Source organism: Sminthopsis crassicaudata, chromosome 5, assembly GCF_048593235.1.
Source record: "Sminthopsis crassicaudata isolate SCR6 chromosome 5, ASM4859323v1, whole genome shotgun sequence".
Taxonomy (NCBI): domain Eukaryota; kingdom Metazoa; phylum Chordata; class Mammalia; order Dasyuromorphia; family Dasyuridae; genus Sminthopsis; species Sminthopsis crassicaudata.
This window is the reverse complement of record NC_133621.1, coordinates 294,397,849-294,686,206: the sequence shown is the minus strand read 5'-3', so window position 1 is coordinate 294,686,206 and position 288,358 is coordinate 294,397,849. Positions and strand designations below refer to the sequence as shown.

At 40.6% G+C, this 288,358-nt stretch overlaps 1 protein-coding gene and 2 long non-coding RNA genes across 3 annotated transcripts; 1 reads left to right on the top strand and 2 right to left on the bottom strand.

Annotated features, from left to right (window-relative positions):
* Positions 1 to 27,272: 27,272 nt before the first annotated feature.
* LOC141544873 (uncharacterized) lies at positions 27,273 to 58,310 on the bottom strand. The gene is made up of 3 exons (XR_012482829.1): positions 58,153 to 58,310; positions 27,878 to 27,941; positions 27,273 to 27,339 (listed from the first exon to the last, which is right to left on the bottom strand). It is a non-coding gene; the product is annotated as an uncharacterized LOC141544873 (long non-coding RNA).
* Positions 58,311 to 112,946: 54,636 nt separating this feature from the next.
* Positions 112,947 to 182,274, top strand: LOC141544872 (uncharacterized). The gene is made up of 4 exons (XR_012482828.1): positions 112,947 to 113,013; positions 152,148 to 152,303; positions 175,231 to 175,434; positions 181,894 to 182,274. It is a non-coding gene; the product is annotated as an uncharacterized LOC141544872 (long non-coding RNA).
* TIMP3 (TIMP metallopeptidase inhibitor 3) lies at positions 168,931 to 230,043 on the bottom strand. Its single transcript, XM_074271514.1, has 5 exons — positions 229,644 to 230,043; positions 183,758 to 183,840; positions 174,699 to 174,810; positions 174,009 to 174,130; positions 168,931 to 172,799 (listed from the first exon to the last, which is right to left on the bottom strand). Exons 1-5 carry the CDS (start codon positions 229,762 to 229,764, stop codon positions 172,602 to 172,604), a joined length of 636 nt encoding a protein of 211 aa, XP_074127615.1. The 5' UTR covers positions 229,765 to 230,043; the 3' UTR covers positions 168,931 to 172,601.
* Between the last annotated feature and the right edge of the window lie 58,315 nt (positions 230,044 to 288,358).

The following is a 288,358-nucleotide window of genomic DNA, read 5'->3' as shown; positions in this document are numbered from 1 at the left end:
CAGACCCCTCTAGCTCTGCCATTCTTCCCCACCTCCGCCACTGCCTTTTCTGGGTCCCTCCCAGCTGCGACATTGTTCCTCCCCGGCATCCACCGAATCTCAGACCCCCAGCCAGCCTGTGGCCCCGGGCCGCCCCCCGGGATCTTCCGCCAGAGTGGGGGCCCCTGGGGGGAGCCCGGGCAGCCCGCCGCCAGGGTGCCAGCAGGCAGTTGTTCCCATCGCCGCCGCTGGTACTGTCATTGTGGGCGGGGCTCCGCGGACTTTTCTGCGGAGCCGCAGCCAATGACGTGCGGGGAGAGCAGAGAATGGGATGACGAGCGGAGGCCGGCGGCCGGGGCTGGGAGCTCGCAGTCTGCGCAGAGCCTCGGAGACGGAGCCGGAGGAGGGAGGGCACCGGGAGCCAGGTGCTCGGGAGGCTGCAGCCCCAGCCCGCCGCAGGCGCCGTTGGGCGGATGGTCCCCGGGTAAGAGCGCGCGGCCGGACGCCGCAGGCGGGAGTGGCGGTGGGGAGGGGGAGAGAGCCGCAGGCGGCCAGGCGGGGCCGGTGCGGGGCTGGGCGGCTGCGGCCGAGGTTGCGGCTGTCGCAGCCGCAGAAGAGGGGCCGCCTGCGTTCTGGGCACCGTCAGGCGCTTGCCCGCGGGGAGCCTCCATCTCTCCCCGCCAGGTGCTCCTGGAAGCAGATTTGTCCGCACCTGCCCTAGAGGATGCTGGAGGGGGAGGAGGGGAAGGGAGCGGGGAGCGGGGGGGGGGGGGGGGAGGCCCTGGGCGCAGGATTAGAAAGCAGCCACAGATTGCTAACCCGCCCCCGCCCCCCATTCTCCCCTGCAGGCCCTTAATAACCTGTTGCCCAAGGCTAAGGGCTGACGTTTCCTCTGCCTTCTCTAATCTAAGTCACCGGGGAGGGGCGGCGAGAGGGGGGGGGGGTGTCTCCACGGGGCTCCCAAAGGGAGGGGGGAGGAGGCGAATAGGCTCCGACATCACCAATCGCTGCAGCCTTTGGGGAGAAAACGAGCCTGGCGGCTGATGCTCGCGAAGCCGTGCTCGGCCTACATCTGCGGGCAGCAGGCGAGAGCTGGAACGAGCGGCTAAAGGTTACTGGCGCCATCCCCTACCTCGCCCTGCCCCTCCCCGCCCCCACCCCCGCCCCATCCAGGCCTTGCCCAGCTGAGCTACGGCAGCCGGGCGAGCCCCCGCCGCGACCGCATCCAGCAAATGCTCCCCAGTGTTTGCTGCTGTGTCACATCGCGTGTTCTCAGCCTCGCCAACCGGGAGGGTCCCTGCCAGGAATCTGGAAGGTGGCCGAGGAGCGGGCGGGAATCTTCCTCTGCCCCGAGACGTTAAGCCCCCTCAGCCTAAGATTCTTCATCCGATGGTGGCCCCGAGTGCCTCAGGCTTTCTGTCTCTGCACCTGTGTGACCTTGAGCAGGTGACTCCACCGCCCGGGGCCTCCTGTGCAAAACTCGGAGCGGGCCAGGCCTCGGAGCTCCCTCCCAGGGCTAGCATCCCCTGAGGCACTCCCTCCGATCTCCCTCAGATTCCATCAGATTGAGGAGATCGGACTGAATAACCTCTGAGCTTCCTTCCAGTTTTGATCTTTAATCCGGGCCTTTCTGTGAACTCCGTACTATTGTCCCCAAGCGCTTCATCCCCACCCCGAAGCTCTGGCTTTAGAGTTTCAGGCGTCTCACTGCATCAAATCCCAGTGTCCCTGAAGTCCCACTTGGTAAGCATATCCTCGCACAGCCCACACCGGCCTTGCCTGCCTGCCAAGCAGATGTAAGGAGAGGCAGCTGGGTGACCTTGGGCTCTCTGTTATCTCAAGCTTCCCCAAATTAAAAAAAAAAAAAAAAAAACAAAACAAAACTGATAAGGCTTGACCCGTTGGCCCTCTTGCCAGTAGTAGAAAGAGCTCTGAGCTGTGGGGGAGACTTGGATTTCAGCTGCAGTCTTCTCACCTCTCTGTGGCTTCCATTTGGAAAATGGAGATCTCAGTATCTGCACTATCTCTTCACAGGTTTGTTATGGGGCTCTCTTTCTTCTCCCAAATCCCAATCTAATAACACACAATTACACACACACAATTTTTTTTTAAAGTCTTATGGTCTAATCATATTCCTCCAGACAACTAAGATTAGCCAGCTGTAAGCTTATTAGAAAAATTTTGTATGCCTGGAGAAAGACCAAACAGTGGAAATCACTTGAGAGCCATTCCCAGTGGGCATCCTTGCTTCTCCCAAAGATCAAAGGTGGCTACAGGTGGGACAGGGACTTCAGGGTTTCATGGGTGAACGTCAACGATACCTTGAAATGGGAATCCAGTGAGGAAAAAGCCGGAAGCTCTGTTTTCTAAAGTGGGAGGAGGAATTTGTTGCTCTGGTGGGGTATTTGTTCCAATACAAAGACATAAAGGAAGTTCTAGAAGGCTCAGAGTATGAAGGATAGAGCAGAATGGTAAAGAAGGATTCTGTTAGTCTCATAACAGAATGGAAAAGCTTAAGAATACTGCAGATTAATACTCAGCAGGGACAGTAGGAAATTTGCTGACTTTTAAATAAAAATTTAAAATTTTTAAAAAATTTGCTGGCCTGTGTGACACAAGTCACATAACCACTCTGTCCCTTGGTTTCCCCATCTGTTAAAAAAAAACAAGTGGGGGAGATCAAATTCAATTGTATCTAAGGTCCCTTCCAGTTCTAACTATGATTTTATGGTTACCTACATGACCTCGGGGAAGTCACTTGTCTCCGAACATCTGTTTTCTCATCTTAGATGCCATAATCATGAAGGTTTTTACTAGTTCTAAATCCTATGATTTTTCTAAACCTCAGTCCAAGGATCATTTATTTCATGCTTCAAACAAAAACCAGCCTAGAAGGAAGTGGCCTTCAAAATGAACTGATGGTGTTCCAAGGGAAGCTTTTTGAAGCTGAATTGGCTGGGGGAGGAGAAAGAGAAGGTGCAGAGAAAGGGGAGGGCTACAAGAGCTTCCTCATCATCCCTTTGCAAAAGGAACGCACACTGCAGCTAGCTACATCAGAGCTATGGAAATCTTGCAAAGGCCCAGCTGGGCACCCACTACAGGGAGAGCCCACAAAGATCCTACAAATAGAGGGAGATTTAGAATCTGTACTTTGACAAGCCTTTTGATCAGGGGCCCTAAAGCATTCACAATGTCCTGGTCTCTGTCTTTTTGTATATCAGGCTAGCCCTAGAATTTTCCCCTCAGAACTTTGGCCTGCAAGGAGCCAGCATCTATTTCTCCAAGCAATAATTCCATAATGCTCTGCCAAGAAAGAGTAGCATCCTCTGTCAAATGATTCATTGGGTTTTATGTTGGCCTGGGATACCTATATCTATAGGATTGAAATGTATAGTTCCTTCAATCATGAAGATTTGAAAGATGATCTAGTTTAAGTATTTTATTTTAAATATAAGAAATTTGACCCTCAGAGAGGTTAAGTGCCTTGCTCTACACCACACTCAAACCCAGTATTTCAGCTTCAAATTCAGTGTTCTCTGCCCTTTTGCCTCCTTTATGTGAGTAATCACGTGGAAAGAAGATGGGGGGAATGGAGAAAAGCCATTGTGTTTGGCATAGAGGTCAAGATAGGATTGTAATATCTCACAAAATGGTCCTAGTTGCCCTCCATCTCTAAGCCATAAACTAGAATAGGGGAGAAAGCCATGGAATGAAAATCAGAGGACCTGTGTTCAAATCTCCACTCTGAATACTTACTACTCTGGGAATCTTGGCAAGTGATTCCCCTTCCCCTTGCCTCAGTTTCCTCATCTTTAGTCTCTGTAGTCCCTTCCAGCTATAACTTTCTGGTCTTAGAAAAAGCATTCAACCCTCCTGTACCTCAGTTTCCTCATCTTCAAAATAAGGGATTTGGACCAATTAACCTTAAAGGTCTCTTCTAGCTCAAAATCTATGATCCAATTTGCTGTCAAATAAATAGAAGGTGTGTAGAAATTCAGGTACAGTTTCATTTACTGGTAGACACTAATGATTTTAGTAAACAGATAAAATCTGTGCTTTTTAAAAATCATGGCAGCTATTTATGCACAACATATCTTCTATCTGACGGGTTTCCATTTTAGGTTTCTCTTACAGTGATTTCCATTCTTCCTGTGACAGGGCAAATTGTAAGTATACTAAGGTACAGCTATGTCTATGGTACATAAAACATTTTGGATTTAGGTTTACAAGCAAATCTGAGCCCAATGCCTTTTTAAATTCTGAATCTGCATTTTATCAAGGATTTTTAAAAGAAGAATGGGAAGTGATGATGCATTGTTTGAGCATCCATTTATTCCAATCCCCTCATTTTTCACATAAGTCCTAGCCAGGTTAACAATTCAATCGACAGGCATGTATTAAGCTCTTTATTATGTGTCAGAGACTATTCTGACGATTCAAAAAACAAAAATCAAAGACAATCTTTTCTGTCAGGGAGCTTACAATCTAATAGAAATGGCAATATATGCACAAAAATATACACAAATAAGTACATGCCAGCTAGATTAAATGGAAAGTGATCTCAAAGGAGAAGTGTTGTAAACCTAGGAACTGGGAAAGGCTTCTGGCAGGAGCTGATTCTTAAAGGGATTCTAGAAGATGGAGGTGAGGAGAGAGGACAAGCCAGTACAAAGGCTTGATCAAAGAAATATAGGGAGTATATAGCACTATGGGATTATGCTTAATGAAGTACAATTACACTAGCTTGCTTTAGTCAGATTTCCCCTGATATATTCGGTTCTTTTTTGTACCTTCACAATGAAATGGACCATGATGAATGGTATCTCAGTGGGATGAATGGATCAGATGGATAGATTGATTGATAAATGGATGAATGGATTAGATGAATAAATCGATTGGATAGATGAATAGATACTTAGGAAGAATGGATGGATGGATAGATAGATAGATGGAGGAAGTTTCCTCTCTTCCAATCCCCATAGCTCATCCAGGTATGGATTAGTCTAGATATTTTTCAGATCTCTTCACAATGAGATTTTCTGATTCTCTCTGAACCTACAGGAATGAAAACCTGAGACTATAGCTCACTGGTATTAGAGAAGGCAAAATAAAATGTCTTTAGGCAATGCTCGAATGTCACTTGTCTACAATATGTCAGGAAAGAATTTTGTTCAAGGCTGACCGCAAATGAGGGCAGAAATGTCATCCCCTCTCATTTTAAAATCTGCAACCCATAGCCAAGATATCTATGGGACTGGGAATGTGAATGTAACATAGTGAATCGCTTCTGAGAGTCAGGTAAACTGGGTACAAATCCTGCCTTGGACAAAAATTCTGTAACCCTGGGGAAGTCATCTAATCTCTCAGCCTCCGTTTCTTTATCTGTAAAATAAAGGGATTGGACTTGGTCTCCAAGTTCCCTTCCACTTCTAAATCTATAATCCTATGACCAGAATATTGGGTCCTGGTGCAGAGGAAATAGATCTAGTACCTAGAATATTCCAGGCATATCATATCATAGATTTAGAGGGTCTGGATGCCTTCCAGCTCGGAGATTTATGATTCCAGCTATATCCCTAGCACAATATCTGGCACATAGTGAGCACTTAATAAATGTTTTTGAGTGATTGATTCTCTCCAGTCTGAAAATGCAGGCTATATAGTTTCTGTCTCTTCACTCTGCTGACTTGCACTAGGAGAGGGTCCTAGACATTTTGTTCCAGACAAAGGCAGGGTCAGATGCAGTCGATTTACGTAAAGGGAGAGGCAGGATGAGGTAGGAATGGGTCATTTATACCCCAGTCCAGGTCTGACTCTGAATGATACTTCCTGAGGGAGCTGATCTCTGGGAACCTGCTCAAAGAGTTTAAGACATCATCTGCCATTACTGGAGACATTACAGGAAATGGATATTGGCTCTTTGGTTTAATTAGAAACAATTCTGCAGCTGCCTAGTTTCCTGTAATATATAAGATATATATGTGTGTTGTGTGCATATTATATGCACATACATAAATACATATACAAATATGTATAAAATCATGTTGGCTATGGCTCAATGGAGAACTAGAACATGAGAGGATCAAACTGATGAATGTTCAAAAAGGGGTAATTCCAAGTGAAAATCAATAATCCCTTGTCTTTATTCCTTCCAGGTAAGGTCTAAGAAAGGGTTAAAGCCACTAGCAACAGCATTCTGCCTTCCCAGAATGATTAGCCAATGAGCATTCTTCCTGATGATGTAATGTCCTGGGCTGACAATTCATTGGTTACATCTATTGTTTCTCTTTGGGGGGGTGGAGGGGGAGAAGCCCAAAGGGTTAATTATTCTGTGCACTGGATAGATGCCCTTTTTTTTTCTTTTCCCCTCCTTTCTGCCAGCTGTGTGTCTGGGTACCAGGCTCAGCGGAATCATCGATTTCTCCTTTCCCAATAAACAGCTGCAGCTCCTTCTCTGTACTCTCATCATCCCTCCACACCCAGCAATGAGGCACATGTCCCCTGTAGTACTATTGAAAATAGGGGGTGGGATGAGGGGGGGAGATAAATTGGATGAGAATGATTTAGGGAAAAGAAAAATTACCAGAGTTGAGTAAAAAAAAATCTTTCTCTCTCCCAAAGGGGAAGACAGTTGGGTACCATTCTGCCCCTCTGAGAACCTGCTGGCAGGCATTATAGAATACATGCTGGTCAAACGGAGCCCAGGCCACCAGCCTAGATGGCGAGAAGTCTCCTAATCTGGTGAGAAAAATCTTATTCACCAACGGCAATAAATAAGAACCTTTGCCTGGTAGGACTCCATCTGTACTACTCTGCTCTCTTCTGGGTACCACATTTTATCAAGGCGTATTTTTTTAATCAGGAATGAATCTGTAGGATAGAAACCAGAGGTCCTCATGATGAAAGGGAGGGGGGAGAGATGGGGAAGACACAGATTGGAAGGGAGGCAGAGAAGGAACAGGAGGGGGGAAAGGGAAAGAATAAAGTGAGGTAAGGGAGAGAAATGCAGAGATGAACAGGAAAAACTGATAGGAAAGGTCTTCAAATATAAGCTGAAAGACCTCTTGCCCATCATTAAATAAGCATTTGTTAAACATTTCTTATGTACATCAACTAGCCTGCCCTAGATTTAGAGAAACAAAGTAATAAAAGAAAAAGAAAGAAAGAAAAGAAAGAAAAAAACAAGCACTACTCATAAGAAGCTTATGTTCTAACAAGCATTTATTAAACACTTATTGTATGTTTTGGAATATAAATATAATAATTGAAAACACAATCTCAAGGAGCAAAATATATACAGACACACACATATGAAAATATATGTCTATCTATATATGTATATATGTCTATAATACAATATAACATGTATATGTACATATCTAGATACATATATGTAGATAGCTATGTATCTATATCAAGTCAGTTAACAAGCCATTTATCAAACAACTACTGCTTGTCAGAGAATGTTAGGAAAGAAGGATACAAAGTTAAATCCTAAAGCATCCCAGCCCTCAAGGAGTTTCCATTCTATTAGGTAAGAAACATTGATCCCAATATGAAAGGCACTCCCAATTAATAGATAAGAACGCTAAGGCCCCAAAGAGTTAAATGATCTATGTCAGAAATAAGATGTGAAGCCGGGGTGCAAATTAGACCCAAGTAGCATCTCAATAAACTATCAGACTTGCACATTCAAAGCATTCATATGGCAATTGTAGGGACTATGCTTTAGTCCCAGCTTAAATTGTGGGTCACAACCCCATGGAATCTTGTAACTCAATGTAGGGGTCATAAAAATACGATTTATTATCAGTAAATGTTCAATTTGTATACCTATGTGCTCAGGGTCACATAAAAATTTCTCAGACATAAGGATTAGAAGTAGAAAAGTTTAAGAGACAGAGACAGAGATCAGTCTAGGCACGAGGTATAAACCCCTGAGCTGGGACAGTGGTTGTATCATTTGTAGGTTAAAGGGTGAGGATGTGAGAGAGATTCTGGAGACTGAATGGATGAGACTTGGCAGCTGATTCATTGAGTAAGGCTTCCTGTTTGGGTATAGATTGGATTGCATGGCTACCGAGTTTCCTTCCATCTATGATAATTAATGCAATCAATGAACAAACTTCGGGAAGTAGCTTCTCTCAGAATGGACTCAAACCCTTCCTGAAAGTTTGTGCAGTTAAGGCCCTAATCTTTTTTTCCAGTGTTTATAGGAATCAGTTTTCCCTTTAATCAATTGAATGCAAAAGGCAAATGTTTGATTCCTCTGCTGTTTTCTATTTTTTTTCTATACATTGCAGAGCTTGAAGAGTAAGAGAAGGTTAAGAACATTGACTCCAACAATACTCAAAGCTGGGACTGCCCTTAGAACATGAAATGCTAGACCTGAAAAAGTCTTTAGACAGACAAGGTGATTGGAGGAATTTTAGAGCAGAGTGTCAAAACTGGGGGGACCTTTAAAACATAGGATGTCAAAGCTGGAAGGGATCTTAGAATGGAAAAAGTCAGAACTTGGAGGGACCTTAGACCATTAAATCTCAGAAGTGGGAGGGCCTTTATACATCTCATATCAAAGATAGAAGGGACCTTAAAACACAGGATATCGAAACTGAAAAGGGCCGTAGGACAGAGCATGTCAAAGCTGGAAGGAATCTAGAGAAAGTTAGAACTTGGAGGGATCTTAGAACAGTAAATCTCAGAAGTAGGAGGGACCTTAGAACAAGGAATTTCAGAGCCTTAGACCAGAGAATGTCAGAACTAGGAGGGACCTGGGACATCTTCCTCAGTCACCTGATTTTGTAAATATGAAAATTGATGCTCAGTGACAAAGAAATAATTTCTCAAGGCTATATAACTAGAAAGAGGCAATACCAGAACTCACACATTGGTTTTAAGATTTGACCTCTTCAGAAGGTCATAAGTCAGCCAACTTTCCAGAGTGGAAGTCAAAGTTGTCTATATTCTTTTCTAGAAGGCATACATAGTTGGGGGCTACATGGGAAGAGTGAGACACTGGGCCTTTCTCTTGGCCATCCTGTGGCTAAAATTGCATTTTCCTTCTCACATTGGGTATATGGAGGAAGAAGGTGGATTCTGACACCTGCCCAGGTGGGATGACAATGGTTTAATGCACATGGTGACATGACCATAGGGAGATCCATGTTGGAGCCCACATACCACTGAAAATTAGCCAGAGTGCAATTTTAACTTGTCAGTTTTAGACTTTTGAATTCTAGTCTGGATTATTATTATTATTATTATTATTATTATTATTATTATTGTTATTCATTTCTAATGTGTCACTGACTGTCATAGGGAAAGGAAGACAGTATGTATTTATTAATTAAATACCTATCCTGTGCTAGGTACTTTGCAAATATTATCATTTGATTCTTACAATTCTGAGAGGTAGGTATTATTATTATCCCCATTTTTTTTGGATGAAGAAACTGAGGCAAATAGAGGTAAGCAACTTAGCCAGTAGTTATCTGAAACTGGATTTGTACTGAGTTTTCTGATTCCAAGATTTAATACTCTAACCATTGAATCATCCAGCTTCCCTACACAGAATCTCATGGGTATGTGCTGATAAGGCACACTTGTAGCTCATTATTTATTAAATGCACTAAATGTAGTGCATTTAAATAATGTAGCACATTATTTACATATTACAGAGTTGGAGGAACTGATGTTGAATTTCCACAAAGTCATGGAGAAAAACGCTTTAGGAAGAGGCCAAATTATGAATTCTGTGCCCATCTGTGGGGTGACTCCAGCTCTGGAAAGTGCTTTTATCCCAACAGCCCTGCAAGGAAGTGATGAACGCAGTATTGTTCCCATTTTAGAGATGAGAAAATGGAAAGTGAGAGGAATTAAATGACTTCCCAAGCATCATATAACTACTGAATGTCAGGTGTCAGATCTATGATCTAAACCAGGTGTTCTCGGCTCCTCGTCCAATATCCTATATTCCTTCCTGAGATATGTAGAGGAAATAAAAAAAAATTCTATTTCTCCCAAGGATCAGTCAGATGAGTACAAATATCCACTTATATATCAATATTAATTGATTGAATTTATTTATTAAGCACTTAATATGTGCCAGGTACTATGCTAAATACTGAGGATATAAATATAAGAAAAAAGAAAATTGGTGTCTCCCCTCGTGTAGTTTACATTATAATAAGAGAAGATAACATATATAAATGGGCAACTGAAAAGGAAGATGCCCCAGGGCATGATGGTTAAGTTCAGAAAATGAGAAGTGACTGGTCTGGCCCCTTCCCAAATAATAGATAGTGAGCCTGGGCTCTTCCCCAAAATGGAGGTCCCAGAAAGAACTCACCAATGAGAAAAAAGACTTATAAAATTGAAGAAAGACAGCATCTGAGTCATGTTATGAAGTCCATATTAAACATCTACTTAGTCTAACCTCCTCCCAATGACTTCGAGACACAGTGTACATTGTAGTTCAAAACATAGCAATAAGTGCTGGAAATATAATTCCCAGGAGCCTATAAATCCATTCTTGACATTGGGCGATATGAAAAAATCCCAGAAGCCACCTAAATCTAATCCATCCCATTTTGCAGGTGAAGAAACTGACACAGAATGATTTCATGATTTGCCCAGTATCATCAGACAAAATTCTAAGCTAGTCAGTTCTCTCTCCTGAGCCTCAGTTTGCTTATCTGTAGAATGAGAGCATAGGTGACCTCTAAGGTCACTTCTAAATCTTAATCTACGACACTATTAATGCTAACTCAATTGTCTACTTTCTACCAGCATGACCTTGGACAAGTAAGTCATTCCGTTCTCCGGGCTCTGTTCACTCATCTGTAAAATGAAGGGGCTGGACCAGTGGATTTCTTTGTTGCCTTTGAACTCCAAATCTCGATTTCTCAAAAAGAGATTAGGCCATTTCTATAGCCTAACCAACAAGAGGAAGGGACCAATCAATGGAGATGGAATTCCAGGACAATCCCAATGGGCCCTCTAAGAAAGTGACATTCTGCTTTTTCTGAATGAAGCAAAGCATGTGGGTGATTAAGCTCTTTGGAGGAAAGCTGTTTAAACTGTTGAGGGGGAGATGTGTCAGATGGGAGCTGGTGACCTCCAGAAATAGAAAAAAAAAAACGATTGTAGCAAGGAGAGCATCTTTGACTCCTGGGGCTGAATCGCAGTCCCAGAGGATGGATGCTACTGGCAAGGAATGGGAAATAGCAGTGGAGAGCTGGAAAGAGAACTTAGGTCCAGTCCAGCTTCCTTATTTGATAGATTGGGAAATAGATAGACAGACAGACAGACAGACAGACAGACAGACAGACAGACAGATAGATAGATAGATAGATAGATAGATAGATAGATAGATAAGGCTCTATGGGGTAAGTACCCAGCCAGATGTCACATTTAACAAAAAAAAAAACAAAAAAAAACAGAATTGAAATCCATGAGCTATAGGATCATAGGTTCATAAAGTCAAAAAAATCCTCTAAGCTACCTAGTCCAACCCACCCAATTTTACAGGTGAAGAAACTGAGGCACAGAGTAGTTATGTGATTTGTCCAAGATCATACAGCCAATTAATGTCTCAGGCAAAAGTCTAAGCTAGGTCTTCTTCCTCTGTCATAGTCTTTTCAAAGCTACTGAAATTTTTCAAGCTTTATTTCTAGATTAGAAAAATCCACACACCCCCTCAATCCCCTCTCCTTGACCTTGACACGGTGGTAAAGAGATGCAATGGAATTATGCAAGGCACAGATAATCATCATAGCTCATCTCAATTAGATAATATGGTTGAAAAGGGATTTTCCACTCATCAGCATTATGAGGAGAGTGGTATTAGAATGCCGGAACTACGGTGGAGGGACGGATACTTTGCCTCAAGATGCTGACAATTCCAGGGTTTTCTTAGCAACGTAGAAAGAATAGAGCCTAGCAACTAGATATTAAAAATAATTTAAAATAGGAAATTTAAAATAAAATTAAAAAAAATTTAAAACAGATGACAGACTAGGTTGAGTTACACATATGTGCACGTGCACATACACACAGACCAGAGCTGTGACTTGTCCAAGGTCACACAGCTAGTAGGTCTCAGGGGTTAGCTCAAATCTTCTGGATCTAAGAAAAAAATCTTTGTCTATTGTCCTCAACTGCCAACTCCAAGGCTTTGGTTATCCTCATCCATTTCCACTAATTACCTTTGGCCCTTCTGGATAATGGCAACGCTAGCACCGCCTCTAGGATTCCTTTCTCTGACTGCATGTCTTTTGCACTGCTGGGAAGGCTCAAACAAAAAGCCCGAAAGAAAGATGCTGAGTTGTCCTGCCTGAGCAGGAGGAGGGAGGAGAGGAGCTTGGGAGGGGGAGGGCGGCATAAGTGAGGGGTTTGGCTAGGGACTGACTCATCCAATAGGGCCAGGCTGTTCTCCAGAGAACCAGCGGTGGAGAGAGGGAGGGGAAGGAGGAGGGGGGGAGGGAAAGGGGAGGGAAAGGGGATGGAATGAGGCAGCATTTTACTCCAATACCAGACTCACAACGTGAAGTCTCCCAAGCCTCTCAGTGCTTTTCTTGCCTCTCCTACCTGACTGCCTAAGACAAGATCTCCCTCTCAGTTCTTCAGATTTTACTTTTCTATAAAATGGACTCAATATTTATTCAAGGTGAATCATTTGGGGCTGCCTGGATCAAAGAACCAAGTAAGTACATGATTTTAATTCTAGCCCTAGGCTGTAGAGCTGGGAGGGATTTTAGGGACTCTGCTCTCACTTCCCTGGGTTTAAGAGAAGAGAAAATATAAAACTCACCCTGGGGAGGTGATTGCCTACACAATCTGGAAATAACGGAATCAGGGTTTGGGGCAATCTGTTGCCCTTCTATTTAACTATAGAAGGGACTTCTCCCCTCGCCATCTACCTACCCTCAACTTAAGTTAGCATATTTCTCTCTCTCTCTCTCTCTCTCTCTCTCTCTCTCTCTCTCTCTCTCTCTCTCTCTCTCTCTCTCTCTCTCTCTCTGTATGTGTGTGTGTGTATATATATATATTTTGAAGTTATTTAATTTAATTCTTGTAACAGTACTGTGAGGTAGATTCTACTATTATTATCCCCATTTTAGAGATGAGGAAACTGAGGTGGAGTTTATGTGATTTGTCTGGTTCCTTATAGTAAATACATTGCTCCTTTTGCTGTCAGGAATATCTTATTTCAAAATCTATCTCTGATAGCAACTTTGGGCTCCTGAAAAAGTCCCAATCTCATTGAGCCTCAGTTTCTTTATATGGAAATAAATGAGATGGATTGATGGCTTCTGGGGTCCCTAGCAGCTCTGCATCTGGGATTCTATGAGCTAAAGAGGTGGCTATGAGAATTAAATGTCTGAAACTCGGATCTGCCTGATAAATGAGGATTAGATCTTGGGGTAGTGAAAGGATTTGTGGTTCTACTAGCTCTTGGGAAGGGGGGAATCTTTAGGGATTCTGCCTGTTCTGAGGGTGAGGGGCCTGAAGCAGGCAGGTGTCCTGAAGCCGAGGGCCTCCTGGGAAGAAGCTTGGAGGTTGATGATGCACACAAGGGAAGGAGGGCCCCAGTGGTCCCTTTGAAAGTGGGCTGGCTTTACCTTCAGCTGCATTCTCAATGCGGCGGAGACCTCCATCCACCGGCTGGTGCACTGCTGTTCCCTGCAGGAACTGGGGGAGGGAGGAGGGAAGGAGGGAGGGATGGCGGCAGCAGCAGCAGCAGCGGAGGGGGGGAGGAGGAGGAGGAGGCAGCTTGCTGCAGCAGCAGCCTCGGTTCTAGGGCTGAAAAATCCCTTTGTTGTCTGAGTGGGACAGTTTGGGCAGGATGCCAGGCTCTTTGGGATGAAGGGAGTTGGAGGATGGCTTGGGGGGCTTCCTCTCACAGAATGGGGGGGGCTCTCTGCTCCTGCTCAGCCCTCTGGATCGCTGTCGCTGTCTCGGGGAGAGAATGATTGCTGCCTGGCTGGGGCCCAGATCTCTGAGATGTGCCACTGAAAGCTTTTTTAGGGGGAGAATGGGGTGGCGATCTGGCCCCGAGTGCAGGGAACCTTCCTCAGCCCTGCCAGCTCCCTTTATTCAGCAGCACCCTGCCTCTGGGGCCCATGCTCTGGACTCCCCAGATCTGAGTCTTCATCCCACCTCTGAAGCTTATTGGCTGTAGGATCGAAGCTATCTGGAACTCAGTTTCCTTCTTTGTAAAATATATTTTGGTTATTATATACATCTGAAAGGCAGCATGGAGTAGTGGGTGGAGAATGAATCGGAGAGTCCTGGACTTCCATTTCTTTTTTGCCTAATGGGAAGAGGTAAGGAGTGGAGGGGGGTGGGTCATAGTGGAGAAAGAACCTGAATTCAAATCCCCCACAGATACTTAATAATTATAACTGAGCACCTCTCTAGCCTCTTCACTCTCCGTTTTCTCATCTATAAAATGGGAGTGATAATAGTTATATACCTCCCAGAATTTTTCAGACCTTAAAGTGATGTAGCTTGTGAGCCTTTGCTTATTTTTATTTTGAAACCTTGAATTGTTATAAGAATGCCAATGATTCGATGTTTGTTAATTTAATTTAATAAATGAATATTTAATAGGTACACTTTGAAGCACATAGTATATTCTGGCTGTTCTAACAGGAATCCTTTTATTTTTCCCCAAGGAAACTGGGATCCAGAGAGGGAGAGCCGCTTCCAAGGTCACCCAGCTTAAACTGAGTGGCCACTTGCCCCACACTTTTCGTGGCAGTTCTAGAGTGGATCTGTCTACATCTGGGAATGCTCTCCTCCCTGAGGGGCGTCTGTCTTTCCTTTGGCCTTTGAAGCGGCTCTTGAAAGATTTTTTGACTCAGCCTGGCCAGAGTAGAAGGGCATTGCTGAGCCTTCTGGGAATTCCCAGCCCAGAGGCTCCACATTGATAAGAAAGACTCTGGGTTCAGTGAAGGCCCCTGGAGGAGAAGGAAGAGAAAGAAGAAAGAATTGGAAGGAAAGGTAAGCTGAAAATGAGACACAGTGATGAATAGGACATCTTGACTCTGTGGGTGGAGTGCAAATGCCAAGCTCCTAGAACTTGGAACCTCAAAAATTATCTTCTATCTGTTTGTGTCTGTTTCTGCCTCTATGTCTCTTTTCCGCCTTTTCTCTTTCTCCCTCTCTTTTCTTTCCTCTTCCTCTCCTCTTTCTTCCTCTCCCTTTTCTTTCTCCCTCTCTTCCTTCTCCATCTTTCTTTCTCCCACTCCTTTCCTCTCCATCTTCTCTCTGTTTCTGTTTCTCTTTCTCTTTTTCTCCTTTTCTCTTTCTCCCTCTCTTTTCTTTCCTCTTCCTCTCCTTCTCTTTCTTCCTCTTCCTTTTCTTTTTCCCTCTCTTCCTTCTCCATCTTTCTTTCTCCCTCTCCTTTCCTCTCCATCTTCTCTCTGTTTCTGTCTCTCTTTCTCTTTTCTTCCTTTTCTCTTTCTCCCTCTCTGTTTTCTTTCCTCTTCCTCTCCTTCTCTTTCTTCCTTTCCCTTTTCTTTCTCCCTCTCCTTCTTCTTCTCCATCTTTCTTTCTCCCTCTCTTTTCCTCTCCATCTTCTATCTCTGCCTCTCTGTCTCTCTCCCCCTCTCTTTCCCACTCCCCTCTTTCCTTCTTCCATCTCTCTCCCCATCCTTCCTCTTTCATTCCTCCATCTCTTTCCCCTTCTTTTTTCCTCTTTCCTTTCTCTTTTCCTCTTCTCTCTTCCCTCTCACATGCCTTTTATTTCCCTTGTCTCCTCCTCCCTTCTCTCCCTCTCTACTTTTTTCTCTTCTCCCTCTTTTTTCCCCTTTTCTTACACTAAGATAGAGATAGCTGAACCCCAGGAGGTGAATTGATACTCATCTGGTCACCAGCTAGTCAGTTGTACCACAACTGGCTTTGAGCCAAGATCTTTTGACTCCAGTCTCAGAGTTCTTTCCACTCCACTAACCTGCCACAGAAAACCTGGGAAATGCGGTTGATAACTTTGTACAAAGAGAAATGGGATTTGTTGCCCTTAGCATTAACTTTGGAATTTTTAATTCTACACAGTGCCTACTCTATACCAGGCAATGTGCTAAATGCTCTTCACATAAGCAAATAAATGTTTTGTATATAGTTATATAGTGGGGGAGCAATATCTATATCTATATACATAATCTCTATATGTATTTCTATCTCTATACTTATATATGCATATGTGTGTATATATGTATTATATACACGTATTAGATATGCACATGTATACATAACATACATATACATGTATTCTATATGTGTATTGCATGGCATGTTATATATACACATGGGTTATATACCTATATACGGGCATCATATGTGCATTTATATATATACATGTATACATATATATATATATGAAACCTCAGTTTTTTCTCAAAACAGTCCTGGGAGACAGGTGATAATATTATCCTCATATTACAATTGAGGAAACTCAGGTTGTAAGAGGTTAGATGACTTGCCCAGTATCACACATCTGTTTTAAGGCTAGATTTTAACTTGGGTCTTCTTGACTTCATGTTCCGTGTTCTATGCATGGGACTACCCAGATGCCTCGGGATTGTTTTCCTTTTAATAGTTATGACACAGAAACTCATCTCTCCATGTCTTACATCCATTTCTCACTGAGGTTAGGAAACTTAGGACCTGTATGAAGCTGAACAAATCAGTTCTCATCTATAGCTCTCATTCCCTCATCTATAAAATGAAAGGATTGTATTGGATGATCTCTGAGTTTCCTTCTAACTCCGGTTTACAGACCTATGGAGGGAAGTAATTTGCCCAACCTTCCCAGTCAGGTAGTCCCTCACTCAACCAGAAAGCATCTATTAAGTGTTGACTGTGTGCCAGACACTATTCAACACTAGGACTACCAAAAAGGATTAAAAATGACTACAACAAAAATTCCCTGCCTTTGAGAATCGTACCATTTAGTGGAAAAGATAGCATTTAAAGAAATGGGAATATGTAAAATATATTCTGATTAGATGAAAGCAATCTTTAAAAAGGATCAACCCTAAACTTGACTCAGTTCCCCATTATGCTGTCTCATGAATAAATGCAGTCACACTTCCTGAGCCAGACTCTGCCTGGTGACCAATCCAGAACTAAGGGCATTTCACCCTCTCTAAGGTGTCTAGCTTCCCAGACTCTAATTGTAACTTTCTCAGTTACTCCATAGGGTGCCCCTTGACAACTGTAGGAAGGCTCCAGCCAGTCGTCTGCCCTTTCTAAGGTGACTGTGGGTAACAACAGTTGATAAAATGGGCACAAAATATTCATCTGTACTTGGCAACAAGTACTACCCATCCATCTATTAACTTTACTTCCTGTACTTATAGACGCTGAATGATCCCCTTTATTTCACTCCTGTTCCTCCCTAGAATATCCACTCACTCAATGGCTTCCTTTAATATAATCATTATACTCCATATCCCCCTTCAGATGTAAGCCCCTGATTGAAATCATCCCAATTCAAGGTCGATTTTGAATCAGCTTTCAACATTCAAAAATTCAAAATCACAGCTGTCAAGACCCTAATGAATCTTTTATGAGTTCAAACCCTGCCCCTCACTGTGTGATCATGGGCAAGTCATGTAACTTCCCTCCTTACGTGTAAAATGGGGTAATAATAATAGTACCTATCTCATAGGGTTGCTATAAGGACCAAATGAGGTAAAATATCTGTGAACTGCTTTTAAAAAGATAAACTGCTATCGTTACTACAAGAAAGTAGAAGATTAATTTGGAACAGAAGGCATGTAATTTTTAAAACATTAGGTAAATAACAAGGAAAATCCTCACACACACCCCCGTATACACATGAGCACACTCTTCTACAGATTTCCACTGCTTTGGTGGGAGAAGATATCTACATAAAGAATACACATAACTTAGGAATACTTATGGGAGAATGTGATCCACTCAATTCACATTTCTAGGGTTGTACCCCAACTGAAATTATCCTCTGGAAGGAGGGACACAATCTGATTTAGATTTAGGGAGAGACAATTTCAAAGGATTCTCAAAGGGAAGAGGTAGGATCCCATGGAATCAACTTCTAATAGGAAGTCAGCCCAAGAGAAAGATCGTCCTCTCAAGAATTAAATTCTCAAGACACAAAGAGAAACATTTCTGTTAAGGAAGAAAAGGCGAAGTTTTTAGCAGAGGTTGGTTTAAAATTCACAGAGTCCATGGCTATTATGAGTTGATTGAATGATGAGTAGCCAAAAAATGTAATGAATTCCTACTATGCTTGGATAGGTATTCAGGAAATATAGGTTATGATAATGTAATTCCATGTTCTGATCCGACCACACGTGGAATATTGTGTATAAATCTCAAAAATACATTTTAAGATGACTTTGACAAGTTCAACCTTACCTAGAGAAGGAATATGGCCAATGAAGTACCACTCTCTGACAAAAAGATCAACACTACAGATGACATAAGATCAACCAGTTACAAGAATCCTAATTATAAGCAATCTATTCTCCAATAGGATTTGGCCATGCATAACTGATGAGATTAAGCTACATCCCTGTAAGTCACTGGGAAGCTGCCAACCTCAATCGTAAAACAATGGGTACTCTTTAGAACTATACAAAAGTACACAGAAGTGAAGGATTCTGGGATGATCAGTGCTAGCTATGTACAAAGGGAGTGGGGAGGTGGAGAAAAAAAGCATTAGAGATTAGAATTCTTCAATATTTCATCCATTTTAGTCCATGGAGATTCAGACTCAGGACTGTGATAGAGAACAGGAGACTTGGAATCAGAGAACTTGACTTCAAATCCAGGTTCTGAAATTTACCTGTGTGAATAACAAGTCAATTCCTCTTGGTCCCATTTTTCTTTTCTATAGGATGTGATTGATCAACATAATGAACATCTTTGATTCTAGAGGAGCAATGATAGAGCATGCTTTATGCGTCCTAACCAAGAAGTGATGGATTTAGGATACATAATGAGACCAAAAACAAACAAACAAACAAACAAACAAACAAACAGCTAATTAGGGAATTTGTTATGCTTAACTATACATATTTGTTTTTATTTTTTTTTTTATTAGACAGAGGGTGAAGCTGAGAGAAAATAGATTTCTGTTCATTAAAAAAATTAATTTAAAAATGTGAGGGTTAAGCTAGAGGCATGTCTAAGGTACAGCCTGGCTATAAATCTATTATGTTATAATTTCATATCTCCAGGTAATCAGTCCCAGGTCTTTAGTCAGCAACTGTTTGATAGATTTGACACACAACAACAATCTAGACAGAAAGTCTTTAAACAGGCAGCTCTTTAGAGTAGAGTAGAGGTAATTCATCAAGTTTTTAATAGCTTGATGGAAAAATTCCTGAAGGACATGCAACTCTGTCTGTTCTAGTCATGCTATTCAGTGAGCCATCTTCTTCTCTGGAATTTGGTTTCCTGAGCAGTAATTGTATTTTTTTTCCATTTTTTTTATTATATATATATATATATTTTATAATATTATCCCTTATATTCATTTTTCCAAATTACCCCCCCTCCCTCTATTCCCTCCCCCCGACGACAGGCAATACCATACATTTTACATGTGTTACAATATAGTCTAGGTACAATACATGTGTGCGAATATCATTTTCTTGTTGCACAATAAACATTAGAATCCGAAGGTACATGCAACCTGGGCAGACAGATATTAGTGCTAACAATTTTCATTCCCCTCCCAGTGTTTCTTCTCTGGGTGCAGCTACCCCTGTCCATCATTGATCAACTGGAAGTGAGTTGGATCTTCTTTATGTTGAAGATTTCCACTTCCATCAGAATACATCCTCATACAGTATTGTTGTTGAAGTGTACAGTGATCTTCTGGTTCTGCTCATTTCACTCAGCATCAGTTGATTTAAGTCTCTCCAACCCTCTCTGTATTCCTCCTGCTGGTCATTTCTTACCGAGCAATAATATTCCATAACCTTCATATACCACAATTTACCCAACCATTCTCCAACTGATGGACATCCATTCATCTTCCAGTTTCTAGCTACAACAAAAAGAGCTGCCACAAACATTTTGGCACATATATGTCTCTTTCCGCTCTTTAGTATTTCTTTGGGATATAATCCCAGTAGTAGCGCTGCTGGGTCAAAGGGTATGCACAGTTTGATAACTTTTTGGGCATAATTCCAGATGAGCAGTAATTGTATTAAAGATAGATGGAATTAACTAGTTGAACTTTGGAGGGTAGAGGAAGTATGATGCGGTAGAATGGAGAATGAATTTGTTATTGGAGGACTTGGATTCAAATCCTGCCTTTGACACATACTGGTAATATGGTTATTGACAATTCACTCTAAACCTTGATTTCCTTATCTATAAAATGGGGGAGATGGGGTATTATCCTATATATCACTTCTTGTATTAAAAGGAATAATATATGCAGAGCATTTCATAAACATTAGTGCATTATAAAAATTTTAATGACAAATACAATTGTTGATGATGATGATAATGATGATGATGATTATTCTAAAGACCTTGCTCCCCTAGCTGTTGAGGTAGGTCATTGTAACTTGACTTTCTGGTATACAGTGGTCTCATGTGAGCGAGGGCAAACTGAGGTAATTTCTTTGATTAAACCATTGGGTCTAATCTGATCATCTGCTTGTAATATCAAACAGTTGTTTTTTTATTTTTTAAATTATAATTTATTGATTTCTTTTGTTTTGACATCATTTTCTACTTTCATGTACCACCCCTATCCAACAAGCCATCCATTGTAACAAAAAAATCAAAAAGAAATGGTGAAAAAACACAGTGAAACCAGCAATCAACAGAAAGTACATGATTCCTCATCCATATCCCCCATCAAAAAGCAGACAGAGAGATCTTCAGATAATTCAGGGGAGCTCTCATGTGTCCTCTGAACCTTCCCTTCTCCAAGGGAAAAAGAGGGGAAAAAGAGGGGAAAGATGGATTTATTCATCTCTTCTTCAGGGTCAAGTTATGGCACCATAATTACATAACATGTAATTGCAGGTTTTTGCTCTTTCCATTTGTGTTGAAGTCCTTGTGTATATTGTTTCCCAGGCCCTACTTGTTGCATGTTGCATCAGTTCACTTAAGTCTTCTGGTACTTCTCAGAATACTTCATATTCATCATTTCTTATAGCATCAAAATGGCATTCACGTCCCACATTTTGTTTAGCCAGTTTCCAATCAATGGACGTTGATTTTGTTTGCAGGTCTTTATTATCACCAAAATGACTGTTTCTTTGACTTCAGCCAGTTGTATTTAATGACACCCCCCAAAACTGTGAAGCAATCCAAGCAATAGGTTGTCTTAGTATCTGGTGATCTCTTTAATATTAATGTTCTCTATATCAAACTGCCTACTACCATGAAAAGAATGATGGGAGAAAAAGTTGGAATTCAAAAACTGGTAAAAATGAATATTAAAATTTTCTTGACATGTAACTGGAATGGGGATGACATACTATTTTTAAAAAATGTTAATGTTCTTGTACCTGGCTCCATACCTACCTTGTCCCTGCTTCTCTGGTTCTTAAGGGTTTCTCACTGATAGTTTGTTCTGAACATTTTCTTTCTTTGTGCTTCAAACTCTGCTTTGTTATCTCTCTCTGCCTTGACTATGTACTTCCCATTTTTCCTGGGTGATTGTAAGAATAATAGAATCATAGATTTAAAGATGGAAGGGATCTTAGAGGTTTCATACTCTCTTGGTGGCCCAATAAAACTAATTTTCAGAATTATGTTTATTAATGCATGAAATAAAATACATAAGGTGTCAGATGAAACTAATTATGTTATATTTGCTAAAACCACATTTTACAGCCCTCACCCCAGTTTAAGAACCTTTAACATAGTCCTTCCCCTCATTTTACAGATAAAGAAACCAAGGCTTGGACAGTTAAGACTTTTCCAATGTTATATAGCCTGTAAGTGTCCAACACTGAATCTGAACCTCATTTTTGCCAGCAGCAAAGAACCATTTAAATGTCAGATTTGATTACCTACTTTTTGTTGCCTCTGTTCTTTTGTTTTCTGTTGACCTACCTGGCCTACCTTTTCCAAGGGTCAAGAACAGAGTACTTTTTGGTACATTGCAAAAGTCGAAGAGCTGCTTCCATTGAAGGAACTGAGGATCTTCCCTTGGAGAAGGGAAAGTTCAGAGGAGACATGAGAGCACCCTTGAAATATCTTTCATATTAGGGATTTCCTTTGTTCTACTATCTCAAAGGTCGGGACTAAGAGCATGGGAAAGAGGGAGAAATTGTTTAATTATAAGAGAAAGCTTTTTAATAGTAAAAATGTCCAAAAAATAAATGGACAAAGAGTAAAAGGGAGCTCAGTCTTGACTAAGTCAGGCTACTGGGGAAGAATTCTCCCTCCCTCCCCAGACAATTACTCTATGGTCTTACCTGTACTTTGGAGACATAGTACAAAGCTCCCCAGGGTACATTAAAGGGAGCTTTGTAAACAACAGTTTAAACATACACTTTTTAATAACATGAAATTCCACAATGTATAGCAACTAAAACAAGTGCCCAATACTGACTCAGGGATTTATGACTTCTAGCTATGTGATTGATCTTGATCAAGATACTTCCTCTCTCTCATTCTCCGCTCCCTCATTTTAAAAAATAAATAGGTTAGAAGAACTCAAAATTCCCTTCCAAATCTAAAATCTATGATTCTAAGATGGGTAAAACTATACAAAACTGGACTGGCAAAAGAGTCTATTTGAAAAAAATATATATAGGGGTCTCGGTGAACTGCATGCTCAATATGTTGACATTATGATGTGGCCACTATAAAAAATATGTAATTTTAGTCTCCATTAAGAGAGATGCTGTATCCAAAACTTGGTTGTTGATATTGCCACTGCCTTTGGTCACAGTCAAGTGACACAGTAAATTGTCAGTTCTGTGGCCTGTGTTTCAGAAAGAACATTGACAACCTGGAAATTCTCCAAAAGGAGGCAAATGAGACTCTAGCAAGGCTCCTTAAACTGTGGTTCACAATCCAATATGGGATCATATAATTAAATGTGGGAATCATGAAGTCATTATTTATTACCAGTAAATGTTTGATTTATATACCTGTTTTATATACTTATATACCTGAGGTTGTGTAAAAATTTCTTGGGTAAAAAACAGTAGCGAGTAGAAAAAAAGTTTAAAAAGCCCTGCTGTATAGACCATGCTGTATGGTGATCAGCCATCATAATTTCTGGGGATATTTAACTTGTGACTGGGGAAAATAAACAAGAGCTCTTTTTAAATATTTAAAAGGCTTTCATGTAAAAGAGGAGTTAAAACTCATCTTTCTTGAGCCAAGATGGTAAAAACGAGACCTTATGGGTACAAGACAAGGGAGACAGAATTTGGCTTTTTAAATAAAAGAAAAAAACACTTCTAAACAAATTGCTACTTAAAAGTAGACTTGACTGCCTTTACAGGTGGTAAGCTCCTCATTATTATAGAGGTTCAATAGGAAAAAAGAATGATAACCAGCCCAACCTTACCATCAAGGGTATTACATCAGAGATTCTTATTCAGATTTGAGATGAACTAAGTAAATCTAACTCATCTTGCTTACTTCCTTTGAGACCCAGAGAAAGTCATTTTATCTCCCTAAGCCTCAGTTTCCTTCTATGTCAATAAGAGGCTTGAACTCAATACCCTCTTGAAGCCTTTTCTAGCTGGCTCTGGGTTTAGGATTCTGTTAATCCTATGAACTCTGACCTACCTCCCATCTCTGAGATTCAGTGCTTCAAGGACCCAGCATCCAGCTGATCAATTTTTCCATTTTGGAAAGTCTTTTGAAGTCATTAAACAAGATTCCCTAAGGTCATCATAATCTCCTGTCAGCATAGACTCCATGGCAGGTATGATTTCCTGCTCTCCCTCAACATCAAGGGAGCGGTTGTACTAGTTCTATTGAGAGTCATCAATCATCCCAACTTCAGCCCTAAGGCCTTGAAAATTAAAACCCATAAATCTGGGCCCCAGCTGCCAGGGAAAACAGACCTTGGCTATTGCTTTGTATCAATGATGTTAATGCTTTAACTAAACCCCTGGAATCTGTGTTTGGGGGATTCTTCTAACTCCACTCAAAGAGGAGAAGTGCAGCCTGGGAAATTTATGTAAATTAGCCTTCCCAAAATGGGCAAAGTCTCGCAAGGAACCAGCTGTGCTGTGGAGTTCTAAAGCTAGTCAGCCTTCCTTTCCTCTTGGATGGGATTTCCATTTCTCATACTGGCTGTATAAAAAAATAGAGATAGCCTAGGTATTGAGGAAAGGGTGATGAACCAGGAGTGAAGAGACTGAAATTCTAATCCTAGCTCTGCTCATTTATAGCTGTGTGACCTTAAGGAATTCACTTCCCCTCTGTTCATCAGTTTATTGATCTTATTTATTTGATTATATTGTTCATTTTTTTTACATTATTTTATTTGTTGATTGATTATAGCACAGTATCTGGTACCCCTTAGGCATTTAATATCTTTGTTGGTTAATTGATTAAAATATTAAGTCCAGGACCTTGGATAATCTATCAAGTCTCTTCTTCCTACAAAATGGCTAAATTCTCTTCGATTAGTTAATTCTCTGTCAAGAATACAGAAGGATGCATCCTACCATTGGGAGGGAGACGAGACCTAATGATATCCAAGGCTCTGTCCGACTCTAATGTCTGTATGGTGAATTTTAGCATGCAAAGGTCTTTCTCATCCATTATTTCCACAGAATGTAAGCTCCTTCAGGGCAAGGACCATCTCAATTTTGTATTTATCTCTTCATCACCTCGCACAGTGCCTGCCGGAGAGTTGCTGCCTGCATTGATGGATCTCCAAAGCCTAGTACAGTGCCTGGCACATAGGAGCTTCATAAATGTGTGTTGATTTATTTATTGATCTCCAATGCCTAGCACTGTGCCTGGCAATAAGACCTTCATAAAAGTGTGTGGAGTGACTTGATCTTCAACGCCCAGCATAGCATAACTGCTTAACGAACGTGTTCATTGATGTATTACTTTCAATGCCTAGCCCGGTGCCTGGCACATAGGAGTTTCATAAATGTATGTTCATTAATTTATTGATCTCCAATGCCTAGCACAGTGCCTGGCACATAGTGGATACTTAATGAACACTTGTTGAATTCTTTCATTTACTCATCGTATTTACCTGTGAGATTACATTAACCTGGAAAAGAAAAAAATTTGTGGGAGTGAGTAGAGGAGAGGTCACTTTGAGTCTCTCTAATGATGGAGAATCCTCTTGTTCACAGACAGCTCATTACTTATGTAAAGATGTCCTCCCCGGCCCCATTCCTAGAATGTACTTCCTTCTTCCCATCCACCCCAAAGATCCTTTCCTTTAAGGTATAACTCAGCCACTATGTTCTATAAGAAACTTTCTTCTGCTCCCTCCCACTCCATATGGTCCTTTCTCCCAAAGTACTATGTATATAACTACTTTACAAATATATTTGTATTTATTCATTTTATCTGTATCCTGTATTTCTATTCATATATTTTATATATTTACATATAAATTATAATTCATATAATTTTATATGTTGTTTATATATTTGTCTCTCTGATAGACTGTAAGCTCTTTGTGAATAGAGACTGGACTTTCTACTTTTATCACTAGTGTCAAACACAGTAAATGTTTTATAATCGCTATTTGTTTGTTGATCAGTTAGATTTAGCTTAGAATACTTTTACAATATTTTGGGGGATGTCATCATCTGCCGTGTGCTGCAGCTGGCTGATGGCTACCATTGCCTTCCATTGTTCTCTTTTGTTTGTTTTCAAAAAGTTTTTATTGCTGTCTATTGTGTTTTTTTAAACATTACCATAATTTTTCTGAGCATCACTCCCTTCCCCTGCCCTGAATCACTCTAAATAACTACTAGTGTTTTTATTTTATTAATTGTTTTTCTGCTGAGGCAATTGGGGTTAAGTGACTTGCCCAGGGTCACACACCTGGGAAGTGTTAAGTGTCTGAGAGCAGATTTGAACTCAGGTCCTCTGCTCTATCTACGGCACCACCTAGCTGCCCCTACTAGTAGTGCTTTTAGACAGAAAAAAGGGTAAAATAAGTAAAACCATTTAATACATTAATGAAATCTGAGTACATTCAATATTCAATAATTGTGCACCTCCCACCTCTGCAAAGGTTTGGGAGACAGAGTATCCTCTTATATCTCTTCTGAGCCATGTTTATCCTTTGTAATTTTGTAACATTAACTTTCAATATTTCAATAGTGACTTCCATTTATTTATATTATTTTCAATATATCTTTTTGTACATCACTCTGTGTACATCATTCTGCATCAGTTCTGGTAGATGTCTCCATGTTTCTCTGTATTCATCATATTTGTTATTTCCTACAGTTTAGTCATATTCCATCACATTTACATACCAACATTTGTTTAGCTATTCTCCAATCAATGAATGTCTACTTTGTGTCTGATTCTTTGCTATTGCAAAAAACAAACAAACAAAAAAAAACCTGCTATAAGTTATAAGTGTTTTGATGTATATGGGAACTTTCTTATCATAATTGACTTCCTTGGGATACAAGCCAAGTAGTGATATTTCTTGTTCAAAGGATATCAACTTTTAGTGTCCTGATTCCAAATTGTTTTCTCCAATGATTGTTCATTTCACAGTTGCAACCAACAATGTCTTAGTGTGCCTATCATTCCATAATCCAACATTGATGCCATTTTTGGTCATCTGCATCAATTTTCAAAGAGTGTTTTGAGTTATTCTTATTATTAATGATTTCTAGCATTCTCTCAGGTGGTGTGAAAACATTGTGATTCTCTTGATAACTGTTTTCATATCCTTTGACCATTTATCTATTAGGGAATAACTATTAGTCCTATGTAAATCTGTTATCCGTTTTCATCTGTTTTGGGTGTGTTTAATATAATGGTGTTATGTTTTATTTTGTTTTTCTTATTTGACAGCTCCCTTTTTTGTGCTGGAAGTATTCATTTTGTTTATGTGGAAGCTTTTTTTGTTTCCTAGTCTCTAAATGTCTTTAAAAAATCAAGTATTTCTTTTTCCAGTTGTTGAGAAGAGGGCTCAGAGCAGCTGGCTTGGAGGTCTTAAAGCTATTTGAAAAGAACAACTGCACAGATATAAAGGGAACACACACACTGACTTATCAAGGTCTAGCCTTGAATGTAACAAGAATCTGGGATTTAACCAATCTACTCAACTGATTAGAACATTTACAGTTAGATTCCCAGTTAGAGAAACTTCTAAACTTGAGGGCCAGAGTATCACGTGCAAAGTAAACATTCAGGAAGCAGTTCCTATGGAAAAAGAACATTCATCTGCTTGCAAACTTTCTCATATATATTCTGCTTCTCTCTTTCTCTTTTTCCCTTTCCTCCTCAGCTTTATCTCTCCCCATCTTTTTCTCTTTTACTCTTTTTTTCTTCTCCCCATTTTTGTCTCCCTTCCCTCCTTTTTCCCTCTTTCCTTTCAATCTCCACTTTCTATTTTTCCCTTTTTTCTTTCTCTCCTTTTGTCTCTTCCATTTATCTTACTTTTCCATATTCTCTCTCTTCCTCCCCACTCTCTCTCCTTCCTCTCTCTTCTCCTACCTTTTTCTTCCCCCACACCTCTCTTTCTCTTCCCTCTCTTTCTCACATGTCTTCTCCTCCTCCTTCCCTTCTCCTTTTCCTGCTTCCTTTCTCCTTTTTTCCTTCTCTTTCTGTCTTTTTGTCTCTATTTGTGTGTCTCTCTCTTCCTTCTCTTTTTCCCTTCCCTCCTTCTCTCTCCTTCCTCTCCCCTATCTCCCATCTCCTCCTGTCTTTTCCCATCTTTTCCTCCTTTATTTGACTTTACCTTTCAGTGCTCTGGGAAACTTTCCATGGTGGGACAGATACAGAAGCTTTCTCTGCTGATGAAACTGAAAATTCAATAAAAACAAAAATAACAACAACAACTCATTAAGGGAGAATTTTAAGATTTACAAAATGGCTTCTTCCCAATGAATTTTTGAATTAATTAATGTAGTTATCATTATCCTTATGCTATAGATAAGGAAACTGAGACAGATGAATAATCATTATGTCAATCATTTATAACAGTGAGTGTTTTCATATCTTATGTTTATATATTGACTATTTTACATGTGTTATCTCATTTGATCCTCACAAATCCAAGAGGTAAGTACTTTTATTATTATCCCTCTTTTCCTTATTTCTTCCTATGTTTTCCCCTATATTTCCCTATTTTTCAAATGAGGAAACTGAGGCAAACAGGGGTCATGTGACTTGCCAAGGATTCCCAGCTAGTAAATCTCTGAGGCTAGAGTTGAACTCAGGCTTTTCTGGTTCAGGGCTCTTATGTATTGTGCCCCAAGCAGGCTCTAACCCAGTGTCAGGACAAGTATGACTAAGAAATTTCACTTGTAAGAAAAAAAATGTGGGAAAAGCTGTATATGGTAAAAACCCCAAACAAAAGCTTCAGAAAGAATAGTGGAATAATAGAATGCATTGACAAACAATCATAGATGTCCTGCTGGACTTGGACTCTAGAAAGCTTCTAATCTCATCTCTGCTGTTTACTGACTAAGGATCATGGGACAGGCCATCTCACCTTTCTTAGCCTCAGTTTATTCATCTGCAAAACAGAGCTGATGATTCTGATGCTTCCTCCTTTGTCTTGAGTATAAGGAAAGAGTTCTGTAGGTCTTACTGTGCTTTAGGGTATTAATAATAATAATACAATAATTATGAATTAACTAGCATTTGTAAAGCACTTTAAGGTTCACAAAATGTTTTCCAAATATTTAATCACAACCTTGTGAGAGTATCCCTCTTTTACAAATGGGGAAACCAAGGTTTATAAAGGTCAGATGATTTACCTAAAGTGACACAACTATTAAGAGTCTGGAGTAGTATTGAAGTGAAACCTTCCAAATTACTGGTCAACATTTTATCCATTGAACCCCATTACATAAATGTGGGGCTGGCAGAGACTTAAGAAATCATTAAATGAAATCCAATTTATCTTTTACAATTAGAGAAACTGAGATCCATAAAGATGAAGGAACTCACCTAAATTCAGGCAGGGATTAAGAAGCATTCTTTGAACCCCGGCTCTTTGATTCTAAATGTTGTGTTCTTTCCTCTCAGTAATCATGTCCTGCTCTAGTTTTTTTTTTCCTTTCAAGGCTAAATGCATCATACATACAAAGACACACACACATCCCAGCTTCTTCAAATCCTGGGCTACATTTCTATGACTTCAATGCTGGCTTCTTTCCAGAAATCTCTTAAATGTCTTTATTCCCATGGTAACTCTGCTGACATGTCTTATGAACCTGCTTAGGCCTCTGACATGTAATCTCCTTGGAGTTTTAGATGACTTGTTGATTTTAGATAAATAGATACCTAGAATATGCATAGATAGAAGAATATAGGGAGGGAGGGAGGGAGAGAAAGAAGGAAGGAGGGAAAGAGGGAGAGAAAGGAGAGATGGAGGGAGAAAGGAAGGGAGGAGAGGGAAAAGGGAAAGAGAGAAAATGATGATGAATAGATATATGGACAGGTATATATGGATGGATAGCTAGGTAGGTAGGATCAGTAGATTATGGAAAGATGATACATATATATATATATGTTACATATATATATATATATATATACACACACACACACACACATAGAGATGGATGGATGGCAGGGATAAATAGATGATAGATGGATAGGTAGGTAGATAGATGATAGACGGATAGCTAGGTAGGTAGATCCATAGATTATGGAAAGATTGAGAAAGATATGGATGCGTTGACTGTAGAGATAAATAGTTGATAAGTAGATAGATGGATAGATAGCTATGTAGATAGATCGACAGATTATGAAAAGATAGCAAAATGGGTAGGCGGATGGATGGATAGACAGGAGAGATAAATAGATGATTGATTGTGGATAGATAGGGAAAGAGAAAAAGATATGAATGGGTGGATGCTAGAGATAGATGATAGATGGGTGAGTATATAGATGATGGATAGCTAGGTTAATAGATTATGGAAAGATTAAGAAAGATATGGTAGAGATTATGGAGAGAGGAGAGAGGGAGGAAGAAGAGGGGAAGGGAAAAGAAAGGAAGAAGGAGGAATGGATGGATGGATGTGTATAAGTGAATGGCAAAGATGAATCGATGAAAGGTACGTAGACAGATCATCTATTAAGCATGTGACCATTTTCAGGCACGATACTATAAATATAAGCAAATAAAATGGTCCCTGCCCTCAAAAAATAATGGGGAGGACAGCACATAAAAGGGAATGGGAAAACAAAGAGGAATATTAAGACTGGTAGAATTTGGGGAGGGCCAAGAAGTTTTAGGTCAATTCCTCGATCTGACAAAATAGGATGAAAAGTCTCCAATCAGTCCAATGTGATTCTAAGAACAGAATCTTTGAATTTTACCACATAATTTTGAAATTCCCCAGGAATTTTTTGTCTACCATCTTTTCCATGTGGGGTTTTCCCAATAGAATGGAAGCCCTTTGAGATCAATAGGTATTCTACTTGCTTGTATTTGTATCTCCAGCACTTAGTATTATTTCTTGTTTGGAATAAATACTTAATAAATTTTACATAATATAATATAGAACATATATATATTTATATTACATAGCGTGTATTCATTGCATACACACATACATATACACACATGCATATCCATTTATCTTATTTATATGGTTTCCTGCTTTACTTATAGACTTATCTCCTTCCCCTTCCATGTTCTTCCTTTTTGCATAGCTTGGAAAGGGAAACCAATTTCTTCCCTTCTTGCACTTTGAAACTGATGGCCCTTGAAGACAAACATCCCTTTGCACTCAGCACAGGGCCTGGTACATAGTAGAAAATTAATAAATGTTTGTTGTTTGGAAGCTACTGAAGACCCTATAAAGGTTCATAGAATGGACACTGGCAAACCTTTTCAATTGCTACATGTGGCAGTTCCAATAATGACTGCTGAAATTACTCATATCATCCTCTGGGGCTAAGGGAAGAGGCAACATTTTAGATTCTTAGACTTAGCAGACAAACACTTAAATCCATACATATTTCTATCAGGAATTCTGGACTTGAAATCAAGAGATTTCAGTTTGAAGATCATGTGACATCATGGGAATCACATATCAAAGCCCGACTTCAAATCCCAGCAGAACCATCACCTTTGCTGTTACATCCCCAGTGCCTTTTACAGTCCCACACACAGTTGGTGCTTAATACATGCTTGTTGATTGATGTCTTTCTTCTAGGGGCTTTATATCCACCTCTCTGGATACCTAAGCAGAGACTGAGGAGGAGCATCCAGGTACCTGAGCCTGGGGGAAGGAAGGGGAAGATGGGGGAAGCATGGGATTACTCTGTTCCCTATGAACAGACTACAGCCTGCCTTTTCTAACTGGCACTCCCACAGGTGCCTAGGAGATTCACATATACTTGAAGGGTGGTTTTCTGCCTCTTCATCCACATTCAAAACTTTTTAATTACAGTTGGAGCTTTGATTCAAATAGAGAAATAGCTTATAGTCAGAAAGCAGGGAAAGGATCTTGGATCTGGATTTGATTTTTTTTCCCCAAATTCTGATACTTATTACCAATATCAACTTAAACAGGTCACTGAATTTATCCTTTCTTCAGTTTCCTTATGGAATTAAGGAAATCCAGATGTTTCCAAGATTCCCATGACTTGTCACTTTGAGTAAATCATATTACCTCTTTTTGTGATTTAGTTTCCCCATATGTAAAATTAAGAGGTTGGATTAGGTGGCCTTTCCTAACTGTAGAACTTTAATTACTTTTACTTTGAGCAAACCATTAAACTATTCTATGACTCAGTTTCCAGATCTGTACAATAGAAGGCTTAGCCTAGATAGTTCTGATGAGCTCCAAGTCTGGAGTTATGATCCCCCGTTTGCCTGGGACAAAGCATTACCCCTTTCTGTGCCTCAGTTTTAGAAGGATGGACTTTGAAGTTGGACTTCTGAGGACACTTTGTTAAGGTAATGAACTCCTAAGTCTAGATTTATCAGGAACAAGCCTTTACTACAATATTGTAGGGAAGAGAGATCCCAGATCAGAATTTAGAAGGGATGTTTTCTCCCCAGAGACTGATATTTGTTCTCTTCCAAAAGAACATCTTTAGCAGCTTACAGAGAAAAACCAGAGATACAACCAAGAGAGGGAGAGCCACAGTTAATTCCCTTGAATAGTTGACTTCCATGCTGGAGGGATAATAAAGAAGTGTTCCAAATTTCAAACAATATTTCCAATTCTTATAGTCATTCTACTGCCTCTACAAGGTGAGAGTTACTACTCAAGATTGAGAACTAGTTTTTTTTTTTTATTTCTATATAAGTTGTCCCCTCTGGGATTTATTTATATATTTTATATATACATAAATAATTATATATTATGTTATAATTATGTTTTTATATATTATGTACATATATTACAATACATTATAACATATAAGGGAATATATGTAAACATATGTATGTATAAATATGTGTGCGTGTGTGTGTGTGTGTGTATGTATATCCTTAAAATTTCTAGCCAGGGACTATCTGTGTAAGAATCTTTTCATTGATAGAGTTTGATTGACTCAATGAGGGACAAGAGTTCAAGAGATCTTGAAAGAAGAGAGATTTTGATCTTTTGGCTTTCAGCTTCAAGGGATAGAAGATACCTGGTTCCTAATTTGTCTTTGAAGGGAGGTCCCTGAAGAGAAAGAGGGACACTGGAAAGAAGCCAACAAGGAGAAGGGCCTACACTTTGATCGTGTCTCCAACCCCAATTTGCTATACTAGAGACTTTAGGGGACTTTACGTTGGATGAAATCTAGGACTATTTCATGGTTAAACTGAGATATCTCATTCCCATTCAGAGAGCTCATTCCCCCTGTATTTGTTTTATATATTCTCACTCTTATAAATTCTTGATTTCTGTTTGCTATCTGCTTGGATAAATAGGTTCCTCTATTAAGGGATACTGATCAAGAATATAACTTGAACATAACATTTATTTCCATTCTGCAAGAGTTGGCAAACTATAGACCACTCCTCTTTTTGTACTTTAAGGTAAGAATTCTTTATAAATACAAAGAAAAACCCTGTTTAGAAATATAAAAACCATTATTAGAGCTCTACAAAATAGGGATATGAAGTTTACCAACTCTTGCCCTAAAGTAATGATATTGGAGGAGGCAAGTAAATATAATTACAGCTGGGTACCCCACATCCCCACAAATAGACTGATCAGCTTTGTGGCCCCAAAGTCATCCTTTCTTTCTGTTAATACTTAAAGTCTCCCTTGAAGAAAGGTGGGCAGAGAAGACTCTGGAGCTGATTATACCTCCCCACCAGCCTCATCTAGACATGTAGATACATGTAGATACATATAATATATGTGAACAACACACAAATACATACCCCCCATACAGTGAATAAATGGGAGTGTTCAAGTACATTTTTCTCCTTATTGTGGATTTTTAAAAGCTTACTTTCCACCATAATTCTGGCCTCAGGTTTTAAGAAGATGGAAGTGTTGCAGAGTAATAAGATAGTAAAATCACAATAACTTCTTTTTAGAGAATTATAATGCTTTCAAAGTGCTCTATTAGCATCTCCATTTTGCAGATGAGTTAACTTAGCCTAAGAGGTAATGTGACTTGTCCAGAGCCACACAAATAGGAAGTATGTCAGGTTTCAAACTTAGATCTTCCTGACCTGAAGTCAAGTAGCTCTAAACCAAAGAGCACAAAAATGGTGATTTGAAGAATTTTGTTAACAAATTATTGTTAACAATATTTGTTAATAACAAATTTTTGTTAACAACAGATTATTGTTAACATTAATTTTTTAACAACAAATTATTTTTAACCACAAATTATTGAGGCAAGGTTTAAGTGAATTGCCCAGAGTTACACAATTACTAGTGTCAAGTGTCTAAAGTCAGGTTCCCCTGATTACAGAGCTAGTGCTCTATCCACTGTAGCGCCATCTAGCAGCACCTCAAAATTTTTTAGCAAGCAAGTGGAGAAAATTTGAACAATAAGAGTCTTTCATCCCATTACCCTTAGCAAGGCAGGCTCAAGGCTGTCTGGTGATTGAAAAAAAAAAAAATTTGTAAAATATTGTCAATATATCTGCTTGGTCAGGGGAAAAGTCGTGCTGATAGAAAAAGAAGAGGAACATGGTTAGAACAGTATTAAAAGTGGTCCATCAGATTTTTATTTGAAAATCTTAAACTGGCCTATTATAGCAATAATGGGACAAAATTGCCCCAGTTCTGATTTCAGGTAAGAATCACATAAACCTTTTGGGTCACTTACTGTAGCAGAAGTTTACATCATTCAAATAATATTGTAGCCTAGCCCATAATCTAACAGGTGAGAAATTTTCCTATTAAGAAGCAATTTGTCACAGTGGAGAAACTGAGTCAGGAAACTCTGGCCATTATTTTTGTAAGGTTCCTGAAATGATTATCTATCTGGTTGGCTATGCTATTTGAAGGTAATCTTTGTGATGGAAAATACAACTAACTTAATGATATTTCAAACAATTTTACCTAATTTCCATGCTAGGTGGTTCAAGTGGGTAGACTGAAAAAAAAATATACTCCCATTTATTTTTAAATTAACCTGGATCAGATAATTTAAGGTATATATTAAGTCAAGGGGTTCAAGGATACTAAAATGAATAACCACTCTCTCCAAGGGATTCCTCGAAAGATTGTCATTAATTAAAAACTGCTAACACTTACATAGACTTCAAAACATTTTACCCATCTCATTTGATCTTCCCAACACCCCAGTTGACAGAGATGCAGATTATTATGGGGAAACTAAGCGAGAGAGATTAAGTGACTTGCCGATGCTCACACATTTAGTATCCAAAGTAGGATTTGAACTCAGGACTTCCTCACTTTAAGTTCACTAACTATCAATGAATTCCCTCTGAATTGGGGAATCTGTTATTGCCTCTCAGAAATAACATGAGCCATAAAAACTAATTGTATGGCTTTAATTAGGAGTTAGATGTATCATGTCCTAACAAGTCAAGATTATATTAGAAAAACAAAGAACACAGCAGGAATATCAGAATGAGGAGATTGCAGATAAACTTTTTCAGAACTGAAAATAGTGACTGCATTTAATTTTCAGAGCAGGTCCCTTCCCATTAAATTGAAAGCAAGATTCTCAGAGAGGAAATCTGTTCAATCTTAGGGGACCATTCGCATAGTAACTGAAGGAGAAAAAAATAGCAATGAGCATCTTTCCCTCAATATCCACTGTTTGGATCATATGAGAGGTCATAGGAATATTGTGGCAATCAATGGCGTCACTTAAAAAGACTTCCAGACAGGGCAGCAAGAATTCAGGAATTGGGATGTGTATTGAGAGGGGAGAGATTAGGTCATATGAGTGTCCCACATTCCTTTGATGACATTAAAGGGTTGAGTTTCCCAGCACACAACAGCATTTTCTACCTCCTTGAGAAATCTTTTTTAGTACATTGACATAAAGTACATAACAGAGGCATTCTCCATGTCTGGAAGGAAAAGATAATTCCAGAAATTCTCTAATAGTCTGTTATAATCATCAGAAAGTTTTTGTCAGATTTCTATTTACAGGCTACAATTTGGTTCTCATCAATGTGTGGAGGGCAAATCCTGAGGATTGGTTCAAAAAGGTACCGGTGAGCATCTTGGAGGATTTGGTCATTCTGAATATTTGGCCATTTGATAGATCGCACAAAGATGTCCATTACTTATTGGATGGCAGACATGATAGTAGTTGGTTCACATTAGTCCAAGTTGGTAAATTGAAAAAAAAATCTGCTCCCATTTATTTTTATATTTACCTGAATTTTTAGGTAATTTAAGGAATATATTAAATCAAGGGATAAAGACAGAAGATAACCACAGCACACGGACCAAAGTAACAGCATCCTTTTAAGTATCTGAATGCTGGTAGAGAGACATTTAAATCTTGGAGATGGTTCCACATTGGATTAGCACAGGGATCATCTTACAGTTTTCATCTCCGAAAGGTTCACTTGATTTCTTTTTTTTTTTTTTTCTCTGAGGCTGGGGTTAAGTGACTTGCCCAGGGTCACACAGCTAGGAAGTGTTAAGTGTCTGAGACCAGATTTGAACTCCGGTCCTCCTGAATTCAAGGCTGGTGCTCTATCCACTACACCAACTAATAACTGCCCCTGGTTCACTTGATTTCTTAAAACTGATGTTGAAGAGCTACTTGACTCATATATAGACTACTTCCCAATTCTGGATTTTTCAGCAGTCTGTTTCCCTTTAAAATGGGTGCTTTGGAGTAGGAACTATAATAAGGAATTCATTCTCAGAGTCTTGGTGCTTGGTGTTGTTAGGGACCCAAAATTCAAAGTGGACCCAAAGTTCAAAGGTCTGCCTTAACCAGAGCCAACATGGGGGAATAAGCTGACAAAGATGACTATATAAGGGGAGATAAGAGATAGAAATTTGTTCCATTCCATTGGAATTCCAATTTCAGTCTTAAATTTGCTGCTTTGTTTTGGAGGCATTGGTATTATTGCTTTTCTGACTTTGTCTACTCTCATCTGTTAAAAATGGGATCTATAAAAGATTTCATGATCAAAGGATCCTTCTAAAGTATCTTTGTGACAAGGAACCCTCCAACAACCCTTTCTTGGAAAAATACTTCTAAATAACTGAGAGAAATGCCAGATTTCCAACAGAGGTTAATGAAAATAAAGATATAATTTTCCCATGCAAATTTGTGAAATTTATCCAGGAGCCCTTTGGAGCTTAGTTACCAACTCCATTCTGAAGAAAACTATAGTTGGTTATTTTAAGTAAAAATAAAAAATGTGGGACTGGACCCATATATAATTAGCATATCAAGAAGGAGGTTTTGGAACCAATTCCTTGCATTATTCAATCTTAGAAATTTTGCATGTGCCCCTCAACCCTGAGAATCATCCTTCTTCTTGAAAACTTCTGCTGGTTCTTAATGAATTCTAGTTGGTCTTGACAAATTTTGGTTGTACTTGATGGATTCCAGTTCTTCACAACTGATTCTGCTTTATCTTGACAAATTCTTGTTCAATCTGAACAGATGATTCCAGTTGATCTTGACAGATTATGGTTGTTCTGGACAGATTCCCATTAATCTGGACAAGTTCACTAAACCACCACACTATGACCCTCCCAAGGTTACTGGCTCACAGTAGTCACAGGGTAGAGCCTGACCTCTCAGATCTCTTCTGATAACTGGGCTAGATGGATCTGAGGATCAACAGCCACAAGAAAGATCAAAGCAGGAACAAATTGGAAAAAGAAAATGTGTTTAGATCTCATCCCTTGAGAGACATTGGCCTTTTGTCAACCTTTTTGCCATTTGCCATTTTGCCTTTTGCCACCAAAACTGTTTAAGAAATAAATCCCTAAGGCCAAATTTATCAAGAATAAGCATTTACTTCAATATTGAGAGAGAGAAAGAGAGAGAGACACAGAGAGACAGAGACAGAGAGAGAGAAGAGAGAGACAGAGACAGAGAGAGAGAAGAGAGAGACAGAGACAGAGACAGAGACAGAAGAGAGAGAGAGAGAGAGAGAGAGAGAGAGAGAGAGAGAGAGAGAGAGAGAGAGAGCACCCCACCCAGAAGGACCTTTTCTCCCCAAAACTGAGTCCCAGTATACATATCCAAGAGAACAAAGACCATCAATTAGCACCATTAACAGCAGGTGGGGAAAACAGATACAACACAATTCAGAAGAGAGGAATTTCAAAGAAGTCAGCAGATTCTTGAAAAATTCAACCTTGCTGATGTGAAGGATGTAGAAGACCCTTACCCAAAATGACTATTCAAAGATCACTCAGTAGAAGGCAGATGAGTTGTTTATTGAAAACCTCCAGAGGATGAGCTGTCCCGTCTCGAGATAAGAAAGAGAAAGCTCCCCCAACCAAAATTAAACTCGAAATACAAAAATTAAAAGGAGAAATCAATAAAATTGAAAGTAAAAAAACTATTGAATTAATAAATAAAACCAAGAGTTGGTTTTATGAAAAAGCCAATAAAATAGATAAACCTTTGGTAAATTTGATCAAAAAAAAGAAAGAGGAAAATCAAATTGATAGTCTTACAAATGAAAAGGGGGATCTTTCCACCAATGAAGAGGAAATTAGAGAAATAATAAGGAGTTACTTTGCCCAACTTTATGCCAATAAATTTGATAACTTAAGTGAAATGGATGACTTCCTCCAAAAATATAGGCTCCCTAGATTAACAGAGGAGGAGATAAATTGCTTAAATAGTCCCATTTCAGAAAAAGAAATAGAACAAGCTATTAATCAACTCCCCAGGAAAAAATCCCCAGGGCCAGATGGATTCACATGTGAATTCTACCAAACATTTAAAGAACAATTAGCCCCAATGTTATATAAATTATTTGAAAAAATAGGGGATGAAGGAGTCCTACCAAATTCCTTTTATGACACAGACATGGTACTGATACCTAAACCTGGTAGATCGAAAACTGAGAAAGAAAATTATAGACCAATCTCCTTAATGAATATTGATGCTAAAATCTTAAATAAGATATTAGCAAAAAGACTTCAGAAAATCATCTCCAAGATAATACACTATGATCAAGTAGGATTTATTCCAGGAATGCAGGGCTGGTTTAATATTAGGAAAACTATTAATATAATTGACCATATTAATAATCAAATTAATAAGAACCATATGATCATCTCAATAGATGCAGAAAAAGCATTTGACAAAATCCAACATCCATTCCTACTAAAAACTCTTGAGAGTATAGGAATAAATGGATTATTCCTTAGAATAATCAGGAGTATATATTTAAGACCGTCAGTAAGCATAATATGCAATAGAAATAAACTGCAACCTTTCCCAGTAAGATCAGGAGTGAAACAAGGTTGCCCACTATCACCATTACTATTCAATATAGTACTAGAAATGCTAGCCTCGGCAATAAGAGCCGAGAAAGAGATTCAAGGAATTAGAGTAGGAAATGAGGAAATTAAACTATCACTTTTTGCAGATGACATGATGGTATACTTAGAGAACCCCAAAGACTCTGCTAAAAAGCTACTAGAAATAATTCAAAATTTCAGCAAAGTGGCAGGATACAAAATAAATCCACATAAATCCTCGGCATTTTTATATATCACTAACAAAATGCAACAGCAAGAGATACAAAGAGAAATTCCATTCCAAACAAATGTTGAGAGTATAAAATATTTGGGAATCCATCTACCAAAGAAAAGTCAGGAATTATATGAAAAAAATTACAAAACACTTGCCACAAAAATAAAATCAGATTTAAATAATTGGAAAGACATTCAGTGCTCTTGGATAGGCCGAGCGAATATAATAAAGATGACAATACTCCCCAAACTAATCTATTTATTTAGTGCTATACCAATCAGACTCCCAAGAAACTATTTTAATGACCTAGAAAAAATAACAAAATTCATATGGAAGAATAAAAGGTCAAGAATTGCAAGGGAACTAATGAAAAAAAACTCAGAGGAAGGTGGTCTAAGTGTACCTGATCTAAAGCTATATTATATAGCAGCAGTCACCAAAACCATTTGGTATTGGCTAAGAAATAGACCGGTAGATCAGTGGAACAGATTAGATACAAAGGACAAAAAAGGGTACATCTATAGCAATCTAATCTTTGACAAACCCAAAGATTCCAACATTAGGAATAAAAATTCATTATTCGGAAAAAACTGTTGGGAAAACTGGAAATTAGTATGGCAGAAATTAGATATGGATCCACACTTAACACCATATACCAAGATAAGATCAAAATGGGTCCATGATTTAGGCATAAAGAGGGAGATAATAAATAGATTAGAGGAACAGAGGATAATCTACCTCTCAGACTTGTGGAGGAGGAAGGAATTTATGACCAGAGGAGAACTAGAGATCATTATTGATCACAAAATAGAAGATTTTGATTACACCAAACTAAAAAGTTTCTGTACAAATAATACTAATGCAAACAAGATTAGAAGGGAAGTAACAAATTGGGAAAATATTTTTAAAAACAAAGGTTCTGACAAAGGTCTCATTTCCAAAATATATAGAGAACTGACCATAATTTATAAGAAACCGAACCATTCTCCAATTGATAAATGGTCAAAGGATATGAACAGACAATTCTCAGAGGAAGAAATTGAAACTATATCCACTCACATGAAAGAGTGTTCCAAATCACTACTGATCAGAGAAATGCAAATTAAGACCACTCTGAGATACCACTACACACCTGTCAGATTGGCTAAGATGACAGGAACAAATAATGACAAATGTTGGAGGGGATGTGGGGAAATTGGGACACTAATACATTGCTGGTGGAGTTGTGAAAGAATCCAGCCATTCTGGAGAGCAATCTGGAATTATGCCCAAAAAGTTATCAAACTGTGCATACCCTTTGACCCAGCAGCGCTACTACTGGGATTATATCCCAAAGAAATACTAAAGAGCGGAAAGAGACATATATGTGCCAAAATGTTTGTGGCAGCTCTTTTTGTTGTAGCTAGAAACTGGAAGATGAATGGATGTCCATCAGTTGGAGAATGGTTGGGTAAATTGTGGTATATGAAGGTTATGGAATATTATTGCTCGGTAAGAAATGACCAGCAGGAGGAATACAGAGAGGCCTGGAGAGACTTAAATCAACTGATGCTGAGTGAAATGAGCAGAACCAGAAGATCACTGTATACTTCAACAACAATACTGTATGAGGATGTATTCTGATGGAAGTGGAAATCTTCAACATAAAGAAGATCCAACTCACTTCCAGTTGATCAATGATGGACAGAGGTAGATACACCCAGAGAAGAAACACTGGGAGGGGAATGTAAATTGTTAGCACTACAATCTGTCTGCCCAGGTTGCATGTAACTTCGGATTCTAATGTTTATTGTGCAACAAGAAAATGATATTCGCACACATGTATTGTACCTAGACTATATTGTAACACATGTAAAATGTATGGTATTGCCTGTCGTCGGGGGGAGGGAATAGAGGGAGGGGGGGTAATTTGGAAAAATGAATACAAGGGATAATATTATAAAATATATATATATATATATATAATAAAAAAAAATTAAAAAAAAAAAAAAAGAAAGAAAGAGAAAGCTCATGGTAGGAGGGCTAAAGAAGTAGTAAAGATACATAGCTTTTATATAAGAAATTACATCACAAGTAAGAGAGAATTGAGAAGGGGAGGGGGAGGCATCTAATTGGTTGTTGCTAAGTTGGGGAGCATTGAGAAATAGGTGCTCTCTCCCCTTAATTGAATGTTAGACATGGGTGCCAATAAACCTTCAATATTTAGATTCAATATTTCAATATTTAGATTGATATCATTGAATAGTGATAAATGTCATCATTTCAGGTCAAGTAAATATGATTATAGCTGGCTCGGGCTCAAGTAAATATAGGCCTGCACATATTATACATATCATAAGGGAAACACAGAAATAATGAAAATAAAATACAGAAAAAGAATTCACATATTCTTGTAAGTTCTTCACCTTATCTCGCTCTATTCCCCACATTGAGAAAATCCCCTTATATATGTAGTTAATTCAAAGAAGCATTCTAAAAATTACAAATTTCTGAAGTTACTTTATTCCTTTCCCAAATGAAACTTATTCTTAGATAAGTTAGATTTTTAGATGAAGACATTTTTTAAATGTCTTGGTCACGAGCTCCAAACCATTAAGTTTTCAGCTCTGCTATTGACTATTGTGAAAAGTGAGGGAAATGCTTTTACCAACTTGAGTCTCATTTTCTTCAAGTATGAACATGAGAGAGTTGTTTGGGTGGCTTCTGACTTCCATATAACTCAAAAGCTGTGATCTTTCTCTGTGGTCCAAGCAATTCAGTCACTACATAAGTTTTTATTATCTGCTTACTCTGTGCCTGCCACTGTGCTAATTAATATTGGATGGTATCAAGAAAAAGAAAAGGCAATTCCTACTTTCATGAAGCTTATATTCTCATTCTGTATAATTTATCTCCTAAGTTATAGATAGATGTATTTCATAGATGAAGGGAGTTCCCTAAATTGATCAAAGAATGGCTGACTCAGAGCAAGAAAAGACTATGAGACTATCAACCAAATTTAGAAACAATTAATTCTTAAACTTTTTCCACTCAAGACCCCTTTTTCCCAAGAACTGTTTTCCCTTGTCAATTAAATTAAATTAAAACAAACATTTATTCAGCACTACCAGGTCTTTTCTTGTGTTTTAGGGATTCAAAAACAAGAGATAAAAACAATTCCTCTCTTAAATGGCCAAGACATTTTATGAGACTCTTGGCATATGGGTATATAAAATAGGTATATGAATCAAAACATTTACTGATAATAAATTTTGCAGCCTCCACATTTAGTTACAAGGACTAATCCAAAGTTTAAGAAGCTTTAATCTAATCTATCTTTTATCAGTGAAGAAGCAGAACCCCAAAATGAAGGGACTGGCCCAATATTTCACAGGTACCTGGTGGCAGGGTCAGAATTTGAATATAAGGCCTCTATTTATTTTTCTTCACACATTAACTTGCTTATTCTTATAAAAATAAAGAGGGTGGTGGTGATTGTTTTAAAACTGAATGAGGTGTAAAATGTATGAGATTGCCTGTCATCTAGGGGAGAGAGTAGAGGGAGGGAGGGGAAAATCTGGAAAAATGAATACAAGGAATAATGTTATAAAAAAATTACTCATGCATATGTACTGTCAAAAAATGTATAATTATAAAATTAATAAAAAAAATAAAACTGGATGAGGGGCAGGGATATGTAATTAATGACCCTTCAGAGAGAGTCTGAGTATTCCCAGTTCAAAAGACTCAGTCAAAACTACTTGAAGAATCTGTCTGGAGACTCCAACCCTCCCATCGGTTCTATGCCCCTTTGTTCCTGAGGAGGAAGACCAGAGAAGAGTCTCCACTGAGAAGAGGCCATGTGAGCTCTTAGGAATTCTTGGGAGCCTTTGATGGTGGAGTACTCCTGCTGAAAGAGACCTGGGGAAGAGAGAGGAGCCGGATCCTCTGATGTGGGAACCAAACAGTCTTTCAATAGATGGCTTTGTTTGACCTTTCCCAGGAAGGGAAGCCTCTCTTCCCTTGGCCATTTCATCCATCAGTTTCTGCTGTTGACCTTCAGTCTTCAGCAGAGTCCTTTGTTGCCTGTGGTCATCAATCCATCACCAGGATGGAAGGTATGCTCTGATTATGAATTTTTAAATTTTCTCCTGATATGGAATGGTACTTCTGAATAACAGGAGTGGAGAAAGAGGACATCCTTTAATATCCATCTCTTTTGATACCAAAAAAGAATGTGTAGAAAGAGGATATTTGGGGGGAGGGGGAAACAAGTAGAGAGAATTCTACATTCAAAAGAATGAAGGCTTAGAACTGGAAATGTTCTCAAGTTATCTACTCATATCTCCTATCCCCATTTTTCAATTTCTAGCCCACCCAACAGATCACATTGTACCTGATCTTCTATCTCCACACTTCTGTGTAGACTGTTCTCCCACATGTTGAAGAGATATTGGGTCCCTAATATCCTTCAAAGTCCAAATCACTTGTCACTTCCTGTAGGAAGCTCCCCTTCCATGCCCGTTCCCACTAGCGCCACCCCTCATGAATCAATTTTGACTATAAATTACTTTGAGTCTACTTGATACATATTTTATTTTTAATTTTCTTTGCACACATTGGTTCTCCACAATAGAATGTTGTTATTTGCCCTTTAAAAAAAAAAAAAAAGGATCATGGCATCAGGGAAGTAAGCCATAATTTACAAATGAATTGGACTTAAGTGAGGGAGACCTATGCAAGTTTACCTGCCTCACTTTCCCCTCCAGTGCCATCTGAATCCAATGGCCAGAAAAGAAATCAGGATGACTGGAGGTGACCCTGGATGCCCTGAGAGTCCTTGCCTTTTTAAGCTGATATAACCATATTTCTACTGCCTTGCATGGTGTTTAGTAGGGGCTAATTAAGAAATATTAAATGAATAAACTCATAAAAGTAGTAGGGAAACAAAGCTTCTTAAAGTGTGAGTTGCAGCTCCATAGGGGATCATGTAACTGAAAGTAGGGGTTGTGAAATTATGATTTATTATCAGTAAATGTTTAATTTGTATCTGTATAGACACACACACACGTGCACACTCATGTGTATGTATAAGTCACACAAAAATTGCTCTAGAAAAAAAGGAGTTGCAAGTAGAAAAACTTTAAGAAGCCCTAATCTAATCCAACCCTAAAATTAAAAAAGATTTTTAATAAATCTTTTTTTTGTTTTTACATCACCTTCAGTTTCTAACTTTCCCTACCGGGGGGAATTTATAACAGGGAGGAAATGGCTCAACAAAATCTAACTCTTCAACAGAGTCCAAGGATATATGAAGTGTTCCAAATCCTTAGTCCCCTACCTCTACAAAGAATAGAGAAAATTAAGTCTGTCATAATTCCAGTGGGCTCTGTTTTGTAAATTTGTTCATTTCATTTATATTATGCCGCTCATTGTTTTCTTAGTTCTGTTTATTCTCTATCTGTTCGTATAAATGAATCAATCATTTTAGTATTTATTAGCATCTGCTGTGTTCCAGGAATTGGGGATATAAAAACAAACTGAACCATTGCTGTTCTCAAGATATTAATATTCTAGTGAGTGATGAAACATGTACCTACACGAATAAAAACAAAATATAGACAAACTAAACATGAGTATTTTTTGAAAGGGAGAAGGCATCAGTGGCTGGAGAGGGTCATAATGATTAGGAGAGGTTGTTCTCTAAATTCTTAAGATCATGATTTTGAGCTGAAAGGGACCTGAGAAACCATATATTCCAACATCTTCATGCTTCACATGGAGAAACTGATAGCCAGAGTTTTCCAAACTCATTCAGATGGCAAGCATCAGGGACAGCTCATCTGGTGGGAAAGCAAATATTCTATGAATTTCATATACCACACTTGGGCCATTCTGCAATCAATGGTCATCTCAATTATTTCCAATTCTTTTTTTTTTTTTGAGGCTGGGGTTAAGTGACTTGCCCAGGGTCACACAGCTAGGAAGTGTTAAGTGTCTGAGACCAGATTTGAACTCCGGTCCTCCTGAATTCAAGGCTGGTGCTCTATCCACTGCGCCCCCCCCCCAATTCTTTTCAATAACCAAAATGCTATTTTTCATATTTTGGTACAGTTCCTGGTACATAGTAAATGCTTAATAAGTACCTGTCAATTAATTGACTTATTGGGATCTCTGGATCAAAAGTATGGACATCCTCTTTTTCTTACCATGATTCCAAATTGTTTTCCAGAATGGTTGGACCAATTTGTAACTTCCCCACCAGTGTATTCATGATCCTGTCTTTTTACAGCCCCTCCAGCATGGATTATCTCCATCTTTTGCCATTAGCAGCAAATTTCTAGATGTAAGGTAAAATCTCAGAAATTTAGAGTTGCATTTCTCTTGTGATGAATGGTTTTGAGCTGTCTTCCACATGGATGTTATAGTTGACAAGCCTTTTGAAGACTGTTTAATTGACCATTTATTTATAAGGGAAATAACTTTTGGTCTTATATACTGAACTAACCTAGATATATGCATGTATACATATGTATATATAGACACATTTTATTCATATATATATGTATATGTGTATATATATATATGCACACACACATATGTGTAAATTCATATCTTGGATATTTGATGTATTTGATGGTGTTTGATGCAATTTCAGTCTGTCAACAGAACACATGAGCCTTTTTTTCTTTACTAAAGCTTTTTATTTTTCAAACCCTATGCATGGATAATTCTTCAACATTAACCTTTGCAAAACCTTGTATTCCAATTCCCTCCCCCTTCTCATACCCTCTCCCCTAGATGGCAGATAGTCCAATATATGTTAAATATGATAGCAATATATGTTAAATCTAATATAAGCATTCATATTTATACATTTATCTTGCTGCACAAAAAATCAAATCAAACCAGAAAAAATGAGAAAGAAAATAAAATGAAAGCAAACAACAACAAAAAGAGTGAGGATGCTATGTTGTGATCCACACTCAGTTCCCACCGTCCTCTCTTTGGGTGTAGATGGCTCTCTTCATCACAAGATCATTGGAAGTGGCCAGAATCATTTCATTGTTGAAGAGAGCCTAGTCCATCAGAATTGAGTATCGTATAATCTTGCCGTTTCTGTGTACAGTGATCTCCTGGTTCTGCTCATTTCACTCAGCATCATGTGTCTCCAGACCTCTTTGTATTCATCTTATTGATCATTTCTTACAGAACAATAATATTCCATCACCTTCATATACCACAATTTATTCAGCCATTCTCCAACTGATAGATATCCACTTAGTTTCCAGTTTCTTGTCACTACAAAAAGGGCTGCCACAAATATTTTTGCACATATGGGTCCCTTTCCCTTCTTCAAAATGTCTTTGGGAGGGCAGCTAGTTGGAGCACTAGATAGAGCACCAGCCCTTAAGTCAGGAGGACCTAAGTTCAAATTTGGTCTCAGACACTTAACACTTTCTGTGTGACCCTGGGCAAGTCACTTAACCCCAATTCCCTCAGCAAAAATAAAATAAAATAAAATCTCTTTGGTATATAAGCCCAATAGAAACACTGCTGATCAAAGGGTGTGCACAGTTTGATAACTTTTTGAGCATAGTTCCAAATTGCTCTCCAGAATGGTTGGATTCATTCACAATTCCACCAACAATGTATGAGTGTCTCAGTTTTCCCACATCCGCTCCAACATTCGTCATTATATTTTCTTGTCATCTTAGCCAATCTGAGTTGTCTTAATGTGCATTTTCTCTGATTAATAATGATTTAGAGCACCTTTTAATGTGACTAGAAATGGTTTTAATTTCTTCATCTAAAATTTGTCTGTTCATAACCTTTGATCATTTATCAATTGGAGAATGGCTTGAATTCTTATTTATATATATATAATATTATTATTATTATAAATTTGAGTCAATTCTATATATATTTTAGAAATGAAGCCTTTATCAGAACCCTTGAATAACATGAGTCTTTAAACATTATGATTACCCATTCAAATAAGTTAACTTTAGCTTTTGTAATAACAAAATTTCCAACATATTATAGGAAATTCTTGATCCTTTTACCTAGCACAGTTTTGGCACATAATGAGGTTGGACAATTAGATGGAGAAAGTGCTGGACCACAAGTCAAGAAGATCTGTGTTCAAATCCAACCTCAACTATTTACTGGTTCTATGGAGAAGTGGTTTAACCTCTGCCTGCCTCAGTTTCTTCATCTATAAAATGAAGGTGATTAATAATATCTACTTTCCAGAGTTGCCATAGGATCAGAGGAAATAGCTTGTAATGCTTATATAAATGCAAACACTATTAATATTATTTTCTAATAATTAAGTGCCTATTAGTTGACTGACACTCAATAGGACTGGCCACCCATAATAGAGAAGAAGATGTCTGCTTATTTCCTAATGAGCTAGTTACAGGGAATAGGAGAGGGAGGAAAAGTGTTTCTCCTAAGATAAATGAGACCCAAAGAGAGGGATTAATTAATCCAAGCTCATTGACAGAACTAAGCCATGCTCTTTCAACTACAGCAGACCTCTTGGCATATAGAATTCAGAGTCTCTTCTCTTCCTTTAGCTAGTCCCTGGAACAAATCCCATAGGTTCCTAGCGAATTCTGAACCCAAACTGGGAGTGTCCTGTTTCTTACATGGCCACGGTCTCCCTCTGGTGTCCAATGCTGAGAATTCTCATTGAAACTTTCCATTGACAAGGCCATCTCAGCAACTGAGGATGGAAGCAAGAAATATAGAGGAAGCATATTCACAGTGCAAAGTTATCTCCCAGGGGGTCTCACAGAGCCCCAGGATGGTAGAGTTGGAAAAAACCTTTGAGATCATATAGTCCAATCTTCTCACTTTATAGATGTAAAAGCAAAAGTCCAGAAATATTTTAAGATTTTACCAGCTGGAAGGTTCAGAGAACAATCATTTATTAGTTGCCTACTGTATGCCAGGTCCTATGATAAGCTTACAAATATTATCTCCTTTGAATGTTACAATCACCATGAGGGGTAGATGTTATCAACTGAGACAGAAAGGGAAAGGGACTTGCTCAGAGTCATACTGACTAGAAATGTCCAAGTATGGATTTGAATTCAGGTCTTCCTGACTTCAGAGACTTTATTCACTGTTCCACCTAGCTTGAAGTAATCTCTCCAAATTTCTTATTTTATTCAAGTGGAAACATACATAAGATTGCTCAATAAAAGTCATCTCACATCTCTAGAAATGAGTTTCACTCTCTGCAAATTGAGAATAACAATAAAATATATAGCTTGCTTAAACCTAGAGAGTTTCTAAGGATAATTTGATCTTGAGATTCCTGGATTGATTTCAGGGAATTAGGGAATTTGGATGAAGAAAAAAAATACATTATTTTCACTAATCTCTAATCAAAATTTATAATTTCTTTCAATTGATTAAAAATATGATTCTTAGAATGGATTCGTAGGTTTCACCAGAGGGCCAACAGGATCCATGCTATCAAAAGGATTGAGAACTCCTGGCCTAGTCTCCAATTCACTTGACAAGAGAAGGATGCTGATAACCAGAGAAGGGGAATGATTTGTTCAAAGTCACAAAAATTGCTCTATCTGTTGGCATAGTGGACACCTGCTGATTTTTCTTTTTTTTTTTTCATTTTTCTTTTTCTTTTTTTTTTTTGGTTGATCATTGGTTTTTCATTTTTAAATATTTCCTTCTGTTTTTCAGATGGGCTGGAGGGCAAGTCTTTGACTCATGACTTAGTGCCTTCAGTATTTCACCACATGTGGTTAGCTACATTGAATTGGATCTCATGTTTGAAATGTAGAAACCTTTCTGTATTTTTTGCAAAAAAAAAAATCCCAAATGTAAACTCTTCTTTGGGTCTTGGGGCCATTTAGTTTAGAGCTGGTAGAGACTTCAGAAGCCATCTAGTCCAGGCCTCTCATTTATGGATGAGAAAATCAATGTCTGAAAAGTTTAACTGTCTTGTGCAAGGTGGTAAGAATCAAATGAAGAATATGAACCCAAGTTCTCTGATCTTAGAAATTAATGCTCTTTCCACTGGACCATGCATTTATAGCAGCTAGCTCTGAGTCCCCAAGAAGTGTTACATGGCACATTTTGCTCATATGGAACCTACATCTGTTTTTCTCCCACCTTTCAATCCTATCCTCTGAGACCTTGGCAAACAAATCCAATGCCTTCTTTATATGGCCCGAAATACTTAGAAATCACTTTTTTTTAATTTTTGTCTTTGTAGATCCAGAATAGTGCCTGGCAAAATCTCTCTCCCTCAAGGAGCTTCTGATCCAGTGGGAGGATAAAACATGACCTAAAATAACATGACACGCAATATTATGAGAAATGAAAGACCCTGAAGACAGAAAGATCTGAGATCAAGTCCTATCTTTGATACATACGGGTTGTGTGATCTTGGATAAGTCACCAAACTTCTGAGTGCCTCAGAAACTTTGTCTTCCACAGACCTCTTCACATGCTCAGCTTTGGACATCACAGTTTGAGGAGGATAGTGAGAAAGCTGAAGATTGTTTAGCAAAGGACTAAAAGGGTAGTAAATGGCCCTAGGGACATGTCCTAGAAGGATCATTTGAAAGAACTTAGGAGGTTAAACCTAAGGGATAAAGACATAGACACGTTCAAGATTCAAAAGACTCTGCCATTTATCATAGACATTATCCTCTCAGCATAAAGGATGAATTAGAGAAAGGAATTAAAGAGGGCCAGAGAAGTCAAAGGTTATCAAAATAGTCCTGATGGGTGGTGACATTTTGAAGAAAATAGAGAGGATAAATGCAGGTTCATGGTTAGATGATAAGGAAGGGATCTCTATGGCCACACAATTCAACTCTCTCACTTGACACATGAGGAAAGAATTCCGGGTTAGTTAAATAATTTGCCCAAGATCCCCAAAGTATCAGAAACAGAATCTATACCTTATTCATTAGAGGGTAGCTGGGTGGTGCCATAGTGGACAGAGAACTGGTCCTGGAGTCAGGAAGACTCATCTTTATGAGTTCAGATCCAGCCTCAGGCACTTATTGGCTATCTGACTCTGGTCAAGTCACGTCACCCTTTCTGCCTCAGTTTCCTCATCTGTAAAATGAGCTGGAAAAGGAAATGGCAAACTACTCTGATTGAAAAGGGGATAAGTTGAGTCTGCAACATGGTGAGGTTGAGGTACCAGTGAAGTAAAGGGGAGATGAGGGCCTGAAACCCAAAATCAGGATAAAGACTTAGAATAGAGATAGGAAAATCAGTTTCAAAGATGGTAATTGGAGCCATGGGAGCCAATGTTTCTACAAAGGAGGAGTATATAGAATTGAGAGAAGACCAAGGAGTTAGGTGGTTAGAGCATTGGCCCTGGAGTCAGGAGGATATGAATTCGAATCCTGCCTCTGATAATTATTACCTGTGTACTTTGGGGCAAGCAATTTAGTCTTCCTGAGTCTCAGTCTTCTCATCTGTAAAACAAGAACCATGGATTGGATTGACCTTGGAAATGTTTTCTGCCTCTTGTGACCTTGGCAAATGACTTCACAGCTCTCTGCCTCAGTTTCCCCATCTGTAAAATTAAGGGACTAGATAAGATGGTTTCTAAGGTCTCCTCCAACTCTAGATTCCAGTTCTTTGTTGTAACAAAAATTACTGCTGTAAATACATTTGTACATATGGATCCTTTCCCTCTGTCTCTCATATTTTAGGAAATGTGCCTAGTAGTGATGTCACTGGCCCAATGCTCTTGTGGAGAGAGATTATACAATTGAATAAATGGGTCACAAATAGGTTGTTTTGTTGTTTTTAAGGATTGAGAATTCATAACCTTATTTACAGGCAAATGAAAAGAGATCTCAGGTAAAGGAGAAGCTAAAGATATTTGAGAGACAGGAAATTTTCAGAGCAGAATTCTGCAGAGGGGGAAAGAAAATGCGATCATGGCTGTCAAATGGGTAGAGGAATTACTCTTATTCTGAGATTAAGGATATCTTGCAAATATCACCATGCCATGCTTCATCTTTTATTAGCTATTAAAAATTACATATTCAGCTGATGTTCTTTTCCCTCAGAAGAATGTTCTAATGTAGAACTGTCTAGTTTTAAGATAGACAAGGACATTTTAAAATTATTCATATCTATTGTTTTTTTTTACTCTCCTTTATTTCCAAATGTGTTCTCTAACTTAAAAGCCCATTCCATGTATCAAAGAATAAAAAAGAGAGTAGAGATGGGGACGCTGAAAAAAAAAGTTATAAAGATGAATTTTAAAAGGAAGGGGGGAAATAATAATTGTTCAAGAAAATTAGTCAACACATCAATTGAATTGGACATTATATGCAATGCTCCACACCCCAAGGAAGGGGAACATATTTTCTTCTCTCCTCTGCAGGGCCAATATTGATAATTATAATTGTACAGTTTTTTTAATTGTTGTAATATACAGAAATGCGTGTGGGTGTGTGGGGTAGACGTATGAGAAGGAGAAAGAGGTAGGGAGATAAAGGGAGAAAGAGAAAGGAGGAGTTGGAAGGGGCATAGAGGGAGAAAGAGAGAGAGATGGCAAGAGAGAGGGATAGAAAAAGAGGAAAGGGAAGGAGGGAAAAAGGAAAGAGAAAGAAAGGGAGATGAGAGAGATGGGAGGAGAAGAGAGGGGGAGAAAGGAGAGAGAGAGAGAGAGAGAGAGAGAGAGAGAGAGAGAGAGAGAGAGAGAGAGAGAGAGAGAGAGAGAGAGAGAGAGAGAGGAGTGTGAGTGAGTATGTGTTAAGGAACAGACTTATGAGGGAAAAGAAAGAGGCAGGGAGGGAGAGAAAGGGAGAGAGAAAAGAGAAGAGAGAGATAGGTGGCAATAGAGGGGAGAGAAAAAAAGAGAAGGAGGAGAAAGGAGAGAAGGACAGATAGAGAAACATAAGGAGGGGGAGAATATGTTTTCTTGGTTCTGTTACCTGTTTACTCTATCATTTCATAGAAATCTTTCCCTACTTTTCTGTAGTCTTCATATTCATTGTTTATTATCATATACAATTTGTTTAGATATTCCCTAGTCACTGAATATCTACCTTGTTTTCAGTTCTTTGTCATATAAAAAGTGTTTTATAAATGTTTTGCTTTGTTTTTTTTTCCTTTGTCTCCAGCTTCCTTGAGATATATGCTAGCAGTAGAATCCCTGGATCAAGGAGAATGGACACCTTTCTCACTTTATTGACAGAACTCCAGATTGTTTTCCAAAATCTTTGGAGAAAAGGTGATTTTCCCCTACTTTTTGTGATTGTTTCTACAGAAAAGTAAAGACACTGAAATTGAGGAAGAAGCCATTTTTATAGGAACTCTCCTAAAACATTTAACTCTCTCCTTTCACCAGTTCTTACCCAAGTTGTCTTTGACCTTTGACCTTTCTTGGCCATGAAGGACCCCAAATACTACATAAACTTCCTCCAATGCTGCCTGACAGCAGCTTCCTGGCCAACTTGCCAGCATCTCTATGATGGACCCATGTTGTCCTAGTGACCAGTGATGGCGAGAAGGCACTCGCTGCCTCTGTCTTCCTCCTCCTCTGGCTCTAGCCTCTTCACTTCTCTCTCTGGTGCCATGAAGCAGATCATACAAGCAAACTTGAAGATGATGGAGCTTCCATTGCCCCATCATCACCCAGAAATTCAAGATCCTGTTGATGGTGGATGATGGACATATAAACTACTGGTAAGCAATGAGCTTGAGTTATCTTTTAGGATCTTGTAGAGACAGGTGATGTACCTTTGAGGTACCCTGAGGTAATAACAGAAAAGATCTGCCAAAATCTCAGAGCCTCAAGCTGCCATTATCTCATAATTTGGTGGCTCAGAACAAGAAGTGGGAATGGATTCATTCTTTGTATTTGTGACTATAGTTCCTAACACAACTGCTGCCTGATTGATTGTTTGAAGCAGAGAAATGAGAAATTGAAATGTTTCCCCCATGTAACCCAGGATCCTTTGATTCAACACTATACTATACACGCACACACACACACACACACACACACACACACACACACACATATACACACACACACACACCTGAAAAAGATTGATCTTAGGATAAGAACATTGCCTAAATGTTGCTGATTCTGGGGTTTAAAAAGGAAAGCAATTAAAGTCCCTAGAAATAGAATCCTAGAGCTAAAATGAGAAGGGAAGAAATTCTCTAAAACTTTTAAGTTGTCAAGTAGTCACTGATCTATATCAGGGAGGGAGTTACCACACTGGGAGTTCCTCAAACTGATGCAACCACAGATCCAGACCAAAAATCAACAGCGTCATTGTTCTCTATGACCTAGAAGATTGGGTTCAGTTCCAAGTGCTACATTTTGGCAAGGACAAGAGTACAGGAGGTTCAAATCTATACCACAGGATTCTCAGTTTAAGGAATTGAGAATGTTTAAGCTGGAGAAGACAAGACTTAGGTTAGATATGACTATTGCTTTCAAGTTGTTTTAGGAGCCCTTATGCTCCTACTGGATTCAACTCATTAAAATGTCCCTAGCAGGCAAAACTAAGAATAAAGTTTCATATGTCTGTGTCAGTTTAAGTAGCATTTATTAAGAGCCTACTGTGTGGCAAGCACTTCATGCATGAATTTCTCACTTTATCCTCATAACTCTGGCAGGTTAAGTTCTATTATTGCTTCCATTTTACAGCTAGGGAAACCAAAGCAGAGAGAAATGAGGTGACACATAGGGTCACATAATTAGTAAATAAGTTTATGAGGCCAAAAGTGAACTCGGATCTTTCTGACTCCTACTTCAGTGGGCTGCCATTTTCCTTTTGAAAGAGGCAACCTTCAGTCTAAGACAAAGGAAAACATAATAGCAGTTATAGTCATCCCCAAGTAGGATCATACATTTAATATTGGAAGAGATTTTAGAAGTCATCTCATCCAGCTTCTCCATTTCACAGATGAGGAAACTGAGACTCAGGGAGGAAAAACTTGCCTGAGGTCAGACATTAAAAAGGCAGAATTTGAGAATCTTAATTTTTAAAATTAATCTTTTACATGCTTTATAAGCATTAGGTCATTTTATCTTCATAATAGTCCTTTAGAAGTAGATGTTATTAAGCTCATTTTACAGATGAGGAAAATGACACTTGCCAATGTCAAATAGTAAGTGTCTGAAACTGGGCCTTCCTCTTCCTCATCTCTAAAGGTTTGTGGAGATGTGATGAAGCTTGGAGATGGTTTAATGCTGATCAATAGCTAAATGGGGTTCCAATGTTTCGTATGTTAGATCAAATGACCTCAGAAAACCTCTCTAAGGGCTTCTTGGGTTCTATTATTTCAAAATGTCAGTGTATCTGTGATCAAGCTGATCTGGATGTTCTCTCCGGTGAGCAGATCAAAATCCATGCCTTTCTATCACTCTTGTTTGGTTTACTTGGCTCTTGTCCATGTCCCCTCAAAAGATGGCCCCAGAGAGACCAGTCAACATGTTGGGGGCTTCCTGATATCTTCAGAGTACCAATGAAGTACTTCAGCTATGAATCTATTATCCCTCATTATGTGATCTTTTTCAGCCATAACTTCTATAATGATGTCCTTAGATGCTCGTTATTTCTTAGATATTACAGCCATCTCTTCTATCTAGCACCTACCTCTCCGAGGATCTTTGAATTTTTGTAAAGATTATATGAGGTATTTAATTAATTAATATTAAGTGCTTCACAAGCCAAAGCCCTATATGAAATACTCATTATTTCATGAGAACTAGCAGTTCCCATAGGTTATCAGCCCATTACTATTTAACATTTTTGCTATAGACCCTCTTTTTATTGTTATGTGTCACTCTGGTAAAGGGATCCTAGATCTAGAACTGGAAAGAACCACTTACTTCATCTGGTCATGTATCAATCTGATCAAAGGATCCTAGATCTTGTACTGGAAGGAATCATAGAAATTATCTAGTCATGTATCATTCTGATCAAAGAATCCTACATCTAGAACTGGAAGGAACGTAAGAGTTTATCTAGTCATGTATTATTCTGATCATAGAATCCTAGATCTAGATTCCATAAGGAACCAAAGAGGTCATCTGATCATGTGTTACTCAGATTATAAGATTCTTGATCCAGAACTGGAAAGAACCATAGAGGTCATAAAGTCATATATCATTCTAATCATAGGATCCTAGATCTAGAGAGAACCATAGAATTTATCTAGTTATATAATTCTGGTCATAGGATCCTAGATCTAGAACTGGAAGGAATCATAGAGTTTATCTGGTCATATCTTACTTTTATTATAAGATTCTTGATCTAAAATTGGAAAGAACCATAGAGTTCATTTGGTCATATTCTAATCATAGGATCTTAATCTAGAACTAAAAAGAACCATGGAGTTCATTGAGTAGAACCCTCTCACTTTACAGATAAGGAACCTAGGTCCCAGAAAGATAAAAAGGCCTACTCAAAGACTCAGGTATTAAGTGGCAGAGCCAGAATTTGAATTCAAGACCTGTAACTCAGTTTAGCCACACTGCTTCTTTCCCTTGTCACTCCCCTGTATTTCTTATAGAAGCATCTAGATCTCCCTTCAGAGTTTTAATGGATCATCTAATGCAATCCCTTCCATTTATAGAAGAAAAAACAGCCAAAAAGAGATAAAATTACTTGCCAAGGTCTCAGCAATAAGTCATAGTGAGGTACAAATGGAACTCCAAGCCTCTGACTTTCAGAGCCATTGCCTTTTCCATGACACTATTTTCCTTCCTTCAAGGACTAGTAGATCTGCATATGGCACTGTCATGAATAATTATTGTATTTTCAGCAGCCTTCTGGCCATATTTGAGACTCGATTGGGGTGAAGACATGGGGTATAGGACACTAACAGACCCCACACATCCAAGTTTGCTTCTGTGCCAATTCATTTAGTAAGAGCCAACTGTGGGCAAAGCACTGTCCCAGGTGCTGAGGACACAAAGTAAAAAACTGAGACCTGCCCTCAAGAAGCTCAGGTCCTAGCAGAGGGATGAATATTCTCATTCACAAATAAGTAAATGGAAAGTATTGTCAATTACATAAAGCAATTTCTTTAATTACTTTACTTTAATTATTAATTTATTTTTATCTTATTTTATCTTTATCTTATTTTCCAATTTTAAATAAATAATATTAATTATTATTTAATTATATTATAACAAATTGTAAATCTTAATTAATTAAGTTAAATTTTAAATATTTCATTTTTCTTTTCTATTCCCCCAAAGCTACAACAACAAAAAGAAAACCCTCATAAATATTTGTAATTACTTGAAACAAAGTCTCTCATTGGTCGTGTCTAAAAATGTCTGTCTCTGTCTGCGTTTTGATCCCATCAGCCATCCAGGCAAGAGGGAGGCAGCAGACTTCATCACCAGGATCCTGCTTTGTTATTACATTTCCTGGAGTTCTAAAGTTTCACCATGATCAAGCAACTTTAAGGGGAGAACATTGACTCTGGGAACAGAACGAGAGGGAATCACTCCACACAATGGCACAAGGTAATCACCCAATCCCTAGATGGCTCTAAAATGTCCCTATTTCTTTTGCTGACAAAATGATGGGAAACAAACTTGCTTGTGTCTATACCCAGAGTCTACATACCCTAATTGATCCTCAAATGTGGCCAGAGGAAGCCTGCTGAAAATAAGTCTTCATTGCAATGCTCCATATGACCACCAGATGGCAGTCATGTCTCACTTTCTCCCTTTGGATCAGCCCTACATGGGCAGGATTTCTGACAGTCAAGTTCTTCCCAGTGCCTTCCTTCCCTTAGCAAGCAACCCTACCTTGTCATTTAGAACATTTAGTCAATGACAAGGGAGAAGTCCATGGGAGCCCACATGGCTCCCATTCTTTCTCTATTGGAAGATTAAAATGGAGAAGGCTGGGGAAATGATAAAATGATATAAACATGAACCCAGAATGCAAAGCTGGGGATAGCCTGAGGGCCCCTATAATCTTACAGGAGGAATTTGGCCTCTTTCTCCCAGTCTCGCTGGGCCCAAGCTTGGGATCAGCTCCTCAGATCTCAGTTATTCATGCAAAAATATTTGGATCTCTGTGGGGACTTATGGGAATATCCCTGTATTGACCTGAGACACTGGATGCTCACCAGGTGGGCCACGAGTCCTAGTTAGCCAGGAGTAGTAGATTTGGAGTAATCAGGGATACTTGGCCCTGGTTTAATAGGGACTTTAGAACTTCAGAATTGAGCAGAAGCTCAGACTGCCAGAGCTGGAAGTGGTCCACCTTTAGGTGGAAGGGATTTTAGAATAGAACAAAGTGACATAGCTGGGAGGTTCATATATCATCTCCGTTTCACGCTTTCCTTACCTGTAAAATGAGATTAGACTAAGATCTCCTCCAGTTCTAAATTTTTTGAACTGGGTCCAAAATCTAAAATTATACTAATTGCTAATCTGATGTCCCCTCTACTTCATCACATACAATCAACAGTTCCATTCAGTCCTTTGGACAGGAAGGCGTGGAAGGGACCTGAGGGGGGATGGGGAGAACATTCATCCTTGTCTCTCACTGCTCTCCCTTGAAATTAATACTTTTCACTGCTCTGAAAGGTCCCTCAGAAAGCATACCCATCAGCTGACTTGGGACGGACAGAAAGTTGAGGGGTTTCTATTTTTATGAACTTATTTCTATTTTTAAATGGCTGTTCTCCTGATGGTGGTAAAACAGGCATTTGGGGTAACTATGCTCAGCTGTTCGCCTTTCCCCTCCCCGGCTGCTTTACGAGGCTGTGTGTGTACAGGTTGTATGGCTGAGCTGTAGAGTGTGTTATGTGTTCAATCCAACACCCTGAAAAGGAATAAACAGCAAACCAGCTTTAGAGAAGCTGCCCCACCTTGGATTGAGGTTTGGGGATGGGCAGTGGGTGGGGCAGGGACATGGATAGGAGGCTGTCTCCTACCTGAGAAGAACATCCCTGATCTTAGCCTGCTTCAACATAGACCAGCCTTCCTCCTTCTAAAGCCCCAGTGAGGCCGGATGTTCTGGAATGCTGGCTGCCCTCTCCCTTTACCTCACCCATGGCATTGTGCCCGGAATGTCCACTATTCCATTGGAACAATGACCAATTCTTACCTTTGCTTTTCCCCAGCCCCTACTTATTGGTTTTCCAAGAGGTAAAAGAAGGGGGAAATTTCATATTGGAAAATTCCACAGCTTCCTGCTCACTAACCAGTTCTGTCTCCTTTTTCTGTCTCCCCCACCCCTTCTTTTCTCTCTCTCTCTTTCTCCTCTCCTTTCCCCTCTCCCTCTCTCTTTCCCCCTCCTTTACTCTCTCTCTCTCTCTCTCTCTCTCTCTCTCTCTCTCTCTCTCTCTCTCTCTCTCTCTCTCTCTCTCTCTCTCTCTCTCTCTCTCTCTGTCTCTCTCTGTCTCTCTGTCTCTCTCTGTCTCTCTTTCTGTCTCTCTCTCTCTCTCTCTCTCTCTGTCTCTCTCTCTCTCTCTCTCTCTCTCTCTCTCTCTCTCTCTCTCTCTCTCTCTCTCTCTCTCTCTCTCTCTCCTTCTCCATCTCCATCGCTGTCTGTGTGTTTCTTTCTGTGTGTCTGTCTCTCTGTCTCCCCTCCCCAGACTGGAGGAGGGGAAGACGTTTTCTTAACATAGTCCCAACTTAAATTATAATTTGCCTGAAATTGGAGCCTCTTTTCTATGCATCTCTGCATTCTTAGAACTACTGAGTTGCCCCCATAGAACCCTCTAACACCTTCTCCCCAGGCAGCCCTTCTCCCTTACTTCACTTCTTCTGAGGTCTCCTAAGACCTCAGGGGTCCAGGATGGTGACTAAGACTCTGTCACCATCCTGGACTCCTTTTTCTTTCCATTTAACCTCTGGAATGATGATCTCACTGGCTTCCATGGATCAAAGTAACATTGCTATGTGGCTAATTTCCAGATCTGTATATTAAGCCCTAATATCTTTGTGCATCCCCAGTGACACAGTGCCAGATGCCTCTTGGATATCTTGAACTCGATGTTCTCTAGATATCCACATTCAGAACTCGTTGTCTTTCCCCACAACTCATCTTTTGGTTTTCCTCAAAATCCTCTTCCCTATACCTTCCAAACTTCAGTCTCTTAGAACCCAGACTCACAACCTTGGGCTTATTATTTATTCCTACACTCACTCCATATATCTTCTTTCCAATAAGCCAACATGGTTCTTATATATTTCTTCCTCTCCACTGTTACAGCCAACCCTCTCATTAAGGCCGTCATCACTTCTTGTTATAGCCTCCTCACTCAGCCTCCTGCCTCTACTCAGCTGCCAAGGTGATTTTTCCAAAGCATAGGTTTGATTATATTACTTACTTTTACTTAATGAGCTACTTAATCAATCATGTCCAACTCTTCAGAACCCCATTTGGATCTTCTTGGCAGAGTGCTTTGCCATTTCCTTCTCTGATTCATGTTACAGATGAGGAAAACTGAGGCAAACAAAGTTAAGTGACTTGTCCAGGGTCACTCAGCTATTAAGAGTCAGAGATCACATTTGAACTCAGGTCCTCCTGACTCTAAACCTGATGCTCTATGTACCATCTAACTGCCCTAACACCTTCAAGATGAAATATAAATTATTCTCTTTGACATGTAAAATCATTTATAGTCTGGGCCTGTTCTTAGCTTTCCAATCATATTACACCATATATGCACTCATATTATGATCTAGTTACAGATGCTTAGTTACAGTATTTCTTTGAACATTTTGGCTCCCAACTCCATACCTTACACTGGCTATCCCTCATGTCTAGAATGTTTTCCCTCTTTACTACTACTGCCTCATTTCTGGTCTTCTTTTAAAACTGAATTCACATCCCACCTTATTTATTTTCATTCATTCATTTGCAATTAATTTTATTTATTATTATGTCTTTTATTTTGTTAAATTTATTTTTTATTTATTTTATTTTATTAAAATATTTAAAAAATTTTTGAATTCCAAATTCTTTCCCTCTTTTCTGGCCCTTTCCCCATCTCCCACCTTCAGGAAGTCTTTCCCAGCTATCTCTCTTTCCCACTCCCACTCCTCACAGCTGCTAGTCCAATCACTTTCAACTCTGTCCATCTTATACATACATAGCTGTCTGCGTGTCTTCTCCTCGGATGAATTATGAGCTCCTTGAAAGCAGAGTCTGGTTTTTGCCCTTCTTTGTATCCCTAGCACTTAGCACAGTGCCTGACTTATAATAAGTGCTTGATTGATTCATCATTAGACAATCTTTGAAAGTACATATAGTCTCTTGACTCAGTAAATTCAAAAAGCTTGCTGTTGATTTGGGGATGGAGTAAAAACTCCTTTCTTTACCATGTACATTCCTTCACAACTTTCCCTACCACCTTTCGAACTTCCTATTAAGATACTTCCCTCTAGGTGCCTTCATTCCAAGATGACCTCCTCATTGATCCTTTAACACAACTCTCCATTTCTTATCATTCAGGCTGTATCTTCTGCTTCCCTCTTCCTCTTGAATCCTTAAAACACTGAACTCCCCTCAAGATTCACCTTAGATACCTTCTGATGCCTCCATAAGTACCTTCCTTTCCCAAAGCATTTTGATATCTAATTAATATGAATTTTGTGTATGTCTACTACTGTATACCCATTGTTAGGTCTGCTGTATACACATTGTATGTCTGCTGAGGATACATTATATATATATATATATATATATATATATATATATATATATATATATATATATATATATATATATATGTCTGCTGTGGATACACTGTATGTGTCTGCTGTGGATACACTGTATGTGTCTGCTGTGGATCCATTGTATGTGTCTGCTGTGGATACATTGTATGTGTCTGCTGTGGATACACTGTATGTGTCTGCTGTGGATCCACTGTATGTGTCTGCTGTGGATCCACTGTATGTGTCTGCTGTGGATCCATTGTATGTGTCTGCTGTGGATACATCGTATATGTCTGCTGTGGATACATTGTATGTGTCTGCTGTGGATACATTGTATGTGTCTGCTGTGGATCCATCGTATATGTCTGCTGTGGATACATTGTATGTGTCTGCTGTGGATACACTGTATGTGTCTCCTGTGGATATATCGTATAAATCTGCTGTGGATACATCGTATATGTCTGCTGTGGATACACTGTATGTGTCTGCTGTGGATCCATTGTATGTGTCTGCTGTGGATCCATCGTATGTGTCTGCTGTGGATCCATCGTATATGTCTGCTGTGGATACATTGTATGTGTCTGCTGTGGATACACTGTATGTGTCTCCTGTGGATATATTGTATAAATCTGCTGTGGATACATTGTATATGTCTGCTGTGGATACATTGTATGTGTCTGCTGTGGATACATCGTATATGTCTGCTGTGGATACATTGTATGTGTCTGCTGTGGATCCATTGTATGTGTCTGCTGTGGATACATTGTATGTGTCTGCTGTGGATACATCGTATATGTCTGCTGTGGATCCATTGTATGTGTCTGCTGTGGATACACTGTATGTGTCTGCTGTGGATACATTGTATGTGTCTGCTGTGGATCCATTGTATGTGTCTGCTGTGGATACACTGTATGTGTATGCTGTGGATACATTGTATGTGTCTGCTGTGGATCCATTGTATGTGTCTGCTGTGGATCCATTGTATGTGTCTGCTGTGGATACATCGTATATGTCTGCTGTGGATCCATTGTATGTGTCTGCTGTGGATACACTGTATATGTCTGCTGTGGATCCATTGTATGTGTCTGCTGTGGATACATCGTATATGTCTGCTGTGGATCCATTGTATGTGTCTGCTGTGGATACACTGTATATGTCTGCTGTGGATACACTGTATGTGTCTCCTGTGGATCCATTGTATGTGTCTGCTGTGGATCCATCGTATATGTCTGCTGTGGATACATTGTATATGTCTGCTGTGGATACACTGTATGTGTCTCCTGTGGATATATTGTATAAATCTGCTGTGGATACATTGTATATGTCTGCTGTGGATACATTGTATGTGTCTGCTGTGGATACATCGTATATGTCTGCTGTGGATCCATTGTATGTGTCTGCTGTGGATACACTGTATGTGTCTGCTGTGGATACATTGTATGTGTCTGCTGTGGATCCATTGTATGTGTCTGCTGTGGATACACTGTATGTGTCTGCTGTGGATACATTGTATGTGTCTGCTGTGGATCCATTGTATGTGTCTGCTGTGGATCCATTGTATGTGTCTGCTGTGGATACATCGTATATGTCTGCTGTGGATCCATTGTATGTGTCTGCTGTGGATACACTGTATGTGTCTCCTGTGGATCCATTGTATGTGTCTGCTGTGGATCCATTGTATGTGTCTGCTGTGGATACATCGTATATGTCTGCTGTGGATCCATTGTATGTGTCTGCTGTGGATCCATTGTATGTGTCTGCTGTGGATCCATCGTATATGTCTGCTGTGGATCCATTGTATGTGTCTGCTGTGGATACACTGTATGTGTCTCCTGTGGATCCATTGTATGTGTCTGCTGTGGATCCATTGTATGTGTCTGCTGTGGATCCATTGTATGTGTCTGCTGTGGATCCATTGTATGTGTCTGCTGTGGATATATTGTATGTGTCTGCTGTGGATCCATTGTATGTGTCTGCTGTGGATCCATTGTATGTGTCTGCTGTGGATCCATTGTATGTGTCTGCTGTGGATCCATTGTATGTGTCTGCTGTGGATCCATTGTATGTGTCTGCTGTGGATCCATTGTATGTGTCTGCTGTGGATCCATTGTATGTGTCTGCTGTGGATACATTGTATGTGTCTGCTGTGGATACATTGTATGTGTCTGCTGTGGATCCATTGTATGTGTCTGCTGTGGATCCATTGTATGTGTCTGCTGTGGATACATCGTATATGTCTGCTGTGGATCCATTGTATGTGTCTGCTGTGGATACACTGTATGTGTCTGCTGTGGATACATTGTATGTGTCTGCTGTGGATACACTGTATGTGTCTGCTGTGGATACATTGTATGTGTCTGCTGTGGATACACTGTATGTGTCTCCTGTGGATATATTGTATAAATCTGCTGTGGATACATCGTATATGTCTGCTGTGGATACACTGTATGTGTCTGCTGTGGATCCATTGTATGTGTCTGCTGTGGATCCATCGTATATGTCTGCTGTGGATACATTGTATGTGTCTGCTGTGGATCCATTGTATATGTCTGCTGTGGATACATTGTATGTGTCTGCTGTGGATCCATTGTATATGTCTGCTGTGGATACACTGTATATGTCTGCTGTGGATACATTGTATGTGTCTGCTGTGGATCCATTGTATATGTCTGCTGTGGATACACTGTATGTGTCTGCTGTGGATCCATTGTATGTGTCTGCTGTGGATCCATTGTATATGTCTGCTGTGGATACATTGTATGTGTCTGCTGTGGATCCATTGTATATGTCTGCTGTGGATACACTGTATGTGTCTCCTGTGGATCCATTGTATATGTCTGCTGTGGATACACTGTATGTGTCTCCTGTGGATCCATTGTATAAATATGCTGTGGATACATTGTATAAGTCTATTATACACACATTGTTTCCACCAGTAGAATGTAATCAACTCAAGTGCAGGGTTTCACTTATGTCTTAGTTTCACTAGTATCTAACACAATCCTAGTCCTGTGATTTCACGAGTGTAAGAAAGATTCTACTCATACAGGCCATATAGTCTTAGAAAATGGTGTTGGGGGGTTGGGGAGGAAATGATCTAAGGACACTGGAGAGTGAAAGAACTTAAAAACTCACTCAAAATCACACAGTCTGTCTGTGACCAATTTAGGATTTGAACTCAGTCTTCTTGACTCTCCGGCCAGCAATCTGTCCCCTCTATCAACTCTACTCCCACCCCATAAAAAGCAGGTAATTGCTAAATGTCTCATTGAATGCACTTTTGGTGGATTACACATTCACAAATCTTTCTTTCCAACATGGCAGTCCCTGTCAGAATTTACCTTTCCACCAGCATCACTGCAATACCCCAAGGTTACCTCCACATTTTCATATCAGAAGAAATATAGGTAAAACCTAATTCCCAGTACAGTTTCAATGATTGATAATCACAGAATCTCAGGGTTGGAAGGAACCCTAAAGGGCGACATTTTGAATCTGTACCGGAACAGGAATCTTTTCCATGTCCTCAGTATTTAGGTATTTTACTTTAAAACCTCTAGTAGGAAAACACCTACTACCTCCCTTCCAGGAAAGTCCATTTTGGTGTCACACACAATTTCTCTTAAAGACATTTGTTATGTTACTGCAGGGGTTGTTAATGGAAACTCCCACAGCCAGCAATGCCTTAACCTAAAGGAAAGCATCATTACCAGCTCTAATAGTATAATTTCAGACACCACAGTAGGCTAGAAGGAGAGCCAAGTTTTCCAGGCTCCACACATCAGGCCAAAAGCCTGTTCTAATTAAGCATAAGTTTGGTGTAAAGCCTCAGTCTCCTAGAGAGAGGACAAACCCCACAGACTGTTGTTTCTAGGAACATGGTAGTTTAGAGGAATGTAGAGATGATCTGGCCTGGTCCCTTCCTTTTACAGATAAGGATGCAGAGGCTGATAAGGCACTTTAGCCAAGTACTTTATTTGTCCAAGGTCATAATAAACGGTGGGGTAGGTCATCTAGGTTCAAATCCTTCTCACTGACTCATGAGATGTGGACCGAAGTTCACTGGTTAGAAGCAAGACACCATTTCTCTGTGCTTCCATTTTTTTTTCATCTATATAATGAAAGAGTTAATCTTATATGGCCTTGATGGTCCTTTCCACTCCCTCTCTAAGTCTCAGTTTCCTCATCTGTAAAATGAGGGGGATGCACTACATGATTCCATGGGTCCTTTCTAGTTCCCTGATCCTACTTTACTTACTAATTATAATTATGGTCACTCATTAATTATGAAACTATGTGGTACAATGGAAAGTGGGAGACCTGAGTTCAAATCTCAGTTCAAACATGATCCCAGAATCTCAGACCCAGCAGGAGCCTCAATGTACTTTTTCTCCAATCTAAATATCCACAGGTATACCTCTCTATAACATCCCTGACAAATGGCCAGCCAACTACTTCAAGAATAACTCTATTCAAAAAACACTCACTATTCCTTGGGGTAGATCCTTAGGGGAAATTTTATCCTCCATTGAACCCAAATCTGACTCTCTGCAGCTTCAAGCTACTGCTTCTAATTGTACCCCTTGAGGATAAATGGAACACAACCAGTTCTCCCAGATGGCCTTCCAATGACTTAATAGCCATTGTCATGTCTCCAGGGTCTTTTCTTCAGGCTAAACACTTATTTATTCAGCAAATGTTTATTAAGTATGGAATCTGTTCCAGGTAGTCTGTCAGACCCTGAAGATACAGCAGGTAAAAAGAAAGGTGATCTCTACCCTCAAGGAGCTCCTGTTCTATTGTGGGGCCAGTGCAGCATGTACATAGATAATTAAATACAAAATGTGTTTATGTGTGTGTGAGAACATGAGAGAAAGAGAGAAAGACATGAAGAGAGACAGAGGTGGAGATAGAGATAGAGATAGAGACAGAGATGAAGAGACAAAGAGAGAGTTGGAGAGTGAAAAATAGAGACAGAGAGGCAGACAGAGACAGAAAGAGAAAGAAAGAGACAGGTAGAGAAAGGGGGAGAGAAAGAGAAAGAAAGGAGAGAAGTGAAGAGGTGGAATGGGGAGAAAGAAGGCAAATAGAAAAGCAATCTTTTTTGTCCAAAAAGTCATTATTTATTTTAATATTCTTTTCTTTTAAATTTTGAGTTTTTAAACTATCACTTTTTGCAGATGACATGATGGTATACTTAGAGAACCCCAAAGACTCTGCTAAAAAGCTACTAGAAATAATTCAAAATTTCAGCAAAGTGGCAGGATACAAAATAAATCCACATAAATCCTCGGCATTTTTATATATCACTAACAAAATGCAACAGCAAGAGATACAAAGAGAAATTCCATTCCAAACAAATGTTGATAGTATAAAATATTTGGGAATCCATCTACCAAAGAAAAGTCAGGAATTATATGAGAAAAATTACAAAACACTTGCCACAAAAATAAAATCAGATTTAAATAATTGGAAAGACATTCAGTGCTCTTGGATAGGCCGAGCGAATATAATAAAGTTGACAATACTCCCCAAACTAATCTATTTATTTAGTGCTATACCAATCAGACTCCCAAGAAACTATTTTAATGACCTAGAAAAAATAACAACAAAATTCATATGGAAGAATAAAAGGTCAAGAATTGCAAGGGAACTAATGAAAAAAAACTCAGAGGAAGGTGGTCTAAGTGTACCTGATCTAAAGCTATATTATATAGCAGCAGTCACCAAAACCATTTGGTATTGGCTAAGAAATAGACCGGTAGATCAGTGGAACAGATTAGATACAAAGGACAAAAAAGGGTACATCTATAGCAATCTAATCTTTGACAAACCCAAAGATTCCAACATTAGGGATAAAAATTCATTATTCGGAAAAAACTGTTGGGAAAACTGGAAATTAGTATGGCAGAAATTAGATATGGATCCACACTTAACACCATATACCAAGATAAGATCAAAATGGGTCCATGATTTAGGCATAAAGAGGGAGATAATAAATAGATTAGAGGAACAGAGGATAATCTACCTCTCAGACTTGTGGAGGAGGAAGGAATTTATGACCAGAGGAGAACTAGAGATCATTATTGATCACAAAATAGAAGATTTTGATTACATCAAACTAAAAAGTTTCTGTACAAATAATACTAATGCAAACAAGATTAGAAGGGAAGTAACAAATTGGGAAAATATTTTTAAAAACAAAGGTTCTGACAAAGGTCTCATTTCCAAAATATATAGAGAACTGACCATAATTTATAAGAAACCAAACCATTCTCCAATTGATAAATGGTCAAAGGATATGAACAGACAATTCTCAGAGGAAGAAATTGAAACTATATCCACTCACATGAAAGAGTGTTCCAAATCACTACTGATCAGAGAAATGCAAATTAAGACCACTCTGAGATACCACTACACACCTGTCAGATTGGCTAAGATGACAGGAACAAATAATGACAAATGTTGGAGGGGATGTGGGGAAATTGGGACACTAATACATTGCTGGTGGAGTTGTGAAAGAATCCAGCCATTCTGGAGAGCAATCTGGAATTATGCCCAAAAAGTTATCAAACTGTGCATACCCTTTGACCCAGCAGCGCTACTACTGGGATTATATCCCAAAGAAATACTAAAGAGCGGAAAGAGACATATATGTGCCAAAATGTTTGTGGCAGCTCTTTTTGTTGTAGCTAGAAACTGGAAGATGAATGGATGTCCATCAGTTGGAGAATGGTTGGGTAAATTGTGGTATATGAAAGTTATGGAATATTATTGCTCGGTAAGAAATGACCAGCAGGAGGAATACAGAGAGGGTTGGAGAGACTTAAATCAACTGATGCTGAGTGAAATGAGCAGAACCAGAAGATCACTGTATACTTCAACAACGATACTGTATGAGGATGTATTCTGATGGAAGTGGAAATCTTCAACATAAAGAAGATCCAACTCACTTCCAGTTGATCAATGATGGACAGAGGTAGATACACCCAGAGAAGAAACACTGGGAGGGGAATGTAAATTGTTAGCACTAATATCTGTCTGCCCAGGTTGCATGTACCTTCGGATTCTAATGTTTATTGTGCAACAAGAAAATGATATTCACACACATGTATTGTACTTAGACTATATTGTAACACATGTAAAATGTATGGTATTGCCTGTCGTCGGGGGGAGGGAATAAGGGAGGGGGGGTAATTTGGAAAAATGAATACAAGGGATAATATTATAAAATATATATATATATAATAAAAAAAATTAAAAAAAAAAAATTTGAGTTTTATATTCTCTCCCTATTTTTACCCCACCCACTGAGAAGATAAACAAAATGATATTAATTATACATGTGAAATATATTTCCATATTAGCCATCTTAATTTTTAAGCACCCAGTTCATCACATTTTTTTTTATTTTCCAAATACATGCAGATAGTTTTCAACATTTACCTTTGTAAAATCAGTCATTTCAATAGGTACATGGGGATGGGAGGAGAATCATCCAAGTGGGAGATTATATTTGTACTGAAGCCTGAAGGCAGCTGCGGATCCCAGAAGGTGAGGAAGATGCTCCTTGTAGGTGTGGGGAACAGCCTTCTCAGAGGCAGGAGCTCTCACTTTGTAGATGAGGAGCAGCAATTAGGACAGTTTGTATAGAACACAGGGAGCATACAAAGGGGTGATGTGCAACAAACCTATGGAGGGAAACTAGGGCCAGATTGTGAACATTTAAAATGGCAAGTGGGGGAGTTTATGTTTTAATCCTGGGGGTAATAGGCAGCCATGCAATTATCTGAAACAGGAAAGGTATATAGTTGAACCTGAAGCTTTAGGTAAAAATCCCCTTGACAGCAGTGGGGAGGAAGGGTTAGAGCAGATAGGGCAGGTGTGAGGTGATGAGAATCTGGACCAGGGCGAGGGCTGTGTGAACACAGAGGAGGGTCATGACGCAGGAGATGTCCTAGGGAGGGAAAGTCAGGAACTGGCAGCTGATTGGATGTGGGAGAAGAAGTAGGTGTGAGGATGAGGCCAGAGCCGGAGCCTTCTTTTTTACCCTTTCCCTCCTTTTCCTTTTTTCTTTCTTTCTTTTCCTTCTCTTTTCTTTCTCTCTCATTCATTTTCTTTCCTTCCTTTCTTCTTTCCTTCCCTACTTTTTTCACCTTCCTTTCTTCTTTCCTTCCCTACTTTTTTCACCTTCCTTCCTTCTTTCACCCCTTTTCTTCATTTTGTTTTCCTTTCTTCTATTCTCTCATCCTCCTTCCCTTCCTCTCTTTCTCTGTCTCTTTTTCTCTCTCTATTCCTTCTTTTTCTCTTCCTTCTCTCTCTCCACCTGTCTCTTTATATGTGTACATCTCTCTCTTCCTTCTCTCTTTCTGCCTGTGTGCCCATGTCTCTTGTCTCTGTTTTTTCTGTCTCTTTCTCTGTTTCTGTCTCTCTTTCTGTGTGTGTGTGTATGTGATTGTGTCTGTCTCTCTCTGTATCTCTGTCTTTTTCATCTGTCTTTCTCCTTTTTCTCTGTGTGTGCCTCTGTCTCTCCCTCTTCTGTCTGTCTGTCTCTGTGTCTGTCTCTGTCTGCCCCCCCTTCCCTACTCTCTCTCCCTCTCCCCCTCTCTGTCCCTACTTCTCTATGTGTCTGTCTTTTGGTCTCCCTCCCTATCTTTTTTCTCTTTTATTCTCTCTCTCTCTCTCTCTCTCTCTCTCTCTCTCTCTCTCTCTCTCTCTCTCTCTCTCTCTCTCTCTCTCTCCACTGTAGAACAGCATCCCCAATTCTCCATCTTAGAGAGTTTCCTGTGGCCACTGGAAGATTAAATGGCTTGCCCAGAATCACACAGCTATATTGTGTCAGACAGAACTCAGGTTCTATCCTGCCAGAGGCCAGCCTCCCTCCTCTGCACCCTCATGTTCCCCCCAGCACAGAGCAGGCCCCTAATCCTTGGTTGAGAGATCTTGCCCCTCCTCCATGCCTTGGCGGAGTAGATCTGTCCTAGGCTGCCCCACCCTCCTTCCACCCTGGGACAAGCCAATATTCCTTGTATGCTTTGTGTTGGGACGGAGCCCGCTGCCAAGGAACAGGATTCTGACAAGCGCGTGCACACACACACACACACACACACACACGTATACACACACATACGTGGGAACATGAGGAAATGGGGTGGCAGGACTCCATGTTACTCCAAAGCAGCCAAGCTCTGGCTCTCTCCTGATGACCTCAGCCCAGGAGGAAAGTTCCCCCTCAGGCCTGCCTGACCCACCCTGATGGGGCATGTCAAGCAGCTTGCCACTGCAGGCGGGAGAGCCATATCTTCAAAGATCAAAAGTGTTAGGAGCTCGCTTTATAAAGTTATATCCTTTGAAATAAATATCTGCCTCCAAGAGAAGTAGAAAACTTTTTTTTTTTTTTTTTTTTTCCCCTTCTCTCTCCTAAGAAGCAGCTGAAAAGCCACACAGCTATGTGGACAGAAAGCTGGTCCCACAGTCAAGAGGACCTGGGTTCGAATTCAGCTCAGAGGCATTTAGGCTAGAAGGCCCTAAACCTGTAGGGGAAAGAGAAGGTCACCCAACTTCCCTGGTTGAGGGAGTGCCCACGCCAATGAAACTCTGGTCTAGTGACATCTAACAGTAGACCTTCTAGGCCCTCAATTTCCTCATTTAGAGCAAAGGATTCAAAGAAAAAGGGCCAGCTTTTCCACCCACTAGCCAAATAATATTGAATAAGTCAAGTGCCTTCTTTCCCTGCAGAACGGGAAAGGACTTCTCGCTCAACTCACTCAACTCCTCTGGGCCTCAGTTTGTTCATGTGTGTTAAGGATTGGGTTAAATACTCCCTTAAAGTACCTCCTATCTTGTCATCATTGAAAGGAACCAGGTTTGTTATTGGCTACCTATGTAATCTGGAACAAATCACTTAACAAGAAGAAAGAAGGATGGGTAAAAGAAATTAGGAAGGAAACATGCATTTATTATGCACCTACTATGTGCTGAGCACTTTACAAATACTATCTCATTAGATTCTCACAATATCCCTGGGACATAGGTGCTATGCTATTATTGTCCCTATTTTTTGAGCTAATCTTTATATAGTTTCTCAAGGTTTGCAAAAGGATATGCATGTATATGTATACATATGTATGTATATATATGTTTATTTATACATACATATATAACTATATGCATATATTTGTATATACAAATGTATGTATTTGTAATATAAATATTATATATGTATATATATATAACTCATTAAAATATGTACTCCTTGAGAATACATTTTTACATTTTCTTTGTATTACATACATATATAAATATATACATATATTTATATATACAAATGTATGTATTTGTAATATGAATATTATATATGTATATATATAACTCATTAAAATATGTACTCCTTGAGAATATATTTTTACATTTTCTTTGTATTACATACATATACATATATAAATATATACATATATGCGTATATACAAATGTATGTATTTATAATACAAATATTATATATGTATATATATAATCTCATTAAACTATGTACTCCTTGAGAATACATTTTTACATTTTCTTTGTATTACATACATATACATACATATATAAATATATACATATATTTGTATATACAAATGTATGTATTTATAATACAAATATTATATATGTATATATATATATATAAAATCTCATTAAACTATGTACTCCTTGAGAATACACTTTTACATTTTCTTTGTATTACATACATATATAAATGTATACATATATTTATATATACAAATGTATGTATTTGTAATACAAATATTATATATGTATATATAACTCATTAAAATATGTACTCCTTGAGAATATATTTTTACATTTTCTTTGTATTACATACATATACATACATATATAAATATATACATATATGTGTATATACAAATGTATGTATTTATAATACAAATATTATATATGTATATATATAAAATCTCATTAAACTATGTACTCCTTGAGAATACATTTTTACATTTTCTTTGTATTACATACATATACATACATATATAAATATATACATATATTTGTATATACAAATGTATGTATTTGTAATACAAATATTATATATGTATATATATAATCTCATTAAAATATGTACTTCTTGAGAATACATTTTTACATTTTCTTTGTATTGCATTATTCTTTGTATTACAAATATTATATAAGTATATATACATATATGATCTCATCAACATATATACCTCTTGAGAGCAGAGACTGTAATGTTTTCTTTGTATTCCAAACTTTTCTCCTAGTTAGTGTCTAATAAATGCTTGTTGATTGCTTGAGACTGGGATGAGATGCTGCCTCATTTTACAGATGGAAAACTGAAGTGGAGAGCAGCTGAATCATTTGCTCAGGATCATCCAGCTGGTAAATGTCTCAGTTGGCATGGGATTTGAACTCAGCTCTCCTTGAATCAAATCCAGCACTCTATCCACTAGACCATTAATCCCCATTTGTAAAATGAACGACTTGAGCAAGGTAGTCTCTAAGCTGCTCCTCCGATTAGCCATTCGACTGCTTCTATTGCTGCAGTTTCTCATGGATGTCTTTCCAGCTACAAATCTATGTTCCTAGTGTCACATAGGGCAGCTCGTGGTGCCATAGTGCCTAGTCAGGAAGAGCTGAATTCAAATCCAGCCTCAGACACTTGTTAGCTGTAAGATCCTGCCAAATGACTTCACCCTGTTTCCTCATTTCTAAATTAAGTTGGAAAGGGAAATGATAAACCGCTCTAGTATCTTTGCCAAGAAAACCCCAAATGGTATCCCAAAGAATTGGACGTTACTGCAGTGACTGAACAGCGACAGTTCCACAGAACTAGATAGCTCCCAAACCTTTTTTCTACCCTCCTCACCATTCTCTCCCCAGAGAGTGAGCCTTCTTGAGCAGGTTGGGGAAGGAATTGGTCATGGGCAGATTCTCGCTCCCCGAAATATGAGGCTTCTGCTGACACAAATCTGCTGCTGGAGATGCTCCTGAGCTCTCCCCTTCCCCCCCTGGGCATTTGACTCATAGCAATACTCTCCTCCTCCTCCATCCCTGCCATGCCCCCTCTACTCCAAGGACTGGGAACATTTGAAAACGGATCCAGCCCAGAACACCAAAGAAATTCTTACACACATTTTCCCAAATTTCCAAACCCTGAGACTTGGATAACCCTTTCTTCCTCCTTAGCTTGGCCCATGATGGTGTCTAGGGGCCAGGGCAACCTGCCACCCAGTAAGCCCAGGCAGCTTCTCAGACTTAACGGTGGCCCAGATTCTTCAGTTTGAGGGGGGCAGTGGGGAAATGAGTGATTTTTTTTGAAATGTGTGACTTTGGCAGGCCTGGCACAGAACCAATGTGTGAGTCCAGGCTTGGGCTCTTTGGTTGGGGTATCTGTCTGGTAGCAGGTGCCCTTGGCACTGTGCTGGTGGAGAGGACTGCCCATCACTGCCAGCAACCATTGGCGAATGAGCTCCTGGGGGTGTCTCCCTGCTTAACTTCCTCCCCCACCCCCACCAAGGACAGTTTCCAAAGGCAAAACCTGGCAGGGAGTGAGTGAAAGGGGTGTTTAAGGATTCCCAGCAGCCTCCTCCTTCTCACTCCTTTTTCCATCCCAAGCTAAAACAAGAGGAGGTAACAGAAAAGTTTGTCCCTTTTCCCATCTCCTGGAGTTTAGTTGAGATAATCATCCTCCTAATCTTAGGATCTTTACGGACAATCAGCACTAGGGAAATTAATCCCTCCAGAGTCTTTTTTACCGAGCTCACTAACTGGGCACCAGACTCTGACAAAGCCTGCCCCGTCCAGAATGGGAATTAGGGGCGTCACAGGAAAACTGGCCCTGTCCGTTCTTGCCACAGCACCCCTACATTCCTCGATGCAAAAAGGGGGGAAATGCCACCAGCAGCCACGAGTCCATGATCCATATTGCCTCCTCCTTCTCTGTCTCTCGGTGCCCACCACCACCCAGCCTTAGCAGCCACATCAGCTCCAGGCCATCCCGGGTGCCAAGAGAAGGACCAAGGTAGGGGGGAAGGGGACTGGGCATTCCGCAGCGGACTTGCCAGTAACCTGGAGACGGGCTTCTGTTTCCCAGCCTGGCCTCTTTTATCTGGGGAACAATAGGGGCATACAGGGAAGGCCTTGTGCGGCACCCAAGCCCCTGGGCCCTTTGACTCCAGGAATTTTTTAAGTGCTGACCTCCCTCCGTGAGGTCCCTTGGCCATCCAATCCAAAGGGCCGGCTGCTCCAGCTGATTCCTACCCTGCTCTGAGCGGGGGCATCCCAAGCTTTTATTCTGTACCCCTCCCCCCCAATGCCCCGGGTTCTTGGGGGAGAGCTTTGCTCTGAGAATCCCCTGCTAAGGAAATCAGATGATTCTATCATTCAAAGGGGAAGAGAGTTTTCTAAATGATTTTCTCCTTCTCCTTCTTTCCCTCCATGTCTCATCTACTTTTTCATAGAAAAATCATCCATCTTCCCAGGGCAAGTGAAAGATCACTGAATTTTGAATCAGAGGATCTGCCTCTTCCTACTGATACATTAATATTGGACAAATCACTTTTCCTCTCCGGACTCAGTTTCCTTATATGGATCATCAAGAATGTAGCCTAAATGGTCTCTTGGATTTCCTACATCTCTAGATTCTATGCCTTGGGATCATAAGAATCCAAAGAACTGAATCAATCAACAAACATTTTATTAAGCACCTGCTGTGTTCCAGGCACAAAAGGCCCCATCCCTCATAATCTTCCCCCACTAAGTTGTCTCTACAGCATCCAAGCACTTCTTTGGTGCTTTGGAAGGAACCACAGGGATGAACGGGTAATCAATAAAAAGAAAAACATCTGGTCCATAGAATCCTTGTTCAATCCTGTCCAACTCTCCATGCCCCCATTTGGGATTTTCTTGTCAAAGACACTGGTTTGTCATTTCCTTCTCCAGCTCATTTTACAGATGAGGAAACTGAGGCAATGAAAGATAAGTGACTTGCCCAGAGTCACACAGCTACTAAGTGTCTGAGAGAGCACTTAATCAATGTTTATGGGCCGACCCAATGACTGACTTCTAGGCTTTTCCATCTGCCCTGCAGATGAACTTTTTTTTTTTTTTTTCTACGTGTTGTTTCCCACAATTAGAATATGGGTAACCCTCTAAATGAAAAACAGGGACTGTCTGGATTTTTCCTTTTGTATCACTAGCATTTAGGACAGTACCCGGCACATAATAAGCCCTTAATAAATGCTTTTTCATTCATTTAGCTACTCATTCAGATGGTGAGGGAAGAATGTGAGTAATAAATACACGCCAGCATTCAAATCTGACTATTCTGCCTCCAATCGAATGCTCACAGAGCATTTCAGCTCAATTCTCTTCTCGATAACATTATAGAATCAGAAATCAAAAGCTATAAATGAGCTCTAAGTCCCTCATTTAACAGGTAGAGAATCCAGGAATCAGAAATATTATGAGGCTTACTCAAAGTCACATGGCAAGTCATTACTGATGTTGACATTGGATTCCAGGCCTGTGAACCAGCTCTTCTCTCCGCCTCCCGGGGAACTATGTGCTGTCTAGAACCACAGCCAAATCTGACATTCTGTGATTCTTTCCCGGGGCTTCTTTCTTAATCCTTAATCTTCTTTCTTAATCCCTCTTTCAATCCCTTTCCAAGAAACTCTCTGATATGAGAGTCTCTGCTCAGGATCCACTCCCCAGAACTCCCATGTAGAAGTGACCAATGGCGGGACAGTACAGGAGAGAGAAAACAAGTCTTAGGGGCAGAGAATTGGACTCGAGTTTGGCCTCAGAGCCTACTGATATGACCTCACACTCACTTAACTTGTCTGGGATCTCTTATTGGAAAATTTAGGGGTTCAAGCCAGATCTTAGTCTAAGACCTCTTCCCGCTCCAAATCAGCAATCCTTAAACCCAGGCTGATGGCAAGAGTTTTGCTTCTTTGCCCCAAAGCTGAATTTTGCAAAGAGTTCTGCAAAAAAAAAAAAAAAAAAAGAACCCATCACTTTCTTATCTGCCATCAAACTGTATCCTGGATTGGGAATTAAGAGATCTGAATTTGAATCCTGGCTCTGTTCCTCCCTAGGTGATCTAAATGCCTGTCATTTCCCTGACTTGAGTTTTGATGCAGAAATAATTGGATTTGATGATCTGGCTCTGAAATCCCTTCCTTCTGTGGCTTATGATCCTGGGCACTGCTGAATCATATAGGAGGGAGGTGCACATCCGTTTGAGGCTTTGAGAGGCAATGTGTCAGAATGGAAAGAGAACTTGATTTGCAGTCAGAAAGTCCCGGATTTATATCTTATACTGTGTGACCCTAAACAAGTCACTTTATTTTTCTAAATCTCAGTTTCCTCATTTGTAAAATGAATTGCTTGGATGACATGACTTCTCCTTCCAGATCTTAACATAGGATCCCTCTTGACACCTCAGATTTCTCTTCCATAAAACGAGGGAGATTGGACAAAATGGCTTTTGAGAGATCTCTTCCAGCTCTGGTCTGTGATCCCCATTCTCTGAGCCTCCGTTTCCTTATCTGTAAACTGAAGGCAGTGGCTCCTCTAAATCAATAATCCTATGATCTAATTCAAATCCTTATTCCTTTGGCATCAAAATTTTCAATTTATGCCAAATTTACTGACAATTACCAATGAATCTGTCAGCAAGCAATTATTTTTGTATTGTTTTCTTTTTTCTGGTTACATATGTTTATTCACTTTTTAAATATGCATTTTTTCTTTATTAATAAAACTTTAAATGTTATAAAAATATTTAATGAAATATTGAATTTTGCCTCTAAGTTTTCTTATTTTTCAAAGCTATACTTTGATATCATTATCTGGGCTCTAATTAGGAGTACGATTGTTTTTAAATCTTCTGAAATGTATTTCTTTCCTCACTTTTTTTTTTTTTTTGGTTGAGGCAGTTATAATTATAAAATTAATTTTTTAAATGGAAAGAGAGAGAGAGAGAAAGAGAGAGAGAGAGAGAGAGAGAGAGAGAGAGAGAGAGAGAGAGAGAGAGAGAGAGAGAGAGAGAGAGGGAGAGGGAGAGAGGAAAGAAAGGGAGAGAGGGAGAGAGGGAGAGAGGGAGAGAGGGAGAGAGAAAGAGAGAGAGAGAGAGAGAGAGAGAGAGAGAGAGAGAGAGAGAGAGAGAGAGAGAGAAAGAGAGAGAGAGAGAGAGAGAGAGAGAGAGAGAGAGAGAGAGAGAGAGAGAGAGAGGGAGAGAGGGAGAGAGAAAGAGAGAGAGAGAGAGAGAGAGAGAGAGAGAGAGAGAGAGAGAGAGAGAGCAGAGACAGAGACAGAGACAGAGAGAGAGAGAGAGAGAGAGAGAGAGAGAGAGAGAAGAGAGAGAGAGAGAGAGAGAGAGAGAGAGGAGGGAGGAGGGAGGGAGGGAGGGAGGGAGGGGAGGGGAGGAAGGGAGAATGAGGAATTGAGAGTGCTACCTTAGGTTCTGAGCCTGGGGGACTGGGAGAATGGAGTGCCCTCCTTAGCAATAGGAAGTTAGGAGTGGAGAGGATTTGGAGGAAGGTGAAATTAGTTCAGTTTGGGATATGTTGGATTCAAGATGTCTACCAGACCGCAGTTTAAGATATCTGAAAGACAGTTGGAAGTACGAGATTGGAGGTCAGCAGAATGGCTTGGGGCAAGAAAAGTAGATCTGAGAATCATCACCACAGAGATAGTAATTAAATCCATGAAAGGTGATGAGATCACGTAGTGAAGGAAATATAGAGGGAGAAGATAGAAGCCCCCAGGACTGGACCTTAAGGGAGACCTAGGGTTAGACTGGTTATGGTGTGGAGGAGAATCCAATGGAAGTGACAGAGAAGCAATGGTCAGATAGGCAAGCAAAGAAGTGGGAATGGGAGAGGGGAGTGGGGAAAGAGAGAGGGGGAGAGAGAGGGAGAAGGAGGAAGGGAGAGAGACAGAGAAAGAGACAGAGATTATAAAACAGTGGCAAAGACTACAAAGAGGTCAAGGAGAAGAAAAATGGAGAAAAGTCTAATGGATCTGGCAATTAAGAGAAAACTGGTAACTTTGGAGAGGCAGTTTTGGTGAATGATAAAGACAGAAACCAGATTGTAAGAGGTTAAGGAGAGAGTGAAAGGGAAGAAATTGTGCACTGATTGTAGACAGCTGAAATGAATAGATCTGAAGTAACCTAAACTGTCCTCGGGGCAAAAGCTTCAGTAGCAATCAGTATGGGGATATTGGACTCATCCAGTAAGTGGACTTAAGTCCACTTAACCAAGGGATTCTATTACTTATTCCAACAATTTTTCATAGAATGGTAGCTCTAGAGCTGGAAGGGACCTTTAATCTAGTTCAGTCCTCTAACTGTACATATAAGGAAACTGAGCTGCAGAAAGGTCACAGGTTCATAATTCTAAAGTTGGAAGAATTCTCAAAAGCCCCATTATTTTTGTTGTTCAGTCATGTCCTATTCTTCATAATCCCAATTGGGATTTTTTGAACAACAATACAGGAGTGGCTTGCTATTTCCTTCTCCTGCTCATTTGACAGATGAGGAAACAGATTTAGGTCCCACTACTAGATGTCTGAAGCTAGATTTGAAGTCATGAAGATGATTCCAAACTCAGTTCTCTATTCACTATGGCACCACCTAGCAGCCCCTCCAATCTCCATATTTTACAGTTAAAGAAACCCACACTCAATTTAGAAATGAGATTACAGAAGGGCAATGCAATTGAAGTTCTAGAGTTAAGAGACCTAAATTAAAATCTTACCTAGGGAGAACACTGAGACTTTGGGAAAGTCACTAAAATCAAATTATTTCCTTTATATTTATTATTTTTATAGATAATAAAGAAGATATGGGAACAAGAACACTGAAAGATTTTACCTTCTATTGGAATGGAAACAAGCCCACGGGTAAGATAAATAAGAAATATATAAACACATGTTTACAAATATATAATCATATATAACACATAACATATGTATATATAGTAAATGTAGCTGTAATGCAAAATACACAATGAGGTCATGTATATAAAGTGCTTTTGAAAGTTTTATTCTACTAGGTAAGTGCCAGTTATTATTATTCTTATTATAATTTTTGTTCTTATCTTTTTGATGGGGTCCATTGAATAAATCCATCAAATTGCCCACCCAAATTAAAGTCAATAAAAAGATGCCCTGATACTTTAAAGAAGTGAGAGCAAATCTCAACCAACCAATCAGATGATTCAAAACTAATAAAGGTTCTAGGGAACAGCCTAATTAAGGTTTGTGAGCTGTACAGCACCAGAAAACTCATTCTTCTCCCTCAAGGCTAACCCTAGAACCCTGAAAGGGTCATACAAAAAGGTCTGGGAATGTGATTCATCCAGGTAAGTGGGAGCCAAAGAATGACCTGAGAGCATGTGCTTCATCCTATAAAGTCATTTGGGAGTAAGGAAAAATGCTAAAAAAAAAAAAATAAATAAAAGGAGGGGGGGTAGTCACAGAAGGTTTCGTACAAGAGGTTGTCCTTGAGATTAATCATGAAGGGAGCTTGAAGTCCAAGAGGTGACATGGGAAAAAAGGGCATTCCAGATATGGGTTGGGCAAAGGCAATGTTTGAAATGGCATGGAGGGTCAGACTGGCTCATTTTTCATATCCTTTATAGCTCTCCAAAGATGGTCTGCTTCTCTAGAGAGCCAATAGCCACATCGTGAGCAGAACTGGTCCCCTCCCTTTCAGCTGGAGACTGGATGACCATTTGTCAGGAATGCTTTAGAAGGGACTCTTTTTCAAGCATGGGTTAGACATATACTAATTCATAGAAAAGTTGTGATTTCTCTTTTTTTTTTTTTTTTTTTTTTTGGTAGAGGGAGTCACCACACCAGAAACACCCCCAATTCTGACAAAACTATGATTCCTCATAGAGTATATCAATTGATAAGGAAGGAAACAAACATTTATAATAATGCTATTCAGTCTTTTCAGTCATGTCCAATTCTTCATGACCTCATTTCTTGGCAAAGACACTGGAGTGGTTAGCCACTTCCTTCTCCAGCTCATTTTGCAGATGAGGAAACTGAGGCAAACAGAGTTAAGTGACTTGCCCAGGATCACACAATTAAGGCATGAAACTGGATTTGAATTCAGTTCTTCAGGACTCTTCATTGAGTCACCTCACTGCCGGTATAATAGTATAAATCATTTATATAGTAATTTATGATAATAGCAAAAATTAACATATGTCATACTGAATACAACTAACTTTCACAATATAGAATGGAAAGTTCCCATAATATAGAGCTTGTAGTTCAAGAATTCCAAAGGATGTGGGAATAGATTGAGATCCGCACAATCTCTGTTAGTCTTTCCATTACTAGAGCTGGCCTGAGGATGCTCACAGTGGATCTACAATGAGAGAATGAGGAGACATCTCAGGACTTGTATTATATAACATCATTCTAGCCATTTGTGCATTATTCTGCTAAACAATGGTAGGGTGGTGACTTGGCCCATTTCTAGCTCAACACGATCAAGATGGAACAAGAATTATAAAAAGAATAATGACTGGCATTTACATAATGAGACAAGATTTTCAAAACCACCTTAAACACATGACTTTGGACATTTCACATTACAGCTAGAAATCTAGAGAATCCTGTTTTCAGCCCTTAGAAGGGAAAACCAGAGAGCTCCAAAAAGGGTTGCAAGCAATTGACTAGATGAGAGAACAAAATGAAGTTTGGGAGGAGAAACCAGAAATAGGGGGGCAGAAAATCAGAGAGAGCTTCTTCAGGGCAGGAAATCTTTCCTTTTTTACCTTTGCCTTTGTGTTTCCAATCTTGATGCAAATAGGAGGCACTTGATAGTTATTTTTTTTTTTATCACTGATATTTATTGAATGAATGAATAAACAAATGAATGACCATTACTGGGAGGCCACAGATGACATCTCAATGGATGATGCTTATAGCGAATGTTATAGAGGACATTTCCTAGCTTGGATTAATGAGCCTGAACCCCCTTCTATCTTTGAAATTCTAGGATTGGGCAAGGGCAGCCCCAAACCTTCCACACTCCCATTCTTTAATACTACTTTCTTTGGAGCTAGAGATACAGAATAGCTCTTTTTATGTTCTGCCTTGTAAGCCTGTCTAATTTCCCTGTGCCCAATGAAGATAGTAATAATTATAATTTATATGTTGCTCACTTCCAGTTGATCCATGATGGACAGAAACAACTACACCCAGAGAAGGAACACTGGGAAGCAAATGTAAATTGTTAGCACTACTGTCTATCTACCCAGGTTTCTTATACCTTCGGAATCTAATTCTTAACGTGCAACAAGAAAATTGGATTTACACACATATATTATATCTAGGTTATATTGTAACATATGTAAAATGTATGGGATTGCCTGTCATCTAGGGGAGGGAGGGGAGAATTTGGAAAAATGAATACAAGGGATAATGTTATAAAAAAATTACTCATGCATATATACTGTCAAAAAAATTATAATCATAAAATAAATAAATAAATAAATAAAGTTTTATTGAAAAATCACCAAAAAAAAAAAAAAAAAAAAAAAAAACCAAAACAATTTATATGTTGCTTTAAGGTTTGTAAAAACATTTGGCATAAATTAATTCATTTGGTTCTTAACAACAACCTGGGAGGGTGATGCTATTATTACCCCCATTTCGCATGGGGTAACTGAAGTCTAGCCCAGGGTCACACAGCTAGTAAATGTCTGATGCTGAATGTGAATCCAGGTTTCTTGACTCCAGGTCAGATGCTCTATCCATCATTCTATCTAGCTTCTCCAGACCACTGAACATCTGAGGATGGTGCATAAAATTACTTGAAATAACAGTAAGATGGGGCAGCTAGGTGGCGCAGTGAATATAGCATCAGCCTTGAATTCAGGAGGACCCGAGTTCAAATCTGATCTCAGACACTTAACACTTCCTAGCTGTGTGACCCTGGGCAAGTCACTTAACCCCAGCCTCAAAAAAAAAAAAAAAAAAAAAAAAAGGTTAAAAAAAAAAAGAAATAACAGTAAGATGAACTCATTTTTTTTTTTGGGGGGGGGGATATAGAGATAACAATACCATCTACCACTACCATCCCACTTCCAGAATTGTAAGAAAGACTCAAATGAGATAATATTTGGAGCATGTTTAGCTCAGTAACTGGTACATAGTAAGATGCTATATATGAATGCCACTCACCCTCTTTCATTTCTATAGCAAAAATAAAATGGTTTTGGATGAAGAAACCACGAAGCTTTAAATCAGAGAGTCCCCACAATTCACTGCAAGATAAACAAAGTTTCATAGATTATAACTAGATGTTGATTGCATAAAATTAAACTAGAAGTCACATGTATTTGCTGTCCTTGAGCATCTTCTCTGATGGCAACCCAAACTCCAATGGGTTCAGTATTCAAAAAGTAGAATTAATCCTGAAGAGACTAGTTAACAAGTAATGGGCCTGCCCTGTGTTCTAAATCACTTGGTAGTCGAGGCTGTCTCCTACTGGAGATGAAAAACCTGTTCTTACAATGGCTAGGAAAGAAATATTTTTAAGGGGAAAAAACCAAAAGGAACATGCAGAAATGGTTTTTTCCTTCTTCATTTTAAATTTATTAGCCAGTTTCTCTGTTCTTTCATTCATCAAATATAGACCTTTTTTTTCCTTTTTTTGTTAATATATTTTATTTTGACACTTCTTACCAAAAACAGTTTCTCACTCTCAATCCCAATTCCATTCTCCAAAAATCCTTTTAAAAATACCTAATAAAATGATTGCAGCTGATAGTAAAGGCCACTTTCTAGTTTTGGCTTGGTTTGTTAGAAGAAATAAATACACATTCATATGGATATCTATATACATATATAAAATATTTCTATGCTTACATGGTTTTAAACATATGGAACTGTGTTAGATGTTTGGTCTAAGTTTTTGATTCTTTTAGCTTTGATTTCATTGACATTTTTTTATCTTATAATCATCTTGTTATTTTAATGTATATAAAACAGTGCATCAGTTTATGTGGGTCTCTCTGTTTCTCTCTGTCTGTCCCTCTGTCCTTGTCATAGAAATGTTTTCCCCTAGTCCCCTGAAGTCAGAACTGGCTTCAGACACTTAACACTTCCTAGCTGTGTGACCCTGGGCAAGTCACTTCACCCCAATTACCTCTAGAGAAAAAAATAAAACTTGAAGCTTTTCCTGTCTTTTTCTTTACAAGCGTTGTAGGAGAGCTGAATGAGCATGGCAGAGTCCAATCTTCCCTTGAGAAAGAGGGAATAGCACCAACAGATCTGTAACTGTCAGTTGCCAATTGCAATCAAAGACACACCACCCGCCAGAGACTAGATACCCATTCTTTGGGACCCAGAGTTCCCAGCAGATTCTCTGAAGGCTCCATGTGTAATCTCCATTGGATGCTGAGTTTCCGCTGCGGCTGACTATCAGAGACTAGAACTACCTCAGTTCTTATGGATCCCAATTCTCAGCATTTCATCTCCTTCATGACATAAAGGGGGGGAAGTGCCTCACTTTCTTCTCTATTTTCCTGTAATCTCTTTGGAGACCTTTGGAAGGCAGAAAGCTTGAATGGCATCTTCTTGACCCCTTCCTCCCTGAGAAATCTATCCTTACTGCCTCCCTGGAGGCAGGGATAGACCTCAAAGCCTCAATTTCCTCATCTATAAAATGGGGATAATAATAACAACTATCTCAGAAGGGAATTATGAGATAAAATACACGCAAACCATAAAGGGCTATATAAATGGCAAGCTTTTATTATTATTTCTGGAAAAATCCCAGACTGATTTATTTGAAAGACCCTCTCTGACAGAAAGCAAATATTATTTATTCTAGTTCTCCTCTTTCTACAGCCGGAAAAGATCTGAGCTGTCTAGTCATAAATCCTTTCATACTTTTGCCTTTCCCAAACAAGTAACTTCCCAGAATAAGTGAAGCTAGTTTTATAATTCTCCCTCTCCAAAGGTCTATAATAATAGCATCAGCACTGGAGGCCACACGTGGAGTTAATGCCTTCTGAATGCCCAGGGGTAGGATGGTCGGTCTGCCCAGTAGTAACCTAAGGGAGGAGGAAGGATTTCAGAGGGAAGGAGCCAGGAGGTAAGGCTGGAATCCTGGGAGCCAGAAAAAGAATGCCTGATTTGCCAGGGGTCACCTAGCTTAGGCAGTTGCAGAATGGGATGAATTCACCAGAAGCTATCTCCTATCTCAGCTCCAACCGGTCTTTCCCATCTGCCCATCTGGCGGCAAAACTTCTCAGAGAGCCTTCCAGCCTGATCTGTATGGTAACTAAGCTAAAAGACCTCCAGTGGAGGTCAGCTCTGTGTGTGGCCCAGGGGGAGGCTGGGTATGGCTTTGCAGCCAGGCCAGGGATGGACTACATGACCTCTCTGCTGTGGTCCAAGCTGAAATTCCAGGAGACATTTCAGAAAGGTGCAAAACAAACAGCTTGCTCCCAGAACTTGGGGGTAGGAGTTGGGGGGGGGGGGGCTCTCTCTAGTACAACTGCTTCTTGGGTGGTATAAGTGCCTCTGCCTTCTTAAAGTCCTTTCCAGTTTGTATTCACGTTCATTCATTGGTTCATTCATTCCTTTGTTCATTCATTCATTCCACAAACATGTATTAAACAGCCACTGGTTGCAAATGGTTGTGCCCTAAAACTCCTAGCTGCTGGTACCTTTTCCTTGGGCAGCTGTTCTGTTCATATTGTGTTATATATATATATATATATATATATATATATATATATATATATATATATATATATATATATATATATATATATATATATATATATATATGTGTGTGTGTGTGTGTGTGTGTGTGTGTGTGTGTGTGTGTATTATGTGTGTGTGTGTATTATGTGTGTGTGTATATATAATATATATATACACACACACACACATAATACACACGTATATATGTGTGTATGTGTATGTATGTGTGTATATACACACATACACACACACATACATACACATATAAACCCTCCCCCCTATATTTCTGCATTTTGTCTCCATCATTAGAATAGACTCTTAGGTGGTTCAGTGGATAGAACCTTGGGGAGTCTAGAATCAGGAAAACCTGAGTTCATATCTAACTTCAGACACTCATGATCCTGACCAAGTCACTCTACCTCTGGCTACCTCAGTGTCCTCATCTGTAAAATGGGAATAATAATACCCCTCATCTTTTCCATTATTTTGAGGCTACATGAAGATACTGTAAACCACTTTGCACAGTGCCTGGCATGCAGGAATCACTACATAAATGTCAGCTATTATTCTTGTCACTGTTTTTATCCGTGACTTTCATCACCGTTTGTTGACAACTATGTCTTTTTTAGTCAGTTTTTCAAAATCCAAGTGAAAAAACTTGGTCAGATCAGGTCTAGAGCATAGTGCCCCAGTTTATAGGAAGGAGACAGTCCACAAGCATTTATTAAGCTCCTACTAGGTGCTAATGATCAGGAGAGGAAAATGAAAGTGAGAAAGGCCTGGAGTCCATTCCCTAAGAGAATCACTTGATGGAAATGGACCCTGAGAAAGGGAAAGCCCAGGCAATCATCTCTGTATTCAGGCATTTGAAAGGCTCTTTAGAAAAAGGGATTAGGTTTCTTCAGCTTGACCCCTGAGGCAAGAACCAATGGGGAGATGGTATTTAGAGTCAGAAAGAAGCTTGACTCCAGGAAAGCCCTCTTAATACTTACTTTGGTCCTAGAGAGTAATGGGTTGCCGGAGGAGGTGGGTGGAGGCCCCCCTGGGGAGGTCTTAAATCAGAGACTGAATGGCCTCGGGGATTCTTATTCAAATACAAGTCAGACTTGCGGCTAGCCCTCTCTGACTCAGAAATTCTGAGATTCCCTCTAGGAAACATTCCCATTCCTTTAGTCACGATCAAAACCATCAAGAGCAGGCAATATTAATAAACATTCCAAAATACAGAGGCTGAATTTTCCTTGAAAGGTAGCCTGGCTTGGGGAAGAAAGCACAGGATTTGTTGTCCCCTGGACCTGGATTCAAATCCGGTCTCTGATATCCATCAGGTCCCTGATCAAGTGACTTTAGCTTCTGAATACCTCAGTTTTGTCCTCTGTAAAATGGGACTAAAACAGCTCTTAACTTCCAATCCTGTTGCAAGAATCTGATGAGTTAACATATATAATGTGCTTTGTAAATATTAATTATATTAATGTCAGTTTTTCTTTTTATTCTCATAATAATTCATCTTTATGGAAAGCTTATTTTACAGAGTGTTTCCAACAACCCTGGGAGAGTAACTTCCCCTGGACTGCCACAGCTAATCAGTGTCAGGAATTTCTCATTTCTAGTATTCTCTCTATCAAATTACCACCCCCAACCCCCTTTAGTTTAACTTTGTAAGATGCATACAAAATGGGTGGCACAGATGTCATTATCCCATTTTAAACTGAGCCTCAGAATAGTTAAAACAGTTGCCTGCAGTTAGAAATCTGGGTGAAGGACAGCTAGGTGGCGCAGTGGATAGAGCACCAGCCTTGAATTCAGGAGGACCTGAGTTCAAATCTGATCTCAGACACTTAACACTTCTAGCTGTGTGACCCTGGGCAAGTCACTTAACCCCAGCCTCAGGGAAAAAAAAAAAAAAAAAAAAAAAAAAAAAGAATGAAATCTGGGTAACAGAATCTAGATTTGAATCTACAACTTCTGATCTCAAATCCAGTTTTTTAGGGGCCACAGCCCCACATCTCTTTAGCCCTTCTAGGAGGGGTCCCAGAATGAGTAGGTTTTTACCTACTGACAGGGTTCAAGGTCACAGCTCTCTCCTCTCTTTTCTGCATTTCAGAAGATAAGAGAATAAATTAGGAATTGGAGGGGAGGGTCAGGAATGTGGGGCAGAGGATCCCATTTACTTCCATCCCAATCCCCACCTCCAAGGAGCTGTATCCTGGCTGTGATGGATAAGGCCTTGACCCAACACTCCCATTAATGTCAACAGAGGGGAGACAGCTGCGGGCCCCTTCCTTGGAACAGGGCCAACCCCAAAGCAGCAGGTTGCTCCATTCACCAGAGGGGAAATGGGGCTGATGATGAAGGGTCTTGGACCCTGGCTTCTTGAAGCAAGGTGAAACAGTCTAGAACTTCCTCTGAGATTTGGGCAGGAACTAAGCCTTTTAGAATCAGGAAATCTTAACAAAGTACCTCAGAGATCCAAAAAGTAGCATACCCACTTCTTCAGATACTTAATCTATAGCACACTGCTTCATTTTGAAATTTCTGGGCTATTTTCACGCTAACAAGATAGTGTTCTTATTACCACGTAAATACCCACAGACTAAGACTTAGAGTTCAGATCCTGCTACAGATACTTTCTGTGATTCAGCCTCAGTTTCCTCATCAGTAAAATGGGAGTAATAATAGAGCCTACTTTAACAGGCCAATGAGCCCATAAACTTATCCATGTAGATATCTCTTCCATGGGTACAAATCACATCCCATTCAGTCAGTCCTTCTCATGCTCTGATATTCTCACCTCCACAGAGCATCTATCTAGCTAGCCTGGAGACCTTCTTGTGTCTCTCTGAAAATTCCACAGATGAACAAATAGGACCCTCAGAGTCCCCATTCTATTTCTCATTCCTGTGATATGACCGGGCCGCTTTCTTTCCTGGAAATGGGCATTGCTTTCCTGTCAATTTTTATACAAGTCATAAATTTAAACCGTTATTTAGCTGCCACTAGCTACTATTCCCATCCATGCTTCCTATGTACTTGTGGTCAGTTTTGCTAGATTGATTCTTGTGAATTTGTGAGATTCTATGATTCACAATCATAGAGCTTTAGGGGAAGAAAGGGAGGAATGGATAGTATGAACTTGCCCTTTGGACAGGATAGAAATATTCTCTACCAAAGAGATTGTTATCTCCTTTTAACTTCTCATTTACTTCCCTTTATCTCAAACTTGAAAGAGATTGGGTGACTTTTCTGGAACAGGATTTGAATTCAGGTTTTCCTGGATCTAAATTGAGTCCTTTCACAATTCTCTCTATCTTCCACTGGAAGAATTTTTTAAAAAGCAAAATTATGTTGCAGAATTTAGTTTGGGATGGTTAAAAACCCTGTACAATTTCCAAAAGTGCCACGGAACCCAATTCTTTGCCTTCTGGGTGGATAAGCTGAGTAGCCTAATATGTAGAGCACTGACAACATGTGATGGTTTCCCTATGTGAAGCTGCATCTACCTGACAGGATTGTTCTCAACACCAGTTAAGAATATATGTATATGTGTGTGTATATGTACACACAAGTATGTATGATAGTACATGTGTACACAAATATGGAATATGTCTAAAATCTTATGGTGTACACAGATCGTATATATAATCTCATGTGCATACACATAGACACACATATTTTAGACTCTATTATACATGTGTTTATAGACATGTGTGTTTATGTATACGTGTGTGTTTATTTCACATGTACATATCATGTAGAAAAAGGAGTAGATTCTGTCTCAGAAGGTACGACAGGAAAAAATCATGGCTACCGGCTATATCTTCAGGCTAGATAGAAGCCAACAATTAAAGCAAACCCAACATGAACTGAGCTGCATCCAGAGGTATCTTCTCTTTCTCTCCTCTCTTCCTTTTTTCTCTCTGTCTCTCTCTTTCCCTGTGTGTGTATCTCTGTGTTTGCCTCTCTTCATCTGTCTCTCTATCTCTCTCTCTCCCTTCCTCCCCTTTCACTCCCCCCCTTAACAATGTGTTATTTTCTACATTTCTATTTTTAATCTCCATTTTACAGATGAGAATCTGAGGGTCAGGGTGACATAGCCATAGGCATATAGATAGTAAGTAGACCTCAAAGCAAGAATCACACTTGACAGGTGGTTATCTATCCTTTGCCTGTATAGCCTAATACAAAGCAGGAAAGTATGAGCTCTAAAGAACCTGGGTTCAGATCTTTTTTCCTAAACCACCTGATGATATTGTACAAGTGATTCTCTCTGAACCTCAGTTTCCTCTTCTGTAAAATGATGAAGTTTAATTACATTCCCTGGGCCTCTAGATCTAAAGTCCTAAATTTCTTCTATGTAAAATGATGGGATCCGAGTAGATGGCTTCTGAGGTCTTTTCCAGGTCTAGACATGGAGTCCAATGTCCTATCACATCCTGAAAAAAGCACTGTCAGGAAATCTCCATGGAAATCTAGCCAAACCTTACCTCTTTGCAGTTTTTATTTATGAATGATTATTTTTCCTTCTAGGACCAAACAGATTAAAACTCTCACTTCAAAATGGCAGCCATCAAGTGCTTGATAAGGTTTTTGCAGAATAAAAATCCCTGATCCTGTCAATTGACCTTCTTGAAGCATGAGGGAAGGGAGGAGGCAAAAGAAAAGAAGGGGGAGAGGAAAGGGAATAAACATTTACATGGCTCCTATTGCATGCCAGGCACTGTTAAATATTTTATCTGTACTTTCTGATTTGAAAAGAAGGGTTAAATAGGGAAAACATACCAGGTATGGAGAGATAAGCTGTAAAGTAACAACACAGATCTATCGACTTGTCTTTGGGAAGGTCGCTTTAACTCTCTGGACCTCAGTTTCCTCATATAAACAATGAAGAAATGGGACCAGAGGACCCTTTAACATCCTACTTGCCCTCAGCAGTTAGGTTCAGAAAAGGCACAATTTATTCCTGGAGATACAGGGAAATAAAACAAATGTTCTGTTATACTCTTCTCCTCATTAGGATCATCATGCTATAAAACCTTGTCTGACTTTGGTTTGGGGCACTTATTCCTTCTGATTGATAGAGGAGGCGGTGATCCCTAACCTTTCCTTCAAGGAGAGGCTGCAGGAGTCCTGGGGGACAACCTAGGAGCAATTTCTGCTCATGCAAGGGCTAGCCAAGATTAACACTTAATTTCCTCCCACCATTTCCTTCCACCTTGAAAGTTCTGTGGAACAGGAGGGGAGGAAAGGATATGAAACTAAGAAAAGGGGAGAGGAGAGAGAATGTAAGAAAAATATTTTCATTCCTGCAGCATGGCTAAACCCCTTCTCCCTTCTTTCTTTTCTCTCCTTTTTCCCTCTCACTTTCTTTCTTATACTCCTTCCTTCTTCCCCCTCCCCACTTTTCTTCTTCCCTTCCATCTACTTTTCTCCTGGCTCTTCCCTTCTTCCTTCCTCCTCCTTTCCTGCTCATCCTATTTCTTCTCCCATTCTATCCTCTCCTCTCTCCAATAATGGATCCCAAAGGAGCAACTTGTTCCCATTTTACTATGATACTTATTTGCTTAGGGCATGGTGGAAAGGGTCCTAACTTGTAATATCATCAGTCTAGGACATTCCCAGTGAGGTGATTTCCCCCTCTTCCCAGTAACTGTTCAGCAGCAGCTGTTTGGAAAGTGGTAGGAGACTGAGACACTCATCAATGCTCAGCCATTTACTCGGCACTTCCTATATGTCCAGACACTGGGATAAGGAGATAAAATTGTAGGCAAAAGATAGTCCCTGTCCTTGAGAAAATTTTGTTTTAATGGAAGATGACAACATCTAAAAGAGGAGAAGTAAAAAGGGCTGGGAAGAAGGCAGAGGCATGGTAACATAGAAATGGCTTCTCTGGAACCCTTCTCCAAAGTGGAGGTTACAGGAAGAACTTCCCAATGGGAGGAGCCCTCAAAAATCTTATGACTTTAATGTCCAAGGTCTGATTTCCCATGTGTTAGCCGGAGGATTTGAACTCATGGCTCCTTGACTCTAGGGGCAACTTTCAGCCTGCTACATGTGTAATAGCTTTCTGGATGGTCTCCTTGCTTCATGTTTTTTCACACTCTAATCCATCCTCCACCATAGTCACCAAAGTGATTTTCCTAAAGTGTGGTTCTGATCCCATCATGCACCATCCTTCTAATAAACTCCATTTACTCCTTATTAGGGATGATGAAATCATCATTTGGCCTTTAAAGCCCTTTATAATCTAGTCCTGTCCTCCCTTTCCAGTCTTCTTACACCTCACCCCCTTCCAATACTCTGTAATGGTGGTCTTTGGTGGTCTTACCATCATTCCCATGAGACATTCCATCTCCGGTTTCACTGGCCATTCCCATGCATGGGATATTTTCTTTCCTTAACCTCTGGGCTTCCTGAACCTCCCTCATATCCTCCTTTCTGGAAAAGACCTACCCAGGACTCCCCTCTTTTACTGCCTTTACTCAGAGATGATCTCTAATTGACTCTTGACAAACGACAATTGACTGTCTATATCATTATTTGCAAATGGTCTCCCTCTTTAGACTCTGAGATCCTTAATATTGTGAGCATTTTTTTTTACCTTCTTTGTACTCCCAGTGCCTGGAACAGAGTAGTGAATTGCCTGATTGACCAACTCTACCTGTTTTTTTGTTGGCAGGATCAGTTAATGACTTAGAACACACTTGCATATCAAGACTCAGATTGAGGATGTGATTGTAGGGAGCTGGTTTAAGGCTAGACTAGAAAAGAGTAAATTTTCTGCTGACATCTAATTAACTTCCTTTTTTTCTCTTTTTTCTCAAAGGACTAGTTGTTTCTACAGAAAGAAAGTGAATGGAGAGATTGAGATTGGAGCAGAACAGGTCAATAAAAGCCAAACCTTTGTACAAAGGGCACCATGGTCAAGAGTGCCATTATCCATTACCATAATGCCCTTTGTCCCTAAAAGATACAGGACAAGAAAAAAGGGAAAGGGAATAAATTACAGGAACCCTCACTGGATTACCAGTTTTGTATTGTACTTATGAACTAAAAATTTTCTAGGTAGACTGTGAGTTCACAGTCATAGCAGCCTGGGGACTGTTTCACCTTTCCTCAGCTAACCCCCTGACCAGTCCCCCCCTTCTCTGCCCAGTCTGTTAATCTCTTCTAATGCATACCAGATGGCTGTTAGTTACATTAAATAGCAATTTCCCCTTCCAAGGGCTCTCCTGCCTCCAGCTCTATAAGCATTTCATCTATAAACTCATATCTTTGCAATGACCCTGAGAGATACAGCAGGAACAAGGAAACCTATGTTATAGGTGGGGAAATGGAGGCACAGAAATATCAAGAAATGAGTGAAAAGACTGTCTCACTTCTGTATTAGTATCCCCAATGTTTAGCAACTTCTCTACCACATTAGTAGGGATAGTCCTGGGACACAACAGCGATAAGAATTGAGGCTGAAACTGTCATTTCATTCATGTAAGAAACTCTCCAATAAAGAAATGCCTTCTATCAGTGTAGATTGGTGCCTTCTCTGAAACTTATAGTCTTAGCTTATAGCCTAGTCTGGTAAAGCAAATGTGGTTAACCTGCCTAAAGTTGCACATGCTTGCTGATTGACTGATCAATAATGAAGTTACAACAAGGAGGCAAGTCTCCTAATGCTGGTGGATGTTAAAACTACCATCTTTATTCATAGAGATTCAGAGATGTTAAAAAATTATTTTTAAGTTCAAAAGAAACTTAATAGTCATTGAGTTCAATCCCATTATATTACAGATTTGGAAACTGAGGCCCAAATGAAGTGACTTGACCAACATCATGCAATGAATCAGTAACATCCTTATCCTTATAACACTGTTATTGTAATAATTGTTTCAATTTGGAAAAAAAAAAAGGTCAAGAATTTCAAGGGAATTAATGAAAAAAAAATCAAATGAAGGTAGCCTAGCTGTACCAGATCTAAAATTATATTATAAAGCAGTGGTTACCAAAACCATTTGGTATTGGCTAAGAAATAGACTAGTTGATCAGTGGAATAGGTTAGGTCCAAAAGACCAAATAATAAAAAACTCTAATAACCTAGTGTTTCACAAACCCAAGGACCCCAATCTTTGGGATAAGAACTCAATGTTTGACAAAAATTGCTGGGAAAATTGGAAATTAATATGGCAGAAACTAGGCATTGACCCACACTTAACACCATACACCAAGATAAGGTCAAAATGGGTTCATGACCTAGAAATAAAGAATGAGATTATAAATAAATTAGAAGAACATAGGATAGTTTACCTCTCAGACCTCTGGAAGAGGAATGAATTTATGTCCAAAGAAGAACTAGAGATCATTATTGATCACAAAGTAGAAAACTTTGATTATATCAAATTGAAAAGGTTTTGTACAAACAAAACTAATGAAGATAAGACTAGAAGGGAAACAATAAACATTATTACAGTCAAAGGTTCCGATAAAGGCCTCATTTCCAAAATATATAGAAAATTGACTCTAATTTATAAGAAATCAAGCCAATCTCCAATTGATAAATGGTCAAAGGATATGAACAGACAATTCTCAGATGAAGAAATTGAAACTATTTCTAGTCATATGAAAAGATACTCCAAGTCATTATTTATCAGAGAAATGCAAATTAAGACACCTCTGAGATATCACTACACACCTGTCAGATTGGCTAGAATGACAGGGAAAGATAATTCTCAATGTTGGAGGGGATGTGGGAAAACTGGGACACTGATACATTGTTGGTGGAATTGTGAATACATCCAGCCATTCTGGAGAGCAATTTGGAACTATGCTCAAAAAGTTATCAAGCTGTGCATACCCTTTGATCCAGCAGTGTTACTATTTATCCCAAAGAGATGTTAAAGAAGGGAAAGTGACCTATGTGTGCAAGAATGTTTGTGGCAGCCCTCTTTGTGGTGGCCAGAAACTGGAAACTACGTGGATGCCCATCAATTGGAGATTGGCTAAATAAATTGTGGTATATGAATATCATGGAATATTATTGTTCTGTAAGAAATGACCAACAGGAGGATTTCAGAGAGGCCCAGAGAGACTTACAGGAACTGATGCTGAGTGAAATGAGCAGGACCAGGAGATCGTTGTATACTTCAACAACAATACTGTATGATGATCAATTCTGATGGATGTGGTCATTTTCAACAATGAGATGAACCAAATCAGTTCCAAGAGAGAAGTAATGAACTGAGTAATGAACCAGCTACACCCAGCGAAAGAACTCTAGGTGATGAATATGAACCATTACATAGAATTCTCAATCCCTCTAATTTTGCATTTTGGATCTCCTTCACAGGTTAATTGTACACTATTTCCGATTCTTTGGACGTCTTTGGACATAAATTCATTCCTCTTCCACAGGTCTGAGAGGTAAACTATCCTATGTTCCTCTAATTTAACTGTTTGGACATGTATACATATATTGTATTTAATGTATACTTTAACATATTTAATATGTATTGGTCAACCTGCCATCTGGGGAAGGAGGGGAAAAATTAGAACAAAAGGTTTGGCAATTGTCAATGTTGTAAAATTACCCATGCATATATCTGGTAAATAAAAACTATTAAAATAAAAAAAAATTCTTTAAAGCTGGACTCCTTTCTTAAATTTTTTTTAACATGGACCCCTTGGGCAGTGTGGTGAAGCCTATGGAGTTCTTATAAGATTCATATTTTTAAACACACAAAACAAAATACAAAGTAACCAAATTATATTGAAATAAATATGTAGTTTTTTTTTTCTTTTTTTAATTCAAATTCATGAATCCCATGAAATGCATCCATAAATCTCTTGAGGAATCTGTGGTCCCTAGGTAAAGTGGTCAATTGCATTAGAATAGGTGTTGCTTTTTACTGATGTCTCACAACTCCTCTCCTCCTTAGTATATGGTATTTCCCCCCATAGGACATAAGATTCTTAAGAAAAGGATATTTTTTCTTTTTATTCTCAGTGCCTGGCATCTAATAGAGACTTAATAAATGCTTGTTAGTTGACTCATGAATGTCTGTGGCTGAAAATATGTACCACTTGGGAGTTTGTGTTCAACATGAGGACTTGTGAACTTAACTAGGCTGGTGCTCCAGTGATAGTCACATAAGCAATCTTCGGAATTATATTCTAAATTAGTTGAGCAAGAGTCTGGTCTCTGCTGTAATAACTTTGAATGAATAAAAAAGTAAAAAGCAATTATTGAGTGTTTGTGGTATACCAGACACTATTAAGCACTGAGTACACAAATACAAGCAGACACGCCAGTTCTTGCCTTCAAAAAACTGACATTCTAGTGGAGGAAAACACTACCTGTAATGAGCAATGGAAGGGAAGGAGTGTTTTAGTCTGAAGGGATGGTGATTGGAGTCATAGGACAATTGATTGATGTGTGTTTTTTGTTTTTTTTTCAGGAATAATAATAGTATTGGTTTAATTACTGGCCTCAGGGTTAGAGTTGGAAAGGAGGAGAGAGGATAAGGAGGATGTGCATTGAACAAGTTACATCCTAGCATGGAGGTGGTGGGGAAGTGTGGTTGGCTGGAGACCATGGCAAGACCCAATGGAGGCTCACCATCAGGAGCTTGAGTTTTGGTGGGAGGGGGCAGGTGGAATTGCATGGAGATATTGGGAAGTGGCACAAAGGGGCAGAAATCCAGAGCAAGATAGAGCAAAGACTTCCAAATCAGAAATGAGGACCGCTTCCAGGCCAGAAAGACCTTCCTTCAAATCCAGCCTCAGATAATTCATAGCTGTGTGATGCTGGGTCTTCTCTCTGAGATGAATAACCATTTATACTGCATTTATCTTTTATGTACATAGTCATTTTCATCTTGTTCTTCCATGGGGATCTCCTTGAGGATAAAGAACAGGTTTTTTCCTTTTTTTGTGTTGCAGTGCTAAACACAATGCTTGGAACATGGTCACTTAACCTCTTCCTGCCTCAGTTTCCTTGTCTGTAATGTGAAGATAATAATAGCACCCACCTCCCAGAGTTCTGATGAAGACTAGATGAGATCATATTTGTAAAACATGGAACAATGCTCTGCACATAGCACACACTTAATAAATACTTTTTTTCTCCCTCCCTTCTTTTTCTGTGTTCAAATCCCACCTCAGACAAATGCAAACCTTGTGACTGTGAGCAAATTTCTTAACTTTTCTGGGTCTCAGTTTCCTAATCTGTTAAATAAAAAAAGTTGGAGTCTATGATCTCCAAGATCCCTTCCAGCTACAAGCCTCTGATTGTATGATTCATTTCACTTGGAACCATCATCATTTAAGAGGGAAAAAAAAGGAAAGATCTGGGGAACGCTAGACGTGACAAGCCTTGTTCATTGTTTCCATCTCTTTCCAAAGAAACGAACCTTTGGCTCATTCATTTGGCCTCCCCACTGGCTGCTGGTTGTCCTGTGGGGTCGAGTCTGTTCTTAGAATTATAAAAACACAATGTTCAAGTTGGAGAGGACCTTAGAATTCATCTGCTCCAACTCTGTTCACATTTGTTTATCGGTTGGTTGGTTGGTTTCATTGGCTGACTGGTAATTTCATTGGGATAGGGAATTAAGTCCACCATTTATTTGTTCAACTATTCCTCATTCAGTGGAACTCCACACATACTCAAATGATGATGAATATTGAGGTCTAGAGGATGGGGCCTTTGTATCTTTGGTCCATCTTTCCCATTCCTTTCTCTTTCTTTTTTCTAGATAAAAGGTAGAAAACAGAAGGACTTGAAGCCAGAAAGGGTTTTAGAGATCACCTTGTCCCTGTACTCATTCATTTTACAGATAGGGAAATTGAGACCCAAGCTCAAGTGACTTCCCCAGAGTCAATGTAACAGATCTTTGCTGCTGCCTTTGAGGCTCATCCTCCATACCTGGGATATCGTTTCTCCTCTCTCCAGAGAAATACAGCATATCAGTTCTTTGTTATAAGCTATGTCTTTCTGGGAAAAGAAAGTGAACTGAATATTAGGAAGCTGGTGCTATCCTGGAAAGAATACTGAACTTGGAATCAGGAAGCCCTGAGATCAAATCCAATTCCAGAAAGTAGTTGTGTGACCCTAAATAAGTCATTTGACTCCTATGTGCCTCAGTTTCCTCAACTGTAAAATGAGAATAATAACATCCTTGAAGGACTGTTGTGAGGCTAAAATTAGATAATATGTATAAATCTTGTATATATAACATAATATGTGTAAATATGTGATAAATATGTATAAAAAACTGGCACAAAGTAGGCTTATGTATATATATATATATATAAATTTTGTATAAATGCTTGTTCCCTGCCTTCTATAGGGAGAACTTGAGACTATATAAAAACAAAATAAAAGTTAATTAAAAAAAATTTTATCACTCACTCATACCTGGAATTTCTCCCTCTTCTCTGACTCTTGGCTTTCCTGGCTTCCTCTTAGACTTGGTTGCTAATCCTATTTTCTTTAAGAAGTGTTTCCTGGTCCTTCCCAGATACCTTTCCCACTGCTAATGCCTTACCTCTAAGATCCTTACTCATTTATATATCTTATATATACATAGTCATTTGCATCTTGTTTTGCCCATTAGTAAACTCTTGAGGGAGAGACTGGATTTTTGCTTTTCTTTGTGTTCCAGTAGTAATCACAGTTCTTGGAACATTTTTCTTGTTCAGTCATTTCCAGTCATGTTGGATTCTTCATGATCCCATTTGGGGTTTTCTTGGCAGAGATTCCGTAATGATTTGCCTTTTTCTTTTCCAACTCATTTTACAGATAAGTAAACTGAGGCAAACAAAGTTAAATGACTTATCTATGATCACACTGCTATAGCAAGCACTTAATAAATGTTTACTTATTGACTTAGAGACATTTCACCAAGCAAACTCTGGCTGACTCTCAGAGAAATTTGCGTGGAATTAGGTTCAGGATGCTGTAGGTACTGGGGAGTGAGATGAGGGTCATTTCTTTACATGTGTTCATAATTTCAATACCAGAAACCATTATAATATATAGAAATATATTATGTAGAATATATATATATATAAATGTATATAATGCTTTAAGATATATAGACATATATCATTAGATCCTTACAACATCCCTGGGATATAGGTACTATTATTATCATCCTCATTTAACTGATGAGGAAACTGAGGCTGAATCATATAAATTATCTGAGGCAGAATTTGAATATGGAGCTCTCTAACTCTAAGTCTATTTCCATAGTTTGTGGGCATTTACTTGGTGATAAAAATCATATCCTGTTACTGTGAAAATAGCCCAGAAATTTCAAAACTTATCTTAATGCATTCTCTCATCTCAGCTCCCGATGATACCCTTGCTCTGGTAGTTAGAAATTACTTCCATGTGCTTATTTCTGATAACTCTGAGGGCACTGGGAGATGCCTTGGTTTGATTTCTTTGCTTCTAGGATAGTAGCTATGAGGAAACCTATCACCTGTGCAGAGTTCTGGTGGGCAACGAGATACCTTCTGTATAATTAGTGATGATTAGGTTCTGGTATTCATGAAGGAGAGAGATAGAGTCAGAGGGAGTGAGAGAGAGAGAGAGCAAGAGAGAGAGAGCAAGAGAGAGAGAGAGAGAGAGAGAGAGAGAGAGAGAGAGAGAGAGAGAGAGAGAGAGAGAGAGAGAGAGAGAGAGAGAGAGAGAGAGAGAGAGAGAGAGAGAGAGAGAGAGAGACAGAGAGAGACAGAGAGAGAGAGAGAGAGAGAGAGAGAGAGAGAGAGAGAGAGAGAGAGAGAGAGAGAGAGAGAGAGAGAGAGAGAGAGAGAGAGAGAGGTGGAGGGGAAGGGGAAGACAGACATGGAGAAGGAGAGAGGGCGAAGGAAGATAGAGATTTGCACAGAGACACAGTGACAGAGACAGAGGGAGAGACAAGAAAGACAGAGACAGAAGGGAAAGGAGAGAGGAGGGAAAAGGAAGGAAGGAAAGCAGGGATGGAGGGAGGGAAAGAGAGGAAGGAAGAAGGAAGGAAGAAAGGAAAAGGCAAGCAGAGAAGAAAAAGAGGGAGGGAGGGAAGGAAAAGAAGAAAAGAATGATGGAAGGAAGAAAGAAGGAAGGAAAGGAGGGAGGGAGGAAGGAAAAGAATGAAGGTAGAAGGGAGAGAGGGAAGGAAAGGAGGAAAGAATATAAATACAAAAAGTGAGACAATTCCTGCACCAGAAAAGCTTCTCAAAGGAAGAGAAAACACTTATAGGGGAATGATGGGAAGCAAAAGGTATTTTGGTCTGGGGAAGCAGGGAAAGGTAAGTAAGTAATCATAGGGCCATTCCTTCCAGAAACAATTTTACATATATATATATATAGATAGATATAGATATAGATATAGATATAGATATAGATATAGATATAGATAGATAGATAGATATATGTATATGTATATATTATATTAGATATATTTTAGCATTTTTTATTTTATTAATTTTATAATTATACATTTTTGACAGTATATATGCATGAGTAATTTTTTTATAACATTATCCCTTGTATTCATTTTTCCAGATTTTCCCCTCCCTCCCTCCCTCTACTCCCTCCCCTAGATGACAGGCAATCCCATACATTTTACATGTGTTACAATATAACCCAGATACAATATATGTGTGTAAATCCAATTTTCTTGTTGCACGTTAAGTATTGGATTCCGAAGGTATAAGTAACCTGGGTAGATAGACAGTAGTGCTAACAATTTACATTCACTTCCCAGTGTTCCTTCTCTGGGTGTAGTTGTTTCTGTCCATCATTGATCAGCTGAAAGTGAGTTGGATCTTCTCTATGTTGAAGATTTCCACTTCCATCAGAATACATCTTCATACAGCATTGAAGTGTACAGCGATCTTCTGGTTCTGCTCATTTCACTCAGCATCAGTTGATGTAAGTCTCTCCAAGCCTTTCTGAATTCATCCTGCTGATCATTTCTTATAGAGCAATAATATTCCATAGCCTTCATATACCATAATTTACCCAACCATTCTCCAATTGATGGACATCCATTCATTTTCCAGTTTTAGCCACTATGAAAAGATCTGCCACAAACATTTTGGCACATACAGGTCCCTTTCCCTTCTTTAGTATTTCTTTGGGATATAAACCCAATAACAGCAATGCTGGATCAAAGGGTTTGCACAGTTTGATAACTTTTTGGACATAGTTCCAAATTACTCTCCAGAATGGCCGGATTCTTTCACAACTCCACCAATAATGTATTAGTGTCCCAGTTTTCTCACATCCCCTCCAACATTCATCATTATTTGTTCCTGTCATCTTAGCCAATCTGACAGGTGTGTAGTAGTATCTCAGAATTGTCTTAATTTGCATTTCTCTGATCAGTAGTGATTTGGAACACTCTTTCATTTGAGTGGATATAGTCAGAAACAATTATATTATTGGTGGATTACTCCATTCAGAGCAAGAGGTGGAAAGTGGGGGGAATTTCCCCTGGTGCAACAACACTTCCTGAGTCTGGATGGCCTTAGTGAACACCTGACCAAGGCACAGTCAGGGGCCAATTTCTATTCCCTGGTCTAGGCATATTTGGAATTACTCCATCACCAGTTAACGGAAGTTAGCCCAGGATGGAAAGGTCCTGAGCTCAACAGGACTTCCCCTTGGTCTTAGGGGTGTGGGCTCTGGGAGCCAAGAGCAGAAGTGTAGGGAGGGAGAAGCTGGACGTAATTCCCAGCCCAATGGAAGACAAAATGCCCCAAAAGTTGGATAGCTACTGTGGGAATCATCATCTGTAATTTGGGGCCATCTGGAGTCTTTGGTTCATGGTGAATTAGTGATAAGGAAATTAGCTGTGAAAGGTGGGCTGTATAAAGTAGGGGTTCTTAATCTTTTTTGAGTCATGGACCCATTCGATTTCATCCTGATAAAGGCTAGGGATTCCTTCTCAAAATGATGGATTTCAAATCCATGAAGTAAAATGTAGAGAATTATGAGGAAAACCAATCATCTTGAAATAAAAATGTAATCATTTTTTCTGGTGAGTTCATGGACCCCCAGGAGATGTCGGGGAATAGACCACAGGTTAAGAACCTTTGCTTTTAAGGGGAAGCAGCAAAGAGTCAGGTTCAAATCCCAACCTCATCACTTACTTCCCATGTGACCCTGCTCAAATCACTGCCTTTCTGGTCATCAATTTTATGCTCTCAAATAAGATTGGAATCAATGATCCATGTGGTTCATTCTTTAGCTCTAAATCTTCTGATCTGATAATGCATCTGGGCATTTTGTGCTACTCAACATCCTCATTATCCATCCTGCCCCATCATACCCAAGCTGACTCAAACCAACTAGGAGATTAAATAGTCTGGACTTCCCAGCTAGGTTAGTACAAGTACTATCCCTAAAAAATGTCACATGTGATCATGAATCCCAGGGAAAAGTCTTGGGGACAAGAGTCACTGCTGAGTCTGAAGCAGCTTTGTATTTTGGGAGCCTGTCTCCCAACTAAGTGCCAGATTAGCTAAATGATTGCCCTCAGCAGACCTAAGAGTGCAGAGAGAATGAAAAGTCTGTGGTTGTCCCCTTTGTGCCCCCCTAGCAGCTCTGAAACTGCTCAATTCAGCCATTTCTGAGCCAGGAATTTTGAATCCCCAAGGGGAATGCCCTGGAAGGGATGCTTCATTTGCATGACATTACCCAGAATGCTCTCTTGGCACACCACTGTCTTCCAGCAGTGTCCTGCTAGAAACCTGAACATTCCCCGTGTGGTTAAGGCAAAGGGCCTCTCCTTCACAAGCCTACGCCGCCACCCCCTGTGTGCCTGAGTGATGAGGTTGATGAGTGTATTAATATTAAACAGTTCCACAGTACTGGAAGACAGCAAGGGACAAGGAGCTAAGGGATGATAATGAAAGCCCTAGCCAAAATTCTGGGGCTTCAGGCTTCTTCCTGCTCTAATTGGAAACATGCTGATATGATGATAGTCAAGCAAGCAGTAAAGTTAGCATCCTCTCCTACTCATGCCCACCATTGCACAGGGCACTGTGGAGAAAGACAGAAGCCCTGTCCTTAAAGTGCTAAGGAAGAACACAGGATAAACACATCCAGAGGCAGGGAAAATACCAAATAAATATCATTTTATTAGACTGCAAACTCCCTGAGGGCAGAGATCTAAATCATATTTGCATTTCCTTAAGTACCTAGCACAGCACTCTAACTTGTTTGAAGAAGGGAAGGAATATGGAATTGAAAAGAAGACATGAAAAGAGGGAAGAAAGGAGAAACAGGGAAAGTAAAAGGTTAGGAGAGAGGGAGAAGAGGGGAAGGGGAAGGAAGGAAGGAAGGAAGGAAGGAAGGAAGGAAGGAAGGAAGGAAGGAAGGAAGGAAGGAAGGAAGGAAGGAAGGAAGGAAGGAAGGAAGGAAGGAAGAAGGGAAGGAAGAAAGAAAGAAGGGAGGGAAAGGGAAGGCCAAATGAGATTTGGAGATAAGGGATAGAGGAAAGGAAAAGGGGGAAATAAGAGGAAGTGGGTAGGGGAAGGAAAAGAGGATGAGGAAAGGGAAGAAGGAAGGGAGGGAGGGAAGAATAAGAGGGAGGAAAAGAGGAGGATGTAAAAAATGGAGGGAAGGAGAAAAAGAAAGAAGAAAGGAAGGAAAGAAGGAAAGAAAGAAAGAAAGAAAGAAAGAAAGAAAGAAAGAAAGAAAGAAAGAAAGAAAGAAAGAAAGAAAGAAAGAAAGAAAGAAAGAAAGAAAAGAGAAAGAAAGAAAGAAAAAAAGAAAGAAAGAAAGAAAAGAGAAAGAAAGAAAGAAAAAAAGAAAGAAAAGAGAAAGAAAGAAAGAAAGAAAGAAAGAAAGAAAGAAAGAAAGAAAGAAAGAAAGAGAAAGAAAGAAAGAGAGGAAGGGAGGGAGGAAAAAGGAAAAAAGGAAGGAAGAAAAAAATGAAGGCCAGGTGAGATTTTGGGAAAAGGGATAGAGAAAAGAAGAAAGGAAAGGAAAAAGAGAAAATAAAAGGAAGTAGGGAAGAGAAGGAAAAAAGAATGAGGAAAGGAAAGAAGAGAGGGAGGGAGGGGAAATAAGGAAGAAAAGAGGAGGATGCAAAAAGGGAGGGAGGGAGAAACTAAGCAAGGAAAGAAGGGGGAGGGAGGGAAGATGGGAGGGAAGGAAGGAGAAAGGGAATATAAGGGAAAGGTGAGGTGGAGAAAAAAGGAAGAAAGGTGAGGAGAGGGAAGAAGGAAGGGAGGAATAAGAGGGAAAAAAGAGAAGGATACAAGAAAATGAAGGAAGCAAGGAAGGAGGGGAAAGGAAAGAAGGCAAATAAGGAAAGAGAAAAAGGAAGAAAGAAAAAGGAAGAAGGGAAGAGAGAAAGAGAAAGGTAAGTAAGGAAAACTAAAAAGAAAGAAAGGGGGAAGAGGAAGTCAGGAGAAAGGAAAAGAGATAGAGACCAAAAAGGGGAGGGAGGAAGATAAAGGGAAGAAGGAGGTATTGAAGGTTTTCTCACAGGGTTATCTTATGAAAACAGTATTTTAGAAAGATTTCCTCTATTGTAAATCAAGTTGGATCTGTGTGTATGTACATGTATATGTATGTACTGCCTGAGGAAAAAATGCCTTTATTTCACATATTCAATATTCTGACTTCTTGGCCCTTGACTGATGTGATTCAATATAGCCTTTTTCTAAGTACTTACTATATATCCTTGATCTCTTCCCTTCTGGCCCCACTCTCCTTGCTCCCACTCAATTATTTATCTAGCTACATATTCTTTTCAATTAATATATAAAACAAGCATTTATCCAGTGCTCAGTGTGTGCTACAAAGGCAGTGGTGAGACAGCCCCTGCCCTTAAGGAGCTTACACTCCATGGTCCCCTCCACCTTTCTATTGGCCTATACCAGCCTTCTCCCCTCCATCATTTTGGGGAGAAGGGAGCGGACTTCTCACGGACTTGGTCTATTTAGCAGCGATGAACTAGACAGATGGAAATAGGCAATGGTGCCTCATTGACTCGAGAGTCCCCCCAACCTGGAGTCTAGCCTGGTTAATGGCTTGCTGCTGGGCTCAGTCTGAAATGTCGAGGCTCCATTCTGAAGCTCTTCATCATTCCCTCTCCCTGCATGACCTCCTAGCATTTGACATTAGCCAGAGCTTGGCGTATTTCTGTGCAAGGCTGGGTCCTCCGGAGCTCGGATCCCTTACTGATCTGCACAGAGCTATTTGGTTAACACAATCATGCAAGATTTATTTGTTTGCCTTGGCTTCCTCTGACCCAAGAGGGCTCGTTCTGTATTGCTTTACAATCGTGCACATCTCTATCCTTCCTGGCAATCAATGCCTTCGTCTTTGTAAATCAAACAACTAACGAAAAATGAAAAATGAACGGTTCCTTGGGATGAATTAGCGGGAACGTGATTTAGTGAGGCAGCCAAGTGCCTGTCTCCCAATATGGCCCTTGGTGGGGGCCTCCTCAAAGTTCCGTATTCCACTTGGGGCTCCCCACTTGGAACTGAGATGTGGAAAAATGGAGAAAAGAGAGAGTGCAATAAAAAGGAGTTCTAGTCTTGTTTTCATTCTTTCCAGCTCCTTTCTTCATTGTCTCAACTAAAGCTCTTGGGGATAATTTCTATCCTTTTCCTTCATTTTATTGCTCATAGGTAGGTAGTGGGTTGAGTTATTTTTCAATTATGTCTGACTCTTCATGACCCCATTTGGAGTTCTCATGGCAAAAGGACTGGAGCAGTTTGCCATTTCCTTCTCCAGCTCATTTTACAGACGAGGAAACAGGGTCCTTCAACCAGTCAGTGGCTGAGGTCAGGTTTGAACCCAGGAAGATGAATCCAGTCTTGGCTCTCTCTTCACTGGGTCACCTAACTGTTTACTCCTCAGAGGAGCTCCCACTTTTACAGTCAGGCCCCCAATCTCTCCACCACCCCAATAACCCTATGAGGTAGATAGTTACAAATATCATCATTCCCATTTTACAGGTGAGGAAGGTGAAATTCCAAAAGTCAAGGGATTTGTTTGGGATCACAAGTCGATGTGATCTATCCTAGTCTTGTGATCTTAAATTCGGTACTGGCTAATCCTACTTATTATTATGTTATGCTTACCCATTGTTTAGACAGGGTCTCTCAAAATCCTAGTGCACATTTTAAGAGCTTGAAACCATTCTTTTGGGACTTTGGGGGCAACCTGCACATACATTACACCAATGAATCCTCACAAACACTCTATATATTTGGCTAAGTGGTATTAACCCCCCCCCAATTTACAGATCATTGGGCCTAGAGTTAGATCTAGAAGGTGACCTAACTCATCCCCTCCACATTCTATAGACAAGGAAGTGGAGGAAATTTAAAAATTAGTCCAATGTTATCACACAGCTAGTCAATGGCAAAGCCAGTGTATGAATCCTCTTGACTCCTATGAGCTTTATATTACATTCTCTCCCTTTATACTCCTCCCTAGGGTACTCCTGCAGAGCCAATCTCCTGTTCCCAATAATCTTTCTTTCTTCTAAATTACATTTGTACTTATTCCCTTGTGCTATCCAGACGGTTCCAAAAGTCTTGGTGCACTTTTAATCTATACCCTGTATTTGTATTCCAATGGTATATAAATCCCTTAAGAATAAGCTCTGCTTTCACTTTTGCCTGCATGTCCTCAGTGGCAGGTACACTGTTGGTGCTTAATAAATGCTTGTTGACTTCAATTCCTATACTATATTTTTTACATGAGACATATAAGGCAAGTTTGAATATTAATAACAATAGCTGATAATAATAACATTTAATAAGATCTATAGATCTTATTATGTGCCAAAAACTGTGCTAAGCTTTTTGTTCAATTGTTATCTCCTTTGGTCTTCTCAATCATTCATCTATTATCAACTCCATTTACAAGTAAGGATTCTAAAGCAGATGGAGATCTTCTGTGCCATTTATTGCATACAAGTCGATGTAGACAATGTCCCCACAAACTATTTATACCCATCCACCACTGTGCTTTGTGTCAAGGCAAATTTGCTGTAGACTGTAATATTCCATAACTCACATTTTATGTGATATTGTAATGTTCATAAAATATTTTCTTGATAAATCCTATTGGATGAGTAGCCGTGTTCTCTTCCTGATCTTACAAATGAAGAAACTAATCAATCGACCGATAAACATTCATTAAATACTTATTGGGTATCAGGTAATGTACAATACCATGTATATAAATACAAAGAATGAAAGAATCCCAGTCTTCAAGGAGCTTCCATTCTGGCAAGGGAGACAATATATACCCATGTCAGTATTTTTTGTTGTGGTTGTTCAGTCATTTTTTTTTTCAGTAATTTCTAATTCTTTGTAATCCCATTCATGTTGGGTTTTTTTATTTTGTTTTTTTTTTGTTTTGTTTTTTGGCAAAGATAATAGAGTGATTTGTCATTTCCTTCTCTAGCTCATTTTACAGATAGGAAAATTGAGGCAAACAGGATTAAATGCTCAAGATCATTCAGTTAGCAAGTGTCTGAGGCCAGATTTGAAAACTCAGAAAGGTGAGTTTTCCAAACTCTAATCCCAGCACTCTCTCTGCTGTCCCAACTAGCTGCTCCTGATACAGTTATACACAAACTTTGTCTAGAAAATGAGTGGATTGCACTAGAACAGGGTTTTTTAAACTTCTTCCATTCACAATCCCTTTTCTTTTTTTTAAGTTTTTTTTTAATTTTCAAAACATATGCATAAATAGTTTTCAACATTCATCCTTGCAAAACCTTGTGCTCCAAATTTTTTTTCTCCTTCCCTTGCCCCCATCCCTTCCCCTAAATAGCAAATAATGCAATACATGTTAAACATGGGCAATTCTTCTACACATATTTCCATAATTCTCTTGCTGCACAAGAAAAATCAGATTAAAAAGGGGAAAAAATGAGAAAGAAAACAAAATGCAAGTAAGCAACAATAAAAAGAGTGAAAATGCTATGTTGTGATCCACACTCAGTCTTGACAGTTCTTTCTCTGGATGCAGATGGCTCTCTCCATCACAAGTCTATTGGAACTGGCCTGAGTCACCTCATTGTTGAAAAGAGCCACGTCCCTCAGAATTGATCATTGTGTAATCTTCTTGTTGCCGTGTATAATGACCTTCTGGTCCTGCTCACTTCCCTCAGCATCAGTTCATGTAAGTCTCTCCAGGCCTCTCTGAAATCATCCTGCTGGTTATGTCTTACAGAACAATAATATTCCATATTTATATTCATACGCCATAACTTATTCAGCTATTCCCCAACTGATGGGCAACCACTCAGTTTCCAGTTCCTTGCCACTACAAAGAGGGCTGCCACAAACATTTTCGCTCATGTGGATCCCTTTCCATCTTTTATGATCTCTTTGGAAGACAGGTCCAGTAGAGTCACTGATGGATCAAAAGTATGCAGTCTGATAGCCCTTTGGGCATAATTCCAAATTGCTCTGCAGAATGGTTGGATCAGTTCACAAGTTCACCAACAATTTATTAGTGTCCTAGTTTTCCCGTATCTCCTCCAACATTTATCATTATCCTTTTCTATCATCTTTTCTTTTCTTTTGCTGAGGCAATTGGGGTTAAGTGACTTGCCCAGGGTCACACAGCTAAGAAGAGTTAAGTGTTTGAGTCTAGATTTGAACTCGGGTCCTCCTGAATTCAAGGCTGGTGCTCTATCCACTATGCCACCGAGCTGCCCCCTTTTCTATCATCTTAGCTAATCTGAGAGGTATGTAGTGGTACCTCAGAGTTATTCTAATTTGTATTTCTCTATCTAATAGTGATTTAGTGCATTTTTTCATATGACTAGAAATGGTTTAAATTTCTTCATCTGAAAATTGTCTGTTCATATCCTTTGACCATTTATCAATTGGAAAATCACAAACCCTTTTCACTCAAGAAACTTTTACATGACCCTGGGTTTATCAATATATAAATTAAGTTTACAAATCAAATATTTATAAGAAATCATAATTTTATGATCTCCACATTCAGTTATTGGTCAGGAACCTCAATTTAAGAAGTGGAGACTGGAGAAGGTCTGAGACACTTCCAGGTCTAAATCTGTGGTCTATATATTCATATACTACCCATGTTACTCCCTTCACCTGCTTATGACTCAGTTTCCTCATATGTAAAATGAGGGCCTTTGACTCAGTAGTCTATAGGTTCTTCTAGCTCTAGATCCAGGATTTTAACAATCTTGTGAGATGAAGTTTTATATGATTAATTACTTCCAAAGGGTGAAGACAGAAAGCCCTGGCCAGATGTTATATGTCCACAGTAAAGTGACTATCAACACTTCTGAACTCTTTTGGGTCTCGTTTCTCAGTCTATTCATGATTCAATGTCCTCACCTCCTTCCTCCCCACCCCTCTCTTGCTGTACAATTCAACCCTCTCATCATTCATTAGAACCTTCCATAGAGCTCACAAAGCCAAGTATTCTTCCCTGGAGTTCTGGTCGACCTAGCAAGGATCCTCAGTGCTACTGTGTAATATTAGACCTAGAAGGGATCTCAGCCCATCTAGTCCAACGGTCCTTGTACAGCTGGAGAAATCAAGTCTAAGAAATGACTTATCTCAACTCTTTTCCATAGCAATTCATTTGGACCATGTTAACTACACAGAAGCCAATTTTACATTTTCTGTTCTTTCCATTAATGTTGTTGTCATTGTATAGATTGTATCCCTTATTTCACACCACATGAGTTCATATAAGTCTTCTTATAGTTCTCGCTTCCTTCAAATTCATCACTCTTGAGGATACATGTTGAGTTTGTGATGACAGTGGCAGATTCAGTTTGAAATGTCCAGTTTCCTGCCTTTCTCCCACCATTTGAGAAGGAAATAATGTCAATTATATAGGTAAAATCAGGCAAAATATTAATATTAGCCATATTATAAAAATATTATAAACATTATAAAAATCAAGAAATATAAGATTTATTTCACCATCTATCTATATTCTACATCTATAATCCTATAATTTTTTTTTTACCTTTTCATCTTTAAGACAGAATGGCATAGAAATAAAATTCAGAATTTAGAATTGGATTCAAATCCTGTCACTGGTGATTAAGAACTGAACAAATCACTTAACCTTCTCAGAAGTGACATCCATAAAAACAAACTATATTATAACTTGCTTCTCCAGTTGTTGTAAGGAAACCGTAAGATAATTCTTGTAAAGAACTTCACATACTTTAAGAAGTTAGACAAAGAAATGTATTGTTAAGATGGCATCAAAACTGGTCACCATGTGGCCAACCTTGTAACAGAGTTCTTCAGATTTCCATTAGATTGTAAGTTCATCCATTAATTGATATCTATAGGCATTCATATTCCATCCTAGGTACGAGGCTATCTACTGATAGAAATAAAGACATTTCTATTCTGCCTATAAGAAGATCCTCTGGCATGTAATGGCCTTTGAGAACCTAAGGGTACATGGACATCACAATGAGCCACCCTGATGCCTTTCAGAGAGGTTAGTTATTTGCCCAAGGTCACAAAGGTAGCATGCCCTGCTACCTTTTATATAACTGTGATAGACTAGCATTCCTCCTTTCCCACAGCTGGAATGCCTCTTATGATCTTTGTACCCTTCCCTGACATTCTTGCCCCTTCCTCTATCCTTGTCTTTCTCCATTTGTAACTTTGCCAAACAGCCCTCATCCTTTTGCCAATTCTAAGGCGGTCCTTTGGGTTTCCCGGATTATTTATTCATTGAAATGTATCATCCATTTGGGATCCTCTACTTTTGTTTCTTGTCAACATGATAAGCAAGTGAGGGATACAAAGGATGGTTAAGGAAGCATAGCCATTTATCCATTTGAGGAGCAGGATTTTCTGCAGGAGGATGGGAAGGACGCCCTGTGACCACAACCTCCTAATTATTGGCCTGGAATCAGACTGACCTCACATAATGTTGCCTCAAACCTCTTTTACAACACCATTTTGTATCAGTAGTTCTGGCTCATAACATACACCTAAAAGATCATGGAAATATCTGGACTCAAGGTCATAGATTTGCCAAAGGGATGTCTATAGTCTAGCCAACCACAAAACAACTTAATCTTCCTGAGTCTCAGTTTCCTCATCTGTAAAAGGACAAAATGTTGGACAAGATGGCCTTGGAGGTCATAGGATTATGGACATGAAATGGAAAGAGACTTCAGAGGCCAGCCAATAGTCTCTGCAGTCAAGACCTCTGAGCTCCAAGTCTGTAATACTCCATTGAAGCTGGCAATGTCATTTATAAAAGCAATATCACCTATAAAGGCAATGTCATGTATTAAAACAGACCCATCCAGAGGAGGCAGGACAATCAAATGGGCCCAACGTTAGTAGTGGGGGAAGGTGACCAGAAACCCTTTTCTTGTTCACATACTGATAGTACTTCAGCAATAAAGTGCTTGTCATTTAAACACCTTCATGATCTGATTCTGATCTCTCTGTTTGGGATTATTTGCCATTATTTTCTCTCCAGGTAAACTAGCCTATTTGCTAATCCATCTCCCAACACCATTCCTTTGCAGACTGTGACTTCTACCTGCACCTCTTAGAATCTCTAGCTCAAGGATTATTACTCTGATCCTCCTCCTCCCTCCTCTTGTATTTCCTATGTGTGTGTATATGTATGTATGTATGTACGTATATTTAATTTATATATACATACATGATGTTTAGAATGTAAGATCTTTTAAAGCAGAACTGGCTTGATTTTTGTTTTAACTCCCTTCCACACAGCAGCCAATCAATAAATGCTTGTAAACTTCAAAGTCAGCATTTTTTCCTCCAGGCCATTCAGATGGTGTCAGACATAGGCATTTGAATGAATAAATGACCTAATGAACAAATGAATGATTAAAAGAAAAGGCATTTATTAAGTGCCTACTACACTATTACTCATATGTGCCAAATATTAAGCTAAACTCCGAAGATACAACTTCCAAAGATCCTCCCCTCCCAATTACATTTTAAAGTGAATTTTAATTTTTCTTTTATTTTAAATCTTCTATATTATCAAAGAATTTTTCAAGAGAGATTTTTTTAAAAGATTTGGCAAAAATAAGCAACACATTAAAAAAGTCTGATGTTAGATATAATATTTCATAATCTATGGGTCCCTGATATTTGCAGAGAAATAGTGGGTCAGGGAAAGAGGTAGGAGGGGCCTATCTAGATTTCTTCTTTGAAGACAATCTTTGTCATTAATTACTTTGTGGTCCTTTTAAATTATGTTTAGTCATTGTGTATGCTGTTTTCCTGGTTCTGCTTATTTTGTTCTGATAAATTTATATCAGCTTTCCTATGATTCTCAATTCTTCCTATTCATCATTTCTTACATCTCAGAAATATTCCTTCCCATTCATGAATACAGCTAGATTAGCCATTCTGCAATCAATGAACATTTACTCTGTGCTTTGCTACTGTTAAGTTACTGCTATAAATTTCAACGTATATGAGACCTTGCTTTTTTGCCATTGATCCCCTTGGAATTTATTTCTAATATACAATGGAATCTCTGGGTCAAAAGATATGGAGATTTTATTCACTTTCTTCATATAATTCCAAACTGCTTTTCCCAAACTTCAAAAGGAAATTATATTTACGAGGGAGACAATGAATAACAAGGAATGCTGGTCAGGGAAGAATATCCTGGTCTGGGGAATTACGAGCATAATGAAGGGAATTATTGGACAGTCACATGACATATGTTTTCCAGAAGCAGTAACAATCCACTGATGACTGAGCCTTGAGCAAGAAGTAGAAAGGGGGTAGGGAGAAGCTGACATGTGTGGCCACAGAGTTGATGGCAAGATGGCCAGGCAAGCCTATGAAACATGGTATGATCTGACCCCAACTACATATGGTAGGCTGCATCAATTTCCATTCACTCCATCCCCAGACCGCTCAGCCCCAGGGCAAGAGTTAGAAAGCTGAATGGCTCAGCTTCCCCAGGAACTGGCAGGCTTGTAATGGAGTCACCTTGGGGATTTGGACATTTGCTGGGAAGTTACTATTGCTCAAAAGATTTCCTGGCTTCCATTTGGGAACCAGTGACAGAGTCGGGTTACAAGTCAAGCAAGGCCATTGGTGTCATTCCTTTAGAGGCGTATTTTTGATTTTGGAGGGTAATTTTTGTTTTTGTTTTACTAGAAGTACAAGTACCCACAGTGGTCCTCCCATCTCATTCACCCGCTTGCCTCTCAGGGACTTCCAGCTCTATCTAAAGATTAACTTCTCCCATTCAAAGAAGAGAGACTTGCTCCCTTCAAGAATTTGTTTTAATTGTGATACAAGCTTGGAACAAAATGCCCAAATTTCCTTCCCCAAACTTCAAGATTCTGTTTATTTCATCAATGTGGGTGGTCTCTCTGCTGACCCACATCAAAAAAGTTCTCTACAACTTTGAGGATTGCAATGATTGGATAATTCATCACCCTGGGGCCAACCCAATAATGAGCCTGGCCACTCTTGGTCAGACCAATCCTAAGAAGACATAAAACCTTTCACCACTATATAAAGAGAGCTAGACCTGTAGTTGAGGAGTTTGGGGTTTGAACCCCCAATTCAATCACTTATTATTTGTATAAGTCACTTAATTTCTGGATCTGTTTCCTCATTTGTAAATTAAGGATTCATTTTGAAGTTCCCACACGTGAAACTTTTTTATTATTCAATTAGGTAAATAAATCATCGCTACAAGCCTTCCTTGTTTCCTTTAAATCTTCCCCAGAATGCAGTTTGCCATTCTGTAATAGAAATTATCTTGAGGCTCTACATGCAGTCAGTTGAACAAACATTTATTAAGCATGTGTCACATGTGTCAAGTAGGGTAGCTAGGTAATGCAGTGGTTAAAGCACTGAACTAAGAATCTTCCTGAATTCTAATCTGACCTCAGATATTTGATGATCCTGGGCGAATCACTTCCTCCAGTTTCCTTTGGTTTCCTTATCTGTAAATGAACTGGGGGAAAAAATGGCAAACCATTGTAATATCTCTGCCAAGAAAACCCTAAATGAGTTGGGCACAAATGAGCAACGATAACCTTAACCAATTTAACACAAAATATTTTGATTTCTTTTATCTACCACCTTAATTGCAAAGGCTAAGGAGTTGGGCTAGAGAAGTCAGGTAGAGCTGTGACCTTTTTGCTTTTTCCTCACCTAGGAGTGATGGATATTGGAATGGTAACAGCTGAACTCGTGTTGTCAAGGGCTCACAGCTGCTCATGGTGATAGACTGTTACCATTCCCTTCCTCACATATACTAACTCCACTCCCACCACCATCATCACTCCTTCCCATCATCCACTACTATCTACCATCACCATGAGAAGCAGGAGGGTTAATGAGAGGAATCGGTTGAGCAGGTATGTTGGGAAACTGATCCAAGAATTTGTGATAAAATATAAAATGGAATTTGAGTCTGCAGAGTTGAGTAAATCTAGTATTTGCTTTGAATAACTTGTGGAAGCAGAGGGAGTAAGTAATGAATGGCACAATTGTGTGAAAGAGAGTATTAGGTTTGGAGAAAAGTGATTAGTCGTAAGAGACTAAGAGATACTAAGCTTTAGGGGCTAGATGTCTGAATCTAGGCAATGTGAAGATGCATTTCAAGACTTCAGAGGAGAAGTCCTCCTGTGGGTTCTGTTTTTGGAGGGACTGAATGAATCTTGAGCTGGAATTTCTTCAGGAGAGTGTGTTTTGGAGAAAGAGTTGATAGGGTTCTGGCTTCTACTACTGATCTCCATGAAATGATAGAAGCATTCAGAGAGCCATGAAGTTAAGATTTAGAACAAGAGCTCTTAAGAGTTTGAGTTTGTTTGTATGATGTCTCTGGGAAAGTCTATGGGCCTTCTTAGAATAATGGTCTTAAATGAATTGGATTACAAAGCAATTATATATTATAGAATATATAATAATATACAATTATTCATATATTGGAAAACATATATTATATATTTATGTATAAATATATAATATTTATATTACATGACAAATATTATATATCTATAAATATTTGTTTATATATAAATATATAATTATTCATATATTGGATTGCAATCTAGGGGAGGGGGGGTAGAAGAAAGGGAAGAAGAAAAATTTGGAACGTAAGGTTTGAAAACAAAAAGCTATTATTTAAAAAAAAACAAAAATAAATATAGTTATAAATTTTTTAAATTAAAGTTCACAGACAGGTTAAGATTTTCTGCTAGGGCTTAGATTCTGATACCCAATGAGTTTCCAAATGGGAAAAAGTGTTGGGGGAGGAGAACAGCAGTATAAACAGACCCCAAGGGTGAGAGAGTATTTGTGAATGGGTCTTCATCATCAAAAGCCATAGATTGGTATGTCAATGAGTCCTTTATCATTCCTTGACTCTTTGGACACCCAATGGAGAAGAGGAAGAGTATTATAAAAGCTGATATTCGTATCTGTTTTATTTAGCACTGTAAGAAAGACTTCCTAGGTTTATAGACCTGGAACTAGAAGAGCTCATTGAAAATTAGTCAAATAAATAAATATTAAATAAAATAAATGTTAGATCAGAGTTAGAAGTCTCTCCACTGGTGCAGCTGATAATTGATCTACTTCATATTTGAGATAGTTTTTTGTCTATATCCTTCCATAAAGCCTATGAAAGAGTTTCCTCTACTCTCCTTGATCTGCTGTGGCTACCATACCATGATACCATATTTGATATTTGCATGGCTACCATGCAAAGAAATATGGAATACAGTCCCTGCCTCCAGGAGCACACATTCTAATAGTAGGCTGGCCCATCTGTTATCCCTCGCTTATAGTTATATATAAACTTCACCTGTATGCCTCCTGATCTGGTTAAATGTAGAAGAGATGTGGGGATCTAGTTTCTCCGTTTGGTCAGGAAGATACCCAAGTTCAAATCCTCCTTGAGACTCTGGCTGTATGGCCCTGTACATGTCACAATGGGGATTAATAATTACACCTACTATACAGGTTAAGGGGCAACTAGTGCCCAGAACACCAGGTCTAGAGTCAGGATGACTCATCTTCATGAGTTCAAATCCAGCCTCAGACACTTACTAGCTGTGTGACCCTGAGCAAGTCACTTAACCCTGTCTGCCTCAGTTTCCTCATCTGTAAAATAAGCTGGAGAAGGAAATGGTGACCCACTCCAGTGCCTTTGCTATTTCATATGAAGTTTTCTTGGCAAAGAGTTAGACACAACTGGCTAACAGCAACAACACAGGACTGTTATGAGGAACCAAATAAGCTAACATTTGAAATGCTTTGTAAATAAGGAGATGCTATTTACATTTTATTCTTAGCGGGTGATGCAAGGAAATCAAAACACGGAAACCACTTCAGGCAAAAATCATTTCATCTCTTGCCACTCTTTAATCTCACTAGGCCTCATCTGTAAAATGAAGGTATTACACAAGATCTCAAAGGTTTCTTCCAGCTATAAATATAAGAATAATATAATAGTAGCATTTATATGGTACTTTAAATATTGCCTTATTTTATTCTCACAACAATCCTGGGAAGTAGGTATTTATTATTATTTTTTGTTTGTTTTTTGCTGAATCAATTGGGGTTAAGTGACTTACTCAGGGTCACACAGCTAGGAAATGTTAAGTGTCTGAGCCCAGGTTTGAACTCAGGTCCTCTTGACTTCGGGGTATCCACTGTACCACCTAGCTGCCTCCGGTATTCATTATTAACTCCATTTTACAAATGAAAACAGATGCAGAAGTTGAGTGACTTGCCTAGGATCACCCAGCTAGTAAGTCTCTTAGGTGGAATATGAACTCAAGTCTTCCTTTCTCCAGGCCCAGATTTCTACCTGCATTGCCACCTGGCTTCCTATTATTCTTGCCAATCAGAGACATGGATCTTGGCTCATTAAATGGAGAACAATATCCGAAGGAAAAGTAAGTCTTTAGAAAGCTTGGCCTGAGACCTACTTAAATCAGATCATCCCAAGAGCATTTGACAGTGGAATGAGGAAGTACTGAGCTATCATATGACCTGCCCCTCATTCCATTTCTTTGCTTTCTAGAGGCTGGGCACAAGTCATAACGCCTCAGCACCCACCTTAGCCTTGGGGAGGCTTTTGAATAAACAGGCAGAATCTACCAATTCTCCACGTCATCTGCTAGGAGCCCTGTCTCCACAGAACCTGGGGACCCAGGAGTGGAGACAAGTGGGCAAGGAGAGCTCCTAGCAAAAGCCCCCTAAATAGCACCCAATTTTTCTCTCTCCTTCCATCCTCCTCCAAAACAGTAAGCAGTCTGATACAGATTACACATGTGCAGTTCTTCTAAATGTATTTCCATATTTGTCATTCTGGGCAAGAAAAATCAAATGAAAGGGGGAAGAAACATGAGAAAGAAAAAACAAAAAAGGTGAAAATGCTTTATTTTAGACCACATTCAGTTCTCTCTCCTGATGTGGATGGCACTTTCCATCACAATTCTATTGGAATTGTCTTTGATCATCTCATTGTTGAAAAGATCCCAGTCCGTCATGGTTGATTATTGTATAATCTTGCTGTTACTGTGTATAATGTTCTCTTGGTTCTGCTCATTTCACTCAGTATCAGTTCAGTAGATCTTTCCAGATTTTTCTGAAATCATCCTGTTCCTCGTTTATTATAGAACAATATTCCATTACATTCATATACTATAATTTATTCAGTCATTTCCCAACTGATGGCTCAGTTTCCAGTTCCTTGACACTACAAAAAGGGCTGCCACAAACATTTTTGCACATGTGAGTCCTTTTCCCTTTTTTACAAGGTTTTTGGGAAACAGGCCCAGTAGAGACACTGCTGGGTCAAAGGGTGTGCAGTTTGATAGCCCTTTGGGCATAGTTCCAGATTGCTCTCCAGAATGGTTGGATCAGTTCACAACTCCACTAACAAAGTATTGGTATCCCAGTTTTCCCGCATCCCCTTCAACATTCATCATTATCTTTTCCTGTCATCTTAATCTGAGAAGATATGTAGTAGTACTTCAGAGTTATCTTAACTTGCATTTCTCTAATCAATTTCATATGACTAGAAAATGGTTTTAATTTCTTCATCGGAAAATTGTTATTTGATAGTAAATTCTTAATCATTATCTATAAATGAGTTGATAACTAGACCTACCCTTTGGCCAAATGCCAGTTCTGGAGATGACCTCATATTCTCTAGAGAAGAGTTACGTGATTATTCCCCATTTGGGATTCTTCTCATCACCAAGATTTTCTTCTGACTGGTTCCCTGCCTGACTGTTTGGTTTGCATTAGTGCAACTGCATTTGGGATCCGTATGAATGGTTGTCTTGCCCATCCCCTCATCCCAAGATTCAAGGAAGAGCATATCTGCATTCTAATGTCAGGGAACATCTGGGTAATCTTGAAGCCTCAGCATTTGTTCAACACATGTGCTGGCCCAGGGCCCCCCGGTCTGTCTCCCTAGAGACTTCCTAGCAGCCATTTCTCATTACCACCCTCCATGCTGCCCCTTTAGAAGGGGGGGACAGACAGACTGACTGACTGTGTGTAGGGGGGGTGTCACTAGCTCTAGGAAGTCAGTCCCAGAATACTTGCAGCCAATTTATTGGAGCCACAATCTCCTCCCATCAGTTACCCCCAGACTCCCACATGTAGCAGTCGAAACGGGCAATGTGGATCTACTTTATTGACTTCCTCTCAGCCTTCAGAGAAAGGGTATGAATTTTCAGGTTTTCTCTCCAGCTCTTTTTTAGACACAGAAATCCTCTGCTTGCTCCTGCTCTGGCTGAAAACTGAGCTAGCTAGGAATAAGAAAAGCACGGAGAAGAATTATGTTGGAAAAAACAGTCAATCCCAGTGATATGGCTGATACTGACAGAATTCCCAAAACCTTTCCCCTTCTCTAAGGGAAAATTATACATTCTATTTTATACATACATATTTTATACATATATATTGTAGTCTTCTGAGAACAGTTATCTTCCCTCTCTTAAATTTTGGGGGTTTACTCCTCTTGCAATTGTACCTGCAATATATATAGTTATGATGTATAATTATCTATCTATCTATCTCTCTATATATATATAATATAGTTATGATGTATAATTAAAATAACCAAAGGAGAAGATAATTCTACACCTCCATGACTTCATTATCAGCCCTCCCTCACTTAAATCCAATTCTCTTGTATTATCACGGTTCTCTTTGAGAATGAAGGACAAACAACAATAATAAATTAGGAGACACTGAGTGTCCTGTATTCTACATAACACTGAACATGGTAGTTGTGTGGCTTACTTTGGCTCATGTTTTTAAAAAAATTTAGGGAAAAATTTATGTACAAAAATGTTTGTGGCAGCCCTTTTTGTAGTGGCAAGAAAACTGGAAATTGAGTGGATGCCCGTCATGACACATGGTAGGATATCAAAGTAATATCTTTTATTGTTTTCTTTTTTACATTTTTAAAAGCAAAAGAAAACCCAGTGATAGAATTATAGGACCTTAAACTGGAGAGCTTGTTGGGAAACATCTATAGTAGTCCATTGCCCTCATTTCAAAAATGAAGAAACTGAGATCCAGAGAAGAGAAGGTGTTTGACTTAGAGAAGAAAGGATTTGGGATGGAGGAGAGTCATAACAGCTGCCTCAAGGAACCAAGAAAAAAAATCATAAGATCATGGACTTAGAACTGAAAGGGACTCCCAAGATCACTTAGTCCAACCAGCTCTTTTTATAGACGAGGAAGCTGAGGCTTATGGGAGTTGTGTAATTTGTCCAGAATCACACAGATAAGAAATCAGATCTCAAATCGAGATCCACTGATGTAAAATCCAAGTCTCTTTCTAGAATTCTAAATATAAAATGGCTTTGTGGTGGTTTGGCGGATTCAGTGCCAAGCCTGGAGTCATCTTCCTGAATTCAAATCCAGCCTCAGACACTTGCCAGCTAGGTGACCCTGGGCATGTCACTTCATTCTGCTTCAGTTTCCCCATCTGTAAAATGAGCTAGAGAAGGAAATGGCATCCCTTGCTGGCTGAGTGATCCCAGTTATGTCACTTCACCCTGTGTGCCTCAGTTTCCCCACTTGTAAAATGAGCTGGAGAAGGAAATGGTGGCACTTATTGGCTGAATGAGCTTAAGTATGTCACTTTACCCTGTTTGCCTCAGTTTCCCTATTTGTAAAATGCTAGAGAAGGAAATGGCAGCACTTACTGGCTGAATGATCCCAGATATATCACTTTACCCTGTTTGCCTCAGTTTCCCTATTTGTAAAATGCTAGAGAAGGAAATGACAGCACTTACTGGCTGAATGATCCCAGATATATCACTTTACCTTGTTTGCCTCAGTTTCCCCATCTGTAAAACAAACTGGAGAAGGAACTGCATCTCTGCCAAGAAAATCCCAAATGAGGTCATGAAGAATCACATACGACCAAACAGCAAATAAAAGGCAATAGACCCTTCCTCTCCACAAAAACAAACTCTCCCGGGTGCCTTGAACCACAGAAAAATCCTACCGGGCAACACCCTGGATCACAGGGGTTTTCAAGGGAAGCCAAAGTGGCCCGCCCTCCCACTCCCTGCTCTGAGATCATCCAGTTGACAGTGCAATCCTAAGTGGGAAGGGAAGGCTTGACAGGTCCATAATGCTAATGGAATACGTTTGAAAGATGTTAAACAAATAGTGTCCTGGCAAGGCGGGCCAGGAGGGAGAAGAGCGGTGAGAGAGCCAGGTTGTGACGTGGAGGCCCCCACCTTGGGGATCTGGGCATTCAGGGGAGGGGCTGGAAAGAATCTGAGGAGACCCCGTGGGCATTGATGACTCAGCCCCTGGAAGGCCCGAGATAAAGCCTTAGCAACATTGGTCTCATCAGCAGATGACTTTGCTGAGCCTTAAATGTTTATTGAGAGTATTGAGGCAAGCTTATTCATCTTTTCCCCTATAAATATGCTATCTTCCAGCACTAGGGCCCCATAGTAAGGTCTCCATAGCAACTTGGGCTCTGAAATCAGGAGGCTGAGCTTTCCCGGGCAGAGTCCAAATGAGAGGCATTGTGATGCTGTGGAAAAACACCTGGCTTTGGGATCGGGTCTAGACTTGAGTCTTTACCCTGATGTGTGTAAAATCTGGGGGACTCTGGCATGTTACAAAAGAAGGCACGTTCTCTAGCTTGAAGGAAATCCTAGCTCTGACCTGGGGCTTTGCATGCTTTTTGTATCTTAGACACACTCTGGGAAAGCCGATCAACCCTTCTCATGCTTTATTGCCTACATTCATCATTTAAGGGAATGCGAAATTTCGCTTAGAAGGTATGGAAAATACAGATGGAATTTTTTCCCTGTATATGTTCACAGGTCTCTTAAACTCTTCCTGTGGACCCCAGGTTAAGGACCCCAACTTGGAGCTAGAAGTGACCTAAATTTAGACACCTCAGAGGTCATCTAGAGCAATTCTACAGGAGGGGAAACTGAGGCTTCTGGAAATCATAGATGCTCAGATGTCATCTAGCATATTAAACTTTTTCTATAGATGACTCCTTTTCACCAGAGAAATTTTTACAAAAATCCAGACACATAAGGATATAAAATGGGTATACAAATCAAATATTTACTGGTAATAAATCATAATTTCATGATCTCCACATTGTTACCCACATGTGGGGTTATAATCCATACTTGAGCAATTCTATAGGAGGAGAAACTGAGGCTTCTGGAAATCATAGCTGCTCAGATGCCATCTAGCATCTTAAACTTTTTCTATCTATGACTCCTTTTCACCAGAGAAATTTTTACAGAAATCCAAGTTACACAGGAATATAAAATAGATATCTAACATGGTAATAAATCATCATTTCACAATCCTCACATTCAGTTACCCAAATGTGGGGTTATAATCCATGGTTTAAGAAGCTTTGATCTAGCCCAACTTCTTCCTCATTTTATGGGCTGGGGAAGTAAAGTTTCCTAATAAATACCACTGGATAGACCCAAAGGATCAAAAGGAAATGTCAGGATTTGCAGCAGGAAGAAATCTCAAAGATCATTTAGTCCAACCCGCTCATATTATAGATAAGAAAACTGAGGGTCAAGGAGTGACTCATGTGTCCTAAGTAAGGAAAATACGGAATCCGATGGGATAGGAAATCAGAAGACCCGAGTTCAATGAATAAGATCTCGTATGTTTGTTCACCCAAGTATGAGAACACTTAGGCTCTCTAAACCTTAGTTTTCTCATCTGTAATAAGATTGGACTAGACTCCAAGATCCAATCTATGCTCCTACTTAACACTACTCATAGCTTCTACTTCTATAACTCTACTATGCATGTAAGCACTTTCCATACAACATCTCCATGCTATAGTGACCACAACTCTTATTTCCATATCCTTTTAATAGAGGAGGAAGGAGTACAGTTCCTTGTCCAAGGTCACATAGCTGATAAGGGTCAAAGCTAGAATTCAATCTATTCTTCTCAGTATAACACCCTGTCTTGTCACAAGCCTGGGCTAAACATCATGAAAGATAGAACTAAGGAGGATGTTACTGTGCCCAAAGGGCTGGACCTAGACCCATCTTCTTGAGTTCAAATCTGGCTTCCGACACTAGCAGTGTGACATTGGGCAAGTCACTTAACTCTACTTGCCTTAGTTTCCTCATCTGTAAAATGAGCCGGAGAAAAAAATGGCAAATTACATCAGTATCTTTGCCAAGAAAAAGCCAAATGGGGTCGTGAAGAGTCGGGTATAACTGAATAACAAAAGGAGTATGGGGTGTGTGGAGTAATGGGAAAAGTAAAAAGTAGAGCTTGGGGATACTGCTAAGAATCTGAGAGGAGTTTGAGTGAAATTCAAGAAAGAATTTATATAATAGAGGCTTGAGTACCTGGGCCATTCCTAGATGGCGTTCCCTATGGAATTCAGGAAGGGCCCGGAGTTAGCCCCCCTCAGTACTTTCCTATGGCTGAAACCAAGTTAAAATGCACATCAAAGACTATGAGAAAAAAAGTCAAAAAGGCAGTAAGAGTTGGGTATCAAGTTTCTTTTCGTTTTTGTTTTTGTTTATGTTTTATGGAGGGTCAAGAGAAAGGATGGAGGGCATGGGTTATTTTTGTACAAGAGTCTGGAGTTTTTCCTTCACTTATTTTTAAATTTTCATTTAAGATTCAAAGTTTAATTTTATAATCTAATTTAATGTCAAATGGTATTTATTGTTTTGGTATCACTTGCATATTCAAATCACCCTTCTGCTACCATTTTTCTCTTGTATGAATTTGTATGGTTTTGGGTTTTGTGGTTGTTGTTTTTGTTAATAAGACAAAAAGTCAGCCCAACAAAACCAACATATTGACTAAGTCTGACAGTACATACATTAATAGTATTGCACACCCATAGTCTCCAACCTATGCAAACTACATGTATTTTTTTTTAAAAGAGGAAATTATTTATTTATTTATTTTTATAAAGCTTTTTTATTTTCAAAACAAATGCACGAATAATTTGACAACATTGACCCTTGTATAGCCTTGTGTTTCAGTTTTTTTCCTCCTTCCCCCCCAGATGACTAGCAATTCAATATATGTTATACATGTTAAAATATTACATGTATTTTTTTCATCCTTCTCCAGTACCCACCAGTAAGCTATTTATAGCACAAATGAGAGGAGATTTTTAAAGTTCAGAAAAGACACAATTTCTGTTCTCCTTAAGCTTTTGGATGGAGGGGAGAGTGGAAATTGGCACTAAGATCCAAATCCCAACTTAGATGAGGAGCTGGGAGTTTTTCTTGGAGATGCATTCATGGAAAGGGGGAATCTCCTTGGTGGAGATGATCTGTCAGCTTTAAATCTCTTTAGAAATGGGAGCCCCACCAAAGATTTCTTTGGTCACCTCTTCTTGGCAGGAGGTGAGTCCTACTGCTCAAAGGCCACTTGTTGGCCCTCAGGGCACCCCCGTTTCCACATCTGTAGAATGAGAGCATCCTATTAGACAGCAACTAGGGTCCTCTGGGATCTAGCTCTACATCCTATGTTTCAGGTCTGCACCCATGTCTCCCCATCTCCTGGTCCCAGCCTCCCAGAGTAGCTACAAACCCCAGATTCTCCTGACTTTGTTTCTCTGTGGGAGGGCCCTCTGCCTCCAGGTATGGCCTTTTAGTTTTAATTGTATCCATCCCTCTCCTAAGTACCTCCAGCTGCTCTGAACCACGCCTCCCAAGGCTTCCTGACTCATAGTGGGAAGGGGGGGACCTCTGCCCCCTTTCCCTCCCTCCCACCATGGCCGAAGGGGCAGTATAAGCCCTAGACTATGGGACCTTGATTCAGATTCTGGCATTTATAGGTAGAAAGCCTGTTTCCTCATGTATAAAATGTAGATGCTGATTTATGTAATCTTGGGAAAGTCGTATTACCTTCATGGTCCAATTTGTGTAATCTCAATAGTCCTCAGTTTCTCCTTCTGTAAAATTAAAGGGTTGAACCAAGTGGATCTTTCCAGGTTCTCTTGGTTTCACCTGTTAACTTTTCATTCTTCAACCAGAAAGGGATAATCAGGCTGAGACTAAGCAGCCAGATTGAACCCAGTCTGATTCCCATAAGGAAATGCCCTTCTCACCCAAAGCCAATGAATCATGTTCCCTTCAGCTTCAAATCTAAGGCAGATGGGTAAACGGGCTAGTAAAAGGCATCCTAAAAGAAGCTTAAACTCCCACTGCTCACCAGTGTCAGCAAAGCTGCAGAAGGCATTTCGGATTAGATTAGGAGATTATGCTGGGTGTCCTCTAGGGTCTCTTATAAACTAAGATTCTGTATTTCTACATGACACAAAGTAAAAACTGGACTTTGAGGAGAAAGAAGGGATTCTGAAAGTGAGGAGGTTCAGAACTCAGGAAACTGTGCCCCAAAGGGTTTCAGTTCAGGTGGCTTTTAATTGTTTAAGGGTCCTCAGAAGAACATCTAATCCATCTATGTCCATCTATACTTCAGATATGTACGCTTATCTCTCCCAGATCTCCTTTTTCAGATGAGAAAACTGACCCAGAGAGGTCACAGAAAATGATAAAACTGAGAATCAAGCCCAGATTCCCTGGAACTCTAGAGGAAGGTTCCTCCCTTTTCTTCAAATAAGTTCTGTTTAGATCTTCTATTCTTTTTTTTTGACTGAAGCAATTGGGGTTAAGTGACTTGCCCAGGGTCACACAGCTAGGAAGTGTTAAATGTCTGAGACCAGATTTGAACTCGGGTCCTCCTGAATTCAGGGCTGGTGCTCTATCCACTGCACCACCTAGCTGCCCCCTAGATTTTCTATTCTTGTTGACTCCTTTTCTTATACATCCAAAGCATGTATTTCCCATACATTTTTATTAGAATATAAGTTTCTGGAGGGCAGGGGCCAATTTGATGGTAGTTGATGAATCCTCTCAGTCATGTCTGATGCTCTGTGATCCCATCTGGGATTTTCTTGGCAACTTTTGCATTCTCAGAGCTTAGTAGGTGCCTAATAAATGCTTAAATGATTACTATTATATTTAATTGTAAATTGCATATTGTTCCATATCATTCCCTTCTTTGTTTTGGGATTTTGGTCTTTTCTACTCCCATTCAGGTCTATACCATAAGGGTCTGTGGTTTTATTCTTTTTTTTTAAAGCAATTGGGGTTAAATGACTTACCTGGGGTCACACAGTTTGTGTTAAGTGTCAAAGACCATATTTGAATTCAGAGTCTCAGAACCATGCTCTATCTACTGCCCCATCTAGATAGTTTTATTCTTGAATAGGAGTAGGGGAGGTAGATTAGTTTTGGAGAATTGATTATCAATTTTTCATTGTGAGGATGTATACCTCGGAAACTGACAAATATTACCAATCGGGTCTCGATTTCTTGTTTTGTTTGGTTAGCTAGACTTGAGAAAGTGATGGAGAAAGTGTTAGCAATGAAGATTAAATTTAAAAGGATCAAGTGAGTTTTCAGGTAGCCTGATTGTCCCCCCCCCCTCCATTAGATGTCCTGAGTTTATTCCAGAACTGAGACCTATTACCTTTGTGATCTTTCGCAGCATTTTTATGTTTCTTCTTATTATTATTATTAAAGCTTTCTATTTTCAAAAGATATGCATGGATAATTTTTCAACATCAGTCCTTGCATAGCTTTGTGTTCCAAATTTTCCCCTCCTTCCCCTCACTCTCTTCCCTAGATGGCAAGTAATTCAATATATGTAAACATATTTGTACAATTATCTTGCTGTGTAAGAAAAATCAAATCAAAAAGGAAAGAAAACAAAATGCAAAAGAACAACAAAAAGAGTGAGAATGTTATGTTGTGATCCACATTCAGTTCTCACAGTCCTCTCTCTGGGTATAGATGGCTGTCATTATCACAAGATCATTGGGACTAGCATCAATCCTCTCATTGTTGAAAAGAGCCACTTTCATCAGAATTGATTGTTGTATAATCTGCTTGCTGTGTATAATGGTATCCTGGTTCTGCTTATTTCACTCAGCATCAGTTCATGTGAGTCTCTCCAGGCCTTTCTGAAATCATCCTGCTGGTCGTTTCTTACAGAACAATGATATTCTATAACATTCATAAACCATAACTTATTCAGCCAGTCTCCAACTGATGGGTATCCACTCACTTTCCAGTTTCTGGCCACCACAAAGAGGGCTGCCACAAACATTCTTGCACATTCAGGTCTCTTTCCCTCCTTTAAAATCTCTTTGGGATATAAAACCAGTAGAAACACTGCTAGGTCAAAGGGTATGCATAGTTTGATAGCCCTTTGGGCAGAGTTCCAGAATGGCTGAATCAGTTCACAACTCCACCAACATCATCATCATCATCATCAGTGTCCCAGTTTCCCACATCCCCTCCAACATTTATCATTATCTTTTCCTATCATCTTAACCAGTCTGAGAGTTGTGTAGAAGTATCTGAATTGTCTTAATTTGCTTTTCTCTGATCAATAATGATTTAGGGCACCTATTCCTATGACCAGAAATGGTTTTAATTCATCTGAAAATTGTCTGTTCATATCCTTTGATCATTTATCAATTGGAGAATGGCTTGAGTTCTTGTAAATTTGAGTCAACCCTTTAATATATTTTAGAAATGAGGTCGCCTGGTTGTTAAAGTTTCCCAGATTCCTAGTTAGAATCCTATCTACTGACTCTGTCAGTCCACAAATATTTATTATCTTCTTATCATCTGTGTCAGGTATTATGGTAAGGGCTAGATTCCTTCTATTTTATTCTGGTGGATTTTCTTGATTGTTGGTCCAATCTGTTTCAGTTGTTTGATGGGGAGCGGTTACTTAGAGGGTCTCACACAAAAAAAAAAAAAAACTATCAATGTTCCTGAAAAAAGATTTTTATTTGGCACATTGAAACTCACTTGAGAGAGATCTTTTTAATTTCATACACCGATTAGAGTTCCTAACTAGTATTGAAAACACCTCAGATGGCACCTTCTCAAACTCTTTAATTTTAAAGAGAAAGAAAATGAAAACTCTGAAGGATAAATGACTTGTCCAGTTACACAACATTAGTCAGTGTCTGAATCTGGATCTGAACTCGGGACTTTCAGAGTCTAGATCTACTTCCTGGAGCCTTCCTGGAGGTAAAATGATCTGCCCGGGATCACAGTGTCAATCCATTGATCTTTACAAGTTGACTATTTCTGAATTCTGAGGCACTACAGAGATAAGAGAAAAGGGGAAGAGAGAAAGTTTGCTTGCCAGTACTTTGTCTCCCCCTTTTCAGGCCCCACAAATGCTCAGTCTTGCCGGGTGGGACTGTTCTCAATTTATACACCTCTTTTCCCCTACCTACGAAATGTAACCAACCATTATCCGCTCATCTGGGTGCCCATTTCAAGTTAGAATATAGCAAAGGTTTTTTGGTTGTTTTTTTTTTTATCTGCGAAAGAAAATATCTGAAGAGTCTTCTCAGCATCATGTTCCTTGGAAGGCTTGTGCACCTCTCATTACTGACGGGAGGCAGTTCATAACTATGAGCTCTTTGTGTGCTGGAGTTTGCTCCCTGTGGATGCCTTTATCTTGAAACTTGAGGGGATCAGAGCACCTCCTTATCTTGGTCAGAAAGATTGGTGAGGGGCCTGGAGAATAAGCAGCAGGATCTATCAAGTCCCCGGTAGTCTCCTCCTGCCACGTGAATATGATCGCTGATATTAAGTCTTTGGCGTGGAGAAAGGCACACTAGGGTGCCTCCAGGAATTGGGGTTCATTTCCCAACTCTCATGGATTTCTGCCATGTGTGGCCCTGGGGAAGACACAGTAAAGCTCAGTTTCCTTATCTATAAAGTGAAGAGTTGGACTAGGTGTCCTCCAAAGTCCCTGTAAGTTCTAGAGTCTTTACCCCATATACATCCTGAGATCATCAGCTCTCCCTTAGAAAGCTCCTCAGTTCATGCTAATCCCGCCTAAAACTTGATCCAATGGCTCTCTTTTGCCTCAAGGACAAAATAGAGTTGTAATTCTCGGCAGTTTAGTTGGAGAAAGGACCCTAGTGTCTGGTCCCTTCTCCTGCCAGGTGACCTTCAGAAGCTTCCTAAGACGATTGAAATGGATTCTGTTTCCTGGCATGGCGCTGGTACAGTCCAGGTTTCAGAGATCAGCACAAGGGCTCTGTAGACTTTCAGTGTGACCATCACTCTAATTCCTCTCTTCTCCCCCACTTTCCTTTGGAGCTTCCCAAACCCTGAGCTGACTTTAGCAGTGCACGTGTCAATCTCATTATCAGTGTGGGCATCTCTGGAAAGTAGGCTGCCAAGGAAAGGGAACTTCTCCACAGAACTCCCTTAACTGTAATGAGTGTTTCCACGCATGGATGCTGTGGTGCTGGCCGATGGAGGATCTGCGTTTTCTTGGTGATCATTGTTAGGTCAAAATTAGCAGAGAATTGATCCATACTTGGCTGCCTCTCCACTCGGGAGACTGCATCGAGTGCACAGTCATCTGCAAACAAAAGCCATGTATCCACAAGGATCTCTTCTGTGCTAGCACCCTAAGGGATAGGTTTATTTGTGGGATTCCTCCAATCTTGTCCCACTTGGGCTACTAAGACAAAAATGACCTTAAGGATTAGCAAAATCCTTCCCTTTTTTATGGGCATATTATAGGGCACCACCTCGGGAAGACCTGGCTTTGACCCATACTTATTAGCTCTGTGTCTCTGGGCAGATCCCCCTCATCTTCTCTCTCTGAGACTCGGTCTCCTTCTCTGTGCAATGGGGGAAATAATACCTTCTTGCAGGTCTCTTGCAAAGCCCAGATGTCCCCCCCTCCTCCTTCTTTCTTTCGTCCTCCCTTCCTCCTCCTTTCTTTCGTCCCCCCTTCCTCCTCCTTCCTTTCGTCCCCCCTTCCTCCTCCTTCCTTTCGTCCCCCCTTCCTCCTCCTTCCTTTCGTCCCCCCTTCCTCCTCCTTCCTTTCGTCCCCCCTTCCTCCTCCTTCCTTTCGTCCCCCCTTCCTCCTCCTTCCTTTCGTCCCCCCTTCCTCCTCCTTCCTTTCGTCCCCCCTTCCTCCTCCTTCCTTTCGTCCCCCCTTCCTCCTCCTTCCTTTCGTCCCCCCTTCCTCCTCCTTCCTTTCGTCCCCCCTTCCTCCTCCTTTCTTTCGTCCCCCCTTCCTCCTCCTTTCTTTCGTCCCCCCTTCCTCCTCCTTTCTTTCGTCCCCCCTTCCTCCTCCTTTCTTTCGTCCCCCCTTCCTCCTCCTTTCTTTCGTCCCCCCTTCCTCCTCCTTTCTTTCGTCCCCCCTTCCTCCTCCTTTCTTTCGTCCCCCCTTCCTCCTCCTTTCTTTCGTCCCCCCTTCCTCCTCCTTTCTTTCGTCCCCCCTTCCTCCTCCTTTCTTTCGTCCCCCCTTCCTCCTCCTTTCTTTCGTCCCCCCTTCCTCCTCCTTTCTTTCGTCCCCCCTTCCTCCTCCTTTCTTTCGTCCCCCCTTCCTCCTCCTTTCTTTCGTCCCCCCTTCCTCCTCCTTTCTTTCGTCCCCCCTTCCTCCTCCTTCCTTTCGTCCCCCCTTTCTTCTTTTCCCACCTCTCCTCTTATTCTTCTCCCCCTCTTCATTCTTTTACCTCCCTCTATCCCCTTTTTTTTCTTCTACCCTTCTTTTCCTCCTGTCCTCTCCTTCTGTTCTTCTCTTTCCCCTTTTCTTCCCTCTTCCTCTTCTTTCTTCCTCTTCCTCCTCCTGCTTCCCCCTCTCCATCTTCTTCTCCATCCTTTTGTCTCCCTCTCTCTTGATCTTTTACTTCATCTCAATACTCATTTACAAACATCTACATGTCTATAGAGATCTCTCTGGGTGTGTGTATGTGTGTCTATTTCATCAATCATCACTTCCCAAACTTTCTAGGATCCTCCTTCATTTGAAGCCAGGCAATCCAATCCCTTATTTTACAAATGAAGAAACCAAGGCACAAAGCTGAAGTGACCTTGCCAAAGGTCAAAAAGATAGTAAGTGGAGGAGCTGAGAAATAAGACCAGATCCTCTGACTGTCAGTCTGGATGCCCTTCCATTTCCCCACAGGCCAGCAGCCAGGTTGAGGAGCTGGGGGGCTTAATTTTCCTTCCAGGGACCTCAGTTGGCTGCTGTGTCCTCATCTGCATTAGGAGCAGACGGGCCTGTTTATAATGGAGGAATTTAATCTGAGAAGGTGTTGGAAGACCAATTGTGTCCCTAGTCCTGGAAAGGGAGGAGGCCGTGGGGCCCAGTCCCCATCCAAATAAGTCCAGTGCTTATGTTAAGAAAACATTGGCTATGCTGAGGAGGCAGCAGAGGGTATCTGGAGGTTCTGTTAAGGCTGGGCTATTCAGAACTGAGGAATAAGGTTTGGGGCCAAGGGCCCCCCCAAACTTTCCTCCATTTGGAGGAGGGAGCATCTATTTTTAACCAGTGCAGGAGTTCTTCGTGGTTCAGGAAAAGCAGGGCCCAATTCTTGGCCTCCCACTGTGTTTGACATCTCATTGAGACTGGCTCTAAGAGACTTCAGATGGTGCAAGAATACACGGCATTTCTGCTGCTTAAAATAGAGGTGCTTTGGAGCCCTTGAGCAAGGAGACCAGAGGGTTTGGCCCAGTTCTGCTGGCAAGTGGGGTAACCTCTTGCTCTGTCTCGCCATCTCCTCAGACCGGCCTCTCTGAACCAAGTGCCCTCATTTCTCGTGCCAAAAACCAACCCTCCTTGGAGTGCCCCATTTTTATAGCCGATGCCCTCATCCTCATCCCTCAGGCTCAGAACCTCAATTAACCATTCTCCTTGGGCTTTTGCTCATATCTCTGAACTATCGCAACAAAAGCACGCCAATTCATTGGAGAGTACCAAAGGACCTAGATTGGAATCCCAACTCTGACCCTTTGTAACCATGTTATTCTTTCACTTCCCTAATCCTCCGTCTGAGGTTGGACTAGATGGGCTTGGAGGTCTCTTCCAGGCTAAACCTATGATCCTATGATTTAACCACTGGGTCTCAGTTTCCTCATCTGTAAATTGAAGAAGTTGACCCAAACAGCTTTTCAGGTCTCTTCCAACTCTGTAGCTGTGATCCTCTACTAGCCTCTTAATTCCCACCTTCATCCTCCCTCCCCTAATCTATCCTCTCACCACTCTCAGAACCCCAGAATGATAGTCCCTAACCTGGTCATGTGACTTTTGTTTTAATCTTCAGTAGCTGGATCTTACCTCTTGAATAAAGTGTGTGTGTTTGCCTCTGGAGTTCAGTATTTTCTGATCTTTCCAACCTACTCTTATGTTAATCCCTTCCATGACCTCAGAATGCCAATCAAATTGGAATAATATCTCCCCCCGCAAAAAAAAAAATCATGTTATTTGTTTTCTGTTTTCTATCTCCATGCTTTTATTCACATTGTTCCCTCTGCCTGGAATGTCCTTTCTAACTCTTTGCCTATTGACTTCCTACCAAGCAGGATATAGTACAGAGAATGGACTCTGGAGTCAGGAGGCATGAGTTCAAATCTTTCCTCTGATACTTATATATCCCCTCTCTGAGCCTCAGTTTACTCATCTGTAAAGGGAAACATTAGACTCAATGGCCCCTTGGTCCCTTTCAGTCCATGGCCTTGGTCCTTATGATCCTACACCCTGAGTAGGGCATCTAGAATTCCATAAACTGAAAAATGAAACTTAAACTCTACATAAACTAGCTGCCTTTGCCTATCCCTCCTCCTTTTTCCTTGCTTTCTTCCTCCCTTCTTCCTTCTTCTCCCTCTCTCTCCCAATCTCCCTTGCCTCCACTTTCCTCCCTTTCTCCTTCTCCCCTTCTTTTCCTCTCCCTTCCTCTTGCCCCTTTTTTTCCCAGTGAGCTTCACCAGGCACATATCCTTATTAGGCAAAGTCAAATAAGCAGGACACCAAGTGCAGAGAGTCACAGAAAATGGGGACTGCCTGTAGATAACCCTTATAAGAATCCACTCATTTCACACTTATCCCAACACTGCCTTGTACTGTGTGTGTGTGTGTGTCTCTGTATGTCATTTTTTCATGTTGACATCATCTCCCCACCTGTATAAATTCTCCTGGGCAGGGTTGGCATTTTCTTTTTTTCTCTGCCGACCATTGTTAGCATAATCCTTGTACATAAGTGGGTACTTGGTAAAAACTAGCTGATAAGGGTCAGATGGATGATATCAAGAGTCTCAACTGGTTTTAAATCCTATGATCAGACTGTAGCCTTGTAGTTCTGCATTCCCAAAAAGGGGAAGATGCTAAATTCTTCAAATTATAAGCCGATGAATTTAACTTGATTCCTGGGTTCAAAGTTACCACTTCTCCCACCTCCAGAGAATAAATTAAAAGTATAAAATGTGAGCTTTCCACAACAAAAGAGGTGATCACTGAGAACCAGCAAGGGTTCATTAGGAATCATTAGAATATAGATTTAGTGTTGAATGAGACCCTATAGTTCATCTCATTCAACCCTTCCTACCATTTTTTTTTAAAACAATGAGTCATGCCAGACTAGCCCCATTTTCATGTGGGACAGTGGAAGGGGCAATGGTTTTAGAATTAAATCCATGCTTTCCCTTTTGTTTTAGCTGGAAAGTCATGTATCCAAGTCATGTATCCTCAGTCTTCGGGTTCCACAATTATCAAAAAGCAGAGATATTTATTTGACAGCTGTTGAAATTATTTCCATGTTTAGACCAATGATCCTGATTTTCTTGGGGGTGGGGAGGTAACAAGAGGGGAAAGGGAGAAGACAAGGGGTTTAAGAATCAACTAATTCTAATCAACATGTTTACTCCTTGTTTTAAACCTGGCAGGTTATGCATCTTCAGTCCTCAGGTTCCACTATTATCAAAAAGCAGAGATTTTTATTAGATGGCCATTGAGATTATTTCCATGGTTAGACCAATGATCCTGAGATCATTTTTTTTTTTGAGAGAAGGGAGAAGACAAGGTTATTGGTTTATTAGAAAAGGAATTCCATAGATGAAGTATATTAGAATTTTGCAAGAAATTTAATAAAGTCTCATATAATAACCTTGCTGACAAGATGGAAAGACTTGTGCTGGTTGATAGTACAGCTAGATAGATTTAGAACTGATTGAATGATTAGCTTAATTATTGAATTAAGGACAACCTGGAGGGACGAAGTCATGAAGTGACACAGGAATCTTATTTTGTTCGATATTTTTTTATCCATCACTCAGATAAAATTAATGTAAAACTCATCTGATTTGTGTATGACACAAAACTAATATACAGGAAGATGCAAAAAGAGTCCAAAAGACTAAATCATACATCGGAACTAAGGAGATAAAATCCAGTAGTTGGTGGTTGTTCTTTGTTCTCAAGAGAATCAAAATGGCATCACTGCATAGGGTCAAAGTAAAATTCAATAGGGATAAATGTAAAGGTATAGCTTTTAGGCTATTTAAAGTTAAAAAGAAATGATAGTCTAATCTAAACCCCTATTGTATTTGGGTTCCAAAATCCATATAAAAGGGCATTTAGGGAAAAGTGGCCAAAGGGTTCACATGAGAGAGGACCAGGAGTCCTAGTGGACCACACATGTTCAATATTAGTAAATTAGATCATAATGTGAGCAGCCAGGATAGAGAAGGATCAGGAAACCATGCCATATAAAAACCAATTCAAGGAATTGGAAATGTTCAGCTTGAGCAAGAGAAGACTTAGGGGAAATAGGATTACTGTGGTCAGGGGTTGTCCATATGGAAAACTCATTCATCTTCGCCCCAGAAGCAAGAACCAGAACCAAGGGGAAGAGAGGGCTCCAGGGAAATGTACTTGACTTAAATTAACCAAAAATTTAAATGTCATTTAAAGCATTAACAAGGGAATGGTTTGCCTTGGAAAGTATAGAAGTCATAATTAGAGGAGCATTTGTTGAAGATGCTGTTGGGAGGAAGGTAGTTGGAGCTAGATAAGTTCTGCGGTCCTTTCCGGCTCTGGCCAGATTCTGTGTCTAATTTCCATCATAACTTAACAAGTTTTCCACACCCATCCCCAATGTGGGAGGTTAGAGACCACCTAGAGACTTAAGTCAATAGAATTCCTAAAGCAGTCTGCCAGTAATAGGCCTTCCATACCTGATGTTTATGTGCTGATGTAAAGTTTGTATTACACAAATTATCTTATTTGAATAACCCTGTACAAGTGCTTAGTTAGAATGATCCCCTTTTAATAGAAGAGGGTCATCGAGCTAATAAGTGGAAGAGGAAGGATTTTAACAGTTTCTCCTGTTGGCAAGGGCAATGTTCTATACACTCCTAACGTTGCCTTTCCAGTCTCAGAATCCTAGAGAGAATCTTCTTTGTATATATGCCTTTTTGTAGCCCATTGTACCACTCATTGTACATTGCACATTGTAGCTCATTGATCACCACTATACAGAAGGGACTTTCGGGAAGTCCCATACCTTCGTGATAAAGATGGAGGAGGCTGTGGATCTCTCAGCTGATCTGGTCCATTTGCTGCCACACTCAGAAGTCAATGAATAATCTACTGGTGCTGGTGATTCTAACTTCTCGTCTTCCTTGGGAGCTATTGCAGAGTGATGATGTCTCTGAACTTGGTTTAGAGGGAAGCAATTCATGAAATAATCTAAGAAAGGCTGCACCTCTAGCGGATGGCCCATCCTGACCTTGGGTGACAGTAAGGGCCATGAGGTGTTTCACTTTAGGTCATCGCCACAAGCTAGGATCCAGGGACTCTGGAAGAACATGGATGCTTATTGGATGTCCCATTGATCGTTGCTCTGGAGGTGATTCTAGATCATGCATTTAGAGGTGGCCCTAGAAAGTCTGTGCAATGATTGGCCAAGTCACCAGAAGCTACCCTAATTAGACCTGGTCTGGACTAGTATTGTTGAGGAAAGAAAAAAAAAATTCAACATACAAAAACTGGTTCTCCATAAATGGTAGATGAGTACCTCTGAGGAAGAAACAATGCCCTCGCCTACACAGGGGTGACAGATCTCAAGCTGAAAGAGACTTTAGTGGCCAAATCTCTCATTGTGTTCTCAGCCTCAGTTTCCTTCTTTGTACAATCTACTGAAATTCATAAGATAGTTCTTGTCAGAGACAGGATAGCTTAATTGATAAATTGTGTCTGGATGTATGAAGAATAAAGCATCAATGGTTGATTTTTAGGAATATCCTTTGGACCCAACCTAGAAAGCAAAAAGTTTACTAAGGCTAGGCAAGGCGGGAGACCTTGGAGAATGAGAGTGTGAGTCAGATGCCTTGGCAAAGGAGTTCTTCCTTACCAACTCCTTCCCTTAGAGATGAGACAGAAGGGGCCCCTGATATCACCCAGCTTCCCATCCCAAGGAGCTCTCCTCCCCAGCAGCCAGTGTGCCTGGAAGTATTTACTCTGGGAACCCTGACTGGGTATGATTACTATGAAATCATTCCCATACTATTTTCAATGATTTGTGTGCTGCCAGTGTTAGGAGGGACCCAAATTGCTTTCCCATATGTTCCCTTCTCTGACCAAAGCTTTGCTTCCCACCACTGCACATCCCTCATACCGCTGGGGTCTGGGTGGGTAGGGGAGTCCTAGATGCACAGTGAGTCCCCTGGTAGCCTGCTATCTCCCTTCTCCCTCTTTGCTCTGTCCAATCAGACTCCCACCTGTCTTTCGAGCCTTCACATTTAGTCGCCTTTCTGTTCCAAATCAAACCAGCCTGCCAGCTGTCCCCCAGATACAGCATCCCATCTTCTACATCTTTGCTTTTGCCCAGATTCTCTCACATCAAGAATATCCTTTTTTCCTCCTCAATTCTACCTCATAGAACCCCTAGCTTTCTTGGATGTAGACCCTTTCCTGATATACCCATCCCTTAGCACCCTTATTCTTGAAGGAGAGGGATGGGACTTAGACCTTCAATCCTCCCAGATGAGGAAACTCCCTTTACCAATTCAGATCGCTACTTTCAGAACAACTTAAACTCTTAACAAGTTGCCTACGGCAATAAGAGATTAAGTGACTTGACCAGGGTCACCCAGCTTGTCAGTCAGACATTGAATCTTCCACCACCCCAAGTAGAATGTAAATTCTCTGGAAACTAATAGATTTTGCTTTTTTATTCCTGGTGCCCTGTACACAGTAGATGCTTCCTAAGTGTTTGTTGAAATTTAACTACAAGGAACTGAAGTGAAAGAAAGAACAAAGTAAACAAGAGGTCTTTAGCATCCTTTTTGAATGGAGCAATGGTATAAAAAAAGTGAATGATTGAATATAGACAAATGAATTAATAAAAGTTAAAAGAGCCCCAAAGTTAGAAAAATTATATATTAGCTGCTGGGAATTGGGGAGCAGCAGGAAATCCTCCGGTCCCTTGTGAAACAATTGCCACTTAAGTGTCATGGGGGCAGGAAATGGGTGATTTGGGGGTAACACTCAGCAAGACCCCACTTAGCAGCTGTTGATATTGAGCAGACACCCTTGTGCTAGGCGAATGTAAAACAGCCTTATTTAGCGCATGGAAAAATACTTCCATCAGGTGGAATTTTTCCATCGAGTGAGTTGATAAGTGAACTCAACTGTTTCAACTTGTTCTAAATATTTAACCTTACTCCCTGTATATTCCCATTCCCAACCCGCCAGCACATGGGATAGATTGTCTCGGTCATATCCTTCTGCTATTTTGGCCCAGCTAATATTTGCATATACTATACATCCTTCTTTGTTTGAGACTCATTCCCCGTCAGTCCTCTCCGTGGCCACCATTTTTTAATCTGTAAAACAGGGATTTTTCTTTTCCCCTTCCCTTTTTCCTCCCTGCCCCCATCCCATTTCTTTGGCATCCTTTCCAACTACTGCTGCCGAACAGCTGCTTGGAGGGGCTGTTTCTCTCATTGGGCTGCTGCCCCTTATCTCCCAGATGAATAATGTCCCCCTTCGCTTCTGTAGCAGCCTGGCGGGCGGCCGACGTGCGAGTAGGATGCTGACAGTTATTGGGAAAACACTTGGGGTCATGGCAGCTGCTAGAAAGCTGGAGCCACTCTTCCCTAAGAAAACACAGAACCTTTGGTTCCATTCTGGTTGGTTCCATTGCCCTTCAGATAAAAATCAAGTAGACCCCACTTGTCTTATTCCTTTTATCACTCCAACATGGCAGCCAAGAGTGGGAGTCATTATAACCAGAATTGGTTGTGGAGTTATGTTTTCACTGGAGTTTTTCATTTTCCATTCTAATAGATGGTCCATATCCTTCTAGATGCAACTCCATTTTAAGGAATTATGGTGAGTCACAGTCATGGCTTACTTGTGCCTTGGAATCTTCATTCTACTTCATTTTAACTATCATTAATAAGTATACTTCAATATGGCAGGAAGAAAAATAATCAACATATCACTCATAGCTACCATTGATCTAGAGAAGATTTTTCAATATAGAGTAATACAATAATATTATAATATAATCCCCAGTGCCTCTTTCATACTTCCCATCTTCCCCTGTTGAGTTTATGCAAATTTATGATCCAATCCATATCCTGGTGGTTATTCTCCTATCCCCAGGATATTTTCCCTCCCTTTCCTTTCTATTCCAGTTCTCACCCTCATGCAAGACATCCCTATTACCAGTTGCCCAAACATTAGGTTTCCTTTTCTTTAATATGCTAAATTCTCCCACTCTATCTTCTCTGCTTTCCAAGATGGCCATATCCTTGTTCTTGCCATTACTCCATTTCCATGATCAAGCACTTTAAATTTCCTTTATCTAATGATAATATATCATTGTATCTCCTCCTATGTCTCTCCTAAAACTATTCTCTTAACAAATTCTTGTGGATTGATTTAGTTCTTCACTGTGACTACCACCAACTTCTTTCCCTCCATTCTTCTCTTTCCCAGTTTATCATCTTATGTTCTGGCTACAAATTTCTCCTTTCCCAATAACTACCCCTTAGTGAACCAGATCAATTTTATACTGTTCTCTATTATTTAATCATTTTCTCCCTTGTCCTAATTCTGACCATGCCTTGTCAAACCCTGTCTCTCACCTACCTCTTCCTTGCTTGCTCAAATGTTACTAAATGGGGGGGGGGGGAAATTACATAACTGTGCAGATTGAGCTCATTTCACTTTTGTGTCCTCCAATCTTAACTGGGTCAAAGCAATACATTTGTCCTTTTGCTCCCACCTAACATCTGATCTACTCTCCTTTTCAAAGCACATCTTCCAGAATTCCTTGCTGCTCTCCTTAAACCTCCCACAAGACCCCTTACTCTGTCCTCTCAGCTGACAACTTTCATTCATACTTGACAGAGAAAATCAATTTCATTTTCAGAAAGCTGTCTCTTCTCTTATTTCATCCTCTTGAATTCGCACTCCTCCACTGCCACTATTTCTTTCTTCACTCCGTTCTTGAAGAGGTGGCTTTTCTGCTTTCAAAGACCAACTCTTCTATGTGTACATTCAATCTCATCTCCTCCCGTCCGACATACTGCCCTTTCCATCATTCCTTCTGTCTCTTATCTTGTCTTCAATCTACTATTTTGTTTCCCAATTCCTACAAATATACTCACTTTTGTGTATACTAAAAAAAAACAACTAGATCCACCATCTCTGATAGCCATTATCATCTATCTGTTCTCCCTTTCTCCTTTTCCTTGAGAAAACATATCTTAGTTCCTCTATTTCCTCTCCCTTCATTTTCTTAATTCTTTATAATTTAACTTCTAAACTCCTTATTCAATTAGAACCATTTTCTCTAAAATTACCAATGACCTTTAATTAGCGAGTCTACCGGTTTTTCTTTTTGCTCCATCCTTCTCAGTTTCTTTGCAGATGTTGACATTGTTGAGCACCCCCTTCTCTTGTGCACACTCTCTCTTTTCACAATACTATTTTCTCTTGGTTCTCCTCTTCTCTGACCACGTTTTCTCATTCTCTTGCTGGGTCATTATCTATGATGAACCTATCTTATAGGTATTTCTTCTGGAACTCTAATGGCCTTTTTTTCTCTAGGCTTTTTGACTTGTTGACCCTCTGATACCTGTGAGTTTAATTAATCTCTATTCAGATGACTTCCGTTTTCAGATCTATAAATGAAGTCTGTGTCTCTTTGACTCCATCCAGCCCATCACACATTGCCCAGTAGGACATCTCAAACTGGACCTCAGGTCAATGTATCCAAAACAGAACTCCTTATTCTTTAACACCAAACCCTCCCTGATTCCCAGTTTTTATATAACTCTTGAGCACACCACCACACTCCCAGTTATTTAGGCTCATAACCTCAGTTCTATCCTTGACTTCTCCATTCTGACACTCCACATATTTAATTCTTAGGTAAAACTTGTTATATTTAACTTAAGAGTATCTGTCCTATTTGTCTCCTCTGCACTTGCACAACCATCAGTATAGTGGGGACCTCCATCACGTCTTTCCTAGACTATTGCAACAGGCTCCTGTTTAAAGTCTCCCTCTCCCAGTCTTTCGGTTCCAATCTATCTTCCTCTTAGGCACAAAAGTGATTTTCCTAAAGTGTGGGACTAACTATGTTACCCACTCTACCCCTCCATTCATTAAATTCCAGTTTTTTTCCTACTCCTTTTAGTATCAACTCGAAGTTACTCTGACACTTAAATGTCTTAAGAACCTGATTCCTTCCTACTGTAATGTATGCTTTAGGTATAGGATTCCAAATCATGGTCACTCTGGCAAGTATAGTCCCTGACATGTATTCATAACATTTCTCCTTGTGGTCTAAGGCGAAACCCCTGAAGGATACACTATAGACCGTAAGCCCCCTAATCTGTTTCTCCAGTAATTATCAGTAGATATAAGTCAGATGACTTTAATTCATTTTTTTACATGTAGGATATTTTCTATAAAATGAGGCTACCATAATATTCTATTTCCTCTTCTGTTAATCTGGGCAGTTCATATTTTTATAAATATTCATCTATTTCACTTAGATTGTCAGATTTATTCATATAGGATTTTTCTAAAAGGAGAAATAAGTAAGAATATAGTAAATTATAAAACATCTCTCCAAAAGTCCTTCCAGATACTAGGGTCTTTCCCCCTGTTTGCTTTGTACTATTTTACATGTATTTCATTTACTCTTCATAGCGTGCTTAATTAGAGTTGTTTGCATATTGTCTTCCCCATTATACTGTGCACTCTTGGGGAACAAGGACTATCTTTTATCTTTCTTTGTATCTCCAGATCTTAGCACAGTGATAGGAACATAGAATGCCTAATAAGGGCTTAATTGATAGACTGACCTACTATGTGTAAAGAACCTAAGATTCAAAGATGCAAAACATTTCTCCTGCCTTGGAAGGTATATGGTCTACCAGAGTGCATATGTCTGTACATGGATAATTATATCTGAAAGTATAACAGACTCAAATGGAAAATATAAAGTATTGTTCCAAGAAAATAAAAGAGAGGGGGGGAGAAAAGGGAGAGAGAGGGGGGGAAAGAGAGAGGGGGGAAAGGAGAGAGAGAGAGAGGGAGGGGGAGGGGGAGGGGAGAGAGAGAGGGACAGAAAGGGGGGAGAGAGAGAGGGACAGAAAGGGGGAGAGGAGGAGATAAAGAAGGGGGAGAGACAGAGGAAGAAGAGGAGAGGGAAAGAGGAGAAAGAAAAGAGGAAGAGAGCAAGAGGGAAAGAAAAGGGAAAGAGAAAGAGAGAGGAAAAAAAGGAAGAGAGCAAGAGGGAAAGAGAAGGAGAGATGAAAAAAGAGAGCAAGAAGGAAAGAAAAGGAAAGAAGAGAGAGGAAAAAAGAGGAAGAGAGCAAGAGGGAAAGAAAAGGGAAAGAGAAGGAGAGAGGAAAAAGAGGAAGAGACCAAGAGGGAAAGAAAAAGGAAAAAAGAGGAAGAGAGGAAGAAGGAGAGGAGAAAAGGAAAGAGAGGGAGAGAGAATATGTATTGTCAGATTCCGTTGAGCCCTCTTAACCCTGCAAGAATCAGGAAGTCTTGAAAAGCAGATGTTTCCTAGCATACCTTAGGCAACTAAGCAAAGAGAAAAGATTATTGGCTTGGGGATCCTTAAAAGGGCATTGAAGAGAGAACATTCTTAGTGTAGTTTCAGCAGACTGATGGCAGCAGAAGTCAGGTTCGAGGGGGTTAAAAAGGAATGAGTTCATGAGAACTGGAATACAGATGAGGATGCCTCATTTGAGAAATCTGGAAGTAAATAGAAGGAGAAAAATGGGACAATCCCTAGATTATAGTTTTAACTTTTTTTGTTTGTCATGGAACTCTTTGGCAGGCTGGTGAAGTCTATGGACTCCTTCCCAGAATACTGTTTTTAAAGGCATTTTTAAAAAAGATATGGGATTATAAAAAAAGTCAATTATATTGAAATTAAGACATATATTTTTTTCCCATCCAAATTCAAACTCCCTGAAATTTCAGGTTAAGAACCTTTGGGCTAGAGAGATGAAGAAGGCCAAGTAGAGACACTTTGTTTTCTTTGTCAAGATAATTAGTCTGTGTCTAAATACTGAAGCCCCTGGAGAGGAAAGGGAAGATGCGAGATAAAGATGGTGGTCTGATGATGGTGGGGGCAGGGTTACTGGGTATTACTGAAGGAACAATTTCCTACAGAAATAGGATAGAATGGAATGTTCAAGGGGAAGGGAGTTCTCTGATCTTAGGTCCTAAATTTCTTCCCTCTCATAAAGGGAAAGAAAAAAAGAGAGGAACAAGGAAAGGATTTTGATATTAAGGGAAAGGTGGGGGAAGAGGGGAAGGAATATTTATATAAGCCCTCTGCATTCCTGGTATAGTTCTAAGCACTTTACAAATATCTCATTTAGTCCTCATCCACAAAGTAGGTGCGGTTTTTATTCTTATTTTACAGATAAGGAAACTGAGGCAAATAGAGGTCAAGTGATAGCTAATAAGGATCTGAGACTCGGGTCTAGTAAGGCTCTTAGAACTCAGGTCTTCCTGTCTTCAGGCCCAGTCTCTATCAGCTTTGTCACTTGGATGTGTGTAAATTCCTTCAGGTAATTTTTAAAATCAACATTGGAGTAGACCAAGCATTGCAAACACTACTACATCTAGTAGGAAAATTTAACCTACTTGCTAAACAAAGTTTAAAAAATTTGTTTCACTGAGTGATTAAAAACCATTTCTGGACTGATATTCAAGCCCAAAATGAACATTGGCATAGTACTAATACATCTGTTTGGCTATAAGCATCAGAGAATCTAAGTTAGTCCTTCCACTTGTCCTATTAAATAGTCCAATTAGGTTGGAAGGATGCAGTGATGGGGGGATGCAGGGATGCAGTGATGGGGGGATGCAGGGATGCAGTGATGGGGGGATGCAGGGATGGAGGGATGGGGATGCAGGGATGGAGGGATGGGGATGCAGGGATGGAGAGATGGGGATGCAGGGATGCAGGGATGGGGATGTAGGGATGCAGGGATGGAGGGATGGGGATGCAGGGATGGAGGGGTGGGGATGCAGGGATGCAGAGGTGGGGATGCAGGGATGCAGAGATAGACAGGTAAGTGTAGAATTTATTAAGCACTTACTATGTGCCAGTTACTATATTAAGCACTGGTGATGCAAATATAATTGGGTACCAATTAGTACAAATAAAGAGTTACAATGGATGGTCACATTATTCAAATTTATACTGAATACTTCCATTTGGCTGGGAGCGATTACCATATTTTACCAAGTTAGAATTTAGAATGGTATAAATTTTAATATGAATCTCTTCAAAGGATTTATTATTTGTGTAAAAGCAGCCAAGGCAATCCCTGCCTTCACAGAGCTTACATTTTAATGGGGGAAGCAAACATACAAAAGGGAAGCTGGAAAGTGGTGGAGGGGCAGGGTAAAGGTTGTGATGATGGCATGGTTGGAGATGTCCAAAGCTCTATGGAAGCCCAGAACTGGCCAAGGTAGGGCCAAAACTGACCTATCAAAACCAAGTTGGTTTAAGGGGCTGAGTTCAATTAGTGAGATGGAGATGATGGTTAAATGGAATCAAGTGGACTTCTCATTCTACTGACATTTTTATTTGCCAAACATCTAATTTCTTTTTAATCTGAACCAGGTTTGTAAGAACTGGCAGGAATTTCAAAGTTCATCTAATTTATCTCCCTCATTTTAGAGATAAGCCTATGCTCATACAGATTAATCCAGACCCTCTGACTACAAATCCACTTTTCTTTTTCACCGTACTGGACTTCCTCTTAATATTTTAAGTGTCTAAAGCTTCAGGACTCGTCTCTGATGTGCAGAGTTCTTCCATGTATCTGATTTTTAATTTGTGCCTCTGTCTCTGCCAAATACTAAGGAATTCATGAAAATAAGCCAGTGTCTTTATCGGATCATAGATGTAGAATTGGGAAAGGCTTCCGAGGCTCTCTCTCTCCCCTTCCAATCACATGTCCCTCTCATTGGCAGACAATTTTCCTCTTTTTGGCTTCCTTCCTTCCCAAATCAAAATTTCTGGGCTTTTTAAATGAGGGTCTGGGGTAATGAAGGGAAGGAAAACTTAGCAAGTACTTTTCTGAAAAAGGTTAGCTAACTAAAGCATGAGCCAGCCAAGTCTGATTATGGAAGGGCAAGCTGCTCTCCTGCCAACATCCAGATGGGCATGGATGGTGATATCTCTTTCCCTAACCCCGATCACCTCTGCCATAATTCTTTGATTGGGAAACAAGGAAAGTTATGAAATAGCTCTCGGGCTTAGAGGATAAAGAAGACTTGAGTTGGCTGTTAGAGTTGAATTGTTAACTGGGCCAGGCCAATATCCGGACTTGGACCCCCCCCCCCTCAGGGATTGTAGAGTTGGAGGACTTTTAACCATGTGTCTCAGGTGCTTATAAGTCAGGTTTTTGGCTCCCTGTTTCATCTGACCTAAAGCTCCTACCACTCAGATGTAGTGAATCAATTTAATTTAGTACAATTCAATTCAATAAGCATTTATTAAGCTCCCATTTTGTATTAAGCAACACAGAAAGAAACAGTATCTGCCTTCAGAAAACTTACATTCTTCAATGCAGGAAAAAAACATGTATGCATAGGAGTAAATACAAATATATGTGTGTATGTATACATACACACACCCACATATATATATATGTATATATATATGTATATATATATATAGATAGATAGATAGATATCTGCATACATGTACAGAGAGACGGGAAGAGATAAGGGGGGGAGAGAAATGAGGGGAATGAGAGGGAAAGAGGAAGAGAGAGACATTGTGAGGAGAAACTAAGTCTATCCATCACCATTGTAGACTTTTTACCCCTACTTCTCTTTTTTTCTACTACAGTTGTATGCCCATCTTGTGCACTAAAGAGAAGGGAACAAGAATTTGTAGTTCCCTACTATCTTCAGGCATAGTATTTCCAAGTACTTTATAAGTTAACTATAAATATTATCTCAGTTCTCCCCCTTTCTCCTTTTTATCTTCTTTTTTTTTTTTTTCTAAAGTGTCTGAGGTCACATTTGAATTCAGGTCCTCCTGACTTCAGAGCTGGTGCTCTATCCGTTGCCCCTCCCTCTCTCCTTTTTAGAGGGCAAAAATTGCCCTCTTGGTTTTCTCCATTTTGCATTTGCTTAAATTCAACTTCACAGAATAAGATGTCCCATTTGCCTTTTCCTGCCATATCCCACTTTCAAATGTAAGCTCATTGAGGGTGTGGACTATCTTTCTTTTATTAATCATACCCTCATCCCTTAGCACAGTGCCTGGCACACAATAAGCACAATAAATATTTATTGGGTTGAATGGGGCTTCCTGACTCAGGTTTAGGGGCACCATCAAGCTCCCTAAGGGTTATGGGAGTGTTAGGCTGATAATGGCCAGCGAAGAGCCTGAATTCCTCCTGCCCTTCCTCCTCCTGATTTCTCTTTGCCTTGGACAGGAAGAGCTAGTCAATGTCCCTTAGCTATACTTGTTGGTCACAACAAATCTAGCCCTTGGCTGCTCCTTGATGGCCCAGGACTACTGGCCATTTGAAGCCTGCTTCTTACTCATTCCCCTTTGACATTGTATTTATACCCCAGCTTACTTTTTAGAAAAAAAAATCCACTCTCTCTTGTTGGTCCAGACTCAGACTAGCCAAGAGGCAGAACCAAGCTGGAGCAAGAATTCCAGAATCATGGGATTCAGAGATATGGAGGCCATCAATTTCTATCACACATTCTTTAAGATAGGAAAACTGAAATGCAAGGACTGAGAGCAATTTATTTCAGATAACATTCCAAATTCCAAACTAATTCCAAATCTGGAGCTTTATGTTTTCTCCCTCACCCTGAACAAGTGTCTTCCCTGCTGTCGGCCTCTATTTCCTTAATTGTAAAATGGGGATAATAAAAGTACTTTTCTTGCAAGGGTGTTTTGAGAATAAATAAGAAGGAAGGAAGGGAGGGAGGAATAAAGAAAAGAAAGAAGGGGGAAAGGAAAGGAAGGAAGAAGGGGGAAAGGAAAGGAAGGAAGAAGGGGAAAGGAAAGGAAGGAAGAAGGGGGAAAGGAAAGGAAGGAAGAAGGGGGAAAGGAAAGGAAGGAAGAAGGGGGAAAGGAAAGGAAGGAAGAAGGGGGAAAGGAAAGGAAGGAAGAAGGGGGAAAGGAAAGGAAGGAAAAAAGAAGGAAAGAAGGAAAGGGGGCAAAGAAGGAAGGAAGAAGGGGGAAAGGAAAGGAAGGAAGAAGGGGGAAAGGAAAGAAGGAAAAAAAGAAGGAAGGAAGGAAGAGAGGAAAAGAAGGAAGGAAGGAAGGGGAAAAGAAGGAAGGAAGGAAGGAAGGGGAAAGAAGGAAGGAAGGAAGGGGAAAGAAAGAAGGGAGGAAGGAAGGGGAAAAGAAAGAAGGAAGGGGAAAGAAAGAAGGGAGGAAGGAAGGGGAAAAGAAAGAAGGAAGGGGAAAGAAAGAAGGGAGGAAGGAAGGGGAAAAGAAAGAAGGAAGGGGAAAGAAAGAAGGGAGGGAGGAAGGGGAAAAGAAAGAAGGAAGGGGAAAGAAAGAAGGGAGGGAGGAAGGGGAAAAGAAAGAAGGAAGGGGAAAGAAAGCAGGAAGGGAGGAAGGGGGAAAGAAAGAAGGAAGGGGAAAGAAGGAAGGAAGGAAGGGGAAAGAAAGAAGGAAGGGAGGAAGGGGAAAAGAAAGAAGGAAGGGAGGAAGGGGAAAAGAAAGAAGGGAGGGAGGAAGGGGAAAAGAAAGAAGGAAGGGAGGAAGGGGAAAAGAAAGGTAAGAACAGGAAAGAAGGAAGGAAGGAAAGGGGTGGAAGGAAGTAAGGAAGGAAAAGAAAGGAAGATGAAAGAAAGGGAAGGAAGGGAAATGAAGGAAAAGGAAGGAAGGGAGATGAAGAAAAGGGAAGAAAATGAAAGAAAAAAGTATGTGGCACAGTAAGTGCTCTATATAGTCTTATTACATTCCTTTCCCCAAAAACTCTGGAAGTATTATTTTCCCCCCTCAGTTTTACATATAAGGACACATAGGGGTTAAGTGACTTGTCTAGAGACATTCTGCTGTAAATATCTTTGAATTAGGGCTTATCTACTTTCATCTCCTCATTTTACAAATAAGTTAATTTTGTACATACCTTTTGACCCAACAGTGTCATTACTGGGTCTGTATCCCAAGGAAATCATAAAGATGGGGAAAGGACCCACATGTACAAAAATGTAGCAGCTCTTTTTGTGGCAGCAAAGAATTGGAAAAGGAGTGGATGCCCATCAACTGGGGAATATCTGAATAAGTTATGGTATATGAAGGTAATGGAATATTATTGCTCTATAAAAATGATGAACAAGCTGATTATAGAAAGACTTGGAAAGATTTACACGAATTGATGAGTGAAACAAGAACTCGGAATACATTGCACACAATAACAGCAAGAATGTGTGATTATCATTATGAAAGGTTTGGTTCTTCTCAGTGATTTAGTGATCCAAAGTAATCCCAATAGATTTTGGATAGAAAATTCCATCTACATCCAGAGAAAGAACTAAGGACACTAAATATAAATCAACACATGCTATGTTCATTTTCTTTTTTTATCTCTCCCGTGGTTTTCCCCATTTGCTCTGATTTTTCCCTCCTAACATAATTCATAAAACAATGTGTGTATTAAAAATAAATAAAATAAAAAATTCAAAACCGGGGGTAGGGAGGGGGAGCAAATAAGTTAACCGAGGTCCCGGGAAGTAAAATGTCTTACAAACCTACTAAGTGACAAAGGCAAGATTTCATTGAACTTAGGTCCTTTCACTTTATACCCAGTCTGGCCCCTGCAGATTTAGAAGCTTTCCTGGGCTAAGAACTGGAACTAACCTCATCTCCTGAGAAATTCTTGTTTGGGGACCGCTGATCAATTAGAGTCAATCAGAAACCGGAATGATACCTCTTGTGCTGTGCTGAAGCCCAATAAGAGGAAAACCTTGGCCTGGTCTCAAGCCAGAATGAGCAGATGGAAGCAAGAGGCCGTCTTGTCGAGACATGAAAACCAGAAGTCTTTGGGTCATTGACAAGTTGAAGTCAAGGAGAGGGGTGTTCAAAGGTTTCTGGCACATTCGTTACCCTCCCTTGGAAGTGCAGTGCTGGGGCATGCAGAGTGATGACAGAATCTTTGACTTGATTGAAGGAATGGAAGAGCCTAGGATGAAGAAGGACGCATGGCCAGCCCCTTGCTCCCGTGTTAATACCCAGCATTCCTTAATACTGAATTCAAGCAACACCCTGTGGGGAAAGAACTACCATTCTACATCCCTGCCTAAGGCAACATCACATTACATCAATTTTTACTAATTAATAAAAAGTCAGATTTTTTATATCTATAAAACTAGAATAGATAACTAGTCTTTCAGCTCTAAACTTATGCTCATTTCTTCATCTGGGAGTTCCCTACCAAAGGCAAAAATTTCAGGTCCAGTCTCCCATCCTTTTTCAAAACAAACTGGATATAATGGAAATTCACTGTTTTGTATGTAATTGGTTCTGTTATTTTTTGTATTGGGGGACATTTGTGTTTGCAGGTAATGTCATATTTTTTCATCAAAATGTTCATAAGAAAAAAATTGTTAAAGCACTTTGGATAATTACAAAGTAAGGTACTATGTGATATATATATACATATATATATGTGTGTGTGTATATATATATATATATATACATATATGTATATATATATATGTATATATATACATATATACATATATATATGTGTATATGTGTATATATATATATATATATATATATATATATGTATATATGTATTTGGCTGAGGCAATTGGGGTTAAGTGACTTGCCCAGGGTCACACATCTAAGACATGTTAAGTGTCTGAGGCCAGATTTGAATTCAGGTCCTCCTGACTTCAGGGCTGGTGCTCTATCCACTGCACCACCTAGCTGTTCCCTAGAATGCTTATTTTCAAGTCAAGAAATGATCCATTTTTAGTTTTAGTGTATGTAGAAGTACTGGTGGGGTAAATCATTGGTAGCTAGATGGGCCATAGGAGGGATGTTGACAGGAGAAAGCCTTTGTTGAATTTAAGTGGGCTTTTGTTGCAGTGGACTTTAGTTGAATTTCCATAGTTACTTTATGCAATCAGAAGGCCAAGTTATAGAAGTCCTATAAAAGTAGCTACATAAATCCCCTACTTCTTCATTAACTCCTTTTTGGAACTTAGCCAGCCAGTCCATGGGGATAATAATAAAATCTTTGTGTCTTGATTTGGAGATGCTCTAAGCCTATGAATTCTTTTGAGACACCTCCCAACACTGTCTCAGTATCCCAATATTTTGGGGGTTCAGCCCGTGTACCCCTTTAGTAATATCCAAAAGAAAACTGGAAATGCAAGAGATGGCAGACTGCAATCAGAGACAAACTACTTAACCTACTAACTTCCAAGGACTGATCTCTTCAGTGCTGGAGGCTGTTCTACCACTTTGGAAATCACAGCTGTTTGGTATATATAAACTTACCAGTTTTTATTAAATGTAAAAGTCTTAGTTTTTAGCATTAGGGTGAGACTATGTGAAATATGCCTAGGAAGAGGCCTGGACCAGGCCTTAAAAGGACACATCTCCACTTCCAGATGTCTCTGGACCTTTAACTCTGGTGCTGCTGAGTTCTCCATGAAACAAGGAAAGAGAAAATTAGGATCAGCCCCTCCTGAATTCATTCTAGGCATGGGCAGACAAGAGTTCTTCCCAATATTGAAAACGTCTCTCCACTGATGTCTCTGGCACTGTCTCTTCTTGAGGGGAAGTCATTCTGAAGATTAGCTTCTAGAATCAGCTTTCCCTTCCCATCCACAAATCTAATCTCCTCCAGGACAATCAACAGCCAAAAGTAAATATAGATAGGGCAGCTAGATGGTGCAGTGGCTAGACTATATACTAGGCTTGGAGGCAGAAAGACCCTCCCCATTAGTGCAAATCCAGCCTCAGACACTTACCAGCTGTGGGGCCCTGGCAAGTCGCTTAAGTCTGTTTGCCTCGGGACCCCAATCTGGAAAATGAACTGGAGAAGGAAATGACAAAACACTCCAGTGACTTTGCCAAGAAAACCTCAAATGGGGTCAAGAAGATTAGACTTGACCAAAAAGAATCAACAAGAAGTCCCATACAACTGGAGATTCAATATTTGTATGTCTCATGGCAGAAACTAGGCATGGACCCACATTTAACACCACATATTAAGATAAGATCAAAATGGGTCCAAGATTTAGGCATAAAGAACGAAATCATAAATATATTGGAGGAACATAGGATGGTTTACCTCTCAGACTTGTGGAGGAGGAAGGAGTTTGTGTCCAAGGGAGAACTAGAGACCATTATTGATCACAAAATAGAACATTTTGATTACACCAAATTAAAAACTTTCTGCACAAACAAAACTAATGCAAACAAGATTAGAAGGGAAATAACACATTGGGAAAACATTTTTACAGTTAAAGGTTCTGATAAAGGCCTCACCTCCAAAATATACAGAGAATTGACTTTAATTTATAAGAAATCAAGCCATTCTCCAATTGATAAATGGTCAAAGGATATGAACAATTTTCAGATGATGAAATTAAAACTATTTCCACTCATATGAAAGTGTTCCAAATCACTATTGATCAGAGAAATGCAAATTAAGACAATTCTGAGATACCACTACACACCTGTCAGATTGGCTAAGATGACAGGAACAAATGACGATGAATGTTGGAGGGGATGTGGGAAAACGGGACACTAATGCATTGTTGGTGGAGTTGTGAAAGAATCCAACCATTCTGGAGAGCAATCTGGAATTATGCCCAAAAAGTTGTCAAAATGTGCATACCCTTTGACCCAGCAGTGCTACTATTGGGCTTATATCCCAAAGAAATACTAAAGAAGGGAAAGGGACCTTCATGTGCCAAAATGTTTGTGGCAGCCCTTTTTGTAGTGGCTACAAGCTGGAACATGAATGGATGTCCATCAATTGGAGAATGATTGGGTTAATTATGGTATATGAATGTTATGAAATATTATTGTTCTGAAAGAAATGACCAACAGGAGGAATACAGAGAGGCTTGGAGAGACTTACATCAACTGATGCCGAGTGAAACGAGCAGAACTAAGAGATCATCATACGCTTCAACAATGATACTGTATGAGGATATATTCTGATGGAAGTGGAAATCTTTGACATAGAGAAGAGCTAATCCAATTCCAACTGATCAATGATAGACAGAATCAGCTACACCCAGAGACGGAACACTGGGAAATGAGTGTAAACTGAGCATTTTTTTTTTGTTTTTCTTCCCAGATTATTTTTAGCTTCCGAATACAATTCTTCCTTTGCAACAACAACAACAACAAAATTCGGTTCTGCACATATATATTGTACCTAGGATATACTATAAGATATTTAATATGTATGGGAATGCCTGCCATCCAGGGGAGGGGGTGGAGGGAAGGAGGGGAAAAACTCGGAACAGAAGGGAGTACAAGGGATAATGTTGTAAAAAAAAAATTACCTATGCATATGTACTGTCCAAAAAAAGTTATAATTATAAAAATTAATAAAAAAAAGAAAAAAATATTTGTATGTCTCTTGGGAATATATGTATATATATGTATATATATATATGTGTATGTATTTATACATATATATATATATAATGTGTGTGTGTGTATATATATATATATATGTATACACACACACACACATATATATATACACACATACAGAGCACATAAATTCCCTTATCTCTAAAATGAGGGGGTGGATCTACAAGTTTTCTAAGATCCATTTCAGTTTCCTAATGAGATGTATCCAAAGCAGGAAAGAGAGAGCAAGAAATGCTCTCTAACAAGCATTCCAGAATTCATCCATCCAGATGAATGACCATCCCTTTACAAGAAGTCACGCTGAAACTCCAAGTCCTTATGGCCAGACTGCCTTGGCTCAGGGTATTTCTGGAACTCATGTGGGATGGGGCAGGTCTTCCCTGTGAAGACAGAGCTATTTAGAGATTCTATCCCTCTTAAGTAGTGGAAAATTTTCAGACACATTTGAATTTTTATAAACAAAAAAAAATATTTAGAGCCTGATTGGGCAGTAAGATAAATACCCCTTATTGATTCTATAGTTTTCTTCCAGCTTAAGTGCCATCTCCCATCCAAGGATTTTCCTGACCACCAACCTTTTTCTAATGTCCTTCTATACCCCAATGCCATAAAATCAACAAAACTTTATTAAAGTACCTACCACATGCCAGACATAATGCTAAGGGTTGAGGGATACAAATATTAGGGAGAAGAATGACAGTCCTTGCTCTTAAGGAGTTTATATTGTGATAGAATTTGTCACTAAAAGAGTGGCAAGAAGTATTCACTTGGGGAAGGTGGTGAAATCTGGAGAATGGTACTTTGAATTTGCTCTGTAGATAATTTATATTTGTTTATCTAGATATATGTTGACCTCTCTTCCTCCTCCTCCCTCTACCCTCCCCCATTCTCCTCTCTCCCTTCTCTCCTTCTCTTTCTCTTCCCTTCCTCCACAACCCCCTGCTCTTTCTTCCCCTCTCCTCTTCTCCCCTTGATGGATCATTTCACAATTCCACCAACAATGTATTAGTGTCTCAGTTTTCCCAATCTCCTCCAACATTCATCATTATCTTTTCCTGTCATTTTAGCCAGTCTGAGAGATGTGAAGTGATACCCCAAAGTTGTCTTAATTTGCAATTCTCTAATCAACAGTGATTTAGAACATTTTTTCACATGATTAGAAATGGCTTTAATTTCTTCATTTCAAAATTATCCATTTATATCCTTTGATCATTTATCAATTGTGAAATTATTTGTATTCTTTCAAATTTGAGTCCATGCTTTATATATTTTAGAAATGAGGCCTTTTTCAGAAACATTGACTGTTAAAAAAATTCTCAGCTTTCTGCTTCCCTTTTAATCTTGGGTTGCATTGGCTTTGTTTGTAGCACTCACAATCTTGATAAAATGACTACACTCTGCTCTGTTACAGTTGAATATTTGTCTCTAAAGGACAGTGGGGTTGCCATAGGATCATAGGACCAGACATACAAAGTTGAAAGGAACCTCAGAGATCATGGAGTCCAATCCTCTCAATTTGCAAGTGAAAAAAATGAGCCCTCAGTGGTGTTAAGTGATTTACTCAAGGTCACACAGGCAGTTAAAGTAGGATTTGAATCCAGATCCTCTGACTAGAAAGGCTGTTCTTTCTACTACACCATGTTGCCCTCCAGTTCACTGGTTCTGGTGTCAGGAGATCTGGGTTTAGATCTGCCTGGGAGTGACCTTAGAGAGGTCAACTCATTTGGGCCTCAGTTTCTTCATCTGTAAAATAAGTAGTTTAGACTGGATGGGTTCCAAACCTATAAACATCTGATTCTCCATTGAATTTGTATAAATTCAAAGAAAATTCACAAAGTACTTTTTAAGTTCAAGGATAAGAAACCCCACTGCTTTGAAAGCCCTTTGAAGAGAAGCAGTGTCTCAAGTTCATGACCCAAAATTGGACCTGTAACACTTGCTCAGTCAAACAAATTTTAATCTTTTATATAAAATCACCCATTGTGTCTGCTTATCTCTTCTCAGATCCTTCAAGCCCGATTTTGTCCTGGTTCAGCAGAATACCTAGAGTATGATCCTGGTGGAAGATTATTGCACACTAGTCAGTGGTATCCGATATGGCAGACTCCCCAGTGGAAACTCTTTGTCCCCCATTTACAACTTCTACAGCAAGCCCCGGTGGTAAGTGCTGAGACCATACAGAAAATCAGAAGATGGTTTTCTCTTGAAAGTCTAGGGTGAAGTATGGAGTTGGCTAGGTTCTTTGTCAAATGGCAGTATATTTTACCTCATGTTTTGAAATCAAGCCTTAGCAGGATCCATAGGATCAACTAAAAGAAATCTCCAAGATCATCTTGTCCAACCTTCTTTCTCCCTCCCCCCTTTCCCCACTGCTTCACAGAGAACATAAATGACTTTCCCCAAATCAATGAAGTTCAAAGTTGGTAGGATTCTAGATTTAGAGATGAAAGGAAACTTAGTCATCTTTTGGACCAAATCCATCTTGTATCATTTGGAAAAACAGACCGCTAGATTAAAGGAAGTGACATGCCCAAAATCATAAAGGTAGAAATATTTCAGATATGGGATTATAACTCATAGAATCTCAGAGATGGAAGATGCTCCAGAGGCTACCTACTCAACCCAGAAGTTTTTTTAAAAAACCCTTTTTAAAAAATAAATATATTATTTTTCCTCATTTAAAAACAATTTTAAGCATTGTTTTGGGTTCTAAAGTCTATTCCTCCTTTCCCCTTTCTCTGAGCGAGCAAGTAATCTGATATAGTTTATATGTGTGCAATCATGTAAAACATTTCCATATTAGTCATTTTGTGGAAGAAAACAAAAAAAAGGGGAGAATGAAAGGAAGGAAAAGTAGTGTGCTTCTCTAGATTCAGAGGCCATTCGGTCTTCCTCTGAAGGCCAATATCATTTTTAACCATGAATCCTTGAATTATCTTGGATCATTGTATAGCTGAGAAGAGCTAAACCTATCACGATTGATCATCATAACATTGCTATTACTGTATACAATTTTCTCTTGCTTTTGCTCAATTCACTTTGTATCAGTTCATATATATATAAACAAAAATCCCTTCTATAGGAAAACAAAAGAATGAATGAAAAAGTAATAAAATATTCACTCTTATATCAAATGTGATACGTTAAGGACACAAATCAAAAGGCAAAAATAATCCCTGCCTTCAAGGAGCTTCTCTTCTATTATTATCACATATATAAGAAAGCTGTAACTAAGAAAGAGTTGGGATTTTTTTTTTGAATAGTAAGTTGATTGGCCAAGCAGTCCATAGCCTTACAGAAGCCATGCTATATATTACTCTGATTACCGAACCAAGTAACTTTGTCTAATTGAGTCTAAATTTCCTCATCTGTTAAATGAGAGGATTGTCCTAAATGACCTTCAAGGATCTTTTACCCTTAAATATGTGACCTTATCTCAGAACAATAGGTAGAAAGCAGAGGTAGCTGGCATAGATGTTGGCCAGAAAATGGCAAGACGGTATGATGGCTGGAATGGACATTCAACATTATATCACTACAATGAATTAGCCTGATAATTCCATGCTATGGATACATAGCAAATCTTCTACCCAGCAATGTGACAAGCATGTAAATGGGCACTTATTAAGTATTTACTGAATACTTTTTTGTTATAATCAGACATAACAGGAAAGCCACTAGATTTGGAGTCGAAAGTCAAATCCTGGATGCGATGGTAATAGTTAACATTTATATAGTACCTGTCATATACATTGCACTGTGCTAAGTGCTTTATAAATAATTATCTCAGGGCAGCTGGGTGGCGCAGTGGATAGAGCACCAGCCCTGAAGTCAGGAGGACCTGAGTTCAAATCTGGTCCCAGACACTTAACACTTCCTAGCTGTGTGACCCTGGGCAAGTCACTTAACCCCAATTGCCTGAGCAAATAAATAAACAAACAAACAAATGAATAAATAAATAGACAAATAAACAAATAGAGAAATAAATAAGTAAATAAACAAACAAATATCTCATTTAATCTTCACAACAACCCTGGTAGGAGGAAGATATTATTTTTTCCCCATTGTACAGATGAGGAAATTGAGGCAAACAAAAGGCAAATACCAAAGACTGGATTCGAACTTGGGTCTTCTGACCAGGCTTCACTTCTACTTACTGTGCCATCTAACTCTCCTTTACCACTAACTGACTTTGTGCAAATCCCTTTATCTCATCTGTTCAGTGAGGATCCAATCCCACCTCATGAACTGATTTGCTAGGTGCTAGAAATGAAAAGGCATTTATTAATTACTTACTGTATATCAAGCACTGTGCTAAGATCTAACGAGACCAAGAGAAAAGAAATAGATACGGTCGGTCCCTATTCTCCAGATCCCTACTCTAATTAGAGAACAGAAGAAATAAAGGGGTTATAATGGGTAAAAGTAAGCTTTGCATACCTGCCACAGACTCCAGCTTTTAAAAGACTTATTATCCCTTGGAGCCACATATACGTGATATGGATTGGAAAAGTAGTAGTTTTAAGGTTATACTTAGACTAGATGGAGGATTCTGTTGCTTGGGGCTGTCACCAGGAAGACATCTTTCCTCTCCAATGTTTAAAATATTTAAACAAGGAAGCCCACCCCTGCAAAGATCTATCCTGTCAGAGTTTCTCTTAGCAGCCCACTTAGCCAGAAAACTCATTTGGGCATTCAGTCAGGCCAGGTTTTATCAGTTTGGAGTGAATTCAGGTATGTGCTGAAGTTATTCCTGTGATCACTGAGGGTTGAACTGACTCGGAGATATAAATATTTCAATAGGCTGGAAAACAGAGGGAGAGGAGGGTCTCTGACTTCCTGGACTGGTGAAAGGAATGCAAAAAAGGTCAAAATTGCCCACCCTCTGGCAAACTCTGTACATTTTTTGGAACATATGAAACAGTGGGATGTAATAACTTTACAAATATCCAAAGGTCTCTCAGGTGAAAGAGAGATTAGTCTGTTCTGCTTAGCCCTACAGGGTAAAACTGGGAGCAGTAAAAAGACATTGAAAGGAGGCAGATTTTGATTCCATATAAGGAAAAATCTCCCAAGTTAGTGCAATCCAAAAGGGGGGGAAAGAGTGAGATGCTTCTTTGAGCCATGGATTTCCTATCACTAGAGTGGAGGTCAAAGCTATCAGAAAAGAGATTTTTATTGACAAATCAATTGGATTAGATGCATGCAGTAAGTGCTCAATAAATGTTTGAATTGATTTGAATGTCCTGAAAGTTTATGATCAAACTCTGATTGAAAGCTAAATATGGGCAAAACCTTTGGTTGGGACTGGAGGGGAATTCAAATGTGGTCAAGACAGAAGTCACTCGACAAATGTTTCTTGAGTGCTTTCCGTGTGCCAGACAATATTCCAGATGATAAAAAGACGTCCAGGTGTTTGTGTTTTAGGAAGAGTGTCAATGAGACAAGTGTATTTGTGAGTCTATACAAAGCATATTCCAGGTGATCTTGGAGGAGAAGGCACTAAAAGCTGGAAGGAATAAGAAAGGTCTCCAGGACAAAATGGTTCTTGATGTGAGCCTTGAAGGAAAGTAGAAACTGGAATCAGAGAGAAAGGAGGAGAGAGCATATTCCAAGGATGTAGGCTAACCTCTGTAAAGGTGTGGAGGTGGGAGATGGCAAGCCCTATGCTAACAGTCATAAGGTCAGCATGATTGGAAGGGAATTCTTGTATTAGATGGGACACAGGGAATAAATCTAGAGTTTGAAGGAGAGATCATCTAGGCTGACTCCTTCATTTTACAGATAAAGAAACTGAGGCCAGAAGAGTGATCGATTATTCAAGGATACTTGGGTAATAAGTGATAGAACTAGAATCCAAATCCAAGTCATAGATTTTGAATTAATTAAAAGAAATCAGCAACCATCTAGTAAACCACTCTCATTTTATAAATGAGAAGATGGCCCTAGGGAAGATGTACACATATACTAAGAGGTAAAGGAGACTGCAATCGAAGAAATTATTTCAGAGAAGCTTTTATATGGTAGAAGTGACCTTAGAAATCTCTTGGTTTGGGGCAGCTAGGTGGCGCAGTGGATAGAGCACCAGCCTTGAATTCAGGAGGACCTGAGTTCAAATCTGATCTCAGACACTTAACACTTCCTAGGTGTGTGATCCTGGGCAAGTCACTTAACCCCAGCCTCCAAAAAAAAAAAAAAAAAAAAAAAGAAAAGAAAAAGAAAAAAAAGAAAAAGAAAAAAGAAAGAAAAAAAAAGAAATCTCTTGATTTTATACATAAGGAAACTGAAGTTAAATGTCTTACTTGCCTAGGGCCACTTAACAAATAAGAATCTGAAGCTTGAGTTGAACTCAGATTTTCCTGATTCTAAATCTAGCTGGACAACTTCTCAAAACTCTATTTTCTGTCTCTTATCTGCCTAAATCCTTGGATTTATTAACTCCACAAACTCTGGCTCAACTCAGTCTACATTTCTTCTTTAGGGCTCTAATTTGGAGTATGTGCTACTTTTTCCTAATCGGTCAACAAGCATTTAATAATCACTATGTAGCAAACAGTGAGGATATAAAAAAAAAGAATAAAATCAGCCCATTACTTCAAAGAACTTGCATTCAAATGGGGGAGCCAGCATGCAAACAGTTTTGAATTTTAATATTATGTTCAGTATAAATGGGAAGTTCTTAATGTGTTTTTGTCCTTGAATCACTTCTGAGATTGGGGACTCCACAACCTCTTAGGAAGTTTTGGCTCCCATATTCCTATCAGCAGTCACTTCTTTCCCAGCTCCCCATTGGGTGGCTCTGAATGGTCCTCTGACATTTGTGCTCAGCCAGGATTTGGCTGCTCTCCGCTGCTTTCTGGGATGGCTAAAGGCCAGGTTAGCTCTCCACTTACCATCCTGCTATGTTAGAATTGTGACTCGGAGCAAGGCTGGATTGGAGTTTTAGAACTGGACCTGTGAGTTCATCACTTTAAGGGGCTCTTGTGAGGAATTTGTTCTACCCAGGCAGATCGGGGCCTGTTCTACAATTTACAGTCACATAAAGAGATAACAATAGTTACCTGGAACACTGAGAGGTGAAATTTCTTGCCCAGGGTTACATACACAGCCCAGATCTCCCTAGTGCCAAATTCAGCCTCTGTCCATTATATCCAACAGTTAACAAGCTATTTTGAAATTCTACCTGTTCCCCGAAGGGTTTGGACAGAGTAGACTCCCATGGGGGTCTTTGACGTGGAATTGGGGTTTTGTCCATGTCTCAATTTTCTCCTGGGAGCAGATTGTTGGCCTTGGAACCAGGATTCCAAATTCAAAATCTTATTTCTGTGTCCGACTAACCACATCACCATACAAGTCCCTTTCATTCTCTGGACCTCGATTTGTTCAACTGCAAAAAAAAAAGGGGGGGGGAAAGGGGTTGGGCTGAGGGTCTCTGAGATTACTTCCAACTCTCAGTTTATGATTCTAAGATTCTCTCCTTCTGGGAGTTAGAACCGCACCCCCACTGCTTCCCCAGCCTTCTTCCCTCCCTGCATTTGTTTGGATATATGTGTTATGCCTGGAGGGACCCAGACCTACATGCCCAGGCTGGGAGGTAGCCAGCCTAGGAGGAAAGCCAAACCTGAGGAAGTGGTGGAAGGTTTAGCCCCGTGACAGGATTAGGAGAGTACATGCCAGGGAGGATTGCTTTCTAATGCCATGGCTGTTGGAGGCCAGAAAACTGTGGGCATGTGACCTCCAACTTACCCAGAGACTCAGAGTCCAAGCTCTCACCCAAGTCAATGGGAGTATCCCCGTTTTCAGGTACAGAACATGTGGCTGTCCTAATAATCGAAAGATTATTAGATTTTTCAGTTGTGTCTGGCTTTTCATGAACACATTTGGGATTTTCTTGGCAAAGATACTGGCGTGCTTTGCCATTTCTTTTTTTCAAATCATTTCACAGTTGGGGAAACTGAGGCAAACAAGGTGAAGTGACTTGTTCAGAGTCACACAATAAGTGTCTGAGCATATTGGAATCTCCTGATTCTATTGTGTCATCAAATTTCCCCCAGTATGCACCACTAGGTCCCCTAGTTAGGATATCTTCTAGTCAGCCCCTGCCCTCAAGAAGCTTAAATTCAAATGGGGAGCCAACACACAAACAACATTGAATTTCAATAATATGTAAAGTATAAATGAGAGGTTCCCAATGCTTTTTTCCCCTTGAATCTCTTCTGGGATTGGGAACTCCACAACCCCCTAGGGAGCTTTGGCTCCCATGTTCCTATTAGCAGTCATTTCTTTACTACTTCCCCATTGAGTGGCTACTATTAAAAAAAAAAAATAAGGGACCCTCTCTATTGTACTCTCCAATACATGATCAGCCAGCTCATGATGACCACTGATGATGGGGAGCTCACTACCTTCCAAGGTACCTTCAGTTCAGAGATAGCTCTAAGTGTTAGGATTCCCCACTCTATCCCCCAGTTAAAGCTCAACTCATCCGCTCTCTAAATTGCTCCTAGATGTACTCTCTGAGGCCAAGGAAAACATAGCTAATCCCTCTTTCCTATGACAAGTATTCAAAGACAATAGCTATTGAGCTTCTTCTTTGGTCCAAATGGCTCAGTGGCACAGTAAATTGGGAACTGGATCTGATATCAAAAATCCAACCTCAGATATTTACTGGCTCTGTGACCTTAGACAAGTCACTTAACTTTTCTACCTTTATTTTCCCACCTGTAAAGTGAGGTTGTGTACCTATTTGCCAGGGAGTGTTTTAAGGATCAAATCAGATATTATTTGCCAAGTGCCCTAGCTCCCATTTTCTTTCTCCTCCTCATTATTATTTCATTATCATATAAGGTAAATTGTGCTCGGCACCCTTCTCTGGACATTCCCTAGCACTTCAATGCCCTTCCTAAAGTATGGCACTCAGAACTGAACTCAGTGCCCCAGATGGAGTCTGAGCAGGTTTGAATACAGCAGGACCCTCCCCTTCCCCCTCTTTGTGGACCCTAGACTTCCTCCAATTCCACATGTGGATCTGTTAGCTCTTCTGCTGCTGTTTTTTTCCCCTGTTGGGACACATCAAGTTTGCAGTCTATTAAAAACAGGTCTGTTTTGGCCTGTGGATGGTATGACCAAATTTCCCTTCAGTATTCCCTAGTTGGGCATCATAAATGTACAGAAGCTCCTTTGTGATGCTGGGATTGGAGAGCAGGGCTCATCCCTGCCCGTAGGCTATTTGGGAACCTCTTCACAGATCTGTTTCTGGGAATTGAATGGGACCATTGAAAGAGTTCTAGGTTTGTAATCGGAGGATCTGGGTTCAAATGTTCTCATAGATACTTGCTTCTTGAGTGATTTTAGGCAAATTATTGAATCTCCCTGTGCCTCATTTTTCTCATTTCTAAACTGAAGGAGTTGAACTATACAACCTCTAAGATGCAGTTCAGCTCTAAATCTGTTTCTTTTTTTTGCTAAGGCAATTGGGGTTAAGTGACTTGCCCAGGGTCACACAGTTAGGAAGTGTTAAGTGTCTGAGGACAGATTTGAACTCAGGTCCTCCTGACTTCAGAGCTGGTGCTCTATCACTACACCAACTAGTGCCCCTCTAAATCTAAGTCAGGTCTGAAGGTATTCACCCCCACCCTCCACCCCAGAACACAATTACTATGTGCCCCTGAAGGGCTAAAGGGGAGTGTCTTTCTTATGTTATAGATCATGAGCCCCCATAAGTGTGCTTTTCCCCCAAGATTATAAACTGAGAACTACTTTAATCAGTCAGCCTTAAATAACTTTTTAGAAAGGGCTGTTTCCTGAAGTAGTACAATAAGAACAGTTGATATAAAGCATCTCCCCACCCTCATAAAAAAAAGTATATGACATTCCCTTAGAGTAAATAAAGAGCAAGGGAAAATAGACTCAGGCTTAGGGAGTAAGTTTGGCAAAAGAGTTAACTCCCAATTCCTGGAAGTCCTCTGCTCCCCTTTGTGGATGTTCAGGAAGTTCTCTTGAACACGGTATAACTTTTTCTCTGTATTCCTTGTGGAGCCATGAATCTGTGTACAATTATCCTTGACTTCTCTCTCTCTCTCTCTCTCTCTCTCTCTCTCTCTCTCTCTCTCTCTCTCTCTCTCTCTTCTCTCTCTCTCTCTCTCTCTCTTTTTACATTTTAAAAATTAATTTTATAATTATAACTTTATTCTTGACTTCTTAAGCAGAGTCTGTCATCAGCTGATCCAGGGATGCCTCTAGGATATTGCTAGTTAGATGGGAAATCCAAAATACTTTTGTTTGTAAGGTCTTCCTCTACCCAAATTGAGGGGAAGGAACAAGACCTTCTACCCCTTTCTCTTTCCCCACTCCCAATCGGTTTCTCTTCGAGTGTTTTCCTAGAATTATGCATTTCTATCTCTGGAATTGCTCCTATTCCAATCTAGCTTGATATTTTACAGACAACTTGTAAGCTATCACCACGTATCCTCAGCCAATCTGAACCCAATTCCTGCACAACAGTCACTCCATTTCTTTCCAGAACTTTTCACACTAAAACTTAAATCAGGGATTTTTAATCTGGGCTCCATGGACCCTCAAGGGATCCAAGAACAGTTCTATGGAGGGGAAAACTTTTACATCTTTATTTTCACTCATTTTGGGGTTTCTTTGTAATCCTATAGATTTTATTTTAAGTAATTAAAAACATTATTCTGTGAAGGGACTCCATAGGGTTCACCAGACTGTATAATCTTAAAAAAAAAAAAAAGAAGAAAGAGTAAGAACACGTAGTATAAAGACTAGTTGATTGAGATTTATTCTAACCTGGTATCTTAATATTTACTTTGATTCAGTAAATCAACTAATATAGAAAATCAACTAATAAATATAGTAAATCAACTAATATAGAAAATCAACTAATAAATATAGTAAATCAACTAATATAGAAAATCAACTAATAAATATAGTAAATCAACTAATATAGTAAATTCAGTAAATCAACTAAATTATCCCTACCTTTCTTTACCTATAGTTTTATGCTCATGATTTGTCCCACAATATCTATAATTACATAGAGTTATGAGAGGATAGAGGAATGTTAGAGGTTATTTCCAGTCTGGACATGAAGAACAGGAACTAGTTGACAAAATGAAGTTGACAGGAACCCAGGGAGAAGGGGACTTTGCCATCTTAGAGTTCATGATTGCTAATGAAAATAATGCTGAAACATGATCAGATGTGTATTAAGACCTTAGGAAAAGTGGTTTTAAAACTGTCCAGAGAAAAGATCCATGTGATCAATCAATTAGGAAGCATTCACTAAGTGTAATTTCTAAGATGCCAAAAAAAGAAGAAAATTTCCAGAAAAATGGAAAATGAAAAATCGTGATTTTTTTTTCCTACACTGGGGGAAGGGGAGATATTTGAAGTTAAAAGTCCTTAGTGCAGGCTGGGAGGGAGGTTGGAAGCAGGCTTGTGGTATGAGTAAACTGAACTCAATGCCAGGGAAACAAGTCTCGGAATTTAAAGGACCAGGTGTTGGTGATAAGTCCAATAGAAGTCTAGGTTGATGGCTGGAGTTTCAGATCCCCAGGACCAAGGAAATAACCACTGCCCACACAAGTCATATCCAGGGTAGCTAGCAGGACATGAGGTTGAGAACTCAGAAATCTCAAGTAATGACTAGACCAAAATTCCAATTCAATCTCCTATAACAAAATTTTCAGACTGGACCCAGATAACTGAATCTTGCCATCCACGTTTTCCTGAATTCCCACACGCTAGAGAGCTCCTGACATTGCTGCTGTTGCCATTAACTTACATAACTACCACAGAGTCCACACAGGTTCTTAAGAACAGAACTCTAATGATACATATATGAATTATCCCAACAACAGGAAAGAAAAGGAGCAAGTATAAAAGTAGCAGTAAAATACTGTAGCTACAGAGAGTTCTCTGATCTCCAATTTGAGAAGAAAATCAAAATCACAATTTGAAAATCAAAATCAAGTGTATATCATCAATAAATATCGTACAATGTTCAACTGTGAATGACTTAGCTTTTCTGATCAATACAATAGTCTAAGATGATTCCAAAAGACTTAATGATGAAAAATGCTATCCAAAGAAAGAACTGAAAAAGTCTGAATGAAGATTGAAACATTCGGGTTTTTTTTTACTTTATTTTTCTTGTAATTGATGTGTCTATTTGTGGGTAGGATACACACAGACACACCCATAAATTCCAAGAAAAAATATATTTATATATATTTTATATAACCTTGTGTCTTATATTTATATATATACATATATATAAATATATTTTTCTTGGAATTTGTGTGTCATATATATATATAATATTATATATGTATATATATATGTCCTCTCTTTTTCATATATATGTATATATAATATGTATATGTACATATATATGTATACACACATATATCCTCTAAATATTTATATATCCTATATCAAATTGCTTGCCACTTTAATGAAGGGGGAGAGGAGGAAAGGAAAGAATTTGGAACTCAAAATTTTAAAAAACTAATTATTTTTTTTACATGTAATTGGAAAAATGTCTGAAGTTTATCATAAGGACATGTAATAAATACTTTAGACAAACATAATGGAAAGTGATACATGAGGGACAGTATGTGTTCTATAGTGAGACTAATTTCCCCTCCAAGTCATTCACTCCGTCATTCTGTACTCGATGACTGGTTCTCGGAGTATAGTCCCGGAAACACTGGGTCCCCCTGAGATTCTTTCAGGGAGTCTGCGAGTTCAAAAGTATTTTCAGAATAATAATAAGATATTATAATTTCTGATATGGTAAATATTGATAGAAATAACTAACAAACAAAAACTTTTAAGTGTTCTGAGACAAAAAAAGTTTAACTGTTCCTTTCTGGCATTTACCCAGTCAGTCACTAATCCACCAAACCAGTGGGGAATCTCGAGCATTTATTTCACTTCTCCACAGATCAGTTGCCTCATGTTTAAAATGAAGGAATTGGACTAAATGGTCTCTAAAAATCTTTTATGCAAAACAAATTTATTTAATTTTCAACTTTTTCATTTATAGTGTTTATGATTGAGACAAATGATTGAGATGCTGAGCTGATTTTTTTTTTTTTTTTTTTTGGAGGCCGGGGTTAAGTGACTTGCCCAGGGTCACACAGCTAGGAAGAGTTAAGTGTCTGAGATCAGATTTGAATTCGGGTCCTCCTGAATTCAAGGCTGGTGCTCTCCACTGTGCCACCTAGCTGCCCCCTGCTGAGCTGATTAAAAAAAAAAGGCAACCATTAAAAAATATTTCTTAAAAAAAATATATTTCTTGTATGACATTAGGGAAGTCACTTAAGTTCCCTGTGACTCAGGTTCCCTATTTTTTAAATGAAAAGGCTAACCAGACTTTTTTTCTTGAAGTTCCTGTTGACATTTATGTTGTTATAATGTAATTTTTTTAAAGAATTCTAAAATTCCCTTCTGATTTAGAGAGAATCAATACTGTTGTTATGATCTTGATGAAAGGACCTCATTGAAGAGAGGGATGGAAGGAGAATAAAGATAAATTAGGGATAAGGAGCAAGAACAAGAGAATATATTAAGGGAATCAACCCATTTCTATACGGGAAAAAAAAACCCACGATGTTCTATTTCGATTTCAATGAAGGTCTTGTATATTCCTGAATTGAAAGAAAAGCCCTAAATTTGGAGACTAAAATCTAGGGGTTTGATTCTACCTTTAGAGTTCACTACTTGTGTCCTTCACTTCTCAGTTTCCTCCTGTCTCAGTGTTAAGGATAGATGAGTTTGCTAAGATACTTTCCAGCTCTAAATCTGTGATCCTATGAGCAGAGTCTTGGGAGCTGGGAATTAATCCAACTTTAGAGAAGAGCAAAAAGACTGTGTTGATATGTTGCATGATTTCACATGTATAATTGACATAATATTGCTTGATATTTTTTAATGAGCTGGAAAGAGACTACAGGGGAAAAGATAATTCAAAACAATTTTTTAAAAAATTAAAAATATTTACATAAAATGATCAAACAAATAGTAAATAAATAAAATATTATTCTGGCTCAAAGGGAACGTTTTTGGTGACGAACCATTCGTGGGGATAAATGGAAATGAGAGAAGGAAATAGACTACAAAAATCTTTAGATTCTAGTGGATGTGGTTGGATTTTATCATTAGAGGAAGCCTGAAGGATACCTGAAGAGAGACTGAGCTTATTTAAGATCACAATTGAGTTAAAAAAAAAACTGAAATAAGAGGGCCTGGATTCAAAGCCTGCCTCTTAGGCTTACTACCTTACTACTCTTAGTTATTTAATTTAAATCATTTAAACTCCAAAGTCTCATTTTTCTCATCTGTAAAATAAAGGGGTCATAGTAGGTCTTTGAGATCTTTTGTATTTCTGGGTTTAAGACTTTATGATGTCCTTCATATTCAGAACCCCTACCAAGTTCTTTCTCTTTGAATTTTCCCACTTAATTAAGATTTTTAATTCACTGGACCCAGGGTAATTTCCAATTGTGGAATAAGCATTTTCTCTCAATCTCAAGCAATTGCTTTGCCCGAATTGTCTTTTGGTTCAGGAGTCTACAGGGCTCTTTGGGAACTCAATGAATTTACCTAGCAAATACAAATAGCACATTTTGTACATGGAATGAAGGGGGACAGGGGAGGAGGTCTGATGGGTATGCATGAGAAAGCATTCTCTTGCTCCTTCTGACCCTCTGACCCACTGAAAGCTAAAGAGGTGTTGGGAAATCATGTGAGGAGAGTTCTCATTTTTTTTCCCAGAAAATAATGATCTCTTTGGGTTAAATGCCATGGGGCAGGTCAAGTGGTAAATGCAGGCAGCCATTTCTTTGTATCTGAGTTCTCAACGGGGCAAAGAGAGTCCTTGTCTGTGTGAATCCAAAGCCAAGCATAGAAGTGAAAGTGGGTAAAGATCTGTAAGGAGTGGTGAGGAGATCTGTTCCTCCTTTGATGTTTAAAATATACAATTATCTTGCTGGAAAGCAAAAGTAAAACGTTGGTTCTTTCTTCCCCACTGGATACCAGTGATGCTCTAAAAAGGACTCAGGAATAGTACCCAGGACTGAGAACTTGGGACCAAGTCTGGCAGAGTCTCACAGTTTATTATGTATGAGCTCAAGTCACTGGGGATGCTCTATATCATGAAGAGAGATCTTAGTTCTCTAGCTGGATGAAACTGTAAAAAGTTACCAATAGAATGCATATTATTTGGGATGTAGAGCTGGTTTCTATTATTCTTATATATGGATTGACCTAACTTTCTTCCCAGAGAAGTTGAAGGACAAAGTCTTTTGAATGCTATCCATAGAGCCAGGAAGACCCAAGTTCAAATCCTTTGTCAGAGCATTATTGTGTAACTTTGGGAAATTTTCTATGAGACTTTGAGAAATCTCTTCCATCCTTATCTATGTAATAGGAATTGGAAGGACATTATCTATGAGAAACCAGTGAGATAATACCTATTTGCAACCATTAAGGTGCTTTAGAAATGCAATCAAATGGAAAGAGGCATCTGCGTTTAGAGAGAATTGTGGGATTTAAATGTGGATCACAACATAGTATTTTCACTTTAGTTGTTATTTGCTTGCTTTTTTTCTCATTTCCCCCCCTTTTTGATGTGATTTTTCTTGTGTAGCATGATAAATGTGGAAATATATTTAGAAGAATTGCACATGCTTGATCTACATTGGATTACTTGCTAAGGGAGGGGATGGGGAGAAGGGAAGGAGAAAAATTCGGAACACAAGGTTTTGCAAGGGTGAATGTAGAAAACTACCTTGCATATATTTTAAGTATAAAGAGCTATTATTAAAAAAAAGAAAAAGAGAGAAATGCAATCAAAGGGGCAGCTAGACAGTGCAATGGATAGAACACTAGCCCTGGAGTCAGGAAGACTTGAGTTCAAATGTGACCTTAGACACAACATTTACTAGCTGTGTGATCCTGGGCAAGTCATTAACCTCTGATTGCCTCTCAAAAAAAGGAAAAAAATGCAATTAACTATTATGGTTTTGAATGGAAACCAAGAGGAATTCATTAGAGAGTTTTCAGAGGAAGGAATTCCTTCTTCCAGTGGAGATGGGCACCTCCTCTGTAACTCATAGAGTTGACTTTTACACAGTGTGGTCCAAGTGGTATGCCAGAGGCAAAGCTTCCAAACTGCATTATTTTATTGTGGTCACTATTGTTGTCATTATGTTCTTATTATTCTCATTCTCATCTTTTGCCAATGGACTTTACATAGAAAGCTCTTGGCAAATTACTTTACTCTTATTCTTACTGTTCTATGAACTATTTTGTTGTTGTTCCATTGTTTTAGTCATGTCTGACTCTCTATGACCCCATTTGGGGCTTTCTTTGCAGAGGTACTAGAATGATTTCCCATTTCCTTCTCCAGCTCATTTTACAAATGAGGCAACTGAGGCAAACAGGGTTAAGTGACTCACCCAGGGTCACACAGCTAATAAATGTCTGAGGCTGAATTTGAACTCATGAAGAGATGCGTCTTCCTGATTCAAAGTCCACTGTTCTATCCATTTTCATCACCCAACTGCCTGTAAGGTTATTTGTTATGCATTTTTTGTTGCAAATCTGAGAGTCCTTGTCACAAAACATTATTCCTTCCTCTTCTGTGGACTATTGCACAGGTATATAAATATTATTTTTGTAGTTGAATAAAAGTATTCCATCTAAGGACCTCCTCTGCAGGTTCACTGAAAGCACCTTTATCACGATGAGAATGATATGTACCTCAACTTGTCTCTGTATGATTGCAATCCCTTTGACCAGATCTCTATATTAGAAAAGCTATTCTTTTCATTCAACTTGGTAGGGCTATTTGAGACAGGCAACATCTTTTAAAATGGTGTTCTTGAGTTTTTATAAAACAATTTTATGTTGGGGTGATTGTAAGTAACAGTTTGGTCTCTGTTAATGGTCTGAGTCAAGACATTTCTTGATTGAATGTTCCAGCATATTTTGAAGTCTGTATTTGTAGTATAGAGATTTATCATCAGTCTGATATATAATTTTATATATATATATACACATGTATACACATATAAGTGTGCCTGTATATATGTTATACTATGTAACTATATATATATATATATATATATACATATATATATATATACACATGTACATACATATAAAACACAAAAAGAGAAAGAGTGAGCTCTGATATATTCTTTTATATTTTATATTTATATAAATACACTATATATGTATATAAGTGTGCCCATATATGTTATAAAATATAACTATATATAAGATTAAAAGAGAAAAAGAGCAATCTCTGATATATAATTTTATATTTTATATATATAAATACACATATATGTATATAAGTGTGCCTGTATATGTTATAATATATGACTATATATATGTATATTAACATAAAGAGAGAGAGAGAGAGAGAGAGGGAGGGGGGGTCTGATATATAATTTCAGCCACCAGATCATGTTGTACCTGGTTTTTCAGTAGGTGCTAAGTTTACACAGTCACCAAATAATGGGTTCAACCATCTTCCCCTTTTCCTGTCATAAACTGCATTGATTACGAGTCAGAGTTCCATAAGAACAACCCATTAGTAGTTTCTGGTGGCACTAGTTTGATCTTGAATTGCTATAATAAATTCCTCTGTATATACAAGCAAATCCAGCCATTTGGTGTTTGTTGAAATACTGGTGCTTGAGTTCACGTGGGTATCGACCATGAAGGACCTTTGAATTCCTTTCCTGTATCTCAGCTCTTTTATAAGTTCCATCTGGAGGTAAGTCACTTTCATTCATACTTAACAAATCCAATGGCATGTGATCAGCTTTCATTATTACTTATTGAAGCGATATCTGTTTATTCCAGATCTCTTTTTTTTATCTGTTTGTATACATTTTTAATATTATAGGGATGTGCTTTTTTATGGTCAGCTTTGGGTGGATGGGGAGTATTTTGCTTCCTAATGTGGGAAGATGTCACAGCTGAGGATCTGGGTTCTCTGAGCGTACATAACTTCAAAATCACCAATCGGCACTATTTTATAGGAAGTAATGGTCTAGGTGCAAACTTTAGTGTTGAACTAGAATATCTTGGTTTGGTTGCAGTCACAAGAAGTAGCACAATTGAGAGAATGCTTGAACTAAGTGGACTTAGAACTAACTGGACAAACACCCAGTTTGTCCTCCACCTATTGCAAATGAAAGCCAACGAAGGAGCGTCGTGCTCAAACACAGGGCAGCCGCGGAGGGTAGGAAGGACAGATGTTGGATTTCATGGACTAAGTGTCTGAGCTGGCACTTTATCGAGGTCCAGAATTCCTTCCACTCAAGTCCCACCTTGGACCCCTCTTAGTCGTGTGTGATCCTGGGTGTGTGCCGAGTCCCAGGCAGTTTACTAAGATTGGAAATTACAGATGGGCTGTGAGCCGTATCAGTTGAGGGACTTTCCATTTGGAAGGATAAGATTACAGGTCTTTGACAGATTTATATGATGATGTTTACAACTGAGCCATGCAGCCAGGGTTTTATGGAATAACCTTCACCATGATCCCCCCTTCTTAAGGATGCTTGTGATTTTCCAGATTGTCTGACTCAGTACGGATGAGAGGAGGTTCAGACCATCCCAGGGAGTTTGCTGCTCTGCAATATAATTCCCCACGGTTCCCGAAGAGTGGGAAAGAATTCCAGAGCGAAGGACACAGACATCCACACACACACACACACACACACCACAGAGAGGAGACCAGCTCATGTTTGTGATAGAGATAAAACCACTTTACTATTTAGAATAAAGGACACACTATAAAAAGTGAACATTATGCCACATGACCTTACAAGACAATATACATTCACGGAATATAAAATTCATAAATAACATGGAGGAAAACTGTAAACAGTGCTACAAAATTTAGCGACAAATACATTCCTTCCAGACAAGGTTTTCTCCTGGTGGTTTTCCCTCCCATAACATGAGGACGGCAGACTGGCTACACCGAAGGGCTGGAGACAGTTTAGATGCCCGTGGGTGCCACGAGCTCATTCGGAGGGCTTGATCAGTGCCAGAGAATCTACTCCCTCTATCTCATGCTTTCTCTCTTGACCGAGGCGGGAGAGGGGGATCTAATTGAGAAGCTTCTGTGTAGCAGAAATAGGGCTGGATCTAGCATCAGAGGACCTGGGTTAGAATCCCTGCTTTGTCACTTTGGGGCAATCACTAAACTTTCCTCTTCTGCAAAAAGAGAGGATTGGACAAGATGACCTTGAAGGTTCTTTCCAGCTCTCCATTCTAGGTCTGCTCAACTCCTCCATGGCTCTGTCTTTCCTTGGGCCAACGTCCTGCACAGGTTGACCCCTGTCTCCCTCTCAGCTACCCAGATGACCTTTTCTTTTTTCAAGAAGTAGCCAGAAGCAGACTCTCAGGCACTGCCCTCCCTGACTCCACTTTTCACCCCTGCCAGAGCTGATGGTGTCCGTAAATGAGGTGGAGAGAACGGAGGGATGGCAAATCATTCCAAAGAGGCAAGACTCTGGTGTCTGTTGGGAAGTATGTTTCCAATTGGCTGTTGGCTTCTAGCTCCCCTCCCCTGGTCCAATTGGTCCTTTCCCAAGAATGGGGAAAGTGAACAAGCTGAAGCTATGGGGATCTGGCACTGATTATCTCCAGTACCGCCATGATCGTGGTGTGGTGTCAGAGATGAGGGAAAAGGGACATCACCTGGCCAGGTAAGATGACTGCATCTGAAATCAAATTCCTGATCTGCAGGATTCTGGGTATTGCTACTGGGTAGGTTAAGAGTGAAAGAGAAGGCCAGGAGAGCCAACAAGCTTCTGATGCTCATGGGAGGAAAAAAGCTCAATCCAGAGCCACCTTCCTCCAGATTTATTTTTACATCTGTAGGACAAGATTCCACTTTTTCATCAGTCATGCAACTCTTTTTTTAACTTTTTGTTTTCTTTTTTGGCCTGGATTGCTCTCTCTACTCTCTTCCACCAGAAAAATTCTTGCCTCCCAAGGGCATGCCCAAATCAAATGTCCCTTCTCTCCATGGAAGCAAAGAGTTATTTGCTCTCTGATCCTCCACATTTTTTTGCCAGTCTGGCTTTCTACACTTTAAATGTTTTATTTTTCAAAATATTAATAAAATTTGGTGGAATGTGGGGGGAGGGGAAGTGTCTAGTTTTGCTTTGAAAAAAAATGTGCAGATATTATAACCTACATACAACACAGAACTTAGCAAAACAAAACAAAAAAATTAACAATAATTTGAAGTACTGAGATGTCTCAGCTACATAAATGACCTTGAATTAAACATTAAGTGAACAGATATAGTCAACAAAGCTGTAGCTTATAGCAAGCTTGGTAATCACCCTTGGACATCACACAAGAGACTTTTTTTTTCTTTTCTTTTCTTTTGTCAAGACCCCATTGTCGCTGCCCTGGTCTGAAGCTGGCAGAGAGAGGTGGGATCCTCCCTAGTATCGCCTCTATCTTCCCTAGAAGCCATCCAGCATTTGCTTTTTTGTTTCTTTTAGGTCTTACTGAAGTTCTCCATTACCATGAGGGTGACTCTTGAAGGTCACCCATGATGGCCACCAAAAAGGTGACACTCGGGTCTCGAGGAAACTAGGATTCAGGATACCCCATTTTCTAGTCTGGGGGGCTACACAAAGGCTAAATACTCTAGTTTGAGGTAACAAGAACCACTGGCCAGCTAGCCTCAGTTATTCATAGACAGGCTCTGTTGTCTCCTTGTCTTGCCTTGATGCTCTCCAGGTCAGAAAGACAATGGTTATTTCAAATGGGGTTATGGGATATAAGTGTATGTACAGGCAGAAGCATCTTGTTGGTGATTTAAAATGCAAAACAAAACTAGAAAGCAGAGCAGCTCTGTTTCCTAAAGTGGAATGAACTTGAAGGTTCAAAATCATGTTTGATAAATAATTATAACCTTAAAAAAAAAAAGAAAAAGAAAAACTTGTGTTAAATGTCACCACCCCCAAAACTCTGTAAAATGCACATCAACCATTTTCTCAGTATCTCCTATTTATCAACATTAAAACTTAAAATAATTTTATTTAATAAGAGAATTTATATTATAGTTTTCTTTAAAAAAAAATCAAAAGACAATAAAAAGCCCTTCAGCCAACAGCAAAAATCAACCTCTCTAGCCTCTAACACCACTTGCTAGGCTGTGGGGACAGGGAAGAAGCCCACCATGGGTCCAGCAAAGGGAAGCTGGGAAAGGGGAAGCTGTACAATCCAGCCCTTGCTGGAAACAAAGGAGGGGATGGACATTCCGTTAAGTGAGGAAGGCAGATTCTGTTCTCCCGTCTCGTGGCCCCAGCTGCCATATTGAGGTCACTAGCCTCGGAAGCCGGGGAGGAGAGATTTTAAAGGCTCTGGGCTCCTGCCCTGGAGTTCTCAGGAGTTGAAAAATTTAATATCAAAAGCCAACAACTTGGAATGTCAGGGTTTCCATCTTGAAACAAAAAAGGCAGGGAGAAAGAGGATGTCAACAGCATTGAATGTAATTCTGTGTCCTGTAAAAACTTAGCTTATACCTCTGTGTGGCTATAGGTATATGTGCACCTAAATACATTCCCTCCCCTCCCCCTTTGAGCTGAAAGCTAATTGGGCCATGGTGTTCTCCAAGCAACATTCTAAAGGACTCGGGGATAAAGTTCTTGAATGTACACGGTCAGCTCCCTGCCAAACAGATCACAGAGTTTCTAGGAGCCTTTCACCTGGTCTGCTGTAAAAGGCAGGCACATTTCCTCCTGCCTCTGTCCTGATGAAACAGGGCAGTCTAGAAGGTGGGGGGATGTCTGCAAGAGACTGGGGGTGCTCCCCCTCACTTCACGCTCTCCGGCGTGCGAGCTGGCCATCATACATGCAGACAAGAGTTCCGAGAGGCTCTTGGGGTATCCACTCCCATCTCCCCCCGTGCCTCGGAATTTGCTTCCTTGTTAATCTCGGCCCATCCCATCATCCCCTCCCTTCAGAAAATGCCTTGTCTGTATATAATTTGTGCACTGGGGAAAAAGAGGGAAGGAGCAAGGGGAAGGGACAGAAGGGATTACAATGCCCAACTGGGATAGTTTTTAGATTTTTGTTTTCCTAAAAAAATATAGATTATATAGACACTGATAAAAGAAGTTTGCTCTCCTTGTTCATTTCTGGCAAGCCATCATAGATTTCCCCAGGTGGAAACAGGTGATGTCAAAGCCAAAAAGAAGGGGGGGAGGGAAATGTGATTAAAAATAAACTCAGTATGACGGCATAGATTTTTCCTTTTAAGTGTTCGAAGTGCTAAATCTGCGAGAAAACAGGCACTAATTTCATTGTCATCATCTGGTAAGAGTTAGTGTCCGAAGGAAGCTCAGCCGGAAGAGGGAGGGGAGGGGGAAGGGGAGAGACGGCAGCTCAGGGGTCTGTGGCGTTGATGATTGTCTTGTCCGGGGGCGCCCAGCCCCTGTACCAGCTGCAGTAGCCCCCCTTCTGCCGGATGCAGGCGTAGTGCTTCGACTGGTACCCCGGGTAGCCGAAGTTAGAGAGCATGTCCGTCCAGAGACACTCATTCTTGGAAGTCACGAAACAAGGCAGGTAATAGCACGACTTGATCTGAAAATACAGAAACGGGACAGGTGAGTCACAGGAAGGGCCCTCCATGAACCTAACAGTGTCGCAAATGTGGTCTGGTAGGTTCTGAACTCGGGTCTTCCTCAGCCAGCACCTTATACAGCCCAGCATCCAAAGGGGGTCACTGGGTTATCTAGAGGAAGTCCCGACTCTGAATTCTAGTCCTAAATCTGAAACAAAAAGTGTGAACACAACCAAGAAATCCAAAAAGGAGGCCAGAGTTTTAGTCTCTGCTCTGACACTGATTGTTCTGAGGTCTCTCTCATTCTTGGCAAATGTTTGTTGAATCATAGATTGACCCTTGGTGGCGATGACTGGGTAAGTTATTCCCTGGGCCTCAGTTTCCTGCTTTGTCAAATGAGGGGGTTGGAGATGTCCTCTGAAATTTCTTCCAGTTTGGGGTCTTTAACCTTATGGTATCACAATCTTTCTGGACCTCATTCTTCATCCATAAAATGGGGATCTGAGATTTCTACCATTTTTCCCCAAGGTAGTGCAAAAGCACTTTGTCAGAATCGAGACAAAAAGAAGTGTGATTTTCCTCTCCAGCTGGGTTCCTGCCTCTCCCTTACCCTTGGCAGGGGATGGTCAGGGCTCTGACTCAGCTTTCAGGGCGAGCCCCAAACTCATCCTGGGATAAGGCCCCAGCCAAGGAGCCTAAAGGGCCCTTGTTTGCCTCGGGTTGCTGAGTGGGCATAAGATCCATGGAAGGAAAGGCAGGATTCTTTGTATTTGGCTGAGTTCTATTTCCATCTGAATGTGTGTCAAAGCCCAGCTTCCTTCCCCCAAACACTGATGTGCGAGAAGGGAAACTGAGGCTCAAGAAGAAAGAACTTGCCCAAGATTATTCAGCAATCAGCTGGAAAAATCTCAGGGGTGGTGGTTCAAACCCTTCCTTGATAGATGAGGGAGTAGCAGAGAGGTCTAGTCTAACTCATTTCTTTTTCTTTTTTTTTTTTATTAGAGCTTTTTATTTTCAAAACATACTGGATAATACCCTTGTAAAACCTTGTGTTTATATCCTCCCCCTTCCTTTAGATGGCAAATAATCCAATATATCTAACCCATTTATTTCCCACATGTAGAAACCAAGATGTCAAAAGTTACCCCAAGTCACCGAGGTAAGTGAGGGACAGCTCAGATACAAATCCAGGCCCTCTGTGGTTCCGTCACCCTTTCTCTGAATCTTACCTTGCAGTTGCAGCCCAGGTGGTAGCGATAATTGAGCCCCTTGCGCTGGGAGAGGGTGAGCCGGTCCCACCTCTCCACAAAGTTGCACAGACCCGTGTACATCTTGCCATCGTATACGCGGCCTGGGGGAGGAGAAGGAATACAGGAGCATCACCTCTCTGGTCCCTGTAATCTGGCTGATGGCCCCCAGTCAGTCACCAAGCATTTATGAAGCATTTACTAGGTACCAGACACTTCAACACTTTGGGATAAAGAACTAAAAACTGTTCTAGTTCCCCTGCCTAAGAGGGAATCAGTCACTTATCTCTGGGCCCATTTCCTCACTGAAAAGAGGGACATTGAATAAAGTAGCCCCGATGTCCCTTACCAATACTACCTGTGATTCCTATAGGATCAGACAGTATTAGAAACTGGGAAAGTCAAATGAAATCTTTTTACAGAGAGGTAAACTGAGGTCCAGAGAGAATGATCTGCTGAACGTTACACAACCAAGTTTGCAAGACATTATTCAAGCCCACTGCCTTCTCTGCTGTCCTGCATTGTCAGGAGCTCTTTGGGGGGGGGGTGAATGGTAGAATTATAGCCCTGTTATACTCCTGAGTAGGTCATTCTCCTTCCTTCTCTTCCCCTTGCAAGGGCTATAACCACTCAAGGGAGACGGAGTGATCTCTCCTGACTCTGGGCCCTTACCTGTTATCAGATATTGGTATTTGTTGACTTCCAGCTTCAGCCCACAGAGGCTCTCTGAAGCTTCCGTGTGGATGTACTGTACATGGGGCATCTTGCTGAAGCCCCTGTACATCTGTGGGGAAAGGAAAAGGGGGTCTTTGTTAGGTGGCAGGAAAACTTGAAGCAAAACAGAAGTCTTTGGGGAGGGTAGAGTGAGGACAAAGCATTTCTTTTACTCTTTTTAAAGGTAAAAAAAAAAAACCCTATTACCTCTTTTGTTTTTTATGTCTCCCTTATTTCCAATAGATCCCTTTCCCCTTAAGAGCCATCCCTTGAAATTACAAGTAAAAGAGTAATTTAGCAAAACTGATCAAGAGCATCTGTAGTATTCCTCACCAATGGTCTCCCACCTTGGAAAAGAAAAAGGAGGCTTCCCACCCCATGTAGACATTAATTAATCTCTCATTTCTCTCCATTCTATTCTTTCTCAGACCCAGAAAAATAATTTTCCTTGCATCAATCCATATTAAAATAGGCATTTTTCCTTGTTCAGTGCCTGACACCACGAAACAAAAATATCCCAGGATTTTAAAAGACAGCATTCTTGGTGAGTCAACGGTATGTTCAAAAGATTGCTGAAATCTGAAGCTGCCTTGAGAAGACAGAGGAAATCCCAGCCAGATCCCATGGGATTGTATGCCTACAACTACAGAGACCAACCTGTCCAACCCCTCATTTTACAGAGGAGCACACTGAGGTACACCTGAAACACTGGGTTCCATTTAGAAAACAATTTAAATGAGTTTTGCCAATACCTTTTGTTTGTATATTATCACCATTTTTGGATTGGCCCAATAACCAACCCTTCCCCTTTCGAGCTAATGGACCTTCTAGTTATTTATAATACCTAGTTATTCCCCATCATTCCCTACAATGATGTGACTGCCTTGCAAATAATGTTTTTATCTTTTCAAAACCTGCAAAGAGTAAGCATCCAAATGCATTTTGATTGAGAAAGAAAATAGGCACCCCACTTTAGGAAGGATCTTGGTGGCCCGGATGATGAATAGACAGCTTAAGAAAATGTGTTGTGAAGAATACTTTGAAGGAAAAGGGTAATTTTTAACTGGCCAAAGAGAAGACTTGGCGTGAAAGGAAAGTTCTCTTCAAATGCATAGAAGTGGGATTAGTTTTTTTTTTTTTCTGCTTGGTTCCAGAAAACAGAATTTGAAGCAATGGATAGAAGTAGCAGAGAGGCAAATTTCAGCTTAAGGAAGAAACAAATCAACAATGAGAGTTGTTCAAAAGTGGAATCAGCTGGTGGGAGGTGTTGGGCTCTCCATCAGTAGAGGTCTTTGGATACAGAGTGGGGGACCAGTGGTACATTAAGCGTATTCCTATTCAAGTCCTCCAATTCAGACTCATCATCCAGTGCCTTATATCGGTAAGGACTTATTAAATCTTTCATTCATTCATCCAGTCTAGAAAAAAGATTACTTCATTAGGCCACAAGCATCAGCCCACAGCCACCACGCTTTTCAGGTTCCCACAGTAATCCAAAAGAGAGAACAGCTGGATTTGTCAAATTCCTGTCAACACTCGATGTCTCATGGAACACGCTGATTTTTTCAGGGCTGAATCATTGAGTACAGAACTCTTGGGAGCTGACACAGTAGAATGGAGAGGCAGGTGAGATAGAAAATAAAGAATTTGGGGAGTAGCATCTGAAGACCTTACCAGCTAGATGGTCAAGATCCATTTGGGGCATCCTCCCTTTTTACTTAATAGTATTTAGTTTTCATCATATACATGTAAACATCGTTTTCAACTTTCATCTGTGTAAGATTTTGAGCTTGAAATTTTTCTCCCTCCCCAAGACGACAAGCAATGTGATATAGATTATACATGGACAATCATGTCCAACATATTTCCACATTAGTCACGGTAGGTCACCCTCTTTTTCTGATAAACTCAAGAAAGCCCGGAAGAGGACAGCCAGGCAAGTTTATTCCATGTGGACATTGAAGGAACTGAGTGAGCTCAGTTGTCCTTGAATCTGAAAAGGCGTTACATTGTAGAGATTCCATTTGTTGTTTTCTTTTGTTTTGTTTTTGGACACTCCAGAGGGGAGAACATGGAGACTCTTGACTCACTGTTCAATGTCCCAGAGGAAGATTTCATAAACTCAGCGTTAAAAAAACCATCCTCTAGACTTAAGGATATAGTTATCCTGTGTATACTCCCCCAAGAAACAAGCAATTGGAGTTGTGCTCCAAACCCAGGCCAACTAATTCTCCCCAATGTCTCCCTGGCCTCCAGAAACTAGACAACCCCATCTTTAATTTAATTTAGATTACAGAGAGGGACTTCAGAGGTCATGGAGTCTAGCCTCTTCATTCTGAAGATGGAAGCCCATGGGATGAAATGCCTTTTAAAGATCGCAGATGCTGAAATGGATGTTGTTCTCCCTGTACCTAATATCCATCTAGTCCAGACGAGAAAAGATTTTTCACCTATTTAGTGAACCCCAGTTCACATCCCCTGAGGGGCAGAAGGAAGCCAAGAGGGCACTGGGGCCACTGGGCCAAGTTCCTAAGGGCTGAAGCAACCTTGTTAGTGGTGAGCTGAGGAGAGCACTAGGGCTGTTACTCAATCCCCTTCCCATTACAGCCCATGGTGGTCTCCAGTGAACTGTTGTTTATAACAGGACAACATCTCTATTCTGGTTTTTCTGGCAAGAGCTATTAATTTGCTTATGCTAATTAATACAAACCAGACATCACCTCATGGGTGTCTCATCAAAAGCAGCTTCATGCTCCCCTCTCTGTCTGCACTTGTGGTTTCCGTGCCAGAAAGTGGGCTGGAGAGGTTTGGTCTTGATAGAAGGTCCAGGAAACTGCAGCTTTGGGCTTCAGCCTAATGACCCCCTTCTACTTCTGGGGAACTGTGGCCAAATCCTGATATGTCATTTCCACTAGATGTTATTAGGGGGGAAAATAATAAACCTGTATTGTAAAGAACCAGTCAGGAATCCTCTATTTAAGCTGTAGGACTTGGGATAAGTCAAGTCAAAAAAGGATTTAAAGGCTGACTATGAGCCAGACACTGCCCTCAAGGAGTACAGGAGCTGGCAGTAAAAACGTGGACCTGTTGAATTCAGCTGAAATTTTTGACCCTCTGTTTCTTCATCTGTTAAATGGGGATAACAATAATAATACTTGAATCTAACAAAAGGATTGTTTGAGGAAAGTGCTTTGTAGACCCTAAGGTATTGCAAATTAAATGCCTGGGAGTTGGATTAGTGGATCCTGGAGAGAGAGAGCAAAGTTTACAATAGTCCAGGTGAGAGAAGATGAAATGGAGAAAAGGGGGATGATTTGAGGGATGCTGTGGATATGTGGGGTTAAAGAGTCCTTACCTCAAGGATGATGCTGAGGGGACTGGGAAGGATTGGAAGAGATGCATTTTGAGGTCCTTAATTATAAATATATGTACATATTTATAATTCTCTCAAATATGTATTTTATACATGTTTATATATGTTTACATATATTGATATATATGTTTACATATATTGATATATATATTATATATTGCTATATATGACATATATTGATGATATATATGACATATATTGATATATATGATATATATATTACATATATAATATATAACTATATATTACATATATATGTAATCTCTAACTAGAGAAAGAGGGAGATATATAGAATAAGAATAAAAATCAATCTCATATGCATTTATTAAGCACCTACTATGTGCCCCAGATTAAATAAGTGAAAAGTCATTTCTTGTCTAGACCAAAAAACATCATATATCCTCTGCCTTCAAAGAACTTACATTTTGTCAGAAGAGGTAGACCTTATCTATTCTCCAAGAGATTATGTTTACAGAGCCTCTCCCTGCAAGAGTCCCAAGAGATAGGGAATACAAGTAGCACCGATTTTTTTTTTTTTAGATCAGGAAAATGAGGCTGAAATGATTGACCAAAGCTACATCTGGAATGGGTCCCATGATGGAGCCAGTACAGGGTACAGGCTGGGGTAGATCTCTGGCACCTGAGGGGAGCTGCCCAGAAGGAAGGTCAAACTTCAAAAGAGATTCATTCTTATAGATATTGTATATAATTATATATTTACTATTTGTTATAATTATATGTTTGCTTGAAGAAAAGGCTGAAGGTAGGAAGCCAGCACAGCTAGAGCCAAACAGATTAGCCTGGGGGGCCTTCCTGCCCAAGGTCAGGGTGAAATGCATGAGTCAGTGTCCTGCTCCTTGGGACAGCCCCACGGTCCAGCCTGGACACATTGTCCCACACATGCAACCCCTCCCACAACCAAAGGCCCGAGAGACTTTTCCAGAGAACAACAGCTCCCAGCAAAGGGGACCGTTTTCTCACGGTCTTGTTGGGAGAGATAAAGGCTTGGCCAGATTAGGGCTACACCTCCTGGCAGCTATCACTCTCACCTGCCCCATGAACCCTTGGGATTGAGACACAACTAATCACCAGATTGGGTTTCGTAGCCAACCTAATTCCCCTCAATTCTTGACCCTTGCCACTGAGACATCATCTGCTCTTTCCAGAATGTCTGATTACAGATATTTATGGCCACTGATTTAGAGTGAAAAGGTACTCCCCCCAGACCCTCTAATCCAATTATAAAGAGGAAACCACAGAGACCAGGAGATGCTACATGACTTAAATATGGCACTGGAAGAGACTCAGAGCATATAGACCAACACTATGATTTTACAAATAGGGCGACTGAGACCCGGGGAAATTGTCACAGCCCCAAGGTGAAGTTTTGGGAGTAGACTAGCAGTCAGAACTAGGCAGGAGGGAAGGAGCAAGACTAGAGATTTTCATGAAGAAAATCTCTCTCCTATTTCCACTTAGGGAGATGTCAAGAAAGACTACTCTCTATTGGAAAATAAAAAGTATGGTCATTCTGTCCTGCGTCCAGGCTCCGTCTAATCCTGCTGGGAGGAGCCCTTCATCACCCTGGCTGACTCTGGGGCAGACTCACTAATCCAATGGAACAAAGCGATTGCAGACAGGCCCCAAGCTCCTGCCAACACACACATGGGACTTGTCTCTCCTCTGACAATATTTTTTTCTGATACACCCTTGGCAAAAATCACAGAGGAAGTGCTAAGTGGCTGGTGAGTGGGCCGCAGCCAAACTCTGTTCATTCCCTATTAATACAAGAAGGGACCTTTGAGGTCATTGAGACGGACCCCTTCAGTTTGCAACTAGGGAAACTGAGGCTCAGAAAGGCCACCCCCATTGCAAGACTGTGAGTGGAAGTAGCAAGATTCAAACCCAAGGTATAGATTTAGTGCTGGAAGTCATTTAAGCCCACCTACTCATTTTCCAGGCGGGGAGGAAGAGGCTTTCCCACAGTCACTCAGACCCTGGATGATTCTCAGTCAGCTAATGCCAAATTATTTCATGCTCTTTAAAGGATGGTGAAATAACTCAGGAGAAGAGCAGGTGGAAACAGGATGGGGAAGAGGAAGACAGATTTCCTTTCTCTGTTGATTCCAAATTGAGCTTCTCTAATTTGAGGGCAGTAAAAACCTTGTTATGAGAAGCTTCTAGGATCAGGCTAAAAGTTTGCAGACGATGTACAGAATTCTCTATAGGAAGGAGGATTGCATTCTGGGAGGATCTTCAATGGAGGGTCCCAAAGCTAGAGAATAATAACAACACTTGAGGCTTAAAGAGCTACAAAGTTCTTTGTAAGACTTACAAAGAGTTGAACAAAGAAACAAGGTTACCTCCCACATTTCAAAAAAACAGTAGAGTTGGTCTTAAAAGAATTGGATTCAAATTCTGCTCTAAACATAGACTAATGTATGAGCTTGGGCAAGTCATTTAAGTTCTAAATCATTTAAGACAGGGTTTCTTAAACTCTTTCTCCCCATAACCCTTTTTTTGCCAGAAAAATTTGTATGTGATTCCAGGTACATAGGAATACAAAATAGGTATACAAATCAAACACTGATTGATAATACATCATAATATCTTGATCCCCAGACTTAGTTATGGAGTCACATACCCACAGTTTTAGAAATTTTGGTCTAAGCGTCTCTCCAAGACTATGAGATACAGAATAAGGTGCCTACCTGCATTGATAGAAAGAGTTTGCACTTCTGGGAGTTCTCTGCCTATGAAATCATAAGTCCAGGCTCCATTAAGTTATCTCATGTGAGCCTCCTTACAAGGCTAGGAAGTTTTAACTTTAAGATAAGGAAACTGAGGCAATAGAATAAAGTAATTTGACCAAGACCACAAAGCTATGAAATAATTGACATGAGATGGAAGTTTAATACTCAACTTTTTAAACTTTTTAAAAATTTACTTTTGTTAACTATATTTGGGGGGAGAGGAAATTGGGATTAAGTGACTTGGCCAGAGTGACACAGCTAGCTACTAAATCTCTGAGGATGGATTTGAACTCCAGGACTGGTGCTCTATCCATTGTGCCCCACTAAATTATTTTAGGAATTGGTAATAATTTTGTTTTGTGCATTTAAAAGTGACTCTCTGAGAAAGGGGTGCAGAGACCACCCAATTCACCAACGATGGCCATGAAACAGATTAAGAACCTCTGGTTCTCCCCCTGGATGAGAGAGTGTGAGCATTTCCTCCACATATTCATTAATCGATTTAGTAACTTTCTGGGTAGAGTTCCAAAGTATTTTCCAGAATCGCTAGACCACTTCATAGCTCCACCAACAGTCCCTCCAACATTTGTTGTTTCCTTGTTTTTGTCAGTTTTTTCACTGTGATGCAGGTGTGGTCATCCACAAGTATTTATTAAAAGCCATTGTGCTAGGCTATAAAAGGGTACACCCAGCCATCTCTGATCTGAGACTTTCTGGGGAAGACTGACTGAAATCATTCGATGTATGCAATAAACTCTTTCTATTATTGCTTAGATTCACTCAAAGACCAACCCATTTCCATTTCTATATGGCGGGAAAAGAAGCATAAGCATCTCCCCCCATTCGGGCCCCCAAGGTAGGCAAGGGTACGCCGTGGCCCCGAGATCACCCTCGTCCCAGGGGTTTGAGGTAGCTTCATCCCATTCCCAACAGTTCTGCTGCTGGCTCAGAAGCACCTCATAAAAAAAAAGGAGATTGTTATGGGGCGGGCATTTTTTGACACTCTGCTTTGTCTAATTCATTTCAGATTTGCTATGACCACTGCCAAGGCCTTTAAAAGGGGAGAGGCGGGCGCTCTCGGTTTGTTGTTTCCCAATTCCCCACACCAGCCCCCACACCGGCACTCCCTCATCACTGCCGCCTTCTACAAAGATATAAACTAGTCTCAAGACAGGGCTGTCCAGCCAAAGGAAGCAAGCCAGGGCGGATTTTCAACATTACATAACCAGAGGTCAATGGGTATGTCCAGAAATTCAAAAAATAAGATTTGAAGAGGCAGGTTATGTGAAATCTGAGGGGAGGGATACATTCCAGAAGGGCTACTTACCACCCCGTGGTTGCATGGACACCAGGGCATTCACAGAGACCCAACAGAGAGAAAAGAGGAGTTCTGAAAATGGCTTGCCAGCCCCCCACATCTAAGATTTAGCCAGCTCAAAGCCCAGCTCTTCCTTCCTTCATTCACCAGCTACTTGTAAACCTCCATATGGAGGGGAAGAAAGGCCGGGATGAATGGAGGGCCTACTTGGGGTCAAGAATCCCTGGGTTCGTTACTGGCTGTGTGACCACAAAGTTACCTAATCTCTTCATGTCCCCAGACAACTGTTCATGACTGTAAGCTGCAGAGAAGTTGCTGATTTGAAAGGGTAAAGAGGAGTTTTATGCTCGGAGCTCCCTACAATGATGAAATGTGATATCCAGAATAAAAAAGTATGTTTGCCTATACATCCATATAATAATAACAATTATTTATGACTATAAGCTGCAGAGAAGTTGACAATTTGAAAGGTTAAAGGGGAGTTTTATGCTTGGAACTCGAGATCCAGAGTAAAAAATAATTATGTGACTGTTTATACATCTATTTAATAATACCAGCTAGCATTTAGATAAAGTTTTGAGGTGTGCAAAGTTTTGTTGATTCATTTAGCACATAAAAGTTGCTGCCACAGAAGGAATTAAGACACAGACCCGGCCCTATGGTAAACTTGTAGCTGTCCACTGAATATTTATCAACAGAGTAAGACAATACTAGGGTAACTCCCTCTTAGAATGAATCAGTCCATCAGTGAAACAGTATTTAAAAGTAAGCCTCACCTTAGCTACTTAGCTCTGTGATCCAAGACTATTCTGGAGGACTCGTGATAAAAAACGCTGAGAGAATGGATGTGCATTATGTAAAATGATCTCACTCTCCTTTTTTTCTTACAACACGGCTAATATGGAAATGTTTTACATGATTTCCCACTGTGAATAATATATTGTTTGCCTTCTCAATGGGTAGAAGGGAAAGATTTAAAACTCAAAGAATTTAATTAATGTTAAAAATAAATCATTTAAAGAATAAAACAAAGAAAAAAACTTAGCTTACTAAGTATATAGAATGTGGAACAGAAGCCCTTTTGTGGACAAAATCTATTTTTTTTCCTTGATGTTCCCAGCATAGATAGCATCAGGGAGGATCTGGAGCAGTGATTTTTACTGGCTCAGAGAACTCTTAGAAAAAAAAGTTCTCTTACAGTAAAGGTCCGGCACCTTCTTTGACTTTTGGTCCCAGAGAGCTGTCTAGAGATCTAAGTATCAGTCAAGAGAAATGTGTTGAATTCCTAAATGCAGCAGCATCTAACTCAGTGCTTGACCCCCAAGTCCCTCCAGCTTATCTGCAGTGAATTGTACCAAGTCACACAATTCATTAGCAGCTAAGCCAGAACTATGGATTCCCAGCTGAATACTCTTTCCATGACACCACCCTATTCTCTTACTGAGTCATCACTACTCTTGGACATTCTCTTTACACCTCCAGTGGGATGGAGAGTTAGGGCTGTGGGTGCTTGGAGACTGAGGGTAAACCGAGGCCAGGGGCAGACACCTCTCAGAGGGCCAACCCCACTCACCTTCATCTGCTTGATGGTGTATATCAGTGTCCCAAAGGGTCCCTCCTTCACCAGCTTCTTCCCGACCACCTTGGCACGGATCACTGGAGAACAAGAGAAAAACATGGAAAAGGCTATTTACTAGAGATTTCCAATGACAAAGAAATCGACTCCACACCCCACGAGTGAGTGTCTCAGGGTGAGGTCTCCAGCCCCAAGTTTCTCTGGAATTACATTTGTATTTTTGGAGCCAACTGGAAAGAGGATTTTGTTTACATGAGCAAAGATTCTGAAGGGAGTGAGGAGAAAGGGAAAACTGGCATTGTCCAAGAGTATTCCACAAATAAGTCATAGCTCAGCACCTCGGCTTTTCTCCCTGGATAATTGTGTACCCTTGTAGCTCTGTTTACTGTTTTGAAAAAAAAAAATTGGATCTCAGTATCACTGATCCCTCCTATGAAGCAATGCCACGTGGATCCTTTCCAGGCTTCTGAGCTATAACACAATGAAAACCTTTCATGGGGTCTAGAGCTGAAAGACTTCGGGGATCACCGAGTCCAAACCCCTCATTTTACAGAGAAGGAAACTGAGGTCCACGAAGGAAGAGTGATTCTGAGGCAGGCTTTGAACGCAGGGCCTCTGACTTCAAAAAAATCAGTGCTTTCCCACTATCATCAAAAGGGATTATAATAACTGTGGCACTTTAAAGCAGTGGTCCTCAAACTTTTTAAATAGGGGGCCAGTTCACTGTCCCTCAGACTGTTGGAGGGCCGGACTAGAGTAAAAACAAAAGCTCATATTCTGTCTCTGCCCCTTAGCCCATTTGCCATAATGTGGCGGGCTGCATAAATGTCCTCAGTGGGCCACATCTGGCCCGTGGGCTGTAGTTTGAGAACCCCTGCTATAAAGTATATAAAATTGCTTTTCTCATAATTGAAAACACAACAGTATTGTGGGTAGACCTCTGAATTTAGTATCCAAAAGAGCAAAGTTCAAATCCCATTTCAGACACTAGTTATGTGATCTTAAGCAAATTCATTAGACTCTTTGTGCCTCAGTTTTTTTATTTATGTAAAGAGGGAATTAGATTACAAACTAGCCTCTGTGGTCCCTTACAGCAACCTCTGTGATATTTTATACTCTAGGATATGAAGATAAATAGTAAAGTATTAGTGTAGACTCTAGAAGATAAAGATAAATGGTAAAGTATCACTGTATACTCTAGGAAATAAAGATAAATGCTAAGGTATTACTGTATACTCTAGAAGATAAAGATAAATAGTAAAGTATTACTGTATACTCTAGAAGATAAAGATAAATGGCAAAGTATCACTGTATACTCTAGGACATAAAGATAAATAGTAAAGTATCACTGTATACTCTAGGAGATAAAGATAAATGGTAAAGTATCACTGTATACTCTAGGACATAAAGATAAATGGTAAAGTATTACTGTATACTCTAGGAGATAAAGATAAATGGCAAAGTATCACTGTATACTCTAGGACATAAAGATAAATGGCAAAGTATCACTGTATACTCTAGAAGATAAAGATAAATGGCAAAGTATCACTGTATACTCTAGAAGATAAAGATAAATGGCAAAGTATCACTGTATACTCCAGGAGATAAAGATAAATGGTAAAGTATCACTGTATACTCCAGGAGATAAAGATAAATGGTAAAGTATCACTGTATACTCCAGGACATAAAGATAAATGGCAAAGTATTACTGTATACTCTAGGACATAAAGATAAATAGTAAAGTATCACTGTATACTCTAGGACATAAAGATAAATAGTAAAGTATCACTGTATACTCTAGGACATAAAGATAAATAGTAAAGTATCACTGTATACTCTAGGACATAAAGATAAATAGTAAAGTATCACTGTATACTCTAGGACATAAAGATAAATGGTAAAGTATCACTGTATACTCTAGGACATAAAGATAAATGGTAAAGTATCACTGTATACTCTAGGACATAAAGATAAATGGTAAAGTATCACTGTATACTCTAGGACATAAAGATAAATGGTAAAGTATTACTGTATACTCTAGGACATAAAGATAAATGGCAAAGTATCACTGTATACTCTAGAAGATAAAGATAAATGGCAAAGTATCACTGTATACTCTAGAAGATAAAGATAAATGGCAAAGTATCACTGTATACTCTAGAAGATAAAGATAAATGGCAAAGTATCACTGTATACTCTAGGACATAAAGATAAATGGCAAAGTATTACTGTATACTTTAGGAGATAAAGATAAATGCTAAAGTATTACTGTATACTCCAGGACATAAAGATAAATGGTAAAGTATCACTGTATACTCTAGGAGAAAAAGATAAATGGTAAAGTATTACTGTGTACTCTAGGACAAAGATAAATGGTAAAGTATTACCTTATACTTTAGGAAATAAAGATAAATAGTAAAGTATTACTGACCCATTTAATAGGTAGAAAAATAGAGACCCAGGAAAGTTAGAAGCCTTGGTCATAGTAGATAGCATCATCTGGAACTCAAACTCTGACCTAATTCCATATGATCCCACTGACCCTTCTTTCTACTATGTCTTTTTTCTTTCCAATTTTGATGTTATTTTTAACCTCTTTCCTTTACTTCCCCTCCTCCCCCCATCCCAGTCCTTCACTCATTCCCTGCTGCAGCCGGGCGACGTCTTTGCTCCCAGAATAAATACTCCTTCAAATAGAGCTGTCATGACATTCTCCTACTCAGCAGCCTCAAGAGGTTTCCTGTTACCTGTCATATCATATCTAAACTGACATTCAGACTTCCCATCAACTTGGCCCCTGTGTTTATGTAGCAGTTAAAGGCTTACAAAGTGGTTTGCAGTAAGGAAGTACTGTGGTGCTTGTTGAATAATGGGTGCTGGATTCAGAGGCTAGAAACCCGAGTCCGAAGGGTGTTCCCTATGTTATATTGGGCAAGATTAAACTTTGGTCTTTTCATCTGTCAGATGAGAAGAGGGAACTACAGGGCCTTCAGAGTCCCTTCCAATTTTAGATCAATGACCCTCTAACCTCCCCCAGCCTCAGTTTCTCACAGGAGGAGGAAGTCCCGTCTCAGGCCTTTGATTTAAGCTCCTGAACAGCCTTCTGGCTTTAGAGACATCACTTCCCTGTGGGGCTGAGTTTCTTGTAAGATGGAAATGTTTTTATATTCTGTGTACCTCACAGGGTTACCGTGAGAGTTGAGAAGGATTGTGTAAAGTATAAAGAGTAACCCAGATGCAAGCTGAGCTTATGATCCTCCACACATGCTTTGGTAATGAGGACAAGACTTCAGGGGCTCCAAGAAAGGAGGAGTCAGCATTAGCAGTGTCAACTTTTGGGCAAGTAGATATTTTCAAAGTTGAATTGGTCAGACCACCACCCAAGACCTCCTAAACCCACCCAAGTGACCATCGGAGCACTCCACACTCAGAGTCCACAAGGATTCATCTCTGAGACGTCTGCAAGACAAGGGAAGGTTGAGACAGAAAAGGATGGACTTTATCAGGAAAGCTTGGCAAGTAGGGAAAGAGAAGCTAAATTCATTTTTTGGTTTATTTGTTTGTTACAATGACAGACATTACCGTCACCCCTCATCTTCATGTGATACTTTTAACAATCACTCAACAAGCAGCCACTAAGACTCTTTTATATGTATAAGACAGAGAAAAAAGTCAGAAGGCTGGAATTCAAATTCAAATCTGATACCCAAGCTCATACCAATTCTCATGTAAGGGCTTAACATCTCTGGGTCTCAGTTTCCTAAGCTGTAAAAAATAAAGGTGTTTGAGGTTTCTTTCAGCTCTGGACTTAAAATCTCTATGTCCTATCTGGGATTCAGTTTTCTTGTTACTAAAACAAAAAAATCAAAATAGACACCTTTTGCTATCTTCAATTCTATGATCTAAGACTCAGTTTCCCCATCTGTAAAGTGAAATGTTAGGACTGGATGGCTCAAATTTCCTTCCAACTTTATAGCATATCCTCTAATCATATTAAATCTTTAAAAGCTCTTACACTCTCAGTTTCCCCTCTGTAAAAAGAGGGAGCAAAGCAGATGACCTACGATCCCCAATGTCTTTGCAAATACAACTTACTTTATGGAGTTGAGGAAGGGGGTACGTGTGATCAAACATCCTGATCCCAAAGAGAAATGAGGTCATACATATGAGCAAAAGCCCTGTCGATAACGGGAAGAAGCACAGCCTCAGGTTTTCCTTCCCTTGCTCCCATCCCAGCAAAGTTCACCAAGCTCTTACCCAAACAATGTTTTCTTGTTCGAGAAACATTCAATGCATCACAGTGAAAGAAACACTGGCTCTCAAGTCATGAGAAATCACATCTTTATTATCTACTAGCTTTTTGGCTATGGCCAAACCGTGCTGATTCTGTTGGCAAAACTTGAACCCAGAGCTTTAGCTCCAGCTCTGTTTCCACTCACCCTACCACCTCTCAGATTGCATAGAAATGACAGATATTCTGAAGTCTAGAATCTTTTTTCTCCACCAATGGTCACTTCTATATGGACATAGATAGATGAGAAGTACCATCTCCCCCAAACAAAACCTATTCCTCCTTGCCAATTCTTGATCTCTGACCCAACTGGTAGCTGGAATCCAGTTTTAGAAGTCACAGCTCAAAGGTTTCATTTAGTTGTTTTTCCTAGAATAGTATGGCAGTCCTGAGAGGAGCTTTGGGCATAAAAGAAAGAAGAGCAGAACTGATTAGGATAAGACCTCGGTTTCTTGACCTGGCCACTCTGGACAAGTCACATCACTTTGCCTTCCATCATGGGTTTCCTTGTCTCTAAAAATCCTCTTGCTTTGTAAATGAGGGAACTGAAGCTTAATTAGAAGTTCCTGATAGTAATGAAATAACAGGCCCAGTCTCTGGTCCTACCTAGTATAATAATAATGATAATGCTATCAATAAATAATAAATTTGTGCCTAGTACAGAGTCCATCCATTGAATTAAGATAACCTCAAAAATCGTATCTTAGCCCAAATCGTATCTTAGGACCTAGAACTCGATCACCGTCCCATAGCCACCAAGAAGCAGAGCTGGGCTATGAATCCCAGGGGGTCCTAATTCCAAGCCCAGCTCTCCCTTCTGGTTCTCAGTCCCAGCAGGAGGGGGGAAGGGGAGGCATTTCTTTGGCACTCTTCCCCTCTATAAAATCATTACTTTATTGACTTTGAATCCCCATGTGGACGGCAGGCAGTCCAGGCTTTGAACAGAAATGGAATTCTGGTGGCAAAACAGAACCCCACTGCCAATGTGCCTATTAGTCTGTTTCCAGAGGTTTTCCACATGCTATGAATTAGCATATTCAAAGGGGATACAGACACCCAATGAGGGGCTGCATCTCCCAGATCCCCCACCCTCCTCACCCCCATCTCCTGTCAATTGAATCCAGACCTCTTTTACTAAGACATATAATTAAATTCCCATTTCTCCAGCAGTCTAGGGGGCTAAAAGGCCAACTACTCCAGCCCCCCAAAACAGCATTTCCCCTACATGAGAACCAGGTTTGAATCTAGCTCTGACTCCATGAAAATACACTCATCTAAAAAAAATTTTAAAAGAGAAATAAAATACACTCCTCTAAAAGACTCCAGCTTTTCTTTATCTACTCCTGTGAGGAACATTTCCACCATCTACCCTGCGAATTAATCATGCCTTCTTACTTTTTCTTTCATCTAGCATTTCCTCCCTCAACCCCCTGCCTAAAATGTCCTCCATCCTCATTTCTCTCTCTTAATATCCTTCAAGATAGACACGAAACACTACTTTCTATGTGGTTAGGTCCATGTCCTATTCCCCTCCCCATAATCATCACTAAATAAACACACATTTATCATTCTTTTTAAAAACCTATTTATGCTGCAATCTCCCGAAGCAAAATACAAATTTTCTGAGGGCAGGCATCTTTTCCCTTTTGTTCCTCTATGTCCTACTACCTTGTACAGTAGGCATTGAATAACCATCAGGCACCAGAAAAACAAAGGCAAGAATAAGAAGTTATTTTCTTCAAGGAGTTATCTTCTCTTGGAGAGAAGAACTATAAAGGAACAGAATTGCTGCATTCAGATAGTTGAAAGATATTATAAGGAAGAGACTCAGCCTTCTTGAAGAATAGGGAAGACCAGCATCCAGCTAGGTAAGATCACTTCCCAACAATGAGCTGTCCAGCAATGAAATAAGCTACCTTGAGATTCATAAATTACCTTCTTAGGGGAATAGGATTTAAAACATAGATGTAGAAAGGACCTTAGGGTTCATCTTAGGCAACCCCTTCATTTGTAAATGAGGAAAGGAGGTCTAGAGAGATGTAATGACTTGTTAAATTCACACAGCAAATATCACAGCAGAGATTTAACCTACCCAGGAATCCTCTAACCCAAAATCCAGATTATAGTTTATTGGGGATTTTGCTGAGGATATTGGTCATCTAGAAAGATTACAAAGTTCCTTTATGTCTAATTCTAAAAAGATGTCAGATTTGCTATAGACTCACATTATAATACCAGGGAATCCTATAGTTTAAAAAATAGGATGGCAATGGCAGCTCTATCCAACCCCTTTGCAAAGGTGGGAAGTCCACATTGCACAACTTTTGAGACTCTTGTCAATATTTTGTTCTCCCCCTTTCAATCTTTTAAAAGATATTATGTTTGGTATAATCTGTATCAGATTGCTTATTATTTTTCAGAAGGGAAGGAAGGATAGAATTTGGCACCAAAAACTTAAGAATTAATGTTAAAGTTCATTTTAAAATGAAATAGGGGGGAAATAAAATATTTTAAAGAATTTTTTTTCAATTACTTATTATACAGGATGATTCTCTTGGAAAAGAGAAAGGAACACTGTGATATGAAAAAGAAAAAAATTATTTTTAAAATTAGAATAGAATTTTAAAAAGGAAGGCAGTGGGACAGAAAATTTCATTTTTGCTTCTTTTGGAAAAAGCTGAAGGTATCATTCACCAAAAATATTAAAGAGCCAGTGTTCTCATTTCCTCTCCTCTTTCCAGGCTTTTTTTCTGAAATATCAAGGCCCTTGATTGTTTCCTACCTTTCTGGATCAGTTGGTGGGCTTAGGAGATGAAGAAATTCTCCTGCCAATCTCCCCTGGACCTGGACATACTTGTATGTTTCTACCTAACAAGCCGTTCTTTGCCAGTAGACTTGGAAGCCCCCAGAAAACCAAGAGTGCCATAGAGATTTCCTGGCTGTCTAATTTTTTAATAGTTTTTGTAGAGATGTTGGGCTAAAATGACTTACATCTCTCCAGTTTTTTTTTTCTTTTTTGTGTGTTTGGGTTTATTTTTAGCTTCCTGAATTTTCTTCTGTGCCCAAAAAAACCCCCTGCTTAAATAAAACCAAGATTAATATTTTTATTTAACGGAAAGAGTTCGTCAGTGAGGTTTTGAATTTCTATGCTTATCTTTTATATACTAAATGCTGGTCTCAGTCTTGAGATCTACAACTAAAAAAGAGAGAAGGGGAGTGCTCTGTGAAACTGAAAAAAGTCAAGTTTTCCTGGTAAGCTTGAATGGGATATGGCAAAGTGATTGGATTTTAAACCTGTAACTCTTCCTCAAGCTCAGATTCCTTCTCTTCCCTCTCTCCCTCCTTTGGATTGTTCCCTAATTTTCTGCTTGAAGATTTTACTAATTACAAGCCTGTGTGACCTTGAACTTATGCCTCAGTTTTCTCACTGGGGAAAATGAGGAAATTGGACTAAAGAGCCTCAGATGGACCTTATAGCTCAAGACCTCTGATTCTAAGAAAAACAGGCAAGTGAAGACAGCCCCAGTGTTTTACGACCCTCCTCTACCTCCCCCTTCCCAGATGATGGATCTCACCTGTTGCCTTGACTCAAAAATAAATAATAAATTTAAAAATCCAATAAACAGCCTCTCCCCACCAATAGGCTCCCTGGAGTGTCTCTAAAATTCTCTAAAGATTTAAGTTCCAGGGGTCAGCCATCTGCAGGGACAGACCATTTCCAATTCTGGGTTTGGTTTCCTCTCCTTTTCTTTTTCTCTTTCTATTTCTAAATTAGGACAAGTTTCTTGTACAAATGAGTGCAAATTTCAAGCATTTTCTGGTTCTTCAAGTCTTTTTCTTGCAAAATCAGTCAGTTAGCATGTTATTAAGTACAGAAGTGATAGATATATGTCTACAGTACAAGGGGGTGGGGGAAAGTGGGAACAAATGTAGCAAGAAAAGTAACTATAAAGTTAATAGGGATAGGGAAGGGTAGAAATGGGCCACTAATAACTTAAGAAATCTCAGAAGGCTTCAAGGAGAATGTGGGATCTGACCTGAGTCTCTGAAGGAAATTAGGGATTCCAGGAAGTTTGCTGAACTGAATTAAATTATCTCCTGCAGACTAAAACACCCTCAGTTCCTAGAACATCTATATGGCATGGTTTCAAATTGTCCTTAGCATCCCAGCTTTCCTCTCCTGGAAGCGTTCCAACTTGTCAAAGCCCTCCTAAAATATGGTGCCCAGAACTGAGTCTGAGGCTCCAGATGTGGTCTGCAGGGCTGTGATCTCATTTAGTACTATGTAATAAAAAATGGTGGTACTATCACAAGGCATTAAGGCAATGCTGTGGGGTAAGAACTAAAGGAATGATCTTCATTAGTTTAAGAAAAATGATTTTTATGTAAATGTATATGTAACGTTTATTCATACCTTTAATTTATTTGTTAAATAAATTATATTATATTTGTTAAATATGTTTATATATTAATTTAAATGAAATAAATTGCATTTATATCTATTAAATATATTTTGTATTTTTAAAATAAATTGTATTTATATTTATTAAATATATTTTGTATTTGTTAAATAAATTGTATTATATTTATTAAATATATTTTGTATTTTTAAATAAATCATATTTCTATTTATTAGATCTATTTTGTATTTATTAAATAAATTGCATTTATATCTATTAAATATATTTTGTATTTTTAAAATAAATTGTATTTATATTTATTAAATATATTTTGTATTTGTTAAATAAATTGTATTATATTTATTAAATATATTTTGTATTTTTAAATAAATCATATTTCTATTTATTAGATCTATTTTGTATTTATTAAATAAATTGTATTTATATTTATTAAATATATTTTATATTTATTAAATAAATTGTATTTATATTTATTAGATATATTTTGTATTTTTAAGATAAATTGTATTTATATTTATTAGATTATTTTGTATTTTAAAAATAAATTGTATTTATATTTATTAGATGTATTTTGTATTTTTAAAATAAATTTTATTTATATTTATTAGATACATTTTGTATTTTTAAAATAAATTTTATTTACATTTATTAAATATATTTTGTATTTATTAACTAAATTGTATTTATATTTATTTATATTAAGTAAATTATTTATTCATAGAAATAAGTGTTTTATACCAGGTCATCTATTGAGGGTCTAAGGCAGGATTGAAATCCAAGTCTTCCTAAATTAAAATCTAGCACTTTGTTACTACACTAGGCTCCCTCTCTGACCTAAGTTGCTACCCTCAAAGAGCTTACATTCTCCTGGCAAGAAGGAACATGGACACAGATCAAAAGACTCAAAGGGATTTCAGAGACCAATTACCCCCCAAGTGTGTGTCCCAGTTCTCTTGTGCTACACTGTGCTATCTCATAGGAATAGAAAGCTCATTTAATTCCAGTCTAACTGGAAGAAAAGAAGAGAAAACGGAGGTTGATGCAGGAAAAATGAGTTTCCCTATACTACTTATATAGCATCAGCCCCCAGAGCCAATGCAGATGATGTGGCAGGGACGAGGGGCCTGGAACCAGACAGCCCTGAGACAATTATTAACTGCATGATCCTGGACAAGTGTCTTCACTTCTGCCTCAGTTTCCTTAATTGGAAGATGCCCAAAATCAATAACACAACCCACCTCAGAAATTGTTGTTAACATCAAATGAGATATATTTCTTTTTTTTTTTAAAGGGCTTGGTATGCAGGAGGCATTTAATAATTGCTTATTCCTTTCCCTTCTCCAGTATTTTTTTTCCACTGTAACTTTACCTTAATCATCTTTAAAGTTGCCCAGATTTCTAGAAAGCTGCTGACCCTCACTCGAGTTCAGTCAGACTCAGGAGGTATATGTTTACTTTCCAAAGCTCCGATTTCATCAACAACGATCCAACAGTCAGCATCGAGGGGTGCTCCAGCCATTCCCCACCCTGCATCCCACCCCAGTCCCTCCCTGGGCTCCCATTACAGGCCTGAGAAATTTTATCCCACACAAGTGGTCACTGAAATAGCTGCATATTTTTAAACCACAGTCCCTTTGAAGCCTTGCCCAGAAAAACACACCGTGGGGACAAGAGTTTCTCAGAACTTGGGATTTCAGGTCCCAGGTCTCTCGGTGGGACCGGGGCCGTTGGCAACGTCTCGCATGCGATGTGTCATTTTGATTTTCTCTTTTAAACATTGTGGGGCAGCCTGCTAACTGGAGGGGCCGACTGTGATAACTAAAGCTTGTTCCATGACATCCACAAGAGGCCTCTTCTTCCTAAATTATCTCCAAATTCTCAGATGCTCACGTCACAGAATATCTGCTCTTAAAACATATATTAGGGGAAGGGCAAACAGATATTCCTGGGGTTTTAGACTCAACAAGAAGGAATTTATTTAATATGGCTACCAATGAGACAAGGAGTGACTTATTAATATTTTTTACCCATGAAATATATTGTAATATATATTACAATATACATATTATATATATTATGTATATATATATGTATTTATTTATTTTTTAATTTTATTTGCTGATGCAGTTGGGGTTAAGTGACTTGCTCAGAGTCACACAGCTAGGAAGTGTCTGAATCTGGATTTGAACTCAGGTCCTCCTGACTTCAGGGCTAGTGCTCTATCCACTGCACCATTTTAGAGGAAAATTCCCAGGCCAGAAAGGAAAGTATCCTTGGGTAGAATTTGAACTCAGGTTAATTGTGTCCCAATCCAGCTCTGTTATACATATGTGTGTGTGTGTGTGTGTGTGTGTGTGTGTGTGTATATATATATATATATACACACACACATATGTATATATATGTGTGTGTGTATGTATTGCATATATGTATGACATATATAATAGCAAATATACACCCACTTAATTATATATTAATCATATGTAATTAGTTACATATTATACAATTAATAGAGTAATTATACAATTATATTAATTAATGGATTATTTTAATATGTTATGATAGATTAAATAATGTAATCTGCAATTAAGTTTTCTTTTAACTTTTGTGAATCTTGCCAAGGTCACGGAACTTGAAGGTGGTGCTGTCTAGACAAGACACAGCTGCTCCTTCCCCCCTGCTTTTTGTACCTGCCACATCCCCAGGCACCAACCCAAGGCACTGCTCAGCCCGGTGCTCCCCTGGGGCAAAGGTAAAAAACAGATGAGATTGGGAAGCCTTTTACTTAAACACACCAGAGTCTAAGAAGTCTCAACAGTCCCAGCTTGGGAGTTGAAAGGGGAATTAATCATCCAATTGAAGGATCCTTAATCTACAGTCAGGATTCCCTCCCCCAGTTTTGATAACTTTAATACCACTGACTTCCTATGTAATTTTATCTATTTTATTTATGTTTTTTTTTTTCTTGCTGAGGCAATTCGGGTTAAGTAACTTACCAGGGTCACACACTAGGAATGTTAGGTGTCTGAGGCCAGATTTGAACTCAGGTCCTCCTGACTTCAGGACTCGTGCTCTATCCACGGTCCTTATTTTATGCATTTAAAAACATTCTGAGAAGGTTTCTTCTTCAGAGTACACACACAAATGACAAAGAACCCCCCAATCTAATCTAATTCAAACTTCTCATTTTACAGTTAAGGTTAACTGAGGTATTAATTATATAATATAATATTATATATATATATATGTATATATATAGTATATATATTATATAATATTATATAATTAAATAATTGGACCAAGGAACTTCGAGATCTAGAGCCATAGACATGGAGTGATTCCGAATGACTATGCTCTTACAGACAGTGTTGGAAAACTTGGGTACAAATTCTGTCTCTCACAGTTAGCAGGTATAAATAACCGGAGGCTTTTCTTACTTCAGTTTTCTCATCTGCAAAATGGGGATGATTATCCCAATAGAACCTACCTCATAGAGCTTCTGTGACTCAAAAAATGTAATAATGGCTAGGCAACATTTTGGAAATTTAAAGACTCCACACATTTAATATGAGTGGTATTCTCAGGCGTGTTGTAATGTAATTCAGGACCTTGGAAAAGCCCCAAGGTTCACTTCATGGCTGCTGCATTGAGGCAGTCACATCCCTAGCTTGTGTGGACATGTAGGCTGTGCTCAGGCTTGCTAGAAGCCACGGCTGGAGGGATGGCCACTGTGCCCAAGGATCTGGTTACAGTTTCTAAACGAGGGACAGCTCCGTCAATGGTTTGCGTGCGCTTGGCTCATACCACGTTCCTGGAGGGAATCATCGTCCCATTGAGCCAATTCCCACGACACAAGACATCTGGAGAACATCTGAACTCAATGCCCATCATCACAGACTCATCCACCAGCTAGCTAGCTACCAGGATAAATGGTCCAGTGGCCTAAGGAACTGTTCCGTGTGATATCAGAGCGAGAACGGAGCCCACCTTTGTGATCCAGTCCAACTTCTTCACTTTGAGAACCAAGTAAAGGTAAAAGCTAAAGTTGGAAGCCAAAACTGGAAATTGTGTATTCTCTTTTTTTATCATTATTAAAGCTTTTTATTAACAAAACATGTGCATGGATAATTTTTCAACATTGACCCTTGCAAAGCCTTCTGTTCCAAATTATCCTCTCCTTCTCCCACTCCTTCCCTATAGCTGGCAGGTAGTCCAATACATGTTCAATATGTTAAAATAGATGTTAAATCCAATATATGTATATATAGTTATTCAGTTATCTCGCTGCACAAGCAAAATTGGAATCCACGTATTCTCATCCTAAACAATGATAGGTAATAAGAAGGGGTGTCCCGGATAGAGCCCTAGATTCCAAACCAGAAGATTTTGGCTCTGCTGCCTATTTGTTTGACCTTAGGTATACCATTCTGTCACCTGAGGCTCTCATTTTCTTCATTGCAACATAAGTAAAGATGGACTAAATTCAATTCGATTTGAAAATCCGTAAGTAGTTATTATCATGAGCAAGGGAGTATGCTGGATGCTTGATGGTACCATGATTTGCAAAAGATTCCACTCTATAGGATGGATGAGGGACCCTTTTTCAGCTCTAGTTCTATGATGCTGGTTGCCCCCCCCCAAAGCCCATTAGATCATCTCCTTTTCAAAGGTAACTCCTGTCACTTTGAGGATTTTAGCCTATCCCATTATTTTCCCCCTTTTGACTTGAGTTCCCAAGAATCATTTAGTATTATTTAATTATATATTAGTTATTATAGGTTTATTCTATTTTAGATGTTAGTAAATCATAATTCATTACTATTAGATGCTATTTTTAAAAATAAGGGTACATGAAAAACCAAAGAAATGCCAGGAAGTGAATAACCAGAGTGGTTTTCTCTTGCCTAGATCATGTGGCTTAGGCTAATAATAGCTAGCATTTATATAACACTTTAAAGTTTGCAAAGAACCTTTCTGTACATTATCTGGTCTTAGACTTGCAATAATTTTGTAAGATAAGCACTGATATTATCTCTATTTTACAAATGAGAAAGTGAGGATTCAGAGCAGGCAAATCCCATTGCTAGGAAGTGGGCAGAATTTGAACGTGGATCTTCCTCACTCCAAGTATTAAACTTGGAGTAAAAAACAAACAAAAAAATAAAAACAACAAAAAAGCTTTATCCACAGTCACCTAACTTCCGCACACTTCCCTGGATGGAATAGAGAACAGCATTGATTCCAAGGGAACAAAGACTATATGATTGTTTTTTAGCCATATTTACATTACAACTTAAAAAAATTAATAAGTCATAAGCATAGAAAATACACTTGGAAATATTTACAATGTGGCTATGGAGAAAGGGATGGGAAAACTGTTAAACTCTACGATTGCCAATTCCCAGACTCTGAGGGACTTAAACTCCCTCCTACCCCTAATGATACAGGAATAATGGCACACAATCAATTAGAACTCTCTTTGAAGTGAACACCTGGTAGGGGGGACTTTTTGTTTAATGATGGTGACTGATTTCTGACTATCTTAGACCCTATTGGGGGGAGGGAGGAATAACCTTCAGAACCAAATCCCACAAGCAATCAAGAAAGAAAAACTAGTCTCACCATTTATCACACCTTGATTTCAATCCAAAATGGGATTTCCCAGCTTAGTCACCCTCATCTCCTAATGACTTTTGGCTGCTTCAAAAATTAAAATAAAATAAAATTCACCTTTCAAGGATGAAACTCTGTGGGTTGATCCAAAGAAAGTGCTAATTCCAATAGATTTGTGATGGAAAGAGCTATCCACATCCAGAGAAAGAACTATGAAGACTGAATGTGGATCAAAGCAGAATGTTTTCACCTTTTTTTATTGTTTGCTTTCTATCTTTCTGTCTTGCTTCCTTGGATCTGTATTGTTTGAATCTGGCTAAGACACAGCCTTCAAAGCTCAGTTTCCTTATCTGAAAGAATTGGACTAGATGGCTTCTGGGTCCCTTTAGATCCTTCTCTTTTAATTCCTTGGGTCTTTCCTGTATCATCTTCTCCATCATGTCTCCCAGAACTTCATCATACTGCAAGGTCAAATCTGGCTTTGGTACTCCTATCTCACCAGTATCTTTGGTACTTCTGGATAGGAAAGCAGAGCAACTGAACTCCAAATTTCTATTTAAGGAGGAGGGAGGCAGACTAGCCTCTGCTTCTTCATCTCTCACCTGCTGCACCCTTTTGGACTTCTCCATCATATCCCCAAGCTGAGCACCTTATCCCCATCTTTTCCTCTAGTTTTTGTATACATTTTTGCCCCTTTGACTATGAATTCCTTGAGGTAAAGGATAGTCTTTGGGTTTTTTTATATTTAGATTATATTTGATATTTATATATTATATAGAAATTTTAATATTTATATTTTGTTTATATTTTATATTTATCTTTGGCTTTTATATATATTTATATTTATTTTATATTTATATACCTGGTATATAGCAGGCACTTCATAAATGTTTATTGACTGTTTATTGGTCAAATCCTTTAATCTCCCAAATCTTTGATTTCCTTATAATGGGAGAGGTGTGTTAAGACTAGGTTTCTTCATAGTTCTAAATCCATAATCTTTTGTTCCTTCTTTTCAGATATCTTGGATTCACTCCCAAAAGACAAGGGAGAGAAATGTGATGAGCACATAAAAGTTGTTGTTCACACACAGAAAAAGCCATAATCTGGGATTGGAAAAGGAATTGGGATGGACAACTCGGTAGAGTGAGGGATGACCCGAAGATAGTTAACATTCTCCACTGGCATCCACACGTGGTCAAGAGATCCAGAGAATTTTCTCTTCCACTCTTTCCCATCCCTACATGTCAGGCAGACTTACAGGATGTACATAGACAAGAATTTTACCACAGAAGCTAGGAAGTCCATTATCCTTCCATTAATGCACAGGTTCCATACTGTTACCATCATAGAGACACAGGAGAAATAGTGAAAAAGAAATACTCCTCTCAAAATCATCTCTATCTTGGATTGAAAAACTAGAAAATGCCCACTCCAGTAGAGTGGCAAAAATGGATCCTCCTACTGCAAGACTTTGGGGACAATTTCAAATAATGGTATGGTTCCCAAAGTCATCTTCCCTTAAATTTCAAATTAAAAGGTCATCAATTGCTTTTTTTATGAGGCAACTGGAGTTAAGTGACTTGCTTAAGGTCACACTTGTTAAGTATCTGAGGTCACACTTAAACTCAGGTCCTCCTGACTCCAGAGCTGGTGATCTATCTACTGTACCATTTAGCTGTCTCCATCAACTGCTTTTTAAAAAAAGATTTTGGAAATCCCTAAGAAAAAAAAAAACAATTGAAGCGTAGATAATGGGTTTAGTCCAGTAGGCTAGAATTACAAAGTCACCAAAGTTAGATTTAAACTCGGGTTTTTGAATCTCTTGACCAACCTTTCATCCTCTGTATCATCAGGTGCTTCTATACAGAATAGAAGGGACTATAATGAGAAACAGTAAGGGTCCCCTTGACTAGATGTCTTCAGGCAAAGGCAGAATGGCCATTTGTCAACTCCATGGCTGCTTAAAAGTCTGTTTCAAAGCTGTGTGTCCTGGAAAAGTCACTCAAACCTGCTTTAGACAATTGTCCAACACCCCCAGTTATTGAGCAGAAGCTCATCTACTTTAATAGAGGGGATTTTTCTCAAGAGAAATTCCCTATACCCATGAAATCCCAAGCATCTGTGATAAAGGTGGGGAGTAACTCCAACAAATTTCTGTGCACCATTCTAGGTAAGGTAAAGCACTGGGATAGGGTTCACCCATAATGCTCTCTGAGACCCTTGGAATGGAAGGCAATTTTGGATCCTTTCTCTGTTGAGTGGTGTTTCTCAGGATTCCCTTGACAAATAAGATCCGGCAGGTATTCCATTTTCCCCAGATTCTGAGTCCACCCTGTTCAGATGTAGGAACATCACTTACCTCCCAGCCCCAGAGGTTCTGCTTTTCAAACAGAAGCCTATTCAATCTTTTCACTCAGGCGGTGTTTTTTCCCTTCATCCTCCCCTTGCCTTCTCAGCCCCTCCAAAAAATGAACCAAACAAGACCATGCCCGACCACATGCCTGCGGGAGATCCCAGTGTCCTGCCTGTGCAGGCTCTGCTTTGTGCCAGCTGTAACTGGTCAGTGCAATTTGCAGGCAGGAAACACCTTGAAGGATGTGGCTGAGCAAAGCCAAAAGGTTTTCAATAGGGAATTCCTCCAACTCCTGTTTCTGTTCCAAACATCCTATCCACAAGCTTTAGGAATGAGCTGTGACTTCAGGAGAACAGTCAAAGGCAAAAGAATTACTTTTTTCCTTGGACTTGTGTGAAGGGGTTTTAGTAAATAATAATTAAACAGGTCAATGAATGAGTTGCCTTAAGTTTCCTTTCCTGTAAAATGGGAAGATTGAAAGAGAGGGTTTCTAAGGACCCTTCCAGCTGAAGAGTTATGAACCTGTGACTGTAAATAAGCAAGGATTACTTTCTCTGCCAGCCACCAAGGGGGAGCATGGAATCACAGAATTACAGCCTGAAAGAACCTCTTCCTTGGTTATTTAGTTCTGTGCAAAATTTATGTTCATGGCTCCTCTTCCCCATTCCCCAGTAAATGTAAGCTCCCAGAGAGCAAGGATTTGGAGGAGATGGGGTCTGCCTATGACATGTCCTTGCCATAATGAGGAAATAAATATTTGGTGGATTGGATAAAACAGGGATTCTGAACTCTGCTTGGGCCCAGGATCCCTCCGGCAGTCTGGAGAAGCGTATATGGACCCCATCTCGGAATCATGTTTGTAAATAATTGAAGGAAATGCTCAGTACCGAATGGAAGCTAGTAAAAATAATTTTTCGCCCTCCAAGTTCATCCAAGACTCCCTGAAATCTTTCTGGAACAGTTTAAGAACCCCTAGAAGAAGTCATTGAAATCTTCCTTCATGAAGTTTACAATCGAATAAGCTGAACCACAGTAGAATTAATGGTTCAATCAATCCCGGGCAGCATCCCAATATCTTTAGAGGGAGGGAGTGATGAGAAAACCCAGCATTTCTCAGAAATCCTAACAATCACATGAATTGACCCCTCAGAAAACCTCCCTCATCCTGACAAAACTACCACCAACAAACCAAAACAGGAAGTTTGGATCGTCCTAATGTCACAGATTATGTGAGCAAATCCCACTCACTAAACCCTCTTGCCCTTCCTCTTGGGCTTTAAGCTTTCTCCTGCTGCCTTTCCCTGCCCTGCAAAGCTAGAATGGATCTAATGGATCCCTACTCTTTTCAGAAGCACCCAAAAAATTGGGCTTTCCATCCAGTGAGAGGCAGAGCCAGGAACGAAACCAATTAGAGGCCAATTGGAACCGGGTGTAGTTTTTTTTAATGAGATGAGGGTCTGGTGTGGTAGGCTACATTGCCTTAGGGACACCTACTGCCTGGCGGGAAGGAGACTGGCCTGGATCACCGGCCAAGTCAGGAGGTGACAATATGGAACAGAAATCAGCTCTTACAAAGAAAAGATGGTTCTCTCACTCTGTGACTCTATTTTAATGAAGTGCCAATTGGGAACCAGCTGTGTAAAAAAGCTTTCCTCCATCCCATTTGGAAACAATTAGAGCTTTTGTTTCCCTAGTGATCAGGGACAAGGAGCTGGGGCATGGTTTCTTTGAACTGGCCATGGCAGTGAAAAGGGGGAATGCATGCAAAAGGTAGCATCAGTCTCACATCCAATAGGGCAGAGGGCATCCAGCGTAAGGTCTGCTTTTCTCCTATCCTTGGAGTAATCAGTGAAAGGGGCTTTCTTCTGCTTGGTTCTCCTCACCTTATTGTAGCACACACAAGACCACATGGAAACGGCAGAAATTTCAGCCTGCTACCTCCCAATTCCAAGTTCAGGCTCAGAACCAAGCCAAGAAACAAGCTGGTGGTCTCCCCCTCGTCCTACCCTCCCTCCCTGGGGTGAAGGACTGGGACTGATTTATTCTGGTCAACCCATTTCCAAACTGACATTCCCATGTGTTTCTTTTCTTTCTCTCTTCCCTCCCTTCCTCCCAGACGTTTCCTCCATCCATTGACCACTATTCCAAGGTGGTGAGAGAAGTCCTTCCTGGACTCGAGAGAAGATGAATTTCCTACATTATTCTATTCCCCAAACTAACAAGGCAGCTAAGTGGGGCAGCAGATAGTGTGCCAGGTCTAGGGTCAGTTCAGATCCAGCCTCAGACACTTATTAGCTACATAACCTAGGGCAAGTCAAGTCATGTAACTCTATTTGCCTCAGTTTCCTGTCAAATAAAAAGCAAACCACTCCAGAATCTTTGCCAAGAAAACCCCAAACAGGATCACAAAGAGTCAGACGTGACTAAAAAACAACTGAACAATAAACTAACATTTTCCTCATTTAAATCAATGATCCCAAAATGATTTTCCTAAAGCTTATGTAAGCCTCATAGCTTCCTACTCATTAAACTCCAGGAATCTCCTATTACCAACAAGATGAAATACAAATTCCTTTAACATTTAACCCTCCTTTTCTTCATTCCTCACCACACACTAGTATCTTTTTTTTAAATAGCTTTTTATTTTTCCAAATACATGCAAAGATAGTTTTCAACATTCACCTTTGTAAAGCCTTGTGTTCCATATTTTTCTCCCTCCCTTAGGCAATAAGCAATCTCATATAGGTTAAACATGTGCAATTCTTCTAAACACATTTCCATATCCATTATGCTAGGAAAAAAAATCAAAAGGAGAAAAAAACTAAGCAAATAAACAACAAGCCAAAAAAAGGTGAAAATACTATGCTTTGATCCACTTTCAGTCTCTACTGTTTTCTCTCTGGATGTGGATGGCACTTTCCATCATAAACCTATTAAAATTGCCTTGAACCACCTCATTGTTGAAAAGAACCAAGTCCATCACAGTTGATCATGACATAATCTTGTTGTTGATCACACTCTAGTATTCTTGCAGGTCCTTCCCACACATGGTTGTCCCATGTTTGGAAAACTCTTCCTCCTTATTTTCCCCAGCTTCCATCACCTTCTACAGGAGACTTTTAGAGAGATGAAGTCATTTATGCTCCTTGAGGTGACTTTCTAATTATGTGTTGTTGGGTTATTTTTTAGGAAAGTCTGACTCTCTGTGATCCCATTTTGGATTTTCTTGGCAAAGATACTGGAATGGTATCTATGTCCAGCTTATTTTACAGATGAGGAAACTGAGGCAAATAGGATTAAGTGACTTGCTCAGGGTCACACAGCTAGTGTCTGAGGTCAGATTATGAGGAATCTTTCTGATGGGTAATCTATCCACTGTGCCACCTTGGCCAAAACACTAGGTAGGTCTACTTTCTCATCTGAAAATGAGGAGATTGGACTGGATGACTTCTGAGATCCCATTCTAGCTCTAGACCCTTTGGACTTTATGGAGGTCATAGTACATTAAGCTATCAGTCCTATAGAATTAGTTATTCAACCAGACAGCACCACAATGTATTTAAGGGGAAGAGTTGAGAGGAAAAAAGTCACTGGAACACATCCCCAAGCTATCTGTGCCTTAATTTCCCCATTTGAAAAAATAAATTGGTTTGACTAGAAAGTCTCTTTCCAACTTTCTATCTATAAATGTAGAAGCTCTCTACACTACTGGTTTTTCTCAAAGACTCTTCAGTTCTAAAGTTCTCTGACTTGGTTCTGCCTCTGATTTCTAGAGTTTACCTAGAAGAGCTAATTATGCATCACTAACTATCTATAGGACCGTGATAGATGACTTCTTGAAGCCTCAGTTTCTTTGTCTAAATGTAGATGGCCTCCTTCTTCCAGGTCTAAATCTATGTTCCCAAGAGCACAATTCAAGCCTACTCTGCTCACAACCTGCAACTACTGAAAAACCCCTAAATGCTGGCAAGCTGTCAAAATTCCTCCAACATCCTGTATCCTAATCCTGAGGATCTCCCAGAAGCATTTTTTTGCTTAAACCAACAGATACAAAGAAAATTCAGTCCTTCCTAACCAGGAACTTGGGCTAACTGCCTCCAGCATTCGCAAGAGCCGACTTCCATCCGTGTCTGCTTTGATCCCCTCCCAGAATCCCCTAGTTCTGGTTTTATTTGTCCATAGTAACAAATTAAGTCAACGAGCCTCATTTTAAGCTCCTACTATGTTCCAGGTATGATGGCGGATCCCATCATGAGTTCTCAGTTGTTTTTCTGCCCTCAGAGACAGCAGGGCTCCCTCCCCAAATGCACTGTGTATAGATTTCAAGGAAACAGGGCAGGATGACAAATTCCACTCTGCTGAAGATGCTCGGCAGCTGTCAGCCTGATACAACCCACATATTCGACTGAGGGGGCCTAGAGGGAGGACCGTGTCCTGCTCCATTTTTCCTGCTTGTACTGGACATGAGAGTAAGGCAATACCATACACAGACTTACTGTCTTCCTGGCCAGAGACAGCTTCTTCTGACCCTGGAAGGCTCCTAAGCAGGGAAAAACCCACCAGATGAAAGAAATGAAATTTCAATAAATCAGAGATTAAGTTACGTACAAGTTTTGGAATGTCAATAAATGTCCCTCCAAAAGACAAAGAAGCCAATAAGGATTTCCTATAGATCCTAAGTCGAATGTTGAAAAGGAAGTCATTTTATCCAGTCCCTTTATTTAATAGCCTAGAAAACTGAGAACCAGAGAGGTTAGCTACTTAATGGGTTTCATTTCTTTCATCTGGTGAGTTTTTCCCTGCTTAGGAGCCTTCCAGGGTCAGAAGAAGCTCAGTTTATCTATGATATTAGAGCATTGGATTCCATGACTTAGAAGGAACTTTCTGGTTCTAAGTCTATGATTCTTCCAGGTTTAGCTCATCCCCACCTACAAGATAAATCTTAGAACTTTAGGAGAGGCAGCATGTACTGTCGAAAAAGCAATGTTCCACACTCAGAGACCTGGATATGAAGCTCTGCTTACCACCTCTTAAGCTTTGTGGGCCTTAATTCCTCATCTGAAAAATGTGGGGGCAAGTTTGGAACATATGGCCTCTATTTAGAACTGACCCAAATTGATGGCCCCATCATTTACCAAATTGCTTATCTGTCTCCTTTGACAATTTGAAAATTTCAAAAGAGAACACCAAACTCAAGAGATCGCTAAATCTAGTACCTATGGGAAGAAAGCATGCCCATTCCTACAAGAAAGAACCATCCCCATTTGACAGATGAAGAAACTAAGGGTCCAACAGAGTACAATACATGTTCTAGTTCCTACAAGGAGAAATAATTATCCCCATTTGACAGATGAAGAAACTAAGGGTCCACTAGACCACAATACATGTTCTAATTCCTACAAGAAGAAATTATCCCCATTTGACAGATGAAGAAACTAAGGGTCCACTAGACCACAATACATGTTCTAATTCCTACAAGAAGAAATTATCCCCATTTGACAGATGAAAAAACTAAGGTTCCATAGACCACAATACATATTCTAGTTTCTATGAGAAGAAATTATCCCCATTTGACAGATGAAGAAACTAAGGGTCCACTAGACCACAATACATGTTCTAATTCCTACAAGAAGAAATTATCCCCATTTAACATATGAAGAAACAAAGAGTTCAAATAATTGGCCTAGAGTCAAGAATTGCTATGAAATGATATAAGGAAGATCATAGTTCAGGTTGTCTTTATCCAAATACAGTATTCTTTCCATTGCGCCAAGTAGGGATCCTTTGTTTTCCAATGGCTGCCCATTTATATCTTCCATTGAAACTGGACTTTGAATAGAAAAATTACAACCAAAAATTGGGGTACCATTGCTTCTTCAACAACATGTATCTTGGCCTAGCAAACAGAAGGCCATCCTGGGGGGGAGGGGGGATAGAGTGCCTGCTTTGGGGTCGGGAAGACCAGGGGATCAATTCTTCCTTCTGAAATTGACTGTGTGAGACTATGGAAAAGTCACTTAAAATCTCACATCTCCCGTAACCATTTAAATCCCTTAAGTCACAGAGACATTCATGTGTATGGAAGTGGGAGAATTTCCATCCAGGGTTTCCCTCATGTTGATGAAATTTTAAATCTGAAATACTTCCCCTAATTGCTCTTCAATCCAACAACAATAGCTAACATTTGTATTGTTTTAAGGTTTGCAATAAGCTTGACATATGTTATCACAGCAGCCTTGTAAAGTAAGGTAACATTATTGCTCTGAATTTAAAGATGGTCCAGAAAGGCGCAAGACCTTGCCCAATGTCTCAGGAAGGATTTGAACTTGGCTTCTCCCAATTCCAAATTTGGTGCTCTCCCCTCTCTATCCAGAACCATTTCTGAACAAGCCACATACCCAGAGAAGGGTATAAAGCAATGACAAAGAATGGTTCTCTTTCCACTCCCTCCTCCTCCCTCCCTCTTCTGCCTCATGCAATTCAAGTTTCTATTTCAAAGTTACAAGGCCTGAATAAATAACCAAGGACAGATGAACACATGGAAAGGCTTCCCCCTGACCTTAATCACTGATGTAGTAAAATCAGAGGCGAAGGATTGGCCTGTAAAATCCAACAAGACACACCTGGCTCCCTCCTGATCGCCATGTGCTCTTTGTAATTTAGAAAGATATCGGGGCTCTACTAGGAAATCAGAGAGAATAGGGTCAGTGTGAGCCAAAATAGGCCTGCAGACTATTATTCTAGGGCCCTGAGAAAGTGAGAAAGAACACTTTCTGCTAGAGAGTGAAGGGACTCCCTAATCCGACCCCGTCTTTCCTCAATATAACAAATGCATTAAGTATGTCAAAAACTGGAGATGCAGGGACAAAAAAAAAAAAAAAAAAAAAAAACACTCTCAAGGGCATTGTATTCTCCTGGTGTACTCATTGATGCAATTGAAAAAGAAATTGCTTTGGAGAGTCTGAAGAGTGGGGAGACTTCAGTCCCCCTAGTCCAACCCCAGCTTTCCCCAATACAACAAGCCCATCAAAAAGTGTACCAAACACTGGAGATACAAGAACAAAAAACCATCCTCAAGGAGATTATATTCTAGTGATGTACTCATTCACCCAGTTGAAAAAGAAATTGCTGTGAAGAAGCTGAGAATGTGGATTTGAACCCCATTTACTACCTGTGTGGGCAAGACACTTTACCCCTCAACTGAAAAAGAGGGGATGCGATAGAGACAACTTCCAGGACTGAATTTTTGATGTAGCCTTAATGGATTCATTTCTGTCCTCTCTCTATCATGAAAAGCTGCCAAAGGTGTTGTTATTCACATCATGCTCTAGTTTCATTTTAACAAATGGCAATCAAATGCCCAAGACACGCAAAGCACCAAGTGCTTGTTTCTCTCTCCCCTCTCCCCAAAAAGGAGAGGACAAAGACCGTTGGAATATTAGTAGGAACTGCCCCCCCCTTCCAATTGGATGATTCTCTTCCACATGTAGGAAACGTGAAGGACGATCCAATCTTGGACAGTCATCAGTGATGTCAGACTAGAATCAGTCTATCAAAAAGCATTTATTAATATAAATAATATAAAATAATATAATGGAAATAATGTACTAGGTAATATGCTAGTCAGAAGACAAAAATAGTATGATCCCCTTACAATCACACGGAAGATAATTTGGGGTGGGGGGAGGAGAGCTGGCAAAATCAGGGAAAACTTCCTGGAGGAGGTGAGCTTTGAATAGTTAGAGATTCTAAGAGATGGAGGTGAGGAAACAGGGTTATCAGGAACAGCCTGGGGTCAAAGCATGGAAATGAGAGATTTATGTCAGCCTGTAACTATAATCATTAACTCACCAAGCCTAAGGACCACGTGGGAAGGGTTTATTTTAGAAGGAAAGCTATGGATCCTATCACAGGGGAATTGTGTATGTGGGGGGGAGGGAACAGAAAGGCCAGTTTGGCGGGAGCAGAGAGAGAGTTTAAAGTGATGGAGAATATCAAGGGTGAAAAGCAGAGAGACTATTCGGAACTCACTGGAGGGGGCTGAGACAATCAATCCCGTCCCGGCCTTTTTCGTACAGAAGCAGCAAACAGAGGGGCTTTCTGGAGTGTAAGTGACCTGTTCAAAGCCATCCATCTAAGAAGTAGCAGTCAGGAGTCAAATTCTGCCCTCAAACCCAGCATTCTTTCCAATAGATCGGCCTGTCCGAGACCATAAAGGCCCAATCTCTGATGGCTGAAGCCTCTTTGAGTGACTCTATCATTTTTCCATTTGTGGCTATTTCTGCTTCTCCGCCCGCTCTCTGCCCCCCCCTCCAGGACCCCTGCTGACCATTTGTAGGCAGTAGCTGACTTCTATCACATGACCAGTTATGTAAGCCACTTTGGCAGCTGAACCAAGCGAGTCTGGCTCACGGACAACTTGTTGGGCAGCCAAGTTGAGAAGACCCCCCCCCACATGCCTTTTCTCAGTGTGCCCATCCACCAAAAGCCCCTTGGAACTGTGCAGGGGCAGATGCTGGAGACTCCTTCCAAGTCCAGGGATGTCCCTGCCCCAAGAAAGCAGAGGGGACAGGGCTCTAAGCAATCATCTGCCCATTTTACAAGGGAGGAAATGCAGACCTGAGAAGGGAGGGATTTGCTCCAATTGACGTAGCTGGTTAGTGGAAAAGAAGCCTCCAGGCTTCCAGTCCAACTTTCCAGCATATCCTACAGTCTGCAAAATCCTTCAGGAGGCAGAGGAAATCCCACTTTATGGGCAACCAGCACAGTCCAGCTGCAGTAATGATAGGGTCCTGGGACCAGAGACCACAACAGCTGCTTAAAACGTCCTGAAAGGAACAGGGGAAAAAAAAAAGATTGCTCAAAAGCATGAGAAAAGGATGCTGCAGGGCCAGCTTCCAACAGTCAATCAACAAACATTTATTAAGAACCTACTTTGTGCAAGACACTATGCTAAGTTTGAGGGGTAAGCCAAAAAACAGAAGCCTTACCCTCAGGGAGTTCACAATCTGATGGGGAAAATAACATGAAAATAATTATGTACATAAAAATATAGTCAGCTAATAAGCATTTATTGAGCACCTACTATATGCTGGGCATTGTGCTAAGCAATAAAGGAGAAAGAAAAGAAGGGGCTTTAAATGTCAAGGAAAATTGGGGTGAGGAAGAGATGCTCAGGTCATAAATTTAAATCTGGAGGTCATTTTTGCAATTTCCTGCTAGCCTAACCCAGGTGACTGATAAGGAAACTAAGGCACAGAGAAAATGGTTTGGGGTTTTTTTTCCCTTTTTGGAAAATATTTTATATTTTCAACAACTGCATTCAGTAGGCACTTAATAATTGCTGATTGGTCCATTGACAAGATCACAAAGTACAAGGGCAGGATTTGAACCTGCAATTTTCATCGAGGGCCCACTAAGGGGTTACTATTCAGTCTGGACAATGGGAGTCAGAGAGGGGAATAGGTGGTTATCACCTTCCTGGTTAATTACAAACAGATGGCGATGCTGATGTCATCAAGCTATGATACATGTGACAGGGAGGGACCTGGGAGAAGATGCTTAGAATCTCTCTCTTCCTAGACCAAAGCTTCCCCCTGCTCCAGGTGAGGGTGAGCAGGTGGGGCGAGCTGGAGTTGTGAGTCAAGAAAACCCATGGGCAAGTCACAGCTCTCTTAAACCCCAACTTCCTCACCTCTAAAAAAAGAGAAGGAACACTTTTGGGGACTCCCTGGTCAATGAATTTAGTATGGAAGCCATCAAAGCTTCAAACTGCACGAAAACCATTTGGGACATCAAAGTCCCACCACTGGCTTGGCAAACCTTAAAATGTCAGGCAGGGGAAACAAAAGGCAGAAAAAGCTTATTTTCTGAAGTGTTATCGCATTAACAGTAATGATTACAAGATAGTCAAGTTCTAGTCCCACTAATTTCCTCCAATGGTGGACACGTTACTTTCCCTCTGTCTCATTTTCCTCAAATGGAAAAATCCTGGCAGATCATTTGACCACCAGACCTCAGTTTCTCCATCTATAAAATGGTAATAATAGCATCTCTCTTAACCGGGGTTTTTTGTGAGCATCAAATGAGAAAACATAATCAAAGTACTGTTATCACTAGTAATAATAATTGTCATCATATCATATATTATGATATATGAAATAGAATAATATTATATATATATTATTTGTTATACTTATTATTCTATAGTAATAATAAAAGATATTAGCTAATCCCACCAATTAAGAGATCCCTCTCAAATCTAAAATCCTAGGGACCTATGGACTCAGAAGCCAATGGAAGGGCAGTTGGCTCTCGAACCCAGCCCTTTCTCCCACTCACTCCCTCTGCAGTCCAGTCATTGGCTACAGATGCTACCTCCAGGAATGCCCGACTTTTGCTCACTTCAAATACTCTTGTTTTCTAAGAAAAGGGGGCAGAGACAAAGCCGGAGAGAATTATCTTTCCTGGAGAGCGCAAGACACTGAGGATTTCCTCCATGTGAGTCATGTTGTGTGACTTCTGCTGGGCCAACCCTTGGGCTCCACCCCAACATGGAGCCAGCTCAGGACTATAATTAGAGAAGGGTTTATTCATCATTGACAGATAAGTGACAGCGTGGATAAAGAGCGGAGGTAGGAAGGCCCAAGTTAAAATTGGTCTCGGACACTCAATGTCCATGGGACCACTGCCTGCCTAAGTTTCTTTATCTGTAATATTTGGATAAAAATTAAAATAAAAATGAGAACCTCCAGGGTTCTCACGAGGCTCGCCATATAAATATCTGATGATGATGATGATGATGATGATTCAGCCAAAATCAAATTCAACAAATATTTATAAAGCTTATTCAGCGACTCAAAGGTAAAAATCATGATCTACTCTTCTCCATAAACTACAGTGGCTCCCTATTGCCCCTAGGATGAAATCTAAATTCCTCTGGCTTTTTAAAGCTCTTTACCACCTGGCCCCATGAGCCTCAAATATTACTCCCTTGCTTGTGCCTGAAGGACTAATGAAATGAGCCTTCCCTCCGTTTCGTTTGTACACTGCTCCAGCTCTCATCTTAGTCCCAGATTTCATTCATGCCTGGAATGTCTGCCCACATTCTCAAATACCACCTTTTATCTGAAAGTTTCTCCTGATCCCTCCAGCCTCAAGCACCCTCCCTACTTTTTATTTGTTCAATATTTATATCCATATGCTTTCTCTTCTAACAGAACATATACATATGTTTTATCTTCTATGTCTAAATTAGGGAAGAATGAAAGGAAGGGAAGAGAAAAGGGACAGAATATCAATGGAATAATGAGGGTCAGATGACAAATACCCAAGTTCTGTGAATATTGCTCAATTAAAACTCAATAAGCAAGATTTATTTTATGACAACAAAAAGATAGTATCCATTGCTTGCTCTTTCGCTTTATTGAGCAAAAATTAAAGAATTAGAAGGAAAAATCACTTTAAAAGTGATTTTGGCTTCTCTGCTCAAAGAACAGCTTCTACTTGGACCAGTCATCTCCCTCCATTTGAAGCCACAAAAATCTCAACTTCAGAATTAGTAAATCCAAGTGAGAGAGAAATGGAAACTCTCTGCATCTTGTATTTCCACTCTTGTTTACTTGTGTATCTTAGAAGGAAAACTCCCAGAAGGCAGGAAGTATACTTTTGCTTTCCTTTGTGTCACTCCTACCCCACAGTGACGGGCATACAGTAGGCATTCAATAAATGCCCATTGATTGACTGTGTAAGTATGAACAGACCTAAGCTTATTATTTATTTTTATTTAATGAACTTAAGCTTAAGTGCTAAGATTAGCCTGGGAAGCTCACCTCCATACCCAAACAGATCCAGTTGTCCATGATATTCCTAGCTCTGAAAGTGATATGTTTTCCATCCGAAGGGAGGAAAGGAAAATCATTCACAAGTCACAAAGAAGAGGAAAAGTAAAAGCCAAATGCAGCCCCTCCTGGGCCTGAAGAATCCGTCCCCTCCCAGAAGCCCCAGGGCCCATAGAATCCCAGCCAGGGAGGCGCCCTGTGGGCCTGCTCCACTGGGTTCCAGGCTTGGCTCGGGGGCTCCGGTTTCGCAGGCCAGCAGGTGGTGGTGGGGCTGCTGAGTAAGCAGGGGGTGTGCCCAAGGGAGGGGTGGGCAAAGTGCCAGGCCAGCTTCTGCCCGAATTCTTTCCTGCCCTCCTCCCTGCCTTCCCCGGTTTCCAGAGGAAACCAAAGGGGCACCAAGGGAAACCACTGATGATGGAGGAGGGAAGACTGCCCCGGGCCCCGGAAACTGCCAAGCTCAGAGCCCCCTGCCCATTCCACCGCTCTCAGACCTTGTGGTCATGGAAAAGTGCCTTGGACAACCTGGACCCTGAACGTGACATGATGATGTGATGCTTCAGGGATCTGGGGGCTTTGTCACGGGGCCCGAGCTCTACATGGAGAGGCAGAAAGCTAGGGGTTCAAATCCTGTCGATTAGTATTCATTTAACCTCTGATTTCCTCATCTGTAAGATCTGATTATTTTTTTTTTACCTCAAGAGAGTCTTTTTCGCTCTAAATCTATATTTCTACAAATGCCTCTTGTTGCAGACCAATTCAGAGGGTCACAGGAGTCCAAACTCCTTTATTTTAAAGGTCAGTATTTCCCAGAGTCATAAAGGCAGCAGGGGGCAAGACTAGAATTTTAATTCAGAACTTCAGATTCAAGGCTAAAAGAATCCAAACTCCTTTATTTTAAAGGTCAGTATTTCACAGGATCACAGGGGCAGCAGGGGGCAAGACCAGAACTTGAACTCAGGACTTCTGACTCCAAACTCCAAACCTTATTCTCTTTTCCCAGAAAAGATGCCCCCTTACTGTTGGCAGTGCCCGCTCTTTAGTAAAAATGGAACCTCTTGACCCTGGTGAAGGTGAAAATAAAGGTGACCACAGACCTTTTCCTTCCCTTTCAAAGGCATTAAGCTGGGGAGATGGATCACAGACCACGTGGCTGGGGGTGGTCTGAGCAGCCTTAGAAGCCAATGCTGCTGACCCAGCAATGAAATGGCAAGGCTCTGGACTTGGATGTGGATTCAAATCCTCCCTCTGATCCTAAATAGCTGGGTGATTCTGGACAAGTCATTTGACCTGTGTCTGCCTCAGTTTCCCTATTTTATCAAATGAGAAATTTTGACTTTGGTGGTCCCCTCATTGAGCTGGAAGGGAACTGTGAGTTCCCGAGAGCCAACCTCAATTTTACAAATAGGGAAACTGAGGCTCAGGAGGAAAGTGATTTGTTTCTACCAAGAATCAGCCTGTCCTTCAGGTTCCAAGTTTAAAGTGAGGATGCTAGGATGCTACCCAACATACGCGTTCAAACCTTTTCTTTCAGTGTACAAATCCATCCCTCCCTAAGTGAAAAGGAGACAGGGAGGAAGGGTCTTTTCTTCTCCAAAAAACTCCCCCAAATCTGCTCCCCAACAGCTCTGAGAGCTGGTCCTCTCACACTCTCTCCCCTTCACTCCCATTCACCTATACTTAGTCTAGGGACTGGTAACAAACTATTAATAGCCATGTCAGAGGAGAAGGAGGCAGGAAATAGGAAATTATAAAGGAGGGGGCCAGGAGAGGCACTGGAAGGAACGTAGGGGCCGAGGCACCCCGCCGGCCTGGAATGCCTTCCCTCCCCAAGTTGTGAGCAGAGGTCAGGACACGTGACTGAGGAACACTTGACCAGGTCCAAGGGCCTGTCGACTGGCGGGCGGGCTGGCTCCAGTCCTCCTTACCTGGTGCTTTCCCCCCAAGGCCAGCTGTTTCCTCCTTTTTCTGCTTGGGTGGAAGCCGCTTCATCCTGCACCCTTCCTTCCCTACTCCCATTCCTGAACCCCTGACACAGAAAAGGCTCTGCTCTTCCCTGCTCCCTTTTGAACACGCTCCCCCCCCAGAATTACCCCAGATACCCAGCAAAGGCTACGCCATAAACCCCCCGCTGCTTTCCAGTGTGGAACAAGCTTTGGCTGTAAAATTAGACTGGTCCTGAAAAATCCATTAGCGGGTTTCTCATTGTCTCCAGTTGCACTTGTGAGGTTTGTTTGCTTATGCCATGGAAAAAAAAATGAAAGTCATCAAAATGTCTGACCAGAAAGGGAGATGGGCAAGTCCTCTCCATCAGTGTCCCTTACTGACTCGAGGGCACGCAGTGAGTCTGGCAAGGGTATGGCTTGTAAGCCAGCATTCTGTCCCCTTACCCTTCTAGAGTTCACCATTTATTCAGAATCCCAACACTGCTGGGTTACTTTAAGTAGTTTACAACATTGGTTCCCAGAAGGCCACATCCAGGTGTGGATCCTACCAGTTAGGAACCTAAAATACGCCTTCATTTACCTCCTAGGAGCAGCCTATCCCCTCCTGCTCCCCACAAAACACCTGGGATTTCTTTTGCATTCATTTTTCTGTCCCAAAGACTCTTCCTCTTCAATGCCATAATCTCAATACAGTACATTCCCCTTAATGCCAAATACTTGGAAGTGTTAAGTGTCTGAGACCAGATTTGAACTCGGGTCCCCCTGACTTCAGGACTGGTGCTCTATCCACTGAGCCATCTACCTGCTCCATCAGGATTTTCTTTTTCTTTTTTTGGACAAAAGGTCATTGGAGTTAGGTGACTTGCCTAGGATCACACAGTAAGTGTTAAGTGCCTGAGACCTGAATATACATATGTACATACATACAGAGAGAGAGAGAGAGAGAGAGAGAGAGAGAGAGAGAGAGAGAGAGAGAGAGGAGAGAGAGAAAGAGTGGAATATATGTGTGTGTGTGTATATATATATATATATGGGCCCTCCTGGCCAACCAACACCCCCTCCATCAGCCAGGTGCCTTGTGGTCCAGGAAGAAGCAGGGGAAGAGGATTTCCTGCAAACTGGATGGCTTCCCCTTCCTACCCCTCCCACATCCCATCCTGGACCTTTGTGCTATTTCTCTTAATAAGAGCTGGCACTGGGAAGTTTCTCTCAGCATTATTGGGAGATGGGAATGGACGTTCCCTGCGTCACCACGGGAAAGAATTTAAAATATTCAGGGTCAACTAATTAAAAGGGGAAAAAGCCCACTGGGCATGAGTCCTACAGAGATTGGACGCTCAGTTTCAAATAAGTAATGGTTTAAAAGGTGTTTTGATTTAAACTCACTTAAGTGACTAGTGTGGTAGAAAGAGGGCTGGATTTTGAGTCAGCAGCTATGGGCTTGAATTCTGACTTTTCTTCTTTATACCTCTGTGACCTTGGGAAATCTCAGTTTCCTCATCTGCAAAATGGCCGAGTCGGACCAGTTGGTTTCTAAGGTGTCCCCTGCCCTGGTTTGAACTAGGATCCCAAGTTTTCTCGAATGTCTATGGTATATTCATTCTTTCTCCTTTTTTCATATGGTCTCTCTTTGTCCTGTTAATAGTAACCTCTGAGCTATTCCTGGAAATGTTCTCCACTCTTTATCACAACATCTCAGAAGCTCAAAATATTGTTTGCAGAGGCTGTGATACTAGGAAGAATGGTTAACTCATGAAGAACGGTTAACTCATTGGATGATTGAATCATGATCCAAAAATCTGACAATGGGCTGAATCTAATACTAATTAAAAAAATAATAATAATCAGCAAAGGTCCAGATGGGTTCCAATACCATGTCTCTTTCTCTGCTTGGACCCCAGTTTCTCTGTAGAATGAGGCTGTTTGAACAAGATGGCCCCCAAGAGCTTTTTCCGCTCCCCTGGTAGGATTTCATAACAAAGACCCCTTGTCTTAGACCACTACGACTTTCCATATGTCGGTGGGCAGTATAGAGACCCCATTTGCACACTCCCGTGAGTGGAATTTAGCTATCAGCTTATATCACTCTAGGGTGACCTTGATTCTCCTAGGAGTCATCGGCATTGCCCAACCTCTTGCCCACTTGACAAATGAGAGGGCCCTGTAGGAAGTTTAGTGGTCAATTCGATCGTTAGAAAAAACCAAATCCCATTAGAGTTTTTGGATCCTTCCGTCTTCCCTTGCCAGTTAACTCATAGCAATACAATGCATTCCACTACCCCACTGCTAATATGTGTGTGGGTATGTATTTTTGCAAAGGGGGTAAGGATCCATACCTGTGATTTCATAGGTAGCTTACCTGGCTTAGTAATTTACATTTTGGGACTAATTTATGTACTAATTTACATTTAAATGGGTAATTTAGTAATAACAAATGCTTAGTAAATTATGGCCTTAAAAGGGTGGATAGAAATGAAGCAGTTTGTACCAATATATAAAGTGAACCTTAGAAACTAATTGGTCTGACTCGGTTATTTTGCAGATGAGGTGAGATTTCCCAAGGTCACAAAGGTATAAAGAAGTAAACAATCTATAAAATTCAGCATGGGCTGAATGCTGTCCAAGACCCCTCTGGAATAAGTCACGCAATGCTCCAGGGCTAATCAAACTAGACAAACTAGAGCCTTAGTTTACCCATCTGGAAAACGGGGATGATTTTGCTTTCTCTATGTAACTTTTATGTCCATCATGTGGAAAATGCTTATACGTGTTCCCAGGTCATCTAGAGAGCTGAATTGGACCAGCAGAGATTATGTCCTTACAAAGAAAGTAACTGAGCCCCTATATAAGGAATAGACTTGTCCTACCCCCAAGAAATCAGGTTTCAATTCCAGATCTAATGCTTTTATCACTGCCACCTACAGCTTCTCCCACCAGGCTGCAGAAATGTGAGCTGTCCTTATGACAAATTAGCCCTACGAGCCCCAGCATTCCAGCCACACCCCCATACCTCACTCCTTGAGGGTGATAACAGAGTTTTTAAGCCCTGATGGAAGCTGACCATGAGCTCCCTCCAACCCCTCTTCTCTATTTTCATTAGGAGGCAGCAGGAACCATTAAGACTGACAGTTAAGCTATTTGATGACTGGTCCCCTCATTTGGAGGGGGATTAAACTGGGGGCTGCGGTTAGGGAGGAGGGAGGGGGAATTGCTGTGTTATTTTTAAGGTTTCTGGTTCCGGAATGGCTAACAGACACAGCTACTCTGATAAGCAAAGTCTCAAGACAGCCTGGCAGGATGGATTTCCCCTTTCCTTCCCTTCTGCAAGTCAGCCCACTTTCTGATATTCCACCCGATGAACTTTAACTTCAGCTCTCAGAGACCAGCCCAGACAACAGCCAAGTGGCCATAGCCCTAGGAAGGCCCAAGTGTCCGATCGGCCTGGGAATGCCACAGTTGGGCAATCAGATCTAATTGGACATCCATCAAAAAGGCCGAGGCTGCTAGTAGTAAGGTCATTAATCCCAATCACCAAAGAATCATAGATGGAGCTGAAGGCAATCTTAGATGCCAGAAGGAAACTGAGGCACTGGAAAAGAAACTGAGTCTCTCGATCCCCATCTATGCTCATTTTAATCTTGGTTCCATTATTCTTGAAATCTGCACTAGAGTTACTGGTCCACACCCAACTGAGGAAATTGAGCCCCTAAAAAGTTAGGTAATGTAAAGTTAGATGACTTTTATTCATATCCAAGGTGAGATTTGAACACCATTTCCTTTGATTTTTTTTTCCCATAGTACTACCTGTCCAGGTTTCTATCCCTTAACTATTAAGTATTTGCTTATATTTGAGAAGTAAAGCAAAAGACCACCTTCTTCCTCTGCTACCTTGATAATCCCCTCCCCACTTTACTTCTGAAATACTCCCTAATAGAAGGGAAATCTGGGACCTGATATGTTGGAGAAATCCCCTGCTACAAGAACAGAGTTCCAGCTCTCAGCTCCATTGTAAATAATGTAAAAGATTTTGAAAAAGTCACTTTCCCCCTCTCAGAGCCTCAATTTCCCCATCAGCAAGACAAGATAATTTCAAAGGCTTTTTCCTCTAATAATTTAAATCTATAAATTTCCTCTTTCCCAGAAGGAGAATAACAAAACCTGCCTAATTCTCTTCCCATTCTCTACCACTCCTACAGGTAAAATGCCATGAGAATCAAAAGTATCTTTTAAAAGTGGAAAGCAAAAGATAATTTGGCACTCAAAGTTACTTAATTACCTTTGCCAGAGAAGTAGCTTAGAATTGAAAGAGATTACCCAGATCATTTAGTCTTCTTCCCTCTAGATAGATAGTAAAGCATTTAATTGAGACAGAATAGCAAAACAAATAACAGAAAAATCAAGTCCAAGATTCATTCTCTATGCCCTGAAAACAAATAAGCACCATTTCCCACAAAATCTTTTGTCAATTAGGTTGGTCACTTTGTAGAGGAACAAATTGAGAATCAAGGGTCCCATGCTTCCAAATCCAGGACACTTTCCCTTACATCCTGTTGATCATGCAAGCCAGTTCTTTCTTTGGGATGGTGAACATCTTGAGACCCTCTGTGAAGATTTCTATAGGGTTTTCCAAAATTTTCTGCTGTTTTTCAGCTATTAAAGCTAAAAATCTCACTGGGTCTCAGTTTCCTCATTTGGAAAAAGGTGGTGCCAGGAAATTAAGTGATCTCTATACTCCCAGTTCTGAATCTATGATTTTCTGATCTCTGAGATTCCTACATACTCCAAAAAAATTCTCTCTCTTTCTTCTCTTCTTTCTTACCTCTCCTTCCTTGTCCTTCCCTCCCTGTCTCTTTCCCCCTTCTCTCTGTGTCTCTGTGTGTCTGTCTCTGTCTCTCTCTCTCTCTCTCTCTCACACACACACACCCTTTTACCCCTTCTATAGGCAACATGGTTTGGCAGGAAGCAAAGAGCCCCTGGAGGTCTTCCCAGGACATGCAAACCAAAATGAAGTGAGCTTCTCACTGTAGGCCAGTATTTTCATGAGGTAATGGGGCAATCCAAGAGGTGCCTTTCTGCTCCCAGTCTTTCAGAAGTCTCCTTCAGAGACTGGTAAACACAGCTGCCCCTCCCTTCCCTAAAGAACATTCCCTGGTATATACAGAAGTCACTTTTCATGATAGGAAATTTGTCCATGAATGCAGTTTTCTAAATGTCAATAAAGGGAATCACCACCTCTTTGTGTCTCTCTCTCTCTCTCCTCTCTCTCTCTCTCTCTCTCTCTCTCTCTCTCTCTCTCTCTCTCTCTCCTCTCTCTCCCTCTCTCTCCCTCTCTCTCTCTCCTCTCTCTCCCTCTCTCTCTCCCTCTCTCTCCCTCTCTCTCCCTCTCTCTCCCTCTCTCTCCCTCTCTCTCCCTCTCTCTCCCTCTCTCTCCCTCTCTCTCCCTCTCTCTCCCTCTCTCTCCCTCTCTCTCCCTCTCTCTCCCTCTCTCTCCCTCTCTCTCCCTCTCTCTCTCTCTCTCTCTCTCTCTCTCTCTCTCTCTCTCTCTCTCTCTCTCTCTCTCTCTCTCTCTCTCTCTCTCTCTCTCTCTCTCTCTCTCTCTCCTTTTCTCCTCTCTCTCTCCTTTCTCCTCTCCCTCCTTCCTTTCTCTTTTTTTTTCCTCTCTGTTTATGTGTCTCTCCCCCTCCCTATTCTCACTCCCCTTCAATAGGGTAAGACTTGAGAGCAGAGAAGAGAACAGAGGCCTTTACATGCACAGGAGCTAGGAGGCAGAAGGAATGAGAGAAAGAAGAAACTCAGGGCTAACAACATCTGGTCCTGCACATCTGGGCCTCTACCGGCACAGGGGCCTCTCTACACAATCATTTCCTGAGAGGGATCTGGTGCAGTCTCTCCAAGCATAAACCGGATAGGAGAGAAAGCCATCTGACTCAGATTATGGGTAGCTTTGGGGAAGGGAGGTTGGGGAGGGGGAGTAGTCAAGTGGAGCATATTTTACTAAGGAAAGAAAAGGGGGGGAAGGGAATTTGAAGAAGGCCCAAACACTAAGTAATCTTTAATTCCTCCTAAGCTAATTAACCCACTGGTAGAAGATAGAGGGCTTGGTTGCTCTCCCTTCAGATCAATATATTGAGAAAAAGCCACAAGTTAGTTACAGACATATACACAGAATTTAATAAAATATCTATTGGTAATGGAGAAAGTGAGTTCCTGTTCTGGAGATAAAAACCACAAAGGAATACGACTAATTCTTCCTTTAAAACCACCTAATGAATGTTTTCCCCTTAGGAGACACAATTACAATGGTCTCAGAATTAGAGAAACAGAAGAGAAGCTAGGTGATAAAGTGGACAGAGCACTGGGATTGAAATCAGAAAGGCTCATCTTCCTGAATTCAAATCCAGCCTCAACTACTTACTAACTGTGTGATCCTGAGCAAGGGACTTAACCCTGTTTGCCTCAGTATCTCAGCTGTAAAATGGGCTGGAGAAGGAACCTGCAAGCCGCTCTAGTGATCTTGCCAAGAAAACCCCAAATGGAGTCACAAAGAGTCAGACAAGATTGAAATGTCTAGAAAACAATAACAGAGTCCGAAGGAGCCTTGGGGACTACCTAAACCAATGGTACCTAAGCTAGGATCCAATTTTCCCCCCCTCTCCCCATCCCACCATCCTTAGCAAGGGATTAAGATATACCTTAATAAAATCCATAAACATCCAATATGTATAGGAATACAAATAGAAAAGGAAAAAAAAATCCCTGCCCGTAAGGAGCTTCCATTATATCAGAGAAAAGAATGTATATCTATAAAAATATAAAATATGACCCCCGCCTTTGAGGACAGATTTCTTTATTTAAAAAGGACATTTCTGCTATTTTAAGAGTCTAAAATTTAACTTCTCTTTCTTCCCAATTAGTCACCTCCCACCACTTCCCTAACCAATGATGTTTAGATGCCATTATTAAAACAATATTAATTAAATTAATTAAAACAATAACAACAAAGGCAGGGAAAGCAAGACCAGAAGTAAAGGAGCCAGAGAGAAGGCTCTCCTAGCCCCGTGATGGATTGTCCACAGAAACCAGTTAGATGGGGGAAAGCTCAAAGGAGGCTCCACTGCAGGAAACCAGGCTTCCTTACAGCTGCCCTGAAGGCCAAGTGGGATGGCCCCTGTTTGTTTTCTCAAACATGGTGGCCTGTTCCTTTTGTTCATTGGGAACTCCCAAATCAAACAAACCCAAATACAATAAAGGCCCCATCCACAGCTTATTAGATAGGGCATCACTTATCAGGAGGGGACTTTCCCCCCCAAGTGTCAACAAACCCATTGTCAAGAGTTCCTCCCAATGATTCTCCCTTGGGTCTCTACCCAGGAGTAGCTAGCCAAAAGTAAATAGAAGCAAACTTATAATTGGGATGAATTAAATGGAAACCCTTTTCTGCTACTTGTATTCTTTACATCAAAATGTAAACTCCTTGAGGTCCAGGACCAAATTTTTGGAGGGAAAATGGGGCAGGAGGATCGGTTTTTACTTTTTCCCTTCTTAATACCCCCTATTTGCAAACTCCTTTATCACTTGAGAAGGAAGGGGGAAATCTAATTTGTGGCTGTTATTTTTCTTTCATGTCCAAGTTTCTGTGACCCCATCTGGGATGGTCTTTGCAGAGATACTGCAGTATCTTTGCCATTTCCTTCTCCAGTCCATTTTACAGAAGAGGAAACTGAGGCACACAGGATCAACTGGCTTGCCCGGGATCACACAGCTAATAAGTGTCTGAGGCCAGATTTGAACTTGGAAAATGAGTTTTCCCGAGGCCTGGCCCAGCAATCTGGGCACTATGGCGCCCCCTAGCTGCCTGGGGAATTTAAATAACTGAGGAGAACAGGTAACCTTGTGGGAACCTTCCATTTCCATAGGGTATATTTTATGTTTGTAGAATTTATGAGTTTTGTCTCTCACAGTAGAATGGAAACGCCTTGAGGGGGTTCTCTGTGTGTCTGTGTGTCTCTCTATATGTATACATATACATACACACACATACATATACATATATATTTTTTTTTCCATTATCCTTAATAAAGGATTGTTGATTGATTAGGCCAGACAGGCCAGGTTCCCCTACCTCTGGAGTCCTCAAAGTTCCACCTCCTAGAAAAGAAACTTATTAAGCATAAAAAAGTTGGTTACAGAAATAAACATAAATTTTGTTTGCTAAATTGTGCTAAGCCTATAGCGTCTCTTCTCAGAAGAATTTTACTAAATGTAGAAAATAAAACACACAGGATTACAAAAGGAAACCAATTTTATTGAAATAGATATCAAAATTTGTTTTAATCCAAGTTCATAAAGTCCCCCCTTTCCCTGACAGACCCCTGGGGTAGGGGTGGGTGGGAAGGGATAATCCCAGGAGAGGAACCTCTGACCTTGGAGAAGACAGATGTCCTTGTGGTTAGAGTGCAGGACTCTGCATTCAAAGCTACCTTCAGAAGACCCAAGCTAAAATTGCTTCCCACACCCCTCGAGTCACTGAACCACTTTCCCTGTTTTCTGATCTGTAAAATGGGATTCATAATAATATTTCATTTGTCATGAGAGTCAGAAGAAATAGCCAGTGTACCATGCTTTGTCTCAGAGAAATGCTAGCTATGATTATTATGGACAAAGAAATCATGAATAACTGAAAATAAGCCTAATTAAACGTAAGTTCTTTGATGGCAAAGAGCATCCAGAGTTTATATTTATGACCATTAGTTCTGAATACACACACACACACACACACACACACACACACACACACACACACAGAGTAAATGCTTCTTAATGTGTGGGATCAAATGAAAGCCAGGGAGAGGAAGGAAGGAGACCTTCCCTGTGTCACATGAAAAAAGGATGTCAACAGCTGTCTCAGACGGAGAGTGTTTGCTTTCGGGAGGGGCTAGTGAGGCAGGGATGCTAGATTTCTCTCTCCTATTTTTTTAAACGAATGCATCAATCAGCAGCTGAGCACAACAGTTCCTGATGTTTCTGAAAAGCCAACAAAAAACTGCCCCACCCCAGCCACTTTTCACGGTCACTCCAGCTTTATGCTCCTCCCTACAATTTGGCAAAGGGCACGTGCCCTGTATCCCTCCCAGAAGGAGCATGGTCTTGCAGCTTGGGACTTCTCTTTCCCGAGTTTCCTCATCTATAAAACAAAGTGCTGCAATTCACTAAATGATTTTTGACAACTCCCCAGACAGCCATGCAAATGAAAAGGAGAGGGCGTGAGCTTAAATCTCATTTTTGTCCCTGACACTGGAGGGTCCAAGGGATAGAATGCTGGGCTTGGAGTCAGGAAGACTCAAATTCAGGAATATCTCAGTCAAGTCTGACTCTTTGTGATCCCATGTAGGTTTTCTTGACAGAGACACTGGAGCGGTTTGCCATTTCCTTCTCCAATTAATTAATTTTACAGATGGGGAAACTGAGGCAAACGGGATCAAGCGACTTGCTGAGAGCCAGCCTCTGAACTCAGGAAGATGAGTCTCCCTGACTCATTAAGGCTCTATAAATGGTAGCTATTATGATTGGTATTGATTGTACAGACACACTACAGTCAAAAGCACCAGGCTTGGGAGGCGTAAGTGCTGGGCGTGAATCCTGGCTCTGCCACTTACTGTGTGATCTGGAGCAAGGGCGAGATTAGGATCGACATCTGCCCAACAGGGCTGTGAAAAGCGGGTGGGTTCTTTGTTTTCTGTTTCAGGGGAGACCTGGGATTTCAGAGCTCCCAGGAGGGAAACTGTCTCATTGATACAGATCACCAGCTGGCCTACACCCCTTCCTGCTCTCCTACAGGGTCCCAAAGTGGATCTTCTGGGCAGAGGGTGTACCTCGTGTTCATGTCTGCGAGCTCACAAAGGGAGCTTGGTTCCTAGCTGCACGGCTGTCCAGATAACTAAGGGGCATCTTACGGGGCAGTGAAGTGTCCATCCCATCCACCTCGCTGAGGACGCAAGGCTCAGCATGTCTCTCTCGTTCACCCTCTGAATTCTGAAACTGGGGTCCCCACTCACATGTATGTTCTGTCTACAACACAATAGGCACAACACATACAGAGACAGGGAGACACAAAGAGACAGAGACACAGAGAGAGAGGCACAGAGAGACAGAGACACAGAGAGACACAGAGGCACACAGGCACAAAGAGACAGAGACACAGAGACAGAGAGGCACAGAGAGAGAGAGACACAGAGAGACATAGAGACACAGAGGCACAGAGAAAGACAGAGAGACACAGAGAGAGACACAGAGACAGAGAGACAGAGGCACACAGAGACACAGAGAGAGAGAGAGACACAGAGAGTCACAGAGAGAGACACAGAGAGAGAAACAGAGACACAGGCACAGAGGCACACAGAGACACACAGACAGAGACACAGAGAGACAGAGAGACAGAGGCACACAGAGACAGAAGCACAGAGAGAGACAGAGACACAGAGACACAGAGACAGAGACACAGAGACACAGAGAGAGAAGCACAGAGAGACAGAGACACAGAGAGACACAGAGGCACAGAGAGAGACAGAGACACAGAGACAGAGACACAGAGACACAGAGAGAGACACAGAGACAGAGACAGAGACACAGAGAGAGAGACAGAGACACAGAGAGAGAGACAGAGACACAGAGAGAGACAGAGAGACAGAGACAGACAGACAGAGACACAGAGAAAGAGAGATACACAGAGACACAGAGACAGACAGAGATACAGAGACACAGAGGCACACAGAGACAGAGGCACACAGAGACACACAGAGAGAGACACAGAGAGAGACAGAGAGAGAGACACAGAGACACAGAGAGAGAGACACAGAGAGACAGGCACCGAGAGAGACAGAGACAGACAGAGAGACAGAGACATACAGAGAGACAGAGACAGACAGAGATACAGAGAGACACAGAGACAGAGAGACAAGAAAGAGAGAGAGAAAAGCAGAGGGGAACCTGCAGCCCGGCCTCCTTCTTGGGTCATTTTCTCCACAGGCCAGGCCACGAGTTGCTCCGACAGGATCTGGCCTGCTCCACTGGCTGGTCCTTCCCGAGCCTCACCTGCTGCCCCCCTCCCCAGCCCCCAGCCAGTCCCTTCCTCCAAAAGACTCTGAAATGACTGGGAAGGGGTGGGGGAAGGGACAGGGAGGGCCCCCCTCCCTGCCCCCTGGCTGCTGCCCAGCCCTTTCTTTCCCCGGTGTATTTTATAACCCGGCATGTAGTTTATTCTTCTCCCAAACACTACGCTCTGGGTCCAGGGCCCGGGGTTGCCATAGAAACGCCTTTTAACTCCTGCTGCCCCAGAAGTTTCCATCTCCCCGTCCCTTCCCTGGCGGGCTGGCTGCAGACGGCCTCACCTGCGGCTGGGGCCGTGGGAGGGCGCTGGGGGGGAGGGGGGGTTTCCCCCGAACACTCAAGGGGAGAACGGGCCTGCCCCTGCCCAGAGGGATGGGGGGGCCTGCCCAATGAGCCACAGAGCCCCACCAAGCTTGGGGGAAGGGGAAGTCTCAGAGGAAGGGGAGAAAGTGGGGGGCTCCCACGCCCCGCAGCCAGAGAGACTTGGCACAAAACATACGTTTGAGCCGCCCCCTCCCCCCCTGCTTCCAGGGGAGGCTCCCGATGAGTGCAAAGAGATTAACCCGGAACCGGGGAGAAGCCTGGCTGGCTCTGCGGCCGGGGGACCTCAGGGCCCTTCTCCGGCGCGGAGTGGGGAGAGCCCCCAACGTGGAGGGAGCCGGCCAGGCCCGAGCCCAGCTTCCGCACCAGGACCTGAAGGGCGGGGCCTTTAGAGGGGGGAGGGACGTTTTCCCCGTGGCCACTATTAGCTGAAACCCAGAGGGGGCCTTCTTAGGGGAGGCGCGGGGTTAGATGGATGGAGGCAGTGGAGAGCAGTGATAACGGCGCTGGGTTGGGTGGCAAGACTTGTGTGCGAGTTCTGCTCCGTGTGGGTGGGTGTGTGTGGGTGGCTCTAGACGTGTGAGATCTCTTGGATCCCGGGATCCTGGGTAGCTCCTGAAGCCCCGGAAGTAGAGCCTGTGATTTGATGGATTGCCCTTATCTCTAAGAATCTCCAAAGCAGGGATGTTGTCACGAAAGTGTTTGGCGCCAGGATCCGGGGGGTTCAAACCCCGCTCCTGGCAATCAGTGCCCCTGTGGTTCCGGAACAGACTCCCCTGAGCCTCGAGGGCAGTTCATATAAATGGGGGAAAGAGAGGAGTCTGGGATCCAAGACCCGATTTCTAACCCTGCCTCTAGGATCCTGAGCCAGTCACTGGGGGAGGGGGAAGGGAGTTTGTCAGCTGGAAAAGGGTCTGGGACATCTGTTCCCACTCTCAGGCTCATCCCATGATAACAAGGGCTTCTATAGTATCTCCGTCCCAGGATATCGTAAAGATCAAACAAGATAAAGTTCTTTGCAAATCCCCTCAGAGCTCTTAAAGTGCCATCCCCCAGGACGTCCCAGGGTCTCCCTTTCCATAAAGGGCCAACTCTGACCATTGTCACTGGGGAGTTTAAGCTTCCTTCCAGGGAGTGGTTTATTGTTGCTGTTGTTGCTATTCAAACCACGGTTTCATAAAGAGTTTCCCAGAAGCCTCAACCAAGCCTGAGCCCTGATGGGAGGAAATTGAACAGTGGAGGTAGTGGAGGGTCAAAGAAACCCCCATGGGAAGCTAGATCCACCTGCTGCTTGAGGTCAGACCCAGGGCTTCCCACTCAAACCCAAACTGCCCCTTTGTGCCCAAGTGATCTCTCCTGTATACCGGCCTCCATCTCTCCTTGGCAGACCTCCCGGAGGCTTTCAAGAGTCCAGAAGCAAAGGATTGGAGGTGGGAAAACATTTTTAAAAAGAAATAAATAAAAATTAAATTAAATAAATAAAAAATCCAAATAAATAAATCAATGAACAAGCAAACCCTATGAAATACCCTCCCCATTTTTAGACCCTAAGGGATTCAGAAGCCTTAATTTCCTAATTTCTTCCTCACCAACATCAGTTGGACTTCTATTTTACAAACATGAACACCATGGTACCCCCCCACACACATACAAACACACACACACACACACACACACACACACACACACACAAACTCCTCTTATATTACAAGGTCTTGGGAGTGGTGCTGATTCCTCTGGAAGCTATGAGGAAGGAAGAGAGTCCCTAGTGGTTTGATTTTTCTGCCAAAAGGATCCGACAAATGATTTGGTACCTGGAGACCAGAGTACAAATTCTGACTCCGCTAACCGCTCTTATGACCTTGGAACAAGCCCCTGGCCTCAGTTTCCCCATCTGGAAAATGAATAGGTATAGCTACAAGGCCTCTGAGAACTCCTCTGCCTCTAATCTAGCAAGTATTTAATAAATTCAGTCCTGGAAATATTAACTAATTAGCTAAATAAATAAATAAATGATTGCTCCCTACTCACAGGGAACTGACATTCTATCAGACCTGGATTTAAAGCTGAAAAAAAGGCTGCAGAGGCCATTTGATCAAACTCCCTTCATTTTACAGATGGAGAAACTGAGGCAATGGGTAAAGTCATTCACCTAAGGTGACACAGACCCTACATCCTACTGGTTATAAACCTCATCCCTAGCACTGGATATTTGTAAGTAGCAGTATGGAAATATACAAAGCTGGTACAAAGTCGTTCTACTCCATCCCAAGAGTAATACAAAAGCATCGATCTAGGGGATTCTGGGAGTCCAAGTCCAAGTGCCTCAACATCCAGCCACCTGATGATGCTGGCAGCCACTCTCCCAAGCCCAGGCTAGCTGGCCAACAGGGTTGGCTGACCGGCCACAAGGTTCCTGCTGCCCAATGATAGCCAAGTCCCTCCACACTCTCCCGCACCACACCCAGCCCACTTGTTGACTGTCCCTCACAATGCCAGCTCCATAGGCAAGAAGCACCCTGGGAGGATTTTCTTCCCCATTCGGCGCCCCTTCAATCTTTGCCCTAACCTGCTGCTCTAATCCTCCAACACTTCTTAAAGCCCTACTCTCCACATAGTCCCCCAAACCCCACATTTCTCTCTCCCTTTTCCTCTGCCCTCCTCCCTTAAATTCCACTTTTGAAGTGAGGCTGGGAGAGAAAGGGTCAGGCAAATAACAGACACTTTCCCAGCTCCCCAAACCTCAGGGCTTCTCCTGAACCCCTGGGATTTTCAGGGCCACTCCCAAGGCTCCGGATAACTGCTTTTGCTTCCCTTTGCCTTTTAGCCAGGAGAGAATCACTAACCTTTACCCACCAAGAGCTTGCCCATCCTCCCCGACTCCCATCTCAAGTCCACAATATTTGTAAGCCACAAACAATAAAATAACTTGGTTTTCCACAGCACTTAAAAGCATTAACCTTTAAGGAGGTGGGGGTGGGGGCAGGGTGATCACGTCATTTAGACCTCAAAACGAGCTTGAAAGCCAGGTGGTGCAATAGGGTGTTATTATTATTCTCCCCCCTTGCTATATGGGGAAACCGAGGCTCAGGAAGGTGACCAGACAAATGACCACCTCTCCCCGAGATTCTAAAGGCCCTTCTCCACCCCACCGACCCCCACAATGATGCTGCCGGTGACTTTTCACAAGTTTGGGGAGGCCACCCCCTCAGAAATAGTTGTGTTGATGTTTGAGGGGCTTGGGGGGGCATCCATTTCCATCATGGAACCGACTCCCCCGACACACCCCCAGTTCCGCGATCTGGTTACTCTTGGTCTGCCTACAGCCTGACAGGGATGGGAACCCTCTCTCTGGAGGCGTGAACCCCCCAACTCTCCGAGCGCTCCCCGCCTGCGGGCCACCTTATTCTGCACGAGGCTTCCAGGGAAGAGCCAGACTCCTCATCCCTCAGCTCCATGTTCCTACCGTTCAAAGTTTGGGGAAACTCTGACGGCCCCCCTCCCCCCTGCCTCCCGCCCCATTTTTCCTGCGGGGCATTGTAGGGGAGAACTTTCCAGACGGCACCAGGACCCAGGAGGAATCTCGAGTGCCCTGTGCCAGTCAGGGTGGGAAAGCAAAAATTTCAGACCATAAGAGCTCCAGTTTGGGGGGGGGGGGGCGGGGAGGGAGAGGGAAGGAAGGAAAGAGGAGGGAGCCATCTAGGAGGATAGAGGACCCCGGCAGAAATGCAGCTGTCCACACCGAAAGGGGACGTCGCGGCCAGTGGGAGGCTGCGGCTCCCGGTGCCACCCCCGCGTTCCCCGCCGCCTCCTCTCCATCCTCCGCAGCCCGGCTCGGGCAGAAGTGTGGCTGCATCCCCCGGCGCCCACCCCCGCATTTCCCGCGCCCCCTCCCCTCCCCGCCCTCCTGGCCCGGGCTGCGGCTGAAGAAAACCGGGGGCAGGTGGGAGCCGGCTCGGAGCGGGAGAGCGGGCAGGGGGAGCGTCTCTTACCGATGTCCGAGTTGCAGAAGGCGTCCTGAGGGTGACTCGGGGAACAAGTGCACGCGTCCGCCCCCAGCTCCCTCAGGCTCCAGCTGCTGAGAAGCACCACAAGACTGAGCCACGGGCTCATAGCTGCGCGCCCGGTTCCCAACTGGCTGCGGGCTCGGGCGCGGGCTGCTCCTGCCCTGCTCTCCTCCTCCTCCTCCTCCTCTTCCTCTCCTTCTCCCGCTAAGTTGCTCGCAAACTTCTCCCCGCCGCTCCTGGGCTGGCAGCGGCGCCTGGGCAGTGCGCGGGGTAGGAGGCAGGGGCAGGACGGACGTCGGGCCGGGAGGGCGAGCGAGCGAGCGAGCGCTGCGTGCGAGGGCTAGGCGGCTGCTGCGACTCAAACCGCGTCCGTCCCGAGGCTCCGGAGGCTGCCGGCCCGGCCTCCGCCTTATATAGCCCGCGAGGCTCCGGGAGCCCCCCTCCGGCGGCCCGAGGTCCGCCCCCCCTGACCAATCGGCGAGCCGCATTACCTCATCGCCCCCCCGCGGGAAGGGGGCCGCCGGAGAGGGGGCGGGGCCGCCCGGTACGCTTCAGATCCTTTTAGGGAATGCGGGAGTGTGCTGGCTGCCTGGGAGAGACCCAAGAAAGCCCCGCTCTCCCTCCCGGTCCCTCTCCGCGCCTCCCGGGGGGGCTCGGGGCGGGAGCGCGAGGCAGGAGCCCCTCCGGGGCCATGGCCGCCACCTGGAGAAGCTTCTCGCCCCCCTCCCTCTCCCGCGCGCCCCCTGCGCTCCGCTTCCCCCCTTTCCGCAGGAGAGGTCGCCCCCCGACGGCGGGCCAGCCCCCGGCAGGGCCCGGCGGGCCCCAGACACCCGTCGGGGGGGCAGAGCGTGGCCCCGGCGCTGCGCACTGCAAAGCCTGGGGGGCTGCGGGGAGGTGCCCGCCGTCTCCGCCCTCTCCAGGAGGCGCAGCACCCGCTACCTCACCTGCTCTTTCTCGGGGGTGGCGGGAAAGCCTTGTCCCCACGGCCGGCCCCACATTAAGGGCCCGAAGGGACCATTTGGGGAAACCCCTCACTGTCCAGTCAGAAAAAGGAGGATCCGGAAGGCTGTGACTTGTCCAAGATCACACAGTTAGTCAATGGCAGGCAGGATTAGGACCCGGATTATAGATTCAGAGCTGGAAGGGACTTTAGACAACAACCCTTAGAGGAAGAAGGATCTAGAAGGCTGTGACTTGTCCAAGATCACACAGCTAGTCAATGGCAGGCAGGATTAGTACCGGGATTACAGGATTACAGATTTAGAGCTGGAAAGGACCTTCCTGCCATGTGGTTCAACACCCTCAATTTAAAGAGCTGGAAACTGCTTTACCAGTTGATTTCTCACCTCCTCCCTCCAAAAAAAAAAAAAAAAAAAAAAAAAAAAAAAAAAATTTCAACATAGTACAGTGAATATACCCTCTGGACGTGAAGTCAGAAGACCTGAATTCAAGTCCTGCCTCAGACACTTAGCACCTCAGCAAAACTCAAATCATCTGAAACTCAGGTTTCCTCATTTATGAAAAAGGGATATGAAGACGGAAATAGCAAACCACTTCAGAATCTTTGTCAAGAAAACCCCAAAGGGGGTCAGGAAGACTCAGATAGGAACGAAAACAGTGAAAGAAAAATTAAGAATATTAATAACACCTCTTTCCAAACATAGGGCCAAATAAAATTGGTAATGCATTTTGCAAACTTCAAAGTTAATCAATCGACAAGTATTTATTAAGTATTTACTACCTACCAGACTCTGTGGTACAAGGACAAAAAACTAAACTTGTCTTTACAAAATTAAACCCTGCCCCCCAGGAGTTTCCATTCTAATGGAGAGAGAGGTATATACAAGACACAAACCAGACTCCAGATATCCACACAGAGGGGGAAATCGGTAAGTTACAAATGAGGAAACTGAGGCACTAGTTGACATACACATCCCCAGTTTGCTATTAGCTCAAATCTAATCAGTCAAGCCTTCATTAAGCCCTTGGCAACAGTGAACCAAGCTTTGCAGAAAATATATGTACATAAAGGCAAGGTACAAACCAAGAAAATACAAAGTAACCTTGAATCTTAATTCAAGAAGCAGAAGGAAAAGTTTCCTTTTAGGATGAAGGAAACATTTGATGGTCACAACTAAGGAGGAAATATATCTGGGTAGAAGAGACTTTATAGATGGACATCTGGAAGAGATCTTAAAGACCATCCAGGCCAACTTTTGTGTTTTACAGTCCAGGATTAGCGACTGATTTACCCAACATCACACGCAGAACAAGGATTTGATTCAACATTCTCTCCTGGGCACTGTACTGTGTTTTAGTGAAAATGGATTTTAAACAGGGAAAACAGCTCAAAAACAGGGTAGGGAACCTCATCAAACTAGACACAGGTCTTCCTCTCTAGTTAAAGAATTAAAAGAGAATTCAATTCATAATGACAGCCACCTGTAAATGACAGGAGACCTGGAATTGGAGTCACTTGACAGGCTCTCATACTATGCTCTTTAGTGATTGTGTAACTCTGGGTAAATAAAGCATGTTATTTCTGTGGGCCACAGTTTTCTTATTTGAAAAATGAGAGGAATGAGCTACTCTTGTAGGATCCCTTCTAACTCTGACGTCCTGTGAGCCCAAATCTGGTATTCACGTAGACCTTACACCCAGTGAACCAGCAAGCTCCATTCAGGATGTAGAATGGATCAGCTGGTCCCAGCTAATGAGGAAAACTAGAATTGTAGCATCTGATTAGGATGGGGAAGGTCTGTATCTTTCCATTCCCTTGCTCCTTTGGGAAACGACATAAATTTCTTCTAGCAGGGGTTCTCAGACTACGGCCCGAGGGCCAGATGTGGCCCACTGAGGACATGCGGCCTGCCAGGTTATGGCAAATGGGCTGAGGGGTGGAGACAGAGTGTGAGCTTTTGTTTTTACTCTAGTAGGGCCCTCCAACAGTCTGAGGGACAGTGAACTGGCCCCCTATTTAAAAAATTTGAGGACCACTGTAGACGAAGAAATTACTAGAGAAACGATTCCTTCACACCCTTCCTTCCTCCTTCCAAAGGAAAAAGAAAAACAAAAACAAAAACAAAAAAACTTTTTTTTTTGTCCTACCCTGTGTGACCTTGAAAAAAATCATCTCATCTCCCTGGGACTCACTTTGCTTATCTGTACACAGTATCCCTTTAGGCTCTCCCCAACTTTCAAGTGGATTCCCTAGGTCATGGTTACTCCATGTTCTAGAGACTCTGTAGGTCTGTACTCCTAAATCTATGGGGAGCTCATGAGCCCCCACTGACATGCTGCATTTCAGTAGTCAGCCAAAGGACACATTTAGTTCAAAATAAAGACATTTACTTAAATAACATTACTATCCCCCCAAAAAGCCTGGTATATGGTCTCCCCAAACATATCATTAATGGGGAGAGGGAGCAAGAACACAGGTCACACATGAGGTAAACAGCAGGGGATGATCAATTCATACACCTGTCCCAGCTCTCTGGGCCTGCTCTCAACAGGACTCATTGCTTGATTGGGTAACCTTGGTCTCGTGACATCCAGCTTCTTCAACTCCCCCAGATTTCACCCACCCTTCAAGGCTCAACTCAAGTATTGCCTACTCCATGAATGCTTCCTGGATATCATTCCCCTCCCAAATTTACTTTAATGAGGGAAATTTTACCCTGTAAATATTTTGAATGTGATTATTTATGGACATTTTGTTTCCTCCAATAGACTCATTGAAGACGACGACTGTTTTGTTTTTGTCTATTATCCTTGAAACCTAGCATAATACCCCCACATTTGTCATGGTTCAGTCGTGTTATTATTGTTTAGGATTTTCTATGGGTTTTCTGGACAAAAATCTTAGAATGGTTTTCCATTTTCTTCTCTAGCTCTTTCTATAGATGAGGAAACTGCTCAGACAGAAGACAGATTTCAAAGAAACAATTTCTATTCATTTTTGGAATCCTCTTTTTATTCCTGATTTATTTACCTTATTTTCCCCCTGAGGCTGGGGTTAAGTGACTTGCCCAGGGTCACACAGCTAGGAAGTGTTAAGTTCCTGATAACAGATTTGAACTCAGATCCTCCTGATTTCAGGGTTGGTGCTGGTTTATTTAACTTTTAATGGAGGGAGGGGGCATAAATATGATTCCAGAATAATTTTTATTTGCTCTTCCTCTTCCTCCAAAGTTGCTTCTTATCCAGCTTAGCTGCAGCTGAAATCCAGTTAATTTGCCTTCCATAGCAGAGTTTATCACCTAATTATTCTCTGGTGAGTTCATATATTCTTCTTTCCCCAGTGAAATAAATAGGAAACACTTTGAAGAGAGGAATCAGGGCAGTTGTGAGTTTTGGGTTTCCATAGAACTCCAAACAATGCTCTAGCCATATATGTGTGTATATATAAGCAACTCGTATATATATACCTATCTACAAATGTATAGACATATAACAATCCTGCAGAGCCCATACATGCATTTATGTGAATATGCATGTGCTTATGTGTGTTGTGTATATATGTATGGGGCAGCTAGGTGGCGCAATGAATAGAATAGAGTAGAATCAGAAAGACATCTTTTTGAGTTGAAATAGGCCCTTAGATCTCTGTGAGCTGTGTGACCTTCCACAAGACACTTAACCCTGTTTTCCTGGAGAAAAAAAATGGTAAATCACTCCAGTATCATCAAGAAAACCCCAAATGGTCAGGAAAAGTCAGACATGACTGAAAAACAATTAAACAATATTTAGATATATATGTAAGTATATATACACACTTGTGTATGTGTGTGTGAGAATATACACGTGTATATGAATGTGTGTGTGTGATATGTTTCAGTATTACAGAGGCAGCTGGATTAAGAGTCAGCCCAGCCATGGATTCAAATCCCACCACCTACTCTCCACTATACCACCTAGCGCTTCATGAATAAAACATCAATGAGCATTTATTTCTTCATCTATTAAAAAAAAAGGGGGGGATTGGAAAATCAGCTTCCTCACAGTTGTAAAAAGTGAAGGGGCCAAGTCCTTGAAGAATAATAGCACAGATATTAATATAAATGTCAGTCCCTCTCATTCCTGAAACCAGAGCTTCCTGTAGATGTGTGCATTCCCTATCTGGAAGCAGATCTGACCCCTGTCCATCCTAGTAAATGGTTTTTAATGAGCACCTCAGACAACAGACATATTACCTGTCACTGGGCCTCCACAACTCAGAGCCATGATGAACCTTTTCAGGAAACTTTGTGTTCCACTGGCTATTGACTTAAAAACAAAACAAAACAAAACAAAACAAAACAAAACAAAACAAAACAAAACAAAACAAAACAAAACAAAACAAAACAAAACAAAACAAAACAAAACAAAAACAAACAAACAAACAAAAAAACTATGATCACCTCCATGTCAAGAAGAATCAGAGCAGAAGGTCTTTAATAGATGGTTTTGTATACAGCAGCTGTCCAATAAATGCATAATAAAGCTCAGCCTTGAAGAAGAAATGGGAGGGAAAATGTATCTCTTTCCCTTCTTTACCGGGGTGGATTACCATAGTCACATACATGGAACATGACATATACTATAACAATAGCAAGCATTCCTATGAGCTTTAAGGTTTGCAAAGTGCTTTAGAAACACTTTATTTGATTCTCATAACAATTTTTTGAGGTAGAAAATAAGCATTTATATAGCACCTACTATATACAAGACACTATGCTAAGTTCTGGGGCTACAAAAAGGGGGAGAGGGCAAAAGATAGTCTCTGCCCTTAACGAATTCCCAGGCTAAGGAGGGAAGGTTACAACCATGTACAAAGTTGCTCAGACTCTGAGGAAATGATTGTTGAATGAACCAAATCAATACTTGGATGAATGGCCCAAGATTGTGGGAGGCTGATCCTTCTCCATTTGAGGTCACAGCAGAATTTGCAAAGTTTTAAGGACTAATCCACTTAGTGTAAATCCCTTAAGTGATTTGTCACCCCCCTTCCATTTATCCCTTTCTTCTTTATCTTACAATCTTGCCCAGAAGACAAAATGAAAACTTTACAATTTTTCCAAGCAACAACCTGGCTTGGAAGATAAGTCTCAGGCAGGTGATTTCTGCTGGAGATAACTTCAGGGCTGTAATTTAAGTAGTGGGGTTCCTGAAAGAAAGCCTCCGATTTAAGGCCACCTCTTAATTATGCAATCTGGGGTGTAATCTGATTGCTTTGCCACTAAAAGGTAATGAAAATGTATTTCCTGTTATTTTTCTTCTCTTTGTGACCTAAGGGGAGAGGGAGGGGGGTGAAAGGAAAGGGAGGAAAGGAAGGAGAGAAGGGAGAGGGAAGGAAACAGAGACAGAGGGAGAGGGAAAGAGACAGAGAGACAGGCAGACAGAGACAGAGACAAAGAAAAGGAAAGAAAAAAAGAGAGAAGGAGGCAGAGACAAAGACAAATACAGAGATTCAGAAAAGAGACAGAGACAGAAACAGATAGAGACAGAGAGAAAAAAGAGACACACAGAGAGACAGAAAAGAGACAGAGACAGAGAAAGAGTGTGAACTTCTCTATTAGGAAGTTATCTATAATATCTACAATACTAAAGAACCAAGTTCACATCCCCCTTTAGACATGTACTAGCTGGGCAATTTCCTTAACCTCTTCCAGCCTCAGTTTCCTTGTTTGTAAAACATCCATTAAAAATATTGCCTGCCTCACAGAATTTGTTGGGAAAGTCAAATGAGAAAATATATGAACCATCTTACCAAGGCCTATATAAAGGTAAATTATTACAAAATAGCTATAAAATGGAGGAGGTTGAGACATTGCTTGGAAGGTCCTTTTCCAGCTTAAATTCATGATTCTATGAATGCAAATACCTTGAGCAAAGGGACTATTTTGTCTTTGCATCCCCAGGATCTTGTATACAGTAGGAGCTTAATAAATAATTGTTGAGTTGAGTTCATGGAAGACTGAACAAGTCTTCTTAGAAATTACAGGAGCCTGTAACAGGAGTTACAGAAGCTCAACAAGTTGGAGCTGGATGCAAGCCAACTGCTAGAATCTATAGGATTTGAATGTGTTCCTTAATCTACACCATCCCTGACAAGTAGCCTTCAGGTCTCTACTCACTGGCTTCCAGCAACCTCCTGAGGCAGTTCATTTCACTTTTAGGTGCCTCTAATTGTTTGTGTGTTTTTTTTAAAGTTTGTTTGTTTTCCCTTCAATCCACCTGAAATCTGCCCCTCTCCAAGAGGAGCTGCCTCAAATTGATTCTGCCCTCTGGGGTCAAGCAGACCAAGTCTGAGCCCCCTCATCCATCAGCAAGCTCCAGCCTCCAGCCTATGTTGAGGAACACACAAGTAAACAATCGCTTTAGGAGCCACACAGTGGGGTCCTGCCCCCTAAGTAGGGGAAGGGAGAAATAGCTTCACTGACAGCTGACAATGACACATTTATGGACACTTGGGAGATACTATCCATTCTCCTGTGCTGGAAACATCCCAGGCTGATCCTAGTGCCCCAAAAGCACCAGAGAAAATAATCATCTGGCTCTGTACCCCCAACATTGTCTTTGGTCACAATTCTCCCAGATATTTAAACTCAAACTCAATTCTTTCTTCTATGTCTATAGGAGACAGCTGACAGGACCCACTCACTGATCCTGCAATTTGAGACTCTAGAAATAAGTCAGTAAACATTTATTAGGCACCTACTGTATACCAGATGCTATGTTAAGTGGGGAGGGTACAAACAAAAGCAGAAAAACATGTTCGAACACAGAGTGCCCAGCTTTCTGAGAAGACCATACAAGCGACCCCTGACTGAACATTTTTGTCCTTTGAAGCTCACAGAGGGATGCCGTTCTACATCTTCCAAAAATACTTATCTCTTGCCTATTTTTTCCTCTTATTGTAGGCATTTACAAATGTTTATTGAATAGCTCTTTTTTTTTTTTTGTTCTCTCAGGAAAAACATATCTACTGGAAGAGGTAAATGACAGGTTTTCTTCTCAAAGAAAGAGAATTGGGAATTAAATTTGAGCAACTTTTAGTAGGGAGAGAAGGAAACAGTAGGCACACAGATGAGGAACATGAAAAATAATTGTACTGTTGCAGATCTGAGGACTAATGAGATCTGAGTTCAAATCCTAGTTTCTGTCACCAATTCTTTGGGTAACACTGGGCAAGACATCTCCCTCTGTTTCTATTTCCTCATCCATAAATTAATAGAGTGGGCTTAGATCTGGGGTTCTTAATGCAATGGGGAATTTTAAAAATACTTTGAGAACTTCATTCCAGCTCTTATGACTTTTGTCCCTTTAAAAACCTTATTATGCAAAATTATTAGCTACTCTAATCCAACGCCTGTACATTGAAAAATCTTATTCTGGATTATTGTTCTTCAAGAAACATTCAGCAGGATGATTTCAGAGAGGCCTGGAGAGACTTCCATGAATTGATGCCAAGTGAAATGTACAGAACCAGGAGATCATTATATACTGCAACAAGATTATAGGATGATCAATTCTGATGGACGTGGCTCTCATCAACAATGAAATTCAGACCAATTCCAATGGTCTTGTGATGGAGAGAGCCATCCACACCCAGAGAGAGGACTATGGGAACTGAATGTGCATCACAACATAGCATTCTCACTCTTTTTATTGTTGTTTGCTTGCATTTTATTTTCTTCCTCATTTTTCCCCTTTTTGCTCTGGCTTTTCTTGTGCAACAGGATAACTGTAGAAACATATATAGAATAATGGCACATGTTTAACATATATTGGATCACTGGCCGACGGGGGGAAGGGATGGGGAGAAGAGAGGGGAAAAATTAGAACACAGGGTTTTGTAGGGGTGAATATTGAAAATTAGCCATGTACCTATTTTGAAAATAATGAGTTTTAATTAAAAAAAGAGATTAAAAAAATCTTATTCTGCAAAAGACTTAGCTACTCTAATCAATGCAATGATCCAAGACAATTCCAAAGGAGCCTTGATGCAAAATGCTACCCACCCCCAAAGAGAGAACAGAGGAGCTCTAAAGGCAGATTGAAGCATACTTTTTAAAAACTTTCTTTGTGTTTCTTGCTTTTTATTTTTTTATAACATAGTTAATATGGAAATATGTTTTGCATGACTCCACATGTATAATTGATATCATATTGCTTGCCTTCTCAGTGGATGGGGAGAGGCGGGATGGAGAGAGAGAATTTCAAACTCAGAGTTTTAAAAAATGCAATAATATTGTGATAAAGGTAATGTGTAAAATGTAATAATATTATAATAAGTACAAAATAGGAAAAGAAAAAATTACCATACATATATACAAGATAATAATAATCGCTCTCATTTACTGAGTACTTTATCTCATGACCTTCGCAGCAACCTTAGGCAAGCAGAAGTTTATTTTATGGAGACCAAGAGAGCTTATGGCTTGTCCTGAGTCATACATCTTTTAGGTAGGACATGAGTGCAAATCTCATTGCACAGCTCACCTGCCTGCCAGCCATCCTCCTGCTCTAAATCCTCAGCCCCACCTGGAAGCTCCCATTTCCCAGAGCTCCAAAGGCTCTATCCCATCAGCAGGTGTCTATTGTCCTGTGGGCTTCCTGAGTCCAATCCCAGCATCCAGTGCTAGGGGGCACTGTGCAGCTAGAGAACCCTCCATCGCCTCAGAACCAGCCCATTCTCCCTGGACCATCTCCTGGGGGAAGCCGAGGCAGGGCATCCCTCCCTGGCAGAGGAGTTGGCCATGGTTCTTAATCCTTAGCAGAGAGGATGGCTCCCCAGCAAATTCTAGCTGTCCTTTCCCCTCCCTGACAGGAAGATGGCCAGTTCCTCCCTGGAGCTGGCTGGATTTTGGCCACAAGGGTGGCAATCTAGCAATCAAAGACTGAATTATTAGTCCAAGATGGGGAAGGGGCAGAGGATTGAGAGATGAAAATCAGGGGGAGGGCAAAGACGCCCCCCATCTACTACTCCAAAGCACTAGCTAGCTCAATCCCTTGGAAATTCTTTTTTGGGGGTGAGTAGAATGGGGGTAGAGAAAAATAAGCTATCGGGAAGACAGTGTGGAAGAGAATTGTCAACACTCCCCTCCACAAGCCCCAGCCCTAACTCCCTCCCTAAACCCACAGCCATCTGAAAGTAATTATTATTAAAAATAGCCTTCTCCAAATAACAGGCAGCCTTGGTCCACACTGGGGCATGTGCTCCTGGCAGGGGGCCCTAGCAGCACCTAAACCTGGTGGCTGGCCTTCTTCTTATGCTCCGTAATGAGGAACAGAGAGACAGGCCTCCTCTCAGCCTCTGACCCCCTGGATTTCCTCTGTACCTGGGAATCAGCAGGGAGTAAACACCTTTCTTTCTCTTCCATATGGAGCCAATTTCAAAGCTCTTATAAATTAAACCAAAAATGTGCAAGACAGCTCTTGCCCCCAGCTATCTCCTACACTGAGAGCAAGACCTGCCCATTTACACTGGAGCTTAATATTGCTGGCCACTGGGTCCAACATCAGTCGACTTTTATTTTTTTGTTGTTGTTTTTAGTTTGTTAAACAGGTTTTTCTTCAGGAAAATTCCCTGGGCCTACTGGGAAATTTTTATGCCATCCCTTTTTTCTTTCTTTTTTTTTTTTTTTTTTTTGAGGGGAGAGAGACTGGCTCATAGCTACAAGGGATCTTAGAGGCCATCTGGTCCCTCATCTTACAGGTAAGAAAAACTGGGATGGGGAGAACGTTAATGACTTATCCTACAGCTGGGTCATAAAGTGAAAGAGGGGAGAGATTTAAATCCAGTCTCTCTCACCCCATCACAGCTATTCACTGCTGCTCTTAGCAGGGGGTGTTCTGGGTCTCAGTTTCCTCATCTGTCAAATAAGAGCATCAGATTATAGTCTCCCGATTCCCCTCCAATGGTAAATCCATGGATCTGATGATCCTAGGACCATTTTTCTTCAAAACAAAAAAAGGCTAAAGCATATTTCTGTGAAGGGTAATGGGGTGGGGAGCGAAGAAAAAAAGGGGAGGGGACAGATTGTTCCCCTTCTAATGCCTTCCTTATGCCAATAGTCTTCATGTGTTTCTCCTGAAAACAAAACTAAGCGGCTTCTTTGTGGTGTCTCTGAAGGCTTTGTCCTGGACCGGGGCAGACGGTGTCCTGCCCATACTGGGTCTATCCCAGCTCTTCCGGGCTGGGGCACAAGGAGACCCAACTCACTAGACTCAGGTCAGGCCAGATTTCAAATTCCAGTGATTCCATTCCTGCTAAGACATCTGATGTCTCCCTGCCCCAAGCTCCGACAGCCTGGGGAGTCTGGGCTGCCCAACCCTGTGGGAGCCTGGCTTTCTGATGATCCTAGTTTGCCGATTCTTTCCTAGTCTTGTCGGACCCTCCCCACCCCAGGAAAATGGAAGCCCCTTATGGGCAGAGACCATGTCTTAAAATCATAGAATAAAAACTATTTGTCCATGTAATTGGGGGGAAAATACAAAGTACAAAAAAGTGTAGTGTCGGATGCTTAAAACTTGTTTTTCATTTTTACTGATTTATCTAGCTTTGCCTTGAAGATTTCTCAAATAAAGATTATTTCATTCCCATATATATCCCTCTATGCCTTCTTTTATCCAGAGAATCTTTTTCTCTCCTCTCCCTCTCCCTCTCCCTCTCCCTCTCCCTCTCCCTCTCCCTCTCCCTCTCCCTCTCCCTCTCCCTCTCCCTCTCCCTCTCCCTCTCCCTCTCCGTCTCTCTCTCCCTCTCTCTCTTTCTCTCTCTCTCTCTCTCTCTCTCTCTCTCTCTCTCTCTCTCTCTCTCTCTCTCTCTCTCTCTCTCTCTCACACACACACACACACACACACACACACACACACACAATTGAGGTTAAGTGACTTGCTCAGAGTCAAACAGCTAGGAAGAGAGTCATTTTTAAGACCAAAAAATAAACAATCAATTGGTAAAAACAACCAAAAATCAACCGAATTTGACAGCAAATGCAGTGTTCTCACTCATAGCTCCCTACAAGAAGAGAAGGAGACATGTCTTCTCTTTGTATTCTTCAGGACCAAACTGATATGATTTCTCAGGCTATACTTTTTTTCATTGTTGTTTCCCCTTACATACTTATAGCCAATGTGCATGCTGTTGTTCCACGTGCTGCTGACTTCTGATTTTTCATCAGTTAATATAAAACTAGCTGGAATTCTCAGTTTTCTTCATAATCACAGCAATAAAACCCTAGAAAATCAAGGCTAGAGGGTGAATTTCTTTTTCACCTTTAATTTACAAATATGTATGTGGGCAGATAACTTAGGATGGAGCCAACCCTCTCATTTAACAGATAGAGAAGCTAAGGAAATTAAGAGACTTTTTCAAGCCAACCTTCTCATTTAACAAACAGAGATGCTAAGGTACAAGGAAATTAAGAGACTTTTTCAGGTTCATGCTCTCATTTAACAGATATACTAAGGAACGAAGAAATTAAGAGGTTTTTTCAAAGACATGTAGTTGATACAGATCCACATACAAGGTCAAGTCATTTGCCTCTAGAGCTGCAAAGGACCTCAGAAGCCATAGGTAAAATTCTTTCATATGAGATAGATGGAGGCTGAGTGACTTAAGTCTCCCAGGTTCAGAATCTCAGCATCCATCCTGGATGTTTCCCCCTACATGGCTGTTAGATCTCACCATTTCTTCCTCCACTCACTCCCCTACCATCTTGGTTCAGATAGTTGTAGCCATCTCCTAATAGGAATTTTCCTTAAATATAGATCTGACCATAAGGCTCTCCTACTCAGCTAATTCTTATGGCTATCTAGGAATAATATAATGACCCTTCTGTTTAATTTTTAAGGTCTATACAACCTGCCCTCAATCTACCTTTCCAGGCCTGCTGGCCATCACTTCCCTTTGATTCAGTACACTGGCTTTCTCCTCAGTGGAGGAGAGAGTCTTTGCCCTCCCTCTCCTCCCAGAATCCTCTCTGTTCTCCATTTCTATTCAGAGACCCTCTCAGCCCTAAAGATACTGCTCTGGCTGAACACAATGGTGCATTCCTGTAATCCTTGCTTGAGACTTGGGGATTATTTGAGCTGACGTGGGCTAAAGATGATGAGCCCATATCTGCAGTCCGGCGATCCCCAGGTGGAGCAGGGAGCCATCAACTGCCTAAGGAGGGCTGAATCAGCCCCAGTCAGGAATGAGACAGATCAAACTTCCCGAGCAGATCAAGGAGGATGGGAACAATGAGGAGGAAGATGAGAAGGGACCAAGGTCCTTCATTTTCAAGACTCTGTTACTAGTTATGTGAGGGGAGACAACTTAAGTGCTCAACAGGCTCAGTCAGTCAACTGTTAAGTGCCTACTATTTACCTGTTTCTTGTGCTAAGCACTAGGAATATAAAGAAAATAAATAAAAATATAAATAAAAATAAATCAATTATAATTTTAATATAAATATATGTATATATAATTTATACATAAATATAAATAAATATAAGGCAAACTTCTAGGAAGAAAACACTAGCAGCAGCTGGGGGTGGATAGAGTAAAGAAAAACTGGAGATATTGGCACTTCGATTGGGTATTGATTCTAAGAAGAAGGGGCGGGGAGGGAGGGCACTCCAGGCAGGGGCCTCAGCTTGTCCAAAGGCACAGAAATGGGAGATGAAATATGTGTAAGGTATAGAAATATTAAATCAGATGATTCATTTACAAGGAACTTACTGGGCACTAAAGAAAGCTAATTTTACTGCACATAATAAAGCTGGGGAAGTTGGATGGATCCAGATCAGGAAAGGACATTAAAATGCCAAACAATCTATTTGCAATTGCTCCTAGAGGAAAGAGGGAGCCATTGTGGTTTGTTGAGGGGAGGAGGGACACACACTGGTGTGTTAGAAAAAATCACTTTGGTGGTTATATGAAAAAGAAAGGGGAGGGAGAGGAGAGATTTGAGGCAGGGAAGGTGACCCCATGAAGAAAGGCAAATGAAACCCCAAAACATCACAGGGGCAATAAATGAATGAGCGAATAAACCAGGATGCCTCGCATTCTTTATGGGATATAATGAAGGATAGAAGTCGGATCTGTGCTTTAACTAACTGATATAAGGAAATCCCAGAGGAAGAAACTCCTTCATCAAGACTAGAGAAGTGAAAGATTGCTACTCCCATGGAGAAATAAGAAGACCTTTAAAGTCCCCCCTCTTCTTAAAGGATACATCCATCTGGGCCTCAGTGTGCTCATCTGTAAAATGGAGCTGGTCAGACTAGACAGCCTCTATTTTTTTTTTTTTTTACAGAACATGGTCATTTGTGCCTCAGTGGGCTCATCTGTAAAATGGAGCTGATTAGACTAGACAACCTTTATTGTGTTTTCTAATTTTATAGGATATGGTTTATTTGTGTCTCAGTGTGCTCATCTGTAAAATGGACATTTCCTCAGACAACCTCTGATGTCCCTTTTGTTATAAATAGTAGTCATTTTTGACTCAATTTCCTCATCTCCGAGTTGATTTCAGAGACCCTTTCAGTTGTCAATGGGTCTGTGTCTGGCTACTCTCTGGTGGCTGTAGCTGCTTCTAACTCAAGTATTTGGTGATAAAAACCAAGGCCTTGAAGGTCCATCTGCAGATCTCAAATAGCCGAGGAGTTTCTGAGGTCGCCGGGACTGGGGGTGCAGGAGGAAAGGGGGGCGAGGAGGAGGAGAAGAGGGGGAGAGGGCGCTGGAAAACTCCTTTTTCTGTCTGTTGCTCCTTTGTGAGAAGCAGTCTCTGGTGTGTGCACCACCCAGTAATTAAAATGACTGGAATACTTTGCATTTTTAAGGCAGCTCGGTGTCCAGGCAGCCTCGCCAGTCAGAGGGGAGCCGTGGAGATCCCATCCAGATCTGGCTGGCAGAGCTGCTTGGCACCTGGCCCCCCGGGGGAAAGGGGGAACCGGCGGCCAGGTGAAATCCCGGCAGGTGGATCTCTCCTTGCCTCCACCCTCCCACCCCCATCCTCCTCCTCCCATCTCTCCTCAGTCAGTGCCAAGTCTGGCCCCAGCTGGGGAGCGAGGGCAGGAGCAGAACAGAGCCAGCCTCTGGGGACCATTAACGGTCGGGTATCTTGGAGGGAATTGTTCTGAAAGGGGGAGACCAAATCTCCTGATGGGACAGCTTCCCTTCCACCCAGGGAGATCCCGGGACCCTCACCTCTCTGCTGTCCCCCTCGCTGTATTCAGATGGAGCCATTCATAAATAAGATTTAGAGCTGGCCTAGCATGTAAAGATTATCCAGGATCATGGTCTGAAAGGAACCCTAGAGGCTTCCTAACTCAATTTTACAAAGGGGGAAGCTGAGGCTGAAAGGGAGAAGCAAGGACAGAGAGGGAATCGGCCCTGGAATCAGAAAGACCTGAGTTCAAATTCAGCCTTAGATACTTACTAGCTCGGTGGTCCTAGAAAGAGCCTATAAAACAGAGAGACAGAGAGAAGAGAGAGAGACAGAGACAGACAAGAAAGAGACAGAGACAGAGACAGACAAGAAAGAGACAGAGACAGAAAGAGAAGAGAGACAGAGACAGAGGGAGAAAGAGAGACATACTGAGACAGAGAGAGAAAGATACAGACAGACAGACAGAAAAGAGAGAGATGGAGAGGCAGAAAGACACATAGAGAGATAAGACAGACACACAGAGAAACAAAACAGAGAAGAGAGACAGAGACAAAGAGACACAGAGAGAGATAAAGAGGAGAGAAACAGATAGGCAAGAAGGAGACAGAGACAGAGACAGAAAGAGGAGAGAGACAAAGAGAGACATACAAAGAAAGAGAGAGATAAGACAGAGAGACAGAGAGAGGAGAGAAAGAGTGAGACACACACAGAGAGAAAGAGACAGAGAGAGAGAGAGAAAGGAAGGAGGGAAGGAGGGGAGAAGGAAGTTGTTCAAGTTCATATGACTGAAAAGTAACAGATCTGGGACTCAAACTCAGGGTTGATGATCTCAAAACTATTTTACAACCTCTTTGTTTTGTTGTTGTTTCTGTTTTTTTTTTTTTTTTTTTTTAAATAGAGAGTATGAACCACTACATAGAATTCCCAATCCCTCTATTTTTGTCCGCTTGCATTTTTTATTTCCTTCACAAGCTAATCGTACGCTATTTCAAAGTCCGACTCTGTGCAGCAAAACAACTGTTTGGACATGTATTCATATATTGTATTTAATTTATACTTTAACATATGTATCATGTATTGGTCAACCTGCCATCCGGGGGAAGGGGTAGGGGGAAGGAGGGGAAAAGTTGGAACAAAAGGTTTTGCAATTGTCAGTGCTGAAAAATTACCCATGCACATATCTTGTAAATAAAAAGCTATAAAATAAAGAAATTTAAATTAAAAAAAAAATAAATAGAGAGTATTCTGGGAAGGAACTCGAGCATGCTTGACTCTACAAGTGGTTGGACCAGAGAGGTAAGGAGGTGTTCACACCTGTAAGGAAAGATGACTAAGAGAACAGAACTGTGTTTAAGAGTTTCCATGCAAAGCCTCTAAGAGGGTGAAAATCTTTATTTAAATGGAGGGTATGGATCATCTCTGCTGTTATTATTGTTTTCTCACAGGCTAATGGAATTAAATCCAACCATCTAAGCCTGACATTTAAGGTGCTCCTCTTAATGGATTCAGCCTTTTAACATCCTGCTGAGATCTGACATTCTCTGCTTTAAGGTTCCTCCCAGCTCAGACATTCCATGGTTTAAGGTTCCATGATGTAGTTCCTATTATTTTGTGTTCTAAGGCCCCACCCAACTCTGGTATTCCATATTCTAAGAAATCTCTCAATTCTGACATCCCATGTTCCAAGGAACCTCTGACATCACATGTTCTAAGGTTCCATGTGTCTCTTATAGTCACTATTTGCTGCCCATTCCATCTGGGGCAGTTCTAGCTATTCCAAAACCCTCCTGATAATCTCTGTTCTAAGCTTCCTCCTAGCCCTAACATTCCATGGTTTAAGGTTCCATGATGTAGTACTATTATTTTGTGTTCTAGAGCCCCTCTCAGTTCTAGCATTCCCAATTCTGAAGAACCTTCCAGCTCTGACATTACATGTTCCAAGTCTCCATTTGTCTCTGATAATCACTATTTAATAGCCATTCCATCTCCATCTAAAGCCCTCCTGACATTCTTTGTTCTAAGGGTCTTTCCAACTCGGACATTCCATTCCAAGGTCTAAGTTTCCTTCCATCTCTCTCTAATTCCTCTGTTTTAAGATCCCTCCTAACTCTTATCCTCTATGAATCTATAAATGTGCTTTTCTAGTCACATCTCCCACTTTTCTCTAAAGCCAAACCCAAGATCCAATCTGTCTAGAAGACCTGATATTTCCATGTCATAGGTCTCTGGGTCTTTTTTTTTTTCCTTGCTGCTCCCTCTCTCCCGTCTTTCAAAGTTCATCTCAAATGCTTCCTTCCCACTCCAAGATGACTTTCCTGATAATAGGAGACTCATGATCCTAGTTTGGGGGATGATTTGTTTTGTGGACACCTAGGAAAGGAAGCAATGACAATTAAAAATCAGGGTGAGAATCATCAAAGTTGAGTGGGAAAATCTAGATCCAAAAAGTTCTTCTTAGGTTAGAGTGATGGATGAAACTGAACAAGAGGAAATATAAATACAAATGTAAAGTTTAACAGTGGTGCAAAAAATCAACAGTATAAATATAGGTTTGATGAGACATGATTAGACAACTATTCCTTTGAGAAAGATCTGTTGGTCTTAGTGGACTTCAAGGTGACATGGTAGACAAAAATAGGTAATGCTGTGTTAGTATATATGCATATATATGTGTGTATGTATGTGTGTACACACACACACACACACACACACACACACACACACACATATATATATATATATATATATATATATATATATATATATATATATATATATATGTATGTATGTATGTATGTATGTATGTATGTATGTATCCCAAGAAATTTAGCTCTGGTCAGAACACATCTGGAGTCCCATGTTCACCACATTTGAAATAAGTGTCTAGACAAGAGAGAGTTGATTAAGAAAAATGATGAGGGAGCTTGAGACTATGACTTGAAATGACTGAAGGAACAGGATGCCTAGCTTGCTGAAGAGAAAGCTTAGAGAGGAGGACGTGATAGTGGTTCTCAAGTATTTCCCCTGAGAAAGGGAGCTGACATAGACTCTGTTGGCCCCTCTGGAAAGAAGTTGGAGCAGCCAGGGGAAGTGTCCAAATAGGGTAAATAAAGGTTTAATGTCCTAACAGGTGGTACTGTCTCAAAGTGGGAGGGGCTGCAACAGGAGAAGGAGAGAGCCCCACCCCTGGAAGTTTTCAGCCTAGCTTAGAGCATCCAAGAGGATGAAAGAGCTTTGACTTCTTTTCCAACTCAGAGAAGAGAAGCAATCTCCCTTCCTTCCTCTACATGCTGGTAATCATAGCATCTAGCATAAAGGGGAAGGAAGGAAGGAAGGAAGGAAGGAAGGAAGGAAGGAAGGAAGGAAGGAAGGAAGGAAGGAAGGAAGGAAGGAAGGAAGGAAGGAAGGAAGGAAGGAAGGAAGGAAGGAAGGAAGGAAGGAAGGAAGGAAGGAAAGGGAAGGGAAGGGAAGGGAAGGAAGGGAAGGAAGGGAAGGAAGGGAAGGAAGGGAAGGAAGGGAAGGAAGGGAAGGAAGGGAAGGAAGGGAAGGAAGGGAAGGAAGGGAAGGAAGGGAAGGAGGGAAGGAAGGAAGGAAGGAAGGAAGGAAGGAAGGAAGGAAGGGGAAGGAAGGAAGGGGAAGGAAGGAAGGAAGGAAGGAAGGGGAAGGAAGGAAGGAAGGAAGGAAGGAAAGAAGGAAGGAAGGAAGGAAGGAAGGAAGGAAGGAAGGAAGGAAGGAAGGAAGGAAGGAAGGAAGGGAGGAAGGAAGGGAGGAAAGAAAGGAAGGAAGGAAAGGAAGGAAAAAAAGGTATTACAAAAACAAAGGAGTATAACTTACTAGATCATATAGCCTTGACATTCACTCAAGCCTGGGAGAAACAGAAAGCAAGAGGCCCGAGTCTGCCTGGGCTAATTAAGCCATGAGGTCTGAGCTGCTGATAGATTTGATTTGGGGATAAAGGCTTGGCAGCCAACGCAAACTGAATCCTATTTTCCAGGGCTGACCAAGCCAAGGATTTGGAGGGGAGGAGCCTTCTTTCTGTTGCCCCTGAGGGTGCCCCAGCTGGTCCCAAAAGTCAGCTCCTGGAGGCTCCATAGTTTAAGAATCCTTATTTTCTCCCTTAATTGGTGCTGTCTCTGGCTGGCAGGACACGGGCGCAGAAAACAGCCAATATGTGTCTTTTACCTGTCTTGTCATGAAACAGCATGGTGTGTATGGGGGGGGCGGGCTTTAAGGGTTGTGTTGAAAATCAGGAAGGGCTGGGTTCAAATCTCCCCACAAAGACTCCTGAGCTGTATGATCCTGGACAAATGTCACCTGTGTCCGCCTCCATGTCCTCCTTTATAATATGGGATGAATGACCCGCTAGCACTTGGCTTTCTGGGTTGTGGAGGCCCTAGGTCAAAGGAGAAAGGGACACAAAGTACTTAGTACACTTCAAAGGACTCTGCAGTCACAGTTGTTGTTTTTACTATCTAGTATCCTGCCAGGAGCCCCCCATGGGCCTCCCTGGGGCCAGCTGCCAAGACAGAGCGGAACAGGCGCTTGTCTCAAGATATTTCCTGACCACTCAGCACCTTCTTGATGAGAGGGGGTCCAACCGAGGCCCAGCTACTGCTGGAACACAGAACAAATGCCTGGATTGAGCTCTGCTTCCTAACCAGCCCTGAATGATGCTGAGAAAAACCTAAGGCAGATGTGTCTATTTTACATCCAATTCTGGACCAGGCTAGAAAAACATCCCGTCCTCTTGGCCAAGACGAGACCATTCTGTCTCTATTCTGGCCCATCCTCCTCCAGCCCTGTCCTGGGAAAACTGCCCGGACTCCATCCACGACTCCTGAGGGTCTGGCAGCTTCCCTGGCCTTGTCCAGACCCCAATATGGATCTAGGAAATACCAGGAACCCACGATGAAGCATCTTATTCTGTGCTAAGTACCGCAAGAAGGACTGAGGACACGTACAAATGCAAGAGAGCATCCCCATCACTCCCCAGATCCGACTTCCTCGCCTCTATCCCATTAAACCCACAGCCTCCTTATGACATCAAAACTGTAAATAGTAAGTAACAGAGTGCCAAGAAAGGGAGCAAAGAAGAAGGAGGGGAAGAAGGAGGGAAGGAAAAAAGTAGGAAGGGAAGGAAGGAAAGAAGGAAGGAAGGAAAGAAGGAAGGAAGGAAGGAAGGAAGGAAGGAAGGAAGGAAGGAAGGAAGGAAGGAAGGAAGGAAGGAAGGAAGGAAGGAAGGAAGGAAGGAAGGAAGGAAGGAAGGAAGGAAGGAAGGAAGGAAGGGAGGGAGGGAGGGAGGGAAGGAGGAAGGAAGGAAGGAGGGAAGGAAGGAGGGAAGGAAGGGAAGGAAGGGAAGGAAGGGAAGGAAGGAAGGAAGGAGGGAAGGAAGGAGGGAAGGAAGGGAAGGAAGGAAGCAAGGAAGGAAGGAAGGAAGGAAGGAAGGGAGGGAGGGAGGGAGGGAGGGAGGGAGGGAGAGAAACAAAGGTAGTAAAGTCAAGAGTAGTAAATAGGAACCAGGAGATCTATTCTTGAGGTCTAGTGCTTGCTAACTGGTCTTGTGAGTAGAAAAAATTCCTTCATTTCTTTGAAACCCAGTTTTTCCTCATCTATAACATGGGTACAATAATGAATGAATGGAAATTGATTAAATATTTGGCATATACAAAACACTGTCCTAAACTCTGCGACTCTGAGCATAAAAAGTAAGCAATTTTTGGAGTTTATATTCTAATAAGAAAAGAAAACACATATAGAGGAGCAATGACTGAGGAGGAGTCTTTTTGGTCCCTGAAGTTGGAAGAAGGATGAGTGGAACCCCGGGGCAATGGATTAGTACATCCCATGGGTAGATAAGATTATTGTTCTCAGGGCATTAGATTACTATTTTCAAGGGGAAGAGACAGAACTTTGGGAAGTAAGAAAGGAGGGAGGGAAGGAAGCATGATAGCAAGAAATGCAGCCAGAGAGCTTCAGAATGGGCCTGAACCTAAATAGGGATAAGACTTACTTCAACTACTTTACAGAGAGTTTGTAAGTAGCAGGAATTTGAGTAATTATTATCATTGCCATGTTCCCATTTTATATGTAGGGAAACTGAAACTATCCCCTCGAAGTAAAATTACTCTTCCTAAGATTGCACATCATATTGGTGATAGAACCAAATTTAGAAGCTGGAGCTCCGAACTCCCTTCCCAGAATTCATTCTGTTTAACCATAGTTACAGATTTCAATGCCTTTCATAGATGATAATCAGAGGCTTCCTTTATCTGTTACTAAATAGTGAATAAATATATATGCACATATATATGCACATATATATATATAGTTTTTGATTGAATTTGCAATTTCTTTGGTATCAGGAATTTTCATTGTAAAAACTTCTACTAATGCACATTGGCAACTCATTTGCAATTTATAATCATAAAGAATTGGCTGGGGCACTTTCTCTTGATTATCTGTGCTTTATCCTCTATTTATCTTGTTGGTATTTTCTCTCTCGAAGTAATAAATAATAAGCAATTTTGTCTCCCGAAGTAATAAGCTTCTTGAAACCAGGGACAAATTTTCTTTGTATCTTTCTCACTTAGCACAGTTTCTGGCCCAGCAAAGGTTCTTAAAAAGTGCTAGTTGAGTTGTCTTGTTGACTCGCTGCTTTGTCCATAGTGACACACTTAATGTGTCAGAGACAGGATCTGAAACTATGGCTTCCCAACAGCAAAACCTGAGTTCCTGTTATTGTGCCATGCTCTTTTTCAAGCTTATGACAACAATAACAACTACATCTGCAGCAGCTTATAAATATATATATATATATATATATTATATATAAACATATATAGTTTTATATACTGTCATATAATAATAACATAGTATTTATTATATATAAATATAAATGCTGTTATTATAGATATATATTATAATATAATATATTAATAATGTATCAATAATATATAATACTATGTTATAGATATATTTTATAATATATTAATAATGTATCAATAATATATATAATACTATGTTATAGATATATCTTATAATATATTAATAATGTATCAATAATATATATAATACTAGGTTATAGATATATTTTATAATATATTAATAATATATAATACTATGTTATAGATATATTTTATAATATATTAATGATGTATCAATAATATATATAATACTATGTTATAGATATATTTTATAATATATTAATAATGTATCAATAATATATATAATACTATGTTATAGATATATTTTATAATATATTAATAATGTATCAATAATATACAATATTATGTTATTATAGATATTATACATTATTACATATTAATAATATATACTACTATTTTATAGATATTATACATTATAATACAATATATTAATAGCATATCAATAATAATATTCTCTATAATGTGATAATGATAATAATAAATAAATATAAATAACCCTATAAACTTTAAGCTTTACCAAGAGGTGAGGATATTGATAGGAAGAATTACTCTCTCCATTTACAGCTGGGAGAACTGAGATTCAGGGAATTGATTAAACTTGGCCAAGTTCCCACAGTTAAAAAATAGAAAATTAATGAATAACTCCCCTTAGCCTTAGTACATGGAAGAGCTAAAATCACTTCCCTGGATTTCTATCAGTAGTAGAATTAAAATAAATTCACCCTGAAGTTTTTTATTGACCAGAAAGAGATCCTTTGGTGGCATCCGGAAAAGAGCAAGTCAGTACATTTTGAAGTTAATTGCTTTCAATTGCATTAAATTCAATAAACATTTATTAAATGTCTACTCTGGGAAAATCACAGTACTATGGGGCTGTGAAATCGGAGGATGGAGTTTAAATCTCACCTATGTGACCTTGGGCAGCAGATGGATCACTTTAGCTCTGAAAGTCTCTGTAGAATAAGAGGGCTAGATTAAAATTTTATGAGGACCTTTCTCACCCCAGATCTGTCATCCTTTGTGAAAGGTCCTAGGAGACATGTTGGGGAAGCAAGGGCAATTAGGAAATAGTCCCTTCTTTTATGGAGCTTAGGTACTAGGGGAGGGAGAAGGGTCGCATTATACAGATCAGTAAATACAGAATAAATGATTTCCAGTGAAGTCTAATGACAGAGGAGCTTAAGGAAAGTCCCAAATCAGAGATGGCACTGAGCTATGTTTTGAAGGTTATGAGGGATTTCCTCTGTAGGTGAGTTTTTGTACTCTACCACAGCAGAGACCTCACAGGCAGAATTTCAAAGCAGTTCTTTAAGCCTAGGAAGCAGCAGCCCCTTTGTCCATCACCACAAATACGACACACCCTTGCAGGGAAACTGGAAAGGGGATGGGCGGGCTTTTGACTCCTTTTGCTGATCTGAACAAAGTTTTGATGACTGACTCAAAATTGTTTGAATTCCTTGGGCTTTTCTTTTTTTTAAATACCAAAGACACAGTTTAGAAGCAAATTCAACTATATTGGGGAAAATGGGAGCTCAGGGCTGGGTAATATCCACAGGTGGCCTGAACTGGATCACCAATAACTTTGGGGTTTTTAAAATCTGGATTGATTCATTTTACATTACCTTAATTTCTCATTGTAGCCCTTCCCATCCCCCACCTCCAAGAGCCATCCATTATAACAAAGAATAAAAGAGAGGAAAAATGTAATCCAGAGGAAGGAAGCCAACCTATCAATCAAATAAGACAATAGATGCCAGGTTCCACCTTCTGTGTTCCGTCACCTCTGCAGAGAAGTTCCCTAGATTACTGGAATCACATCTCCATTCCTTATCCCTCTCCCCCGCACTTACCACTTTGCCTAGCACAGAGGAAGCAAAAAACTTGAATAAATGTTGTTCGAGATTATGTGATGGACTTGGCTCTTTTCAATAATGAGGTGATTCAGACCAATCCCAACAGACTTAAAATGGAGAGAGCCACCTGCAATCAGGGAGAGGACTATAGTGACTGAATGTGGATCACAACACAGTATTTTCACCTTTTTGTTGTTGTTGTTTACTTGCTTTCTTCCCCTCATTTTTTCCCTTTTTGATCTGATTTTTCTTGTGCAGCATGATAAATGTGGAAATATGTATAGAAGAATTGAGAAGCTATATTGGATTAATTGCTGTCTAGGGAAATGAATGGGGGGAAGGGAGGGAGAAAAATTTGGATGACAAGGTTTTGTGAGGGGGAATGTTGAAAACTATCTTCGGGGGCAGACAGGTGGCACAGTGGCTAGCGCACCAGCCCTAAATTCAGGAGTTCAAATCTGGTCTCAGTCACTTAACACTTCCTAGCTGTGTGACCCTGGGCAAGTCACTTAACCCCAGCCTCAGAAAAAAACAAAACAAACAAATTTTCTTTGCATGTATATTGAAAATGAAAAGTTATTATTTATAAATAAATAGATGTTGTTGATAAATCCATCAAGTGTTCCATTATGTAAACCTTCTCTGTAGAAATAAAGGAATACAGAGGTCCAACAGCAAAGGAGGAGGTTTTTGTTTTGTTTTGTTTTATTGGTGGGGGAAGGTTGGTTATTGTTGTAATCATACCTATTATTGTATTATATATATTTACATATATAGTTCTTTAACTATACACCTACAACAATAGGTATTATGTATAGTTATATATTTATGATTATATATGTTGTAGATATTATATATAATATATATAATTCTCTTGGTTCTGCTCACTTCATTTTCTACCACTTCATAGAAGTTTTAAGCATTTATTCACTTCCTACTGTGTACCAGGTGCTGTGAAATTTCACTTATGGGGAGATCTCCTGGGTGAGGTTCTTCTAGACAACACACAAGGTACTTTAGAGAGGAGGGGGGAGCTTTGGTAGTTCTGAGTGCAGAGCGGTCCCCGAAATCTACGGTAGAAATGGGAGGGATGCGATGAATAGGCTTTGACAACTGTTGGGATTTTGTAGTCAGAAGAGGAGTCCTTCACAAAAAATAGTGAAGGTCCCAAACAATCATTCTCCATTGTTCAGAAACTAATCATTTGTGGTATATGGTCTCCATCTGCTCTTCCTACCTCCTACTCCTGCCTCATAGATCCCATATCAGACTATGGCCCCACGACATGCCAAATATGAAAATAGAAAATATAAGGTCAAAGATGGGATTATCTGATGCTATTTCACTGCTCCCCCAAGTGTGTGAAAACGTTCCCCAGTGGAACGGGTAGATAAGGACAACTTGGTGTTCCAGCAGCTACAAAGGCAGCTGATGCTGTGGAAAGCATAGAACTTGTTCAGACATCAAGGAGGACACATTCATCTGCTGCATCCTGGGCCATCATCCAAAAGTCATTTTGACTTTTATCCTGCCACTTGATGACTCAGGAAGAGAGAGTAAAGCTGCAGACTTTGCGCAACTCTGTCTTGCTTCAAACCAATTCACAAATCCATTGGTCCTCTGATCAACAACATCAATCACCCAGTGTCCCTAGTGTCTAAGACCCGGCAGCTCACGGCACAACCCAGGGAATAAAACTTCCCAATTCACAGGAAACGGGGAAAACAAGCACAAAAAATAGTGAGTTAAATATTTGCCCCAGAACTCCCTGTTTCTTCCTCCTACTGTCCCTTCTAGTCAACACACTCAGTCTTTTTAACCTTAGCTGGAGAACTATTTAAAGATAATCTAAGCCCCGAGGCTTAGGTTATCTCCCATCTTTTGTTGTTGTTTGTTGTTAAGCCTTCTCAGTCACATATGACTCTCTGTGACCCCACTGGGAATTTCTTGGTAAAGATACTTGAGTGGTTTGCCATTTCCTTCTCCAGACATCCTACCTTTAGGCAGCCTCAAATTAGGAAAGAAGCCGATGCTATTGTTAGCTATCTTCCTGCTCCCAGAGCTCAACTTTCTTGCTTTCCTGAGTAAAGAAACAGCTATTACTTCTTGTTGCACTTAATAAATACTTTTTCTTTCTTTCATTCATTCATTCGTATCTCCTTTAGGAGCAAAAGAGATTCCATTGTTTAAGCACTTTCCAGTGATTCCTATTAGCTCCTAAATAGTGTCTGAAATTTTCAGCCAATTTATATTTGCAGCCATCTATCCTCACTAATCCCCTATCCTTTCTTGTTGCCTACAATTAGATAAAACCACTAGATCCTAGATTTTATAGCTTGAACAAAGTACGCTCATCATGTTCTCTCCTTCTGGAATGAACCCAATCTCATCCTGACCTAGTATTCTATTGAAATCTCAAGTGCTTCAAAACACAGCTTATATGCTACCCTCTCTGGATCCTCCAGAAGAACTGCATCATACAATTGAACACATTTTTCTGTATATTTATGAATGTTTCTCTATCGACATCATGAGCTTCTTAAGTCTAGGGACTATGTCTTACATGTCTTTGTGTCTGGCTCAGAATCCAACATAGACTTGGTCCTCAAGCAACACTGTATTCAACTTTGGGCCTGACTAGGAGTATATACAGAGAAAAGTCATCAGGAGACATGTGAAAATGTGGTTCCCAGCACATAATAGGTGCTTAATAAATACTTGTTGATTGCTTAACTGAATAATTGAAGGAACCAGGAATATTTAACCAAAAGGAGATTTAAGTGGGGCATGGAAGGAGACATGACATAACTTTTAAGTACTTGAAAGGGTGTTTAGGTAGAAGAGAGGATTTGTTTGAGGCCAAATTTGTTTGGGTTCAAAAGGCCAAATCATGGCCAAAAGGGCTGGTAGTTGGAGAGGCAGCATGGTACCATGGAGACAATGTTAGTTCTGGAATCCGGTACCTGAGTTCAAATCCTGTCTCTCCCACTTCCATTTGGTATCCTGAGATGAGCCATATGATCTTGGTCTCAGGCTTCTCATCTGCAAAATTGAGGGATGGGACTAGATGACCTCAAAGGTTTTTTTGGCTCTGTACCTAAGAGCCTACCAGGAAGTGGAATTAGGTGTCAGTTGAACATAAGAAATCACTTTTTTTGGTCATTTTGTGGACACAATTATGTCCTTGTTGCTGCTGTTATTAAAACAACTTGAGTCATTTGGAAATGAACCAGACTACCCCATGAGCTAATGATCTCCCTGACCCTTAAAGTATTCAAGCAAAGGCTAGAATCTGTTGAGGATGTTATGGAATGTACATTGGGCGATATTGTATATTGAGAAAGAACAAATGAGCTCCAAGCTTCCTTTCAGTTAAGCTCCTCGGACACTATCTCAGTCAAGTCAAACAGTTCAGTTGGTATTCAATGTAGAGAAGATCTTGGATTCATTTGTTGCATGAGGCAGCAAGCTCCACACTGCAAAGACAGTCTGTTCCAGAATGGACCCCTAATTTTTGGACCAATCATCTAGCCAATGTGTACCGCTGTTGTTCATTCATTTCAGTTTTTTCTTGATCCCATTTGAAGTTTTCTTGGCAAAGATATTAGAATGGTTGGCCATTTCTTTCTTCAGCTCATTTTACAGATGAGAAAACTGAGGCAAACAGGACTAAGTGACTTGCCCAAGGTCATATACCTAGAAAGTGTCGAAAGCTAGATTTGAATTCACAGGCCCAGTGATTTATCCATTATGGCGCCACCTAGCTGCCCAATGATATGGTGGTGGTGGCAGTGGGAGCAATATAAAAATGGCCATCATTTATAAAACTCTTTAAGATTTACAAAGTCAATCATGGAAATAAGTTTTGCATGACTGCACATGTACAAGCTGGCTTGCCTTGCCAATGTCAGGGAGAAGAAGGAAAGGGAAGAAAGGAGAGAATTTGGAACTCAATTTTTTTTAATAATAATTTTTTTTACATATAATCGGGGAAAAATAAAATATTAAATAAAAAAATTTACAACTACCTACCATGTGCCAATCACTGTACTACTTGCTGGGAATACAAAGAAAGGGAAGGGATAGTTTTTACATATGTTATCTCATTTGGTCTGAATAGAGTCTGGGAGAAAGTATGTGGCTGACTCATCCAAAACCATTTCCAAAACTAGAAAAAATGACTCAAAGTCCATGTTCGGGAAATTCCAGGAAAATAGCATCCTAGGTAAGGTCCAACATCTTTATAAGGAGAGACTTTTTGAAAAGAAGCATAGCAGAAGCAGAAGCAGTGAATCAAATGCTGAATCTGGAGCTAGGAAGATCTGAGTTCAAATCTAGCCATAGAAGCTTAATAGGTGTGTGACCCTGGGCAAGTCACTTAATTGTTGTCTGCCTCAGTTTCCTCAACTATACAGTGGGGATAACAATACCACCTTCTCTTCCAGGGTTGGGACAATCAAATAAGATGTTTATAAAATGATTTGTGAATTTTAAAGCATTATATAAATGCTAATTATTATTATTCTTTCTCATATATGCCATTAGTGTGATTTTGGGAATTGATTTAAACTGCTTGGGTTTCAGCTGCCTGACCTAATAAAGGGGGATAATAATCCTCCTAAACAAAAGCCCCTCACAAGTTTGTCATGAGACCTGGAACCGCAGACTTGACTGGAATAAAATTTGGGTTGAAATCCTAGTTAAGTTGCTCTGAGGGGCAAGTAACGTCTCATTGGGTCTCAGTTTCTTCATCTGTAAAATGAAGAAGCTGGCTTAGAAAACCATTCTATTTGATGCTCCCTACAGTTGAAGATTTATATAAAAATAAGGTGAGAAATTATATTCAGTTATAGAATTCAGGGAAAAATAGAGCTTCTGATAGAGAAAAGACTCTAAAAGCTTCTAAGAAGCTTCCTAGAACTTCTAATGGAGAGAGGATATTTCCTTTATGTGGCATTTTCCTTCAAATATAGGTTTGAGGAAAAACAAAACTCTCTAAGAAATTAGGAGGGGGCGGTAGATCACAAGGGAGAATATTTCACTGAGAAGAAAAGCATCTTTGCCTGCTGTTTGTTCTTTCTGTATTAAGAAGAAAATAACGCTTATAAGAAAAGACAAAGAGAGAGAGAAAATACTCTACCCACTTCCCCAGTGCCCACCCCTCTCAGCAACCCTTTCTTTTGAGGACTATGCCTATGATTGCTGCTTAAACCTGAGCAAAACCCAGATTCTGGCTACCTGCTGCCTTCTACATCCCACTCTTAGGTTAAAGAGAAAATTGGTTCCCAGTAGAATGACAGGAAATTTACACCCTAAATGCCAAATACTATTTTGAATTTGAAGGGACTTTATAGGACATCTACTCCTACTGTCTCATTTTACAGATGAGAAACTCCAAAGAAAAGAGATTTAATCAAACTCACCTTAGTGTAAGTAGCAAAGATGAGATTTGAATGCAAGTGCTTTGATCTCAAATCTAGTGCTTTTGCCACTAAACCCAAGCTACAGCTTCATGCTTTTTTTTTTCTTTTTTTCTAGGAGCCATGGTCCAAAAGAGCATTTTAAAAAAGCCGAGATTTCTGGGGAAGCAGACAAGGCCATTTCCTATGTAACAACCCTGGGGGGCCACTTTTCTAACTGGGCATTCACATTTATAGATGGGAATACCTAGAGTCCCTTAGGGTACTAGTCTAAACTCTGAGGAATTGTGGCTTCTTCCCCAAGAGAGTTAGGTGATACTTCAGATAATTACTAATTGTTATAAGTCATTAAAACAGGGATAATAATAGCACCTTCCTCTCAGGATGGTTAAGTGTTTAATCCAGGGCCTAGTACTTAGAAGGTGTTTCATAAATTCTTGTTCCCTTCCTAACTATCATTATAGCTCTCGAGCCCCCACCGGTGTATTCCCCATTATCAATCAATAGGTTGAACTCCATTATTTTTTAGAAAAAGAATATGTTTGTTTAACATATGTTGGATTATTTGCTGGCTAGGGGAGGAGATGGATTGGAAGGGAAGGAGAAAGACTATTTTGGAATACGATGTTTTTGCGGTTTTAAATGTTGAAAACTATGCATGTGTTTTGAAAATAAAAAGCTTTATATAAAAAAAGAAAGTTTTGGAAAAAAAAGAAAAAGAAAAAAGATGTATTGAGAAAGTAGAGCATGAAGAGTGGTATAAAATATTCCTTCTGACCTGGGAGGCAAACACACACTCTTTAGGGAAAGTGGATTCAAACTTAGAGTATAATATTAGGGAAAAGGAAAAAGGATAATGATAGTAAAGAACACATATGAACAAGGAGCAGCCTTGGCCCTGCAAGTTCTTTTGTCCATCAGGGCTTAGTGAATTTCCCCTTAGGTATCGCTTTCTGCCCCATGAGTCTTCTGGCTGGGCTGGACCACTCTCTCCTCCTCACTCCAATCTTCTGCTCTGATTCCAAGAAAGGAGAAGATACCAGCTGTTACCCAGCTGCTCTTTTAACTCCTTGATGGGCTGAGCTGAGGCCCTCCATTCTTTCTAGATCTCAAAGTGCCCATAGGGCACCTTCTTGAGCACATTTCGGGGCAGCTGTACTAAAAGTTCCCAACTTCTGTGTCTACTTCTGCCTCTAACAGATTCTGCTACTATTTCTGGTTACTGCTGAGACTCTTGGATCTCCAAACGTCATCAAGGGATTTGGTACTCTTCTCCCAGGATGTGAATTTGCTTATGATTAGGAAAGAAAAAAATATATATAAAAGAAGGTACCATGTGCTTCTGGACATAGACACGTGATGGCCAGGTGGGGAAATTCAGCTGACTGCCTTTCTATTACCTAGGAAATCAAGCCACCAAGAAAGGTTGAGAGATGGAGAGGTAGCACCTTTTGTATGCACGCTCAGTTCTGGCTCCTCAGGTCCTAAATCATCAATTTTTCTGGCTGTGAAATAAATAGTACCAGCTACCCATGGGCAAAAATAAACTCAATAAAGTTTCTAGTCACTGACCTGGAAGCAAGCAGAGAAAATCGGTCCATTCTTTAAGGACTGAACTAAGGTAAAGAATATTTGCTTCAAGGACTGGCTCTCTCTGACCATCTTTTCTCCTTCACCTCCATTACACCCAGAATCACACAATTTCAGAGCTGGATGGGAGCTTAAAGATCATCTAACCCACATGCACACAGTCCACTTTACAGATGAACAAACTAAGTCCTAAAGAGGGGAAGTGACTTGTGTAAGATCCAAATTCAATAAATCTCTTTCATCTCTAATACACAAGCTCTCCATTCAACAAAAGTCTCTTTAGGACTTAATATTTGCAAAGCCTTGTGCTAGGTTCTGGGGGGCATGAATAGTTTTGGTGAGACATACAGTCCATGCTCTCATAGAATTTAAGATCCAATAGGAAGAATTCCACCCCCCCAAAAAAAGGACAAAAATAGGCCATTACTGAATGTCTCCCTTCCATTCTTTCATCATGTCATAGATCTGAGTAGGAGAACGTGGTGTTGGAGATAAGAGGGGATTCAGAACATAGACTATCATAGTTGGAAGGGAATTTAGAATATTGAATTTTAGACCTGGGAGAGAGATCGTAGAGCCAGGAGAGATCGTAGAACATGGAGGGTCAAAACTGGGAACGTCTTTACCATGTAGAATACCAGAACTGGAAGCTTGAAAAGAGACCAGAACTAGGAAGGACCTCAGAACAAGAGGAGAATAAAAGTGTCCTACATCAGTGATGAGACTTGGGGGGATGGACTTAGAGATGTCTAATCCCAAGTGGACATTTTTCAGGGAAGGAAAGAGAGAGAATAAATTTGCCCAACATCATCAAGCTAGAATTGAGCAGAGCTGGGATTCAACCTCAAGGTCCTCCAACTCCAAATACTGAATTTTCCTGTATTAAACTTGCTTCCACCTACAACTATTTACTAGTCACATCTTTTATGATCATTATAATAAAACCCATTGACTGGAACATTGTACTTTGGGGGGTTTTCAAAACCTCTTATCTTCCTCATCGCTATTGAATCTCTCATGAATCTTAAAGCAGGCTGAAGGAATAATTCTAATTTAGAGAGAAAGAGAAAGGTGACTTTCTTATTCTTGGTCACAGAGTGTCAGATTTTTGAGTCCAGCACTTGCTGGTTATTATTATCTCTATTTTGGGACAACTTGGGGGTGCCATATCTTATAGAACCCCCGGAATAGAGTCAGGAAGACTCACCTTCCTGAGTTCATCTTCCTGACTTCAGATACTTCCTAGTTGTGAGACTCTGAACAAGTCGTTTAGGCCTGTGTGCCTCAGTTTACTCATCTGTAAAATGAACTGGAGAGGTAAATGGCAAACCACTCCAATATTTCTTCCAAGAAAACCCCAAATGAGGTCTTGAAGAGTCAAGTATTGCTGGAAAAAAACTGAATAATCATAATTTTTATTTGGAAGACATGAAAACTGAGACACAGAGCTTGGCTTCCCCTCAAGGAGTTTAAATTCTAATTGAGAGTTATGAGACCTTCTTTGTGTCCTTGGTGCTTAGTAGAGTGCCTGGCACATGATAGGTGCTTGATGAATATTTATTGACTGATGAGTATAAAATAGATAAGGCTGTGAAGAAATATTAGGGAAAGAGATTAGGAAAGGAGGAAAGTATCTACTAAGTATTTATTATGTTCAAAGTGCTTTAAAATTTATGAGATAATCAGCAGGATAATTTCAGAAAAAGCCTGGAGAGACTTACATATACTGGTGCTAAGTGAAATGAGTAGAACCCAAAGGACATGTACATGGCAACAAAATTATACGATGCTCAATTTTGACAGATGTGGCTCTTTTCAACACTGAGGTAATTCAGGTCAATTCCAATAGGTCTGTGATGGAGAGCCATCTGCACCCGGAGAGAGAATTATGGGGACTGAATACGGATCACAACATAGTGTTTTCAACTTTTTGCTGTTTCTTTTTTTTTTTTTTTTTTTTTTGCTTTTTGAGCTGATTTTTCTTGTGCAGCATGACAAATGTGGAAATATGTTTCGAAGACTTGCACGTGTTTAACATATTGGATTGTTTGCTGTCTAGGGGAGGGAGGGAGGAAGAAAACATTGGAATACCAGGTTTTGCAAGGGTGAATATTGAAAACCATCTTTGCATGCATTTTGAAAATAAAAAGCTATTATCAAAATAAAAAATAAAACAAATATCTATGATCTAATTTGATGCTCACGGAAACTGAGGGAAGTAGGTGCTAGTATCATCCCCATTCAGACAAAGGTTAAATGATCTGCTCAGGTAACACAACTATTTGAGGAAGGATTTGAATTCAGGTCTTTCTTTCAGCAGTATGTTCACCTCAACTAGATTTCAAGGAGGGGAAAAGGTTGAATATGTGACCTCTAGAGTCTCTTTAGTTAAGAATCTTATGACTTCTAAATCCATTAGAGCCAGTGTTCCCAAAGGTAGCTCCCCAATTAGGACCCCAAAGGAGAGTGAATAAAATATAAGAAGAGGAGGGCAGAGTTCTTGGAAGGAGTGTAGAATGAGAGCTTTCCCATAGCTCCAGCTGCTGTTGTGATTTCCTGGGTCCTCGGGTCTAGCCAAATCTCAGTTAACACTTGGGTGCAAAATCCCAAGACTCAGAAAGATATAGAATAAAAGACAAGGGCGATTTCCAGGGTACTTATCACAACGCCTGGGATCCCGTTTCAAGGCTGGCGCTGGTGTGCTGATAAGCTTTGGGGCAGGAGGGGCTGTTCACTGATCGGTCTCTCTGGGACAGCCTCCTGCGATACCCATCGTATCTACCTCCAGTGCCCATCGGGGATAAGAGGGATTCCATTTCACTCAAATCCAAACAAAACAACGAGTGCAGTATTGGCTGGTGACAATTTAATCTGCAACCTGGCTGGGTGGCAAAGGGGAGGCAAGAACCCTATCATTTGAAAATAATTTCAGGGAGATTGGAGCTCTGGGCCATTTTTCTGTGTTTTAGCAAAGCTGTGTTATGATAAAACTAGCCTCCTCCCTACGGGTGGGATAGCTGGAATCTCTCTTGTGTTTTAAGGTTTGCAAAATTACTCTACAAGCATGATTCCATCCGATGTTTAAAACAATTCTGTGAGTTGAGGACTTAAGGTATTATATCCATTTTTTTTTTTTGAGATAAGATAAACGTGGATAAACATGGTCAAGTAGATAGAGCTTGGGGAATGGAGTCAGGAAGACTCATGCTCTTGAGTTCAAATATGACCTTAGACTCTCACTCGCTGTGTGACTCTGGGCAAGTCCCTTAATCCATTTGCCTCAGTTTCCTTTTCTGTAAAATGAGCTGGAGAAGGATATGGCAAATTAATCCAGCTCTTCCCACTATTCAGGCATCTTCCTAAGCTGAAAAGCTTGTGGTAGAATGGATCTGAAGTGAGGAAGAACTAGATTCAGGTCTTATCTCCAACCCACATTGGATGGGTAACTCTGGCCAGATCAGTTGATCTTTTGGCTCCCCAGGCAACTAAGACTTTAGAGAAGGAGCCAGGAAATAAAATTCCCCTTATGACCCAACTGGGAAGATTTTTTTAAGTCACAAGGATTCACCAAATAGCACACCCAGAATCAAATCAGGAAGACTACGGCCTCCCTTCTCAAAAATGAGTTGGCCATCTTCACCATCCCAGGCCCAGACCAACCCCCTTTCCTGGATCATTTCTGTTGAAATTTTATTTTTTCTTTCTTTTTTTTTGGGGGGGATAGGAGGAAAGAAACAATCGGGGTTAAGTAACTTGCTAGTAAGTATCTGGGACTATAAGGTCCTTCTGACTGTAGGACTCTATGCACTGAACCACTCAGCTTACCCTTAAGTTATTCTTAAAGTTGTTGATAAGAGGCTGATGTTCAAAGACCAGAACCTGTTAGTCAGGAAATACCCACTTCAAGAGAATGGAACGGAAGCAGGGGCCCTCAAGGCAGGTGCTCTTTGGAGATCAGTGGGATCAGGAGAAGCTGATTCTGAGAATCAGAGAGGAGGTCGGAGTTCAAAACCTGGGGGCACAGCCTGGGCAAAGGGTGCGAGGCTTGACCATAGTTATGTGGCAGAGCCAGGATTTGCTTGTTTTGTAGATTTTTTTAAAGATACAAGCCAGAACCAGTCCTCGGTAAGAGTGAGGCGTATAAGGAATCTTCAAAAGAGGAAATAGAGGGGGAACCAAGACCAACTATGTCTGCTTTGCCACCCTACCATTTACCAGTTCTGTTCAATATTAATATCCCACATTTTGGAGAATTTAAGGACCCCTGAATATTTCCTCACTGTGAAGGGGCCAGTGCGAAGAGCATCATTCCCATTTCTGGACAGTTCAAATCACTTCATCAGCATGGGGGAACTCTCAGTTTGGAAACTCCCTTCCTTGGTTCATGTCAGCATCTCACTTCTGATTAAAATGCATAGAAAGTCAGACACTTAACACTTCCTGGCTGTGTGACCCTGGGCAAGCCACTTAACCCCAATTAACTCAGGAAAAAAAAATGTTGGGCTGGACCACTCAGCTTATCTCAGATGGGACTTGACCCCTGGGGGCCATGACTTTAAGACTGAATCCATCCCCCTATAAATGGGTGCTCCTATTCCCATTTTATAAATAAAGAAAATGAGCCTTAGTGGTCACAGGTCCATGAGGTCCCAGGTCCTCCCCCTTTTGCTCCCCTACTGATGCCCAAGCTTGAATCCCCGACTCCTCCTTGTCTCAGAGAAATTCCTAAAAACCAAAACCCACCATCTGGAAAAGATGGAAAAGGAGGTGGCTCGGGGCTGGAGAGGAAGGTTCCAAGGCCTTCTAGAAAAGCAGAGGCCTGTTTGTAAGGGATAGCTCCCTGTGGGCTGCTTCTCTCAGACCCTTGGCTCCCTGCCCCTCATTCACAGGGAACTTTTTTGTGACTTCCCCTCCTTACACGTGCTTGCTTCACATGGACCCTCTAGCGCTCTGAGTCCTGAAAACAAAAAGGGGGAGGAAGAACCCTGAGATTAATGGGAGATGATGGGGTCCTGAATTGGGGAGAAGAAAAGAAGAAGCTTGTGTTTCATGGGAGATGGTGGAGTCCTGAACTGGGGGGAAGAAAGGGAGAACCCTGGAATTAATGGGAGATAGTGGGGTCCTGTATTGGGAGATAAGAAAAGGAGAACCTTGTGCTTTATGGAAGATGGTAGAACTGGGGGGAAGAAAGGGAGAATCCTGTGCTTTATGGGAGATGGTGGAGGTCCTGAAATGGAGGGGGGAAGAAAGGGAGAACCCCAGGACTCCAGGGAGATGCTGAGGGCTTGCCTTTGGCTGGCTCTCCTTCCCTATCTCTCTTCATCCATCCCAGGCCCTCTCGGAGGCCTCACGTGTCCCATTTTCCACAGGGACGGTTCCCATGTGCTCCACGTGAGGCCCCCAGGCCCGGTCCCCCCAGCCTGGGCAGGAGTGTGATTTTCTCTCTCCCCTCAGAGCCTGAGGTCTGGCTTCCCCTCTCCTGTTTCCAATTAGAACCTTGTCCTTCCACAAGGATCCTGGGTCCCACTGGCATGTGGTTAACGGAGGGGAAGATGACGCCAGCCATGGGTGGGCAGGGAGTGGGGAGAAGGATTCCTGCTGGCCAGCCTCGGGGGTCTGGCCCCGTCTGAGGGGCCTCAGGGCGGGCCGAGGGACAGTGCTAGAAGCTGCTCCTCCGACCCGAGCATTCCTGTTCCCAGAGCTAATTTTAGAGTCGGCCCTCCATGACCCTGAGCCCTGCTTTCCCCTCTCTCCCCCTGCCTGATCCGCTCCCTCCAGGGTGGATCTGTGTGTGTCTCACACACATATTCTCTGGGAGACACGTGAACCGAGGGGAGGCTCCAAGCCCCAGTCGTGTGCAAGCTTCCAGACAAATCCAAAAGGCACATGGTTCCAGGGACCAGCCAGCAGGAAATGAGGGGAGGGGGAGCCTTGCAGACAAGGGGGGCACTTCCTGCAGCCCAAAAAAGGAAAGCGAGTTCCTATCTGCTTTGGTTTGCTCCAGCCAGAACAGAGCTCGTATACATATGTCCTTAGAAGCCGATTCTCTTGCTGTCAAAGTGGGCTGTGAGCGTCCACTTTATATTTCAGAGGATTGCTTTTATTGTTGGATTTTTTAAGGATGAAGGGATAGGAGGAAGAAGGGAAGGAGGAGCTACCTTTAAAATCCAAGAACCCATAGACTGCTGGAACTGGCCCCATGTTTATGAGAGCAATTTAGAGTCAGAACATCATGGGTCAAGTCGGTAGGTTCTGGAGAGGCAGCCAGAAAGACAGGTAGGAGAGCAGAATGAACACCTCTTTTCACTTTGTCCCTTTTGCAAAGAGGGAAATAATTCTATGATTCTTATTTTCATAGGCTTTAAATGGGACACAAAGGGCTTCCCTTCATGTTAACTAAGGCTGGACCATCAGAGTAGTGCCTCAGGGTGTCAAAATTTAAAAGACTTCAACAGCTAAGAAGAAATGAATTTAGTGCCTATTTTGCAAGCATCATTACTAAAATTAGGAAGCTACCAAATGATTGTTTCTTCCCCCAAACCTCCTTCAAAAGCTGGAAAGTCTAGCCCACCTTGCCCTTCTTTCTTCTTCCTCTAAGGCTTCCAGATGTCCCATTATCTGTCTTCCAGATGTCCCAGATCAATGTTTTAAATGTATTTTTGTATGGCACCATATACCTGTAATCCCTTTTACTGGGGAGGCTGAGGCTGGTGAATCGATTGAGTTGAGTCCTGGAGTCTCTGGGCAGCAGCGGGGTCAGGCCAATGAAATGTCTATATTAAGTCTGGCGTCAATATGGCGGGTCCCAGAGATGGAGGAGGTGAACCACTGGGCAACTAAGGAGGTAGCTCCTGGTGATCAGCGGTGGGAGTAATACTTCTAGTTTGAGTTTAAAAAAAAAAAACACTCAAAAAACCCAACCCAGTCTCAAAATAAATGTATTTTTTTAAAATTTTATTTATTTATCTATTATTTATTTATTTATTTAATAGGTGTATTTTTCAAGGTTGATTTGAAGGTGAGTTTTATACTCTTCACTTCAGATGCAGTTCTATACTTTCCTACCAATAAATCTGTGGAAGAATCACAAGACTAGAGGAGGCCATATGGGCCTCTGTCCAAGAGCCCTGAAATTGGGAGATTGATGTGGTGAATAGAAAGCTGACCTCTGAATCAGGAAGCCCTCAGTTCAAATCTCATTTCTGTCATTTGGGCTGTGACCTGAGAGAGTCATCCCACTTGGAACCCTGGACCAGAGTTTCTTAAACTTTGCCATTCACGACCCCTTTTTGCCCAAGAAATTTTTTGTTTGCTTGTTTGTTTTTGTAAAGCCAATTGGAGTTGTGACCCTCAGCAAATCAATTAAACCATCTAACTGCCCCTTGTCTGAGAAATTTTTACATAACCCCAGGTATATAGATATATAAAATAGATATGAAAATCAAACATCTACTAATAAAGCACAGTTTTGCAATCTTCCATATTCATTATGAGACTCCATGTGGGGTCGGGATCCACAGTTTAAGAAACCAGGACTTAGATTCACCAGTTCTAAGAGTTTTACGATTGAGAGAGCCAACTGCACCTGGAGAGACTGAGGGGACTGAGTGTGGCTCACAACAGAGTATTTTCACTTTATTGTTATTTGTTTGCATTTTGTTTTATATCTCCTTTTTTTTTTCCTTTTTGATCCGATTTTTCTTGCGCAGCATAATTGTGGAAATATGTATAGAAGAATTGCACGTGTTTAATATATTGGATCACTTGCTGCCTAGAGGAGGGGTTGGGAGGAAGGAAGGAAGAAAAAGATTTTGCAAGGGTGAAAACTATCTATGCATATATTTTGAAAATAAAAAGCTTTACAAAAGAAAAGAAAAAGAAACTAGGATCTAAACAAGTTGAGGAGCAAGTGATCATTTGCACTGGTTTTACAAAAATCATTGTTGAGAGTTGGATCTCAAAGCCCTTTCTTAATTTTTTCCATCCTTCCCTGCCTTCCCTATCCATGTGTATTCCACTCTGGCCTTCACATATTGTGATTATTTTAAATCAAGTTTCCCAGAGAGAAAACCCACAGGAGTCTTTTTTTTTTTTTTTTTTTAAGGGTTTGGTCCATCCTGTCTCAGCCTCCCTTTGGAGATAGATTTTGAGGTGATTTCACTGAATCATTTGACTGGAAGTAAATAAGCAAATGAAGAAAGAAAACGTTGCTTAAAAGGAATTTTGCAAGTGGCTCCAAAGAACCAAAATATGTGTCATCACCAAAAAGGGATTTCTTCTATCTGGTGGATTCCTGGAAGTCCAGGTGACCGGCCTCCTAACGGGGAGACCCCATCCAGCATAAGGCTACTGCCCAGATGCTCGGCCCATAGGCAGGTGACCACCCTCCTGGGGAGGAGCCCCCACCCAGTGCAAGGTCACCGCCCAGCTGCCCTGTCCACGCTGGAAAGGCAGGCTGACCCCAGAGGTGATCTGATCCTGTGTCAAGCAACCTCTTAGTTTCAGGACTTTTTATTGCTTTATTTGGGGTTCAAATCCACTGAGTTATCAGTTATTGTCATTATTATATTTATTAAGTTATATTCAATTATTTAGCAGTCTCACTGTGCTAGGTTCCAAGGGAGACACAAAGTTCAGGTTAACACTTGGTCCATTTTCATCATCGAAGAACCTGGGTTCGAATCCCGACATTTCTCCTGACTTGCCTCTTGGGACATCCATCTACCCTTTCAACCTTCTCACCCAGATACATCCCTCCTCCAGTTGTCTCCTTTCTCACTAATGGCCAATCTTCCCTCCCGGCTTCACTACCGACTATCCAGACTTTGTTGGGTACTCCCAGCCCCTTTTTGAACCCTTTTTTTTTTTGGTGTTATCTTCCCATATTAGAATGTAAGTTTTTTGAAAACAAGAACCTTTTTTCTTTTTGCTTCTTTTTCTATCCCCAGTATTCAGCATAGTGCCTGGCATACAGTAGTCACTGAATTAATGCATGTTGTCTTGTGGACTGGCTCTGTCACTTAATTATGTACCTGAGACAAGTCATTTAATACCTGTGGATCCTTCACTATGAAATGAAAGGTTGATTAGATGGTCAAAACCATCGTTCCATAATCTTAAATCTTTAGAAAAACATATACTCAGAGAAGAAATGGCTCGTTCGTGCCACGAGAACAAGGGAAGATCATTGGACCACTGTCCATGTAATGGCAAGATCTCTGGTATCCCCAGGACTTAGCTCAGTATCTGTCAAGATCTCTGGCTCTACATCCTTGTGCCGCAGTTTGATTAACTGTCAAACTGGACCAGATGGTCACTAGGGTCCCTGGCTCTACATCCCCGTGCCTCAGTTTCCTCAAATTTCAAGCTGGACCAGACGACCCAGCTCTAAATCTCTAACCCTAAGTTGGGAGACAGCACGAGAGAATACATGGCCAACAGCAGGGAAAAGTCTCTTTGGTCTTTCCCACTGACCGATCACCAGCTGGCTCCTCTCCCACCCCTTCCTTCCTTTCCCATTCCCATGTATCCCCAAAGCAGACTTGGGGACAAAGGAGTCCTTGACCTTGCTCAGCCTCTGCATTATCCTAGCTCGGAAAAAAACAAAGGTTCAAAGTCCCAGCCTCAGCCCCTTCCTACACAAGGGTGTTTCCCGCCTCCCTCTCATCCAGCTGCGGATTCCACGGAGAGCAGAGTGACTAAGACAGTGGGAATTCTGGAGGCCAGGCTGGCTCGGGGCCAGCGGCCAGCCCACTGGGACCATCAGCAAGCATGAAACCAAGTTGCTTGTGAACACTCTCTCAGCATGGACTGGAGAGAAGAAAAGCATCTTGTCCCCTAGTATTAGCTCCCAGAGAGTCTGACCCTGCAGGACCTTAATGGAGAAAAGGGAAACCGGCCACGGTCTGTTTTGTCTCTAAGATGTGTAGGGTGATGAATCTTTCCCCCGTCCAGTCTCGAGCTGCTCCGGGTAACGGAGAGTGGACTTGGGGACACGGCCATGAGAAGTGTCTCCCAAATAAACCCATCTTCTGCCTTCAAAGGAAGCTTCTGAGCTTCATTAACCCTCCACCTCCTAATGACTTCAGAGCAGAAAATGTATGTAAGCTCTGAATTCAGCTCCCCCCAGACATATGTGTAATCTTGGACATTACCCTCTCTGGGCCTCCAAAAATAGGCAGTTGGACAGAACCTCCTCGATCTGCCGCATAACATTGCCCTGAACCTCCCACCGGGTGACCTTGCATCCATGCACAGCTGGCGCAGTTTCCATGCAAAATCCACTATTATAACATTGCCCAGAGTCTTAATCAATCAGCTGTCATCAAATAAATGGCTGCTACCCACAGGGTGCCGGACTATATGGTCAGTCCCAGAGGGCGTCAGTCCCTTCCCTCAAGGGAATTTACATGTTTTACGGGTTCATGGGTAAGTATAGAAATGTATATTTAAACTAAAGGTAATCTTAAGATTACCTTTAAGAATACAAATTAAATTATAAATTAAATTCATAAGAATACAAATTAAATATTTGCAATAATAATACATCTAGGCGGCACAGTGGGTAGAGACTCAAGAGAAAGAAAAGCAACTTGTGCCCTAATATTAGCTCCCAGATAGTTTGACCCTGTGGGACCTAAACGGGGAAAAGGGAAACCAGCCAGGGTCTGGAGTCTTGGAGTCGGGAAGACTTGAATTCAAGGGCACTTACTAGCTAGGCAAGTCACTTTAACTTCTGCCTCAGTTTCCCTAGGGTTAGGGAATATATATATATATATATATATATGTATATACACACACATATATATATAACATATTATATTATCTATAATATAATTATATATTATATAAGATATTATATTATTAATATAATATATTATATATAATATAATTATTATGAGACAACAATAGCCCATACCAAGTGCTATATAAATATTAGCCGGCAGCTATTATTTGGGGATTCTGGAATTGGGATTTCTCCTATCCTTGCTCCCCACATTTTTCATGCTCCCCATAACTATCACAAAGCTGACATTCATGCAAAATTTCTGAATTAGAATCTTGACTTCCCTCAACACTAATTACAACTTCAGTTCTTTCTTCCATTTATAAGAGATCAGCAGAAGAAGCCCAGAGGCATTGGTGGGTAAGTGGCAGAAGAAGGCGTTCGTAGACTTGGTAGCTGGTATCCTGAGGACACTGACAGAGTAGAAAGGATACTAGTCTAAGATTTCTAAACTCAAGATTCAAGTAAGGGCTCTGATACCGATCACTAGAACCCTGAGCCTTAGTTTTTTCATCCACAAAATGGGTCCGAAAACACTTTGATAGAAATCACCTAATTTCTCTCTCTGTTTTCTCCAATAATCCTTTACCAGTCTCTTAGGGTTTCTGGGAGATCCGAATCACAGGAGAGGAAGCATGGCTCCCTAGACAGAATGCAGAAGGACCAGGGTTCAAATTTCCCTCCATCAATAAACATTTACGGATTGCCTGCTACAAAACAGACATGGAGTAACCTCGGCTCCATCTGTATATCCGTCTACCTCTCAAGCTATAATCCTACAATTTTAAATGGGGAGACTTCAGTAAATGGAGGAGTATATATGGAGTACCAAAAGGCAAAGGAGGAAAAAAACTTTAGAGGAGACTGGGATTCAGAAAGAATTCCCTCCCAAGTACATGAGACACCTTGCTAGGGTTTATACCAGGTCTCCAGATTCTAAATCCCAGGTTCTCCTGTGACCTGGGGGTTTAATCTTTTCTTTGTTCTGTTTCAAGGGGTCCCTGAGTCTTGCCACAGCTCAGAGCCATCCAGGGCATCAGCCAGAACTTTTATGAAGGACCTCCACTCTCCCCAGCCCCTGGACCCAAGCAACATCTAGAGTAGACAAAGTTGTTCTTCTTTGACAGGAAGGTGGGTGGGTGCATGCTTCAGGGGTGGAATGGGGAGCTCCCCTGATCTTTCTTGCGACAAAGCACACTTCCCATAGATGAAACTGCCTCCCTCCCACAACCTCCCCTCTCCATCTACCTTAGTTAGTTAGAACTGATGGCGTTATCCATCCATCGGTCTCTTTACTCTTGAACTGATGGAGTTATCCATCCATCGGTCTCTTTATTCTTGAACTGATGGAGTTACCCATCCATCGGTCTCTTTACTCTTGACCCCAGAGATAGTCAAGCAAACACCTGTAGTTCTAGATCTAGGAGGAAACTCAAGAGACCACTTAATTCAACGACCTCATTTTACAGAGTAGGAAACAGAGGCCTGAAGACTTTTATTGACTTGCCTAAGGCCATACAAGTAGTAACAGAGCCAGGCGCTTCCTTTTGCACCATTCCTTCTTTCTGGACTCCTATCTCAAGAAAGCCATCTGCCCATCCTGAACTTCCTATCTTATCAGCAAGATGAGAAGGGTTGGATTAGGTGATCTCTGAGAACCTTCTACCTCTGCAGCAGCCTCTGATCCACAGGATGTGGATGAAACAAATTTAATCCACTGGTTTCAATTTCTTCCTCTTTAAAATGCTCTAGAGGAGTCTTGGACGTTATCTTATCTTGGATAAGATCTACAATAAACCCATGTTTTCAAATCATTTCTGTTCTGATTTTATCTACAACAGAATTTCAGTGACGCAATAAACACCATAGAAACAAGATTCATTGTGAAATTTTGACTTAAGAGCCTGATGACAATGATGATCGGTAGCACTTATAAAGAGCTCTTCTAAATTTTACAAGGTGTTTTATGTGTTACCTCAGGAGGTAGGGGCTGTTATCCCCATTTTACAGATAGCAAAACTGAGGCTAACTGGTTAAATCACTTGCCCAAGATCACATAGTAAGTTAAAGTAGGGTTTGAACTCAGGTCTTTCTCACTCCAAATGTCATCTACTTGCTTCTAAATGAGTTTAAGATCAAAAGAGTGTTGCTATTTCCCCAGATACCAGATCTTTTGTCTATTATGATAAGCGGATCCTTCAAGGAGGGACCAAGCTCTTAGTAAGTGCTCAATAAAGGCCATTTCTTAGAATTTCTTCCCCACTTCTTAAATCCCCTATCCAAAAACAATCTCAAGGTCTTACTAGACCAAATGTGGAGATATATATATATATATATATGTGTGTGTGTGTGTGTGTGTGTGTGTGTGTGTGTGTGTATGTATATATGTATATATATATATATATATATATATATTTATATTTATATTTATATTTGATGAGGCAATGGGGTTAAGTGACTAGTGACTTGCCTAGGGTCACACAGCTAGGAAGTATTAAATATCTGAGACCAGATTTGAAGCTATTATTATTATTTTTTAAAATACCCTCTTCTCTGAAGCTTTCCTGACCTGCCCAACTGAGCATGCGCTCCCCCTTACTGGATTTCTTAGCACTCAGTCCTCTTAGGTTAGACCATTTAAACCTGGAACCAACACAGATATCCTCAAGTTCTAAGACTCCTTTTATAAGACACCTTTTGGTGGTACAGTGGAATGCAGAAAATCTGAATTCAAATCTGGCCTCAGGCACATACTAGTTGCATGACCCTGAACAAGCCATTTTGTCTTGTCTGCTTCAGTTGCCCCTGCTTGGCACATAGTAGGTATTTAATAAATATTAATTGAATGGAAATTTCCATATAATTGGTTTCTTTTGCAATCCTTTGCATTTTGTTTTGTGAACTTAAAAATGTGATTCTGAGGAATCACAGACTTCAGACCAGAGAGGCCCCCTTAAAGGGGTTGACTAGTCCGATCACATTTTCCAAATGACAGAGTTGAAGCCCATGGAGGGGAGATAATAGTCCAAGGTGTGTGGTTTATAAAGTGTTTTCTACTAAATATTATCATTTGATCTTTAACAATAGGATCTATGAAGACCATCAGCCCTATGAAGACCTTTGGACAGAAAACAGCTGAACTTCAGAATGTGGTGACTCTCCAAGGATGTCCAGAAGTGTGGGACAGAAGCGGTGCACATTTCTGGCCCAGGTAGGATTTGAAGCTGGCCCTCTCATCCCCCCTCTGGATCGCACTACCCTTCCAAGACAGAGAGGTTATGAGGACCTCCCTTCTTATCTACCAGAAAGAGGGTCAAGTAAAGGGCTGAGTTCAGTCTCTCCTCCACATAGCTCTCAAGCCAATATTTCTCAATATTTCATAGACCTTAGAATCCAGTTTTTGTATATTTTCTGATGAGGAAAGTAAAGTCCAGAGTAGAAAATGGGCTTTCTCTTTCCTAAGCTCTCAAGTTATTGTCATTAAATTATTTTTCATGCCTGACTCTTTGTGACCCCCTTTAGGGTTTTCTTGGCAGAGATACTGGAGTGGTTTGCTATGTCCTTCTCCAGCCCATTTTACAGATGTAAAATGTAAAGAACTTTGGGAATGGTCTTCTGAATTCTCAATTGGAGTGTCAGTGTAAGAGTCAGGAAGGCTCATCTTCCCAAGTTCAAATTCAGCCTTAGACATTTACTAGTTGAGTAACCCTGAACAACACACTTAACTCTGCCTCAATTCCCTTTTTTGTCAAATGAGCTGGAGAAGGAAATGGGAAATCAGTCCAGTATCTTTGCCAAGAAAATCTGAAATGTGGTCACCAAAAGTTGGACAGGATTGAAAAATGACCCTAGATCAAGAAGTCTTGCACTAAGGTTACATTCAACTCTCATATTTTCTGAATCTAGGGTCACTGGATTCTAAAATTATCATCTATGCCAAATTACAGTGGATGAGTTCCATTAGTTACGTTAACTCATCAACTAATAAGCATTTAGTTAATGCCTACTGTGTGCCAGTACAAGGACTGAAACAATTCCAAGGAGTCAAACTATTATGCAATTGAAACCAAAGACTTGGTTCAATCTCCTTGGTACCATTTGATTTCCTTTATGTGTTTTTTTGATTTGTAGCTGCAATCCTGTAGATTATTTCCCTCTGTCAAAAGGTGGGCTAGATGAGAAGATGGGTCTAGACCAGCAAAAATCTATCACTATGTCCCTAAAAAAAAAAAAAAAAAAAAAAAAACAACTCTGTAAGTCAACCCCCATTCAATTGTGCTATCTTTATACCTAAAAGGCAGCTAGTTCCATTTATTGGTATGGCGCCAATTGAGAATTCAGAAGACCATTCCCAAAGTTCTCCAGATGATGAACCATTGGTCCGTTCAGAAAGATTGAGTGATAACACAGGCTCATCAAATAGTGTGGGAAATTAGAGTCAGGCTACATCTGGACTGTGGTGTTTCCTTTCTGGGACAATGACAAAAATAGGACACGGCAGCCCAGACAAGCCAAGATGGTGAGGACTCTGAAACCGTACCAGAGAAAGGAAAGCTAAAATAGCCCCAGGGAGAAGAATGGAGGTACAAAGTAGCTGTGATTTGGCAGAAATTATCCTGGATTTGGAGTCAGAGAAACTGGGTTCAAATCTTGATTTTTATTGAGTGATGTTGTACAAGGCATTCCCTGGACTTCAGTTTTCTCTTCTGTAAAATGAGGAGAGTGGCTGGATAGTCTCTAAGGTCTCATAGAGTTCCAGATTTGGGATTCTTTGGTTCAAATCCTCATTGACTCACTCACTACCTAATTGGTCTTTTTCTGTCACATCTAAAATGAGGGGGTATAATTAGGTGATTTGTAAATCCCGTGAGTCCCAAAATTCTGTATTTGAGGAAATGTTAGAATAAGTATCATGGGAAAGAGGGATTTGATGCACTTTACAAATAATCCCTATAGGACTGAGCTAGAAGTCACAGATATAAAATTCAGTTCTATATCAGGAATAACTTTTTAAGGTCTGGAAAGATTTACATGAACTGATGCTGAGTGAGACAAGCAGAACTGGGAAAACATTGTATACAGTAACAGCAAAAATGTGCAGTGATCAACTAGGAAAGACTTGGTTCCCCTCGGTGGTTCAGGGATCCAAAGCAATCCCAATAGACTTTGAACTGAAAATGCCATCTACAACCAGCAAAAGAACTTAGGAGACTGAATGTAAATCAACACATGCTATGTCCACTTCTTTTTCTGTTTTTTTTTTTTCTCCCATCTTTTGCTCTGATTTTTCTCTCCCAACGTGATCCATAAAGCAATGGGTATTAAAAAGAAATAAATTTTAAAAAAAGATCTGACCTTCTAATGAAAAACCTGAAAAAAGGAATAACTTTCTAAATAATTAAAGCTTTTAAATTAATTATAAATAAATTAAATTAAATTAAAATAGGATGAAATGTCATATGAAGTAATGAGTTTCCTGTCACTGGAGGAATGCAATTAAGGGTTGGATAAACTCTCTTGACCAGAATTTACCAATTGGACAGAGAATTAGACTTCTAAGAAATTGGGCAGAGAATTAGACCTCTAAGAACTCTTCACATTAGTTTGTATGGTTCTAAGGAAATCCAGTATTTTCTTTTCCCTTCCCCCTTTCTCATAACTGTTCTCATCCCTCACTCAGCTGATAAGCCCTCTTTTCTTGATATACTGCAATCTTGTTTTAGAGATCCCATAGAGCAGTGGTCCTCAAACTTTTTAAATAGGGGGCCCTCAGACTATGGGAGGGCCATACTATAGTCTCACACTGTGTCTCTGCCCCTCAGCCCATTTGCCATAACCGGGGGGGCCACATCTGGCCCGTGGGCCGTAGTTTAAGAACCCCTGCCATAGAGAAAGAGGATTCATCACCTAAATGACTCCCCCCTGCTATGGAAATTATTGCCCTCCACATGCCTGTAGATCCTTCCCAACCACCCCACCCTCGATGCACATGCCTATGGGAAACAGGTGGATCCTCAGAGCTAGCTGGAACCAAAATATGAATCACACAATAAATACTTTTATAACATCCAGCTGTGCAGCATCTCCCAACTAGACATGGACAGCAATGAGTGTGCTAAATGTAAAGAAACTTGAGGTCCAAATTCCTGGACTCAAATCCTTTCTGAACAAGTTACTTCACTTCTGTCTGCCTCAGTTTCCTTATCTGTAAAATAGGGGTAATAATAGCCCCTACTTCCCAGGGTTGTGAGTATTAAATGAGATAATATTTATAAAGTGTTTAATTAGCACAGTGGCTGACACATAATAAGCACTACTTAAATAAAAGTTATTATTATTACTTCTCTAGCCTCAGTTTTCTCCTACGTAAAAAAAAATGGGAGCTGGATCTTATGAGCTCTAGTTTTAACTTCCATGCTCCTTCTCCTCCCCCTGAAGATATCCAGGAGTGATTGAGTTGGGCAGACAAATATGCCGGATGCCTGGGATGAACTTTTATTTTTCTGTACCTCTCTTTTCTCTTTTCTTTCTTCTTCAGTGCCCATTCCAAAGATATTTTGCTCAGGCAACAGGATCTGTCATTTCTGGGTCAGGCCTGAGGGACTGCACTGGAATCCCCTGAGGGGTGGTCCCCTTCCTTCCCCCCTCCCTTTCATTTCATGGGGCAGAGAGAAGCTTGCTGAGGCTAAGGAATAAATCTAAAGGGAAGAAATGAACCAGCACCCATTCCCCAGAAGGGAGAGAAAACTGAATTCTGCAAATGGAAAATGGGAGGATTTGGTTACTGACCAGCAGCCCCCCTCCCCTATACCCAGACGAGCCCCTCCTTCCCAAAACATCTGTTTGGATTAAGGGTGGGGCCCCGGCATCCTAGACATGCTGACTGAGCGGACAGCAATTTCCAGGAGACAAAAGCAGTGACTTCACTGCTAAGCAATAGGGGAGATGGATGTCTGGGAAATTTAGCTAAAATTGGGAATAGGACTGACTTTCCATCTGCATTTTTCAGAGAATTGGCATTTTGTGGCCTGGGGTAGAGAATAGGACATTCTTCTGGGGCGAAGGAGACAAGCGACAGATAATCTCTAAGAGGATATAAAGAGCGCCCCCCAAAATACATTTATTATTAACTGTTTACTGTGTTCAAAGAGCTGGGGATACTAATATAAAGAATGCAACATTTTCTATTTCCAAAAAACTCACATTCTAATGAGAGAGAGAAATATATTTTTAAACATATACTATACAAATATGACATGAATAAATGCAAACAGGACACATGGTGGTTTGGGAGAGGAAGTAATAGCCCATGGAGGGCACCAGGAAAGCTTTCATTTAGAAAATGAGGAGTGAGCTGTGTCTTCAAAGAACATGGAATCTCTAGGAGGCAGAGGCGAGTGGCCAGGGATTCCAAGCACAAGAAATAGCCTGGATAGAGGTGCAAAGATGCTCAGTACAAGCAAAGGGAGATGTAATGGGCCAGAACTATGGAGAAATATACTTGAGGCAAGGATTCTTACAACAAGGTGGAACTCAGTGGAATTGATAAGACGATGGTTATGTAGTCTAGAGTGGTGATTAATAATTCTCCAGTTCAGTATGATTGATTTAATGTTACAATAAATAATGGTTCCCTAGTGATATAATGATTGGCTTGTACTCAGTGTGATGAATTGATTTAGTTGTAATAGAGTATATAAATTGGGGACAAACTTAGCCACAGAGAGAGAAGACTTGGCCAGCCTCATGGTGGCTCTCCTGCCTTCATCACTTCTCCGCTAAGACCAAGGACTCGAGCTGGTCCCAAGATCCTCCAGAGAGCTAGCCTGGACAATATATAATATATAATATATATATATATATTTTCTTCTGAGTCTGGGGTTAAGTGACTTGCCCAGGGTCACACAGCTAGGAAGTGTCTGAGACCAGATTTGAACTCGGGTCCTCCTGAATTCAGGGCTGGTGCTCTAGCCACTGAGCCACCTAGCTGCCCCTGGACACTATATTTTAATCCACCCTGGTGTGGGGGCTCTAGAAAGCAAAGGTACGTTTTGTCATCCCAACTTGAGGCTCTAGAAACCAGGACATTTCAAGTGCCAGAGTTTCTATTTATCCCTGCCGTATTTCATCTCATTATATCCAAGCCCATGCTTTAACTGGTCTAGGTTCTTTGGGATCCAGGGCATTAGCTAGCCCTCCCAGCTTGGCTTCAGTCTATAAAGCTGATCTTTATGCTTTCTGTGCCTTTATCCAAATCGCTGATAAAAAGCTATGTCTCATTAGTCTCTCCCATATTCCCACAGCAAACTCCAGTTCCTCGATTCATCCTTTGAACCAAGATACAGAAGTACTGGGGGCCCAGGATAGGAGAAATGCCAGTTTCAGCATCATTGATTGTCTGATGATGTCAACGACCCACTGTCCCCCCAACCCAGAATGTCTGGACATGTAAGCTGCTGACCATGATTCACTCCCAAGAGGAGTGGGTGACTGCAAATACGGAGGCTGACCCTTTCTTTCCCAAACATTAGCACCAAGGTAGGAGACACACTAGGTCTCCTAGCAGGCTCCCACTCTCAAGCTGGGTCCAGGGGCAGCTCGGTGGCGCAGTGGATAGAGCACCAGCCTTGAATTCAGGAGGACCCGAGTTCAAATCTGGTCTCAGACACTTATACTTCCTAGCTGGGCCTCAGAAAAAGAAAAAGAAAAAAAAGAGGTGTCTCCAAGCTGGGTCCAGCTCAGGGCAATCAATACTTCTTCCTATCTTGAATCAAATAGTCTCTTTAGGGAGGGAGTCTGTGCAGGCAATTTTTGATTAACAAATACAGGGTGGTATTGAGCAAAAAGGGGATGGGTTTATAATCAGAGAACTGAATTCACATTTAATATCATTTGATCTTTTACTGGTTTCTCTTTAGTAAAAATGAAGAACTCTGACTAGATGATCCAGAACTAAATCTATAATCCTATTAGCTCTCTGGGCCTCAGTTTCCCTATCTGTAGAATGAGAAAGTTCAGACTACATAACACCTTGAAGTCTTTTCCAGCTTTTAATCAAGAATCTTTTAAATTTCTTCATGCCTCAGTTTCCCCACCTGAAAATATAAAATGAGGAAGATCCATTCCATTTCTAAATCTATGATCCTCTAAGACACTTTGCTTCCCTGGCCTCAGTTTCCTTCCCTGTGAAATGAGAAAGTCAGACTTAATGACCTCTGCAGCCTTCTGGCTGTAGATCTGGGGCATGGTGACTTTATATTGAATTGACGTCCCTGTTATCCAGGGGAATTGTCATTCCAGTTTGTGGATTATCCATGCCATTATCTCCACAAGGAATCTCCATTATCATAGTTCAGACAAGCAGCAGTCTAGCCTCCAATTATTGTACCCATGATTCTGCTAATGCTCTCCCAGGGTTGTTGAGTGACTTGGATGAGATAATGTGTGTGGATCGGCTTTGTAATCACAAAGTCCTCTGTACGGTAAACGCCAGGGCTACTTATTCAGTTATCCCACAATCCCTGTCCCTCATGACTTGGGGTCATTAAGGCTGAGCTCATGCCTTCTCCCAGAAGGGAGAAAACCACAGATGTAAAGAAAACTCTGTGGCCTTGAGAAGGGGGCTCCCAACGCCCACACTCTCGGGGCCTCCCTGCCCCGTTTTAATATATGTAATCTTTTCCTTCAGTTTGTGAAAGGCCAGCATGTTCATGTGGTCACCAATGGTTTCAGAGGAAGTTTGGGGACTGGGGGAGGGGGTGGAGAAGGAGGGGCTGGGGCCTTAGACCCTGGATGCCAGGAAATGGAAAATGAAAATCCGCGTGTCGTCATTGCTCTTGGTCGGTCAGTCATCGGGGATCGGAGTTAGAGAATCACAGGGGAGCCTGGGCCTGGAATCAAAGCCCTGGGTTCGAATACTAGGTCTGCCACTGGCCAGCTACAATCCCTGTGGACGCCTCTCTCGCACTCACTCCTCATATTCAATATGTTATCGAGTCTTGTCATTTCTGCTTTCATCCCCTTATGTCTACTTACAGTCGCTCTGGTCCAGGTTCCCTTTATCTTTCATCTATTACTACAGACTTCTGATTGTACTCCCACCAAGAGTCTCTTCTCACTCTTGTCCATCCTCGAGTCAATCATCAAAGTGATCTTCCTGCATGATAGATCTGGCTATGTCACACTCTACCCCCTTGCTCTATAAACTCCAATGGCTCCCTATTATCTCCAAGATTCAATATAAAATCCTCTGGGTTCAAAGTCCCCCACAATCTGGCCCTTCCCTACCTTTCCATTTTCTTCTACTTGACTCATTTCCACCGACTTTCCAATCTAGCCACTCTGGCTGGTTTTCTTGTTTCCTTCCTCCCTCCCTCCCTCCCTCCCTCCCTTCCTTCCTTCTTTCCTTCCTTCCTTCCTTCCTTCCTTCCTTCCTTCCTTCCTTCCTTCCTTCCTTCCTTCCTTCCTTCCTTCCTTCCTTCCTTCCTTCCTTCCTTCCTTCCTTTCCTCCCTTCCTCCTTCCTTCCTTCCTTTCCTTCCTTCCTTTCCTCCCTTCCCTTCCTCCTTCCTTCCTGCCTCCCTTCCTTCCTCCCTTCCTTCCTCCCTTCCCTCCCTTCCTTCCTTCCTCCCTCCTTCCCTCCCTCCCTCTCTCCTTCCCTCCCTCCCTTCCTGCCTTCCCTCCCTCCTTCCCTCCCTCCCTTCCTTCCTTCCTTCCTTCCTTCCTTCCTTCCTTCCTTCCTTCCTTCCTTCCTTCCTTCCTTCCTTCCTTCCTCCCTCCCTCCCTCCCTTCCTTTCCCTTTCCCTCTCCCTCTTCCTCTCTCTCTCTTTCTTTTTTGTTTTGTTTTGTTTTTTGCTGACTCCAGGACCCAGTGCTGATATTCTATATGCTACACCAACTAGCTGCCCCTATTTATTTAATATTTCTTTAAATATTTTCTATTCTTTTATTTAAATATTTAAAACAGAGTTGTCCAAACCCCAAATTATTTTACAGATCAGGAAACCGAGGCTGGGTCAGAGATGGGGCTCAATCCAAGGTCTCAGGCCCCAGAGCCACCTCTCTACCCCTTCTTATACATGCGTCCTCCTTTCATTTTACTTGGTTGTCTAAAGTCCCACAGACCATTAAGAGCTCACGCTCCCTTACCATTTTAAGCTTTGCAATGAGTTTTGCACACTTTATCCCATTACTGAAGACTGAAAACAGGTTTTGGATCCAAGTCATTGGCCTCCTGACTCCTAATTTAGGCTGTTTTTCATAGGTTATTAATAAGCTCCCCCCATTCCTTCATTCTCTTCAACAGAGGGTAGAACTCAAGCTGAAATTTCCTAAAAAAATTTTGTCAAATATTTCCCAATTATATGTAAAAAAAAATGAACATTCATTTTTGAAACTTCTGAGTTTCAAATTCATTCTCTCCCACTCATCCCTCCCCCACCTATTGAGAAGGCAATATGAAATCAATTATACATGTGAAGTCATAGAAAACATATTTCCATATTAGCCATGTTGCAAAATTAAACACACATACACAAACAAGAAAAATGAAGTTTTAAAAGTCGACTTCCATCTGCATTCCGAGTTCATCAGTCCTTTTTCTGTTGAGGGAAAGCATTGTTCAGATTGAGCCCTTTGGAGTAATCTTGAATGATTATTTTAATTCCAGTAAACTGAAATTTTCTTTTTTTAATTTTATAATTATAACTTTTTATTGACAGATCATATGCATGGGTAATTTTTTATAACATTATCCCTTGTTTTCCCTTCTGTTCCGATTTTTCCCTTCCTTCCTTCCACCCCCTCCCCTAGATGGCAGGCAGTCCCATACAGGTTAAATATGTTATAGTATATCCTAGATACAATAGATGTGTGCAGAACCGAACAGTTCTCTTGTTGCACAGGAAGAATTGGATTCAGAAGGTAAAAATAACTTGGGAAGAAAAACAAGAATGCTCCCAGTTTACACTCATTTCCCAGTGTTCCTTCTCTGGGTGTAGCTGATTCTGTCCATCATTGATCAATTGGAATTGGATTAGTTCTTCTCTATGTTGAAGATATCCACTTCCATCAGAATACATCCTCATACAGTATCATTGTTGAAGTGTATAATGATCTCCTGGTTCTGCTCATTTCACTCAGCATCAAACTGAAATTTTCTTAACAGGATCCCTAAATTCCCTCCTTGCCCTGAAGCTCAAGGTACTAAGCCAGAGGGTGAACCTTTACTCCTCCTCAACCTCCTACTACTGAGACTTGTGCATATTAGGTACATAACTCAGTTGAAGGAATAGGAAGTTGAGCTCTTAAAACACAGTTCATAATAATAATAACATTGTTGGTCATGAATTGGGAATTATTTAGTTCTTCTCAGTAACACAACGATCCAAGACAATTCTGATGAAAAATGCTGTCCACCTCCAGATAAAGAACTGATGGAGTCTTAATGCAGATCAAAGCAGACTTGCAAAGCTTTACTTTTTTCATGGTTTTTCCCTTTTGAGTCTGTCTTCTTTCACAACATGACTAATATGGAAATATGTTTTGCATGATTGCACAAGCATAACTTATATCAAATTGCTTACCATCTCAAGGAAGGGAGAGGGGGCGGAAGGGAGAGGAGAAAGAGGGAGGGAGCAAATTTGAAACTTAATTTTTTTAAATGAATGTGAATGCATAATCTATATCAAATTGCTTGCCTTCTCAATAAGGGGGGAGGGAATTTAGAAATCAAACGGTTTTTAAATAAATGTTATAAATTATTTTTGACATATAATGGGGGGAAATAAAATATGAAATTTAAAGCAAAAATGAATGTTTAAAATTGTATATGTAATTTGGGGAAAATAAAATAGCATTAAAATAAAAGCTCTTCTAGTTGTGAAAAAGAAGCAGAAGAAACAGAAGCAGCAGCAGAAGGAGAAGAGGGATAGGAAGAAGAAGGAGAAGAAATAGAAAAGGGAGAAGGAAAAGAAAGAGGAGGAGGAGGAATTGTCTAACTACTGAGAGAGCAACGTGGCTCTGTGGAAAGTATTCTGTCTTTGCAGTCAGGGGATTAAGGTTCTAGTTCTGATTCTTATGTTTGTTTCTTTCCTTGTTCTTTTTTTTTTTTTTTCAGTCATGTTCCCCATTTAGGGTTTTCTTAGCGAAGGTCCTAGAGTGGTTTGCCATTTCCTTTTCAGTTTTATAGATCAAGAAACAGGCAAAAAGGATTAAATGATTTGCCCAGGATCACACAGAGTATCTGAGGTCAGATTTCAATTCAGGTCTTTCCAACTCCATGCTCAACACTAAGTTCATTGAACTATCTAGCTGCCCAGTTCATATGCAGAAAGGCAAAGTGCATAATATCTCTGGGACTTAGTTTTCTCATCTGTATAATGGCAGGATCGGATGAGATAATAATGATGAGAACACTTTCTCAGTGACATCTTATGGCTACACTATCTCATACCTGGCTCTTAATCAATGCTTATTAACTACTGACTTTGGACATCAGTTTCATAGAATCATAAAATCTCGGGGTTGGGAGAGAAGGACCATAAGGGTCATATTTAGTCTAACCTCTTGTCTAGTGAATATTTTTTCATGTATAAAGTGAAGGTACTGGACATAGCAACTTAGATCCTCAATCTGAAATCCCTTAAATGACTTGATTATGGAATTTCAAGATAATTGATTTCCTTTTTAATTCTACATATTTTTCTTTATGTATTTAAAGACATGAATTTGAGAAGGGGTCCACAGGCTTCGCCAGCTTGCCACAGGAGTCTAGGAGACACAAAATGTTGCCTAGGATCAATAATCAATACTTAACAGAAAAGGACTCTGCCCGGATTTCAGCAGTCCCATAATGACCTGCTTTAAAAATCCATAGACCCCCCAAAATAGAATATGGGCAAGTGAAAACATCAACCCTATCACCATCTTCTAGAAAAATTTAGTTGCCACAACAAGGAGGCCAAAAGAGCCCAAAAGTTGCTTAAGCCATGGTGCAACCAAAGACCAGAAATTTCATTTTGTAAACAATCTTGTTGACTTTTTTTGTTCATTATTCATTTCGTTCATCTTTTCTTGAAATGTTCATGATAAATACATATGAGAAAGCGACCATGGAGAAAAATGGCAGCTTGGACCCAATATTTGGTGTGTAAGATAAAGATATTTTTTCTTATCAAGTATTTACTTTAACCATTGTTTTAATCATTTGGATTGGACGCTCCTACCTAAATAGCCAGGGAGTGGATGGACTGCAACAATCGGGGGGAAGCCTGAACCAAATTAAAATGTAACTAGGAAAATTATCAAAATGAATAAAAATACAATAAAACATAGATAAAGTGATTTTGTGGTTTCTAAGTCAATATGCAGCCCACAAAGATCCCCATGTATAGTTGGATGACTGCTGATCTGGAAATATGGCTCTATCTGTAACTAATGTTTTCCTGTCTCTTAAGAGATAGTTTTATTTTTTGGTGATATTGTTGGCATGATTGTGCTCACCACATTCAGTGGCTTCCAATCCTCTTCTGGAGAAAAAGAAGGATTTGTGATGTACTAGCATAAATCTTCTGAGTGGTCTAAAAGCTCTTGGGCTATTTCATTACTGGATTCCAAACCATAATTTTCACCATTCTCTAAGATATAGATAGATAGATAGATAGATAGATAGATAGATAGATAGATAGATATAAAACAGAATAGTAAATATGAAAAAATAGTAAAACATAATAATAAAACATAATGACCACTTTGAAGTCATGAAATATCTAGGTATAGCCTGATGTAGTTTTAAATATCTCATATCAAACTCTTAGGATGTTTCTCCTGCTTAATAAATGCTTCTTCATTCATTCATTTATCCATTCATGCTCAGCAAGTGTTTAAGAATGTTTCAGATAACATGTCAACCTATATTATAAAGGGAATGTCTTTGTACAACATTTCTCTATATCAATAAAATCCAGTTCTTATCTCTTTATCCTCCACGCCAAATATTGGGTCCATGCTGCCATTTTTTTTCTCCAGAGTCCCTTCTTTATGTATACTTATCGTGAGCATCTCAAGAAAAGATGAACAAAATGAACCATGAACAAAAAAAAATGAATGAAATTATTTATAAAATAAAACTTTTTTCTGATCTTCAGTTACATCATGAAATTAATACCTTCTTTCACCTCTGAGCTCTAATTTAACTATGGCCTCTCAATGTCTTCTGGTTTCCTTTTTGGCAGAAAACCATCCCTGTGGATGATAGTAACTCATGTTTATGTGATGTGATTAAATTTAAAGACATTTTCCCTTCAACAGCCATTTAAAGCAGGTAGTAAAAAATGTGATTATTCCCATTTTAGGACCCAGATAGGAAGGACGTCTGAGATTTCATTGGCGTAAGAAACTTCCAGGAGAGGAAACGCTTTCTATTAATATAGATCAGCATCTTCTTAGTAACTTATGGTCTTAGAGAATTACCTCAAACACTGAGAAGTCGTCTTATTCTTGTTTTACAAAGGAGAACACTAGTTCAAAGAAGCAATTTGGCTAATCCAGAATCACATTACTGATAAGTGTTACAGTCAGGATTCAAATTGGAATTATTTAATTTCAGATTTAGAGTCTCAATGGCCAGAGATGTCATTTGATCCCTCTGCTAATATGGTGACTTTGTCATTGGACAAAGGCTACACATTAAGAATGCCTATTAAAACTGTATGAACATGTATACATATATTGCATTTAACTTATAATTTAACATATTTAACATGTATTGGTCAACCTGCCATCTGGGGGAGGAAGTGGGGGTAAGGAGGGGAAAAATTGGAAGAAAAGGCTTTGCGATTGTCAATGCTGAAAAATTATCCATGTATATATGTGGTAAATAAAAAGCTATATTTTTAAAAAATGCCTATTAAATGAGTGTTTACAGTTTGATAACCATGTGAATCTGCTTTCCAAAGCCCAGTCCAGCTTAAGGGACAAGTGGTTTTTCACCAAGAGGTTGGCCACAGTGATCCATGAAACGGACCAAAACTCCAGATCACTCATCAGTTCCCTGTGGTTTTTGCTGATGTTTGAGGTGGAATCAGTGTTTGGAAGTCCTACTTGGTTTCTCCATTGATGAAAGCTTGAAGTCTTTCTAAGCTGTTTTCTTTTATATCTCCATGATTCTAATATAAATTGCTTTCCCCCGTTCTGTTCTTTTCACTCTGTATCAAATTATTCTGTCCTCATGGTTCTCTAACTCATTTGTACTCTTCATTTCTTAGTACTTATACCATTATATTTACATGAGAAGGTGTCCTGCTTCAGTTTCCTCATCTGTAAAAATAGGAATAAAATAGCACCTACCTCCTAGTAGAATAAAATGATAATATTTATAAAATGTTTTGCAAACGTGAAAGCACCATATATAAATGCTACATATTACTGTGCATTGTTATAATTTATCATTGGGCCAACAATAATAGTTAAAATAAAATAATAAAAGTTAGCATTTATATAATGTTTCAAGATTTACAAAGCACTTTATAAATATCATTTCTTTTGATCCTTATAACAACCCTGGAAGCTAGGTTCTATAATCCCACCCATTTTTTCAGATAAGGAAAACTGCAGCAGGAAGAAGTTATGATTTGCCCAAACTCAACCTCAACTAGAAAGTGTCTGAAACTGGATTTGAACTCAGTTCTTCTTGATTCCAACTTTAGGACTCTTATCTTCTGTGCCATCTCCTGAGCCAAAAGAATTGATCAATTAAACCTGAAAAGAGTCAACTTTTGGACCCTTAGCTTAGAAGGAAGTGAGAGGCCTAGGGCAACTACAAGGGTCACTCAGTAGTTGGGCCGAGGAAAACAGGCAGCTCAGCCAAGTCCCGGAGTGTCCATGGAAGTCGTGGTATCACCCGCAGATGTCTGGCAGATAAGAACTCTTTGTGAGGTCCTCCCCTGTGGGTACAATGAGGTATTCATTG

Excerpts from the sequence above, each read along its gene's own strand:
- TIMP3 (XM_074271514.1), bottom strand. The coding sequence starts at position 229,764 with ATGAGCCCGTGGCTCAGTCTTGTGGTGCTTCTCAGCAGCTGGAGCCTG. Across the intron at positions 183,841-229,643 it reads CTTCTGCAACTCGGACATCG|TGATCCGTGCCAAGGTGGTC; the intron begins GTAAGAGACGCT and ends CTTGTTCTCCAG. Across the intron at positions 174,811-183,757 it reads ACACCATCAAGCAGATGAAG|ATGTACAGGGGCTTCAGCAA; the intron begins GTGAGTGGGGTT and ends CTTTCCCCACAG.